The following is a 280792-nucleotide window of genomic DNA, read 5'->3' as shown; positions in this document are numbered from 1 at the left end:
AAATAATCAGGGCAAAGAAGTCCCTGACAATAATTTCCGGTTCTGCTGGTTGCCCCTGGCTTCATTACTTTGCAGAGCAGATCCATCCAAATGACCAGATCTAAGTTCGCTTCCATTCCTTGATCGCAGGGGGTTAGACTAGATAACTTCGGAGGGCCCTTCCAACGCTACAATGCTGTGACTCACTGGAGGTTGGGCCATCTGTCCGGGATTCTTGAGCTGTGATTCCTGAATTGCAGTGGTTGGACAAGAATATTATTATTACTATTATTATTAAAATATTTATACCATGCCCATCTGGCTGGGTTTCCCCAGCCACTCTGGGCAGCTCCCAGCAGAATATTAAAAACAGAATAAAACACCAAATACTTCCCTATACACTTGGAACGTAACCTTGCAGTCCTGCAATTAATTCCAAGAGGCCTACTCTGAGTTGGAACTGTAAACAAGGGTTACAATCCTGTGTGGGCTGATGCTATTTCCACCCACTGTCCTAATAGTTCTACATCTGACTCCGATCACACGCTAAATAATCGTCAAAGTAAGCTACTAGCGGTGTTTCTCTACCCTCTCAGAACATAAAACTATTCTTCCCCACCCGCATACACAAAGTCTCTCCTGTGCTGCTGTTTCTCCTCCCAGAGACCTGTATTAATGTACCCTGGTTGGATGAGCAGAGCTGCCTTCTTACAAACTCCACAGCCCTCCTGGCATCCATGCGATAGCTGGCATTTCGCGGCCTTGTGCTGGCATCATGCCCGGCTCCTGGACTTTTGCCCTGGTACAACAGCAGGACCCCATCTTCCCACAAGGCTGTCCTGCCCCTGCCCTGTTTACCAAAGAGGGAATTGACACATTTAAAAACACTTCTGTGTTCCTACAAACCTATCTGGGACACAATTGGCTCCTAAAGTGGGCAGCAGCATCACGGGGGTGGGGAGGGGTGTTTGGCTTACCCAAGGGGGTGCTAAGAGGCATAGGGGGCAATATATTGGGGGGCACTGGAGGTGTCAATGACCATCAGACTTAGAAAAGCTGGCATCCCTGGAGCAAGCTCATCCATTTTGCTGAAGCAATTGAACTAAACGGTTTTTTTAAAAATGGGATTATGAATTGATGTGCAATTGTTGCCGTTTTGAATTTTTGTCATGTTATTATCTTCCTTAGCTAGTTGTGCAAACTGCTGTTGTGAATCATGCTTTTTATAGGGTGAGGTAGGGGGTTCTGGGGATGAATTTATGGGACTGACCGAGGGAACAGTGGTTTGAAAGTTTGGGAGCCTCTCATCTAGGGCTCATCCACACTTTGGTGTTTTTAAGCACAGTTCTGGGATTTGAAACTCCATCTCTGAGTGGTGGTTGGTTGTTGTTGTTTTTTAAAATCCCAGTATTTTCCCCAGGAAAGCCCGTGTTTTACTGCTGAATAATCACAGCCACAGCAAACAGCAATTGGTCTCTCTACAGATTTATGTTTGCTCTGTTTCACATGCTTTCCCAGAAAAAGTAGACACATACTTTAAAAAGCACAGAGCAAAGGTTAGTGTGGATATTGTATTGCTTAGTTTCATCTGTTTTCAGTGTGGTTTTCTCCCCTTGATTTTATCCTGGCTTATGTTGCTTTTAGGGACCCAGGAGGCGCTGTGGTTAAACCACTGAGCCTCTAGGGCTTGCTGATCAGAAGGTTGGCGGTTCGAATCCCTGTGACGGGGTGAGCTCCCGTTGCTTGGTCCCAGCTCCTGCCAACCTAGCAGTTTGAAAGCACGTCAAAATGCAAGTAGAAGGTAAACGGCGTTTCCATGTGCTGCTCTGGTTTTCCAGAAGCGGCTTTGTTATGCTGGCCACATGACCTGGAAGCTATATGCCTGCTCCCTCAGCCAATAACGTTAGATGAGCGCTGCAACCCCAAAGTCGGTCATGACTGGACCTAATGGTCAGGGGTCCCTTTACCCATGTTGCTTTTATTTTATTTCACAGGATTAAAATACCATTCAATCATAACGAAATCCTTGATAAGTGATTTACAAAAAATAAAAATAAAAGGCAGTTCTAAACAGGTGCTTTAAAAGCTTTAGAAAGCTAATTTAAGACAGCTAGCAAGAGATTAAAACACATGGCAACGTTATCCATGCCCAGATAGGCTTGTCTAACAAAAATGTTTTGTGTGTGTTATAAGAAAGAACTGCTCCTTTTCCCTTATGGGGTATCCAAGAGCCCGTATAGAGTCCTTAAGCTCCTCCTATCGGTAGGAGAAAATAACAGAGGCCAACCAGAGAATATTGAGACGCAAAACAGCTACTAAGCCTGATCTTTATTCAACTGTTGCAACAGGGTCCTCACTCACCACATGCAGGAGGGAGGAGGCACCCAGAACAATGGTGTTCAAGGCCCTATATAGACTTTTGAAATTGCCACCCTGTAGCTCAAGACTACCCCAAAAAAAATCATACTCTGTTGCTCACAGTAGTCTTGACCATCATTCAAGGCACCCCAAGGTGCCACGGCATACCAGATGAAAACCACTGCCCACCCAAAAAGCATCATACATACATCACAGAAAGAGGCAGTCTTGTCTCCTGGCTTGTCTCGTGTCATGATACCTGACAATGCTTGCTGGTTGCCCTTTTGTGGCCACTCTGGGCCATTCCCTTGAAATGGTAAATACCTCAGTGCTTGAAACTATTGTCACAGATCTACCCTGTTTATGTGAGAGGTTTATAGCTTTTGAAGGATCTGTAAGTGAAAAGAGCTATTGGGAAAGGTTTTTCCTTTGACTACAGAGTAAGTATCTGGGGTCATTAAGAGGGTCAGGATGGCTTCGGGATGCTCTTTGAACTCAAAGAAAGTGTCTCTTTTTTCAGGGAATATTTTATAATTTTTGAATGGTGAAGGATTGGTTTCTCTCTAGGGTGTGTGTCTGCTATGTGTGCACCTGTGTAACACTCATCCCACCTTGTGTTGCCCAGCGCCTGCAAGCCCCCTACTGTGACATCATAGAATGCTTGCAGTTGTTTTTCATAAACCCCACCAGCAACTGCTCATCAGGAGCAGAAGTGAGCAGCTTCTGTGAGTGAAGTGAAGGGCTGTTTCTCAGAGGAGGAAGCCCTGGGAGAGATCAGGGTTCAAATACCTCCTTACTCAGTTATGCAGCTCACTGGGTGACCTGGGGCCAGGTTGAACTCTTTCCAACTTTGAAGTCTCTATCCGATAAATTGGAAGCGGAAATTAACATTAACGAACTGCTACCATCAGGTTGAGAAGCATTGACATTGATATGTGTGTTTGATTAACATCACCTGCATTGCAAAGGGGTTGGATGGCCTTTAGGGGTTCCCTCCAGCTTTGCAGATCCATGATTTCATGATGCCAGGTAGATTTGATCAGAGAGCCGGTGACCTGGAGGATAGTTGTGTGAGGGTTTATTTTTGAAAAGGCAGTTGGCATTCTAATGCTCTCTACATGAGAAGCAGTTAAGAAAGGAGAAATCTATTTGTGTGATTATGATTGAGAGAGGCAAGCCAAGTTCAGAAAAGGATTCCACAGGTCCTGAATGCATTTGGATAAGTGATGGGGAATGGGGACTGGAACCTCCCTATTACAGTACGGTATTTACCAGTAATTGGGGGTGGGGGAGGCACCTAGGCCTCTAGGAGTTGGCTGTTATGCCTAGGACAATTCAAGAAAGCAGAATGATGCATATGCTATGGTAATATATCAATAGACTCATAGAATTTTAGTCGGAAGGGACCACAAGGGTCATCTAGTCCAACCCCCTGCAATGCAGGAATTTCCCCCCAAGGTGGGGCTTGAACCCACGACATGGTTGAAATATTATGCTGATACACAGCAATGCCTCGGAGCCGTTGCGACTGCGGCCGTGCCTTGCCTAGCCCGCGCCCGCCCTGCCACCCCCTCTTGCCTGCCCGACCCTCCCATCCTCTCAGCCAAGCAGGGTAGCCGCCGACGCTGCCAGTCCCAGAAGCAGAAGGTGGCCGCTGCCACCGCCGCAGCAATGTCATCGGGCCCGCTCGCCCTGTAGCCCCGCCCACGTTCCCACTTCGTGGCCCCACCCCTCCCGTGCCTTGGCCCCGCCCCTGAACGACCATGGCTCCCCCCCCCTAGTTTTGATCCTGGGTACGCCCCTGCTGTCTTTGCTATGAATCAGAAAGTGATTATCAGGAGGTTCCTTTCTGAGATGCAGATGAGGACATGTTTGTGGATGAACCCAGCTTCCTGGTGGAAGGAAGGAGATATTCAAGATTGGCTGTGGTTACAGCAAAGACAATCCTTACCCAAGAAGGACGGCTCTCTCATTTTTCAGCACAAGAGGTTGAATTGATGGAATTGACTAGGACTCTCCCTATCTACAAAGATTCTACTTATGCATTTGGAACATAGAATAAGGAACCGTGAAGCTAAATCTGGGTGGTGGACTTTTGATGATACATCTTGAAGGAATTGCATCAACAAGGACACATGAATGCAGTGAGAGAATGGGGAGAATTGGTTTCTAGAATAGGCACATGTTACATTTGAACACTGTAGCCGCAACACACGAGAAGATGTGAGTCCAGGAGTGAAATATATATATATTGAGTAAGATGCCATTTTCTATTGTATCCCTTATGATCTTATAAGTTATGTTTGTTTGTTGCTTTGCTAAACAGCTTTCATTAGGCATGTGCCGAGTGCAGTTGTTTTTGTAATGTATACCAAGCAAAATATGCAGGAGGGTGAAGATAGTCTTTTAGAAAGGAAGCGCTTGAAAGTCTTGAGGGGGGTAATCATGATAATAAATGCTGGAGATGTAAGAAAGAAGAGGGTTCCTTTTACCACATGTGGTGGACGTGTCCACTGGTAAGTGACTTCTGGGATAAGATTTATAATGAACTCAAGAAAGTGTTGAAAAACACATTTGTTAAGAAACCAGAAGCATTTCTAGTGGGCATTGTCGGTAAGGAGATCCCTAAGAAAAATGTATCTTTTTTTATGTATGCCACGACAGCAGCAAGAATTCTACTAGCCAAGAACGGGAAATCCCATGTATTACCAACAGTGGACGAGTGTCAGATGAAGATGATGGAGTTTATGGAACTGGCTGAGATAACCGGAAGAATCCGCAACCGGGGGGGGAAGAAGCGACAGAAGAAGAATGGAAAGATTTTAAGCTATATTTGAAAAAAAATGCAAAAGTAATATATTAAGACAGAATTAGGTTAAAAAGAAACTGTGGAATGTATGAATATGTTAAATGGAAAGGAGTAAAATAAGTCTAGAAAAGGTGAAGAAAATGGTTTAGAAATTGCTAAAAATTTAAATTGCCAAAGAACCGCAGTGGACGGGAATCCCGAGGGGGTCCCCATATATAATGTGAAGGAAAAAGGAATAAGTAATTTGAATTTATGTGTTTATTTTCTCTTTATTGTTGTTATTGTAGTGTTTTCTTTTTGTGTTATTTTTTGTTCTGAAAAAATCTAATAAAAATTATTATTAAAAAAATTGAAAGTCTTGAGGGGGGAGAATGTTACAAAAACCAAAAGTATTACAGACCCTTTTTCTGACCTGAGAAGTCAGGGGTCTGTCCCTTATTTATTCAGCAGAATAAACCTGAGTTCTGCCTCTAAGAAGTCTGACCCTCTTTCCTTTTGGGGCCACGATTGAATTTGGAACATGTATCCCAGGGAAGAACAGCATAGATTTAGGCAACAGGTTGTAGGCTCCATTGCTCTTCCCCCAACGTAGCAGCATTCTTCCTTTCCCAAGGGGATTTCCCCCTCTTCTTCACAGGAGACTCCTCCCTGCACACCCTCCAAATCTGCCTTCCCCTAGGCAGCCTTGGATTCAACCCTTTGTTTCCAGCCCTGGCTGTGAAGTGCTGAAGGGACAGCAAGCCCAGATTTCCTATTGCCCCTCCCCACCTCCCCCAAACAAAAAGACTCTTTCAATGCTGGAGACTTTGGCAGGGACCTCTCTCTTATTTCGTCTTCTTGGATCTTGTCTCAGCCATTGGAGGTTGCAGGTGAGAAGTATTTGGAGAGAACTGATGAGGAAGTGGGGCAGGATGGTGAAAAGAGAGGGTTGTGAACACCCCCATCTCTGAGCAGCAGACGACTCCAGGGGTGCCCGTGCTTAGCCTGGGTTCAGTTTCCCTGGAATGAAGACTTTGGGATATTAGGCTTTGCTTGCACATAGATGCTAGGATGAAGCGTTTCACGGCAATAACCCTCCATCTTGCTCCCCCCTTAGCTTCCCAGGGATGCCCCAGGCCAAAGTTCTGGGTCCAGCTCAGAGCAAGACAATCTCCTGCCTCTCCAGATTCCAGCATCCTCCCAACTCACCAGACGCAACCCCAGCCACCAGCCTCTATGTCTCCATCTTGGGATGATGGGCATCCCTCCAGGGAAGTGTGTAGAGGGTAGAGATTTCCCTTACTAGCTTACTTTTCACAAACCAAAACACCTGTTTCTCTTTTTAACAAAAATATTATTTATTCATTTTTTACAAAATGATATTTTTACACATTTTAACAAAAACCATAAGATCCGTATTTGCCCTTTTAAAAATATTTTTAATAAGAGAATTACAATTATAAAGAAATAAAGTGATACAAAGGGGGGAAGTGGGGGGGGGAGAACAAAGAAAGAAGGAACAAAAATAATATACAAAACGCTATCTCGTAACCTTGAATGCTCCCTGTTTTGCCTATCCTATTCTATTTCAACCTATCTTACTAAAGAAAGTCCTGCTTGCTGTTTTAAGTCCCGAAAGAGTCAATAGAAAGTGTCCAGTCCTGAAATCCACTGCCAGGTGGAGGGTCGATGTTGCAGGTGTCGTCTTCAGGGCGGCTTCTTTCGCGGCTGATGACATTCTTCTTTTATCCGGACGTTTCCTCCCAGGCTCCAGCAGATAGGCCGCCGTTTCCCATCGCGGTTTTGTTCCATGCAGGAAAGAGAGAAAAGAGATTCTGTTAGAAAGGGTACGAAATCTCATGAATGTTAGACCCTCTTATTGCCCCCGCCCCTAACAATCCCCGCTCTTGGCGAATGAGCAAAGAAATGGAAGAAATTTGCTGCTGGGGAGGACTTGAGAGGACGGCAGAGAGTCCTGCAAGGAACCGGACCCTGGACTGGGGGAGCTCCATAAAGCCTGCCTGTCCTGGGGGCAGGAACCCCAACTAAGGGAAAACAAGAAAGGAAAGATCGTCCATTTGGGGGCGACACTTATGGGGCAAGACCAGATCGTGGACTAGTTAACATCAACAGTCAAAACCAACATCAACAAAAAAGACAACAACAACAAAAGGTTTCCTACCGCTATGTACGGAGGGTCGTGAGGGCAGCACCACTCCTCTTGGTCGATCCTGATGGCCTTGATGTTCCTGGCGCTGATCCAGGCTGGATCCCACGGAGAGCAGAAGACGGTATCTCTGCAGCACAACTCTGATGTTCACGTTGCCTTGGCCTGGCGCTACTGCGGATGTTCTGTCAGGAGGAGAAAGGGGCTCCTTGAGAAATGCCACCTCCCAAGAGCCCACCAGATGCCCAAATAGCCCACCAGATGCCTCACTCACCTGGCATGCAACTCAGGAAGTCCTGCGGGTAAGGTTCCCTGTGAATACAGCAGAGCAGCCTCCTCACAAGGCGCCGGACCCTGCCTTTCTGCCGATGTTTATAGGCCCGCTGCATGATGTTCAGGCAGCTCCTCCCTGTCCGCCTGAGCCCTTCTTCCTCGTGCTGCTGCATCTCTTCCAGCCCTGAGTGGCAAGGGAGAAAGGTTGAGCAAGGCAGAGATGCACAGGAAAAGAGCCATCCATCAATAATATTAAGGCAGCCGTCAGGTGGCCCCAGCAATCGGGCCAGGGGAGGTGCGCTGGTTGTAGGGGCGGATGCAGGAATCCACAGGGTATCCACCCCAACCAGGACACAAGCAGTGGTGGTTCCCCTTGGGGAGCAGGAATCAGCTTTTCACAAGGCAAAAACTTGCAATGCACCCCCACCAGAGCTCCTCCCAGGACCAGGGTGTGGGGCAGGGAAATATTTGTGTGTGAGAGAGCGAGCAATGAAGTCACATTCCAATCCTCTTTGCATGTTCATCTTGTGGCACCTCTGTCTGCACATACACCTGGGAACCTGCCTTCCCCTAAAGCCCTTTCTCAGCAGAAGCATCCCTCCCAGCCCTCCGTGCGTCTCACTTACATGTGCCGTAGGATGCCATGTCTTGACTGTGGATGAAACCGGCATCCCGGAAAGCCAGATGACCTAGAGAGACAAGGCAAGAAAAGGGACGTCATCTCGGTGCAAAGCAAGCGGAGACAGAGGCAGCTTGGCAGGAGAACAGATATGCTCTGATGCATCTAGAGGCCTCCACCCTCTCGGGAGCACTCAGAGCAAGATCTGGGCGCAGATGGAGCCCTACCTAGCAGGTGGCCTGGGGACATGCCCATCCTCCCTGCCATTGTTACCAAAACGTTTCTGTCCATCCCTACCAGGGAAGGACGTTGCTTAACTTACCCAGAAGCAGAGCTGCTACCCTGGAGACTGCTGGCAGCCTGTTGGCAGATGGCTTCGTACATGCCAAGGCAGCACTCCGAAGGATGTTCTTGCTGAAGGTCTTGTTCTGTTGGCAAAGACAAAGGAGAGGTGGCATCAGAGAGGCTTGAGAGTGCGGCAGAAGAGCCTGTCACCCCCAAAGACATCCCTGGGCAAAGCTGCCAACGAAGCAGAGGGACCTTACCAGATGCTTGGCAGCCTGGTGGAGAGCAAAGTGGAGGCTAAATTTGTTGGGATGTGCCCACCACTTGACTTGTGGGGCTAGATGGGAAAGAGCCCTCCTTGCGGCCTGCAACACAAGAAGAGAAGAGGGTTACAAATTGTCGTAAAAAAAATCCCGGAAGCTCCTGAGAACAATCCCTCCCTCCTACTGCGTGCGTGAGTCCACCTCCTTGGCCCTCACCTTGGCCACCTCGTCCTCGTCTTCGAGGTGAATGAGGACGACGACCAGTTCTTTAATGGCTTCTTCTTTAGTTGTTGTTATGGGAAGCCTTTGGTCTCTCGCCCAGCCCCGAAGCAGCCCCAGATATTGGATGGCTGCTGCCCGGACGGAGGCTTCCTCCTGTAGGCAGAAAAGATCAGAGGTTGTGTTTCTCATCTGATCAGTTTCCTTTCTCCTGTCCACCGAGGTGTTTTGAGGCTGCTCAGCCCCCTATCCTCCTCCTGGGAGAGACTGGGGGCAGGGGTGACTCTCCCCCTGGGTTTTCCAGGCAGGCTTCCAAGAGAAGGTGCTCCAGAGGAAGGAACACCCTCCCGAAGCCAGAAGATCTCCGCTGCATGCCAGGCTAAACACCACCCTTCCTCCTCCACCCTGGGTGATGTCCTGTGTTCCCTAATGCTCACATGGGAAGCCATATCACAGTAGGTTGCCGCCAGCATCTTCATGTAGGCTTGGTCTACTAGCTCTAACATCTGTGGGAAGACATCAGCTTCTGCATCAGGGAAGAAATCCGGCAGCGACAGCCGCAGAAGCGAAGGGTCCTACACAAAAGAGAGAATCTTTTCAAAGGTCTGTTAGGCCCTACACTTTTTTGTTTCACAGGCCCTTCAGGATTCTGCCAGCAAAAGAGTGCTGGGCCATGATTATGTACCCCCTCCCCCTCCCCCCTCTGAGCATCACTTGCCATGTCAGAGTCCAGAATCAGGGATATCCCTCTGGCACCGAGCTTCTGGACTTGCAGGTGGTCATGTGACAGCCAGGTGTGGAGCTGCTCCATTGTATCCTGACAGGGAACCTGCAGACGGCAGCTGAGCAGCTAAAGAGGCCCAAAGAGAAAGAAAGTCTTCAGTGATGAGAGGTTAAGGCAGGTTCTCCTTTTATCCACCACCTGTAGTTCTGCACAGAGCAAAGCCACTGAAGGGAATGGACCAAAGTTCGTCATGTACATCAAATCCAATGGGTCTACTCTGAGGAGCACTAAAACAGGCAACTGTCCTTCGGCTCAAAGAAGCCTTGAGAAAAGCCACAGAATATGGAAGGTAAAGGCAGCTGCAAGGTTCAAATTCTAATGGAGGACACAAAGGGAGCCGAAGAACACAAAGCCCAACACTCGGCAGAAACCAAGCCAGGGCCTCCTTGCTGCACCCATTTCCTCCCGCGTCAGTCCCCCTCACCTCGATGTAAATAGCTGCCGCTACTTCTGGCATTCCGGCAAACTCCTGGTCCCTGAGAGCAACGGTGATATATTCCACCATGGGACGGATCCACCAGCGTCTCTTTCCGACAGCTCTGAAATGGAGAACCAGGTCTGGGTAAGGAAGGGAAAGACACTGCAGGAAGCAAACAGGGGCACAGTCCGATCCCGTGCCTTCAGCTCTGTTTGCCAGACCATTGGGGAAGGTTCTTCCTCTTACCTCACCATGGCAGACAACCCCTGGTTGAAATTGTCCCGGCAGAAAAGTTGGTCAATGATGGCCGCCTCAACTTGCTCTCCAGTGGTGCCGAGAAGGAGGTGCAGAACTTCCTTAGCCCCTCTGTAACAAAAGCAAGGCCAGTTTTACCATCAGGGTCATTGCCACCCACTCAAATTCCTTCCCCATCCTTCTTCCCTAGCAGCGCCTGAAGGAGAGCCTCCCTTAGAAAACCAAGTTGGACTGGAAACCTCCCCCCCCCCCCCCGAGGTTGAAGGGAAAAGGACTCCATTGGCCCCTTTGCAACACACTACTCACTCGAGGAATTCCTGGTCGTAGTGGAAGTTGACAACCATCCCCAGGAGAGCGATCAGCAGCTGTGGGAAGTTCTGGCGCACAGCTGCCTTGTATTCCTCCATCCTGAGGATGGCGTGCAACAGGCTGCTGAGATGTTGCTGGAAGAGAGAGAGGTGCAAGTCACTTTCCCTGCTTTTCTGCAGAATACAGAAACCCCTCGATATTCCCCTGGGAAGAAGGAAGCCAGAAAGCAGGTGGTTCGTCCTTACCACTTGGGTGGCAGATTCCGCCAAGGGGCTTTGGTAAAGCTGCTCGGCCATGAGATGGAGCAGTTGTTCTTGGTCGGCCGATGTCAAAACCTCCTTCCATACTCTCTCGCAGTCTCTGTGAATGCAAAAACAAGAGCAATGGTCAGATTCCAGTGTTGTGCTTGGTGCCATGCCCCAGAGAGAGGAAATGGCAGGAAGGGCTTCCTGAGCAAGCCCTGCAGCTTGCCAACCTTTCCCTTAGCCCAGTAGAACCTGGAGGGCTCCATACCTGAAGGGAAACTGGAGGAGGTATTCAACCACTTTGTTCAGATGCTGGTGTGTCAAGATGGAGAACGCAAAGATGGCCATGTTTCTGCCCTCCACTGTAGGCCCCTGGGTGATCTTATAGAAGGCCTCCAGCAGCACCTCCACCTGTCAGATAAAAAGAGAAGGTTGCTGGGAGAGTACAAGGAAGTGGGGCTGCCTGCAGGCGGATCCCTCCATCCCTCATAGAAAGAGGGGCACTTGACCTGTGCCACCACAGCCATCTTCCTTCAAAGGTACCACTCAGGGTCCTTGGGAGTATTGGACCCAGGCAGCTCCAGGGAACCAGTTCCCTTTCCATTGTGGGCCAAGAGAAGAAGCTTGCCAGGCTGCTCCCAGAAGGAGGATTCCCCATTCCTGAACCCATGTTTCTCAGGACCCTGAACCCATGTTTCTCAGGACCCTTGGCTGAGCTTCTTGTCCTGACATTGCCAGGCCCCTCCCAACAAACATGTGTCCTGGCCACTCAATGGCATGAGGTTGCCTCCCCTACATCAAGGTGGAGATTCTTCTTCTCTCCTACCTTTGCAGACACCTTACCTCCACTGCTTTGCCGCTAAACTGCTTGATGAACTCTTGCAGTAGGTGGGAGATGTCCAAGGGGTGGAATCTGCTCTCAAGAACCAGGTTGCTGGCCAGGAAGGACATGGCTTCCAAGAGTTGCTCCGCAGGGAGAAAGGCGCCAAATACCTGAAGCAAGAGAGGAAAGTCAGAGGTGCCCACAGGGCAGGGCTGGGGAGCAGAAAGCCCAGGTGCTTTCTCTGCGGAACCCAGAAGATGTGGCTTGAGAGACCGCCGTGCCTTGTGTGACAGCGACTTACCCTGGCAAGAGAGTTGCAGTCGTTGACGAACAATTCAGGAACCGGTCCTCCGGTGGAATTGAGGAACTTCTGAGCTCTGCTGATGAGTGTTGGGTTCCTTGATGTTCGTGCCAGCGTCTCTGCAAAGGAAAGCCAAAGGGTTAGTTGGGGTCTTGCTCACCCCACCCCATTCTGGGATGCATTCTTTCAGTCTTACCTTCTTTGCGCCGCAGGATGGGCAGAAGATGGCAGAGGGCCTCTGCTGCCCGCTGCCTGCACTCCGGGTCTGGATCCAAGGCACACAGGCAGGAAATAGCCACCAGTTGGCCAAGGGAGGATGCAGGAAGCGCTACCGATGGCTGAGAAGAAACCCAGAGAAGGAACTGATAAGAGAAGGGTGGGGCTAGAAGGGGCAGCCTGAAGGCCTTGACAGCCCTGCATGGTTGCAATGCTTTGCTTCAGAAACTCACATATTCCTGGATCTTCTGCAGGAGGGCGGAAAGATCTTGGAGCGCCTCCCTTCGGACCATCTTCTTCCCACTCTTCATCGTGGTGACAACATCCATAAGTCTGGCCTTCAGCTGGTCCTCGCTGAAGCCTTCAGGAGGAACATCAGCCGCATCCGGAGAACCTGTGGTTGGGATGCTGAGAGGAGAGAGGAGTAGCACTTGTGTAAAAAGTTTTTATTGCCTCCCCTCCTTCAAAGACCCCAAGCACCACCACCATAGAAGGGGGGGGGGCTTTTGAAAGCAATTGATTATGGGGGAGGGGCTTTAGCATAGCATTACCTTGGAGGAAGATCCTCCCCATCTTCTAGGCCGATTTCCGATATTTGATCTTCGTCGAAATCAATTCCCTGTCCATGAGAAAAGAGAAACAGGAACGTCCGAATGTGAGGAGTGGATCAGACCCACTCATGTTTTTGTGTTGATCAGGAAAGCGCAGATGAGGTAGGTTGGGACACAAACTGAAAATCTCTGTCCTCCATTTCCTTAGAGACCTTATTCATCCATTCATTCATTCATTCATTTAGAGTAGGCACATCCAACAGATCGTGATTTAGCAGTAGATCACGTGGTGTTTGTGGTAGATCACTGGTAGATCACTGGTTCCCCCCAAAGAAGCTCAACAACTTTGTTGGCTCCCCTAAAAAAAGTTCAATAATGTTGGCCTGCAACCCCCAAAACGGCTTTCCTTCCTAACAAAAAGCTCAACAACACTTTGACCTGAACCCCAAAAAAGGGGGTAGATCACTGCCAGTTTTTAACTCTATAAGGTAGATCGCAGTGTCTTGGGAGTTGGCCACCCCTGATTTAGAGCATTTGTATCCCTCTCTTAAGCCAAAAAGTCTCCAAGAGAGCCTTCCATGAAATCAAATGCAAGAAACTCCCTAATGGCAGACTTCTATTGTAATAAACAATCTGACCAACAGAAATACAGCACACAAGGAAGGGGGGCAAGGAGGGCAGAGGAAAAGACAACTCACAAGCTCAGGCCCCAATGTCTAGAATGCTGTTCTCATCTTTCCCACTGAGACAGCCTGATGAAATGGCTGCCGCCCGATGACAGTTGGGGGAGAGGAGGCCTGAGGGCGCTGGCCTGTCTCAGCAGAGCTCATGGCGCTGTTTCTCACCCGTCCTTCCTCCAGGAATAGAGCTCCGCCAGGCCTCCTGTCTCTCCCTCACCTGTACCTGAGAGCAGCCCTTTCCTGCGATGGACTCTGTGGACAGGTGGGCAGCAGGGCTCCCTGCCTCAGCTCTGCAGAAAAACCAGATCCATCCGTCACCCCCTTCCCCTCCACTGTTCCAGCCGCTCACGCTCTCTTGTCTCCTTCTGTTTTTCCCTTTCCCTCCAAACTATAGTACAAAGATAACATCCAGCATGTGGAAATAGAAATGAAGCTTCTCCCAGATTCCCATGTACATAAATCAGAAGGAATCCTCTGTTCAAAATAATCTTCAATCAATTGCAATATAGGACACTGAATTTTCCTTTTTGGCAGTCCTTCTCCCCTTCCAAAACCCTGGGCAAATCTCAACCCTTTCTTTGACTTTGGATAGCTCTTTGCCAAACTTGGTGAGACCATTAATCTAGGTTCCAGAGTTAAGTCCCCTGGCCATGGCAACCTCCCCTTACCTCCAGGAGTCTTTGGGACGCCATCTTCTAATGTAGTGACTGAGCGAAGGTCACTACAGGCCACCTCTGCCAACCTCGAGATGCTGAGGATGCAGGAACCTCAGTTCAAACGGTCACAAGTTCCGCTGCTAGGCAACGGCAGTTGAGAACGTGGAATGCCCGGCCTCAGTGCCAGTGTTCTTAGGAGAGTCCGTGTGGCCTAGTGGTTAGAGTAGAATAGAATAATAATTTTTTGGGCCAAGTACTAATATGCAGTACTTGGAATTTTGTTTCGGCTACATTGCAATTTAAAAGTACTTCATACGAAGTGTGCAGAACGCTATTTCAAGATCACCAGCGGAGTGACTTCAGAACAGGTTGAGGTGGTTGTTGGTGCCTCTGATAATGCTTGACTTTCAAACCTGTTATAAAACTGGCCCAAATAGGCATGTGAGGGGTTTTCCCCGTTCTTGGTACTAACTAGACCGTCTGCCCAAGAGAGCAAACCACAGGCCGATCTCTACTCCCTATGAGCTTCCGCAGACATCTCCATGAGGTGGGGTCATGTTTGCAGAACATCGATTGCTGATAAGCCACCCATCCTGGCCAAATTGGATATTCAGGTGGACATATTTGTCTGTTCCATTTTGAAATGTGGTTGGGTCGCTTTCCCCCAGCTGCTCAAATTTCAGGCCAGAAGACACAGTCTATTTTGAACACAAAGCAGAAGTCTCCAGTGGGATTCAGAATCAGGAGGACTAGAATATCTGTTTTTAGGGGAACGGCCTTAGCTCAAGTGGTAGAGCAGGCATCCCCAAACTTCGGCCCTCCAGATGTTTTGGACTACAATTCCCATCTTCCCCAACCACTAGTCCTGTTAGCTAGGGATCATGGGAGTTGTAGGGGCCAAAACATCTGGAGGGCTGCAGTTTGCGGATGCCTGTGGTAGAGCATCCGCTCTGCGTGCCCAAGATCCAGGGTTCAGTCCCTGGTAAGGCCTCTGCCAGTCTGAGAAGAAGGCAAACCCTTGGTTATACAGCGGATTGTACAGCAAATACAGTGGTTAACTGATTGCCTGACGAGCCAACTTCCTATGGTCCTATTTTTGAAATCTGCCTTTTACTCAATGAGGACTAGAAACTTGCTGTGTTGGGAAAGGAAGGGCCATAGCACAGTGGCCGAGCTTTGCAGGAGAAAGCTCCCAAGCTCGGCACCTGTTAGCATTTCCAGGTACGGCCTGAAATCCCAGATAAGCCTCTGCCCGTCGGTTTCGGCAATGCTGAGCTGAGCGGACCATCGGGTTCCCCAAGTCTGCTCCCATGGGTTGTAGCCAGGGCTCGTCCTACTCAAGAGCAGACCCGCTGAAGTAAACTTCCATGGCTAATTTAGGCCCTTCAATCTCATTGGGTCTACTCTGGGTCGCATAAGCAGGAAGTCAGCGGAGGCAAGAGCAGATCTGGCGCTGTGTGTACATTTTATTGCCTCTGTGTGACCCGAAGCCACCCTGACCTGGCAGCCTGCCACGTGGATGAGCCCTCTGCAAACTTTGGTGGCCATGCCACATGACCTCCTGTCATTCGACTCAGCTGACCCGGGAGGGGACCTTCCGGGGGATTTAATGTTTAACCCGTTTTTATTCCACGCAAAGTCTGGGCGCTGTGTGAAATGTCACAGTGACCCACTTGGAGCCTACGTGGGTCAAGGAGGCTGCCGTAAAGAGGCTGCCGTGGGTCAAGGAGGCTGTAGCCCAGAGGACGTTTGTGGCGTGCTGTGGGCAAGGAAGGCAACAATCCATCCTTCCCCTTGCCTGTGTCGTTGCTACAATGGAAACTTCCTCCCCTAAAGCTTCCAGTTGAAACATCAGCGTCTGGCCTACATCCACATTTTAAAGCACACCAACCTCTTCTGCCCTGGGAACTGTAGTTTGTTAGGGGTGCTGGGAATTGTAGTGCTGCAAACTACAAGCTACGGGTCCCAGGATTCTTTGGGAGAAGCCATGTGCTTTGAAGATTTAAATGCCCAGTCCTCTTTTCAAATTTCCCTCCCTCCCACCCATGGGCTTGGGGATTGTGTGAAATGCCAGAGATTGTATGAAAACACCCCGAGAGGGGGTTGACATGCGCTCACACCAGGAGCGATCGCCCAAAGTCCAAGGTAAATAAGGTATTGTGGCAAGAGGTCTCGAGTCCGCTCTGAGCCCATCTCTCCTCCTGCGCTTGACTGTTTATGACTGGGAATAAACCTGATAGCTGTGTGAGTTGCAGGAGGCGCAGGATCCAGACACATAACCCGTTGCCAGAGAGAGAGAGAGAGAGAGAGAGAGAGAGAGAGAGAGAGAGAGAGAAATGGAGAGGCTGGAGCCACAGTGTCAAGGTGAAGGCTATTGCTCGCTTCCCTTTGAGTGCTGAAAACCAACGAGGAAGAGCCTTTTGCGCGGGGAGGGCGTTCGATAACCCACAGAGGCCTACAATACGAGGCTGCCTCTTGCAGAAAAGTCTCCTTAAAGAAGGAGGAGGGTTTTTATCGCTATTAATTTCCATTTCCATTTTATTCCTCGGAGATGCGATAAGGCATTTTAGGCAGCCAGTGTCTGCGCACTCGTGTAATTTGCTTTCTGCGTTTCAAAAGTTGTTTGTCGTATTACTCCAGATCTATCATTCCTGCATGCACAGTGTGGAGGAAGCGAGCAGAGAAAAACCTCTCTCTCTCTCTTGCATTTAATGTTTATTGATTTTTTTTTGTATACATCACAATTTTCCTTCTCCAACGTAAGAAGAAAAGAATACTTAAATGTTGAAAATGAATTAAAATTATATACTAAAGTATTAAGACTTCCCTCCACCCGAACGTGGGTCCTCTACAATTCTGTATTAACTGCATATTTGAATAACATTTAGTTCATATTTCTCCAATATATCCTGCCAAAGATTCCAGATGTTTACAATGATCTTTTAGATATTGTGTCTGTATTTATCCCATTCTGTGTTAAATTATTGGTCATCATGAGTCCTAACTTTCCCCCTTAATCTTGTCATTTCAGTGTACAGTGGTACCTCTACTTACGAATAACTCTACTTACGAATGTTTCTACTTACGAACGGAGCTCCGTCCGCCATCTTGGATGTGGTTTAGATAGGATTTTTTCTACTTACGAATTTTTAGATAGGGTTGCTTCGACTTACGGATTTTTTTCTCCCAATGCATTCCTATGGGATTCGACTTACAATTTTTTTCGACTTACAAATGTGCGTTCGGAACGCATTAAATTCGTAAGTGGAGGTACCACTGTACTCGAATAATTTTGTCTGCAGGCAGGCAGGCAGGCAGAAAAATTTTCTTCTCGCATAACACTTGAACTTATGGACATTACTAAAATCATGACGGTATTTATTCACTCTAGCCTTTCTAAGCACCTATTTTCCCCGGCCACCAACGTGGATGGCTTTAAAATATTAGACAAATCCAAGGAGGATGACGACTCTACTCTGGATCGAGTGACCCTTGAGTGTTGGAAGATTCAGAAAAGTCCTTCATGCTGTGCTTAGTTAAACTACGGAACTCCCTGCCACAGGAAGCAGTGATGGCCACCAACTCAGAGGATTAGACAAGGAGAGGGGTCGGCTCTACTCTGCCTCCACAGCTGGAAGTAGCAATGCTTCTGAATGCCAGTTGCTGGAAACTGTCTTGTGTTCGAATCCTGCTGGCTGACTCCCCTTGGGGGCATCTGCTTGGCCCCTGTGGGAACAGGATTCTGGAGCAGAGGAGCCACTGTCCTGATCCAAAGGGCTCCTCTTCTTATGTTCTTTATGCCCAGGAGTGGGCAGTAAAGAGGAACAGCTTAAGCCAGCCCTCTTTCCTAATCGGATAACAGGCCAGCGTTGCTTGCTTGCAGGAGGACTTTGGACAAGGAGTTCAGAACAGCCTGTCCCCTCCCCGCTCCCTCCCTTCGCCCCCCACATTTCCTGAACCAGCCTCTTCCCCCCCAATGGGATGCTCTGCACATCTTCTCTCTCCACTGTGACTCAACTGCCCTTTCGATCCTCCATTCTGGGACAGACATTTGCACCCTGAAACCTCCGGGCAGCACATCCAATGAACTGAGCCGGGGTTTCCGAAACGTGAGATGTGTGTTTCTGTGTGGCCAAGTGGTTGGTTGCCAAACCCTCCCCGCTCCTGGGTCAGGAAGCATTGGGGGGGGGTTGCCAGCATAGCTGTCAAGTTTTCCCTTTTCTCGCGAGGATGCCTATTCAGCATAAGGGAATTTCCCTTTAGAAAAGGGAGAACTTGACAGCTACGGATGGGTCATGGCCATCTTTCTGCACTCCAGGGCTCCTGCCCCATTGCTGTGTGACTTCATCTGCAAAGATGGGCCACCTGTTCTTCATCTATATCCTGTAGTTCCTTGATTCTTGAGAAACACGGGGGTTCGATGCGTTTCCCCCCAAAACAGCTTCCGTCTGATTTGCATACATAAGCCACATTCAAAGTTGTTATAAGAAAAAACACTGCTCCTTTCCCCTATTGGGGTATCCAAGAGCCCATATAGAGTCCTTAAGTGGGTTCCCTATCGGTAAGAGGAAATAACAGAGGCCAGCCAGAGAATATTGAGAAGCAAAGCAGCTAGTAAGCTTGGTCTTCATTCAACTGTTGCAACAGGGTCCTCACTCACCACATGCAGGAGGCAGGGGAACCCTGAAGAATGGTGGTCAAGGCCATATATAGACTTTTGAAGTTGCCCACCCTGTAGCCAGAGACCCACCCCTCCCCCCCCAAAAAAATCATACATCACAGAAGGAGACGGTCTACAGCAGAAATCCTGTCTGCCAAGAAACCTGTTAATGGTCACATTGCTTTACCTGGGCAGCCTGGCCATTCTTTTGTGATGGTTAAAACCTTCGTTTCAAAGAGGGCCAGATTTGATGAAGTGGTGTGTTGTGAGGGCCGGCCGATGGGCCAACCAAAGTTGTTGAGCTTTTTAAGGGTTGGGGTTGTTTTTAGAATTTTACCCCAGGAAATAAACTGCCACACGGGCTGGATTGGGCCCCCGGAACGGACTTTGGACATGGCTGCCTTAGTTCATGGGTAAAGTAGAAATTGGAGTTCTTGGGAAAGTCCAGAAATAAACGATAAATTGCAAGAACTCAGGCCAAAAGAAGATGGATTTCAAATAAATCTTCACAAGGTTTTATTGATGTGTTACGGAGTTTAAATGGGAATCAATCCCAATGTTGAAGGCAAATAAAGGTAAATTCCAGTAAAAACCAGGACAAGGCCCTGTTTCGACTATTCTTCGTCAGCAAAGATTCACAGGTCAAAGTGTACCAAATATGTTTGCCTTGTGAAGATTTATTTGAAATCCATCTATGTTTGTAGGGAAATGAAGGTCCAGGGCCCGGATCCGGCCCAATCACCTTCTAAATCCAGCCTGCAGACGGTCCGGGAATCAGCATGTTTTCACATGTCCTTTTATTTAAAATGCATCTCTGGGTTATTTGTGGGGCCTGCCTGGTGTTTTTACATGAGTAGAATGTGTGCTTTTATTTAAAATGCATCTGGGTTATTTGTGGGGCATAATAATTTGTTCTTTTATTTCTCCTCAAAATATAGGGTTGCCAGAGTCAATAGAGGACAGGACTTCTGTGCCTTTAATTGCCCTGCTCTCTTTTTTCGAGTCTGGAAACCTTAAAGAGAAACCAGCAGACCCTTTGCTTGGAAATTAAACAAAGGGTCTGCTGGTTTCTCTTTAAGGTTTCCAGACTCAAAAGAGAGCAGGGCAATTAAAGGCACAGAAGTCCTGTCCTCTATTGAGTCTGGCAACCCTATCAAAATATAGTCATCGTCGCCGTCGTCCCGGCACATGGTCTGACAGTGGACCAGCCCCCTGCTGAAAAAGTTTGCTTACCCCTGCTTTAGGTCCTGACTCCAGGTCACAGGCTCACCCTATTCACACACAAATATACCCTTAAGACAGGATTTGCAAGCACAAAGACAATGGGAAGGCTTTCCCCCATTTTCCTCCCTTACTGCAGAGGAATATTTGAGGTCACTGGGAGAGTCGAAATGGCTTCAAGATTGCTCTCCTGTACTATTTCAGACACATGGTTTATATACTTGTGTTTGCCTTGTACTGTACATCTATGAACATCTAATTTATATATTTGAGACCTTAGAATTCTTATAACAAAGTCAAGCTCATGTGTGTTTGAAACAGCCACTGCTCATGCACAAAGGACAGCTTCAGGGGCAAGGAAACCATATTTGACATGTGCAAAGACCTCCTTGCCCCTTCTCGGCTATGTACTATAACGGGCTATTGCTGCTTGAAATTCAGCCAAGGCCACAGGATGACCTCGCTGCGCTTTAAGCCTCTAATGTGTACATAGGCTTAAACCTGATGAACCTGTGATGCTTGGACCCAGTTTATGGCTCTAGCAGAGGTGGTGAGTACCGTATTTGCAGCTATTTAATTAGTCAATCTCTGCCCCGCCATTTAAGAGCAATTTTGATAAATTGTCCCGATAAAGGAGACTTAGCTACTTCCTCTCTCCAGTCCTCTCTCACGTGCCTAGCAAGCTGGGTCGTCTTCCAGCTCTGCCTTGGCTCCTGGTTATTTAATAAATTTATATACTAGCACACACACACACACTGATCTGGAAGCATTTCTGGAGAGGCACGGGAAAAGTCAAACAGAACAACTGCAGCAAGTCAAACCTATAGAGCCTGAGTATTGGAATGCTCTCCCAGGGAAGTTTGCCTGGCACCTTCTTTAGGCCTTCTTGCGGTTCCCTCATTGCGAGAAGCCAAGTTGCAGGGAACCAGGCAGAGGGCCTTCTCGGTGGTGGCGCCTGCCCTGTGGAACGCCCTCCCATCAGATGCCAAAAAGGAAAACAGCTACCAGATTTTTAGAAGACATCTGAAGGCAGCCCTGTTTAGGGAGGCTTTTAATGTTTAAGAAATTAGTGTATTTTAATGTTTCTGTTGTAAGCCGCCAAGAGTGGCTGGGGAAACCCAGCCAGATGGGCGGGGTATAAATAATAAATTATTATTATTATTATTATTATTATTATTAGACACCTTTAGGCGCCAGGCAAAAATGTTCCTTTTTAACCAGGCCTTTGGTTGACCTGACCAACATCCCATCCCCTTTTAAAATGTGGCTCTTTTCTGGGAAGTGCGTGTGTTTGTTGGGTTATTGTTTTTATTCTGATTATGTATGTTGTGATCTTTTCTGTGAACCTCCCTGAGACCTCTGGGTATAAGGCAGTATATGAATAATAATAATAATAATAATAATAATAATAATAATAATAATAATAATACGGTATCTCAGATAGCTTGGGCCTGAACCATGTAGGAACAGTGGAGAACATGAAATTGGGGTGGGTGGGAGGAAGCAGAAAGGAGCCCCAAATGGACAGCCTTGCCTGTTGCTAGCAACCAGGCTCCATCGACCCCACCTTGGCCCGGCCTGTCATGACCTTTCCTGCTTTGGTACAGCCATGCGCTTTTTCACAGGCATGGCCGGGGGCAGACTAGGTGCCTCCAAGGGATTGTGCGACCCTAAGCAAACAGCCTCCGCCCCCCCTCCCCTCCCGCAAGGGCAAAATGGGTGCCCAGCCCCGTCCCATCACGCCTCCCAAGGGTGCTGGCTTGTTCCTTATTCTTCTCTTCCGCAGCAGCTCCAGAGCATGCCAACATGATAAAGGCAGCCGGGACATTTGCGGCAATAAAGTTATACAGCCCTTTCTTTGACTTGCCCAGGCGACGAAAACAAATTCTGCAGCCCTGTCAACAAGAGGCTGGCCCCCCCCCCCCGACTTCCGGTTTTGCCGCGGATCGTTTAGCGGGCAGGAAAAGGAGCGCTGTAGTACCTCCAAACTTTGCTGGGCAATAGGGGTGTTCCGCGTGGCTAGCGGACCCCAGGAAAGGTCGGGGAGGCGATCCTCGACCGAATGGTCGGTCGCGCCTGAACGTACTCTCAGCTTCCCGCAAGCACGGCGGAGGAGAGGAGAGACCAGGGCGCTGCGACGCAGATCATCGAGACCAGCAAAGAAGCCGAACCGCGCCCGAGCGATCGCGCCGGCAAAATTCCTCATATTTTAACCCCACCAATATACCCCCGAGCGTAAACTGATTGTGACAAGAAGGGGCAACAAAAGCGCTGAGAGCGTCCCCCCCCGCGCGCGTCGGAGACGGTGAGATAAAACGATACAACAAAGTGAGGCGGGGGAGAAGGGAAGGAACAAGCGGAAAGTTTATTTTTTAAAGAGACGCTATCGGGGGAAACTTAACGTTTATTCAGAGGGGAGTATATATGGATCAATGTGTAGGAACCTGGTGGACTTTGAATTGATAGAAGCGCACACACACAAGCCTTGAGTCACGAAACAAAGTGGCAAAAAAAGGGAGGAGGGGATACTTTTGAGACAAAATGGCGATAAAGTTACAAATTGTATGACTAAGCAGACAAAGTCTTAGAGAACCGGGAAGTGACGAGGCGTGCATCGCCAGAAGTAACGGATATTTAAAGGGGCGCAATACAATTTAAGAGAGACAACATATATAGCCAGCGGCTTAAACTTATCCAATTTTATCAGCGAGTTCCCCTTGGTAGAAAGCAAACAAGACACTGTGTGGCACCGTGTGGACAAGCAGAGTCATGCCACAGGAAAATAAGAAACTAGAGAAAGTGAAGAAATTGAATGCTGAGACTACATCACAAAGAAGAATATCACTAAATGAGCAAGAAATGGAACTTAAAGAACTGATTTTGAGTTTAAGGAGTGACATAAGTGAAATAAAACATGACCTGGCAGAAATTAAGACTGAGATGAATGAAAGAGTGAGAACCCTGGAGGATAAGGTGGAAAAGATCGAGGAGAAATATGAAACTATTGCAAAGGATACCCAGGAAACTAAAAACCACCTGGGAAAATTGGAAGAGACGGCAAATAAATCGGCAGAGACCATTCAAGAGCTGCAATCTAAAAACCAGGCTATAGAAAATATAGTGGAAAAGATCTCCAAGGAAAAAAGAGGTGGAAAGAGAGAAATGGAAGATATAAGAAAAGATCTTGATAAGCAAAAGGCGGCATTTGAAGCCCAACAAGATGCCCTAGCCCTTATGCAAATGAAATTAAGGGAGAAAACTCTGAGATTTCGAAATATTCCAGAACTACCACAAGAAAACATCGAGAACAGAGTGATTACAGCCTTGGCGAACTGGCTCCAAATAGAAGAATCGGAGATAGAATCAAGAATTGAAGAGGCCTTTAGGATTAACTCCAGGAAAGCAAGAATGAACAACTGGCCAGGAGACTGTTTGGTGACATTCACGACCTTATGGCTCAGAAACAAAATTTTACGGACTAAAGGGAAAAGGAAACTAATGATGGACGGTGCCGAGATAGTGGTCATGAAGGAGATTCCACCACATCTGCTGCAGAAAAGGAAAAAATACCAATTTCTGACCAAACATCTACAAGCAAAAAAGATTTTCTTTAAATGGGAATACCCAGAGGGTCTTTCCCTGTTTTACAAGGGAAGATGGAGAAAATTTGAGTCGCCGGACACTGCTGATAAATTTTACAGGACTTACTCACAACAATTAGGGGGAGACAGGAACAGAGAGATCAAGGAGAAACAGGGACTGAGAGAGGAAGAAATTGATGGCGAAGCGGAATATGAAGAAGGGGAAACGGGGGCAAGTGACATAGATGGTGAAGGAGGAGCGGTTGAAGAATAAGTTTTTAACGTAGTCTTTGGCTGGACTTGAACAGCAAAGACACCTCTACAGACTATAGACATTCTGCTTTTTGTTTCTCCCCTTCTACTTCTTTCGTCCCTCTATCTTCCCTTCCCTTTTTTTTTTTTTTTTTTTTTTTCCTCCATCCTTCCTTTTTCTTAATTTCTAATTTGATACATTGAATAAATATGAGTATTAAAGTAATTTCTTGGAACATTAATGGATTAAATAATAAAAAGAAGAGGAATAGGTCAAGTCATATATTGAACAAAGGAAAGTGGGATGTGATATGTCTCCAGGAGACACACGTAAACAAAAAACATGAAAGGGTCTTAAAAAATGAAAAATTGGGCGTAGATTTCGTAACATCAGATATGAAAAAGAAAAGAGGAGTAGTGATATACATAAAAAACAAATGGAACCCAGAATTGTTATGGAAAGACGACGAGGGCAGGATTGTCATAGTAAAAACACGGATTGAAGGAGAAAATTGGATCTGGGTGGGAGTATACGCCCCGAATGATAGTAAAGTGGCTTTTTTTAAAGAACTAGAAAACCAATTGATGAATTATTACGGAGATAAAATTATATTATTAGGAGATTTGAATGGTATTAATAATCCAATTTTAGATAAATCAGGCCCCTTTCAAAGGAAAAAACAAAATAAATTGCCAAAAAATTTTGATGAGCTGATGGAAAACTTAAGCATGGTGGATGCATGGAGACATAAACATCCCGCCCAAAAAGACTTCACTTATTTCTCGTACAGGCACCAAGTAGCGTCGAGAATAGACGCCATTTGGATCCCCAGGGAAATTGCGCTGAGAACTACACAAGTCGAGATAAGCCCACGTACGTTATCGGACCACAACCCGGTAACATTAACGCTAGCTCCAGAGGTAAAGGACAGAAGATGGAGGCTAAATGTGTTTTTACTAAAGAATTCAAAAGCAATACAAGAAGTGTCAAAACAGTTTAAAGATTATATAGATATAAACAGTGGGGGAGAAGTGGATCCCACCATAGTCTGGGATGCAGGGAAAGCGGTATTGCGTGGGGCTTTCATCCAACAAAATACAAAGTTGAGGAGAATCAGAGAGGAGAAAAAGGAAAATCTGTTGCAAGAAATTAGAAAGAAAGAAAAAAAATTAACTAAAAAGGGAAATGAAGCCACAAAATATGAATTAAAAATTTTAAAATTGGAATATGAGAAATTGATTGATCATGAATTGGAACAAAATTTACAATTTTGGAAGTATAAAAATTTTAATTGGGCAAATAAACCAAGCAAATTATTAACATGGCAAATAAAGAAGAGACAAAAAGAGAAAATTATTAACAAGATTGAATTTAGAGATAGAATCCTCGAGAAATCAAGTGAGATTATGAAAGCCTTTCAAAATCATTACGAATCAGTCTACCAGAAAGAAGACACGAATCTGCAGAGAATAGAAGAGTTTATTAAAAAACATAAAATGCCACCAATACCACCGGGTAAGTTAACAGCATTAAATAAAGAAATAACAGTAGAAGAGATAAAGGAATCCCTGAAAATGATGAAAAATGGTAAGGCCCCAGGCCCAGATGGCCTACCAACGGAATTATATAAGACTCTGGAAGATATAATGTTAATTCCCCTGAAAGATTTATTTAACACAATAATGGAAAAGGGCATTATACCGCAATCATGGGAAGAAGCGCAAATCATATTAATTCCAAAAACCAAGGCAGAAGCTCCAACACCAAATGATTTTAGACCAATCTCGCTTTTGAATAGTGATTACAAGATATTCGCAAAAGTGTTAGCGAGCAGATTATCTTCCATATTAGAAGATATAATCCAAAAAGATCAGGTTGGTTTTGTGAAGGGCAGATTTGCCAAAGATAATATAAGGAATATCATTAACATCATCGAACACTTAGAAAATAGAAGAGATAAACAAGCGGCAATCTTGTCCGTGGATGCGGAAAAGGCCTTTGACAGGGTAGCCTGGGATTTCATGCTAAAATTGATAGAAGATCTAAAACTGGGGGAAAGATTAGAGAAGGCAATAAAGGCTATTTATAAATCTCAAAATGCTAGATTAATTATAAATGGAAAATTTACTAATAAAATCAACATTAAGAGGGGGACAAGACAAGGTTGCCCCCTGTCACCCATTTTATTTATTATTACATTGGAAATACTATTAAACACAATTAGGAAAAAGGAGGATATAAAAGGAATTGTGGTGGGAAATAAAAGATATAAAGTAAAGGCCTTTGCCGACGATATCATAATAACCTCAGAAGAACCAATTATTAGCATCCCTAGCGCCATTCAATTGATAGAAGAATACGGGGAATTGGCGGGCTTGAAAATAAATTACAACAAGACAAAATTGTTAGTTAAAAACCTGGAGGAAAAAGAAGAGAAACTGTTACAAGAGGTTACAAAACTTGAAATTAGCAAAAAAATGAGATATTTAGGAATTGAGATGACAACTAAAGCAATTGATTTGATACAGGATAATTACAAGGAAACTTGGAAACAAATTAGAAGGAAATTCGACGTATGGAGGAAATTAAAACTATCATTTATGGGCAGAATTTCAGTTATTAAGATGTGTGTAGTACCCAAAATGAATTTCCTTTTCCAAAACCTACCTTTGCTGGGAACTGAGAAGTACTTTAGGGATTGGAAAAGAGACATCGCGGAATTCATCTGGAACGGGAAAAAACCCCGAATAAAATATAAAATTTTAATAGATCATAAGGATAGAGGAGGATATGGCCTTCCGGATTTGGAAATTTATCACAACTCAGCGGCATTAGCTTGGATCAAAGAATGGGTAGAGTTAAAGAATTTTGATGTATTAGATTTAGAAGGTGACGGGCTAGGTCACGGCTGGCATTATTATATGATGAAAGATAGAATAGATAAGAGGAACATTTTTATGTTCCATATTATTAGAAAGTCTCTATTGAAAGTTTGGATAAAATATAGGAGATTTTTCGAACCAAAAACGCCCTGGTGGCTTTCCCCGGCTGAGTTATTGGCAGTAAGGAGACGCAACATGGACGGTACCTGGCCTACATACCGTATGCTCTTGGAGGAGAAAGAAGGAACAGTGAAATTAAAAGAATACATAGAAGTAAAGCATTATTTAAATACGTGGCTGGATTATTTTCAAATTAACCAGAGGTTAGAAGTGGATAAGAAAGTGGGATTCGAAAAAAGTAAGTCAAATTTGGAAGAAATTTTAATTGAAAATAAAGGAAATTATATATCAAAACTATACCAGATATTATTAAAATGGGAAACAGAAGAGGAACTAACAAAAAATTATATGATTAAATGGAGCCAGGACCTGGGGAAGACAATCAGCATGCAAAAATGGGAACAGTTATGGAAAAGAGATTCGAGATTTACTCCTAATTACGATCTGATAGAGAACTTATATAAAATGCAAAATCAATGGCACTTAACGCCGGCCAAACTAGCTAAAATGTACCCAAGTGTAAATAATATCTGCTGGAGATGCCGTAAAGAAATAGGGACATATGTGCACGTATGGTGGAGTTGTGATCTTATCAAGGGATTCTGGGAGTTAATTTATAAAGAATTAAAGAAAATTTTGAAATACTCTTTTAAAAAACAACCAGAAATCTTCCTGCTAGGAATGTTAGGAGAGGACATAAAACCTATAGACAGATGTGTAGTGAGTTACGCGGTGACTTCAGCAAGACTCTTAGTGGCAAGAGCATGGAAATCCCAAGAAATCCCAAAAAAGGAGGATTGGCTACAAAAATTAATATCCTACTATAATGTAGCAAGAAAACACGAAATGTTGAAAGAAACAAACTTGGAGGACAATGCAAGGAAATGGGAATCACTTACCGTTTATTTCAGTATATATGTAGACAAACTGTCTCTCCTCTCTGATGCAACAGAGCTCTAGGAATATGAAGAAAGTAAATTAACTATATAAATGTAGTATTACATAGATATATATACATATATAGATATCATTGTTACTGTAACATTATTATTATTATTATTATTATTAATATTATTATTATTATCAATATTATTTTGGTTAAGTGAAAGTTATTTTTTTTTTTTTTTTAAAAAAAAAAAAAAAAAAGAAGCAAGTACCTCCGGTATAAAATTGTATAAAATTGTATAAAACTGTGTGTGCGATTGATAACAACTATAATATGGATAAGTCTAATTTAGGTTGTGAAGGAACAGGGGTAGGGGTAGGATCAGGGGTGGGGGGAGGGGAAGGGGGTTTTGTTTGTAATCGGTATTTTGTTGTTACGCCTTGTTTTTGCCTTGTTGGTTTTCGTTCTTTTTAAAGTGTTGTATATGCACAAATTACTAATAAACTTTATTTTATTAAAAAAAAAAAAAAAAAAGAAAAAAAAAAAAAAAAAAAAAAACAAGAGGCTGGCCGATCTTTCTGGCGGCTCATATTTCCAATTGTCCGTGTTTTCACTTTAGTTTGCAGTGTGTGTGTGTGTGTTTAACATCCTCGTGAAAATTCACCAGCATTTTTGTGAGATAATTTCCCCAGGATGGATGTGCACGCAGTTTCGCCTGATATTCCAGTTTTCGCCTAGCTGTAATTTCCTCTACTATATATGCATCCTTGCATGCTATTTGCACTGTTATAAGGCACTTGAATGCACACTAAACTCCACTTTCGTACTGGAGAGATGTATTGCCAAGTTCAAAGAAGCGCAGATTGCAGATTGAATTTTGCTTTTGTTTCAGGGAGCGCAAATCAGGTGGGTTGAACCATAGCTGCCAAGTTATCCCTTTTTTTTAAGAGAAATTCCATTATGTTGAATAGGCTTCCTCGCGAGAAAAGGGAAAACTTGGCAGCTATGGTTGAACTGATCTGGATTTCTTTCGCAGGTCTGCCCAAGTTTCCCTTCCCTCTCCCGGCCATATTTGGACCTCAGGCTATGCAATAAAATGGTATTTTGTTCCTCCGGCTAGCTGGCAAAGGGCTCAGCCGTTAATGAGGGCCCCAAGAGGAGCAACAGGCATGAGTCCGGCCAACCCCTGGGCAGAGAAAGTAGTAAATTTCCACCACAAGTGGCCCCGACTGCCCTTGAAACAACGGCAGGCTTAAGCCTCTGAGCCTTCCCTTCTTAGCAGGGAGATTATGGGATGCTGCTGACTTGCCTTTGCTGGCGGTCCCCTGGCTAAAGTCAAGGCCGCAGGATCTGGCACCAGTGAGGGGGATCCTGCGATTTCACCCAGGAGGGCTGCGAAATGAGGATACACACCTACCTGGAAATAGGGTTGCCAGACTCAATAGAGGACAGGACTTCTGTGCCTTTAATTGCCCTGCTCTCTTTTGAATCTGGAAGCCTTAAAGAGAAACCAGCAGACCCTTTGCTTGAAAATTAAACAAAGGGTCTGCTGGTTTCTCTTTCAGGTTTCCAGACTCAAAAGAGAGCAGGGCAATTAAAGGCACAGAGGTCCTGTCCTCTATTGAGTCTGGCAACCCTACCTGGAAGCTACAGATCTATTAAAGGTAAAGGGGCCCCTGACCATCAGGTCCAGTCGTGTCCGACTCTGGGGTTGCGGCACTCATCTCGCTCTATAGACCGAGGGAGCCGGCGTTTGTCCGCAGACAGCTTCCGGGTCATGTGGCCAGCATGACAAAGCTGCATCTCGCGAACCAGAGCAGCGCACGGAAACGCTGTTTACCTTCCCGCCGGAGCGGTCCCTATTTATCTACTTGCACTTTGACGTGCTTTCAAACTGCTAGGTTGGCAGGAGCTGGGACCGAGCAACGGGAGCTCACCCCGTTGCAGGGGTTTGAACCGCCGACCTTCTGATCAGCAAGCCCTAGACTCTGTGGTTTAATCCACAGCGCCACCTGGGTGCCTCAATAGATCTATTAGAACCATTGAAATCAGTGGGCCTAAGTTTAGCTGCGTCAGTTATTTTGAGGAGCTCTGCCCTGATCCAACCCAGCAAAACCACTGCTAGCCAAAATACCTTAAAACATAATAGGACATTTAAGAACTTGGCTATTCAGGGCTGCTGAAGGCTTGAGGGTTGTATAGCTCCATACCCTCCAAGATATCTTTGATGACGTCCGAAGGAAAAACAGGGCATTCTGGGATCTGTAAAACCGGGACTGTCCCTGGAAAATAGGGGTGCTAGGAGGGTCCTTGGAGGCTTTTAAGGAGAGGTTGGGTGGCCATTTGTCAGGGATTCCTGCATTGCAGAGGGTTGGACCAGATGTCCCTTGGGGATCTTTCTGACTCTACAATCTTTTGGTTCTATGACTTTAACCCCTGTCCTTTCATCTCTTTATTTATTTATTTCAACATCTTTATTGAAAGTTCGAAAAGCACATAATTATATGTGCACTAAACTTGGTGAGACGTAAATAAAACGGAGAAAGAGAGAAAGAGAAACAGAACCCGTGCAGAAGGGAAAATAAAGGGGAGGGGAGGAACCCAAAACTCTATACTTTACAAGGTTGTTATTGTACTTCACCATATCTTAACCTATTAGAGTATGTGTAAGAATGGATTCCAGATATCACTGAATTGGTTCATGGCAAGTCTGCGTTTATATGCAAGTTGCTTCTATGTTGCGAGTTTATATAAGTCTTCAATTCAACCGTAGAAGGGAGCCGCATTTTTATTTTTCCAATTCATCATCGTCAGTCTTTTTGCTATGGTAAGGGCACAAGCAGTCCACTCGTATTGTCCTTTTGTAAGGTTCCATGTGCTGGGCATATAATTCAAGAGGATATTTTGCTCTGTAAATGTAAGGTTGTTCCGTACAGTTCTGTTGATGGTTTCAGTTACCTTTAGCCAGAAATCTTTCAATACAGTAGGACAATGGAAAAAACATATGTTTTAGAGACGCATTATCCCTATTGCATCTCCCAACAGTCCTTTCATACCTTTCATCATTCTATAGCAGGAGTCCCCAAACTAAGGCCCGGGGCCGGATGCGGCCCAGTCACCTTCTAAATCCGGCTCGTGGGCGGTCCAGGAATCAGCATGTTTTTACATGAGTAGAATGTGTCCTTTTATTTAAAATGCATCTCTGGGTTATTTGTGGGGCCTGCCTGGTGTTTTTACATGAGTAGTAGAATGTGTCCTTTTATTTAAAATGCATCTCTGGGTTACTTGTGGGGCATAGGAATTCATTCATATTTATTTTCAAAAAATAGTCCAGCCCCCCACAAGGTCCGAGGGACAGTGGACCGGCCCCCTGCTGAAAAAGTTTGCTGCCCCCTGTTCTATAGCAAGGGGAAGGAGCCTCGCAGCTGAGATAGGAAGACCGGATTGAGTGTCTGGGGAAGGTATACAGACAGGACTAAGCTGTCATCATCTGCAGCCATCATAGACAGACCCTGCGCCATTCCCCAAAACTGCCCTCCCTACCAAGCAACCAGCAGCCCACGGGATTTGGCTCAGCCCATCAAAGCTCCGAGGAACATGCCAACTTGTCCCCCTTCCTCTGAGAGTGCCTGGCTCCCGGTGGGGCCAAAGAGTGCACCCGCACATCCCACCCACCCCCATTCTCGTGCCAACTCCAGCTTGACTTTACAACCTGATGTGTTGCTGCGCTTTGCCAGCTGACCCAGGGACCGTAATAAAAAGGCTTCTAGCGCAAAGGCATTCTGGTCTGGCATGTTCTTGGCTGAGCTGCTTCATGTTCGCGCCAGCAATAATAAACACTCTATCCTCTGCCAGCTCCGTATCGCCGGCGGCTGAGATAATCACAAACGGGAACAGAGAGGATCAGCGACCCTGCCTGTCGATTCGCACGCTGGTGCAAAGCACACATTCCCACTTCTGGAAGCGGCTCAAAGCTCTTCATCCCCCCCCCTGTTAGGAAACTGACGTGGTCACTTGCAGCCCCATAACCTTTACACGGGCCAAAATATTTGCTGGGGTCAGTCCTAAAAATAGTGTCTTCTCAAGCAGGGATGATTCAGCAACACGCCACCAGCTTATTGGTTACATGGTGCATTGCCTTTCAAGCAGGTTTCCTCTCGCTCTTGATAAACCCTTAAAAACATCAGCTCCGAGGGAAGAATGGCAAACCAAGTTGATGGACTATGCCGAAATGGCAAGATTAACTGGGAAGCCCAGAAACCAGGAGGACAAGCACTTTAAAAAAGAATGGGGAAAATTGATAATATATTTACGAGTCGATTGTAAACAGATGAAAACATTAGCAGGATTTTAACCACACTTGTGAAGTAACAAGAACTATGGATAATTTAGAGGGACAAAAAATTTGGACAACGAACTGATATGCAGGTTTAAATATTAGCATTAGGACCCATGGAGGTGGTGGTGGGAAGTTGCGAGATTCAGAGTAATCTCTCTCTCTCTCTCTCTCTCTCTCTCTCTCTCTCTCTCTCTGTGTGTGTGTGTGTGTGTGTGTGTGTACATATACACCAAAAACAGAAGCTCTGAGGCTCATTCTGCACAAGCAGGCAGGACAAGGTAGCCAAATGGATGTACCACTGCCACACACACACAACCGCCTGCCATATGTCTCTGCAAAGAAAAAAGCTAGCTCCTCAGGGGGATTGCTTCCAGCATTGAGTGCTAGATTTCTACAAGCATGGATTTTTTTAAAACAACAACAACAGTGAAGCGTTTTAGAAATGCGACCATGGATTCCAAAGTGGCACATTTCGTTCAATCGCTTTGAGGTGAGGCCATCTCGATTCTGTTTCAATCTTCTCTGGGCAAAAGTGAGGCCTAAACACAGAGTGGGGCAGAACAGGCAAAGCAGAAGGAAGTGTTCCAAGGGAACAGGAGAGAGTACAGCGGGTTCCCTAGTCAGGTTGTTAGGGGTGGACTGAGTCCTGTTCTGGGCACCACATTTTAAGGAGGAGATTGCTAAACCGGAGTTTGTCCAGAAGCAGGCAGCCAGGATGGTTGGAGGAATGAGGAATGGTGGCGTGCCGGGGATTGAACCTGGGACTTCCCAAATGCCAAGCCCCATTGCGGTACAGCCTCCCACTAAAGTAAGGTTCTAGTCCTCAATGTTTTGATAAAGAAGTGATTGAAATCGAAGCAAAGTAAGCTGCCTTTTGCACACTTGGACCATTGGTTCATCTATCTCAGTACTGTCTACAGCAGGGGTCGGCATACTAAGGCCCGGGGAACGGATCAGGCCCAATTGCCTTCAGGATCCGGCCCGTGGACTGTCCATGGATCGGTGTGGGGATTCTGTTCATTTGGGCTTTGCCATTCCCCCCCCCCGCGCCATTCAATTTCATTCCCCCCCTCTCCCTCACACACACTGCGCCGCCTCCTCCCTCCCTCCTCCTGGCTTCTCCCTGCCCTGCCTAGAGGAGGAAGGGAGCTGGCTGAGCGCCATTTTAAGCAGCCCTTCTCTGGAGCCAACCCTTTCGTGCTGCTCATCTTCCCTCCGCCACCCTGGTGCTCCTGTGGGCCAGAGAGCAGAGTGGATGAGCTCCCTCTGCCTGCCCACGAGAAGCAGCAGCAGCAGTGCTAGTGGCGGCAACAGCCCCTGGGAAGGTAAGTGCAGCGGCTGGGACTGGGGGCGGGGGCGGGGAGGAGGACTACTTGCCCCCCTCTCCTCTTCTTACAGCCCCCCCCCCCGGTGCCGCTTCTCCGACCTGCCACAAGGTCTGAGAGACAGTGAACTTCCCCGCGGCTAAAAAATAATAATTTGCCGACCCCTGGTCTACAGTGGCTGGCTGCAGGGTTTCAGGCAAGGAGTATCCCCCAAGCCAGCATTGCCTACTACACTAACTGGCAGCAGCTCTCCCAAGGTTTCAACCAGGGAGTCTCTCTCAGCCCTACCTGGAGATCATTGGTTTTGAACCTGGGACCTTCTGCATGCCAAGCAGGTGTTCTACCACCGCAGGGGGGGCTCTGGGGTGGAGGGAGGGGTGGAAGGAAACCCAACTACAAAATAGACCTCCCTTGGATGGTGCCTCTTATGGCAGGAGGGGACTTGTGGGGAGGCGGCATGAAGAAGGAGGGAAATAATGTTGATTTTAAAGAATAAGAATCGGAATTAAGAAAAGAAACCCGCCATAATTATATTAAGGAACTATGAAAATCAGGAAGAAGGGATCTGAGGAAGTCACAAATACAATGTTTAACAAAGTAAGAAATTGATATTCTTAATTGTTTGTTTGTTTGTCTATTATGCTGGAGGATTATATATAAATAGTTGGGGGGTTCCTTATCCCAATCTCTCCTTTTGTCTCGGGGCCTCCTGGTGGCAGGGGGGGGGGTCCAGGAGCTAAGGAGAGGGGGGTGAGGACAAACCCAGTTTCAAAATGGACTACCTTTGACTCTCAACACCTGCAGGATCCACTTGTGGCAGAAGGGGACTTCTGGGGGGAGGGAGGGAAGGTGGATAGAAATGTTCTTTTATGTTTTGTCTTTTTGTGTTATTATATAAAATTAATAAAAATTATTTTTTTTAAAAAAAAAAAGCAGGTGTTCTACCACTGAGCTATGCCCCCTTGCCTTTATGGATTTAAATATTTTCAGTTCCATCCTGCAGTATCCTCCAGCTTAGCTGTGAGCAGCAAGGTAGCGCAGGGATCAGGAGCACAGGCAGATGGTCCAAGGGGAATAAGCAGGAAGCCGCAGATCCTGAAGGGTTGGGGGTGAATTAAGCAACACAGTTATTTGATGGGTGGATGGATTGAGTTCCTATACTACCCTATACCCGGAAGTCTCAGGGCGGTTCATAGAAAGATCACAGCACATATAATCAGAATAAAAACAACAATCCAATAACACACACATACACCTCGAAATGAGCCACATTTTAAAAGAGCATAGGATGTAAATTGGATCAACCAAAGACCTGATTAAAAAGGAACGTTTTTGCCTGGCGCCTAAAGGTGTGTAATGAAGGCGCCAGGCAAACTTCCCTGGGGAGAGCATTCCACAGACGGGGGAGCCACTGCAGAGAAGGCCCCGTTCTTGTGTTGCCACCCTCCAGACCTCTCGAGGAGGAGGCACAGGAAGGAGGGCCTCAGAAGATGATCTCAGGGTCTGGGGAGGTTCATATGGGAAGAGGCGATCCTTGAGGTATTGCGGCCCTGAGCCATTTAACGCTTTGTGGGTCAGAACCAGCACTTTGAATTGGGCCCCGGAAACTCATTGGTTGCCAGTGCAGTCGGACCAGGATCGGTGTGATGTGCTCAAAACGTCTTGCTCCGGTGAGCAACCTGGCCGCTGAATCCTGCACCAGCTGAAGTTTCCGAACCGTATTCAGAGGCATCCCTACCTACCTATAACGCATTGCAGTACTCTAACCTTGAGCATAGGCAACAGTAGTTAGGCTATCCCTGTCCAGATAGGTGCGTAGCTGGGCTACCAGCCGAAGCTGATGGAAGGCACTCCAGGCCCCTGAGGTCACCTGAGCCTCGAGCGACAGCAATGGATCCAGGAGGACCCCCAAGCTACGAACCTGCTCCTTCAGAGGAAGCGTAACCCCATCAAGAGCCATCTGGTCTGGGGAACCACCCAGTCTTGCCCGCCTCCTTAGCTTTGAACCTGTCACCTGGTAAGGGTGTTTTCCAATGCCTCCTGAGGACTAGGGTGTTGTCGTTTGGGGCCAAAGAGGCTTCCACACACACCCAGAGATCAAATTTGCAATAAAATCACGCTGCTGCTTCAATAAAGAACAAAAGCAAGGGTCAGGATGAGTCAGGTCAGAGGCATGAGGCCGAGGTCGTCATAAAGACTCATGTGAAAGAGGGAAGGCAGAGATTGTTCCTCTTTCGGCCTGGAACGGATCTAACCATTCGAAAAACAAACAAACTGGAGCAAGGTCTATACTGAATGCCTTGCTGGATGGCCCCTAAAGGTCCCTGTAGGTCAGCCTCTTGGTTCCTCCTTACGTTAGCTGTCCGGATACGGTGGTAACTTGGTTCTCAAATGCCTTGGTACTCAACTTGGAACCCAAGCACTGCAAACCCGGAAGTAAGTGTTCCGGTTTGCGAACTTTTTTCAGAAGTGGAACGTGCTCCGTTTTGTGTGTTACGCTTCCGATTTGAGTGCCACACTTCCGATTTGAGGGTTACACTGAGGTCTGTCTGTTTTTGCTGTTTATTTTGCATTTTTGCAGCTCTTTTTTGTTTTGTTTTTGTGACTGTGTGGAACCCAGTTCAGCTACTGATCGATCAATCGATTGTGTGACTGCAGTACATTGTTTATTGCTTCCGTTTTGTGGACCGACGGTCTCGTTAGAGAGTAAAATTCATCTTAAATGGCTGTTTGAGGGGTTGCTTTTAAAAGTCTGGAACGGATGAATCCCTTTTGCATTACTTTCTATGGGAAAGTGTGCCTTGGTTTTGGAACGCTTTGGTTTTGGAACGGACTTGCGGAACGGATTAAGTTTGAGAACCAAGGTACCACTGTAGTTGTGCTTGTATCTGCTTCTGAGCATCGATGTCATACAATTTCAGATAGAAGATAGATAGATAGATGATAGATAGATAGATAGATAGATAGATAGATAGATAGATAGATAGATAGATAGATACAGTGGAACCTCGGTTTATGAACACCTCGGTTTACGAATTTTGGTTTACGAAAGCCGCGGACCCATCTGGAATGGATTAATTCACTTTCCATTACTTTCAATGGGAAAGTTTGCTTCAGTTTATGAATGCTTCAGTTTATGAACAGACTTCCGGAACCAATTACACCCATGCTTCAGGTTAAGTACGCTTCAGGTTGAGTACTCCACGGACCCGTCTGGAACGAATTAATCCACTTTCCATTACTTTCAATGGGAAAGTTCACATCAGTTTATGAACACTTCAATTTAAGTACTCCGTGGACCGTCTGGAACAAATTAATCTACTTTCCATTACTTTCAATGGGAAAGCTCGCTTCAGTTTATGAACGCTTCAGTTTACGAACAGACTTCCGGAACCAATTGTGTTCAGAAACCGAGGTACCACTGTAGATGATAGACAGACAGCGCTTCTTACGGGACCGCCTCTCCTGGTATGTCCCAAAGAGGACCCTTAAGGTCCACGAAAAATAGCATCTTAAGGGTCCCGGGCCCTAAAGAAGCCAGATTATCCTCCACGAGTGCCAGGGCCTTTTCAGTGATGGCACCCACCTGGTGGAATGCTCTGTCCCGTGAAACTAGGGCCCTGCAGGACTTGATCTCCTTCCGCAGGGCCTGTAAGACAGAGTTATTCTGCCTGGCCTTCAATTTAGCCTGATCCTTCATTCCTTTTGTTGTGTTCTGTTACTATATAAGCCCCAGTTTTCCCCATTCCCTGTGTTCTGGCTCTTACTTGTTCTTTGAAGTAAAGAGATGTTGTACCAGATCCTCGCCTCCTGTTCTTATTTGCACTGAGCTGAAATCACCCACTACACAACACCTTTTCCCCTTCCCTTTTTTATGAAGAAACCCTTCTGGGTCTCCACATTCAAATTCTTCCCTGGTCTCCTTGCTGGCCTTAGCAGGACTAACTTGGCCAGTTAGCCCTGGCGATGCTATACTTATGTTGTGCTTTATGCTGTTTTTAAGCTATTTTTAAAGTCGTTTTTAATCAATGTTTTATATTGTTAGCTGCTCTGAGCCCGGGAAGGGCGGGGTATAAATAAAATTTTATTTATTTATATTTATACATGGCATCGGCCCATCCCGTGATATGCCCCCGATTGCGCCATCTTGCGAAGTGATCAGCCTCAAGTGAAAATAGAAAAGTGAGGAAACTGAGAATCAACACTTCAGTGACGGTGTGGGTTGCAGGGTCTGTAAGGGGAGCCATCTATTTTTATCCTAGTACTGTAACTTGTGCAACACACGGACTCGTGGACACCCAATGAACCCCGAGTGCTGGAAGATTCATGAAGGATTAAAGAAAGTCCTTTTCCACGTGCCTGCCATGTTAAACTATGGAACTCCCCCCCACTGGAGGCAACGAGGGCCACCAACTGGGACGGCTTTAAAAGGGGATTGGATAAATTCATGGGGGATAAGGCTGTGCTTTGCCCTCCACCATCGGAGGCAGCGATGCGTCTGAATCCCAGTTGCTGGAAACCGCAGGAGGGGAGAGAGCTCTCGTGCTTGGATCCTGCTCACGGGCTTCACAATAGAGGCATCTGATTGGCCATTGAGAGAACAGGGTGCTGGACTAGATGGGCCATGGGCCTGATCCAGCTGGCTCTTAACAGAGGCACCCAAAGGCTCCCCTCCTGCCAGGAAGTACCAGCAGAATCCAACAGAAATCTTTCTGCAGGATAAGCGCCGATTAAGTGCCCTGCAATTGCTCTTATCTGTCCAGGTCATTAGCAATCTATCTGGGAAATAAATAGATTGCAGCGGGCAGAAGTTTATGAGAGAGAGAGAGAGAGAGAGAGAGAGAGAACACGAGGAGGTGTATATATTGACTGGGAGGTTTATTGGGGGGTTTATAAAACTGTAGAGTTGAAAGGGACACCCAAGGGTCATCTGGTCCAACCCCCTGCAGTGCAGGAATCACAACTAAAGCATCCCTGGCAGATGACCACTTTGGGTCAGTCTGGATGATCCCGCGGGTCCCTTCCAATTCTTGGCTTCCAGTACCCAATGAGAATCTAAGAGAGAAGCCCCACAGGCGCACAGCCCTCCCCTGTTGTTCCTTTCCCAGAATCCGAGTGCTCAGAGGTAGATTGCCTCTGACCCTGGAGGTTCTACATAGGCACCATCCTTATTTATTAGCCACAGATAGACCTATCTCTTCAGGGATTTGTCTAACCCCCTCTGAGCACCATTGTAATCTATAGTGGTCAGGAGGAGGAGAAGGCACCCCTTTTGGACACCCGGTCCCCAAAAGTCCTCCAGCCCTGCTTCAGGTACACCCCTAGCACGCCAGGGCCTCGCCCGGACACATTTCTGCCACCAAGTTTCAGCTATGGGAAAAAGAGTTCCCCAGAGCATGTGCAAAGTGCTGTTGCTGCAATCAGGGCATGCGTAGGGTCACAGTCCCAGGACCAGAGAGTGTGAGGGATGTTGGGCCGCGGCCACGGCTGTGGGGTTGGACTCTGTGACTCTCTCCTTTCCATAAAGGAATATCCCGGCTTAGCCCAAGGTTCTACGATGAAACCCTTCTAAGTTTTCAAGGGGTAAAGACTTTGGTCGCCCTAGCTCTGCTGCCACCTGCTGGTGAGAAGCCTTGTTGGCACTTTGGACCTGGGGACTTTTCCGCTTATTCTTTTTCCTTTCTTCTTTTTTATTGGGTTTTATAAACAAGAATAATGTGATACAAATGAGTGTGCCAGGTTTTCTCATGTCATTTACATATCACAAAAATAGCATAAGTCGTGTGGGGAAAAAATCTACAACATATGTTTCACTAATAGTGGTCAATGTAAAAGCTAAAACAAGGTAACGGACTCCTGGACGGTTAAGTCCAGTCAAAGGCAACTAAGAAGTTGCACCGCTAATCTTGCTTTCAGCCGAGGGAGCCGGCGTTTGTCCACAAACAGCTTTCCGGCTCATGTGGCCAGCAGGACTAAACCGCTACTGGCACACGGAGGACCGTGATGAGTGCCAGAGCGCACGGAAATGCCATTGACCTTCCTGCCACAGCCGTACCTATTTATCTACTTGCACTGGCGTGCTTTTGAACTGCTAGGTTGGCAGGAGCTGGGACAGAGCGAGGGGAGATCACCCCGTCGCAGGGATTCGAACGCCAACCTTCCGATCAGCAAGCCCAAGAGACTCAGTGGTTTAGACCACAGCGCCACCCACATCCCTAGTGGTCAATGTAGAAGTTCTTGGTTCATGTAGTACCGTAGTTTAAACAATTAGGAAAAAAGTGGGAAAGGGGGGGTAGAGGGGAGGGAGGAATGGCGAGTGGGATGTGTGTGTGTGTGTGTGTATTTTTGAATCAGGTTAGCCAGATGGATTCGTATGCTGTTGGCGGGTGCTTGTTGTCTTGTTCGACTGTGTAGAGTGGTACCTTGGTTCTCAAACTAAATCCGTTCCGGAAGTCTGTTTCAAAACCAAAGCGTTCCCAAACCAAGGTACGCTTTCCCATAGAAAGTAATGCAAAAACGGATTAATCCATTCCAGACTTTTAAAAACAACCCCCCAAAACAGCCATTTAACATGAATTTTACTATCTAACGAGACCATTCATACATAAAATGAAAGCAATAACCAATGTGCTGTACTATAAAATGAATAAGGCAGTATTGTAGATGATAAAAATTGAAGTTATTTTTTCTTTCTATCTGCACTGAGGATAGTCATTGTTTGGATGGGGGGGGGGGGCTTGTATTCATTTCTGCAGTCACACAATCAATCAATCAGTAGCTGAACTGGGTTCCACACTGTCACAGAAACAAATGAACCGAAAAAGCCTCAAAAGCAAAAATGTAAAATAAACAGCAAAAACAAAAGCGCCAAACTTAATCCGTTCCGGAAGTCCATTTGACTTCTGAAATGTTCAAAAACCAAGGCGCAGCTTCTGAATGCTGCAGGCGCCCTAGAAGCAATAGCCAACAACCGCGTTGGATGTTCGGCTTCCGAAAAATATTCGAAAACCAGAACACTTACTTCTGGCTTTTTGGTGTTTGAGAACCAAGGTACCACTGTATGTGATAAAGGGGAACCAAACCAAGGTGAAGGTATCTTCTTCTATTTGTCCCCATGTCAGTTTCAGTTTATCGGTTAGTTTTTCTAACAGGGCTATCAGGTAATGGCACCAAGGTCCGGGTTTTTGCCTACCGTGAAATGCGTTGTTCGCACCACCAAACGTTGCAGTTTGCAGGCGTTTGGGGCCGTTTTCGAGTGAATCGGACGACGTCAGAATTTTGGCGAAAACAGTGACCCCATGGGAAGTTTGAGTTGTGTGTTTTGCATTTGACAGAAGACGCCAAAATAAGCAAACGAAACCACCAGTGAGATATCTCTCAGCTGTTTTTTTATTCTGGGACTAAGAGGGGTCCCACAAAAGGCAGGTCAGGTCATCATGAATGGTTAGTGATGGTCTGGAAGAAAAAAAAGGAAGAGTATTTTAGATATACAGTAACTCCTGATCTAGAATGAGAGGCCAGGTATAAATGATAGCATCAAATTACAGGCTAGGGGGAATTCAATGGCGCAGCTTGTCAAAGGACAAGTGTTCTGTAAAGCCCCTCCGTGGAGTTGGGTAATCGGCCCGGGAGCAAGGGATCTGAAGGGCTGACTTCCTCTGAATTGGCCCGTTCAGCTGCTAAGCATAGCTGCCAAGTCTATGTTCCTAGCTGAAAAAACGGGGTTTTTTTTGTTTTCCCCCGGTTTATTCTGGCGCGGCGGCCATTTTGGAACTGGGCGGAGCATGCTCAGAAGCGACTTTTGATGCTGCTCTGCCCAGTTCCAAAATGGCTGCAGTGCGACTTCTGGCACGGTGGCCATTTTGGAACTGGGCAAAACAGCATCAAAAGTCACTTCTGAGCATGCTCCACCCAGTTCCAAAATGGCGGCAGCGCTACTTCCGGTCTGCTATTTCCGGCCTGGTCCCTTATTTCTCTGACAGCAACTTGGCAGGTATGCTGCTAAGGCCATTGCTAAGTGTAGGGTCTGTTGAACCCTTGCTTGAAACCAAACCAGTTTATTGTCATGGGTTATGTATGCAGCTTGCTGGAAGGGCCCTTAACACAGGCCTGCAGCAAGGTTCCTTCTAGTCCAAGGGCAGAAGGGAAATGGAGGCCATGTGACACACCTCCATCACTAAGAACAAGTGCCTGGGCTTGCTCTCCCCTCCTCATCCCTCCTCATCCCTTTTCCTTTTGTGTGGTTTCATTTGGACTGTGAGCCTGAGAGCAGAGATGATCTCATCCCTGATAACATACCCTCCAACATTTCTCTGATGAAAATAGGGGTGTCCTTTTAAATAATAATAATATTTATACTCTGTCCATCTCAGTTTTCGAGCATCTCGAAAGCCAAACGTTTTGGTTTCCAAACACTGAAAACCCGGAAGTAATTGCTTCCGTTTTCAAGCGCAGCTCAGAAGTTGAATGGCTTCCACTGTGCATTTTTCAATTTTTTGCAACTGAAGTTGCAGCCAGCCCTTTGCGCCTCGGTTTTCGAACGTTTCGGAAGACGAATGGTCTTCCGGAACGGACTACAATCGAGAACCGAGGTACCACTGTATATAAAAACATAACAAAATGTTAAACATTTTTAAACGCCCCTATATCGGACTCTGCCTTCAGACAGCTCAGGGGTCGGATAACGCCATACCCTCCAACATTTCACAGATGAAAATATGGGTTCCCTGAGGGAAAGCGAGACATTCCGGGATCAAATAAAAAACCGGGACGGCTTCTGTAAATCCGGGACTGCCCCTGGAAAATAGGGACACTTGGAGATTTGAATAAAAACTATTTTAGTAAGAATAATGATTCAACCATCACTTGCAATGGTTAGGGGCTTCCTGGGGCAGTAACCTCCCAGCTCTTACTCCCAAATAAACATTTGAATGGAAGAGCCTTAGCTCAGCAGCAGAGCAGCTGCTTGGCATGCAGAAGGCTCCAGGTACAGCTGGGAAGAATTTCCTGCCTGAACCTGCAGGTCAGTGCAGACAATACTGAGCTGAATGGACCATTGGTCTGACTCCGTATAGGGCAGCTTCATACATGTTCCTATTCTTGCAGTCCCTCCCATCCCTACAATTCTATTCTAGGAAGACCTTGGCCCCAAAGAAGGCCCTGCTTGGATAATCCTTGCTCTATAAGACGCACCTGACCATAAGACGCACCTAGTTTTTAGAGGAGGAAAACAAGAAAAAAAATATTCTGGGATTACACGGCTCCCGCTATGCTTGCTTTACACCCGTGTAAGTAGCTCCTGCCCAGCTTTGCCTTACCTTCCAAGTCCCGGACTGCAGAATCCGGGACCGGCAGCCGTGTGACACCGGAAGTTGCGTCGACGTAACTTCCAGTGTTGCTTTGCCCTTCTATGGGCACCAAAGATGGCCGCCGCCGGCTTCGAAAGTCGCTTCTACGCATGCCAGGAAGTGCGTCGACGCAACGTCCGGTGTCGCTCTGCCCATCTATGGGCACCAAAAATGGCCGCCGCCGACACCGGAAGTAGCGTCCATGCACTTCCGGACATGCGTAGATGCGACTTTTGAAGCCGCCGGCGGCCATTTTTGGTGCCCATAGAAGGGCAAATCAGAAAGGAAAATAATGGCCGCCGGCAGGAGAAAATAACGGAGAAAAAAGGGAGATGAAGTGATACGGAGGGACCACTGGGAAAAGGTAAGTAAAAACGGGGGTTTCCCGGGGAAAACGGGGTACTTGGCAGCTATGGCTTTGCTGCTTTAAAGTGAGCCGCGAAGTAGGGAAGTGGAGCCCTCCTTCGCGGCTCACTTTAAAGCCCTCGAGGGATGCCGCTGCTGTCCAGTGCCTTCGCTTTATAAGACGCACAGACATCTCCCTTACTTTTTAAGAGGGAAAGAGTGTGTCTTATGGAGCGAAAAATACGGTACTTCTGTGCAGATGCTGTTCTGATTTCACATCCAGGGGTTTGGGAGGAAAAGAAAGCTTTGGAAAGGGGGTTCTCCCAAATTATTTTCGATTGTCACCCCGCCATGCTGAAATACGCTTCCAAGCGTGGGAGCCACTGGGTGGGTCTCCTTCGCAACCGCTTACTTCCTGGATCCAGGTCTCGAAATCGGAGACGCGGGTGAAGACGGTGGGTTTCTTCAGGGCGTTGCACCCCAAGGCGGAAACAAAGCTGGCGATGCCATGGACCTCCCATCTCCCGTCAGCAGCCTTGCAGTTGAGGGGGCCGCCGGAGTCACCCTGGAAAAGGCAGCAAAAAATCGGGGGTGGGCTAGATGACCGTTGGGGTACCTCTGCAACTCTGTGATTGGAAATAAGCTGTACGATGAAAGCGCTGACCCTGAACTGAAGTCCCATCCCCAGATATACAGTTCCCAGAGTTTCCCAGGAAGAATGACTGATTGTTAAACTTCTCTGGGAATTGTAGCTCTGTGAGGGGAATGGGGTGGGGTCGGAGTCTTCTAACAACGCTTGGCGCTCCTTAACAAACTTTACCATTTGTTTTTTACCTTCTTTTGAATATTTTGACAAGTGTTTTAACCTCAAGAACAGAGTATTGCGCACAAGGTTGGCTTCCTAGCTGCAATTTAGCTCCTCCACTTCCAGTCTTCTCTTCCTCCCTGTCTTGTCCTCTTGACCCGTGAGGCTGAGAGGGAGTGGCTGGCTCCCAAAGTCACCCAGTGAGAGCTTCCTGGCTAGATGGGGTGGGGGAGGATTTGAACCCGGGTCTCTCCCAGGTCTCAGTCCGATGCTCCAACCACTATGCTACACAGGCTCTCGACAGCCACATCTGGAGGGCTGGATGCCACAGCACATCCGCTAGCGCTGAAGGCACCTTCTCAAGAGTCTTGTTTCTCCACTTTCCAAGGGCCAAATTCCCATTTCCTCCCCGGACATACGTTGCAGCCGGCGCGGATGTCCCCTCCGGCGCAGATCATGTTTTGTCGGATGACGCCTCCCCACCAGTCCTTCTGGTTGCAGTGTTCGTTGTCCACCACTGGGAGAATGGCCTGCTGGAGTTTGGATGGAAGAGGGCCATTTGCTGAGAAGGAAGGTACAGTACAGTTGGTCAGGGGTCAGGGTGGATAAAAATCAATGATTTTTAAAAATAAAATAAAAAGTACCGGTACTAAACAATGAAACCAAAAGTAGGAGGAGAGGGAAGTCAAGTAAAATTTACTTATGATGTTATTAAACCTGTTTTTTAATATATAAAAAAATATTGTTATCTTTTATTCTTTTATGTTTTTTTTGGAAAATTAATAAATTGTTATAAAAAAAATAAAAACACAAAGCCCACTATTACCAAAAAAGAAAAAGAAAGAAAGACAGGTTCTCCGCCCTTGAGCGTGTCCCCCTAAACCAAAATCCCGTTGCACTCTGCGCAAAAAGATAGGAGCGCCACCGGCCTCCCCGAGGGACACGGAGCTTGTTTATATACGTGCACCCTAGAATTGTTGGAAGGGACCACCAAGGGTCATCTATTCCAACCCTCTTGCGATGCAGAAATCACAGCTCAAGAATCCCCATCAGATGGCCACCCAGGCCCTCTTCAGATAAGGGCGGAACTACTTACTGTACAGCCGTCCCCAGCCGCTGATGTAACAGGGGTAATCATTAGGCAACACTTCCCCTGCGGGGGGGAGGCACCCCAGCTGCACCGTGTTGCTCAGCTCGGCGGCGCGGGACAGCTTCATCAGGGCGATGTCGTTGCTGGACAGAGTGGACGGAGGCAAGCAGGAGAGAGAAAGTGTGTGTGTGTCAAGAGGGTGCTCTCTGGGTAGTGCAGCCCAGGCCGGTCCATACGGGCAAATGTGGTTCTGCCCCCCCCACCAGTTTCAGTTCCTCCAAACCCACTGCCCTGACTTCTGACATCTGAGTCAAGGAATGCCCCTGCCTCTCCTCCACCTCCTTAGTACAGTGGTTCTCAAAGTTAATCCATTCTGGAAGTCCGTCCCAAACCAAAGCGTTCCAGAACCAAGGCACGCTTTCCCATAGAACAGGCTTCCTCAAACTCGGCCCTCCAGATGTTTTGAGACTACAATTCCCATCATCCCTGACCACTGGTCTTGCTAGCTAGGAATCATGGGAGTTGTAGGCCAAAAACATCTGGAGGGCCGAGTGTGAGGAAGCCTGCCATAGAAAGTAATGCAAAACCGATTAATCCGTTAAAGATTTTTAAAAAAACAACCCCCAAAACAGCCATTTAACATGAATTTTACTATCTAACGAGGCCATTCATACATAAAATGAAAGCAACAATCAATGTGCTGTACTATAAAATGAATAAGACAGTATTGTAGATGATGAAAATTAAAATTCTTATTTTTTTCTTACCTGGACTGATGATAGTCATTGTTTGGATGGGGGGCGTTTATCCATTCAATCACACAATCAATCAATCAATCAATCTGTAGCTGAACTGGGTGCCACACAGTCGCAAAAACAAATGAACCGAAAAAGCCTCAAAAACAAAAACGCAAAAGAAATAGCAAAAACAAAAGCGCCAAACTTAATTCGTTCCAGAAGTCCGTTTGACTTCCGAAATGTTTGAAAACCAAAGTACAGCTTCTGTTTGTTGCAGGCACCCCGGAAACAAGAGTCGACAGCCGCATTGGACGTTCGGCTTCCGAAAAACATTCGAAAACCCGAACACTTATTTCTGGGGTTTTGGTGTTTGGGAACAAAGCATTTGAGAACCAAGACATTTGAGTACCAAGACGTTTGAGAAGCAAGGTACCACTGTATACTCCGAAAGGAGGAGGAGGAGGAGGAGGAGGAGGGAGGAGGATAGGGAGAAAAATATAACTGAGTTGGCTCTGCTTGTCATTGACTCTGGCGCCATCTGCTGGTCGGCTCCCTGGCTTCTAACCCACCAGTCCCAAGGGTCTGCCCCTGAAGCTTCAGCTGGCCCAGAATGCTGGTGCCGGATTGTAGGTGGGTTTATTTATTTATTTTATTAAATTCATGCACCGTTTGATTTTTTTTAAGCAGATTTTTTCCCTAAACAGTTAAAAAAAAACAATCATCACCATCATCATTAATTCAATTTATATAGTGTCATTTATCAGAAGATCCCAGGGCGGTGTATATCAAAAACATATTGTAAAAAAAGCAGTGATAAAAACATAATAAAGCCATAATAAAAAGCATATGGACAGATAGCCTAATAATAAAATAGTCATCATAATAACAGTCCTCTCCCTCCCAGCTTCTCAGGCCGTAGATTATTTAAAGCCATAAGCCTGGCTAAAGAGGAATGGACCAGACTGCCTCCACCCCTAAGATGGAGCCAGTTTTTAATGTTTGAAGTTTTATTCTGTTTTTAGTGTTCTGTCGGGAGCCGCCCAGCCTGGCTGGGGAAGCCCAGCCAGATGGGCAGGGTATAAATAATAAAATTATTATTATTATTATATTATAAAGGGCCACAGCTCGCTTACCCGCAGGCGGCACAGATGGAGAACCATTTGGGGTGCACAAAGATGTCACCAGAGTTCACAGGAATGCGCTGCTCGGTGCCTTCTTCCGCATCCATGTCATATTCACCTACCACAACTTGATACGTCCGGGATTTGCTGTAAGAGTGTAGGAGAAACACAGAGAAGAGGCCAGCCATCATAGACTTGTAAATTTGTAGGGTTGGAAGGGATCCCGAGAACCATCGTCTGGACCAAACACCACCATCTCCGCAATGCAGGGAACATAGCTAGCAGACAGCCATCCAAACTGCTTGCAGTTAGTGAAGGAGAGGCCACCACCTCTTGAGGGAGACTGTTCCGCTGTCGAACAGCTCTCCCCATCAGAAAGGTCTTCCTAAGATTTAGTCGGAAATTCCTTTCTTGCAATCTGAATCCATTGGTTCGGGTCCTATCCTCCGGAGCAGCGAGACACAAGCTTGCTCTGTTTTCCATGTGGCAACCCTTCAGATACAGTGGTAACTCGGGTTACAAACACTTCGGGTTACAGACTCTGCTTACCCAGAAGTAGTACCTCGGGTTAAGAACTTTACCTCAGGATGAGAACTGAAATTGCGCGGCGGCAGCAGCGGGAGGCCCCAAGCCGCCCCATTAGCTAAAGTGGTACCTCAGGTTAAGAACGGTTTCAGGTTAAGACGGACCTCCGAAACGAATTAAGTTCGTAACCAGAGGTACCACTGTATTTGAAAGTGGCTCTCATATCCGTCTCCTCTTACCCAGTCTAAAACATACCCAACTCCAGACCCTTCTTGGTTTCCAGACCCTCCATCATCCTGGTCGCTCTTCCCTGCACACCTTCCAGCTTCTCCATGCCCTCCCTAAACTGTGGGGCACCCAGAACTGGACATAGGACTTCAGGTGGGGACTGAACAAGGCATTGCGAGGCATGGCCATCCCATGTCACCTGCATCCCTGATGGAAACCGATAGAATACAAGATGGACCGGCTCACCTGTCTGAAAGGCAACCAGCTCCTTCTGCCTGTAAACTAACACACACACACACACACACACACACACACACACACACACACACACACCAGTGCCCACCCCTTACCGCCCGCGAGAGAGCTTACGAGATGCAGTGGGCGGCAGTCATGACCCAGTTGGGGGCAATGAGGGTGCCCCCGCAGGTGTGACGGAATTCGCCATCCTTCTCGTACTGGAGAGAGATCTGTGGGGAGGCAAGAGAGGCGGCGGGGAAGAGATTGAGACACCATCATAAACACAGATCTGTGAAGGGGATCAGAATATACAGTGACAGCGATCAGGTTGCAGGGGGGGCAACCTTTCTTACTGTTATAAGAAAAAAATGCTGCTTTTCCCTTATGGGGTATCCAAGAGCCCGTATAGAGTCCTTAAGTGGGTTCCCTATCGGTAGGAGAAAATAACAAAACAAAAGATGCTGTGCAGGAAGCAAACAACTGCCTTGTGATGGATTAAAGTCCCACCATATCCATTTTGCCTCTCTGCCTTTTTGTCCTGCAGATCTGCGCTGTCCCTTGTTCTAAGGTACTTGCACCCACCCCCATTTTCTGTTTAGCTTTTGTTTTATTTTTGTTCTGTTATAAGAAGAAGAAAACCCTGCTCCTTTTCCCTGATGGGGTACCCAAGAGCCCATATAGAGTCCTGGTGTATGTTCACTATTGGTAGGAGAAAATAACAGAGGCCAACCAGAGAATATTGAGAAGCAAAGCAGCTAGTAAGCCTGCTCTTTATTCAACTGTTGCAACAGGGTCCCCACTCACCACACGCAGGAGGCAGAAGGGACCCTGAACAATGGTGCGCAAGCCCCTATATAGACTTTTGAAATTGCCCACCCTGTCACTCAAGACCCACCCCCCTAAAACATCATACATACATCACAGAAGGAGGCGGTCTACAGCAGAAATACTGTTTGCCAGGATACCCGATAATGGTCACTGGTTGCATTACCCGGGCATCCTGGCCATTTTTTTGTGATGGTTAATACTTTTAGTTCCTGAATCCAGGTCACAGGCTCACCCTATTCATATACAAACACACCCTTAAGACAGGATTTGCAAGCAAAAAGACAATGAGAAAGCTTTCCCCATTTCCTCCCTCTAGCAGAGAAATATATTAGGGTCAATTTGGGAGAGTCAAAAAGGCTTCAGGATTGCACTCCTGTACTATTTCAGACATGTGGTTTATATACTTACAGTATGTACCTGTTTGCCTTATGGGTGTTTATTTTATATTTGGGGCCTTAGAATTCTTCTAACATCTCTAAATTTGAGTTCTATCCCAACTGAGCTCTTATTAAAGAGAGCCCCTGTTGCAGTAACGTCCTGCTTGTGTGGGCTTCCCAGAACAGGCAGTCGGCTGCTGTGGGAACAGGGCGCTGGACTAGATGGCACCCCTTTTGCATACCCCCCAACATTTCACCGATGAAAATGGAGACGTCCTAAGGAAAAGTGGGACATTCTGGGATCAAATTAGAAACCGGGACAGCTTCTGTAAATCTGGAGCTGTCCCTGGAAAATAGGGACATTTGGAGAATCGGCCTTGGCCTTGGCCATGACCCCGCAGGCTATTACTTCCAATGGGTATACTCTTGAGTAGGATGAGCATTGGATTGGAGCCAGTGAGTTTTTTTTTATGCTATTGGATGCAAAAGGTTTGACGATATTCCTCTAATTAAGTGGTATATAAGTCGTGTTGTTGTTGGTGTTGTTGTTGCTGCTGGTTTTTTTTATTTTTATTTTAAAAAACGGACCTAAATGTGGCACAAGATAATAGAAGGAGAAGCAGCTTCCTTACCTGCCAAGGCCAGCTGTAAGGGATAGCATCTTCACCATTCACCACCCTGGCATTGGGGGTGTAGACAGGTGTTCCGCAACTGGAGGCTGTGGGGAGAAGTCAGTGGTGGCTGAGAGTTGTGGGGGGAAGGAAGGAAGGAAGGAAGGAAGGAAGGAAGGAAGGAAGGAAGGAAGGAAGGAAGGAAGGAAGGCAATCATAGAACTGTAGGATTGGAAGGGACCCCAACTGTCATCTTGTCCAACCCCCTGCAATGCAGCCGTCACAGCTAATAATATACAAACAAAAATAAAATAAAAAAAATCCTTCCAGTAGCACCTTAGTTGCGTACATGAATACCTTTCTCAGTTCCTTCGGAATATCTGCATCAATGATGCCTAAGAGAAAGGCTTCCGGTCTTTGCCAAGGTTTCAGGTTCGATCCCCGTATGGGACAGCTGCGTATTCCTGCGTTGCAGGGGGTTGGACTAGATGACCCACAGGGTCCCTTCCCACTCTACACATTCTACGACTCTGTGATTCTAGGCTGTCGGTCCAGCCAGCTGGCAGGAAGGTAGCCTAGGGCATCTTGTCCTTTGCATCAAGCTGCAAAGTATCTTGGGCTAAGTCGTGGCCATGTGGAGTCAGGCGTAGGGCAATTATGGGCGTTCGTGTTTTGAAAACAGGATGCTGCAAAGGCTGTCCCTGTTTTGGTTTGGGAAGTGTTGGCGAGAGAATGAGTCCCTCTTGCACGATTAGAGGCAGGGTGGGGCAAATGGTTCGCTCTCACACATTGCATGAGCAGGACGAGAGGAAGAGAGAGAGATTAAGACCGACGGCAAGAAGTTGTTTCCATACATGCTGAATGTTGGACAATTCAGGAGAGATAAAAGAAATTCCTTTGCACACCACATAGTTAACCTATGGAACTCCCTGCCACAGGAGGCAGCAATGGTCACTAACCTAGATGGCTTTGTAAGGCAAATTCGTGGATTTATCTGACAAATTCGTGCTCCGCCGTCACGGAGGCAGCGACGCTTCTGAATCCCGGTTGCGGGAAACTGCAGCAGGAGGGGGAGAGTGGCTCTTGTGCTCCAGCAATCCTACTTGTGGGTTTGCAAAAGAGTGGCATCTGGTTGGCCAATGTGAGAATAGGATGCTGGACTAGATGGGCTGCTGGCCAGACCCAGCCTAGCTCTAAACATTTGTGAATCAAAGTTTGGCCTCATTGAGGGGCAGTATTTCAATATGAGTAGGAAAATGAGAGTGCCCCTAAACATTTATTTTTTTATAGAAAAAAAGCTCCTCTTGCTGGTTTATGTTAGACAGAGAGAGAGAGAGAGAGAGAGAGAGAGAGAGAGAGAGAGAGAGAGAGAGGGAGAGAGGGAGAGAGGCAGAGAGATAGATTCTTACCACCAGCTACCAACAGAACCGGTATCAACAGCACGAGCATCTTGACTGGGGGTTGCTCACAGTTGTGGCAAAAATTTTAATACCCCTCCTTATCAGCAGCGGGAAGTTCGGGTGCCCCACACAGGTGTTGAAGTCTCCTGTTGCCCAGCAGCCAAGGCCATTTGGTCAGACGTCAGTCTGAAGCTGGGCAGGTGCCAGGCAATGAAAGGGAAAAAATCTGCCCGCTCTTGGGGCTGGGAATCGTAGAATTGTAGAGTTGGAAGGGACCCCGAGGGCCATCTAGTCAGCGTCCCTGCAGTGAAGCAGGCCTTTTGTGTGGTGACCCCCTACTCCTTGGAATCTCTTCCTGACAGAAATTGAGAGACAGTGTGGTGTAGTGGTAAGGGTTGGACTAGGAGAGACCAGGGTTCAAATCCTTACTTGGCCATGAAACTCGCTGGGTGACCTGGCAAATTGGGTGGAGGAGAACTATGTCTGCTGTCTTGAGCTCCCTGGGCGATAGAAGCTGGGATATAGACATGATAAATATGCAATGCTTTTTTCTTTAAAAACGTGTTTAGGGGTACTCTCAGTTTGACTCAAGAATAACACCAATTTATAGTTCAAACGGGAAAAATAAATATAGCAAATGGACAAAAGTACAGTGGTACCTCGGTTTAAGAACGGCCCTGTTTACGAACTATTCGGTTTACGAACTCCGCAAAATAGTGTCCTGCTTTGTGAACTTTACCTCGGTCTAAGAACGGAATTCGGACGGTGGAAGGGCACTGGCAGCGGGAGGCTTATTAGGGAAAGCGTGGCTCGGTTTAAGAATGGATTTGGTTTAAGAATGGACTTCTGGAATGGATTAAGTTCATAAAACGAGGTACAAAGATTCACAAAATGTTTAGGGGTATGCACACCCCTGAGTACCCCCAGAAAAAAGCACTGTAAATATGTAATAAAGACATTTAAAGCAGTAATTTGGGAATTAGACAAGCCCGTTTGTACTGAAACCTCCCTCTTCCAGCAAGACTTTTAAGAGTTGCTTCTGGTTGGTTTTAAAAAAGAGAGAGACTATCTTATTTTGGCAATGCAATTTTAGGGGAAAAAGTGAGAAGATTTCTGCTCCGCTACAACCTTGGCATTCTGGGGCTGAAATTAAGCCCCCAATGGCAGGAGCGTGGGAATCCAAGATCCGCTTTCTCCTTCTGTCGTAAGAGCTGGAAAAATTAAAAATTATTTTTCCACAAAGGTGAAAGGCCCTTGAGAAGGAGAACAGGTGTCTGGGGCAGCTGGAATCTGTTAACAATTAACCCTTGTTCAAAAAGAGACATTTTTTGCAAAAGGCGGCACCAACCCCACTGCCATGTTCTCAAGCAGCTGATAAAAGCCAGGTGAAGGCCAAGGCTGAATGTAAGACCTTAATTGATGGCCTGCTGGCTGCAGGCTGTGGAAAATGATGTGCAGATAATTCTCGCCCTCTCTCACTTTGGAAACTCTTCTAACCCGGGTGGGAAATGAGCATACTGGTGCTAAAGGCATTGAGTCATAAAATTTATTCCTGCGTTGCAGGGGGTTGGACTAGATGTCCTTTGGGGGTCCCTCCCAACTCTACAATTCTATTATCCTAAATCATTCATGGGAGTGTGCCCTGTGCTGTGTCTTCGAAAGGCCCAGGGTCAGCTGCATGTATTTTTTTTTAAAAAAATGGTTTTTATTGGTTTTACAAAATAAATCTCACATTTGACACAATAAAACTTCAAATTCAAACAAGATTCTTTTGAATCTTCCCCTCCGTGGGTCCTTGATATATCTAAAGCAACTGAATATCATAATTTCTCCACGTTAAAGTGCTCCGACCAAAGTCTCTGTAACATTGCAGGAGTTGTTGAAAGCCTGCCAAAAGAGCTCAAGTGATTAGTGTTCTTTTAAGAACAGCTTCTATTTGTCCCATTCCCTATTGAAGTTTCGATCCTCCTGATTTCTGATTTTCCCTGTCTGTCTCACCATCTCTGCATATTCTAATATTTTCATCTGCCAGCCCGCTTTTGTCGCCACCTTCTCCTTTTTCCACCGCAGGACAAGCAGCGTCTTCTCAAATCTTTTGGTATATCTGCCCGTAGAATTCCTGAGAGAAAGGCTTCTGGTCTTTTAACAAATGTTATTTTAAGCATTTTATTTAATTCACTATCTATTCCTTTATCGTTTTACAATTACCAGACCTTTAGAAGGCATCTCAAGGCAGCCCTGTTTAGGGAAGCTTTTGATGTTTGATGAATTTCTGTATTTTAATATTTTGTTGGAAGCCACCCAGAGTGGCTGGGGGAACCCGGCCAGAAGGGCGGGGTATAAATAATAAATTATTATTATTATTCCACCACATATGATAAAAGGTGCCCTCTTTTTCCTTACATTTCCAAAACACATTCGAAATGGTCCTATACATTTTCGCTAACCTACTGGGTGGTAATGGGACGCGGGTGGAACTGTGGTCTAAACCACAGAGCCTAGGGCTTGCTGATCAGAAGGTCGGCAGTTCGAATCCCTGCAACAGAGTGAGCTCCTGTTGCTCAGTCCCAGCTCCTGCCCACCTAGCAGTTTGAAAGCACGTCAAAGTGCAAGTAGATAAATAGGGACCGCTCCGGTGGGAAGGTAAACAGCGTTTCCGTGTGCTGCTCTGGTTTGCTAGAAGCGGCTTAGTCATGCTGGCCACATGACCTGGAAGCTGTCTGCGGACAAACGCCAGCTCCCTTGACCTATAGAGTGAGATGAGCGTCGCAACCCCAGAGTCGTCCGTGACTGGACCTAATGGTCAGGGGTCCCTTTACCTTTACCTTTTACGGCACATCATCTTTGTGTAATTATCTTTCAGCGTGTAGCACGCTGGAGATTTCAAATTGTCCTTCTGTAGTTTATCCCATGCTGCCAACTGTATATTACTGTATATCCAAAATTTCTTGCCTGGTGAATCATTACAGACTTAACTTCTTACCAGGTCTTCTGCATGTAAAGTAGGGGTTCCGCCACTAAAAATAAAGTAAGATCCTGCCGCTCTGATAAAGGGCAAATTTGTGTTGTTGTTGTTTAGTTGTTTAGTCGTGTCCGACTCTTCGTGACCCCATGGACTAGAGCACGCCAGGCACTCCTGTATCCCACTGCCTCCCCAGTTTGGTCAAACTCATGTTCGTAGCTTCGACAACACTGTCCAGCCATCTCGTCCTCTGTCGTCCCCTTCTCCTTGTGCCCTCAATCTTTCCCAACATCAGGGTCTTTTCCAAGGATTCTTCTCTTCTCATGAGGTGGCCAAAGTATTGGAGCCTCAGCTTCATGATCTGTCCTTCCAGTGAGCACTCAGGGCTGATTTCCTTAAGAATGGATAGGTTTGATCTTCTTGCAGTCCATGGGACTCTCAAGAGTCTCCTCCAGCACCATAATTCAAAAGCATCCATTCTTCGGCGATCAGCCTTCTTTATGGTCCAGCTCTCACTTCCATACATCACTACTGGGAAAACCATAGCCCATAGGGCAAATTTAAACCGGAGCAAAATAAACTGCCTTATACTGAGTCTGACTCGTGAGCCATCTAGCTCAGTATTGTCCGCACTGACTTGCAGTCTGCAGGGTTTAAGGCAGGGAGTCTCTCCCAGCCCTACCTAGAGTGGCTGTCCGTGATTGAACCTGCAACATTTGTAAGAACTCAAGATTTTAGGGTGCTTTGGAACTCTCTGCCTGTTGATATTGCACAGGAATCTTCACTGTACAGTGGTACCTTGGTTCTCAAACACATTGGTTCCCAAATGCCAAAAACCTGGAAGCAAGTGTTCCGGTTTTCGAATGTTTTTCAGAAGCTGAACGTCCGATGCGGCATTCGGCTATTCTTTCTGGGGCGCCTGCACCAATCAGAAGCTGCGGCTTGGTTTTCGAATATTTCAGAAGTCAAACGGACTTCCGGAACGGATTAAGGTTGGCGCTTTTGTTTTTGCTGTTTATTTTGCGTTTTTTGTTTTTGAGGCTTTTTCGGTTCATTTGTTTTTGTGACTGTGTGGAACCCAGTTCAGCTACTGCTTGATTGATTGTGTGACTGCAGAAATGGCTAAAAGCCCCCCAAAGCCCAAACAATGGCTATCATCAGTCCAGGTAAGGAAATAAAAATAATTTTATTATCATCTACAAAACTGTCTTATTTATTTTATAGTACAGTACATTGATTACTGCTTTCATTTTATGTATGAATGGTCTCATTAAATAGTAAAATTCATGTTAAATGGCTGTTTGGGGGTTGTTTTTAAAAGTCTGGAACAGATTAATCCGTTTTGCATAATTTCTATTCCTTGGTTTTGGAACGCTTTGGTTTTGGAACGGACTTCCAGAACAGATTAAGTTTGAGAACCAAGGTACCACTGTATACATTTTTTTTCATCTGCCAAATATAGAAGTATCTGAGAATGGCCATTTATCATCTGCCATTAACCCCTGCCCCACCCAGGCATCCTCCTCCTTGGGCAACGCTAGGGACAGGTCCAAACCATACATTTAAAGCACATTCTGCACACATTTTAAAGGTAAAGGACCCCTGGGCGGTCAAGTCCAGTCAAAGGCAACTATGGGGTTGTGCGCTCATCTTGCTTTCAGGCCAAGGGAGCTGGCATTTGTCCACAGACAGCTTTCCGGGTCATGTGGCCAGCATGAGTAAACCGTTTCTAGCACAATGGGACACCGTGATGGAAATCAGAGTGCACAGAAATGCCGTTCATCTTCCTGCCGCAGCCATACGTATTTATCTACTTGCAGTGGCATGCTTTCAAACTGCTAGGTTGGCAGGAGCTGGGACAAAGCAACAGGAGCTCACCCCGTTGCGGGGATTCGAAATGCTGACCTTCTGATCGGCAAGCCCAAGAGGCTCAGTGGTTTAGACCACAGCGCCACCTGCATCCCATTTAAAGCACACCTTCAGAGCACACCCACCGCCTCAAATATTGGGAATTATAGTTTGTTAAGGGTGCTGGGAATTGTAGCTCGGTGCAGGGGTAGACGCAGTTCCTGCGACTCTTCGGGGGAAGTTATGTGTTTTGGGGCGGGCAAGTGAGGGCTGGCAGAGGGCACATTGGGGTTGGTGGTGCCCTCCCTTGTCCTGATGGACCCCCCTCTGCCTCAGTGACTGTCAGACATTTTCCCAGCTGAAGGGAAGGACAGTAAGAACAGCAGAGAGGGTAACTGGTGTTAGTTTGCCTCCAATAGAGACACTTTATGCCACTCGAGTCAGGAAGAGAGCAGAGAGAATTGCTGTAGAGTGTAGACCCTTCACATCCTGGTCATCACCTGTTTGATTTACTCCCATCCGGACGTCGGTACAGGACTCTATATACAAAAACGTCGAGGCACAGGAATAGCTTTTTTCCTTGTGCCATCAAATTGTTGAATCTGTAGTTGTGGGTGGAAGAGAGGCCAGTTGGTGGTATGGGGTCTTTTCGCTTCTGCTGTTGTATTGTGAGGGGAATAGTGTTTGTATGAGGTATGTTTTTTCTTTACATTGCAATGTAGTCGAAGCAAAATTCCAAGTATGGTTGATACTTGGCGAATAAATTATTCTATTCTATTCTATTCTATTCTAAGATGCGCCTGACCCCCCACATTCCCCACTCCTTGTGCAGAAGACGTGGGTGGACTTTGGGCTTTCAAAATCCAGCAGCATCTTGTAATACAGTGGAACCTCGGTTTATGAACACCTCGGTTTATGAATTTTCGGTTTATGAACACCGCGGACCCATCTGGAACGGATTAATTCATTTTCCATTACTTTCAATGGGAAAGTTTGCTTCAGTTTATGAACAGACTTCCGGAACCAATTGTGTTCATAAACCGAGGTACCACTGTATACCAAACTTTGCCCCCCTCCCCCCTCCCTGCCTCTCGCGTTCCCTTCTAAGCCATTGTTGCGGCAGCACCCAGTGTCAGCGAAGCAGTCGTGCACCCCTAAATCCTTCTCTGCTGAAGGCGACTGGGCTGGAAGCTGAATCGTCTTTCAGTTCTGGCGACAGCACCCTCCAGAGCACCACAAGGTGGCTTGAGACTAGCTCAGGAGATTGCAGGAAAGCTCTGTGCTCCAGTTCGTCACCCCAACCTCCCCCAGAATTTGCTGCCCGAAGCAGCTTGCCTTGCCTAACAGTAGGGCTGGCCCAGAGAAGCAACAAAGGTGAGAGAAAGAGACGGTAGGCAGGTGACTGTGCATTTTTAAATTTTTATTCCGAAGAGTCCAGCAAGGAAGGGGTTCGGCTGCAGTCGCTGCTGCTTGACGTTAATGGCTGGAAATGGTCTGCAAGAAAAAAAGAGAGAAAGTTGCGTTGTTAGGAAATGTGCCAGGGCAGCAAGGAGCTGCAGAGATCTTTGGGCAGATCCACGCCATATGCTTAAACTATATTTCACAGGATTATTGGGGTGGGGGACCCTGTGCTTTAAGCGTATGGTGGTTGGCCACTGTGAGGACCAGATACAGGACTCTATTGGGCATTGGCTTATTAGGGAAACTGCTCACAACGGGAGATGTGAGAAAAGGTCTCCCATCAGCAAGAGGGAGCAGGAAGCTCTCTGGGACGGGGTCCGTGGGCCTTGTCCTCCCATAGGCAAGAAGCAGGACCTACCTCTTCTTCCTCTTTTCATCATTAATTAATTGTTATTAATTTTCAATTGCAAAAATCCAATATGCGCCAAATTATATTAACACCAAATAACGATACCAATTCAAATGCAAATCCATTACATAGCCAATTATAAATTTTGCATGGCTTCCCACATGCTGTACTTCAGGGTCTGTTTCCCCTTTAATTCTGCCTAAAGATTATTGCTCAAACCAAATACAACCCATTCTTGATAAAAAAAAAACCAAACAAAACCCTTGTACCACAGCTACAATGATTCTCTTCGATTCGCATCAACACATATAGTAATTTGGCTCCGCGACCAGGGAGAAAAATCAGTGGAAGGAGATTGGAAGAATTTTAAAGTTTATTTGAAGAAGAAAAATATTGTAATTAATTAATAAGAAATGGACTTGGAGGTATATATAATGCTGTAGTGCAAGACCGGGTTTAGTGGTAAAGAAAAATAGGTAATTGAAGGTAATAGTTTTGTTAAGAATTAAGAAATAAGCATAACCTATATAAGGTTAAAATGATTATGAAGTAGAAATTGCTAAAAAGGATAAGCAGTGAATCGCAGTAAGGAGGATCCGAGGAAGTCGCAGTACAATGATTTGATAAGAGGTTAAGAATATGAAATTATGTATGTTTCCTTTTGTTGTTGTTGTTTTTCTTTTTTGTTTCTGGTTGTTGTTATTTGTAGTGTTTTGTTTTTACTAGATGTTTTTTTTAAAAAAATAATAAAACTTTTTTTTGAAAAAACAAAACACATATAGTAATTTGTAAATTCGCAAACGAAGTTCTCATTTCTTCTTCCGGTGAGAGGATTTCATTTCCATCGATTGTTCCTTTATCAAATACGATGCCCATATTAATTATTATTCCTGCTCTCCTTTGTTGGCTTGGAGTTCCTCTGGAGAGGTCTCCCTCTTTGTTCTCAACTCTTCTGATGCAGCTGTAAAATTCCACCTTTGATTTCAAACAGGGAGTCACCCAACGCCCTGGCAGGCCTCCACGTTCTCCCCTCCACGTCCAGCCGAAGCAATGAATTATAATTATTCCGTAAAAGAACAATCTGGTGCTCCGCCAGAGCCCCGGCCTGCAGGACCTACCTCTTCAATCCAGCTGTTGAAAGCAGAGACGCGGGTGAAGACGGTGGGCTTCTTCAAGGTGTTGCACCCCCAGGCAGAGACAAAGCTGGTCACCCCATGGACGTACCACCTCCCGTCAGCAGCCCGGCAATTGAGGGGGCCTCCGGAGTCACCCTGAAATAATAGGCGTGGTGTGAAAAGGGTCTCAGAAGCGGCACCCCGTTCAAATGATGACATTGTACCCATGTTGTTAATTTCCCTGATAATTCCTTACAATCTTGTAATTTATACTCTCCTCCCTCTTGTTTTAATAAATTTCTATAAGTTGCCCACCCTTCTATCATATTCTTTTCCTTTACCACTACAGCTTCCAACAGTGAGAGACAAAATGGTGTTTTTGCCTCTAATAAATTATTGTATTTATCCCACGCAATTACAAATTTTTCATATACGATTTGTAAATCCTTTATGACCTGTCGCCTTTTCATACCATAAATAGGCATGCCAACCAAAAATATTGTCATGAGCTTCCAAATCGAGAATACGTGAATTCTCTAATGTCAAGCATGCCTTCAACCAGCAAAGACAGGTTGCCTCATAGTAAAGTCTCATATCCGGCAGGGAGAAACCTCCTCTTCTTTTGCATCTATCAATATTTTATTATATTTTATTCTCTGTTTGGAAATGTTAAAATGATTGTAAAATTAGTGAAATGTATAAATCTGAAAGGCATAAATAATTTTTATTTTTATATTTTTAAAGAAAGCTGTACCGTCGGCAATAAAAGGCGAGGTCTGTAACTCTGCAATAGGGTAGATCAGCGTTTCTCAACCGCTGTTCCGCCGCGAGACGCTGGCTGGTGTGCCGCGACGTGCGGCGACGAGAAGGGCGATTTGCATTGTTACATGCCTGGCGGCCGCCAATACACAACACTGACCCGCCGGAAAGCAATATTTGGCAAGTGTTTCTTACAGTCATAATTATAATATAGGGTGGCACAGAGTTAAATTCTTTAACTTTTTTAATGGTGGTGTGCCTCGTGATTTTTTTCACGGAACAAGTGTGCCGTGGCCCAAAAAAGGTTGAGAAACACTGGGGTAGATCATTAGTACTTGTATACTATCTATTAAATTCATATACCACCCACGAGCTGAAGATTGCAAAATGAATAACGCAAAATGAATCAATCATTCCCTGTAGAAACAAGTCTTGGGTGCAATTGCTGCCATGCTGGGGGTTGGACTAGATGACCCTTGAACTTGAGGGTCCCTTCCAACTCTAAAATGCTAGAGTTCAAAAGTAAATCAGACCTTTGTTGCTCCGCCCACCTTTGCCTCTGGCCACACCCACCAATGGCACATGGCACCCACTGGAGGTTGCCCAGAAGGGAATGTGCCCCCCCCCCCCCCCGGTTGAGATGGGGTTCCCTGCTCTTGGTTCAAAGTGCCGCAAGACCCTTAGCTGCGTTCTTGTGCAAAAAACTGGCTTTGCATCCCTACCGTACATTGCAAAGCACACAGCTCACCCTGCAAAAGGATCTTGGGAACCGTAGTTTCCCCCCTTGCGGAGCTGCAATTCACAGCAGCCTTAACTACAGTTCCCTGCATTCTTTTGGGGAAATGACGTGCCTTTAAATATACAGCGTGCCCGTTTCGTAATGGCAGGGCCTTTCTCCCCTTCCTCCCATTATATTTTATTAAGTTTCAACATTTTTAACACATGCAGTCAAAACACAATTTTGTCTTTTCTCTAATTTTTGTCGACTTCCCACCCCGTTCTCCATGGACTTGTTGTTTTACCCCTTCTGCTGCACCCTATCTTCTATCTATCAAATCTGAACCCTGATATTATAATCTAATTCCTTCTGTTGCTCATAGCTCAAATCTGGCTCACGAGTTCATCATACCATAATATTATAGTAAAAGGTAAAGGTAAAGGGACCCCTGACCATTAGGTCCAGTCGTGACTGACTCTGGGGTTGCGGCGCTCATCTCGCTCTATAGGCCGAGGGAGCAGGCGTACAGCTTCCGGGTCATGTGGCCAGCATGACTAAGCCGCTTCTGGCAAACCAGAGCAGCGCATGGAAACACCAATTACCTTCCCGCTGTAGTGGTACCTATTTATCTACTTACATTTGATGTGCTTTCGATCTGCTAGGTTGGCAGGAGCAGGGACCGAACAACGGGAGCTCACCCCATTGCGGGGATTCGAACCGCCGACCTTCTGATTGGCAAGCCCTAGGCTCTGTGGTTTAACCCACAGCGCCACCCGCATATATTACCGTATATTGTAGTATAATATACTATATCAGGCATGTCCAGCTCACCAGAGACTGCGATCTACTCCCACTATAAAAAAACTGGCAGTGATCTACCCATTGGATTGACCATAGTTGTTGAGCTTTTTGGGGGGAGGAAGGCCCAAAGTTGTTGAGCATTATTATTATTATTATTATTATTATTATTTGGGGGGGCGATCGATCACGTGATCGACTAGGATCGACCAGGGACACCCCACGATTGCAATCAAGCAGTTGGACATGCCTCTGCTATATAATATAGTATAATGTATTATAATGTTTCCTTAATCTGAAAAAGGCATTCTCCTATGGAAATTATTTCCCTCCTTGGGAACACTAGTGGCTCAATGGCTGCTAACCAGAAGGCTGGTGGTTCGAGCGACCCAGAGACGGCCGTGGGCAGGATTCCTGCATGGCAGAGGGTTGGACTAGAGGACCCTTGAGGGTCCCTTCCAACTCTACAATGCTACGGTTCTACGACCGGCCCTTTCTGCCGTCCACTGTCTTGCCCCCAGGATAGCTGGAGATGGGGCCCCATTGCTCAGCATCATCTGGGCCGACAGCACCGCAGGTCCCTTATCCAGTCAGTATCTTTGCAGTTTACTGACATTGCAGCCGGAACGGATGTCTCCCCCGGCGCAGACCATTGTCTCCTTCACGGTGTAGCTCCACCAGTCCGGCTGGCTGCAGTGGGCGTAGTCCACTGACGGGAGAAGGGCTTGCTGAAGGATGGAGGGGAGAGGCCCGCCAGCTGTAAGAGAAGGGAAGGAAGAATGGCAAGCCAAGTTAATGGACTATGCTGAAATGGCAAAATTCTCTGGAAAGCTCACGAACCAAGAGGACAAGAACTTTGAAAAAGAATGGGGGAGGGGGAGTTACAAAGGCCACTGTAAGCAGATGAAAACATTAGCAGGAATTTGATATCACTTGTCAGGTTAAATAAAAAAGGCTATAGATAATTCAGATGAATTAAAAAAATGTGGATAGTGAACTGAAATTGCAGTTGTAAACGTTAACATAAAAACCCATGAAAGTTGTGAGGGGAAGTCTGGAGATTCAGAGAATCTCTGCATATGGATGTGTAATGGTTTTGTTATGAATTTTGTATTTGTAAAATCAAATAAAAAATATTTCAGGGGGAAAAGAAGGGAAGGGGTTTTGTAGTTCAGGTCTTAGAGCACCTGCTTGGCATGCAGAAGTCCCAGGTTCAAACTCCCGCTAGCATCTCCGGGTAGGGCTGGGGGAAAGTCTTCACTGGCTGAACTCCCGAAGAAGCTGCTGCCAGTCAGCGCAGGGAATACTGATGGGCCGATATAAGGCAGCTGATTTTGCTCCTATCCCAAGTGGGCCTCTCAATGCCAGGAGGACTAGAAGCTTCTTTTATTTTTAGCGGGATGCGGTGGTAGAGCTTTGCACGTGAAAGGTCCCAGGTTCTGTCCCCGCTAGCATCTCCCGGAAGAACTCGGAAGCGACTCCTTGGCCTTAAAGCCTGGAGAGCCTTTGCTGCCTGTCAGTGCCATAGCTGCCAAGTTATCCCTTTTTAAGGGATTTTCCCTTATGCTGAATAGGCTTCCTCGCGAGAAAAGGGAAAACTTGGCAGCTATGGTCAGTGCAGACAGTACTAGGGTAGGTGGACCAATGGTCTGGCTCGGTAGAAGGCACCTTGCTTTGCTTCTGTTGAGCCCATCAACAAAACAACGAGGACTAGGATATTGCTTTGAATTTAGAAGGAGGCTAAAGCTCGGACCTGTGCACGCACAAGGTCACAGGTTCAGTTCCCAGACGGAACTGGGAAAGGCCGAAATCCTGAAGAGCCACAGTGGCCGGCCAGTGCATTGATTTATTTCTGCATTTATTTAAAGCATTTGTGCCCCACTCTTCAAACAAAAAGGCTCCCAGAGTGGACTGCATATGATCAATTAAAACAAGGTGCTTGCAATCCAAAATCAGAAGAAGAACAGCATGACACATGAGGAAAAAGGCACAGGGAGGGAAGAGGAAAAATCAAAACCCAGGGGACTGATGCTGACTCTGCCCCTCCCCGCCCGCTGTGCTTGGGACCTTGGTCCCACCTTCCCTGCTCCCCAAGTAAAGAAAGCCAGCGGTGGCATAGTGGTTAGAGTGTCAGACTAGGACCTGGGAGAGACCCAGGTTCAAATCCCCCCAGCTGGCCACATGAAGCTCACTGGGCATCCTTGGAAGCCAGTTTTCTGCCTCTCAGCCTAACCTACCTCGCAGGGTTGCTGTGGGAATAAAACAGGGAGTTGGAGTACCACATGTTCCTCAGAGGACCAAAAAAAGTGGGAGAGAAATGCAACAAATAAATAAATCAGGTCACGTACTGTAGAGGCGCCCCCAGCCGCTGATGTAGCAGGGGGATCCATTGGGGAGAAGGTCTCCCGGGGGCGGGATGCACCCCAACTGCACTTTGTCGTTGAGCTCTGCGCTGCGAGAAAGCTTCAGCAAGGCGATGTCATCTCTGAAAGAGGAGGAGGAGGTTTTGTGTTGGAAATGCAAAGGGAAGGAGGGTACTGTTTGCCATATGGGATGGACATGTCCTCGGCTAAAGGCTTTCTGGGAAATGATATATAATGAATTAAAGGAAATGTAAAGGTAAAGGTAAAGGGACCCCTGACCATTAGGTCCAGTCGTGACCGACTCTGGGGTTGCGCGCTCATCTCGCATTATTGGCCGAGGGAGCCGGCGTACAGCTTCCAGGTCATGTGGCCAGCATGACAAAGCCGCTTCTGGCAAACCAGAGCAGCACATGGAAACGCCGTTTACCTTCCCGCTGTAGCGGTTCCTATTTCTACTTGCATTTTGACGTGCTTTCGAACTGCTAGGTTGGCAGGAGCTGGGACCAAGCAACGGGAGCTCACCCCGTCACAGGGATCCGAACTGCCGACCTTCTGATCAGCAAGCCCTAGGCTCAGTGGTTTAACCCACAGCGCCACCTGGGTCCCTCATTAATTTAATTAATGAGGTAATTAATTAATTAAGGTAATTTAAAAAGTACCTTCCTTCTCTTTGCATTTCCAACACAAATTTGAACTTGTTTTGTACATTTTAGCCATTTTAGGACCCCTGACCATTAGGTCCAGTCGCGGGCGACTCTGGGGTTGCGGCGCTCATTTCGCTTTACTGGCCAGCATGACTAAGCCGCTTCTGGCAAAACAGAACTGCGTGCTCTTGAATTGCTAGGTTGGCAGGAGCTGGGACCAAACAACGGGAGCTCAGTCCGTCGCGGGGATTCGAACCGCCGACCTTCTGAACGGCAAGCCCTACGCTCTGTGGTTTAACCCACAGCACCACCCGTGTCCCTATTTTAGCCATTTTAATTGGTGTCAAATACCAACGGTATATCATTTTCATATACGAAAAAAGATAAATGCCCTTCTCCTTCCGCTTACCCACAAGCCACGCAGTTGCCGTTCCAGCCGGGGTGCACATAGATGTCCCCCGAGTTGATCGGGATGTGCTGTTCCGAGCCTTCCTCTTTGCTCTGGTCGTACTCACCCAGAACCACCTTGTATTTGAGGGATGCTCTGAGAAGAGAGAGGTGCGTTAAAAACCCTCTGGCTTTTGTGTGGCTGGAATGGAGCTCACTGTAGGAACTCCCTGCCTATTGAAGATCAAGCAGGCCCCTTTGCCGTACTCTTTTCAGCGCCTGCCAAAAACCCTCTGGTTTAGACAAGCCCTTTTGGAAATTCAGTGCGAGTCTTAATCTGATTTTAAGTCTATTTTTTAAAAAACCTTTCCGACGCTTTTTAAATTATTGCTATTCATACTTTGTAAGCCATTTTGAGGCATTTTATACAATGGAATTTTATGAAGTACAGTGGTACCTTGGTTCTCAAACTTAATCCATTCTGAAAGCGTTCAAAAGCCAAGGCGCCCTTTCCCGTAGAAAGTAATACAAAACGGCTTAATCTGTTCCAGACTTTTTAAAAAAAAACCCTAAAACAGCCATTTAACATGATTTTTTACCATCTAACGAGACCATTGATCCATAAAATGAAAGCAATAATCAATGTACTGTACTATAAAATAAATAAGACAGTATTGTAGATGATAAAAATGAAAATTAAAAAACAAAAATGTCAAACTTAATCCATTCCGAAAGTCCGTTTGACTTCCAAAATGTTTGAAAAACAAGGCGCAGCTTCTGATTGGTGCAGGTGCCCCGGAAACAATAGCCAACCGCCACATTGGACGTTTGGCTTCCGAAAAACCGTTTGAAAACCAGAACACACACTTCCGGGTTTTCGGCCTTTGGGAACCAAGGCATTCGAGAACCAGGGTACCACTGTAAATCTTCCAGCATAGCTCAGTAGGTTACAGCATGGCGCTGATAACACCACAGGTCTGGAACACCTGCACATTCCTTCCCACTCTACAGCTCTAAAGTTTTAAGAAATATATCTGCTCCTTCACCCACTTTCCCCTCTGACGCTGCCCCCCCGCTGCCGTGCGACTCTCGGGTGATTGCCCGTGTGGCCTCAAGGTGCCAAGGTACGAGTCAAATCCATTACTCTGCCCGCTAGGTCCTCCTAGCAGTCCATGTGGCCCTTCGAATATTGCCCACATGGCCCCCGGGTTCCCACCCCCATTTCATGGGTGTGCTCAGTGCTTAGCACGCCTCGAGGGAGACCGCACTTACGAGATGCAGTGTCCGGCAGTCATGACCCAGTTGGCATCGATGAGGGTCCCCCCGCAGGTGTGGTAGAACTGTCCGCCTCTTTCGTATTGCAGGGAGACCTGTAGAAGACAGCGTAGATCAGGGGTCAGCAAACCTTGTGGGGGGCCGGACTATATTGCGGGGGGTGAGGATGAAAGAATTCCTATGCTCCACAAATAACCCAGAGATGCATCCTATATAATAAAGTGCAAGTGTCTCTGCGTCCAGTCCCTGTGTCCGTGGGATTGCGCTACTGCGCATGTGCCCCACGGACAGCCGTTGGGACTTGGAGCGCAGAGACACTTTGGAGAGGGGAGCTTGGTGCCCACCCGGCCCGGCAGGGAGACAAGCCAGGCTGAGGCGGCGAGGCGGGCACAAGGACCGCCCCCGGCCGGCCGGCCACTCGCCTACAATCCCCTCACAACCAGAGCGGTCGCCTCGAGCTCCGGGCTCCTTCCTCCTCCTCCTCCTCCTCCAGCAGCAGCAGCAGCAGCAGCAGGAGCGCGACCCCTCTGGGAGGGACAATGGCAGGACCCCCTCCTCCCACCTCCCGGCAGCTCCGGCCGCCCCTCGCGGCTCCTCACGGGCGCGCCTCGCCCTCATGCGGCGGAGGCTATGGCGACGCCCCGCTCCTCGCCACTGACCACCCCGGCGGCCCCCTCAGCTCGACGCCCGCCGCCTCGGCCCGGGCCGCCCTCCTCAGCCCACCGCCTCCTCAGCCACCTCAGCCAGTGTGTCCCCACTCGGCCCCACTCGCCATCCCTCCAGCCTTCTCAGGCGGAACCGGGATTGGTGCGCCCCGTCGCCACCCATTATTTTAACGGGCTTCATGATACTAGTTTTAAATAAAAGGACACATTCTACTCATGTAAAAGCACACTGATTCCTGGACAGCCCCCCTGGCCCATGGGCTTTAGGTTGCCTACCACTGGCTTAAATTATGGAGGAGCTGAGATCTGGCCAGGCTGGCAGGTTTTCTGCTTTGCTCCCCACTTGAAAGGACTTTCCTGATGCTTTCCTGTTCCGCTCCTCAAGAACAGGGACAGCTGTCCAGTTGTCGCCGAACTGCATCCCCCAGCAGCCCCAGCCAGTGGCGTAGCATGGGTTACCAGTGCCCGCAACAGGGCTAGTGCTGTGCTTGGGTGGGGGCATGTGCCAGGGGGGCACCGCTGAGTCCACTCGGAGGGTGAACCGAGTCTGCCTGCAACAGGGATGATGTGAGTTGTAGTTCAGCCATATCTGGTTGGCCAAAGGCTCCCCACACCTCCTCAAGAGGTCTGGGACAGCGGGCGATTCCAGACTGTCGATGTGTGTGATAGTAGTTAAGAAGGTTGGACGATGACTTCAGAGCCCCAGATTCAAATCTCCACTTGGCCATGAAGGTCACTGGGGTGACCTTGGGCCAATCGCTTTCTCTCTCAGCCTGGCCTACCTCACCAGATGGTCGTGCGGATAACAATGGGAAGAAACTTTGAACTTTATGCGGATGTGACCACAGCCAAAAAGAAAAGTCTCCCGACCCGTTAGTTGTTACTCGTAGGGGAGTTTTCCCAGTGCGCCCCCCCCCATTGCTCCAGTCAGCCTTCTGCTTTCCCAGCTCTAGAACACTTAGATGAGATGACACCACTAGGCAATGCTCCCCCCCGCCATGGAGGTACTTACTTGCCAGGGCCAGCTGTATGGCACAGCATCCTCGCCGTTCACCACTCTCCCCGTGGGGGCATAAGAAGGTTGTCCGCAGCCATAGACTGATGAGAGAGAGGAAGGCAGTTTGTGTTGGGGGTGATTGATGGAGATGATATTACCCAATTCCTCCTGCAGATTTCACTTTCCCTGTGATTGCCCTCCAACATTTCTCCGATGAAAATAGGGAAATCCTATTCTATAATAATTTTCCTATTTATACCCGCCCATCTGACTGGTTTGCCCCAGCCACATATATAAAAACATGACGAAACATTAAACATTTTTTTTTAAAAAAAACCACCTTCCCTATACAGGGCTACCATCAGATGGCTTGGGGGTCGGATAACTCCATATCCTCCGACATTTCTCCGATGAAAATAGGGACAGGGAAAGCGGGACATTCCGGGATCATGTCAGAAACCGGGACAGCTTCTGTAAATCCGGGACTGTCCCTGGAAAACAGGGACACTTGGAGGGTCTGAAGCAGGGTGGCTCCAGATTGGGCCTCAAATACCCCGGCGCTGACTTTGCCAAGCCCCTGGAATCAAGGCCGAAGCAGACGCGTTTCCCCACATTTCTGCTCTCAAAACAAACGGGGGAAATCTGCATTATACTGCTACATTATACCCTACTGCTCTCAAGACCACAGTCCACCAAGCAAAATAAGGGGGGGGGCAGTATGGAAAATGACTACAGCCATGGTGGTGGTCTCAGGTGAATTGAGGAGGTGGGCTACTAGGTTGCATGCCAGGTGTGGCCTTTACCCTCAGCTGCCAACAGGAATGGGACGAGGAACCTCCACATTGTGGCACGACCGACCGACCGACCGTCTGGGAGAGCTAGAATGAGCGGCAGAGTCCTTAAATACCATTCACCCCGTCTCCAAGTGGGTTGGTTCCTAGCCATTGCATGAGCCCCCAAGGGCACTGTTCAGCCTTGGACCTACATGGCACCTGGCTCCTATCTCTTTTCCCAGCGCAGAGTGGCAGGGTGGGGAGAGCAGGAGCAGGTAAGGGCAGCTGTCTGGAGTGGGGAAGGTCCCAGGCCCGACACCCAGTATCTCCAGGGACAGCTGCCAATGGAAATTGTGCAAAGATGCTGCCAGCCAGTGTGGACAACACTGCAGCAGTTGGTCCAAGGGTCTGGCTTGGGATAAGGCAGGTTCCTACGTTCCTATTCTATTCCATTGCGGGAACAAGGAAATTTATCTTTATTCAGATCTGAGCATGAGACTCTTAATCTCAGGGTTGTGGGTTCAAGTCCCATTTTGGGTGAAAGATTCCCGCATTCCCGGGGGTTGGACTTGATGATCTTCGTGGTGCCTTCCAACTCTACAATTCTATGACCTTATTTTTGGAAGGAAGCAGTATCTCCACAGCGTTTCCAGGACGTTTTGCAAATGTCCCCTGCCTGGGGAGCTGCTGCCAGCCTGTGTAGACAATATTAGGTTAAATAATAATAATAATAATAATAATAATAATAATAATAATAAATTTTTATTTATACCCCGCCCTCCCCAGTCAAAAGCCAGGCTCAGGGCGGCTCACACCAACAGAATTACAATAAAACATAAAAACAATTAATTAAAATACAGATTAAAATACAGTATTAAAATTTAAAGTGCAGCCTCATTTCAAGTAGTCCATAAGTCCAAGCCATGAGGGAGGAAAACACAGGGGTCAGGCTGAGTCTAACCCAAAGGCCAGGCGGAACAGCTCTGTCTTGCAGGCCCTGCGGAAAGATGACAAATCCCGCAGGGCCCTGGTCTCCTGGGAAAGAGCTTTCCACCAAGTTGGGGCCAGTACTGAAAAGGCCCTGGCTCTAGTAGAGGCCAATCTAGCCATCTTATGGCTCGGGATCTCCAGAGTATTGTTGTTTGTGGACCTTAAAGTCCTCCGCGGGGCATACCAGGAGAGGTGGCCCCGTAGGTACGAGGGTCCCAAGCCGCATAGGGCTTTAAAGGTCAAAACCAGCACCTTAAACCTGATCCTGTACTTCACCGGGAGCCAGTGCAGCTGGTAAAGCACTGGATGAATGTGATCCCACGTCCAGGACCCCGTAAGGAGCCTTGCCGCGGCATTCTAGACCCGCTGGAGTTTCTGGGTCAGTTTTAAGGGCAGCCCCGCGTAGAGCGAGTTACAATAATCAAGCCTGGAGGTGACCGTCGCATGGATCACTGTCTCGGTACAGGGCATGCTTTTGTGTTCCTATAGCGAAAGGGAAATCTTTCTTGAAGCACCTCTTAGGGCTCAGTCCTGGACATCAGCTTCTGAAGATGCAAACTGTCAAGGAAAAGATTGCCTCTGAATCTAATAAGAGTGCCTTGCCTTTGCCTCTAGGCACAAGAAGACCCGCAAAGGCAGCGGGTTTAATCAGAGACACCTTGGGTTTTAGAAATGAAACCCCAGCAGTCTGGTTTTCATGGCCATTCATGGTAATGCGCAGTGCTGCAATGATGCTTTTTTTAAACTCGCCAGCTGAAGCATGAAAGGAGGGTGGGGGAGAAACTTCCCGGCTTTTGCAGAGATCACTAGTGCAGGGGTTCCCAACAAAATTTTCTCGAGGACCCCTCATCGAGCCGCTATTGTGACAAGGACTCCCATTAATTCCTAATCCTAAAATTAAAAAGTGAGAGCCAAATTAAGAGTCTTTTTATATTTTATATTTATACGTTTTTTTTACAGTTACAACAGAGTACTCCATCAGTATACAGTTAGTTTTAATTTTCAGTTCTTAATGAGATGAACCACTTTTTAACCAACGGTCCATTTTTAACTACGCGAACTGTAGCATCCGTGAAAAACAACGCTTTGTTTACAAACACTACTGTTTTGCAAAGAGGCAGCGCGCGCCAGGGAGGAGGGAGGGGAATGGAGAAGACAGGGTACCTGCGCAGTAGCGCACAAATGAAGCCGACGCGCGCAAAGCATCTTGGGGAGGTGAGCGTTAGTAGAATGCGCGCGCTGCCTCTTTGCAAAACAGTAGTGTTTGTTAAGCGCCACCTAACGGCATACAGCAGAACTACTGCCTCTATCTAATTCTAGTTTTGCGCTAGACTCTGCTCATGCAGGAAGTGGCCAAAACAAAAAATCTGTTATCATACGAAATATATTTAATATATTTTTTATTCTAATAGCATCTTGCGGACCCCTCTGGCATAGCTTGCGGACCCCTGGGGGTCCGCGGACCACCTGTTGGGAACCACTGCACTAGTGAAATAGGCAACAGCTGTGAATTAAAATGGCATTTGTGAACCACAGGCTCCTCTTTAGTCTGGACTCTGGGTTATATATGAGCCACATCTATCTCCAAGCAGTCTCCAGGAGCTTTCCCAGAGTTCAGTTTCCTTGGGATGAAGGTTGGCAGAGATGATGGTGTCTTTAGGATACAGTGGTACTTTGGTTCTCAAACTAAATCCGTTCCGGAAGTCCGTTCCAAAACCAAAGCATTCCAAAACCAAGGAGCGCTTTCCCATAGAAAGGAATGCAAAACAGATTATTCCGTTCCAGACTTTTTAAAACAGCCATTCAACGTGAATTTTACTATCTAACGAAACCACTGATCCATCAAATGAAAGCAATAATCAATGTACTGTACTATAAAATAAATAAGACAGTTTTGTAAATGATAAAAATTAAAATCAATTTTTTTCCTTACCTACACTGATGATAGTCATTGTTTGGATGGGGGACTTTTATCCATTTCCGCAGTCACACAATCAATCAATCAATCAATCAATCCGCAGCTGAACTGGGTTCCACACAGTCACAGAAACAAATGAATCGAAGAAGCCGCGAAAAACAAAAATGCAAAATAAATAGCAAAAAGGAAAGCGCCAAACTTAATCCGTTCCAGAAGTCCGTTTGACTTCCGAAATGTTTGGAAACCAAGGCATGGCTTCTGATTGGTACAGGCGCCCCGGAAACAATAGCCAGCAGCCGCATCGGATGCTGGGCTTCCGAAAAATGTTCGGAAACCGGAACACACACTTCCGGGTTTTAGGCGTTTGGGAACCAAGGCGTTTGGGAACCAAGGTACCACTGTATCTGGTTTGACTCACACATATGCACAACCTGAGCATGAGATGGAGGGCTCATGGCATTGACACCGCAACACATCTTGCATCTTCATTAATCACTGCTTTGGCTCCAGCACAGAGGAGGCAGGTCTCTGGGTCTTGTTCTCCTACCGTACCTAGCAGCTAGGAGAGTGGAGTCCATGAGCCTGTAGGGAACCATCCCTCGTAGCCTGGCTCATTCTTTGGGGATGCTAATGAGGACAGGACCCAGGTGGCACTGTGGGTTAAACCACTAAGCCTAGGGCTTGCTGATCAGAAGGTCGGCGGTTCGAATCCCTGTGACGGGGTGAGCTCCTGTTCCTTGGTCCCAGCTCCTGCCAACCTAGCAGTTCGAAAGCACGTCAAAATGCAAGTAGATAAATAGGAACCGCTACAGCGGGAAGGTAAACGGCGTTTCCATGTGCTGCTCTGGTTTGCCAGAAGCGGCTTTGCCATGCTGGCCACATGACCTGGAAGCTATACGCCGGCTCCCTCGGCCAATAATGCGAGATGAGCACACAACCCCAGAGTCGGTCACGACTGGACCTAATGGTCAGGGGTCCCTTTACCTTAAGGCCATCATCTTAGAAATAAACTTGTCTCACCACCAGTTCAGTGATAGAATCCTCTCTTAGATTCTAACCCTCGCTTCCCCAAAAGATTGGAAAAGACTCAGGGCATCTTCCATACTGACCCTTCCCGTAGACAACAATATTTTCCCCTAAGCTTTTGGAAAGAGTGGTTTATCTACAGAGTTCTGAACTTAAACTCTGAGCAGCCCCACCAGCCAGCATTGGCCCCACAGTAAAGGATGATGGCTGGAGTCCAGCAACATCTGGAGAGTTGTGGGTTTCCCATCCCTTAATTAAAAGAAGACTGAGCTGCGTGAGATGTACTGTAGCTTGGGGCAGTGAAGGCAAGCGATGGTCTAGTTCAGGAACCGGGAGGATTCTGTGGCACTCCGAATATTGTCGGGCTGCTTCTCTGATAAGTTCTTGGGAGGCAGAGTGGTAATGGAGGAAGTTCGGGGCAGTAAGGACAAGTGAGGGTCTAATTCAGGGTTGGGGGGTATCTGTGGCCCTGCAGATGGTCTTTGGACTGGCAAATAAATCCCTGAAATAAAGAAAGGTGCTCTGACTCCAGCTCCCATCAGCCCTGGCAACTGTGGTCCGATAGTGTCTGCAAGGTCACATGACCCCTGTCCCTGAACTTGACCGTCACTTGCCTTTAGTGCCCCAGTTTTAAGAGTCAATAAAAGATGCTGATGGTGGAGAAGGGACATTTCCCATTGAACAGGACAGAGGTGAGAGATCAGTAGTCATAGCTGTACCTTGGAAACCAATAATAATAATAATAATAATTTTATTATCTATACCCCACCCATCTGGCTGGGTCTCCCCAGCCCCAAAAGAGGACTAAAAACAGAATAAAACTTCAAACATTAAAAACTTCCCTAATGAGGGCTGCCTTCAGATATCTTCTAAAACTCAGATTGTTGTTTATTTCCTTGACATCTGATGGGAGGGCGTTCCACAGGGCGGGCTCCCCTACCGATAAGTCCATCTTCCTGGTTCCCTGTAACCTCAATTCTTGTAAGGAGGGAACTGCCAGAAGGCCCTTGGAGCTGGATCTCAGTGTCCGGGCAGAACGATGGGGGTGGAGACGCTTCAGGTATACTGACCGAGGCCATTTAGGGCTTTAAAGGTCAGCACCAACACTTTGAATTGTGCTCGGAAACGTACCGGGAGCCAGTGTAGGCCTTTCAAGACCAGAGTTATGTGGTCTCAGTGGCCGCTCCCAGCCACCAGTCTAGCCGCCGCATTCTGGATTAATTGCAGTTTCCGGGTCACCTTCAAAGGTAGCCCCACGGAGAGTACATTGCAGTAGTCTAAGCGGGCGATAACCAGAGCATGCACCACTCTGGTGAGACAATCCGCAGGCAGGTAGGGTCTCAGCCTGCGTACCAGATGGAGCTGGTAGGCAGCTGCCCTGGACACAGAATTGACCTGCGCCTCCATGGACAGCTGTGAGTCCAAAATGGCTCCCAGGCTGCGCAGCTGGTCCTTTAGGGGCACACTTGCCCCATTCAGACAGGGCCGGCTCTAGGTAGACCCCCGGTGGCGCGGTGTGCCAGGGCGGCGGGCCGGTAGGCAGGGCACCGCGCGGCAAAGCTGCGCAGAAACCATGCTGCACCCTGCGAGGGCGGGGGCGCCGGAGCGATCTCCGCCCCTCAGCGCCAGGGCGGCCAACCTGCTCGAGACTGCCCTGCATTCAGAACCAGGGAATCCTCCACCCCTGCCCGCCTCCTGTCCCCACAAAACAGTACTTCCTGTCTTTTTTCCAGTACTAAAAACATTCTTCCTGTCTCTCCCCTCCCCCGTTCCAAACCTGCATGGCCTGGGACCCATAGCAGGTGTCAAGGCCACTGGGATGGCAGATCATTAACCAGCAGCCGATCTGGGAAGGTTACCCTGTAGCCAGCTGGGCAAGCAAAGAGGGGAGGTGGACATCTGCAATGGGGTGGAGAGCCAGCTCTGGGAAATAGCAGACTGGTCATTTCTTCGTCAGAGGGCAAATGGGCAAATTTAGCAGGGGATCAAATACTTTCCCCCCCTCACTGTAGATGGAGCAAGGGTCTGACTCAGACTTCAAGCCCCACGTCTGGGGTGATGGGGGCAGCGACTTCGGATTCCACAAGGTGGAATAGGCTGCAATCTGTGAGGTCTTCTGGCATGGGCGTAGGCAGGGGGGCAGGAGGGGGCAATTGCCCCCCCTAGAAGCAGGGCCGCTGGCCAGCCTGCCCCGCTGCCCGCCCGGTGCAGTCTCCCTTCTCCCTGGCTGGCTGTGGAGCGGGCGGAGGGGAAGCCAGCCAACCGCTTTGCGCGGCTCTGGGGCTTTCCCTCCACCTGCCCCGGCGATTGCAGAGGGGGAGGAGGGGATCGGAGCAGCCCGGTTTCGGGCTGATCCTGGCTCCCCCTTGCCCCTGCCGATCGCGGGGGGGAGGAGGGAGTCGGAGCAGCCCGATTTCGGGCTGATCCTGGCTCCCCCTTGCCCCTGCCGATCACGGAGGGGGAGGAGGGAGTCGGAGCAGCCCGATTTCGGGCTGATCCTGGCTCCCCCTCGCCCCTGCCGATCGCGGAGGGGGAGGAGGGAGTCGGAGCAGCCCGATTTCGGACTGATCCTGGCTCCCCCTCGCCCCTGCCGATTGCGGAGGGGGAGGAGGGAGTCGGAGCAGCCCGATTTCGGGCTGATCCTGGCACCCCCTCGCCCCTGCCGATCGCGGAGGGGGAGGAGGGAAAGCTGGCAAAGGAGAAGGGAGCTTTCCTTGCCCCACTGTGGCCCCTCCCCCACCCCTTGGCCCCTCCCCTTGCCCCCCTTGCCCCCCTGATTTTCATCCTGGTTACGCCCCTGTCTTCTGGCCTTAATCCAGGATGGGTGAAATTTCAGTTTCTCCTTTCCCCAATCTTGAATTCAGTTCTCCACATCAGCCTATGTATCATTTATCATCGTTATTTTTTTCCAATGTGCATGTTTCTATGCCATTTTTTCCTGACAGAAACACGTTTTGCAAAACATATTTCCTTAATACAATGCATCTACAGATTCAGTATGCATTTTTATGGACACTTTACCCCAGTGCTTTAAAAAAACTGTTTAGGGGGACTCTCTACTCATATTGAAATACTGCCCCTCAGTGAGGCCAAACTTAGATTCACAAAATGTTTAGGGGTATGCGCACCCCTGCATCTGTCCCCCCCAAAAAGCACTGCTTTACCCTAGTTATATGTATTTTTTAAATAAATAAATAAAAGTTACACAAATACTTGGCCGTAGAATTGCGTTGCAAACTCTGGAGAAGTGCAGATTTTCGAACGATTGCCATGTTTTGACGCTCATACTATTTCAGAAAGTGCAAACAAGGTAAATGAGAAGTGAAGTGAATTTATCCTGAAAGCTTTGGCGCTCTCTCTCTCTCTCTCTCTCTCTCTCTCTCTCTCTCTCTCTCTCTCCTAAACCTTCACTCTATTTTTTCCTCCTTCCGCCAGAGGGAGCAGAGTCGGATCTCGGTCCCTCTCTCTCCTCCAACCTTTTTGTCGCTCCACAAACCCTTGGCCCCCTTCTTTAGGGAGAGGTCTTGAACTCTGCAGACCACCCCTCCAGTTACCTTTGACCCTCCATTTAATCTCCCTGGGAAGGAAGGGGGGGGGGCGTGGAACAGTGGCCCAGCTAAGCAGGAAAAAATTGTTTTGCAACAAGGCAGGACAAAGGACCCGTGGAATCCCTTTTCGACCCAGGCAACCCTGGCCAACGGTGGCGGTCGGCTCTCCCAGCAACTCTTGGCTATTGAGCATCTTTGGACCATGCCTGCGGACAAACCATGCATTTAGAGCGCACATATTTCCCCTAGAGAGAATCCTGGAAAGTGTAGTTTGTTATGGGTGCTGGGAATTGTAGGTCTGTGAGGACTGAACTACAGTAAGTCTCTGCGGTCTGCGGGAGAGTTTCTGCTGCAAGTCCCATAGATCTCAGAAGCCGGCCCCACAGTGTCTCGGAGCAGGGCCTTTGGTGTGGCTGCCCCTGTTCTGCGAATCAAGGGGGACAAGATATGGCAGGGGCCCCCTGGCTTCACTTTACAAAGACATATTTGTTCCAATAGGCCTTCCTAGCTGTATCAGTGGGTCTTTGCCACAAGGGTCTCATAAATGTATTTGTTGTTCTTTAATGGCCTTTTATGTAAATCACCTTGAGACAGGTGATTTTAGGAGGCGATTAAGAGCCTAAAAAGAACCTGCTGGTTCAGGCCAATGGCCCATCTAGTCCAGCCTCCTGTTCTCATAGGGGCCAACCAGATGTCTATGGGGAGCCTGCAAGCAGGATTCGAATGCAAGAGCGTTCTCCCCTCCCCTGAATAGCAACTGCTATTGCTGCCTCCAACCCGTTACGGCTAATAGCCACATGAATTTGTCCAATCATCTTTCAAAGCCATCTAGGCTGGTGACCATTGCTGCCTCCTGCGGAAGTGAGTTCCATAGTTGAACTACCGTATTCTTCGCTCCATAGGACGCACCCGACCATAGGACGCACCTAGTTTTTAGAGGAGGAAAACAAGAAAAAATATATATTTTGCTTTCTTGAATTGTCCTAGGCATAGCAGCCAACTCCTAGAGGCCTAGGTGCCTTTGCCCCCTCCCCCATTAAATATTTGAGGAAGCTTCTTTTGCAAAGGGGGAAAGCTCCATTTTTTAAAGGATCAGCTCAAAGTTGTGCAGCTTTTTTTTGCAAATGGGAAAAGCCTTGGTTTTTTTGGGAGGGATCAGCTCACAGTTGTGCATCTTTTTTTGCAAAGGGGGGAAGCTCCATTTTTTAAGATCAGCTCAAAGTTGCTGAGTTTCCTTGCAAAGGGAAAAAATCCTGTTTTTATGGGGTTTAACTCACAGTTCTGCAGCTTCTTCTATAGGAAAGGAAAGGGACCCATTTCTACAGTTTCCAGACAGATAATCTAATCGCATGTCTCCCTCTGCAGACAACAATTGAGGCCTAGGCAAGGGGCCTGGAGGGGCCAGAGCTAGCTCTCTTATCTCCCTCCCTGATCTCTTGCAATCAGCTGCTGAGTGGGTTCCTTTCAGCTCATTCCCTCTTGTTAGCCTTTAGCTCTTTCTAAAAAAAAAAAAGCACGTAGTAGTTTTATGGATAATTGAATGGATGGAATTGATGGATAAATGAATATTGATACAGTAATAGAATGGGGTGTACCAGCTCTGGTTATTAAAACTGCTTTTCGTTGGGCTGCAACCAAACAGCCTGGATAGCTCGGTTGGTTAGAGCATGGTGCTGAGAACGCCAAGGTTGCAGGTTCGATCCCTGCATGGGACAGTTGCCTATATTGCAGGGGATTGGGCTAGAATGATGCTCAGGGTCCCTTCCAACTGTACAATTCTATGTTACACAAAGGGAGGGCTAATGGGAACTGAGATGGGGTGCATTACACTATGTCACCCCCTCCCTGCAAGAAACGTATCAACATGACACATCAGAAAACCACAACCACCCCTCCAAAGTGAATAGTTTTGTTTTGAATCAGCCAGTTTTCATGACTGATCAGATTTCCTCCGGTTAGGGAAAAGCCACATAAACCAGCAAGGAGTGGGAGCCGGGAGGTGGAATTGAGACGTGTTCAACGTTAGCACGACAGTCAGTGCCTGGAAACGTGTCTTTAAAAATTACCCCCTGTGCTGGAAGGAGGCAGTGCAAGTGAGGGCTGGGTGAAGCTCCATTGCTTCTTTTTTCAGACTGCCTTGGGAAGAGAGTGACTCCAAGAGAAAGAAGGAGCATGTCCCTTGTCTGCCGGGAGAGGGCAGCCGCGAGAGATCTTTCCTGCAAACCTGTACAGTATTACACTTTTTTAAAAAAATCCCAGGAAAACGTCAGAAAGAGCCAGGGTGAGTGGATCAGACCAAAAGGCTATCCTGTTGTGCCCCATCCTGCTTCACACAGCAGCCAAGCAAGGGAAAGGCCTTAGCTCAGCGGTAGATCCCCACCCAGGATGGATCCTTCCTGCCTGAAACCTTGGAGAGCCATTGCTGCTGCAAGTCAGTGTGGACAATACCGGTATATTGTCCAAGGGTCTCGTTCTTTGTAGGGCAGGTTCCTATGAAGAATGGCTGTGGCGTTTGGGACTTTTTTTAATTTACAGGGGGAAATGAGTCAGAGGCGACGGCTTAGAAGTTTATAAAACTAGGCCTGGCCTGGAGGAAGTGGACGGAGGAAAGGTTTTCCCCCCCTCTGTCATAAGACCAGAACTTGTGTGTGGACATCCAATGAAGTTGATCCAGGATGGATAAAGGGAAGTCTTTCTTCACAGAGCATGTAGTTAAATAATGGACCTTCCTCCTGCAGGAGGCAAGTGATGGCCACCAACTTGGATAGCTTTAGAATCATAGAACTGTAGAGTTGTAAGGGGTTCCGAGGGTCACCTAGTCCCTAACAGCCCGGTTTAGGGAAGTTTTTAATGTTTGATGTTTTATCGCATTACTGTACAGTATTATTATTATTTTGTTGGGAGCCGCCCAGAGTGGCTGTGGAAACCCAGCCAGATGGGCGGGATATAAATAAATTATTATTATTATTATTATTATTATTATTATTATTATTATTATTATACCTACAAAGGTCCGTATAGTTAAAGGTATGGTTTTCCCAGTAGTGATGCATGGAAGTGAGAGCTGGACCATAAAGATGGCTGATCGCCGAAGAATGGATGCTTTTGAATTATGGTGCTGGAGGAGACTCTTGAGAGTCCCATGGACTGCAAGAAGATCAAACCTATCCATTCTGAAGGAAATCGGCCCTGAGTGCTCACTGGAAGGACAGATCCTGAAGCTGAGGCTCCAATACTTTGGCCACCTCATGAGAAGAGAAGACTCCCTGGAAAAGACCCTGATGTTGGGAAAGATGGAGGGCACTAGGAGAAGGGGACGACAGAGGACAAGATGGTTGGACAGAGTTCTCGAAGCTACGAACATGAGTTTGACCAGACTGCGGGAGGCAGTGGAAGACAGGAGTGCCTGGCGTGCTCTGGTCCATGGGGTCACGAAGAGTCGGACACGACTAAACGACTAAACAACAACAACAAATTATTATTATTTTGATGAGGATGGCATTGTGTGGATGTTGTGCCCATCTTCCATGCCTGAGCAGCAGTGAGTGCAAAATGAACAGCCTTGCGGAAGGAAGCACACCAGGAAAGAGGGGTGCTTGTTTTTCTCAGCGGAGAGGGGTGACGGGGCCCAGCAACAGCAACCGGGCAGGAACAGGGTCTGCAGAAGCTGCCCCCCCCCACATCAGGGCAGAAGGCAGAAGCAACACGCTGGGGCTACCTGGATAGCCTTGGGGTCAACCTTCCACCTGGCTTACCTGCTCCCACAAACAGACAGCTTCTCCCTCACTCAAACAAGATATGGAGAGTGAATCATTAACGGCACTCCTATTGCTTTGGGGCTGTCACAGAGCAAGGGGTGGGGGCTGATCCGTAGACCCCCTAGGGGTGGGGTGAGGGGAACAGGAAGAAGCAGGAGATACCTAACATTGTAAGAAAAGCCCCCCTGGGTCATGCCAGTGGTCCTGCCCCCTGGAGAACCCCCTCCCCCAGGTGTGGGGCACTGAGGAAACAGCTCTGCTTGCTCCCCCAGTCATGATGGAGAGCCATTGATGGGGCCTGGGTCCTCCCAGGAAGAACAGAAGCGAAGGGGGTACAAACAGGCAGGATATATATGTGGTTCCTTCTTCCTTCCTTCCCAACAGCTTCTGACGGGTGGGAGAAAACGCAGCACAGACTGGATGGGCTCTACTTTCCTGTGCATACACAAACACACAGGGAAGGGCTGCAGCTCAGCAGGAGAGCACCTGCTTTGCATGCAGAAGGCCCCAGGTTCAGTCCCTGCTGGCAGCATCTCCAGGCAAGGCAGGGAGAGAATCCCTGTCTGAAACCACGAAGAGCCATTCTGCCAGTCAGTGTAGTAGGCAACATTGAGCTAGATGGACTAAGTAATAGGCAGACTCCTATGCTTCCATTTAAACGAGCCCTTTTTTTGTAACTATGAGGACTAGGAACTTGCTTTGTTTTTAATTTTTAAAAGACCGCAGTTCAGCCGTGGGGCATCTGCTTTGCATGCAGAAGGTCCAGGGTTCAGTCCCAAAGAAGGCCTAATCCAGTCCAGCCTCCTGTTCTGACAGTGGACACAGTGGTATTCTGAACCATCACCACCTTAGAGGCAGAGCCGAGCTAGTAGACATCGGGAATAGTGGATGGAGGCCTGCCCCTTCCCAATGGGTGGGGGAAAGAGGGCTTTACTCCCCAGGCAAGGTCTTTGGGGGCGAGGGGAAACGCCCCCTCCTCATCTCATCCCCGTCCCGTCCCGGGAAACTCCAGGCCAGCTTTGCCGGGAGGCTGGTGGAGCCGGAGATTTGGGGCGGTGCTGCTTGGCAAGGGAGGGGAGGAGGAGAGGCGGCCGGGAAGGAGGGGTCGACGTGTGTGTGGAGGGGGAGAAAAAGTTTTGCTGGGACTGCCGCGGGCTCGCCCTTTCGCCCGGCGAGCGCTCCGCGAGAGGAGGCCGATGCGCGAACGGGGCATCTTTGGCGACATCACCCCCCAGCTGCAGCGGCGGCCGCACCGTCGAAGAAGCGAGGAAGGAGGAGAAGGAAGGCTCGGTGCGCGCTCCCGGGCGCAGCAGGAGGAGGAGGAGAACGACCCCAAGCTCTTGCTGCTCCGCGCGCTGCAAATGGGAGCCGGGAAGAGGGAGCGGAGGAGGTCGCGGGGCTCCCCCTCGACGGCGCGCCCCTCCGGCGGCTGCTTCTGCTGGGCGCTGCTCCTGGCCGCCGCGCTTCTGGGCGTAAGTGGCGCTGGATGGTGGTGGTGGGGCGCTCCGGGAACGGCTTGGCCAAAGCGGATCGGCGCTGGGCGTCGGGAAGATCGGAGTTTGGAGCGGGAGGCGGGGGGGCGTCCGGAGATGCCTTCTCCTTTCTTCCTGCCCCCTTCCTTGCGCCTGGGTGGCTCCTGCCCCTCCCCGGCCGGCCCTGGGTGGGGTGCCCGCCTGCCTGTTCGCCTCCCGGGCGTCTAATTTTAAACGTGGGACTGGGGAGGCTATTCATGGCGCGGCTGGCGTCGGCGGGCTGACCCAGGCCCGGCTCGGCCGGCCACCGGGCTCCGCCACGTCCCCGGTGGAGTTTGGACCATGCCCGGCTGGAGGGCGCCGGCCAGGTGGAGAAAGTCCCGGCGTACCCGGGGCGCTCTCCATCTTCCTTTTCTCCTGGCCCGGCTCTAAATTTAAATGCTGACGGGCTCCAGAGAGAGACAGAGACAGAGACAGGGAGACCCGTAAAAATAGCAGTCTTAAAATAAAATGGAAAAGTGTTCGGAGCTGCAAAAACTTGGCCGCGCTCTGCGAGGGGCGAAAATTGCGCCCGGATGGAGAGAGAGGGTGAAATTTGGAGAGGTGGGGAGACGTGCCACCTGTGGTGCCCCGTTAGGCGGGATTTGCCCTGAAGTTGTGGGGTTCTGAGTGTTTCCACACCACTGGTACCCCCTCTCCAAACCACATTCCTTTAAGGGAGCTATGTCCAGCAAAATGGCGAGATCCCTGGGGTCCAGTTTCTGCGCACCGTGGGCGACTGGGTTTTGCTTCCTGGCGAGCGGAGAGACGAAAGGTGGCAGCCCGATACGTGGTCTGTGGGCTTTTGAGCTGGGGCAGCGGTTTGAGGGGTCCGGCATTGGCGCCCCCTAGGCAGGTGTCTGATTGGAGGGGGTGGGGGGTCCTTCAGCGGCAACAAACGGCCCCTGAATTCATCGCGTGGTTGTTGGAAGAAGTTGTTTTCTATTACTGAGTCAACGCTTTGACCCGATGCCTGTGTTGTCTACACAGACTGGCAGAAACGGCTCTGTCCGGGTTTCAAATGTGGGGCATTCCCAGCCCTACCTGGAGGATGCTGTGGGGGGGGGTTGAACCCAGGGCCTTATGGTGCTAAAGGGGGCTGCACTGATCCATTTAGACACTGATCATCATCATCAGCAGCAGTGGCTCTCCTGAGGGTTTCAGGCAGGGCAAACAGCCCTGCCAGGAGATGGATGAAATGTGCATGCCAAGGAGATGGTCCGACACTGAGCTTGCTTGCCTGCCTTCCTCATTTGGGGTTTCCACGTCAGGCACCAAAATATTAATTTGGCTTTCCCAGCCAACCACACACCCCTCTCCCCTCGCTGTGCCAGATTCCGCACTGATGCCGCTTTTAGAAGATGCCCCATTCCGATGCCATGAGCTTTTGCCTCCCACGTTTAACCACCCGCCCCTTGGCAGCCAGGCTGCACTGTCCCAGCAGCCTCACTTCCCCCTTACTTCAGCCTGCAGCCTCCCAGTGAGCCCAGTATGTTTCCGAGCACAATTCAAAGTGTCGGTGCTGACCTTTAAATGGCGTTGAAGGAGTGTCTGCACCCCCATCGTTCAACCTGGACACTGAGGTCCAGTTCCGATGGCCTTATGGTGGTTCCCTCCCTGTGAGAAGCGAGGTTGCAGGGGACCAGGCAGAGGGCCTTCTCGGTGGTGGCACCCACCCTGCGGAACACCCTCCCGTCAGATGTCAATGAAATAAACAAATATCTGACTTTTAGGAGACATCTGAAGGCAGCCCTGATTAGGGAAGTTTTTAATGCTTGAAGTTTTATTTTGTTTTAGTGTTATTATTACCCATTCTCTTGACCTGTTGCCTTCCCCCTTCACCATCAGGGGAGGGGGGGTGACTGGCAGGCCAGCCCGCTCTCCCCATGCTAGCCAGCCTGCCTTTCCACCCACACAGACAGCCCTCCGCACTATGCGCCGCTAACAATGGGCTGCTTTGTGCATGGCTCTCTGAGGGTTATGGGAAGAAAGAAGGGGGGGAGGCCCAGCACCAGCCACTCCTTGCCCTGGCTGGGCCCTTTTCCTGGAGGGCACATTCCTCGAGGCCTCCCCGTGGTACGGCCACACCCTTGGCAGAAGGTGCTGCCGCGCCACTATGCGCTATGCCTGCTGGTGTGCAAAGGAGGGGGGCCAGAGGTTGGGGTGGGGGAGAATGTGCCATGGGGTTTGGGTCAATTCAAGGAAAATGGGATCAGGTTGGCGTGCCGGGCAGACATTTGGAAAGCCCCCCTGTTGGTTGCTCTGGAGCGATGGAAGGAGGAGGAAGCTGCCTTGCACTGAGACAAGACAGCCGCTCCACCTGGTTCAGTAGTGCCTGCACTGGTTGGCAGCAGCTCTCCTTGGTTTTGGGGCAGCCCTGCGTGGAGACACCAGGGACCTTGCACATGTGAAGCAGGTCCTCCGCTGCTGTAAAACAAAACCAAGTTGCTAGTTCTCATGGTCAGATTTAGCGAGAGGCTCAGGAAGCTGCTCTGTAGTGAGCCAAAATGTTCCATCGCTGGCTAGCAGCAGCTCTCCAGGGTTTCAGACAAGGGGGCATGGTTGGTCAGCCCTATTCAGTGGAGAGATGCTGCCGGGGATTGAATATGGGACCTTCTGCATGCCAAGCAGGTGCTCTCATGCTCAGCTGCAGCCCTTCTCTCAAACGGACAAAGCTGCCTTATGCTGAGCCAGACTTTTCATCCATCAGTATTGCTCACACCCTCCAGGGTTGCAGCAGGATTCCCATTCCCTGCTAAAAGTAGCGATTCTAGTCCTCGTGGTTCTGCAAAAGGGCTGATTTGAATAAAAGCTGCCTTATTTGGAGTCAGACCATCGGCCCATCCAACTCAGTAATGTCTGCACTGTCTGTTAGTGGGGTTTCTCTTCCCAGCACTACATGGACATGTTGCCAGGGATTGAACCTGGGGCCTTCTGCATGCCAAGCAGTGGTCCTACCACTTAGCTACGGCTGTTCCCCGAAGGCCTGCCTTCTGTCTCCTCTTCCGGCTGCATCTGTGTTCTGACCCATCTCTCTTCCTTCCCACCCCCAGTTTTTAGGAGTGCCAGTCTGGGCTGGGGACTCTGGAGAGAAACAGCTGGTGGGGGACACATGCCCTTTCCTTGGGGGCGGTTTCTTCCCCCTTCCTCCAACCCGACCAGCCTGACCTCTCCCTACACCCCACCCAACACACACACATGCCCTGGCTTGCTTTTGGTGGGGAACCTGGCTGATTTGACTGTGGAATTTGCATGGGGTTGTGGGAAGAGGAATCCCTCATCCCAGGGTGGGATCCTGTTTGTGCGTCTGTGTGAAGTGGGGAAATGAAATCCGAGGCATGGCGGAACTGTAAACAGCGCTCTAAATATCATCCCTTTTTTGCGCCTGGATTGGGAACGCCCTATCTCCCCCCCCGACTTTATTTGGGCCTTGTCTCACCGGTGGGCAATCTCTCCCAATTGCTGGGGGAACCCAGAATTTGCGAAGGCGGCGATGGTGCGTTTGCTGGCTGCAGAGGTGGCTGCTTCGGAGGCATGCGCAGAGTGCCTTCTACTCCATAAACACCAAGAACACCTCTTGTGCTTGAATCTTGCTTGCTGGTTTCCCACATGCATTTGGTTGTCTGCTGTGAGAACAGGAGGCTGGACTAAGTGGGCCATTGGCCTGATCCTGCCGACCTCTTCTTACGTTCCTATCTGTGATTAGAGTCAGCGATTGAAATCAGCCAGGTGCATTTTATACCTGGCTATCTGCCCCTTGCGACCAAGTGAAGATGCCCTGGTGCCAGGATCATGCCTGACATCTCCGCAATCTGGAGCTGCGTGCCTGGGGATCCTTGGACCTTGCCTGCCTTTCACGCACTAGCAGCACACCCTGTAGAATTCTTATCTGTGATAGTTTATCTGCACAATTGGAACAAAATTCAGGGACCAAAATGTATTGGAAAATACGACTGGCCCCCAAATGGCAAACTAGACAATTCGTTTTGGCGACTGTAACCCTGGTTTATATCATAAGTTTCTAACACTGGGTAGAATGTGAGGCTAGCATACAGATTTCAGACTTGGTGTTGCTTTGTGCTAGAGGGGTGACTCCCTAAAGAATGGGGGAAGCTGGATTGTTAGTACACTTATTTTTTGGCCGGGTGGGGGAGTTTGGGGCAGTAGTCATGGAAGAAATGCCCCCAAGGCTGGGAAAAAGCTGTTCTCCAGAGAACAGTGGAAACCTCTTTATACTGAGTCAGACCTTTGGTCCATCAAGCTCAGCATCTCCTACTCTGACTGGCAGCAGTGCCACAACATTTCAGGCAGCTTTACCCAGAGAGATCGCTGGGGATTTGAACCCGGGGCCTTGTGCATGCCCAGCAGGTGCTCTATCACCAAGCTATGGCCATTCTTAATAAAGTAGCTGGTCAGTGTGAACAGACACTCATTTTCTCATTCTATGACTGTGCCTTCCCCGGTTGCTGATTTTATTTATTTTATAAAATGTGTCCACTGCTTTAACAAAAGCATTTTACAGAAAATTGAGTCTCTGTGTGGGCTGGTGAGGTTTCAGCGATGGGGCATGAGTCTCTCTGGAAGCCAGTCCAGTGGCGAATGGAACGCACCCTGCACAGGTTTTGGTGCGTTGGATTATTTCATATACTGTATCCCGGGAGCGAGCCCTGCAGTTCAGAGTGGATTTGGAAACTGCCCCCTCCCTTGCTTTAAAGGAGACTTGTGTGTGTCCCACCTTGGTGCAAGGTAGCCTGAGCTGCTGCGTCCCGCTTTGTTCTGACTTGGCGCGGGTCCCTTGACAGCTGGATGCCCTATTTCCAAACTGCTAGTCCCTGTGTCCTGACCTGACGCCGTTCTGTGTCTCAAGAGAGATCCGAATGAGATGGCTTGTGGTTGTTTTATTCTGGAGGCTGTATGTACATACTGTATTTGAATCCTCGCTCGGGCATTTGAAGTTGTGAAAGTTGTGCCTTGAGGAAAAGCAGCTCGTAAAATCACCCCATATTATTGTTGACTGATGGGTTGAATTCATAGCCCTTCCTTCCCTAGGAGCCCAAGGTGGCACACAAATCACACAGATTATAGCATTCAAGAAACCACCACAACTGAAACATCCAAAAGCATTTTAAATCCCCAAAGCAATTAAGATTTTAAGAAGCATCCTTCCACCCAATGATCTCGAGGTTGCCAGGAGAGGGATTCTTCAACCACTGCATGCCTGGATAAGCAGGAATGTTTTCAGATTCCTCTGGGAAGTGAACAATGATGGAGGCAAGTGGGCCATTGGCCAACTTCTGGTGGACCTCGTAGTTCAAGGCTGGGGGAGATCGGAGCCCTTTGGATTCCCTTATACTGTAAACTCACATTGTCCCCGCCCATTGTCTGTGCTGGCTGCTGGGGGTTAGAGTCTAGCAACACCTGGAGGTCTGCAAACTTCACATCCCTGAACTAGACCACCCCTTCCCTTCCCTGCCCACTAGCTACCACCATCACACCTCTGCCTTCTTTTAATGGTAAAGGTAAAGGGACCCCTGACCATTAGGTCCAGTCGCAGACGACTCTAAATTCTGGTCCTCAGCTGCACCCCATCTTTCCCTTAGCGGTCAAGGTTCCTGCTTCAGGCCCTCCGTCACGGGACCAGCCAGGCCTTGCGTTCTTGAGCAAGAGGGTCAGTTTAGGATCGCTGACCGCTTATGTCTTAATTCTCGAGGGATCCTGGCTTTGCACTCTTGCGTGGCAGATTCAAAGCACATTGTGGGCCGTAAGGATCCTTGATTTTAAAAAGAAACCAGCCCTCTCCTTTGTTAGGAGTGACAGCGCTAGCCAAAGGCATCCTCCTCCTTTGTTTAGAAAGCACTTGTCTCCTTGCTTTCAGACATTCATTTGGTGCCAGCCTTCATGGAATAAAGCCTGATCTGTCACCATGTCAATTGGGGAGGTCTAGTGCCCATCCAGGATATTTAAGCACCTGCCCGATTGTTTAGCTTTCTTACTTTTCTTTTTAAAAGAGATCTCAACCCATTTTCTTTACGCGTGGAGATACAAGGGGGGGAAATGTTGAGGTTGTATTGTACACAATTGAATTTAATAGCTGGCTGTTGTGTGACTATTCCCACCCTCCTTTTGGCCCCCTCCCCTATTTCCAGGTCCAAGCCAACATCTCTCCCCTTCCCTAGGTGAAGCTGATCCACCTGGGTTTCCCTGCAGTGATCCCCAAAGGATCCCCTGGAGAAGGAGGTTCTTGTTTGCTAGATGACTGTTAAAACATGTGTGGCTTTTTAGTCGAGAGAGCAGGATGGAGGCGCAGAAAATGGTGCAGAAAGCGGGCGAGGAAAAAGGTCTTCTCCCTGTCTCATAACACACAATAACTCTGGGCCGCGCCACACAGGTGAATGCTGGGAGATTCAGGACAAAGAAATGCTCTCTTCATGCAGCATATAGATGGACTATGGAACTCCCTCCCACAGGAGGCAGCGACAGGCACCAACTTGGTGGCTTTAAAAAAGGTTTGGGCAAAGACACAGAGGAGGAAGGCTCTCCAGGACTACTAGCCAGGATGCCTATGACCTACCTCCGCTGCCAATAATAATAATAATAATAATAATAATATTTATATCCCACCCATGTGGCTGGGTTTCCCCAGCCACTCTGGGTGGCTCCCAACGGAATATTAAAAATAGAATCAAACATTAAAAACTTCCCTAAACAGGGCTGCCTTCAGATGTCTTCTAAAAGTCAGTTAGTTGCTTATTTCCTTGACATCTGACGGGAGGGCATTCCACAGGGCGGGCGCCACCACCAAGAAGGCCCTCTTCCTGGTTCCCTGTAACCTCACTTCTCGCAGGGAGGGAACTGCCAGAAGGCCCTCGGAGCTGGACCTCAGTGTCCGGGCTGAACGATGGGGGTAGAGAGACGTCCCTGAATTTCAGCTGCTGGCAAAGTGCAGGAGAGGAGAGGGCTCTTGTGCTTAGATCCTCCTTGCAGGTTTTCCACGGGCATCGGGTTGGGATGCCAGGCTAGACGGGCCCACCATTCCCCTGATCCAGCAACCGGGCTCTTCCGAGGGTGCGGCTCGCGAAAGGAATGGGGGTGGGCTCACAGTTTTGAGGCAGGAGCTTTCTATGTCTGGTATCGCCTTCTTAGCGCATTCTTCAGGGAGGCTGTGTGTGTGTGTGTGTGTGTGTGTGTGTCTGTGTCTTCTCTGCCTTTCCTGGGTGTGTGCCACCCCTTGAAGGGGTTAAACTGCACCGCCCTTTCCTCCCCCCCCCCTGCTGTGGAAGAGGGCAAAGGGCACCAGCAGGAATGTCTGATAAGCCAGGTGGGGGCTGCAGGCAGCAGCACCCATCAAAGGCTCCCAGGCCTGGCGGGAGGGAGGTGGCAGAAAGCAGATCAGGCTGGGGAGGGCCAGAGGAACGAGAGGCGGGGTCTTCTTCCGTCTCCTGGCATGCAGGCAGCTGGCCGGGCTGGCTAGCTAGCATCAACGGCCTTGGAGTTAGCAGGGCAATTTGTCCCAATGACATAAGAAAGATTCCTGCCGGGTCACACCAGTGACCCACCTAGTCGGGCATCCTGTTCTCACACTGCCCAACCAGATGCCCATTCAGTGGGAAGCCCTTGAGCGGGACCTGGGCGCAGCAGCCGCTCTCCCCTCCTGCGGTTCCCAAAAACCGGGATTCGGAAGCATCTCTGCTTCCGGCCGTGGAGGCAAAGCATGGCCAGTAGCCACTGAAAGCCCACCTCGTCCAGGGAGTGCCCTCTGAGCCTTCTTTGCCCAGGCAATCTCTTTCTCCCTCCCTCCCACCCTCCTTCCGTTCCCGGGGCCCCACCCTGCCAGGACTTGCTGGAAGAATCCCTCAATTGCCCGCAAGAGTCTCGTCCGAAGGTGGTTGAGGGTATAGGATCTCTTCCCCGAACCCTTGTGGTGCAGGCAACATCTCTTGATGTCAATGCTTGTGGGCCTTTGTGTCTCTCCCCCCCCCCACATCCCCTCCACCCCCCAATCCTCTCCCTGCAGCAGCTGCTATTTTTGAGCCGGCTGTGAAGGATAAATTAGGCACTGTTCCTCGGGAGAGGAATGTGCCCATTGCTGGTCCAAAGCCCAAGCAGAGAATAGCCATTGGTCTTTAAAAGCTATTCAAAGACGGGCTGAGGGGGTGTGGGGGAAAGGAGGTGAAGGCGGCCTGCGGCCTGCGGGAAGTCGGCAAGCCTCTGAGCATGTGCAGAGTGCGCACTGCCTCCTGGGACGAGCTGCCTTTGCGCGCTGACCTGATGTTCCTGTATTTGCGCAGAGTGCAGACCCTGGCAGTTTGCCTTGGACACACCTGCCCCCTGATGCCCAAGAGGAGCCGGCTGCCCCCCTGCATGAGTTCATGTGCTCAAGGCAAATTGCACGTGCGAGGGGAGAATTACTGTCGCGCTCGGGTCCGCTGGCAGTAAATATGAGCTTCGCAAAAAGGTGGAGCTTCCGTGTCCAGAGGCAGTCCACCTCCAAACGCTGGTTGCTCTGAATGTGAGCCAAATGCTTAGGTGCTTGGATGGCTGGCTCAAACCTCCCTGGCCCGTTGCAGTCTACCTCCAAATGCCAGATACTCGGGTCCTGTTTGCAAGCTTTCCACTAGGGCACCTGGTTGGCCACTGTGGGAAGAAGAGGATGCTGGGCTGGACAGGCCTGGTTTGGCCTGATCCAGCTTCTGAGCTCTCTTTCGGTCTTTGTCCTGGCATTGGTAAGGTTTTGCACTCTCCTTCGCTAGCAGAGTCTGGAGGCTACCTGTCATGGGTGCTTTAGTCGAGATTCCTGCATTCTAGGGGGGTTGGACTAGATGGCTCTTGGGGTTCCTTCCAATTCTATGAGCTAGGCTGCTTTTCATCCTGGGACCACCCTGCTTCCCTGCCCAAAGCCTTGTGAACATAAGAAGAGCCTGCTGGATCAGACCGACCAGATGTGGGAAACTTGCAAGCAGAATTGGAGCACAAGAGCCCTTTCCCCCTCCTGTGGCCTCCAGCAAGTGATATTCGGAAGCCTCCATCTGTAGGGGCAAACACAGCTTACAGTAGTTACCAGAGCTAGTAGCCATTGATAGTCCTAACTGAATTTGTCTAAGCATCTTTTAAAGCCACCCCTGTTGGTGACCATCACTGCCTCCTGTGGCAGGGAGTTCCACAGTTTAACTCTGCATTGCCTGAATAAGTCCTTCCTTTTATCTGTCCCGAATCTTCAAACATTCAGCTTCGTTGGATGTCCGCCAGTTCTAGTGTTAAGAGAAAAACTTTTCTCTAGCCACTTTCTCCATGCCGTACATAATTTTTATAAACGTCTGCTGCGTCGCCTTGCCTTTTCTCTGAACTTTCTTTACCTTCCCTGTCTTTTCTCTGAACTTTCTTTTCCTTCCCTGCCTTTTCTCTGAACTTTCTTTGCCTCCCTTGCCTTTTCTCCGAACTTAAAAGTCCCAGACACCGAAACCGTTTCTCATAGGGGAGTCACTGCTTTAGCCGAGATTCCTGCATAGCAGGGGGTTGGACTGGATGTCCCTTAGGGGACCCATTCTACAATTCTATGATTCCCCACCCCTGATCCCTTGGGCTGCCCTTTTTCTGAACTTCCTCCAACACCCTTTGAGAGGGGAGGCGACCAACACAGTCCACAGCATTATTCCAAATGCCGGCTCCCCCATAGACTTGTAGCACAATGAACGTTCTGGTTGCCCTTCCGCGAACCTGTGGCCCAGCCTGGGTGCTGCTTCCCACCTGCCCCTCTGTCCATCTGTCCACCCACCCCCCCGCCGCTGCGCCCATCTCTTCCCTTTTCCCCTTCTGAGCAAACAAGGCAGATTAGGGCTTGTTTTGACTGGGGTCAGTGGGCACGATGCCCGCACGTTGGCTTCTGGGTGCCAAGTTATGCACGCTCTGGGCTGGGCTGGCCCTTTGCCCAAGGGAGAGGAGGAGGAGGAGGACACGGCTGGGTTGGCATGGATGGGCCAGATCACAAACAGAGATACAATCGCCTCTTGGCAGCCGCGGAGCCAAGCGGAGGGTCCCGATTCTGGGCTGAGGGCATCCCGCTGCCTCACCCCTCCTGAACCTGGGTCGGCAGAGGGATTGGGGGGCCATTCAGGACAGGAAAAGGAAAAGCTCGGAAGGCCCCGCTGACGTGGGTCAACCGTGGTGTGCAGGAAGCGGTGGGGGGGGGCACACTCTATAAATAACCTCTCCTCCCTTTCTCTGAAAGCTCGCAGTTGCTTTGCTCAGATCTCCTGGGCTGCCTGGGCCGTTCCCCAGCCTGGTGCCCACAAATATGCTTTGGACTTCAACTCCCAGCAGTCCCAGCTCTTTTGGACTACAACCCCATGCCCTCTTGCCTATGGATCTGACGGTCTGAGGCAGGTGTTGCAGCCCCTGCTCCCTGGACGCAGGGCTCTGGCCCAAGAACATAGGATGCTGGTTCTTGTAGCTTAGCATTGCCTACACTGGCTGGCAGCAGCAGCTCTCCAGGGTTCCAGGAAGGGTTTCTTTACCCAGCCCTCCCTGGAGGTGCTGCTGAGGATTGAACCTGGGACCTTCTGCATGCCAAGCAGGTGATTTACTGCCGATCTGTGTGTTCCTCTAGCAGCAAAGAAACATTCTAGTCCTCATGGTTCTCTAGAAAGGGTTGATCGAATTGGAAGCAACCTTAGGCAGAGGTGGAGCGCTGGATTGAACATGGCACCTTCTGCATGCCAAGCAAGTGCTTTACTGCTGCATACCCTCCAACATTTCTCTGATGAAAATAGAGATGTCCAGTTTAACAACAACCACAACCACCACAACAACAATTTTATTATTTATACGCTGCCCATCTGACTGAGTTGCCCCAGCCACTCTGAGCAGCTTTCAACATATAAAAATAATAATAAAACATTAAAAATGAAAAAAAAACTTACCTATAGAGGACTTCCTTCAAATGCCTATTTAAGCAGGGGCCAGCAAACTTTTCAGCAGGGGCCCGGTTCAGTGTCCCTCAGACCTTGTGGGGGGGGGGCGGACTATTTGGACTATTGGGGGGGTGAATGAATTCCTATGCCCCAAAATAACCCAGAGATGCATTTTAAATAAAAGCACACATTCTACTCATGTAAAAACACGCTGATTCCCGGACCGTCCGTGGGCCAGATTTAGAAGGCGATTGGGCCAGAACCGGCCCCTGGGCCTTGATTGGCCTTTCCATGTTCTAAAGGTTATATAGTTGTTTATCTCCTTTGGCTCAGTTGTCGCATAGCTCCATACCCTCCAACCTTTCTCTGATGAAAATAGAGACATCCCCTCAAACATTTATCTGATGAAAATAAGAGACATCACCCCAACTTTTCTCCGATAAAAATAGGGGCGTCCTAAGGAAAAGTGGGGGCATTCTGGGATCAATTTGGAAACTGGAGTGGCTTCTTTAAATCCAGGACCGTTTCTGGAAAACAGGGACGCTTGGAGAGTCTGTTACTGCTGATCTGTTTGGTTCTAACAGCAGTGAAACATTCTAGTCCTCATGGTTCTCAACAAAAGGCAGATATATTTGGAACCTGCTGTCGGCAGATGCAGAGTGCTGGATTGAACTGGGCACCTTCTGCACTCAGGGCTCTACCCCCAAATTGTGGCTCGTGCCTGTTTTGCTGAAGCCATTGGGGGGGGGGTTCGGCTGGATTTAGGCTCGACCCTCCGGCTTGGAGCGTTGTTTGTTCCTCCCAGGAAGGCCACGGGCCGCCTCCCCCTCCCCATTCACTCTGATCTGTTACTCCAAGGTTGACATGTAACATTAGCCATGCTTGCCCTAGAGGAAGCAGCGAGGCTGGAGTTACACTTCCCCCCCATCCCACCCCCTTCTTCATAGGAAGCTTTTGCCAAAGCCTCAGCTTTCGATAACCTGCAGTTGCGGGTTGGTTTGGGCGCTCATTGAAAACAGCAAATCTTTTGCAAAAAATAAATAGTTTTTGTTTTGTTAATAAGCAAGATAAGTCAAAGCTAAAGAACATAAAGAAATCGTGTTGCAGAAGGTTGAAAGCAACATAAAGTTGGACATAATAATTGACCCCGGTGTTGCAAAACATTCTAGCAAAATGCCCATTTTCTCATAAACCTGCAATTTCCCCCCCTTCCTTCTGGGTGTGTGTGTGGACCGAGGTCATCCTTACATCTGAAATCAAAAATCAAAATGGCAAATTTACTCAGCCCAGTATGAGATAGTGGTGAGTTTATATATCTCTTTCCCACCTTTGTCTCAGACTGGGACCCCCCACGCGGCTCCTGCGAATTAAAATGACCCTGATGAAATATAATGAGCTAAAAATATTATGCTGATTTTGAATTTCCTTCCCCGCCCCCCACAATATTTTGTGTTGTCTCCGTATTCACGGTTATACCCGAAATTCATTAAAGAAAAGAGAGCTAAAAGCATATTAATTCACAAGAATCTTGTTTGATTTTGAAATTCAAATGCGATAAATGTGAGGTTTATTTTGTAAAACCAATAAAAATATTCCAAAAAAGTACCCCCCCACACACAACAAATAGATTGAAATGCAGGTGGTAAAAACAGCACAACACTATTTAAAGGCCATTTCCCTAAAAAGCACAGTCAGCCCCCAAAAGCCTGTTGGAGTCCTCACCTGCTGTTGGAAGGACAGCGAGGAGGGAGTTTCGAAGCCTGGGAGCAGCCACCACCAAGAAGGCCCTGCCTCTACGGTATCTTGAGCGGAGGGCATCGTTGCCAGGGGCTCCAATCTAGGGAGTGGGTGTCGTGGAGAGTCAGGAGCGGGACCTGAAGAGAGTTGCCAGGGCCACAGGGAGAGAGAAATGCCCCCATGGAACATTTGTGACAAAGCGAATGTCCAGGAGAGACGGGGAAAAACCAACCTACCGGTAGCAGCCTATCCATGAGCCAGTCAACAGGGAGCTACTCCTTTGTAAAACTTCACACCCTTGTGAGGTAGGTTAGTCTGCGGCTAAGTGGTGGATTTGAGGACACCTAGTGAGCTTCAAGGCTGAGGGGGGCGGGAATTGAGCCTTGGCCTCTCAGGGTTTCCCAAACTTGAGTCTTCAGCTGTTTCCGGACTGCAACTCTCATCATCCCTAGCTAGCAAGACCAATGGTCAGGAGTGATGGGAATTATGGTCCAAAAGCAGTTTGGGAAACACTGCCCTTGTCTAACCACTAGGCCATGCTGACCCTCTCTTTCTAGCCCCTGGCTGATCGCTCCTGGGGAATCTACAAAACTCCCAAGAGGTCTGCCGTGTTGCCTGCAGACTTCCTTTGTGGCAAGATCCCAGGCAGAGCGAGCGGCCCCTGAGTTTGTGAGCAGCTCCTCAGAGGAAGCCCAGCTGCAACAGCCTCTCCGCTTATGCAGAAATCTCACCCTCTTTCCAGCCACTCTCATCTGGCCTGCGGTTATCCCTGTGTCTTATGCAATGTGGGAAAACTGTATGGGAGGGAGGGAGGGAGAGTCAGAGAGGCTTTTTGGACGAAGCTCAGCAGGGAGCTAGGTGCTGTCTTTGCACGTAAGGGAAGTTGGCTGTGAGCCAGTTCCTTCCAAGGAGAGTCTGGGCTTTGTGACGTGCCTCCCGCCATGCCGCTAGTCCTCATTGCCGAAACCCAGTGTATGTGTGTTTGTGTGCAAGCTCGTGCATTGAACCTTGCATTGTCTGTCCGCTGTCCTGGTTTTGGAGATGCCCATCAGGCTCTCCCCCTTCTCCCCCTACCCCACGGCTGCTCTGCCTTAAGTGGATAATAGCATCCCTTACGTAAATCTACTCTGTGGCCACATCTGGAATAGCAAACGCCTTTCTGGTCAAAAGGAAAAAAAGAAAATGATATCATTGCGATGGAAAAGGGCAACCCAGATGGTTTGGGGCATGAGTGTGGGGGGTGCCTGCCTCCCTCCACATGTTGTGGGCCCTACCAGCCAGCATGCCAGTAGCAAGAGCTAGCCATCACTCCTAATTTCAGGGTCGCTGGTTCGAGCCCCACATTGGGCAAAAGATTCCTGCATTGCTCTTCCTCTTGATCAATGATGGGAAACCAGGGAAGAACGAGTATTTTTAAGAGGCTGGGTTAAATTTTTAATTTATTTAAAAGACCACTGTAAACAGTTAAAATAATTGGCAGGGATGTAATGACACTTGTAATGTGGAATTAACCACGGTAACTGGAAAATACAACAGATTGACAATGGTAAAATATGCAGCAAAGTTAATCTTAAACATGGAACCCATGGAGGGAGGGAAGGAGGCCCGAAGGTTCAAAAGAACCTTTTATTTTAATGTTATAAAATGTATAAAAATGTGAAAAACCAATCAAAATAAAAAGATTCCTGCATTGCAGGGGGTTGGACTAGATGACCCACAGGGTCCCTTCTCCAAACTCGATACGATTCCACCCCGAGTCAAGTTGAAATCTGTGGGCCAGCGCAGCTGCCTTGCTGGGCTAAGATCCATCCCTGGCATTGCCTGGTGTTTTGCAAAACTCTTCCCAGATTATCAGCCCCTGGCCCTCGGAGGGATTTGCTGGGCTTTTGCGGACAGGATGTTCTCCTTTGGCCAATGGCGTAGGATTCCAGGGCAGGAGGTGACAGGCAGCAGGCAAAGAAATGTGCAGCTTCCGGTAATCGGAGCCCGGCGGCAGCAGGGGCTCTCTCAACCCCTTCCTCCATGCACCCCCTCCCAGCCAGCCAGCCGGCCGTGGCGGCCGACAGGTGCTGTGCAACTTTTTATACTCCATCCAAAACTTCAGAGCTGCAGCCCTGGAGATGTGTAGACGTACAACTCTCCTGTTGTTCTACTGAGTGCTGCATCCTTTGGCCTGGGCAGTGTTCATGGAGGAGGGGACCTGTGCTCTGCCCCAGGCAGGATACGGCCCCAACGGAAGCCTGCTGCATTGATTTGTTCTTTGTGTTTATTTCATTCCACCTTTAATTGGTGTACTGCCTTTCTTTATTGCGATACAAAAGGGGGGTTACAACAGCAGAATATACGGCAAAGGACACGTACGCCTTATAATAATCTGATCCGGTACAAAAAGTCATAGTAAAAGATAAAATGAAGTAATAATCTATTAGAATATAATAGTACACAACAAAATTAACTCTCGAAACACCGGCAAATAATAATGAAACAGAATTTCACTCTTAACAATTACAGCAAATACAGTGGTGCCTCGCTTAACGAATGCCCTGCTTAACGAAATTTCCGCTTAACGAAAGGATTTTTCGAGCGGAGGTTGCCTCGCTAGACGAATTCGTTTTATGAAAAATTTGTCTAGCGATTCGCGGTTTCCCATAGGAATGCATTGAAATTCAATTAATGCGTTCCTATGGGCAAATTTTTTTTAAAAAAATTCAATGCATTCCTATGGGATTCGCTAGATGAATTTTTCGTTATAAGAATAGACCCGTGGAACAAATTAAATTCGTCTAGCGAGGCACCACTGTAGTTACTAAACTACAACTAATTTTATTATTTGTACCCCATCCATTTGACAGGGTTGCCCCAGCCACTCTGGGCAGCTTTCAATATATATAGAAACAGAATCAATTATTAGACATTAAGGAGCTCCCCTATACAGGAATAGCTACAAGTCACAAGGCGTAAAATACCACAACACATACCAAACCATGTAAAAAGGATCAAATTGAGAAACAAAGATATATGATGCAGAAATGGCGAAACTTAGCGGAAAAATAAGAAATCAGGTTAAAAAATCTTTTAGATAAAAGAATGGAAATGGTTTATTGAATATTTACAAATTGTAAACAGTTAAGAACATGGGCAGGATTATTGTAATCACCTGCAGTTTTATAAGAGTACTAGCTGGGCCTGCCACGCATTGCTGTGGGTCCCTACCTCCGTTCCCCGCAAACCTGAGCTGAGGTGTTTTGGGGCATAGGTGGCTAGGGGCAGGATCCCGGCGTGGCCCTTTGTGGAGGAATGACCGTTCTGGCAGTTATAGCATATTGGTTGCTGAGACGCAGGTTCGGCCTTCTATTTCCCAGGATGCACTCTGTCCCGCCCTTGGAAACGCAGCTTCTGCGTTTTATTTCCCAGCATGCCCGGCAGTGTCTGAGTTTTGAGGTCCACAAAACGGGGTTTTTACCTTGCACTGGGGTGTCCTCTGTATCCACAAATGGTATGTGGACACTCGGTTATTCGCATGTGATGTTGTGTCCAAATTTCATTGGCATTGGTCAAGCGGTTTTGGTGAGAGGTGGAGACCAACACACAAGCCCCTTTTACATTTATTTATACAGTATATAGATATATTTAAAGCAGATGAATAAATGAGAAAATTAAGTCAATTTGGAATGTGCAGAAAATATAAGAAACCGATTTAAGGAACCGCAGAAGGGGGGGGGGAGGAAGTCGAGTTTTGAAATGTTAAAATGATTGTGGAATTATTGAAATGTATAAAACTTGAAAATCATAGTAAAGAAACAGATACATCTGCAAAAGGTCCCAGATTCAATCCCCATTGGCATTCCCAGATCCGAGAGACAGGATCAGAATTTGAGGGCTCATCCCAGACAAGCAGAAGCACTCTGGGAGGCTGGGAAGGGGGGTGTCGGGTCAGAGTTGAGAGGGCCACATTCAGCCCCGTGGCTGGAGATTTCCCCCAAGAGACTGTTCCTTGCACGCTTCTGGAGGTGGCGGTCCACAAAAGTGCGCTATTGTGCAGGAAGGTGCTGGAGGGCTGGGTCAGGGCTGGGTGGTCCAATTTTGGGTGACTTGGCAACATTTGATGCCCCCCCAGCCCCCATGCCGCCTTCCCAAAGCTGGCTAAGCAAGGCACTGAGCTTTTGGAAGGAGGCCTGAAGGTTCTGACATGGTCCTAGAGCAGCAAACCTTTTCAGCAGGGGGCCGGTCCACTGTCCCTCAGACCTTGTGGGGGGACGGACTATATTTATGGGGGAAAATGAATGAATTCCTATGCCCCACAAACAACCCAGAGATGCATTTTAATTAAAAGCACACATTCTTCTCATGTAAAAATACCAGGCAGGCCCCACAAATAACCCAAAGATGCCTTTTAAATAAAAGGACACATTCTACTCACGTAAACATGCTGATTCCCGGACCGTCCACCCGGATTTAGAAGACGATTGGGCCGGATCTGGCCCCTGGGCCTTAGTTTGTCTACCTATGTCCTAGAGTCTTCCTTCCTCCTTACCACAGCCTGCTTAGCACTTTCCCAGCTTTGGGCTGTGAGGAATGAGATTATCACCCCTCTTTTATTGCCCGTTCTGGGTCGCCTAACCTGCCACAGTGTCCTTTCTCTTGGCAGATCAAGATGAGCAGGTGACAGCAAAGGTTGCAAGGTTTTTAGCTGGGGCAATCAGAATCAGATCCACTATTTTGATTCAAGACCCTAAAATGTATTTTATATTCTTTGTATATCGTATTGTTGTTTTATTGCTCTGGCCGATGGCTGATGCAAATAAAGATTCATTCATCCTTAGGGCAGTGTGTGTCAAATTGTGGCCTCACTCCCTGCCCCTCCCCACGTGACGAGGCAGCGTGCAGCCCATGGGTTCTGCGTCCCCACTTTATCCTACTTTGAATCGTTGTGTCGGTAACACTTGTAGTTGAATGGTGCATTTTGGACGTAACGGAGACGGCAGAAGATTTTGATGATTAAAAAAGATGCAGGAGGAAAGGATGGACAATAGGACCCGCAAAGGCGAGGAGGGAAACCCAGGAGATTCTGTGGAATCTTGTATGCTGATATGTGATTGTAAAATTTTAATTTGAAAATTCCAAATTAATCAATCCCCCCCCAAAGAATTGTAGTGTTGGAAGGGACCCCAGGGGTCATCCAGTCCAACCCCCTGCAATGCAGGAATCATTTGCCGCAGGCGGGGGCTCAAACCCGCAACCCTGAGACTTAACAGAGTCTCATGCTCTCCTGACCGAGCTGTCTAGTGGAACTTCAGGGGGTCCTCCTTGCCCTTTCCCAGAAAGGGGCCGTTCCCGCAGCCTCCCCTGCGTCGCCACCCTGGCTGCCGCCTTGATGGGCTATTTTCGGGAGGCTTCTCTGCTTTCACCCGTGGCCACCGTTGCCTCCTCTCTTCCGCCAGGTCCCGTTTTTGTTTTAAATGTCTGTGGCTCAACTCGACTGAGTTCCGTTTATCGCCAGCTGATGGCTCCTAAAATTAACGCACTTAGGCAATGAACTGGCAAATGTAAGAGATTGATATGGGGGGCGTGGGGTGTGGTGATTTATGGAACAGTGGAAGCCTTTTCTGGCCTATTTGGGGGAAGAAAAATAACCAAATGGAATCGTGGGCAGCGCTTGAAATTTGAGCCACGGGAAGAAAATGATCAGATATGATGCGGTTTGCAGAAAAACAGCACGAAAAGGAAGGCAGGAAGTCAAATTATAAGAGAAATGGATAGCAGATTTGAAACGTTATGAAAATCTTAATAAAAATCTTAAGTAAAAAAAAAAGTTTATCACTGTCAGGACTGCAGATCAGTGGCGGACCCCTTGCTTAGCATGCAAAAGATCCTTGGTTCAGTCCCCAATGGCATCTGCAGGTAGGGCTGGGAGAGACCCCTCCCTGAACCGCCACAGAGCTGCTGCCAGTCAGTGTTGGTGGGTCAAAGCACTGACTGCCCGGCAGGCCTGTTTTTGAATTGGCCTTTCTGTTCAGAATCCACAATACAGTACCTAGAGTTGTAGGCTCACTGGCAGAGGTTAGTGGTTAGATGAATCAGCAGAAAGTTAACTTCCTATTTAGATCAGAACAATGAGGTCTAGAATCTTGGCTTTGTTTTTAAGGGAAGAGCCATGAATCTGAGCAGAGTCCTTGCTTTGCACTCTGAATGTCCTGGGTTCAATCCCCACGGGTGTAATCTTGGGTGGGGCGGGGGTTCGTCTGCCTGACACTCAGGGAGACATTGCTGCCAGTCAGTGTCGACAGCACTGAACTAGATGGGACCCCATGGTCTGACTCTGCATAAGGCAGCTTCCCGGAAGGGCTCAGCAGTAGAGCAGCTTTCCAAGCCCACACTGATTTGCAGATCGCCCTTTAACCATTATTTGCAGTTTTATTTTCAGCCTCTTTCCAAACGCTCCACATTATCCTTAAAAAAAAGAGGACTGTGTCCAGTCTTCCAGATGTCCTTAAATCTGAGGCTGAGAAGACCTGAGAGGGTCCCTGAGGAAGCAGGGAGCTAGTTGCTTCCCGTACAAAGGAAATTTCTTTAAAAGAAAAACCCCAGCAGAACTGGTGATTTTGTCCAGTCCTTAAAAAAGAAAAATACTGTACAGTCGAGAGGAAGAGGCCGAACGGATAACAGTATTTCTGAGAGCAGCTGATTCCTGGCTGGGGATAAGGGGGGGGGGGTGTTGTGATTTTTTGGGGGGGGGGCTCTGTAGTGGGACAGGACGGGGGTTCCCAGAGGATGGGCGGCTGCCAATCTGTGCGTGCACAAAGGGCTGGAGGTGTCAGGATGTTGCAAGTTCCTCAGCGGAAAGTTCCCTTTGTCCTGATTCTGTTTTTGCAAGCAGGAGAGAGAGCCCTGGAAATGGAAAGGGTCGATTTCGGAGGCCAAGGATAATGTTTGCCCTGCAAGGGGGGGGTTGGAAATCTGACTTCCAAGAGGAGGATAATTAGAGAGGAGCCCTCTTCCGAGGCGGCAATTGCGGGGGGGGGGGGCTTTTTCTCGGTTTGATTTTCGTCTCCCTGCCCAAGGTGGTGGCGTCTGGTAGTATGGCCCCATGTAAAAATAAATAAATGCTGGGTGTCTATATAGATTGGGTGGGTGGGAGCAGAGAAGCCCAGTTCGAAAACTCCACCTCTTATCCCATAATTTGCAAGAACAGCTGCAACGTCTTTGCGTAAAACATGTGCAGCAGAGCCTTGATCTGCAGGCCCTTTGGTGACTGAGTGGCGTCATCTGGATTCTCCACTCCTTCTTTATCCAATTTTTTTTTGCTTTCTGTGGAGAGACAAGGCATTTGGGAGATTCCTAGGCAAGACCAGAATATTGGAGGCCATGGTGGGTGGGAGACTTTAAAGCCCTTGGGCCTTTGGACCAAACTCAGGAGTGTCTTGTTTTTTGATTCCACGTTATTCTTTATGGGAGCCTTTTTTGGCTGAAAAGCAGGGTGCAAATGCTTGAAATAAATAAATAGAACGAAGCATGGAGGAGAGAGCGGCTGCTGGCCATGATGTCTTTACTCTGTCTTCTTCTTCTTCTTCTTCTTCTTCTTCTTCTTCTTCTTCTTCTTCTTCTTCTTCTTCTTCTTCTTCTTCTTCTTCTTCTTCTTCTTCTTCTTCTGCGATCCCTCGTAGCCGAGTAAGATTGTCTTCCATAAACACGGTTTTAACAATGAGTCTGTAAGTGACTGTGGAGGCCACTTCTGGATCCACATGTCCTTCCACAGTGGGGACATTGGTTTCCGGGCGGGAGTTGATCACGGTGAGGATTTGCCAAGAGTGTCTTCCTCTTCCTCCCTTGCGTCCTGAGTTCGAGTGTCTTCAAAGCCCATGACACCTTTGGTACAGTTGGTGGCAGCAGTGCTTCAGAAGACCAGTTGCCAGAAGCCACAGGAGAGGAGGGTGACATTGGGGTGAAATCCTCCTCGTGGGTTTGCCGTTGGGGTAGCTGGATAGCCAGAGCGAGAACAGGATGCTGAACTAGATGGACCTGATCCAGCTGTTGTTTCATCTACAGTGGTACCTCTACTTACGAATTTAATGCGTTCCGAACGCACATTTGTAAGTTGAAAAAAATTCTAAGTCGAATCCCATAGGAATGCATTGGGAGAAAAAATTTCGTAAGTAGAAAAAATCCTATCTAAACCACATTCAAGATGGCGGATGGAGCTCCATTCATAAGTAGAAACATTCGTAAGTAGAGTTATTCGTAAGTAGAGGTACCACTGTATGTGTCTTTGGAAACGGTGACGAAGCGCGCCTTAAGGGTTGAAGTCAAACCATTGTTTAGTTACAGCACCTGCTTTGGCTGTCGAGACCGATAAGGGAGAGACATGTTTTGTTGCAGTGGGGGCAGGTGAAGGCGTCTGGTTGCGCTGTTGCAGATGCACCGTGCCATTTCTTCTCCCTGCGCTCCTCCCAGCGGCCATTCCTCCTCTGGTCACTGCTATGGATGCACGACTTGACCACCTGTCTCCCGGCACTGCGGTCATCTGCAAGGGATTCCCACATGGCCGATGTTGCCAGCCTCCATGTCATGTCTGCAGACATTTTTGTGACACGGTCGGTCTGCCAATTTGCCCGCTGGAAACCAGCTCCCCGTAGAGCACATCCTTGGGGATCCTGCCATCTTCCGTTCTGTGGAAGCCAGCATAGACAGGAGGGCAAAACGTGCTGGGAATGTGGGCTTGGGAGAGCACATATTTTTTTCGAATTCTGCCCTGCCGTGTTAAGCCCAAAGTCTCCCTGATGCCGCGCATGTGGAAGCATTGAGGCATCACTTCCGACAGTTGTAAGTTGCCCACGACTCACCTCCGTAAAGCAGCGTAAGCCTGGTAGACCTTCACCTTGGTATAGGACATCAGCATCACATCCTCCCATACCCTTTTGGAGAGGTGAGCCGTTGCCATAGCTGCCTCACCAATACGCTTGTCCAGCTCAGCGTTGATGGAGAAATTGCTGGTTATGGTGGAACCCCGGTAGACAAAATGGTCTACCACAAGTGTGTGGGCACCAGCGTTGATGTGTGGAGTGCTGGCGACATTCCCACCCAGAATGCTGGTCTTCTAGCAAACTCTTCTTATCTTTTTTTGTTTCTGAGACTTAATGTCCAGGAGGCTGTTTTCCAGCGAGCTCTGTCCTGGCTCTAGGAATTGCATTTTGATGTCCTCCTGCGATGCTCGGTTGTATCCAGAGTTCCCCTTCTGGAGACCTCCTTCCTTCTTCTTCTTTTTGTATGAATTTTTTATTTGATTTTTAAAAAACATAGACATACAACCAAAAACAGTTCTGAATCCAAATATCGAGATTGCTCTGAATCTCCTGACTTCCCCCATCCCTTCCTAACGATATTTTTTACAACTGCATATCAATACTTATCCAAATTTTTAATCCTTCTAAATTATCCATACTTTCTGTTACTTTACAAGTGGGGTTAAAATCCTGCTAGTGTTGTAACCTGCTTACAGTGGTCTCGTGAATAAACTATAAACTTTCCCCATTCCTTGTTAAAGTTCTTGTCTTCTTGATTTCTGAGCTTCCCAGTTAATTTTGCCGTTTCGGCATAGTCCATCAACTTGGTTTGCCATTCTTCTCTGGTTGGGGTAGTTTCTTCCTTCAATCTCTGGGCTAATAGCACCCATGAGGCTGTTGTCGCAGGTGGGTCACCCTTCCTTGAGGCTTCAGAATCCCCCTTCCTCCTTTAGCTGTGACTCCTGCATTGCAGGTGGTTGGACTAGATGAGCTCTGGGGGTGTCTTCCAATCTACAATTCCGTGATTTCCCCTTCCTTCTCCTCTGTTTGTCCATGTTTTATTCCCCCGCCCCATACTTCTTTATGCTAGCTAGAACAAAGCTCAGTGTTTACTCTGGGTCAAGAGGAAGATGGATGGAGTCCCCGAGTCAGTCATTTCCTCGCCTTCCTGTGTGGGGCCTGTGTTAAGTGTCAAAGGAGGAAGCACGTGGTTGTCACCCGGCAACCTGGAGTGGAGTCAAGTAGCGGAAGAGCTCCGCCTTCCTGTCTCCATCCCTCGCACTCCGAGGTGATGCTGAAAGCCTGCAAATGAGTTCGCAGGGCTTGGGCATCTTGAGAAGCCAAGACTGGGCAGAAGCCTTCTTGCTGGGGCTGGTTGGTAAAGAAATCCCAAAAGCAGATCAAAGATTTTTTCTGTACGCCACTGTGGCTGCCAGAACGTTAATTGCCCAGAAATGGAAAACGCAAGAGATTCCTTTGATAGCAGAGTAGCAAACGAAGGTATTGGAATACATGGAAATGGCCAGATTAACCCATAGAATCCGGGATCGGGGAGACGAGAAATTTCAATTAGAATGGAGTAAATTCATAAACTATGCTAAAGACAATTACAAAAGTATGAAATCGCTAACGGTTTTGACATGACTCCTACATCGTAGAGATTGTAACAAAATTAGATAATATGAGAATAGCTTGAATTAGTTTACCATTTTGGTGGGAGGAAGGAAGTCAAAAGGTATTGATTCTGTGTCATATATTTGCATAAATGTGTTGTTGTTTTGTTGTATAAATGAATAAAAACTTATTGGTCAAAAAGAAAAGAAAAGAGAGAAGCCAAGACTGGGCTTCTGTCTTGCAAGGGCAACAGAGAGGTTCTTGGACTCAGTAGCGGAGCCCCTGCTAGGCATGCAGAAGGCCCCAGGCTCAATCCCCGCTGGCAGCCATCTCCAGATCAGCGTTTGAAATTAGCCAGCCACCAGGCGCATTTTGCACCTGGCTGTCGGACACTTGTGACCCCAAGCGAAGGTGCCAGGGTGCCTGAGGTCTCCACCCTCGGGAGGTGCATGCCTGGGGGCGCTTGGGTCGGGGCTCTTTTCACAGGTTAGCAACGCATCCTGTCGAATTCTGTTAGATTTTATCTGCACAATCACAATGAATTTCAGGAACCGAAAATTAATATTGAAAAACAGGACTTCCAAGCTGTCTTTCCCCCAAAATGGCAACCGGACATTCCGTTTTGGCAACTGTAACCCTGCTTTAAGGAGTCATTTGTCACCTAGCTGATATATCTGAGTTTTAAACACCGACTGGTTCTGGTCCTGCCATCTGGAGCAGCCGAAAGCAAAGCTTGCTCCATTTACCATGGGACAGCCCTTCAGATATTTTAGGATGGCTGTCATACCATATCATCTCTCTGTCTCCTCTTCTCCAGTCTTAACATGTAATCATCATCATCTTCATCATCATCATCATTTATTATTATTTATACCCCCCCATTCAGCTGGGTTTCTGCAGCCACTCTGGGCCATAGCTGCCAAGTCTCCCGTATTCCCCGGGAAATCCCCGTTTTTCCAGCTGTTCCTAGCTGAAAAAACGTATTTTTTTGTTTTCCCCCGGGTTATTCTGGCGCGGCGGCCATTTTGGAACTGGATGGAGCATGCTCAGAAGCGACTTTTGATGCTGCTCTGCCCAGTTCCAAAATGGCTGCAGTGCGACTTCTGGCGTCTGCTACTTCCGCCCGGTCCCTTATTTCTCCGACAGCAACTTGGCAGGTATGCTGTGGGCGGCTCCCAACATAATTAAAAGCACAATAAACCACCAAACATTAAAAACCTCCCTAAACAGGGCTGCCTTCAGATGTCTTCTAAAAACCTGGTAGTTGTTTTTCTCTTTGACATAAGACGGGAGGGCGTTCCACAGGGCGGGTGCCACCACCAAGAAGGCCCTCTGCCTGGTTTCCTGTAGCTTTGCTTCTCGCAGGGAGGGAACCCCCAGAAGGCCCTCAGGGCTGGACCTCATTGTCCGGGCAGAACGATGGGGGTGGAGACGCTCCTTCAGGTATACTGGACCGAGGCCATTTAGGGCTTTAAAGGTCAGCACTGACACTTTGAATGTGCTTGGAAATGTACTGGGAGCCAATGAAGGTCTTTCAGGACCAGTGTTCTATGGTCTTGGCGGCCACTCCCAGTCACCAGTCTGGCTGCCGCATTCTGGACTAGTTGGGTTAGCCTGGCTCCCTCAACTCTTCCAAACATGGCTATAACCGTTTCCAGCATTAGTCCTACTCTGAGTAGACCCGTTGAAACTGAACAGGGGGCTGGGCTGGGCTTACCCGGAGCTTGGGGGGGGGGGCGGAAAGGGAGACAGGAAGGGCGTTGGAGAGTGCTAAGGGACGCTCGTCTTTGCGAGGGATTTCCCGTGGCTACTGTTTGCCAGTTCAGCAACTTCCGCAAGACAATTTCCGGAAGAGAGTCAAGGCCAGCGGACGGCTATTCTCCGGCCTTTAAGTAGCCAGGCAGTTTGGTTCTGGAAATAGCTGCCATTGTTCTGATGGGTGACTGGACCAGAGAGCAGGATGGAAAGTCGCTTTTCCTAGGCGGCAGGAAAGGAGACACAGCGGGGAGGAGGGGGGAGGGCAGAAACATCAGGTTTCCAGAGAAGGGCAGAAGCAGAGCAGCCGACTCGTTTCTTGTTAAATTTGTGCCCCCAAAGGAGCCCAGGGTGGCATGTGGTCTGTAGTCCAGGCATTGGTAACCGCAAGGCTAGATTACTGCAATGCACTGTTTGTGGGCCTGGTTGGGAAGCTCCAGCTTGTGAAGAATGCTGAGGCCATATTGCTGAGCGGAGCTTTTAGTTGAGAACATGTGGCCCCCTTGTTAGAACAGCTGCCCTGGCTGCCCATCTACTGCCGAGCCAGGTTCAAGGTCCTTGTGTTTAGTTATGATGTCCTGAACAACTTAGGGTGCCTTGGGGAATGCCTGAACCCTTTTACAGTGGTACCTTCATTCTCAAACGCCTTGGTACTCAAACAACTTGGAACCCAAACACTGCAGACCCGGAAGTGTATGTTCCGGTTTGAGAACTTTTTTTCGGAAGCCAAACGTACTCCCTTTTGAGTGTTGCGTTTCCGATTTGAGTGCCACATTTCCGTTGTGAGTGTTACGCTGAGGTCGGTCTTTTTTTGCTATTTATTTTGCGTTTTTGTTTTGGCAGCTCTTTTCCGTTTTGTTTTTGTGACTTTGTAAGGACACCAGAAATGTAATATGGATGATTGGCTTCCCAAATTGACCAGACGAAATCTCAGGCAGTTGTACATATTATAAAACAGATTTATTAAAACATTTATTGCAATAAATGGTGGCAGTGAGAATGAGTTTCTCATTCTGCCCGACCCATGGGCATACACAGAGTGCTTTTATACCTTTTTTGACAGAGTGAAGTGAAGATCAGCCTTTCTGCAGTACTTCATCAACCAATCAAGAGAGAGCACCCCAAGATGCAAAGTCACCCGCCCAACTCTACTAGGTGGCGTTATGTACCTGGTACCTTCATACACGTGTCTATGTGGAATTTTACAGGCACAATTGTGGTTGTGCTCTACTTAGAATTTGCGGTGGGCTGCATCCTCTTGCTCTTGTGGTTTATGCTAGAATTTCTTAGAAGTGCTGTGTGTGGTTAGATCTTTGCATTAGATGTGCAAACATGCTGTGCCTGTGTGCAAAGTGCTGTCTAATTTACTTTCTATCAGAGGCAGAGAGATTTAGAAAATGGAGTTCCTCTTGCTTTTAGGGCCTGCATGGCCTGACCAGGATTATTCTGGCCCTGGTCATTGCCACCCTATAACTTGTGTGGGACCCAGTTCAGCTACTGATGGATTGATTGTGTGACATTGTTTATTGCTTTCATTTTATGGATCAGGGGTCAGCAAACTTTTTCAGCCGTGGGCTGGTCCACTGTCCCTCAGACCTTCTGGGGGCCCCGACTATATTTTGAAAATAATAATAGTGAATGTGTTCCTGTGCCCCACAAATAACCCAGAGATGCATTTTCAATAAAAGCACACATTTTACTCATGTAAAAACACCAGGCAGGCCCCGTAAATAACCCAGAGGTACATTTTAAATAAAAGGACACATTCTACTCATGTAAAAACACCAGGCAGGCCCCGCAAATAACCCAGAGATGCATTTTCAATAAAAGGACACATTCTACTCATGTAAAAACACCAGGCAGGCCCCGCAAATAACCCAGAGATGCATTTTAAATAAAAGGACAACTTCTACACATGTAAAAACACGCCGATTCCCAGACCATCCACGGGCCAGATTTAGAAGGCGATTAGGCCAGATCCGGCCCCCGGGCCTTAGTTTGCCTACCCATGTTATGGATCAATAGACTCGTTAGATAGTAAAATTCATGTTCAATTGCTGTTTTAGGGGTTGCTTTTAAAAGTCTGGAACGGATTAATCCATTTTGCATTACTTTCTATGGGAAAGTGCGCCTTGGTTTTGGAACGCTTTGGTTTTGGAACGGATTAAGTTTGAGAACCAAGGTACCTCTGTAATATCGCAGCTTGATTACAGAAATCAACTGCAGGAGCATATTTGATCGTTTCCCAAGTTGGTGAGGCCCGTTTGACAATGAGAAACTTTAGTGTCGCTGGCCCAGTCTTGTGGAGCTCTCTGCCACTGGAAGTTGAGCAGGCTCCGTCTGTGCTAACATTTAAACACCTGCTGAAATCTTTTCTATTGCACCAGTTAAGAGAACATCCCTCACAACCGCCTGTTGATGTTTGTTTTCAATTCTTTCACTTGCAACTTATTTTTAACTTTATGGTTTCACTGTATGGTTTTATATTGTAGTAAACCGCTGTGATATATTCCTGTGATACTTTGGTATATGATTTTTTTAACGGATGAATAAAGAGCAAGTGAGGAAGCAGTAAAAACAAATCTTAAAAACGATCCCGGTGCAGATGAAGACTGGGAGGAAGTTCTCCACTTGCACAAGGCTTGTTGGGTAGGGAAGTAGGTGCTCAAAAGATGCCAGAGCCTAATATTTTAAGGGGAGTGCATTCCAAGGGGCAGGTACCCTGACACTAAAGGCCCGATTCCTAACCTGCCTTGCAGGGCTGTGGAGAGGATAAAAGAGGAGAAACATGTGCAACAGCCTGAGCCCCATGGAGAGAAAGGTGTGCTATGAATGTGACAGATAAATAACTATGGGGAAAATAGTGCTGAGGGAAAAAAATACAGAGAGAAACAACTTTGCAAAACTGAGCCAGCAATTAAACAGCAATAATACCAGTAGAATGCCATCAGAAGATCAAAGCTACTACTTCAAATGCCTGAGGATTTATTTTTATTACTGTGATAATAAAGTTTGCCTGGCACAGAAGTCTTCTTGCATTGAAAGGACTGTTTTGCTCAGCTTCTTATCACATTGATAGCCGACTACAAACACAGCAGTGCGGATGTTGGGAGACTGCTGTCATACCTCTCTTTAATCTTCCCTTTCTGTGTATGTGTAAGGAAATCCAGAGTTGATTAACTGGGCGTCAGCCCTGATGAAGGGTTGATTAAGTGCCCAGATACTAGGCTGAGCTGGATAAAAAAAAATCTGTCTTCATGCAACCAATTTGGGCGGGTATGGAGGACTCCCTGGTCCTGAATGGGGTAACTGGGTCCCTGAACGACCAGGTGCGGAGCCTGGGAGTCATTTTGGACTCACAGCTGTCCATGGAGGCACAGGTTAATTCTGTATCCAGGGCAGCTGTCTATCAGCTCCATCTGGAACATAGGCTGGGACCCTACCTACCTGCGGATTGTCTAACCAGAGTGGTACATGCTCTGGTTATCTCCTGCTTGGACTACTGCAATGCGCTCTACGTGGGGCTACCCTTGAAGGTGACCCGGGAACTACAACTAATCCAGAATGCGGCAGCTAGACTGGTGGCTGGGAGTGGCCACCGAGACCACATAACACCGGTCCTGAAAAAGCCACATTGGCTCCTAGTACGTTTCCAGGCATAATTCAAAGTGCTGGTGTTGACCTTGAAAGCCCTAAACGGCCTCGACCCAGTATACCTGAACGAGCGTCTCCACCCTCATTGTTCAGCCCAGACACTGAGGTCCAGTTATGAGGGTTTTCTGGCGGTTCTCTCGCTGCAAGAAGCGAGGTTACCGGGAACCAGGCAGAGGGCCTTCTTGGTGGTGGCACCCTCCCATCAGATGTCAAGGAAATAAACAACTATCTGACATTTAGAAGACATCGGAAGGCAGCCCTGTTTAGGGAGGTTTTTAATGTTTGATGTTTGATTGTACTTGCAATTCTATTGGAAGCCGTCGCCCCCCAGAGTGGCTGGGGAAACCCAGCCAGATGGGTGGGGTAGTGATGATGATGATGATGATGATGATGATGATGATGATGACGACGACTTGGAAAAGAGGAGCAGACAAATTCATGCAGGAGGAGAAGGCTATCTGTGGCTACCAGCCACAGTGGCTGTGCTCTGCCTCCATAGCTTCTAAATATCAGTTGCCGGAAATGGTGTTCAGGTCGTGCTTGCTTGTTTCCCACAGGCATCTGGTTGGTCAGTGTAAGAACAGGATGCTGGACTAAATGGGCCACTGCCCAGCAGCCAGACTACTTACGTTCTTATGGAACCTCCAGTTCCAGAGGCAGTCTATCTGTGTTCCTCAGTTCTTAGAAGGTATTTGGCTAGTGTGGTAACAGATGAGATGGGCTACCGTCCTGAATTGGCAGAGCTTGTTCTGATGTCACCCACCCCCCTTCCCCCATGGTGTAAATTCTGATTTGAGGTTCCCAGCTCTTTCCAAGTGAGTTGCAGGGGGAACCTGTGGCTTCTGTTGACGCAGCAGCTCCTGAATTGGAACGCAGATCCCCGGTTTTTGCTCCAGGCCGCTTCTCTGAGGCGATTTCCTTACAAGATGCACCAAAAGACCAGGAAACAGCAGTGAAGTCAGTGTTTCCAGGCTGCAGAGAGGACTTGAGCAGGGGTGCTTTTGGGGAGAGAGAGAGAGAGAAAGAGAGAGAGAGAGAGAGAGAGAGAGAGAGAGAGAGAGAGAGAGAGAGAGAGAGAGAGAGAGAGAGAAAGAAGGACTCTGAGTGCATGCTCCTGGCTTAGGACTCACGCTGTTGACTACATGAGAATTTGCCCATCAGAGGGGCAGGATCTCCCCATAACCTGTCCCACCATCCTCCACTCCCCGGCATACCACTCTTTCTCTCTCTCTCTGTCGGTGCCAGACGCCGCCTCTCCCCTCCTCCTCCTCCCTTCCTTTGTTGCCAATGCCAAAAAAGTCTTTTCTTCCTGGTTCCCGGCTGGCATCAGTCCCTCCTCACCGCAGGGCAGGAATTTCCAACCGTTAGTCAGCAACTTACCTGCCTCCCTCGTGGCTCCCGACCACAGGCTCGCCCTCGGCAGAGTTGACACACAAATAGTGCTGCCTTTCAGGTTATTTACTTTGTGTGCCCGCTGGAAGCTTTGCCACGTGCCAAGCAGGGCCGGGAGCTGCCCTAGACACAGCTGGAGCATCTTCCCTCATCTCTCTCCCCCCCCCCCGCCCCCGGGCAAAGAAACCGCTTATGAAAGAAAAATGGGATTTTGGGAGGTGCTGAAATAGGAGGGGCATGGCAGAGAGTGGAATCAGGCTTAATGCCCAATTCATGCCTGGGGCGGATCCGCAATAAAATGAATGAAACTTTAGTTTCAGGGCCCCGAATCCCCATTGTGTTAAAAAAAATCGATGCAATAGTCGACCCGATTTGAGTCGCATGGCTTGAACGGATTAATTTATTCTTGTTGTTTAGTCGCTTAGTCATGTCTGACTCTTCGTGACCCCATGGACCAGAGCACACCAGGCACTCCTGTCTTCCATTGCCTCCCACAGTTTGGTCAGACTCATGTTGGTGGCTTCGAGAACACTGTCCAACCATCTTGTCCTCTGTCGTCCCCTTCTCCTTCTGCCCTCCATCTTTCCCAACATCAGGGTCTTTTCCAGGGAGTCTTCTCTTCTCATGAGGTGGCCAAAGTATTGGAGCCTCAGCTTCAGGATCTGTCCTTCCAGTGAGCACTCAGGGCTGATTTCCTTAAGAATGGAGAGGTTTGATCTTCTTGCAGTCCATGGGACTCAAGAGTCTCCTCCAGCACCATAATTCAAAAGCATCAATTCTTCGGCGATCAGCCTTCTTTATGGTCCAACTCTCACTTCCATACATCACTACTGGGAAAACCATAGCTCTAACTATACGGACATTTGTCGGCAAGGTGATGTCTCTGCTTTTTAAGATGCTGTCTAGGTTTGTCATTGCTTTTCTTCCAAGAATCAGGCGTCTTTTAATTTCGTGACTGCTGTCACCATCTGCAGTGATCATGGAACCTAAGAAAGTAAAATCTCTCACTGCCTCCATTTCTTCCCCTTCTCTTTGCCAGGAGGTGATGGGACCAGTGGCCATGATCTTAGTTTTTTTTTTTATGTTGAGCTTCAGACCATATTTTGTGCTCTCCTCTTTCACCCTCATTAAAAGGTTCTTTAATTCCTCCTCACTTTCTGCCATCAAGGTTGTGTCATCAGCATATCTGAGGTTGTTGATATTTCTTCCGGCAATCTTAATTCTGGCTTGGGACTCTAGTTGTATATATTAGGATTTCTAGTTGTATATATTTCCACAATCCCAATGTGGTGCAGGTGCTGCCAAGGCAGCAGTAAGTTGGCCTTTCTGCTCAAGAGCGCTGAAATTCTTTCTGCATCTCGTATCTCAAAAATGAGCTTGCAAGGAAGCTCTCCGGGCTTGAATACATGTTGCTCGAAAAACCAGGAAAAGAGTATTTTGCAAAATGTGCTTCCCGTAGTATGTATTCTTACCGGTGTCTAAGTTGAAAGATTATATTCTGTGGTCTTTTTAAGGCTTTATTTGAGTTTTTTCAACAGAGGTTGAATGGCCAACTGTCAGAGATTATTGAGCTGCAGTTCTTGCACCGCAGCGGGTTGGACTAGATGACCCTTTGGGTCCCCTCCAACTCAGCCATTATATGATTCTATGACCTCAGAAGGTAGTGGGCTCACCTTCCTTGGAGGTTTTAAAGCAGAGGTTGGGGTTTCTTCCTTCTAGTTCTGCGCATATAGGATTCTGGCAGCTATTGTTGCATACACAATTTTTAAAATCGTATTCTTTGGGACACTTACCCCCAATATCCCTAGAAGGTAAGCTTCGGTTTTCTTGGGAATTGCCAGTTTTATCTACCAGCGTTCAGCTTCCTGAATCTTCCAACATTCAGCTTGCGATCTTGGGAGAGGGAGAAAACCTTTTCTCTGTCCCCTCTTTCAACGTTATAAACTTCTATCACATTGCTTCTGACTTGGTGATAGCTTGCAATGTTAAAAACCCGATGTCGCCCAGCCCTACCAGTGACTTGGAGATGCCATTGCAGATTGAGCATGGGGCCTTCTGCATGCCAAGCAGCTGCTCTGCCACCGAGCTGTGGCCTAGCCAGAAGTATCTGTTCACACGCTGCCTGGTGCTCAGAATGCATTCCTGGGTTCTGGGCTGAACGCCGTGAGGATTCCTTTGACCAGCTCCTTTGCACCCTCTTTCCCTCTTGCGGCTCAAGAGAGGCTTTGATCAGATTCTTCTTAAGTGCTTTTCATAGAATCATGGGATGGTTGATTTGGAGGGGACCCCAAATGCCATCTAGTCCAACCCCGCTCAGTGCTAAAGACTCCCAGCTAAAGGAACCCACTCTGCTTAAAAGCCTCTGACAAAGGAGACTTTGCCCCCCTGAGAAAGTTTCTTTCTCCTGGTTAGCCAAACTCTCCTTTTTCGCTCCCCTTGCCTGTGCCACCAGGACGGATGGGTCCTTTGTGCCAAGAGCCCTATGATCGGCACCGAGGCCACTTTCTGGCCAGCCTTAGCCTGGCACAGGCCACACAAATCCCACGGAAGAAGCAGGCCTCCCTGCAGAGAGCCCGCACTGCCTGGCTCATCTCCCGCCGCTGGCATGGTGCCCTGCTGGCATTTGCCGCCGGCACGGCCTGCCAGCTCTTGTTTCCCCTCTTGCCTTTTCACGCCCTTTCAGGCGGCCCGGCCCGGCTAAACCCCCTTTTATGTCTCCGGCCGTAGCCATTGTCCCGGGACCGCCCAGCCTTCAATAATGCGCCCTGCCGTGTTTGTACAGGGGGCAAAATTGCTGCCGCGTTGAATTCCTGGCGCGGTCTGCTGCCCTCGGACGCCTCCGCTGCCAAGGACGGGGCCCAGGCTGGCTTTTTCCCACCTGAGCAGGGAGGGCACTGTTTGCAGGGGGCTGGCGGAAGGGCGAAGGAGAGGCAGGGGGAGCAGCGACGACCCCCCCACCCCAAGATCCCTGTAGAGGGTCTTGGGAAACAGAGTGAGATGTTCCGATATCCCCTGCAGTCATATCTTAGTCATTGGTCCTGAAAGCTTCCTCCGGCATTTCAGTTTAGAGAAAAGATGAGTCAGAGACAATATGATAGACGTTTGTAAAATGATGCAGGGCGTCAGACCCTCCAAGTGTCACGGTTTTCCCAGGACGGCCCCAGATTTACAGAAGCCATCCCAGTTTTTGATTTGATGCCAGAATGTCCCACTTTTCCTTAGGATGTCCCTATATTTATTGGAGAAATGTTGGAGTTACGTGACCCCCCAAAAAAGACAAGGAGATAAGTAGCTACAGTGGTACCTCGGTTTATGAACACAATTGTTTCCGGAAGTCTGTTCATAAACTGAAGCGTTCATAAACTGAAGCGAACTTTCCCATTGAAAGTAATGGAAAGTGGATTAATCCGTTCCTGACGGGTCTGCGGAGTACTTAAAATGAAGTGTTCATAAACTGAAGCGAACTTTCCCAGTGAAAGTAATGGAAAGTGGATTATTCCGTTCCAGACGGGTCCGCGGAGTACTCAACCTGAAGCGTACTTAACCCGAAGCATGGGTGTAATTGGTTCCGGAAGTCTGTTCATAAACTGAAGTGTTCATAAACTGAAGCGAACTTTCCCATTGAAAGTAATGGAAAGTGAATTAATCCGTTCCAGATGGGTCCGCGGTGTTCGTAAACCGAGGTTCCACTGTATGCAACTTTTAAAAGACATCTGAAGGCAGCCCTGTATAGGGAAGTTTTCTAAAAAAAATATATTAATGTTTTATTATGCTTTTATATATGTTGGAAACTGCCCAGAGTGGCTGGGGCAACCCAGTCAGATGGGTGGGGCAGAAATAATAAAACTATTATTATTATTATTATTATTATTATTATTATTATTATTATTTTGGAATAGGGTGTATTTTCACCAGGGAAATGTTGGCGGGTATGAAGGCATGCCTGTTGTTTTTGTCCATGGAGTTTTCTTGGCAGGGATACTGGAGTGGCTTGCCAGTTCCTTCTCCAGGTGGATCACGTTTAGTCGAAACTCTCCACTATGACCTGTCCTTCTTGTGTGGCCCTGCACGGCATAGCTCATAGCTTCTCTGAGTTATTCAAGCCCCTTTGCCACGACAAGGCAGTGATCCATGAAGGAGACAGGAGTGCCTGGCATGCTCTGGTCCATGGGGGTCACGAAGAGTCGGACACGACGAAACAACAACAACACAACAACAACAACAACATGAAGGCATAGAGAGAGTGGGGAGGGAAGAGCTTTTCCCTCCCCTCTTTCATCATCCTAGAACTCAGGGAGATTCAGGGAAGTTAAAAGGAACTCCTCCATCACACAGCGCAGTGTTAAACTGTGGAACTCTCCTCCACAGGAGGCAAGTGACGACTGCCAACTCAGATGATTTTAAAAGCGGATTGGACAAATTCACAAAGAGGGCTATTGAGGGCTACTAGCGATGCTCTACCTCCATGGTTTTGGAGGCAGCGATGCTTCTGAATACCATTTGACGGAGAGGCAGGGATGACCACCAACTTGGGATGGATTTTAAAGCGGAGGAAATCTGTATGCGACAACAGCCGCTCGGATGCTATTAGCCCAGGGATGGGAAAAAAACAATGTCCCTACCTGATAGTTTAAACTGATGGAATATGCCGAAATCGCAAAGCTCAGTGGAAAGCTCGGGAACCAAGAGGACAAGAACTTTCAAAAAGAATGGGAAAAACATTGGGGTTTATTTCGGAGACCACTGTAACCAGATGGAAACATTAGCAGGATTTTAATCTCAGATGTTATGGATAATTTGGATTGATACAAAACATAGATTAGGTAATAATATGCAGATTTTAATGTTGATATCAAGACCCATGGACGGGGTGGGGGTAAGTCTTGAGATGCACAGTAATCTCCATTTACGAATATGTATTTGGATTGTTAATAACTTTGTTGTTGTTGTTGCTTAGTCGTGTCCAACTCTTCGTGACCCGATGGACCAGAGCACGCCAAGCACTCCTGTCTTGCACTGCCTCCCGCAGTTTGGTCAAACTCATGTTCGTAGCTTCGAGAACACTGTCCAACCATCTCGTCCTCTGCCGTCCCCTTCTCCTAGTGCCCTCAATCTTTCCCAACATCAGGGTCTTTTCCAGGGAGTCTTCTCTTCTCATGAGGTGGCCAAAGTATTGGAGCCTCAGCTTCACGATCTGTCCTTCCAGTGAGCACTCAGGGCTGATTTCCTTCAGAATGGATAGGTTTGATCTTCTTGCAGTCCATGGGACTCTCAAGAGTCTCCTCCAGCACCATAATTCAAAAGCATCAATTCTTCGGCGATCAGCCTTCTTTATGGTGCAGCTCTCACTTCCATACATCACTACTGGGAAAACCATAGCTTTAACTATACGGACCTTTGTAGGTAAGGTGATGTCTCTGCTTTTTAAGATGTTGTCTAGGTTTGTCGTTGCTTTTCTCCCAAGAAGCAGGCGTCTTTTAATTTCGTGACTGCTGTCACCATCTGCAGTGATCAAGGAGCCCAAGAAAGTAAAATCTCTCACTGCCTCCATTTCTTCCCCTTCTATTTGCCAGGAGGTGATGGGACCAGTGGCCATGATCTTGGTTTTTTTGATGTTGAGCTTCAGACCATATTTTGCGCTCTCCTCTTTCACCCTCTTTATATTTGTAAAATCAATAAAAAATAAAAGTGGAGGAAATTGGTGCTCGAGAGAGCTGACACCCCTGAGTCCCTAGTCTGCCACATTGAGCAAGATGCTCTGTGTCCCTGCAGGGGTCAGAGGTAGCAGCAGTGGTCAGCTTTCAGCCTCTGGCCCCAGAGGAGGGGTGTGGGTGTGGGAAGAGCAAGCCCCTTCCTTCCTTCCTGGCCTGGAGGTTAGCAAGGCCTTGGACTGCCGTGGGAGGCAAGTGATGGGGAGATGAGCTCACCGTCTCCCCCTTCCTCCGAGATGACTCCGCTGCTCAGCAATGTCGGGGAAGTTCTTGCCAGGAGGTTGTTGCAGCTGCAAGGCAGGAGCAATGGGGTTGGGGGCTGGCCGGAGGTGGAGGGGGCTCTCCTGTGTGCGCAGTGGACAGGGGCCAGTTGGCCCTCCAGCCCTGTGGCTGCTGCTGCGACGCCGCTTTTGGCCTGCGGTGGACGTGAACTCTCGCCACCTCCCTGAGCTGCTTTGCAGATGCACGGCCTTGCATAACAGACCCAACATGCGTGCGCGCACATAACGGGCCTGCATGACCTGCCACAGGGCTGACTCGCTGGGTTTCTGAGACCCAGCAGGATCGGCACTGGGACGCGAGCGAGCGATGGATGTGGCCCCCGCAGTGCTTTTTCGGGGGGACGGACGACGCATAACAACTCCCACTTTGTGCCAGACGTGTTCTCAACCATAGTGCCTTTATTCCCCGAAGGTATCTTTTGTTTTCCGTGCAAAACAAAATACCTCCAGTCCTCGAGTGAAACACAGTGGCGGCTTTCTTGAAGGGTGCAAATTTGCACCTCCCTATTTTGCATGCCTTTGCTGTGCTTCTGGTCCTCATGAGGGAGGCACGGCAGAGCTAGGCAGAACATCTGCCAGAAAGAGCTGGACTCCTTCAGAAGGCAGAAGACTCTCCTTCGCTGTAGGTTGTTTTAAAAGCCGATTGACTGTGATTCTTTAGCTGTTACTCCTGCGTTGCAGGGGGTTGGACTAAATGACCCTCAGGCATCCCTTCCAATTCTGTGATCTTATGGTTCTATGACCTGACTGCTCTGGGCTCCATCCAGCCCTTCGGTGGCTCCTGATCAGGCAACGCTGTGATGCCTTCATGGTTTATCCCGGTCATAAGGACTAGAAACTTGAGTAGTTAATGAAAACAGAGTCAGAGGGAATCCCCACTGGCACAGTTGGGCTGGTGATATTTCCATCTATTCTGTCCACTTCAGCAGAATGGGTGATGGGAAAACCTGCTTTCAGGAATGTGCCATTTGTAATCTAATAAACAGATTTGTGCTTTTGCTCCGGAGAGGCTTCCCCTCTTATCTTTGTTTGCTCAACCTGAACAGGCCTCCTTGGACCAATCTGCTTCCTGGCCTCCCGGGTGACTCAGAAAACTGCCAGGAGAGGCAGCCATGCTGAGCCTGTCGCAGCAAAAACCTGAACCGGGCGCCTCGCAGCGACCTTCGATACAGAGCAGATTTGTAACGGGGAAGAGCTTTTGTGCAACGAGAGCCACTTCAAGCGATGCATGGAAGCGTATCCTCAGTTGGCCGATACATAAATATATTTAGAGAGAGGGAGAAATTGTAAACAGTGGAGTCAGAAGTCCAGGAAAAGGAGAGCGACGCAGCCTCTCACATTCCCGGGCGAAGATCCGATGTGTACAGAATAAGCCCAGAGGCTGCACGGAACAGCAGGAAACTGGGAATGCTGTCGTTTCCCTAGCAAAATCTTACACTCGTACTTGTGGGAGAGGAAACCCTGGTCTCTGCTGAGCCCTGAACAGGTAGCGTCAAACTTGGGGGCAAATTCTAGTTTCTCCTTGGAGACTTTTTAGTCAGATCTTTTTTATTAGGTTTTACGTTATGAATTGACATTCAAACATTAAACACCAACATCATCATTTAGGATTCCCTGAATCTTTCGACTGCCCTCCTCCCTTCCATGCTTACCACTATCGACCTTTTTCCAACTTGCTTCTCTTATTTTCTCTGTTTTTCTTAACTAACCAATTTTTACCATAATTCTTGTACATTACAAGCGTTACTCAAATCTTGCCAAAGTTTTTAGTTGTTTACAGTGTTCTCTTGAAATTATTCTCTTCCTGGTTTCTGATTTTCCCGGTCAGTTTTGCCATTTCGGCATAGTCCATCCTCTTCTTCAACCATTCGTCTCCAGGACTTTGTCTTCTTTCCATCTCTGGGCCAGTAGTATCCGTGCTAGAGATGGGAAGGCCTGGAAAAAACCCAGAAAAATTGGGGGGACGGACCCCAGATTTCCACAGGTTTTTTCCTAAAGCTGTTTTTTTCCAGAAAAAATGGGGGGAAAGTATATGGAATATTCAAACTATATTAAACTGTTGTTTTCCGATTTTTCCAGAAAAAAACAGCATTGGAAAAAAACCTGGTTTCCCCCCCACCCCCCCACCCCGGTTTTAATCCGCACTGGAGACTTTTGCTGGGAAATGGTGATAAGAATTTAAGAATAGGCTGCTGAATAAGCCCAAAGGGATCCAGTCCCTGCATCCTGTTCTCACAGTGGCCAACCTGTAGAAAACCCACAAGCGGGATTAATAACAATTAATAACAATGCTTTATCCATGGCCACGGCTATGTTTACAGGTGCAGCCGTTGCCTCTTGCTGCTCTGATTCCAGCAATGGGTTAAGACTTCCTTTATCTGTCCTGGCACGTTGCAAAACACCCTGTGGTCATGGGATGAAGGGCGTTACATAAATTTATTCATAATACTAATTTGAAGGGCTTTTTGCCAGCTCGATCGTTGCATTTTAAGCTACTCCCCCTTCCGCAGTCAAAGCTGCCCTTTCTTTGCCTCATGCCATGTTCCACTGGGCGCCAAGAGTTTATATTAACGGTTCAGCCGGCTGCTTTTATTCTTGTGCCCCATAACCGACCTGCTGGGATCTTGTACTGGCAAATAGTGAGGGCGAGCAATATTTTTAATCAATGAATCCACAAGGAGGACGATTTGGAGAGACACAGAGTTGTTCTCCGGTGCCCTGGGGCGACAGCAAACTTCCTGCTCCGACAGTGGTACCTCGGTTTTCGAACATCTCAGAAGTTGAACATTTCAGTTTTTGAACACTGTAAACCCAGAAGGAAATGCTTCGGTTTTCAAACACGCCCCGGAAGTCGAACATACCACACGGCTTCCGCTGAGTGCAAGATCCAGAGGCCTAGCTGTCAGCTATTGAGTTTTCTGTTTTCAAATGTTTCAGAACTCGGAACAGTCTTCCGGGGTGGATTACAGTCATACCTCGGTTTAAGTACGCTTCGGTTTAAGTACTTTCAGTTTAAGTACTCCACGGACCCGTGGAGGTTAAGTACAGACTTCCAGAACCAATAACACTCATACCTCGGGTTAAGTACGCTTCAGGTTGAGTACTCCGTGGACCCGTCTAAAATGGATTAATCCACTGTCCATTACTTTCAGTGGGAAAGTTCGCTTCAGGTTAAGTACGCTTCAGGTTAAGTACAGACTTCCGGAACCAATTGTGTCCTTAAACCGAGGTACCACTGTATGTTCCAAAACTGAGGTACCGCTGTATTTATATCTTTTTATTTTCTTTGCATTCACGTTCCACCTTCTTTCCTCCGAGGAGCTTGAGACGGCGTACGTGCTTCTTCCCGCTCCTCATTCTGTCCCCACAACAGCCCTGTGAGGTAGGTTAGGCTGAGAGGCACCGACTTGCCCAAGGCCACGCCCAGAGAGTGTCGTGACCCAAGTGGCTGGGCGATTCGAACCCGGGACTCTCCTGGTCTGAAACTCTAACCGCTACATCACTCTGCTGTCGTTCAGCTTGAGCTCGCTGTGCATAAGATGTAGCGCGCACACACACACACAGAGTTGGACCCTACAACATTCCACCTTCCTGCTTGTAGGAGCTCCTTGATTCTCTGCTCCTTATCAAAGCCTCTCCCAAGTGACTTTGCTGTTCCCCAGTTTGTTTTTCCTGGTGACTCGAGCACCCTCAGCTCGGCTCCTTGACTTCAAGCATCGCCCAAGGAGGATCTTGGCATCCTGGTGTCGCCCATTCTGTCTCAGTCCCCTTGGTGCTGCGGCCCGGAGACCCTTTTCTCCCCAGGCGGGCACCAAGGGGGGTGGGTCTCTGCTGTAGTAGCTTCATCCCCTGCAGCCTGGATCAGAATGGGCCTTTGGCCTGATTTGTCCAAGGGGCTCTTCTCATGTCGTACCTCCGCTATCCGTGGCAGTATACCCTTGAATGTCAATTTTGGGGAATCCCAAGTTGCTGCTCTCCTCAGGGGGTTCCTTTTGGGGTTCCTGGTTGGCTGCTGTGAGACGAGGCGTCTGGACTAGACGGTGCCCCTTGGCCTGATCCAGCAAGCTCTTACTATGTCGAGCCTCCACTTTCAAAAGCAGTATACCTCTAAACACCAGTTGCTGTGATGCCTGAGAAGAATTATGCCAGGCAGAATGATAAGAAGTTATGTAATTTGATATACCTAAACTTTATCCTGTTGTGTCTGTTCTGGTTAATTTGAAGTATTATTACTGTATATATATATAGAATTGGCAGATATTGGATGGGAAGCCCACTTGTTTTTTGTTTTTGTTTTGGATTTTCCTTTTATGCCCTTAACGTAGTTTGTTTAACATAGCTCTTTTTGTTTTTAACTTTTTTGGAAGTCCTCTATGAAAGACATGATGAAAGACATACACAGAGAGGTGGCAGGGGGGTGACGAGGGGCTCTGCGGGGGAGACAGGGGAAAGAAAGAGGAATTCCCAGGTGAGAGCTGGGAAAGACTGCTTTTCTGTACACTGGTACCTCGGTTTTCAAACGTCTCCATTGACGAACGTTTCGCCAACTTGAATGCCATAAAGCCGGAAGTACATGCTTCCGTTTTCGAACACGCCTCGGAAGTCGAACTGCTTCTGCTGCGTGTATATGTTATGTTTTTATCAATCTTCTCTATTAAATTTGCGGGCCGCCTTTTGCACATCGGTTTTTGGAACTCGAACGGTCTTCCAGAATGGATTACGTTCGAAAACCAAGGTACCACTGTGGTACAGTGGTACCTCGGGTTACGAACACGATCCGTTCCGGGACGCAGTTCGTAACCCGAAATGGTCTTAACCCGAAGCTCCATTTTGCGGATGTGCAAAGCGCAAGCACGCCGCTTCTACACATGCGCAGAATGCGTGCGCGGCGAAAATACTTCCCGGTTTGCAGAGTTCGTAACCCGAGGTGGTTCGTAACCCGAAGTACGACTGTATAAAGGATATGGCACAATTGTGATCAGAGGGTTTTTATATCTGTATTTTTTCTTCCCTCTTTTGGTTTTTTGGTTTTTCTCTCTTATTTTGGCTTTTCTGTATCTTTCTCTCTCTAGATTAGATTGGCTTTTATTGTATCGCATGTTGAAAACGCCAGTTGCTGGGATTCACAAGTTTGGAGATATGCTCAGTCCTTGCTTGAGGGCTCCCCAATTGGGGCATCTTTGAGAACAGTACTGTACATTGGGCTAGAGATCCAACAGGCTCTTCTGATGTTCTTAGCTGTCTCTCCTCTTCCCATTGAGGCATCATATCCAGGGGCAGTGTACCTCCAAATCCTGTCCCTGGAAAGCGCAGGAGGGGAGACTTTGCTCTTGTGTTGGAATCCTGCTTGCGGGTTCCCCATTATGGCCAGGAGCCCTTTGGGCTTAATCCACCCTCAGGGCTGTTCCAACAATTGAGAATGTTCCATCTGGGCCTGGCTGCCACCTTTGGTCGGGCAAAATACAGGACAAGTCGGGCAAAATACAGGACAGGTCGGGGTAGGGTTGGTGGGGCACACACTCTGATGGCACCAAACCCTGCCCCCTTGCGGAGGAGGGCCCTGCATTTGCCCTCCCCCCGCCTCCCTATATACCCAGCTCTTCCCCTCGACTCACATAGTTGGGCAGTGGCCAGGGGTAGACAGCCAGCTCCCCTGGGCTACTTACTTGAGCCGCCCCTCCAGCCTTTCGCCCATGCTGGCGTGGGAAGAGACTTGAGCGAGAAGGACGGCGGAGGTCAGGTTGGGGTGGCAGAGGAGGCCAAGTTGCAGAGGATCTGCGCCAGGCTAGAACGGCAGGTGGTGGCAACCCTGCCTGGGACGAGTGTCCTGGTAGGGGAGAGAGAAGGTGGGTGCGCCACTCTCGAGACGAAAACGGCACCCTTCTTCCACCTAACCGCTCTGCTTTCCCTGCTCTCAGGTGGCTCACGCCTCCAAGCGGCCGGATGAGTCCTCCTTCCCTGAAGACACAGAATCGGAGGCCATGCGCCAGCGCTGGAGGAAATACGCAGAGCTTTCTGACGACGAGGATCTGCTAGCGGACGAGGCATCCGGAGGTGAGGGTTGGGTTGGGCTGGGGAACTTTCCGCCACGTTTCCAAAGCGCCACGTTTGGCTATCCGAATGTCGTTTTCACAAAGCTGCAGGTCTGGAGATTCAGGGCAGACAAAATAAAGTCCCTCACAGAGTGCAGAGTTAACCCGTGGAACTACCTGCCTCAGGAAGCAATGACAGCCACCAGCTTGGGCGGCTTTAAAAGAGGACTGGACAAATTTGTGGAGGGAGAGAAAACTTTCGGTGTAATTACAGTATATTTTATTTTCAGTGGAGAAATAAACTGAAGGAGATAAAAAGCAGAAAAAGTGCATTCCAAATATTATTATATTTGTTGATTCACAACATACATCTAAAAGCAATCTGTTTGTATGTTGCAAGAAATATCTTCTATCATATTTTCTATCTATTGATCAAAGGGAGGGCATAGCATTATCTTCCCAATGGATCAATATCTGGCAAAAGTAAGGGTACAAAGGGTCCATCTCTGTACCCACTGTCAAACCACACATAGGTAGCATATGGTTTAGGATAATATTAAAGGGACCCCTGACCATTAGGTCCAGTCGTGACCGACTCTGGGGTTGCGCGCTCATCTCGCATTATTGGCCGAGGGAGCCGGCGTATAGCTTCCAGGTCATGTGGCCAGCATGACAAAGCCGCTTCTGGCAAACCAGAGCAGCACATGGAAACGCCGTTTACCTTCCCGCTGTAGCGGTTCCTATTTATCTACTTGCATTTTGACGTGCTTTCGAACTGCTAGGTTGGCAGGAGCTGGGACCAAGCAACGGGAGCTCACCCCGCCACAGGGATTCGAACCGCTGACCTTCTGATCAGCAAGCCCTAGGCTCAGTGGTTTAACCACAGCGCCACCTGGGTCCCTAGGATAATATTATCATCTGACAATTTTAACTGCCTCCCCCCATTAGTATTTATACATCCTAATTCTTTTCTCCTTGTTTAATTGCGTTTTTAATAATGATAATATTGGAGTTGAAGAACCCCATAGGCATTTCTTTAATAATGAGTTTATTTTCTGGGAATATTTTCTGGGAATATGGACTGTGATTCCTCTTGGAATATAACATGGGAGTAATATTCATTTACCGTTCCCCAGAAGGTAAGGTTTAATGACTCCCACCTGTCAATGTCTTGAGGCAGGCATCCCCAAACTGCGGCCCTCCAGATGTTTTGGCCTACAACTCCCATGATCCCTAGCTAACAGGACCAGTGGTCGGGGAAGATGGGAATTGTAGTTCAAAACACCTGGAGGGCCGAAGTTTGGGGGTGCCTGGTCTAAGGAAACCTCTTGATTATTTTGTTCCTATTACCTGGTACTAACTGGGTTATATCTCTCAGAATTAAAATACCCAAGTACTGAACAAAGAATAATATAATGATAATGATAATACAACAACAACAACAACAACAACAACATCAACAATTTATACCCCACCCAACAACAACAACAATAATAATAATTTATACCCCACCCATCTGGCTGGGTTTCCCCAGCCACTCTGGGCAGCTCCCAACAGAATAATGCGGAACTGATATTTCCTAAATGAATGTGTAAGCACCTTTTCGCCCATTGGCACCAGTTCTGATTTAACCCAGTTAACAGAGTAGCCAGAAATTTAAGAAGGGGTTACTGGGGCAGGGGGGGAGGGTGGAGGGCACAAATCCAACTATATAATGGACCACCTTCGACTGTCTACTTGCACGGGATTCTCTCGTGGCAGGAGAGGGCCCGTGGGGGGGTGGGTGGGAAGAAGGTGGAGAATATGTTATGTGTGTATTGTTTTGTAATGTGTAAAATCAATAAAAATTATTTTTTAAAAAAGAAAGAAAGAAAGAAAGAAATTTTTACCAAAAGTAGCCTATTTATTGTTTGCATCAGCCTTGGGATACCAGTGTGAGGTTTTGTGATAAACAAAAGTGCATCACCTGCAAATGAAACCCATTGATATTCAACTGAGTTGTGAAGTGCTCTGTAGATCTCGCTATGTTGTCTAATAGCACAGGCCAAGGGTTCTAAGCAGAACTCTGAATATTCCCTCGGAAAGAGGTGGACTCTCCATCTCTGAAGACGGTTCGGAAATTTCAGCTAGTGCAGAATTCAGCGGTCAGGTTGCTCACCAGAGCAAGACGGTTTGAGCATATTACACCGATCCTGGTCCGACTGCACTGGCTATCGATGAGTTTCTGGGCCCAATACAAAGTGCTGGCTTTGACCTATAAAGTCTTAAATGGCTCAGGACCACAATACCTCAAGGACCGCCTCTTTCCATATGAACCTACCCAGACCCTGAGATCATCTTCTGAGGCCCTTCTTTGTGTGCCTCCTCTTCGAGAGGTCCGGAGGGTGGCAACACCAGAAAGGGGCCTTCTCTGCAGTGGCCTCCCGTCTGTGGAATGCTCTCCCCAGGGAGGTTTGCCTGGCACCTTCATTACACACCTATAGGCGCCAGGCAAAATCGTTCCTTTTAAACCAGGCCTCTGGTTCATCTGTTTGACATCCTATACCAGGCATCCCCAAACTGCGGCCCTCCAGATGTTTTTGGCCTACAACTCCCATGATCCCTAGCTAACAGGACCAGTGGTCAGGGATGATGGGAATTGTAGTCCAAAACATCTGGAGGGCCGAAGTTTGGGGATGCATGTCCTATACCCTTTTAAAATGTGGCTCTTTTCTGGGGTGTGTGTTAATGGGTTGTTGTTTTCATTCTGATTATAGATGTTGTGATTTTTTCTGTGAACCGCCCTGAGACCTCCGGGTATAGGGCAGTATATTTATTATTATTATTATTATTATTATTATTATTATTATTATTATTATTATTATTATTCTGGTGCAATTCCTGCATTGCAGGGGGTTGGGCTAGATCAGGCATCCCCAAACTGTGGCCCTCCAGATGTTTTGGCCTACAACCCCCATGATCCCTAGCTAACAGGACCAGTGGTCAGGGATGATGGGAATTGTAGTCCAAAACATCTGGAGGGCCGAAGTTTGGGGGTTCCTGGGCTAGATGAACCTCAGGGGTATCTTCCAAATCTACAATGTTATGACTCTATGCTGGCTCAGGTGACACTCAAGTCGTGATTCTTGCTTTCCCTTGCAGATGGGTATGGAAGTGGAGAGAACGGCAGCGGAACAGTCTCCCCGGACAAGCCCCTCCCCACCACAGGTAAGAGGCCAGTTGGGTCTTGGTCTAGTGGTGGGGTACAAGACGTCTCCAGATTTAATCCCCTGTCCTGAGGAAACTCTGACTGTGGAGCTGGCAGCACTGACTGTGGAGCTGGCAGAACTGGGTGTAACAGGGCTCCCAACAGCTTCATTCATGGGTGGGCAGGATGGGGAAGAAATTTGCAATGGTCCCTCAACCAAATTGTCTGGTCCTGGACATACATGTGGGTCAGAGTGCAGATATCAGTTGGATTGCAAATGTCAGAATACAGGTATCAGCCATACAGTGGTACCTTGGTTCTCAAATTTAATCCGTTCCGGAAGTCCGTTCCAAAACCAAAGCGTTCCAAAGCCAAGGTGCGCTTTCCCATAGAAAGTAATGCAAAACAGATTAATCCATCCCAGACTTTTAAAAACAACCCCTAAAACAGCAATTTAACATGGATTTTACTATTTAACGAGACCATTGATCCATAAAATGAAAGCAATAAACAATGCACTGCAGTCACGCAATCAATCAATCAATCAATCAATTGGTAGCTGAACTGGGTTCCACAAAAACAAAACGGAAAAGAGCCGCCGAAACAAAAACGCAAAATAAATAGCAAAAGCAGACAGACCTCAGCGTAACACTCAGAATGGAAGTGTGACACTGAAATTGGAAGTGTAACACTCAAAACGGAGCATGTTTGGCTTCCGAAAAAAGTTCGCAAACCAGAACACACAATTCCGCCTTTGCAGTGTTTGGGTTCCAAGTTGTTTGAGTACCAAGGCGTTTGAGAACCAAGGTACCACTGTATTGCAAATGACCCTTGGGGGGTCTCTTCCAAGTCTACCGTTCTGTGGTCATCTGATGGAGATTTTAGCTCAAAAAAGAATGCAAGCAAAAGTTCCCATTTTACGGGGGAAATTCAGAATAAAAGGGTTGCGTCTAATGAAGCTCTAAGTTACCATTGCCTAGTGGGGTTTTTGCGGCATGAGAGAATGAATATTGCAGGTTGCGGGTGACTTTGTTGAGCTTTGTTGGGATTGCACAATCTGTCATGCGCTGAGGTGCAACTGTGCAACTGTTGCATTTGGATTTGGTGCAGTGTTCAGATCCTTCCATCTGTGCTAGAGAAGGGGGCCGGCGGACAGATGGTGTTGGATACAGCCCCCCCCCAGGCGAATTTTGGGGAAGCAGGTGCATTGCAGAATGTGTGTTTTGGGCGGAAACTGCACACGAAAGGTCTTTTGGGTGAAAGGGTGTACAGTGGGCAATAAAGGCGTCGAGGGGACAGCGAAATTGTGCTCGGATTGTGCTCGCTGGTTCCCCATAAGGGGAAACTGGGAGCTACTGGGAGAAGGGGATGCTGAAGTGGACGGGCCACTGGCCTGATCCACCAGGACCCTTCTTCCTCTGTTCTCCATCTTCCGATGCCTCTCACACACCAGACCTTGCTCCCGAGCTTCCCTTCGGGGCATCTGGTCTGTGCTGGCAACCGGCAAGCGCCTGCAGCATGCCCGGTTGTGCCACGAAGGGCGTCTGGTTCCGGATTCCTGCCTGAGCCGTGGGCAGGAGAGGCCTGGGGCGGTTTCCAGAGCCGCTGGCGAGATAAATCCCATCCCATTCCCGACCCAAGAGGCCCATCTATCTGTGGGGGAGGCTTTTCGGGAAGGCGGAGGCCTGTCTGGTCTGGAGCTCACTCTCTCTCGCCTGTGGCCTCGTGGGAGGAGAAGTCGACTCCGGCCCCTTTGACTATCCAAAGCATCTGTGCTCATTTCCAGCTTCCCGATTCCTTTATTTATTGCCGTTCTATCCCACCTTTTCCTCTGCGGAGCTTGTACATGGCCTCCCCTACCCCCCCCATTTAATCCCCACAAGAAGCCTGTGAGGTAGGTTAGACTGAGAGGCAGGGATTGGTCGTCAAGGTCCACCAGTGAGCTTCATGGCTGAGTTGGGGGGGGGTCTCCCCAGGTCCTGGGCCAACAACAACAACAACAACAATTTATTATTTATACCCCACCCATCTGGCTGAGTTTCCCCAGCCACTCTGGGCGGCTTCCAACAGAACATTAAAATGCAATAATCTATTAAACCAGGCATCCCCAAACTGTGACCATCCAGATGTTTTGGCCTACAACTCCCATGATCCCTAGCTAAGAGGACCAGTGGTCAAGGATGATGGGAATTGTAGTCCAAAACATCTGGAGGGCCGAAGTTAGGGGATGCCTGTGTTAAACATTAAAAGCTTCCCTAAACAGGGCTGCCTTCAGATGTCTTCTGAACTCTAACCACTATGCCATACTGCCTCTCAGTGTGGGAGTTGGAACCTTGGGAGAGAAGGAACAGAATCCACCTTTATATGTCCCTGAACCTTTTTTTAAGGACAACCAACAGGGAATAGGCCAAATTCTGCCTTCTAGGTTATTTTTAGTGGCGGCCCCTATGCTTAGGAATAAGGCTGAGTGTGCTGAGATTATTCCCTTTGCCAAAAGACTGTAAGGCCCTGGGTTCAATTTCTGGCAGCATCTCCCCGTAGGGATGCAAATACCTGAAACACCCAGAGTGTTGCTGCCAGCCAGTGTTGACGTTATTGAGCTCGATGCAGTGTATGCTTGACTTGGCGTAAGGCAGCGAAGGTGTGGGGGGCATGGCCTTCCCCTCTTTATTCCCCCTGCAGAGATGTTGGGGTGCAGGGTCCCCCAACACAAATGGCCATGTTCTAATTGATATAAAGGTGTGCATTTGGAATGACTTTCAGAGGGGAAAACAAACACAGGCTACATACGCATCGTGGATTTAAAGCACACCCACCCAAAGAAGAAATCTGGGAATTGTAGTTTCTTGTGGGTGCTGGGAATTTTAGTTTCTTGTGGGTGCTGGGAGCTGTAGTTCTCTTGGTGGGGGCCAAACTACATTTCCCGGGGGGGGGGGAATGTGCTTTAAATTTGTTGGGGCTCATCCAGTCACGTTCTCCTCGAAGCAGACCCACTGAAACGAACGAACCCAAGTCATGCATGCTCATTAGCTTCAGTGGGTCTACTCTGAGTAGGGCTAGCATTGGTGGCAACCCTCCCTGGTACACCAGCTACGCCACTTGCTGCAAGAGCTTCCTTGGAGCTAGGATGTTTTGCGTGCAAGACAAGGGGCCCCCTTGCAAACAAGACAGCGGCTGTTGCGTGCGTACAGTATTTGTGCTTTTCATCCCGTAAGCAAAGCTTTTAGAAGAGAAAACAAATTACTTTTAAAAAGCCGAGGGGGGAGAGAGAGGTCTAGATCCCTGCTTGCAAAAGCGGGGTGGGTGTGTAAAGTTTATGTTGGGTGCAGTCTCTTCTCTGCTGCCTGGGCCTGCTGCAAAATTTGGGTCTGTGCACATGCATGCCTTTTTTAAACATATTTTAAGCCGCTCCGCTCCTTTTGACATCTTGGTTGGGGGAAATCCCCAGACCATCTCTGCTCCCCGCAAGGCATTCCAAGGAGAGGCAGGACCTGGTGGGGCGAGTCCCTTGGAAGTTTTGGGCTACGGCCCCCTTTCTGGGAGCCAAGAGGGTTGCTAAGATTTGGGTGGGGTTGAAGGCAGGGGGATACATCCGGTGGGTGGGGTGGGGGTGGGGCGTTGGAAGCACAAACCTCTGCACACACGCCCATGCTCAGTTTCACGCACCCTTCCCCACACAGCCCTCAGACACACCCACAGATTTGCAAACCTGCATCAGAATTCAGAGGAAATTCAAAATGATGTGCATGCTTATGCTTCTCCTGCAATTATAAACTCCTCTGGTCTGGTTGGCTTTGGGAAGGTGGGGGTGCAACTGTTTCTGATGTCATCACCCATTTTGGGAGTGGGGGACGCGGAGAGCATCTTCTTTTTCTTCTTCGCCGATCACTCGTAGCCGATTAAGATTGCCTTCCATAAACACGGTTTTAACAATGAGTCCATAAGTGACTGTGGAAGCCAATTCTGGATCCACACGTCCTTCCACAGTGGGGACATTGGTTTCCGGGTGGGAGTTGATCACGGGGAGGATTTGCCAAGAGTGTCTTCCTCTTCCTCCCTTGCGTCCTGAGTTCGAGTGTCTTCAAAGCCCATGACACCTTTGGTACAGTTGATGGCAGCAGTGCCGGAAGCCACAGGAGAGGAGGGTGCCATTGGGGTGAAATCCTCATGGGTTTGCCGTTGGGGTAGCTGGATAGCCAGAGCAGTATTACGCTTTCCATTTTTAAGTTCGGAATAGAGTAGTTGCTTTGGAAGACGATAATCAGGCATCCGCACAACATGACCAGTCCTACGAAGTTGATGTTGAAGAATCATTGCTTCAACACTGGTGATCTTTGCTTCTTCCAGTACACTGATATTAGTTCGCCAGTCTTACCAAGTGATGTGTAAAAAATTTCGAAGACACCGTTGATGGAATCTTTTGAGGAGTTGGAGATGACGTTTATTAGTAGTCCATGTTTCACAAGCATATAGTAAGGTTGGTAGTACAATAGCTTTGTAAACAAGCATTTTGGTTTCCCTGCGAATATCCCGGTCCTCAAACACTCTGCACTTCAGTCGGAAGAAAGACACACTCGCAGAGCTCAGGCGATGTTGGATTTCGGCATCAACGTTGGCCCTTGTGGAAAGATAACTGCTTAGGTAGGAGAAGTGATCAACATTTTCCAGCGCTACACCATTGAGTTGGATTTGTGGCACTGCAGAGGGGTTATTTTGTACTTGTTGGTGCAGCACTTTGGTTTTTTGGATGTTGAGTGATAGGCCAAGCTTTTCGTAAGCTTCTGCCAAGATATTTAGGATGGTTTGGAGGTCATCCTCTGTGGTGTGGAGGACCACAGCTCTCCTGGCAGAACAGATGGGGCAATGGAGGCGCTTCAGATGGGTGGGGGGAGGCAGGCGAGTTGCAAGGAGGGGGTTATGAGGGGTGTGCCTGGGAGGACATTGAGGTGAGGGCTGTTGTTGGGGAGCATAGCTGTCAGTGTGCCCATGCTTGGTCCTTTCTTCTTGGCCCCACTTCTTGCCTGGTATGTCGGCTTCCTTCCCTCCTATTGATGTTTGGCCATTCAGCAATCTCAATAGCCAAACTTTCCTGCCCTTCCTACTTCCCTCAGTTGTTTAGAGCAGGGTTTCCCAAGCCTGGATCTCCAGCTGTTTTGGACTACAGTTCCCATCATGCCTAGCTAGCAGGACCAGTGGTCAGGGATGATGGGAATTGTAGTCCAAAACTTGGGAGACCCAAACTTGGGAAACCCTGGTTTAGAGCGTGGTGCTGATAATGCCAAGCTTGCAGGATCAGTCCACATCTGGAACAGCTGCATATTTCAGAATTTCAAGGGGTTGGACTAGATGAGCCTGTTATAAGGGAAAAAACCTGCTCCTTTTCCCTTTTGGGGTAGCCAAGAGCCCTTAAGTGGGTTCCCTTTTGGTAGGGGAAAATAACAGAGGCCAACCAGAGAATATTGAGAAGCAAAGCAGCTAGTAAGCCTGCTCTTTATTCAACTGTTGCAACAGGGTCCTCACTCACCACATGCAGGAGGGAGGAGGCACCCAGAACAATGGTGCGCAAGCCCTTATATAGACTTTTGAAATTGCCCACCCTGTAGCTCAAGACCTCCCCCCAAAAACATCATACATACACCACAGAAGGGGGTGGTCTGCAGCAGAAATACATCACAAGAGGCTGTCTCTAGCAGAAATCCTGCTTGCCAGGATATCTGTTAATGGTCACTGATTGCTTTACCTGAGCAGCCTGGCCTTTCGTTTGTGATGGTAAATACTTTTAATTCCTGAATCCTGGTCACAGGCTCACCCTATTCACATAGAAATATGCCTTTAAGACAGGTAAGTACCGTAAAAGGCAAGGGAGAGGCTTTCGCACTTCCTTCCTCCTTGCAGAGAAATATGAGGACAATTTGGGAGCATCAAAATGACTTCAGGTTGGTTCTCCTGTACTATTTCAGACATGTGGTTTATATACTTAGGTATGTGTTTGCCTTGTAAATTTATGAACATATAATTTATATATTTGAGATTTATACATTCTTATAAGAATCCTCAGGGTCCCGTCCAACTCTACAGTTCTATGATTCTATTATTCCTTCCTCAACTGTCTCAATAACCAAACCTCTCCATCCTTCCTTCCAAATTTCTGTGTCCTTTTCTGTTACTCTTAGTTGGGTACTAGAATTTTCAATACCAAAACTGGTCTCTCCTCTCCTCTCCTCTCCTCTTCTTTTCTCTTCTCTGCAGACCTTCCATCTCCTCCTCCTGTCGGGCTCCCTCCCCCTGCAAGCATGACCGGTGCAGAGACCCCCGAGGACGACTCTCTGCTCAGTAAGTGGCTGGTCCCTGACCCACTGTTATAGAAAACACCTGCTCCTTTTCCCTAATGGGGTATCCAAGAGCCCATATAGAGTCCTTAAGTGGGTTCCCTATCGGTAGGAGAAAAGAACAGAGGCCAACCAGAGAATATTGAGAAGCAAAGCAGCTCGTAAGCCTGATCTTTATTCAACTGTTGCAACAGGGAGGAGGAACCCAGAACATTGGTGTGCAAGCCCTTCTAGAGGATTTTGAAATTGCCCACCCTGTAGCTCAAGACCATCCCCCCAAAACCATCACACATACATCACAGGAGGAGGCTGTCTACAGCAGAAATCCTGTCTGCTAGGATACCTGATAATGGTCACTGGTTGCTTTACCTGGGCAGTCTGGCCATTCGTTTGTGATGGTAAATACCTTAATTCCTGAATTTAGGTCACAGGCTCACCCTATTCAGACACAAATACGCCCTTAAGACAGCATTTGCAACCAAAAAGACAATGGGAAGGCTTTTTCCATTTCCTCCTTGAAGAGAAATATTTGAGGTCAATTTGGAAGAGTCAAAATGGTTTGGGAGAGTCATAATGGCTTTAGGATTGTTCTCCTGTACTATTTCAGACACGTGGTTTATATACTTATGTATGTGTTTGCCTTGTACATTTATGAGCATTTATTTTATATTTGGGACCTTAGAATTCTTATAACACCACCAAACATGGGGCATAGCAGCCTGCATGTGAAGAAAGCCAGAGGCTACGCTGTCAAGGGGGGGGGGCTGAGTTGGGGGTCCTCCACTCTGCCCCCCCAAGCCATTGTTATGGTCAGAAGAAAGCTGTTTTTTTGGTGGTGGGGGCATGGAATAATTAGCGGCATGCTGGAAAATGTCTGGCGCGGAGGAAGGGAGAGGGCTTTCGTGGAGCGAGGGCAATGGTTGCTCAGTGGTTAGAGCGCCTGCTTTGCAGGATCAGCTCAGGGCGGCATCGCCAGGCGGTGCTGGAAATCTCCCTGCAGAGCTGCTGCCCGTCAGAGGCAACATTATTGAGCTAGGTGGACTCTGTAGAAGAAGACAGCTTCCCGTGATTCCACCCGAGAACAAGATGGGTGCCCGGGAATTTTCGGGTGGGCGTTTAAGGAGTGCCCTGTGATGATCCCATGGGCAAGCTCTACCCCTGGACTCTTGCAATGAGGGGAGGGGAGGTTTGGCCAGCCAAACTGACTCAGCCAACAGGAAGAAGCCCACAGACCTCTCTCTCTCTCTCTTTTATTGTTCTCCTTTTGCGACTCAAAGTGATTTTCCAGCTCACCGCCCCAGGGAGCGAGAGGCGAGCCACGGAGCGCAGGGCTCCTTAAAAGGAATCAAAGACTTGGGGCTGATTTTTACGCGACTGGAACAACTGCAGGGCCAGGGTGGGGGTGGGGTGGGGGTGACAGTTGCCAAGCCTGGCCAGGCCTCTACAGGGTGCAGGCGGATAATTCTGCCTGGATATTTGCCTGGGTTTTTCTCTGTTCCTCTGCTCTGCCACCCCCCACCCTGCTGCTTTTGCCAGGCCTCTTCCCTCTCTTTAAGAGTCTGGTGGCCGGATCAGGCCAAAAAAGCTCATCTGGCCCAAGTGTCCTGTTCTCACCGTGGCCAAACAGACGCTCCAACGGGGAGCAGCCCCCAGGGTGCAGTAGCAGCACCCTCCTCGCTTGTCGATTCACAGGGATTTTGGAGGTAGACTTTGCCTGCACCTGGAGGCTCCATCGGTTGAGTGTAGCTGGTTGCTACTGCAAGTAAAGCTTAGAAGCGTAGCTAAGAGCCATCTGGATCGGGCCACAGAGTTCTGCTCTCACAGTGGCCAACCAGATGCCCATTGCGGGAAGCCCGCAAGCAGGACCTGGGTGCGAAAGAAGCTGGAATCCTTGTGATTCCCAGAAACAGGCATTCCGAAGTATTGCTGCTTCTGATTGTGGAGGCAGTCAATGGCTGCTGTGGCTAGTAACCCTTGATAGCCTTTCCCTTTAAAATCCTTCTTCCTTTGTTTGGAATGGGCCTGCTTCCCCACCCCACCTCCTATAGGTCTGCTTGTACCTCCTTTTGTACCTCCTTTCCAGGAGTTGGGGCCAAGATGGCTTCTCCTCCCTAGCCCACATCTCCCAGGCCTCGTCCCCAAATGAATGGGGCTGTGGCAGATTCAGCCTTGACATTGCTCCTGGGCCCCATCCCTTGCCCTGTTCAGAGGGGGCTGCAACCCCCCAAAATGCTTCTTTGTCTCTGAGAGCCAGTGTTGCATAGTGGTTACAGCATCGGACTTGGGTTCAAATCCCTCCACTCGGCCAGGAAGTTAACTGAGTGTGACCTTGGGGGCTAGTGTCCCTGCCTCTCAACCTGACCTACCTCACAGGGCTGTTGTGGGGATTAATTGCAGAAGGGGGAGAACAGTGGGATATGAATGCCCGGAAACAAAAAGCGATAAAAGCTGCCTGCCTATTCCCCGACAACGGTTGTGCCCCAGCAGAGAGGGAACAACACTCTGTGCACGCTCAGAGGACGCACTTTTCTCTGCTGTTTTGCTCCCACCTTCCAGAGCCGAGTTTCCAGCACTAAAAAATAAATAAAGAGCTTCAAGGGGCTGGATTAATCCTCGGGGTGATACTAACCCCTGAGGCACAATCTGGGTCACCCCCCACACACAATGTTGCAGAGCCTGGCATGAAGGATTTGCATGTGGCTGTGGCAAGGAAGAGAGTAAGACAAGCCTTGGGGGGGGGGGTTGAGAGAAAACCGCCCCTTACCGGTAAAGGTAAAGGGACCCCTGACCATTAGGTCCAGTCGTGACCGACTCTGGGGTTGCACGCTCATCTCGCGTTATTGGCCGAGGGAGCCAGCGTACAGCTTCCAGGTCATGTGGCCAGCATGACAAAGCCACTTCTGGCAAACCAGAGCAGCACATGGAAACGCCGTTTACCTTCCCGCTGTAGCGGTTCCTATTTATCTACTTGCATTTTGAGGTGCTTTCAAACTGCTAGGTTGGCAGGAGCTGGGACTGAGCAACGGGAGCTCACCCCGTCACAGGGATTCAAACCGCCGACCTTCTGATCGGCAAGCCCTAGGCTCAGTGGTTTTAACCACAGCGCCACCTGGGTCCCCACCCCTTACCATTACCTCCACCCAAACATTCATCCCCCTTGAGAAAAAAAATACTGTTAGGGCATTAGAAAGGGCTGTTTGAATCCAGGGGCATGGCACATTCTTTGGGGGTGACTGCAGGCAGGGAATAGCGGGCAGCTCTTGCCAGGTCATGGGGGCACAGTGGCACATGGGGCATCTGAATGGGGCCTTTGTGTGGGTCGGACAACGGGTACCCCTGTTTGCCCAGGCTGCATTGGAGGAGGGTAGAGGCACCCTGGCATCCCTGCCTTGGGTTCCTGCCCTGGGAGTTGGGAGACGGAGGGCTAATGCAATTCTGGGCTGCATCCACAGAAGTCTAGTGTCCAGGCCAAGGGAAGTAATACCGTATTGGCCCGGATATAAGCCACACCCACAAATAAGCCACACCTTCAAAATTCCCCAGGCATTCACACCTGTAAATGGCAAATGTAGAAGAAAATCCTATAGCAATATCGTAAAAGCCCATTATTGTAAGGTCGCGAATTTAAGCCACGCGGCTCTCGCTGCAGAGGCACCTGGAGCACCAAAAATGTTGCTGTCACACACCCTTCCATCACTTGTCCCGCCTCGCAGCTGCGTCTGGGAGCTGCCGCTAGCCAATGCTCCTGGCAGACAGCCTGTGTGAAATCTGGGGGTGGGGAGGCTGATATCCAGGGCCTTTTTGTCTCTCTTCCCCTCCCCGTCAGGCGGGGAGGGGGGACTTCCCACTCATGGAAGGAGGGGTCTGCTGAGGCCTTGCATGCCAGTGTGGGAGCAGGGAGGCATGTCTCATGAAAGCTATCGCCTGGGTGGGGTGGCATATTTGGGTCCTTTCATTTGACACACACACATTCTCTGGCAAGAGTTCCCTTGAGCTACAGTCAGGGCTTTGAAATCCTTCGCACTCGAGTCTCCAGTAGCTTCCATTTTGCAGGAAGTCGGCGACATGTTCTTTCCGCGGTTCCGGCAACTAGGCCCTCACTTGCCTCCATTACCCCACTGCCTTCCTCTGGTGCAGAGCAGGGAACATGTGTGGCCCTCCAGATGTTCCTGGACTCAAATTGTCTCTTACTGTTGGCCATGTTGGCTAATGGGAGCTGGTGTCCCGACAATGCCTGAAAGCCAGAGGTTCCCCCTCTGTGAACTTCTTCTTCTTCTTCTTCTTCTTCTTCTTCTTCTTCTTCTTCTTCTTCTTCTTCTTCTTCTTCTTCTTCTTCTTCTTCTTCTTCTTCTTCTTCTTCCTCCTCCTCCTCTTCGATCCCTCGAAGCCGAGTAAGATTGTCTTCCATAAACACGGTTTTAACAGTGAGTCCATGAGTGACTGTGGAGGCCAATTCTGGATCCACACGTCCTTCCACAGTGGGAACATAGGTTTCCAGGCGGGAGTTGGATCACGGTGAAGGTTTGCCAAGCGTGCCTTCCTCTTCGCACGTTTATCCCTTTCGTCCTGAGTCCGAGTGTCTTCAAAGCCCATGACACCTTTGGTAAAGGCTGTTCTCCAATTGGAGCGCTTGCAGGCCAGTGTTTCCCATTTATACTACATTTTTAAAGATTTGCCTTGAGAGAGTCTCTGTGAACTAGGCCATCACTTGCCTTCTCTGCCCCTCTCTACCTCCATCATTGGGCCTCACTGTCTCCGATGCTACCTGAGAGCATCCTTGCAGATAGGCAAATTTCGACCTACACGAGAATTCTCATTAGTATCTGTGGTCATGAGTGTTTAGGCAGGGGTGAACAAGAGAAGGAATTCTTCTGTATTAAGTCACGAATGGGACCAACAATCTCCTAACTATCTCCTCTCCATCATATCTCCTCTCTAGTTTATTTCCGGGCCCTGGTGAATTTCACAAAGTCCATCGACTACAGCTCCCGCCTGGATGATGTCAACTCAGAGGAGTTCCAGGATGTTTCCAAAGCAGTGGTGGACACGGTGAGGCCTGATTCTATCACGTTTCCACAAAGGAGCTGTCCCAAGGGGACAGAGATCACGACCCTTTGGACAGTCTTATCCTCCTCTGATTTTTATATCCCTATGCATTTGGATCAAAATAAGCAACTCCTCCCATAATATTCCTGTGAACTTGGTGTTTTAACATCTGCTAGGGTATCCCTGTTCCACCCTCCCTGGAGTTAAGATTATAATGTGTCAGGAGCGGGGCCTTTTCTGCAGTGGCTCCATGGTGATTAAACGCACTCCGCTAAGAAACATGCCTCTGTTCTCCCCAGATCTCCTGTTGCAGGCTGTGAAAATGTGTGTTTGGGGACAAGCAGACAGCTTTGCATAGCTTTCAATGCATCGTTTAACAAAATTGTAATTTAAATTGGGGTTTTGTGTGTGTGTTTTAAAGGTGGGTAAGAAATTTAGCAGATAAGTAAATGAGTAAATTTTAAAATTAGCCACAACAGCCTTGCGATGAGCTAGCGGGTCTGGGGGACCATCTCAGTACCAGGTGGAGCAGTATTGGCCCTCTTCCTTCTTCCCCCGAAAGGTCAGAGAAACAAGCACCTTGAATTCTGCAGAGGCTGGTAGCCAAGAGGCCAGGTTCTACCCTGGCAGTTATTCCTGCATTTCAGGGGATTGGACTAAGTGACCATTTGGGCCCCTTCCAACTCTGCAATTCTATGAGTGTGAGGGACAGGGGATATCGCGAAGTCCCTCCCCTCCTGAGTTCAAGCCCATCCCCGAGCACAGGGGAAAGCAGAGAGAGTTCCGATTCCAATGGGGAAGCAGGAAGTCGTGTCCGAGGCTCAGGCAAGGTAGAGGAGCCAGGGTCCCAGGTGGGACAGGAAGGGGCGAATAAGGGGGGGAGACCCATCCCCCCAACTCCGGAATTACGCAGAAAGAGGAGGGGAAAGAGGATGGGTCTGCCAAAGCTTTTGTGTTGGAGAAAGACGCGCCAAAAGCCATTCGGAGGTTCTGGAACCGACTGACCACATCACTCCGTGTAAATAGCAATGACTTCAGCACTGTAAATACGCAGCACCAATAAAAGAATAAAATGCAGAGCTGCGTAGCGTCGTTACTCTGAAGTAGCCCACTCCGGCCACTGTGACAGCAACCTCCGAATCCTTTTTTGGGCTACTTTGGAGTTGCCGGGATGAGCGTGTCAGAGGCGGAGAGATGGCGGCAGATTGCGGAGCAAGCCCAGCAAGAACTGCAGCAGCTGTCGCTGCAGGCGCAGGGGGAATTGAAGGCAGCTAAAGAAGAGACTAAGAAGGTCCAGGACGACCGGCTACAACTTGCAGAACAGGTGAGAGCGCTACAGGAAAGAGAGCAGGAATTAAGGGCGGTGGCGGTAGACCTCCAAAACAAGCTGGATGCAGAGAAAAACAAGGCGGGAGGGGCACCCCAAGTCCAAGTGCTGCCAGGAAGGAGAGCCGGGACCCTAGTAAGCAAGTTCAACGGAGACCCGAGGGAATATCAGGGCTTTGAGACTGAGATTGTGTATGCTCTTGAGCTGCACCACGATGAGTTCCCTGATGATGAGCACAGGGTAGCGTTTATTGTGGAGCACCTTACCGGGGCAGCCAGGGAGTGGCTAAGACCGTTAATCGCAACAAAGAATCCTTGCATGAAGAATGTCAAACTATTTCTGGAAGGTTTGAAAACGATGTATTCGTCCGATAGTCATATGGACCAGACTAAGGAGGAACTTCATAATTTACGCCAAGGAAATATGACAGTTCGCGCGTATTGGGCGAAATTCACCATGCTGGTGCACAGATTGGGGTGGGAACTGGAGTCACCCCCAATGCAAGCGGCGTTCTACTTGGGGTTGCATGAGGGGGTGAAGGATGAGCTCTCGAGAGGTCCAAAGCCCAGTAATATGGATCAGCTGAGCAAAGCGGCTCTGGCGGTGGGGGTGAGACAGGAATCCCGGTGGAGCGACAAGCAAGCAACGCGCGCAAAGCGGGCTTGGTTCCCACGGTCGCAGGAGAAGCCACTCCCCCAACAACCCTTTCAAGCCATGCCTGGGGCCAGCCAGGACCAGGAACCCATGCAGATTGATAGCGCGCGCGCGCGGGCTTTTCAAACCCCAGCGGCGCCAAGACGCAAGGAGGGAAGGGGTGGGAATTGCTTTCTCTGCAACTCCCCCCAGCATCTCGTCAGAGACTGCCCACATCGCAGGGAGTGGCAAGGAAAGGCGGGAACGGTTGTGCCCTCCCCCACTGACGCAGCACCACAGCAGGGAAACGGGAAAGCCTGGCTGCAGGAGACAAGGGGCAGCAGCCAGGCACAGTCAGCAGACAACAGCCCCAGCCCACCCACCCGCACAGAGAGGAGCAGAGCCAGCCCACCCCTCCCAGAGCAGGAGTGGTTCTAGAAGTGACGCTCACGCTCCCAAATGGCTATCCCCTGACGGTCCTCGCCCTAATTGACAGTGGGGCGTCAGCGAACTTCTTCTCGAGAAACTTTGCAGAAGAGCACCAGATCCAGCTTCTGCAGCTGGATTTTCCTCTGCACGTGGCGACCATTGACGGCAGAGAGCTGCTGGGAGGGGCCATCACTCATCAAACCCCCCCCCCATGAAAATGACGGTGGGAAGGCACTCAGAGACACTGGCATTCAACGTCACCACCATCTCAGACCCCCCCATCGTCTTGGGCATGAGCTGGCTGGCGCGCCACGACCCCTCCATCAGTTGGCACCAGAGATGCATCACTTTTGGATCGGACTTTTGCCTGGAACATTGCATGCAGCACCAACCAGGGGAGGGGCCTCCGATAGCCACGGTGGCCACCATGCACGTCAAAGGGGGTGAAGCGATACCCAAGCCGTACTGGGACCTGCAGGAGGTCTTCAGCGAAGCGGAGTCCGACCACCTACCCCCACACAGGCCTTTTGACTGCCAGATCAACCTGGTGCCAGGGGCAACTATACCCCCAGCCAAGCTGTACGCCATGTCAGACCAGGAACTGGAGGATCTGCGCGCTTTCATCGACAAGAACCTCAAGCGGGGGTTCATCAGAGAAAGCAAGGCAGCAGGGGGCAGCCCAGTCTTCTGGGTGGACAAGAAGGACACGCAACAGCGCCGTCTTGTGGTGGATTTTAGACGGCTGAATTCAGTGACAGAGCCAGTGGCTTTCCCCATGCCCAGAGTGGACGATCTGTTGACAGCGGCACGCAGGGGCAAGATTTTCACCAAGCTAGACCTAAGAGGGGCGTACAACTTGATCAGGATCCGGGAGGGCGATGAATGGAAAACCACGATGTTCACGCCTCTGGGCTCTTTTGAATATCTGGTGATGCCCTTCGGGTTGCAAGGGGGCTCAGCATGCTTCCAGGCCTTCATGCACCACGTCCTGGGGTCCCTCCTCTTCAGGAAATGCTTGGTCTTCCTGGATGACATCCTTATCTATTCCGATGACCCAGTGCAGCATGTGAAAGATGTCAGGGAGGTGTTGCAGCGCCTGAAGGAGAACCACCTGTATGTGAAGCTGGAGAAGTGCAAGTTTCACACCAAGGAGGTGGACTTCCTGGGCTACAAGCTGTCAGACAAGGGGCTGGCGATGGACAAGGACAAGGTGCAGGCCATCCTGGACTGGCACAGCCCCAGGACGCGCAAAGATGCCCAACGCCTACTAGGCTTCGCCAACTTCTACAGGAAGTTCATCAAGAACTTCTCTCGCGTTACGGCTCCCATCACTGACTGCCTGAGAGGCAAGCAGAAGTTCAGGTGGACACCAGAGGCGCAAGCAGCGTTCGAAAGCCTCAAGAGGGTGTTCGCCTCAGACCAGAACCTGTTCCACGTGGTTCAGGACGCGCCCCTACGCGTGGAGACAGATGCTTCTGATAAAGCTGTGGGCGCCATTTTGTTGCAACTGGACGCCAACAGGGAGTGGAGACCCTGTGCCTTCTTCTCCAGGAAGTTGACCCAGCCAGAGCGAAACTACACGGTGTTTGATCGGGAACTTCTTGCGATCCACGCTGCGTTCCAGCACTGGAGACACTTCCTGGTGGGTGCCAAGCACCCCATCCAGGTGTGCACAGACCACAAGAACCTGGAGTTCTGGAGAACTGCCAGGGTGCTCAACCAGCGGCAGATACGGTGGGCAGAGTTCTTCTCGAACTTCAACTTCTCCATACACTACATCCCGGGGGAGCAGAATGTCAGGGCGGATGCCCTCTCCCGCAAGCCAGAGTACATGGAGGAGGAGGCGCCACCGGCACCCAGACACATTTCCCCCCCGTCAGCATGGTCCTGCGGAGCAGCAGTGGTGAGCGAGGCGGAACTCACAGCACTGACGGCAGCGGATGAGAGGGGGGGGGAGCAGGCAAAAGACTTTGCAGAACGCAGGGGGCTGCTTTTCTACAAGGGTGCACTGTACCTGCCCACCACCCAGCTTAGACGTACGGTCCTCAAGCAGATGCACGACAACCCAACGGCGGGTCATTTTGGGAGGGACAAAACCGCTCACCTAGTCATGAGACACTTCTGGTGGCCAGGGGTGCGGGAAGATGTTAGAGACTACGTACGGGGCTGTGACACCTGCCAGCGGGCAAAGGTGGTCAGAGCAGCGCCACCGGGATTGCTGGAGCCCTTAGCCACGCCACACAGGCCGTGGGAAGTGGTGTCCATGGACTTCATCACAGATCTGCCTTCTTCCAGGGGCAAGACCGCAGTGTTGGTGGTGGTGGACCTCATGTCCAAAATGTGCCACTTTATACCGTGTGCCAGGGCGGTCTCTGCAGAGGAGACAGCCAAACTGTTTGTGGATCACGTATTCAGACTGCATGGATTACCTTTAAGGGTTATTTCGGATCGTGGCCGCCAATTTGTTTCCAGGTTCTGGCGGCGGCTCATGAACCTCCTGCAGGTGGAGGTCAGCTTGTTGACGGCTAGACACCCGCAGATCAATGGACAGGCGGAGAGGGTCAACGCCATTCTGCAGCAGTACCTGAGATGCTACGTCAGCCAGCGGCAAACGGACTGGGTGGATCGCCTGCCACTGGCAGAATTTGCCTACAACAATGCGGTGCACGTCTCCACAGGGGTGTCGCCCTTTAAGGCCAATTACGGGCGCGACCTCAGATCTTTCCCAGAGAGGGAGGGGGAGGAGGAGGAGGAGGGCCCACAGGCTGAGGATTGGGCAGAGGAACTGGAGACGGTGCACCAGCAGCTTAGAGAACACTTGGAGAGAGCCAAGGAAGCGTACAAGAAGGGGGCAGATCGCCACAGGCGACCGGGGGAGGTCATTAGGGTGGGGGACAAAGTTTGGTTGTCCTCGGAGGGCCTTCCCATCAGAGGGAGGTGCAAAAAGCTGGCGCCCAGAAGGTTGGGCCCCTTCACGGTCACGCAACAGGTCAACCCGGTGGCATACAGGCTGGCACTGCCAGAGGACATGAGGGTGCACCCAGTGTTTCATAGATCGCTGCTGTCGCCGTACAGGGAAAGCAGCAGGCTCCGAGGCAGCGAACAAACCCCTGAGGGAGGGGGGGAGAGAGAAGGCAGGGAGCAACTCAATGAGGCCACGGCCATCCTGGACTCAAGGAGGGGGGTGGGGGGCCTGGAGTACCTCATGGCATGGGAGGATGCTCCACCGTCCCAGAATGAATGGGTCCCAGCCACTCAGATACAGGAGGAATTCCTGGTAGAAGAATTTCACGCCCTCTTTCCCCATAGACCCAAGCCCTGGCACATGGAAAGGGAGGGGGAGGGGGAGGAAGCACGGGAGAGCAGTTCACCATGGCGCTGGGAAGCGGAGTTTGAGGAACCAGAGGATGAGGTATGGGTGTCACCGAGATCCACCCAGTCAGAGGAAGGAGCAGATTGGCAGAACATTTTTACCCCTACCAGCTCTGACGCCACGGACTTTTTGGGATTCCCGTCCTCCCAGGCGGAAGGGGGGGGCTCGCAGGACTGGGGGGAGGTGTTCACACCAACGGGCTCGGAAAGCACTGAGTTCTTAGGCTTCCAGTCGTCACCGACACCTGGGGGGGACCTGGGGAGGGGTGAAGGAGAGCTTGGGAGGGGGGTGGATGTGAGGGACAGGGGATATCGCGACGTCCCTCCCCTCCTGAGTTCAAGCCCATCCCCGAGCACAGGGGAAAGCAGAGAGAGTTCCGATTCCAATGGGGAAGCAGGAAGTCGTGTCCGAGGCTCAGGCAAGGTAGAGGAGCCAGGGTCCCAGGTGGGACAGGAAGGGGCGAATAAGGGGGGGAGACCCATCCCCCCAACTCCGGAATTACGCAGAAAGAGGAGGGGAAAGAGGATGGGTCTGCCAAAGCTTTTGTGTTGGAGAAAGACGCGCCAAAAGCCATTCGGAGGTTCTGGAACCGACTGACCACATCACTCCGTGTAAATAGCAATGACTTCAGCACTGTAAATACGCAGCACCAATAAAAGAATAAAATGCAGAGCTGCGTAGCGTCGTTACTCTGAAGTAGCCCACTCCGGCCACTGTGACAATGAGGCTGATGCAATTTTCTCTCCGCAGCTGGAGTCTGAATACTACAAGATCCCTGGACAGCAAATGGTTAGCGTGGTCTTCATCAAGTGAGTCCAGGGGTTGGTTTCCATGTCCAGGGTGCCACGGAGGCAGGATTTAACCCCCGCCTTTGCTGTTTTCTTTTAAGGAGCTTGCATTGCATTGTTTTAAAGTACTTTCCCCCAAAAAACCAGAGTCCTTTTTTTGGGGGGGGGATACATTCAGACTGAAATTCCCAGATGTCAAAAAGGTTGTTTATGTATGTCACTACTGCGGCCCTTGTTTTGTTAGCCCCAAAATGGAAAACGAGCGAGGTCCCAACTAAAGAAGAATGGCAACCTAAACAGATGGACTACACACAGCTTGCAGACTTAACATATACAGTGGTGCCTCGCTTTACGAATGCCTCGCACAACGAAAAACTCGCTAGACGAAAGAGTTTTGCGTTGTGCGAGGCATTCGTAAGACGACAAGATTTTCTATGATCGCCGCTTCGTCTTACGAAGCGTGGCCATAGAAAGCGGCAAAGGAAGATCAGCTGTCAGTGCGGGAAGCTGACGGCTAATCTTCCTTTGCCAGGGGGGACGGAGCTGAAACGCGGCGGTGCGGCGGCTGCCCCTGCCTGTCTTCCCCTTGGCTCGGGGAAGACAGGCGGGGGCAAGCAGCGGCCGCTGCGATTCAGCTCCGTCCCCCGCCGCCGCCTCTCGCCTGCCTCCCCCGACACGGAACGCAACTTCGGATGTCTCCGAAGTTGCGCTCCGTGCTGGGGGTGTGGGGCTAGAGGTGGCGGCGGGGGAAGACCTCTTGCCTGCCTCCCCCGACACGGAACGCAACTTCGGAGGAACGCAACTTCCGTGTCGGGGGAGGCATATGAGAGGTCTTCCCCTGCCCCCACCCCCGCCTCTCGCCCCGCACCCCCGGCACGGAGCGCAACTTCGGAGACCTCTGAAGTTGCGTTCCGTGTCGGGGGAGGCAGGCAAGGCGGTGGCTGGGAGAAGAGAGCTTCTCCCCCCGCCGCCTTGCACACAGCTGGCATCGGATGGGGCTTCGGAAACCTTCTCCGAAGCCCCGTTACATGGCGCTGCCAGTCCCCCAGAGCCTATAGGAACGCATTGATTAAGTTTCAATGCATTCCTATGGGAAACTGGGACTCGCTAGACGGAACGAATTCATTTCGTCTAGCGAGGCACCACTGTAGAATAAGAGAACAAGAAGAACACACATTTAGATAAGATTGGAAAATGTTTATTGAATATATGAGAAATAATTGTGCACAGCTGAAAACGTGGGCTGCATTAAGATAAATTCAACACTGTAAATAAGTTTTGATGGTTGCAAAAATGGAATACTGACTGGTGTATAGTTTTTGTAAAATACGCAGGGGTTTATGATATGCAAAATGAAGCATGGAAAGAGAAGAAGGAAAGTCACAGATATTTTATGGATGCTTAAATGAGCATTCTAAATTGTAAAACAGAAAATTTAATGAAAAATTACAAAAAATTGGGGAGATATTTTAGGACAGTGGTTCCCAAACTTGGGTCTCCAGCGGATTTTGGACTATAACTCCCATCATCCCTAAATCAGACCCAAAAGCAGCTCGAGAGCCAAGTTTGGGAAACACTGTTTTAGGATCTGAACAGCACAATCCCTGGAAAGGAAGAGTTAGGTGGGAGGTGAGAATTGGACCCTGTCTCCGGACGCAGGTTTTACCCCCTTCCCCACATGATGGGTCTGTGAATTGGCGCCCATGCACCTCCTTTCCCACCAGGGAGATTGACGGCTACATCTTTGTGGAGCTGGATGTGGGCTCTGAGGAGAACGTGGATGAGGACCAGATCCGCCAAGTGCTATTCTCGGTCATCGAGAGCGGCTCCATCGCCTCCTACGTCACCTCCACGTTGGGATTCCAGTTCCGCCGCTTGGGAGAAGGTGAACCAGACTGGAACCTATATGTGGGTTAGAATGGGGTGGAGTTTATTGTGGAAATGGGCGTCACCCCCCGTTCCCATTCACATTAACTCTCCATTTGCTTTCAGCCCAAACCCCACCTCCCCCCATTACAATGGAGCCCCCAGGTGAGTGTGGCATCCGAGGGGTGCAATGGGACCTGGAGGCTTCTGTCCCGAGGGAGGTGGGTCAACCTGGGTGCCCCAGATGTCGTTGAACTACAATTCCCAGCATCCTCAGCCAGCGTTGGCAATTGTCTAGGCTGATGGCTGTCTGTGTGGCTGGGGGTGAAATTCACATTAGAAGGGGAATCGCTTCAAATTCACACTTCATGAAACACAAACCGAAACATAGCCCTTCTTCCAAGCTGGCACTTGTGCAAATTTCAGGACACGGTTTTCCAAACAAGCAAGTGTGTGCAAAAATGTGTGTGAAATAAGAGCGAAATAACATGCCCCGAATGCATTATACTAGAGGAAATCTGTTGCAGAACGGTGTACACTGGTCAGGAACTGGATTCAAAAATAAGTTTGTCGAGAGAAGTTTGCACGAAAGTGCTGATCAGTTTTCATGAGCATTGTTTCTCCCTTGCTGCCACCCAAAATTGCAAATTGCTGTGGAAATGTGGAGAAACTGGGTTTTTTTGGGATTTTTTTTTTTAATTAAAGAGAACCATAAAACAAATATCAGAAACAAAAAGCAGTTGTCGTAGCAGCAGTCAAAATACAAAAAAGCAGTAGATCTAAAATCAGATCAAATCCTGAAACTGAATTGAAGATAGGAAAGAAGAGAAACTGGGTTGAAATGGACGAATTTGTCCATCCCTAATGATAACCCTCCTCCCGGGAACCATCCCCCCCCCCGCTCCTCTCTGCAGCAGCTCCTTGGAATCCCGTATGGAAGAAAACATCCAAGATAGTTCTTGCAGCTGCAGGGCTCACGTTTCACCATCTGTGAGGTCTGGACAGTGTGATCTTTGCAGATTGTAAGAGGGAGGTTTCGGAGCACAGAGAGAGCACCACACTTCTCTTGCTCATAATCTCATTTCATCCCCCTTTTAATTTGCAAACTGCCTTTCTATATTAGCATTTGCAAGGCGGTTTGCAAGCTTGAGGAAACAACAGAGATTGCCCACCTTCTGACAACCTGCTCCAGTATCCAAAACACGTCATAATAAAAACATAGCTTTAAAATAAATGACTTGTATCAAAGAAAATTTTATTCAACAATCCATTAGAATATACCGGGGTACCTCAGTTCTCGAACGTCTCCATTGACCCGTTTCGGAACCCAAATGCTGAAAACCTGCAAGTAAATGCTTCCGTTTTCGAACGCGCCTCGGAAGTCGAACGGCTTCCGCTGCGTGTTTTTCCATTTTCTCAACTGAATTTGCAGATAGCCCTTTTTGTGCCTCGGTTTTCGAACATTTTGGAACTCGGAACGTTTTTCCGGAATGGATTATGTTCGAGAACCGAGCTACCACTGTAATAAAGGTAAAGGGGCCCCTGACCATCAGGTCCAGTCGTGTCCGACTCTGGAGTTGCAGCGCTCATCTCGCTCTATAGGCCGAGGGAGCCGGCGTTTGTCTGCAGACAGCTTCCGGGTCATGTGGCCAGCATGACAAAGCTGCTTCTGGCGAACCAGAGCAGTGCACGGAAATGCCGTTTACCTTCCCGCCGGAGCGGTCCCTATTTATCTACTTGCACTTTGATGTGCTTTTGAACTGCTAGGTGGGCAGGAGCTTGGACCGAGCAACGGGAGCTCACCCCATTGCAGGGATTCGAACCACTGACTGATCAGCAAGCCCTAGACTCTGTGGTTTAACCCACAGCGCTACCCGGGTCCATGTAATAGCACTGTAATAGCACACTGTAAAATTAAATATCAGCAAATAATAATTAAGCAGAAATTCACTCTTAGCAATTGCAATAGATAATTTCTAAACTATAATCAACAGAAAATAATGGCAAGTCACAGGGCATAAAAGAGCGCAATACAAATTGAGAAACAAAGACACACAAAATTATTTTTTAAAAATATATACCCGAACTCCTCTTTTTCCCAGCTGCCAGTCATGGTCTGGGAAATGCTGCTAGAGGAGGCAGGCCGAGGCAGGTGGCAAAAGCCATTGCCTGGTGACCAGCACAAAGTCTCTCTCCTCTTACCTGGCATCTGTTTGGCCACTTGGGGGACAGGATGCAGGACTCGATGGGCAGAACCCCATTCAGCACGCTTGTCTTACACTCTTACGTTCAGCTAAATAACCTCCCTATTGCGTCTCCTGAACACACCTCCAGTAAAGTTGCAACAAGCAATCCTGGGTCCCTAGTGGGGGGAAAACACCTCTGAGCTGTGCATGGACTAGCAGAGCTGTCTTCTTCACCTGCCTGTTGCACAGTCCTTTTCGAGGGGTGGGGTGGCCTCCAGGTCCCTTTGTGCTCACCTGCTTGTGTTGTGCCGTGTGTTTCTCTGCCAGTGTGAGTGATGGACATCCCTGCTCCCCCCCCCTCGGGATATGTGAATCATGCCAGAAGGAACACAAGCCTCTCCCTCCAGCTGGGCTGTGGCATGCAAGGGCAGGGACTGGCATGTTGCTTAATGATGCCCGCCCCGCAGGGCAGAGTGCAGTGCCTGGTTTGGAGCAGCGTGGCGTGGTTGGGAAAAGGCCACAACTCAGCGGGCAGAGCCCCTGCTTGGCATGCAGAAGATCCCAGGTCCAGTCTCCAGAAATGTATCCCTGGGGAAGATTTCTCTGCCTGAAACTCTGCTGAGCCATTGCTACCAGTCATCATCATAATAATAATAATAATAATAATAATAATAATAATAATAATATATTTATACCCCGCCCATCTGGCCACTTTGTGCGGCTTCCAACAAAACAGTAAAATACAATAATCTATTAAACATTAAAAGCTTCCGTAAACAGGGCTGCCTTCAGATGTCCTCTAAAAGTCAGATAGTTGTTTATTTCCTTGACATCTGATGGGAGGGCGTTCCACAGGGCGCCACCACCAAGAATACCCTCTGCCTGGTTTCCTGTAACCTCACTTCTCGCAGGGAGGGAACCGCCAGAAGGCCCTTGGCGCTGGACCTCAGTGTCTGAGCAGAACGATGGGGGTGGAGATGCTCTTCAGGTATACAGGACCGAGGCCGTTTAGGGCTTTAAAGGTCAGCACGAACACTTTGAATTGTACTCGGCAACGTACTGGGAGCCAATGTAGATCTTTCAGGACCGGTGTTATGTGGTCTTGGCGGCCACTCCCAGTCACCAGTCTTGCTGCTACATTCTGAATTAGTTGTAGTTTCCGGGTCCCCTTCAAAGGTAGCCCCACGTAGAGCGCATTGCAGTAGTCTAAGCGGGAGATTAGAGCATGCACCACTCTGGTGAGACAGTCCACGGCAGATGGAGCTGGTAGACAGCCGCTCTGGACACAGAACTGACCTGCGCCTCCATGGACAGCTGTGAGTCCAAAATGACTCCCAAGCTGCGCACCTGGTCCTTCAGGGGCACAGTTACCCCATTCAGGACCAGGGAATCCTCTTCACCCGCCCTCCCCCTGTCCCCCCAAAACAGTACTTCTGTCTTGTCAGGATTCAACCTCAATCTGTTAGCCGCCATCCATCGTCCAACTGCCTCCAGACACTCACACAGGACCTTCACCGCCTTCACTGGTTCTGATTTAAAAGAGAGGTAGTGCTGGGTATCATCCTCATACGCTCCGTCCCTTGTTGATAAAACAAGTTTCTAGGCCTCATGGTTCTGAATCGTAAAGGGCTGATCTGAACAAGGCATGCCCCTCCCTTATATCAATTCAGAGCACTTGCTCTCTGTATTTTTCTATTCTGTGGCTGGCAGCAATGACTCTGTTGGGGTCTGAGCCTGGAGCCTTGTGCATGCCAAGTCCCACTGCAGAGCATTTCCCTAAGAGAAGTCTGGGGGAACTTAAGAGTGCTCCACTGCCTCCTTCCTTGACCCCCTGTGCTGGGACGATGGAGAGTCTTTGTATTGATGCCGATCTGTGAAGTAACTATCAAAAAAAAAAAAAGCAGGAAGGAAGCTTGGATGTCTGGGGCATCTGTGTGGCTGGCTCTTGGTTTGCTTGGCTTGTGCCAGCAGCCTCCTAACTGTGTGCTGTGGGTTTTGGTGTGTGCCAAAGGTGGGGTTCTGCTTTCTGGGTGGGTGGGGGTGGAACACAGCTGGGAAGGAGGCAGGTTTGCTTGTGTGTGTGTGTGTGTGTGTGTGTGTGTGTGTGTGTGTGTGTGTGTTGGGGTTCATTCCCAGCATGATGAATTGCCCCCACCACCAAAGTTGAGTGAAGCCTTTCCCAGGAGGGCCCCAAGAATAGTAGTCTAGCCCCCTGCTAATAGAATCAAAGAATTGGAAGGGAACCCACAGGGTCATCCAGCCAAACCCGCTACAATCCAGGAATTACAGGGGGCAACGCAGTTAATTCCAAAGCCAAGCTAGACTCTGTTAGGTTGTTTAGGGCAGTGGTCCTCAACCTTGGGCCTCCAGATGTTTTGAGACTACAGTTCCCATCATCCCTGACCACTGGTCCTGCTAGCTAGGGATCATGGGAGTTGTAGGCCAAAAACATCTGGAGGCCCAAGGTTGAGGACCACTGGTTTAGGGTATCCTCAGAGACCATGGGAAGATTCGAATTCATTGGCGCTAACCATCACTCAACTGCTGTGGGGATAAAGGAGGCAGCCAAGAGGGATTGGATGGGATGAGGGGGTAGAATTCAGCTATTGCAGAATTCAGCGGCCAGGTTGCTCACCAGAGCAAGATGGTTTGAGCACATTGCACTGATCCTGGTCTGAGTGCACTGGCTACCAATTAGTTTCCTTGCCCAATTCAAAGTGCTGGTTTTGACCTATAAAGCCTTAAATGGCTCAGGACCACAATACCTCAAGGACCGCCTCTTTCCATATGAGCCTGCCCGGACCCTGAGATCATCTTCTGAGGCTCTTATTCATGGTCCGGAGGGTGGCAACACAAGAACGGGGACTTCTCTGGGGTGGCTCCCCGTCTGTGGAATGTTCTCCCCAGGGAGGTTTGCCTGGTGCCTTCATTACACACCTTTAGGCGCCAGGAAAAAACGTTCCTTTTTAACCAGGTCTTTGGTAATAATAATATTATTACCAAGCCACTCTGGGAGGCTTCCAACAGAAAAATAAAATACAATAATCAATTAAACATTAAAAGCCTCCCTAAATAGGGCTGCCTTCAGATGTCTTCTAAAAATCTGGTAGTTGTTTTTCTCTTTGACATCTGATGGGAGGGCGTTCCACAGGGCGGGTGCCACTACCAAAAAGGCCCTCTGCCTGGTTCCCTGTAACTTGGCTTCTCGCAACGAGGGAACCGCCAGAAGGCCCTTGGCGCTGGACCTCAGTGTCTGGGCAGAACGATGGGGGTGGAGACGCTCCTTCGGGTATACTGGACCGAGGCCATTTAGGGCGTTAAAGGTCAGCACCAACACTTTGAATTGTGCTCGGAAACGTACTGGGAGCCAATGTAGGTCTTTCAAGACCAGTGTTATGTGGTCTCGGCGGCCAGTCTAGCTGCCACATTCTGGATTAGTTGTAGTTTCCGGGTCACCTTCAAAGGTACCCCACGTAGAGCGCATTGCAGTAGTCCAAGCAGGAGATAACTAGAGCATGCACCACTCTGGTGAGACAGTCTGCAGGCAGGTAGGGTCTCAGCCTGCGTACCAGATGGAGCTGATAGACAGCTGCTCTGGAGACAGAACTGACCTGCGCCTCCATGGACAACTGTGAGTCCAAAATGACTCCCAGGCTGCGCACCTGGTCCTTCAGGGGCACAGTTAGCCCATTCAGGACTAGGGAGTCCTCCACACCTGCCCGCCTCCTGTCCCCCACAAACAGTACTTCTGTCTTGTCAGGATTCAACCTCAGGATTCAACCTGGTTTGACATCCTATATCCTTTTAAAATGTGGCTCTTTTTTGGGAGGGGGTGTTATTGGGTTGTTGTTTTTATTTTTTGGTGGAGTCTCTTTCCTCGAAGGAGGGCTCCAGAGTGCAGCCGGCTTCCCCCCACTGCACACCCCCTACTTCTCTCCGCAAGAGTGGCTCTGATTCCCCCCATCTGCTTTCAGTGACGCCCGTGGTTCGCGCCTGCACGGCCGATGAGTTCAGGTGCCGGAGTGGCGAGTGCATCTCCAAAGAGTTCCTCTGCGACAGCCGATCGGACTGCCGGGACATGTCGGATGAGCTGGACTGTGGTGAGCATGGCTGTGGGCTGGGGGTGATGGCGGGTGGCGGGGAGGCAGAGAATTCATGGCCAGCATCCCTTTCACCCCCACGAGTCCGTAATGCCTGCATTGCAGGGGGTTGGACTAGTGATAATAATAAAAATAATTACTATTATTATTTGTACCCCGCCCTCCCCAACCGAAGCCAGGCTCAGACAGGGTTGTTGTTGTTTAGTCGTTTAGTCGTGTCCAACTCTTCGTGACCCCATGGACCAGAGCACGCCAGGCACTCCTGTCTTGCACTGCCTCCCGCAGTTTGGTCCAACCATCTTGTCCTCTGTCGTCCCCTTCTCCTTGTGCCCTCAATCTTTCCCAACATCAGGGTCTTTTCCAAGGAGTCTTCTCTTCTCATGAGGTGGCCAAAGTATTGGAGCCTCAGCTTCAGGATCTGTCCTTCCAGTGAGCACTCAGGGCTGATTTCCTTAAGAATGGATAGGTTTGATCTTCTTGCAGTCCATGGGACTCTCAAGAGTCTCCTCCAGCACCATAGTTCAAAAGCATCAATTCTTTGGCAATCTGCCTTCTTTATGGTCCAGCTCTCACTACTGGAAAAACCATAGCCTTACCTATACGGACCTTTGTCGGCAAGTAATAATAATAATAATAATAATAATAGTAATAATAATAATTTTTATTTGTACCCCGCCCACCCCAGCCGAAGCCAGGCTCATCATGCAAATAACACAGTACACATACATAAAAAGAGGCATCAATTAATTAAAAGACATCTTAAAATTAATTGAGACAAATTAAAATCTGGACAAATGGCAGTTATCAGGTTGAGATGGAGAGCGGTTAATACTTGCCAGGACCAGCTGTTTTCACTGATCATATAAGGACCTGTGAACAGGCTGGGATGCCTCCTCCATGCTTGCTCTTATACAAAGGAAAATAGGTCAGACTGCCCCCTGGCCAAAGGCCTGGCGGAACAGCTCTAACTTGCAGGCCCTGCAGAAAGATGTCAAATCCCGCTAGGTGACTCTTGGTATCCCTTCCAACTCTATAGCTCCCGAGTGCGGCAGCGATGAGTTTGGCTGCGACAACGGTGAGTGTGTTCTCCTGGAGGATCGCTGCGATGGCCACGCCGACTGTGATGACGCCTCGGACGAGGACGGCTGCGGTGAGGAATGGGAGGCGGACGGCAGCCTAGGCAGAAACTGTTGCTGCCCCCTGCCCCATCTGGGAGGGAAAAAAGCCTTTAGCACTTCTTCTTTTATTTTTAATGTTTTTTATTCAATTTCACACTATACATTTGTATTCAAACATAAACACCGCTTCACCGATTCCGTTCAAATTTGAACACAACGTCCAAAGCGAATGTCCAAAGGCTCTTATAAGGTTTTCAAAGACAGATGCCACACCTCCGCCAGGTGAAAACCCCCAAAAAAACCCTGTTCCAGAATGCACCACTCAGCCGAAAGTGCATGCGGGAAAAAGAACCAGGTTGCAAACCAGCGCCCTCTAGCGGCGGCTACAGTGGTACTGCACCTGTAGAACCTTCCCTCTCAACAGCACCTCGGCTGCTGTTTACATACTAGGCCGAAGCCTTTACAGACTAGGCCGAATGGAGGGGAGGAGGGGACGGGATAGGTCAGGACATGGTGGGGCCAGTCAAAGGGATGACCTGGGGGATGGGGGGAAGAGGGGGCGGGATACGTCATGGGACGGGACAGGTTGAGAATCACAGGGAAAAGACAGGGGGTGGGGGGAGGAGGGGGCGGGATACGTCATGGATCGACACAGGGTGGTGGCAGTCACAGGGATTAGCCACAGCGACGCGTGGCAGGGCCAGCTAGTATAAAATAAAGATGAGGAGAATTTGAATTCTCCTTATCCTTTTGACTGCCCTGCATCCCCCTCTCTATCAAGCCACAGCGAGGATCAAGCGATTCATCCTAGTCTCCCTTGCGTCGTCCAGGAGAGGCAAGTGCTGAGTTCGAGACCAGACTTTAACTGACTTCCTCCTTTCTCCCCTCTCTGCAGGCATTACCACCCCTCGACCGCCTGTCACCTCCGCACGGCCCGGCACCACTCGGGTGCCCGCTACCACGGCCTCAGTGACCACCCGCCGAGCCCCAGTCACCCCTCTGCCTGGGGTCTTCCCCACCAAACCCTCCCTGGCCCCCATCCTGCGACCTTGCCGGAAGGACGAGGCCATCTGCTCCAACAAGCAGTGCATCCCCCGGGACTACATCTGCGACGGGGAGAGGGATTGCAGCGACGGAAGCGACGAGAGCAGATGCGGTGAGCCCCTATCGGCGAGTCGCTTGAGGAGCCTGACCGTGGATCCACCAAGCTCTGTGTTGGCTGCACTGACTGGCAGAAGCTTTCCAGAGTTTCGGGCAGGGGGACGTTCCCAGCCCTACCTGGAGAATGGAAGCTGGGGCCTTTTCTAGTCTTTGTGGTGCTGAAAAAATGCACTGATTGATATAGGGAGCAGTCTTGTACAGAGTCAGACCATTTAGCTCTGGCTACACAGACTGGCAGCAGCGGCTCATCAGGCAGGCGGTATTCCCACCTGGAGATGCTGCCAGGGATTCAACCTGGGGCCTTCTGCATGCCAAGCAGATGTTCTGCCACTGAACTACAGCTTACCAGGGCCACAAAGGAATCTAGCATCAGCTTCTGTTTTGTGGAGCAAAGTAGGGCCTTAATTTATCATCGAGTCCTAGAATTGTGATTATAAACTATTTGCTACAATTTTAGCTAACAGATTAAAAAAGAGTCAGTCCACAGAAACCAAGCCAGGTTCTTACCAGGCTGACAAATGAAGGACAATATAAGAAATATAATTAACTTAATAGAATATTTGGAAGTGAGAAATGAAAAACAGGCCACATTAATATTTTTAGATGTGGAGAAAGCCTTTGATAATATTTCTTGGTCATTTTTTATTAAGGTATTAGAGAAAATGGAAATAGGGAATTCTTTCCTTGCTGGAATTAAAGTGATCTATACTGATCAATCCACAAATATTTTAATAAATAATATTCTTTCAGACAAATGCCAAATAGAAAAAGGAACCAGGCAAACTTGTCCCCTATCTCCATTGCTGTTTATTATGACATTAGAAATATTGCTTCCGAATAGAAGGACAAATAGGGAAATTAAAGGTATTGAGGTGGGACGTCGAGACTATGAACTAAGGGCATTTGCTGATGATGTGGTGTTGACATTGGAACAACCTTTGGAGAGCATTCTCAAAGCGTTAGAAGAGATCAAAAGGTTTGGAGAAGTGGCAGGGTTTAAAATAAATTCAGATAAAACAAAAATGTTTGTCAAAAACATGGATGATAAGTTGAAAAATATGTTAGAAAAAATGTCTGGTTTGAAAATACAGTGGTACCTCTACTTACGAATTTAATGCGTTCCGAACGCACATTTGTAAGTAGAAAAAAATTGTAAGTCGAATCCCATAGGAATGCATTGGGAGAAAAAATGCGTAAGTCGAAGCAACCCTATCTAAAAATTCGTAAGTAGAAAAAATCCTATCTAAACCGCATCCAAGATGGCGGACGGAGCTCCATTCGTAAGTAGAAACATTCGTAAGTAGAGGTACCACTGTATGTAAAAAAGTTAGATATTTGGGAATCTGGCTGACAGTAAGAAATCTCAGCTTACTTGAACATAGAGTCCTAGATCTTGAGAGCTAGAAGCGACCGCGGGGGGGGGGGTCATATTGCCCATCTCTCAGACAGCTGAAGAACTCCTGACAGATGGGGAGGGCTTTTTGGGTGGCAGGCAGGTACTAGCTTCTGAACTCACTCTCTGTCTCCCGGACAGGCACCCCGAGCCCCTGCGAGCCCAACGAGTTCAAGTGCCGGAACGGGCACTGCGCCCTCAAGCTCTGGCGATGCGACGGGGACAACGACTGCACAGACGGCTCGGACGAGCTGAATTGCCGTAAGCGTTTTGGGAGCCCTGGGGGGATTCGTTGATTTACATCCGGGTTTCCGTGTCCCAGGGCTTAACACAAGCACTCCGGGCGGCTCGCCACAGCTGAGTTCCCCCTGGAGCAGGCCCCTCGGAATGACAGTGGTACCTCGAGTTACAAACGCCTCAGGTTACAAACGCTTCGGGTTACAAACTCCGCTAACCTGGAAGAGTTACCTCGAGTCGAGATGTGTGTCTATATCAGTGGGTAGTGGCGCCCGCCCTGTGGAACGCCCTCCCATCAGATGTCAAAGAGAAAAACAACTACAGTGGAACCTCGGTTTATGAACACCTCGGTTTACAAATTTTCGGTTTACGAATGCCGTGGACCCATCTGAAACGGATTAATTCACTTTCCATTACTTTCAGTTGGAAAGTTCGCTTCAGTTTATGAACGCTTCAGTTTATGGACAGACTTCCGGAACCAATTACATCCATGCTTCGGGTTAAGTACGCTTCAGGTTGAGTACTCTGCGAACCCGTCTGGAACGGATTAATCCACTTTCCATTACTTTCAATGGGAAAGTTCGCTTCAGTTTATGAACGCTTCAGTTTAAGTACTCCGTGGACCGTCTGGAACAGATTAATCCACTTTCCATTACTTTCAATGGGAAAATTTGCTTCAGTTTATGAACGCTTCAGTTTATGAGCAGACTTCCAGAACCAGTTGTGTTCATAAACTGAGGTACCACTGTACCGTATATTCTGGCGTATAAGACGACCCCCGACTTTTGAGAAGTTTTCCCTGGGTTAAAAAGTAGTCTTATATGCAGGAATATACTGTACCAGACTTTTAGAAGACATCTGAGGGCAGCCCTGTTTAGGGAAGCATTTAATAATAATAATACCGGTAATAATAATAATAATAATAATAATAATAATAATAATAATAATAATAATAATAATAATTTATTATTTATACCCCGCCCACCTGGCTGGGTTTCGCCAGGCACTCTGGGCGGCTTCCAACAGAAAAATTAAATAAAATAATCTATTAAACATTAAAAGCCTCCCTAAACAGGGCTGCCTTCAGATGTCTTCTAAAAATCTGGTAGTTGTTTTTCTCTTTGACCAAAGGAGGAGGACTGTGTGTATATGTGAACAAATGTTGGGCCAACAACTCTTAAGACTGTAGGCAGTCACTGTTCACCAGATTTGGAGTATGTGGCTATTAAATGTAGACCAATTTATCTCCCTAGAGCAGGGGTCAGCAAACTTTTTCAGCAGGGGGCCGGTCCACTGTTCCTCAGACCTTGTGGGGGGGCCGGACTGTATTTTGAAAAAAAAAAAATGAACGAATTCCTATGCCCCACAAATAACCCAGAGATGCATTTTAACTAAACGGACACATTCTACTCATGTAAAAACATGCTGATTCCCGGACTGCCCGCGGGCCGGATTTAGAAGGCGATTGGGCCACATCTGGCCCCCGGGCCTTAGTTTGGGGGGCCCTGCCCTAGAGAGTTCACAGCTGTTATGTTAACTGGTGTGTACGTTCCACCAGATGCCAATGCCAACTTAGCTATGAGGTCTCTGCAGAGCTTTATCAGCAGCCAGCAAGACAAGTATCCAGAAGCTGTGCACATCATTGCTGGGGATTTCAACCATGCTAAACTTTAAGACTGTGCTCCCAATGTTCTATCAGCGTGTTAAATGTGACTTTTTGAAGATCTTAGTCAAGACCATCGCCAATTGATCTGCACAGCCCCTCAACACCCTTCCTGTGATACCATCAGGTCCAGCAGCCTTCCTCAGATTCACCATCCTCAATACCAGTGTCACCTCATCATAGCTGCCAAGTCTCCCATATTCTCCAGGAAATCCCCATTTTTCCAGCTGATCTTAGCTGAAAAAACGGATTTTTTTGTTTCCCCCTGGTTTATTCTGACGCGGCGGCCATTTTGGAACTGGGCGGAGCATGCTCAGAAGCGACTTTTGATGCTGCTCTGCCCAGTTCCAAAATGGCTGCAGTGCGACTACTGGCGCGGTGGCCATTTTGGAACTGGGCAAAGCAGCATCAAAAGTCACTTCTGAGCATGCTCCGCCCAGTTCCAAAATGGCGGCAGCGCTATTTTCGGTCTGCTACTTCCGGCCCGGTCCCTTATTTCTCGGACAGCAACTTGGCAGGTATGCACCTCATGTTCCTTTACAGTGAATGTGTGGCTGAAAATGTGTTTATTTTTTTGTTTTTGTTTTGTTTTGTTTCTTGTTTTTGTTTTTATGGGATAGCACCCAATTTCATTGTAATTACACAATGACAATAAAGAAATCTAATCTAATCTAATCTTTATCTTTGCATCTCTGGGCCAATAACACCTGAGCAGCCATGGTCACGTACATAAATAGTCTTTTCTGCTCCATTGGGAAACGGTTTCAGTAGGTGCCGAGAAGTGGTACCTTGGTTCTCAAGCTTAACCCATTCCGGAAGCCCATTCCAAAACCAAAGCGTTTCCAAACCAAGGTAATGCAAAAACAGATGTAATGCAAAAACAGGAAGGTAATGCAAAAACAGGAAGTAATGCAAAAACAGATGAATCCGTTCCAAACTTTTAAAAACAACCCCTGAAACAGCCATTTAACAAGACCATTGATCCATAAAATGAAAGCAATAAACAATGTACTGCAGTCACACAATCAATCAATCAATCAATCGGTAGCTGAACTGGGTTCCACACAGTCACAAAAACAAAACAAAAAGAGCCACATAAACGGAAACGCAAAATAAATAGCAAAAACAGACAGACTTCAGTGTAACACCCAAAACGGAAGTGGGCACTCAAAACGGAGCAGGTTTGGCTTCCGAAACAGGTTTGCAAACCGGAACACTTAATTCCGGGTTTGCAGTGTTTGGGTTCCAAGTTGTTTGAGTACCAAGGCCTTTGAGAACCAAGGTACCACTGTACAGTGAAGGCACCTGCCTGACGGTCAAGAGGCGGGGAGTTCCGCAGTGTAGGTGCTGCCACACTAAAGCAATATCAAGCTGGTGAGCCTGTTTCTTCACCCCAAGCTGCTCCACTAATGCTCTTGTTGTCTCCGCAGCTACCAAGGGCCCCGGGGACACCTGCGCTCCAGACCAGTTCGTCTGTGTCTCCACACGCACCTGCATCCCGGCCAGCTACCAGTGCGACGACGAGACGGATTGCGCAGATCGCTCCGACGAGATTGGCTGCAGTGAGTTCGGGGTGGGGGGATAGCAAGACAGAGTGGGAAGAGTTCAGCCCCCTCCCCAAAAGTAGACTTTGAATATGATTTGCGTCCCAAGGCACCCGAACCACAATAAATCACCCTGACATGGAATATTTGGTTTATGGGTTCAAATAGGCCACAACTTTATTGGTTACAGATGTGAGTGGTTTGGCTTAGGCACTGGGGTGAAGCCAGGCTATATCTTGACTCCTGCCCGCCTGTAGGGAGTCCACAAAGGGTAAACCACTGATGGGGGTGCCCTATAACTTACGTCAGATAGGGGCACCCAGAGGGGTCCCCGTAGGGGCTGTGACATGGCCCTAGCCCACACCCAGGCTTCGGACAGGATCCACACCCCAGTTCCCTTTAACAGGATACCCTTACTGAGGAGGGGCAGGTGAAGGCAACAACCTCCCCTCCATCCAAACAAAGGCTTACCCAATGCCTAACCAGGGACGGCGCGTCCATTTAGGCGAACTAGGCCATCGCCTAGGGCGCCTAAATGGAGGGGGCGCTGCCCAGCCTAACCCCCCAGCCACCGCCCGCCACCGCCACCCTCGCCTGTGGCTTTGTTTCTTATTTTTTTCTTCTCCCGCCGTTGCCAGGCGAGGGGCGGGCTAGCGAGGCGCCACGCTAGTCAACTTCTGGCGCCCCCCCAAGTGTGAATGGCTAGCCCGCCCCTCGCCCGGCAACGTCGGGAGAAGAAAAAATAAAAAAGAAGCTGCTGGCCGAGCGAGGCTGCAGCTTCCTTTTTTTCTTCTTCTCCCGCCGTTGCCAGGCGAGGGGTGGGCTAGCCATGCACACTGCGTTGGGGGGTGCCAGAAGTTGACCTCGCCTAGGGCGCCAAAAACCCTAGCACCGGCCCTGTGCCTAACCTCACAAAAGTTGTGCTGATTGCTACTCGGTAGACGAAAACCAAACGGCCGGTGCCTGTTTCCCAAGTGGGAAAAGATTCCTACCCAGCCCCAGCAACATGGCGACCGACAACTGCCATAGCAAGGTCATATCAGAGCAAAGCATGAAAAGAGGGTGGGTGCGTAGGGTCATCTGACGAAAAGGCAAGGAAGAGGGAGTCAGCTGGCCACGCCGAGTTTAAATGGCCTACGGCCACACTCACCCTGCCAGCAGATTGGCTGGGGTTGCCTCAGAATGCCGCCAACACAGCCGGCAATGACTTAGGGGCAAGATAGGGTGCCTCTCCCCCTCCCCACGCCGGAAGATTTTGAGGCTCGACTGCCCATGAGCAACACTGCCCTCTGATACAGAGGAGAGCGGATTTCTATCATTGCTGCGGATGAATGCTAATGGATGGGGAAACTACCTACTTCCTTCTGTCCTTAAGAACATGTAGAAGAATAACGCTGCCAGATCAGGCTGGTGTCAACTGCTCTGCCCCGACTGAGGGCACTCGGTTTTCCCAGTGAGCAGTAACATAGGAGTCAGTCTCCTCCTCTGAGCTAGGGTCCCTTCCTTAAGATTAAAGCAAGCTTCTAGTCCTCATCTTTCTGAATAAAGGACTGGTTTAATTAGGAAAATAGCCTTGGTCCATCTAGTCTGGTATAGTCAGCAATGGCTGGCAGCAGCAGCTCTACAGGGTTTCAAGGCAGGGAGTCATTTCCCAGCCCTGGTTGGATCTGCCGTTGGGAAAGGAACCGGGGACCTTCTCCAACCGAGCTCTGGTCTTTCTGCTAAGATTCTAGTCCTCATGGTTCTCGCTTGCTAGCTATCTGTTAATTACGTGTAGGGCCTTCTCTTTCCTCAAAAAACCTCCAGAGGATGTTGCTGTTGCTATTTTGCTTTTCCATATAAACACAGTGGTACCTTGGTTCTCAAACTTAATCCGTTCCAAAATCAAAGCGTTCCAAAACCAAGGCACGCTTACCCATAGAAAGTTGTTATACAGAACGGATTAATCCGTTCCAGACTTTTAAAAACAAAAACAGCAATTTAACATGAATTTTACTATCTAACGAGGCCATGCATTCATAAAATGAAAGCACTAATCAATGTACTGTACTATAAAATAAATACAGTATTGTAGATGATAAAAATGAAAATTATTTTTTTTTCTTACCTGCACTGATGATAGTCATTATTTGGATGGGGGGCTTTTATCAATTTCTGCAGTCACATAATCAGTAGCTGAACTGGGTTCCACAGAGTCACAAAAACAAATGAACCGAAAAAGCCTCAAAAACAAAAGCGCAAAAGCAAAAACAAAAGCGCCAAACTTAATCCGTTTGACTTCTGAAATGTTTGAAAACCAAGGCGCAGCTTCTGATTGGTGCTGGTGCCCCGGAAACAATAGCTGGTAGCCATATAAGATGTTTGGCTTCCAAAAAAGTTTGAAAACTGGAACACTTACTTCCACTGTATGTGCAAAGTAGAGCTGGGCGAAATCTGGTTTTCAACATCACAATATATCGCCAGCTAAACATTGTGATATATTGATATATCACAATGTCTGAAATAAGGATGGAACTGCCTAGAGGCAGACTCCAAAGTGGAATCCTTCCAGAGATTCATGCTACAATCCCAGCCAATATTTTATCGCGTTTATATCCTACATCCAAGGAGCTCAAGGTGGTGTTGGTGTGCATGATTCTCATTTAATCCATACTACAACCGTGTTGGGTAAGATAGACTTAAGAGACAGTGACTGTTCCCCTAGGGCACCCAGTGAGCTTCGTGGTCAAGTGGGGATTCGAACCCTGGTCTCCCAGGCCCTAGTCCGCCATGCTGACCATTAGGCCACCACTTCATAGGCATTTCCACTTGCAGATTTCATGGTCGAGGTGGAAGGAGAGCACGAGAGAGATGCTCCCCCCTTTGTTTGGCGATTCCTGCGTTGCAAAAAGCTGGACTTGACTAACTCTATGATTCTTCTCCCTGTCTAGCCCCTCCCCAGGTGATCACACCCCCCGAGGAATCCATCCAGGCCGCCCCCGGAGAGACGGTCCGCTTCACCTGTGTGGCCGTGGGCGTCCCCACCCCCATCATCACCTGGAGGCTAAACTGGGGCCACATCCCCAGCAGCCGCAGGTAAGCCGCGGGTGGCCCAGGTGTGCCTGGTCTCCATCCCCCCCTCCAACTTTTTCCTCCATCACCTGGGCTTTGGGATGCTGACTCTGCCCCTTCCGGCCGCAGGGTGTCCATCACCAGCAAGAACGGCCGAGGGACACTGGTCATCGAAGACGTCAAAGAGGCCGACCAGGGAGCTTACACCTGCGAGGCCATCAACGCCCGCGGGATGGTTTTTGGCATCCCTGATGGAGTGTTGAGTCTCACACCTGGACAAGGTAAGCCAGAGGGGCGGGAAAGGTAAGGTGGGGACGGTTTGGGAAGGCGCTGATCTATCCATCTAATTAGCATATCTGTTGAAGTATTTCTTTAAACAGCGCTTGGTTCATTTTTGTGTGTGTGTGTTTTTAAAAAATATTTATTAGGTTTTTCAGATTAAAATTTTGCAATCACATATCCAACAAACAACATAAAAACAAGATTCCAAGGACTCCCCCAAACTTCCCTCCTCTCCTTTGTGGGTCCTACTGTTAATCATTTCCTCCTGCGTCTTTTATGATGATCCAAACCTTTTACATTCACCATTAAACGGCAAGTGTTATTCCAATCCTACTAACGATTTTAGCTGTTTACAATGGTTTTTAAGATAAACTATAAATTCCCCCCATTCCTCATTAAAATTTTGGTCTCCCTTATCTCTGATTCTTCCGGTCATTTTGGCTATTTCGGCATAATCCTTCAACTTAACCTGCCATTCTTCTCTGGTCGGGACTTTATACACAGTGCGTAGTTAACCTGTGGAACTCCCTCCCATAAGAGGCAGCGATGGCCACCAACAGGGATGGCTTTAAAAGAGGACTGGAGCAATTCATGGAGGAGAGGGCTGCCAGTGGCTACTAGCCACAATGGCTCTGCTCTGCTTACACAGTTGGGCACAGCACTGCTTCTGAATCTCAGGTGCTGAAAAACGCAGGCATTGCTCTCGCACTCGGGTCCCGTGTGAACAGGAGACTGGGTCATTGGCCTGATCCAGCAAGCTCTTACTGTTCTTGTGAAAGGCTTACACTCTCAGAAACCCTTGACATAGATGCTGCTGTCTGCCAGAACCTCAGTCACGAGACTCTTAATCTCAGGGTTGTGGGTTTGAGCCCCGCAAATATTTCCTGCACTGCAGGGTATTGGATTAGATTAGATTACCTTTGTGGCCCCTTCCAAGACTACAGATCTATGAAATAGTATAAAATTATATATCAGTGGAAATGTTAATTTAATGATTGGCTCTCTAAACACTCCTTTTTCTGGTTATTTGGCTATAGCTTTTGATAGAATATAGATAAATGAACAAACTTTGTTGCATTACATTCTTCATTAAATTATCTTTCCATTGATATATAATTTTATGGTATTACTCCAAAAGAAAGTGGCATTATGAGTCATCAAACCTCGGAAATACACTTTTTCCAAAAGGTTTTCACAATTTTGGCCACTAGTGTACAATTTTGGCCACAGACACAGAGGACTCCCTCTTGACAGGACATTTTCCTACTGGCCTTCAGTATCGTCCCAACCAAATTTTATGTCTCTCCTGCATATACTGTGCTGCTGTATTGATTTGTTTGATTCACATCAGTGAAATCTGTTTTTAAAAAAACCTGCTGGCATGTCCATCCATTACCCTGAATCCTGGACACCCTCCTCTTTCGCCCCCCACCCCAGGACCTTGCCCAGAAGGACACTTCCACAACGAGGAAACCTCCCAGTGTTTCCCCTGCTTTTGTTTTGGCATCACCAAATCTTGCCGTGGCACTAGCCGGCACCGCAACCAGATCCGCCTTCGCTTCGACACACCCGACAACTTCAAAGGTAAGTGGGCTGGGGGTGTTATAAGAAAAAATTGCTGCTTTTTCCTTTTGGGGTATGCAAGAGCCCGTACAGAGTCCTTAAGTGGGTTCCCTATTGGTAGGAGAAAATAACAGAGGCCAACCAGAGAATATTGAGAAGCAAAGCAGCTAGTAAGCCTGATCTTTATTCAACTGTTGCAACAGGGTCCTCACTCACCACATGCAGGAGGGAGGAGGACCCCAGAACAATGATGTGCAAGCCCTTATATAGACTTTTGAAATTGCCCACCCTGTAGCTCAAGACTACCCCCAAAAAAACACCATACATACATCACAGAAGGGGGTGGTCTGCAGCAGAAGTACATCACAAGAGGCCGTCTCCAGCAGAAATCCCGTTTGCCAGGATATCTGTTAATGGTCACTGATTGCTTTACCTGAGCAGCCTGGCCTTTCATTTGTGATGGTAAATACATTTAATTCCTGAATCCTGGTCACAGGCTCACCCTATTCACATAGAAATACGCCTGTAAGACAGGTAAGCAAAGGCAAGGGAGAGGCTTTCCCATTTCCTTCCTCCTTGCAGAGAAATATTTGAGGTCAATTTGAGAGTCAAAATGGCTTCAGGATTGCTCTCCTGTACTATTTCAGACATGTGGTTTATATACCTATGTATTTGTCTGCCTTGTACATTTATGAATCTTTTATATTTGGGACCTTAGAATTCTTAGAACAGGGCAAGAGGGGGAGGCTTTGGGTTTTGAAGTGGTCTTCCACTAAGTTTTCCTTGGAGAATACCCGGTGGCATTAACGGGCCTCTGAAGAACCCTGCTGGATTGGGCCCCGGGGGGGCCCACCTTGCCCAGTATCCCAGGCCTCACATAGGCCAACCAACCAGGTGCCCTGTGACAGCCCCCTGCCATTCCCGTGTCACTTTTCCCGGGATCCTTTCTTCCCCAGGGGTGAACGTGACGACCCCCTCTCAGCCCGGAACGCCGCCCCTCTCCTCAACCCAGCTGCAGATTGACCCCGGATTGCAGGAGTTCCAGCTGGTCGATCTCTCCCGTCGTTTCCTGGTACACGACTCTTTCTGGATGCTCCCCGGGCAGTTCCTGGGGAACAAGGTGAGAGGAGCGAGTTCTAGTCCTCGTGGCGCTGAATGATAGGCCAGTTTAAAGAACAGGATTAGCTCCCTCTTATTTCTTTTTTATTTGTTTTGTTGTTGTTGTTTTGTTTTGTTTTGAAAAAGTAATAATCATACATAGAGAAGAATAAGAGCTTATATCTTATTCCCTTTTCCAGGGATTCTGTCCTTTTTTTATATTTATTTATGTATTCATATGGGGTCACAAAGAGTCGGATATGACTAAACGACTAAACAAGAACAATGTATTCATTTATTCATTTGACAAAGTAATAATCATAAATAAATAAGAATAAAACTGTGCATCCCTTATTCCATAAGTTTTTGTATCCATTCTTCCTTTGCTGCGACTTCTATTCTTCCTATTTTGGTGCAAGTAACATGAATAAATTTCTATACGATTTAGGTAGTTCTGTTCCTATAATTATGGCTCTCTCCTTTAACTTTCTCTCCCTCCCCGCCCCACCTCCAAAACATCACTGCACTCATCCAAGGAAGGCTCCCAGCTCACATTTCTGCTGAATGGGCACATGGATTTATGGCGGTGGGTTGGAGGGCCAGGATCTACATTTGGGTTGCCCCCTCCTGACCTCCCCCTCCCTCTCTGCTCTGCCTGCAGGTGGACTCCTATGGAGGTTTCCTGCGCTTCAAGGTGCGCTACGGTCTGGCCAGGGGCCAATCGGAGCCTGTGCAGAAGCCCAACGTCGTGATTGTGGGGAACGGGCAGAAGCTGATCTACCGTGTGCAGGTGCCCACCCAGCCCTCGGTGGTGAACCAGCGGCAGGTCCAGTTCACCGAGGTGAGTGCGGCTGGAATGGGGAGGGCTTGTTCCATTCTGCTGAGGCTGAACACTCCTCTCAACAGCCCTGCGAAGTAGGCTGGGTCAGGAGGGAGGGAGAGAAAAAGAGAGAGCCGGCTCTGCCCAGCACAAGATTCTTGCCTGAGCAAGGATTTGAATCCAGATCTCTCCCAGGCCTTCAGAGGCAAATACTTATAACTGCCACGTCACATTGAACTTTAAGGTGACTCAAACAAGTGAGCCAAGCTGGGTTGGGCGGGTAGAAGCAACATTACCCTTATTTTTTTGTACTTTTTTTCTTTTTTTCTTTTGTATAGACATCTTTTTTAAATTGATTTTCACAGCTTTTACAAGTTTGCTTCTGTTTCAACGTATGTTTTTCTTTGAATTTTGAGTTCCCACCTTTACTTTCATGACGTTTTTATTCCCACCTTATATCTACCGCTTTAGATGACGGTACTTCATTCCGCTGCTCGTAAATCATAATTCAATTTTCATTTTACCATAGCCGTTCTTCAAATACAGGAGACCCTCGGGTTACACTATGCGGTGCCTCTGGATGCGGATTTTTTTGGGGTGCACACAGATCCCCGGAATGAATTACATTGGTGCCTCGACTTACGAATTCAATCCGTTCCAAAGGCACCTTTGTAGGTCGAAAAAATTGTAAGTCAAAAAACGCCATTGGAAACGCGATTTCCCATAGGAATGCATTGGAAACGGAAAAATTCGTAAGTCGAAGCAACCCTATCTAAAAATTCGTAAGTCGAAAAAATCCCTATCTAAAACCGCCGCGGTTTCCTTCCGGATGTCGAGACATTCGTAAGCGCGCGGCCATTAGTCCCATTTGTAAGTCGAAAAATTTGGTTGTTGAGTCGTTCGTAAGTCGAGGTACCACATTCATATCCAGAGGCTCCACTGTAGTCCAAAAAGGGTCTTGCCTCATGTTTTCCATATAGATTTTAATGATGGGTAGTGGTATGTGTTGGTTTTTTTTTAATAGACCATTTCTATAAAACATTAACAGTCACAAGATTTGTCGCCTTCTTTGCAAGCGCTCTTGGGGGAGCCAGCGCAATAAGGGGATTTCTCCTTGTTGGAATATTGGGGTGTAAATCACCAATATTCTTGCTACTGCCACTGGCTTCGGTAAAGAAGACAGCAAACAATCGTAGGTGCTAATCTACGTTTATTCAGAGAGTGTGTGTTCGGTCTTCACTCTCCAGTTCAGAAGAAAGTGAAAGTAGAAAGAGAACAAAGAACATCACATGACAGGAGATCAGGTTACAGCTTGAGCTCCTGTGTGGGAAAGTTACAGCAATCACATAAAGTAAACATTCATCCACATGCAGCATCTGTGCCATGCAGAGGATTTATGCTAACATCTCCCCTGAATCCTGAAATGGAAAAAGATGCAAATGTGAGAGCATCATTAAGAGAAGTGAACAGACAGTTGTCATAAACAAAATAGGACTTTCCTGCTGTGGAACTCTCTGAGACTGGATTGACCAGCTTTGGCTTCCAGGGGACCAGAGCAGTTGCTCTGTTGACAGAAACAGTGTTGCGTTTGACAACCTGTTGTTGTGGCTTAGCCTGTGTGACTGCTGCCTGTTTTGGAGTTCTAAGCACAGCTAAATTTGTAATTGCTGTGTTGGCAAACTCCTGAGAATACCTCTTGGGTCCTCTTCTAATCCTCTCAGACCTGCGTGAGAGGTGCAAATCCTGTTTACTGAGATTCTCCCCCTCAGGACTTTTGGGAGAACTCATACCAATGGTAAACAGTGGGTCAAGTGCTTCTAGCACTTTTTCATCATCCGATGAAGGTCTGTTAAAAACAGCATGAGTTCCTTTGTGTATGACTGTCTCCCCTGTGTCAGAGCTACTCGGGGTAGAGCCTTCAGCAAAGGAATCATTATCACTACCACTTGTGTCAGTGTAGGAATCATCAAAATCATTGGCACCTATGGGAAATTCATCAAGAACATGTGTTTCTTGTGGCGTAGGAGTGTGTTCTACCTCTTGAGTAAGAATCACCTCATTGGAAGAAGACAACATAACTCTGTATTGACCTTCCTCAAAACCCAATAGAATGCCTTGGACTGGCTTGCCCTCAAGCGAAGCCACCCACATTTTGGTTCCAAAAACCTTAGTGTTGCTCACATCAGGCTTTTGTTGGAACAGAATCTCATAAGGAGAACGCTTCTGTCCTTTAGGAACCTGTCTGAGCCACTGGTAAAGGAAAAATGAGATGCTTTCAGCCCACAGTTGTTCAGACAATCCTGAACTCAGCAGTTGCGCCTGCATGCCTGCTTCTAACTCAGTGTTAACCTTAACACATAAGCTTTTGTCCCAAGCTGCCTGGGTTTTGGCAAACTTGTGGTGAATGCCTTTGTCATCAAAAAAAGCTTGAAACTCCTGTGAAGTAAAAAGAGGAATGTCATTGGTTAACAAACATTCAATTTTACAACCATGTTTCAGTTCAACCTTAGCATGAAATTCAGAGAATTTCACAAGAGCCTGCTGAGGCTTTTGCAGAGGATAAAACCATGTATACTTAGAGAAGTGGTCAGTTATCAGAAGATAATATTTGGCCTTGCCAAGGGACTTCGGCATAGGACCAAAAACACCAGCAGAAACGATCTGGAAACAACGTGTTAGACCTTTCTTGCTTGGTTGCTTCTTTGCCTCCTTAGGCTCCTCTGGACCTGTTAAACAATCATCAACAACAGTAAAACATGCATCACTTTTATCATAAGATAATCTGAAAAGGTTATCTTTGTCTCTGTGTCCCGTCAAAAGAACTTCTCCATCTTTAGAAATCACACAGGTGCCCCTGTGAAAACACAGCTCAAACCCCTTCTCATCAATTTGAGAAACACTGAAAAGGTTTTGCTTCAGCTCTGGAACAAGATACACATTACTGATACTCAAATTTAGAGATTTCAGAAAAATAGTTCCTTTTCCAATGGATTTCAAGGAATTGCCATCTGCCTGTGACACGATGGAGTCCAGCTTCTCAAAAGTCTGGAACAGTCTCTTGTCGTTGACCAGATGGTGCGAAGATCCCGAATCTATGATCAGATAAGACCCGTCGTCGTCTTGGTCATCAAGCTGAGTGAGCATTACAAGCATTTTGCGTGCAGTAGGGCCCTTGCTGCTGCCGCCGCCGCTGCTGCTGCCACTACCGCCGCTGCCTCGCCCCTTAGGCCCAGAAGCCTGTTGTTGACTTCCTGAGTCCTTCTGGGGTCGTCTGCATGTCTTGGCTGTGTGCCCAGGAATATTGCATAACTGGCATCTGACCACAGTTTTAAGGGCTTGTGCAGTCTCTGCAGATGCACCAGGTGAGGGTGAGTAGCGCTCCCCGTTGGCCTCCGCCTGTGCGCGGGTCCTGTCCTCCTCATTAAGCAATGAAGCATAAATTCCTGCTGCAGTCATTTGCTGAGGGTCTTGAGCCCCCAGCTGGGCTGCAATAGCATTATAGGACTTGGGAAGGCTATTTAGCACTGTAAAGCAATAAATGTCGTCATCCAAATTGACGTTTCTGTCAGCTAGCTCCTGGCGTAGTTGACACATCTGATGCAAATGGGCTCTCAGGTCTCCTCCCTCCTTCAGACGCAAATTAATTAATCTCTGAAAGAATAATGTTGTTGATCCGGCGCGCAACCTAAGGTGCTCGTCCCGAAGATGAGTCCAAACATCATAAGCATTATCTAAGTTCCGAATATGAACCAGCTGTGATGGGTCCAAATGCAGAACTATTGTTGCCCTTGCCTGTGCGTTGCGATTCAACCACCTTTGGCCTGGCAAAACGGGCGGTGCGTTCTGAATCAACTCAATAAGTCCTTGCCGGATAAGAACACATTCCATTTTAACACTCCACGTTGCATAATTTGAGTCATTTAACAAAGGACACAAACTCTTGGGTGTTTGATCTGAATCCCCGGCTTTAGCCATCTTGCTACTGTAAGCGTGCTGCTAGCTTCTGACTTCAAAGTACAAAGAAGCTGCAAATTAGGCTTTCGGCAGGCATCTGCAATTAAGCTGCTGCTTTAGAGGTTTTATTGCCGCTATAAATCAGTCCCGGTTACTCACTGCTCCGGTGATAAGGAACGCAGACTATCCGTGCACTTCCTCCCCTGGAACACAGGAACCGGTGACTCCCAAGCAGGCGAAATTCCTCTGGATCAGCTGCTGCAGATTGAGGCCTCCTTGCCAGTTTACGCTTTTCAGAGGTCCGAAGATCGGAACCAGAGCTCTGCCAGAACTCTGCTACCACTGTTGGAATATTGGGGTGTAAATCACCAATATTCTTGCTACTGCCACTGGCTTCGGTAAAGAAGACAGCAAACAATCGTAGGTGCTAATCTACGTTTATTCAGAGAGTGTGTGTTCGGTCTTCACTCTCCAGTTCAGAAGAAAGTGAAAGTAGAAAGAGAACAAAGAACATCACATGACAGGAGATCAGGTTACAGCTTGAGCTCCTGTGTGGGAAAGTTACAGCAATCACATAAAGTAAACATTCATCCACATGCAGCATCTGTGCCATGCAGAGGATTTATGCTAACACTCCTGTGGCATTCGCTTAGCCCTTTCTTCACCCGCCGGGTGTCCCCTCTGCAGGAGCACTGGGAGAAGGAGTCGGGAGCCTCCGTCAGCCGTGAGGAACTGCTGCTCACCCTCCAGAACCTGGAGGCGGTTATGATCCAGACCGTCTATGACAACCGGATGGCCAGTGTAGGGCTGAGTGACATCGTCATGGACACGACCACCACGGAGGTCACCGGCTTGGGCCTGGCACATGGCGTGGAGGAATGCAGGTGTGCTAGCGATAGGGGTGCCTGCCAAAATCCAGGGTGGCTCTGGGCAGGGAAGGTGGGGGGGGGCCTCGAGCCAGCCTGCTGCGGCCCCTGTGCCTTTGGGCTGTGTCCAATTCAGTCCTGCTCAGAGGAGGCCAATAGTAGTAGTAGTAGTAGTTTATTATTTATACCTCACCCATCTGGCTGGGTTTCCCCAGCCACTCTGGGCGGCTCCCAACAGAATATTGCAAGCACGATAAAACATCAAACATTTAAAACTTCCCTAAACAGGGCTGCCTTCAGATGTCTTCTAAATGTCAGGTTTATCTGTTTGTCATCTGATGGGGGGGGCGTTCCACAGGGTGGGAGCCACTACCGAGAAGGCCCTCTGCCTGGTTCCCTGTAACCTCGCTTCTCGCAGCGAGGGAACCGTCAGAAGGCCCTCGGCGCTGGACCTCAGCGTCTGGGCTGAACGATGGGGGTGGAGACGCTCCTTCAGATATACTGGGCTGAGGCCGTTTAGGGCTTTAAAGGTCAGCACCAACACTTTGAATTGTGCCCGGAAATGTACTGGGAGCCAGTGTAGGTCTTTTAGAACCGGTGTTATGTGGTCTCAGCGGCCACTCCCAGTCACCAGTCTAGCTGCCACATTCTGGATTAGTTGTAGTTTCTGGGTCACCTTCAAAGGTAGCCCCACTGAAATTAATGGTAACCTGCTGACATTAGGATCTGAGTGCCAAGTCACATCCTCACTCCATCCATAGCTCAGTACAGTGGTACCTCGCAAGACGAATGCCCTGCAAGACTAATTTTTCGCAAGACGAATGCGTATTGCAATCTGATGGCGACTCGCAAGACGAATTCGTTTTGCGAAAAATTCGTCTTGTGAATCGTGGTTTCCCATAGGAATGCATTGAAATTTAATAAATGTGTTCCTATGGGCAAAAAAAAGAAATTCCAATGCATTCCTATGGGAAACCACGACTCGCAAGACAAATTTTTCACAAAACAAATTGACTTGCGGAATGAATTAAATTCGTCTTGTGAGGCACCACTGTATTGTCCACACTGATTGGCAGCAGCTGCTCTGCAGGGTTTCCGGCAAGGGTCTCCTCCTAGCCCCGCCTGGAGATGCTGCCATTGGGAACCTGGGGCCTTCCGCATGCCAAGCAGCTGCTCTAGCACTGAGCCATGCTTCTTCTGCACATGCGACCTGCAGGCTGAGTTTGTCGCCTCTGCGGCCTGCCTTACAGAGAGTTGGCAGTGTCTTTCCTGGCAGCCCATAAACCCGCCTCTCTCCGCCGCTGTTTTCACCTCCCACTCGTCTCTCTGCAGGTGCCCCTCTGGGTACGCCGGCCTCTCCTGTGAGCGCTGCGAGGCCCATTTCAAGCGAGTGCCCGGCGGGCCGTACCTGGGCACATGCTCTGGCTGCAACTGCAATGGGCACTCCAGCACCTGCGACCCGTTCTCCGGCTACTGCCTGGTAAGCTTGCCAACTGGTGGTGGGGGTGGCGACGGCCACTGGAGGAGGGGCGCAAAGTGGGTTGGCTGCCGGGGGCGAGGGATTTGGGGAGAACTGCGCCCTGCCCTTCACCTCCCTCTTCCTTTTGTGTCTTCTCCTTCCGCTTCTGCCCCCGCCCCGCAGAACTGCCAGCACCACACCGAGGGGCCCCAGTGCAACAAGTGTAAGCCGGGTTTCTTTGGAGATGCCACCAAGGGCACCCCCACCGCCTGCCGCCCCTGCCCCTGCCCGTACACCGAAGCCCCCCGCAGGTGAGTGAGCCGAGGGTCTTTGTGTTGCGGGTTATCGTCCTCTGGGTCCATCCTGGAGGATGTTGGCAGCCGCCTGCCCTCTGTGGACTCGGCAGGCTTTGCGGGAAGGAGATTAGAAAAGGACCAAAATGCACAGCTTCTGGGGGTGGGGGTGTGTGTGCCTGCACTTTTCCTGTTGCCCTGAAACACAATTTCTAACTTAAAATATTGCCTGGATGACAAAGCAGCACAGCTGCTGCCTGGATGTATCAGCTGCTGCCATTGGCTGAAGACCATCTGTGACATCACAAACGAACATGGCAACGCTCAGCATAGCCCAGCCAGCACAGCTGAGGCCTCAGCTGCTGCCATTGGCTGAAGACCGTCTGTGACATCACAAACGAACATGGCAACGCTCAGCATAGCCCAGCCAGCACAGCTGAGGCCTCAGCTGCTGCCATTGGCTGAAGACCATCTGTGACATCACAAACGAACATGGCAACCTACTGAATATATATGTAGCCAGCACAGCTGAGGATGCTGTATCCTCAGAGGCTGCTGGGTGTGGCTGTCTGGCAGGTGAGGAGGGCGGGGCCCTCCCCAAGATGTGCATGGGGTGGGAGGGTGGGAGAGAGAGAGGGGTCGGGGGGACGGGTGCCATCACGCAGGAGGAAGATGACCTCACTTAGCGGGAGAGAGGGATGTCGTAACATGCCATGACGGGTGAGGAACGGGGTTGGGGTGAGGAATAGGGGCGCTGAGTGGCCTTGGGGAGGAGGAATGGGTGGGAGGATTTAACGGAACACACGTGGAGAGCGGTCTGGGTGGCGGGTGGCATCATGCGGGAGGAAGATTACGTCACGCATCGGGGCAACCAGAGAGAGGGGTGTCATGATGTCATGCGGCTGGGGTGAGGAACGGGGGCGCTGCATGGAGGAGGGCCGTGCCCTTGGGGAGGATGAATGGGACGTGACAGGTTGGGCGGGTGTGGCTTTCTCCTTTTGAGCCACAGCAACGCGTGGCCGGGATCAGCTAGTGTGAAATATATTATATATTTTAATGACAGTGGCATTAAAATTTGTGCAAATAAATAGATAAGCAAGGCAGCTGTGAATGGGCCACTGATGCGTGCCACTCAGTCCGCAACTGGGAAGCTGCCCTTGCCCATGATCCAGGCCGATATGGGCCTTGCCAGCCAGGCACCCAGCGGCCTGCATTCCCAGTGTTGGCCTGTTCTGGGGCAGAGGGATGGTAGTGCCCATTTGTGACACTGCTCTCTTCTCCTTTCAGGTTTTCAGAGTCCTGTTTCCTGGACACAGATGGGCAGGCCACCTGCGATGCCTGCGCCCCAGGCTACACCGGACGTCGCTGCGAAAAGTGAGTGGGCTCCATCCATGTTGTAGTTTCAAACTGTATGTTGGAACTGCTGAGAGTTGGAATCCAGCAATTTCTGGAGAACCACAAGCTCTCCATCCCTGAACTGGACCGTCACTTTCCTTCACTGCCCACTGCTCCCTCCATTGCCACTCTGCCTTCTTTTAATGCTTGAATGAGAGAGGTGTGGCCCTCCAGGTGTTATGGGACTCAAACACCAAACATCTCCTGGCAGATATAGAATGATCCTTGTAAGATAAGAAATATAATGTTTGCTTTTGTTGATATCTGAGAAAAACAAAGAAAACAATACAACATCATGGAACTGTGTGTGAACAAATAGTAGAAATAATGACGCAATGAGTATAATCGGAAGTCAATTGTGTTTTTTTGTTTTCTTTTTTTCCCCTCCTCCTTTTTTCTTTCCCCCCTTTTTTCTTTTTGAATTTTTCCTCTTTCTCTTTTTCTTTCTCTTTTTGCAATTTTTAAGCAAGAGCCGCTAAGAAAGAGACAGAGAGATAAAAGTTAAATACGACAATTTGAGCAAATCAAAAATGAAGTTTTGTATTACTGTTTAACTCTTGGTAAAGCGGGTCAATTGTAACGAAGTGATACAGTAGTTATTGTCGGTCTTTTTGTGTTATTGTTATTTTTGTTATTTTTGAATTCTAAACAAAAGCTTTTAAAAATTAAAAAAAGGAGAAGAAGATGTTATGGGACTCCAACTCCCATCATCACCCCTCACCTTAGGCTGCTGTGGCTGATGGGAGTTGGGAATCCCATAACATCTGGAGGGACACAGATGTTCTCCACCCCTAAACCTGGCTTATCACTTGCCTTTGCTCCTGGCTACCTCCATCATAACTTTACCTTGTATTTAAAATACAGGGGTGGGTAACCTCATGTCCTCCATATGTTAGTAAGTGACAACTACCGCCATCATCCCTGACCATTGGGCATGCTATCTGTTGTGGCTGATGGGAGTTAGAGTCCAGCAACGTTGGGGAGGGGGGGGGGCGGAGATGTTTCCTACCTTGGCCACAAAGTGATTTCCGGGGGACACTGACCCCCCAGCAGGAGGATAAAGTTCCAACTTAACATATTCTCTCCCCCCCCCCCAGATGTGCTCCTGGCTTCAAAGGAGACCCCATCCAGCCACGAGGAAAATGTGTGAGGATTGGTGAGTAAAACCTTTGAACACAGGCAATTCAGGTTTGACTCCAGAGTCACGCTGTTAGGGCAAAAGCTGTGAAAACTCAGCATTGAATAATTGTCGGCTGTCTCTAGTACAGTGGTACCTCAGGTTGCGGACTCGATCCGTTCCAGGGTGCCGCTTGCACCCCGAAAAGTCTGCAAACCGAGTGGCGCTTTTGCACATGCATGTGGCGAAACCTGGAAGTAAACACTTCTGGGTCCGCCGCATTCGTAACCTGGAAAAACGCAACCCGCAGCGGATGCAACATGAGGTATGACTGTACTAGAGCCATTGAAATGAAGGGACATGTCTAACTTACGTAGGCCCCTTCACTTCATACCTGCCAAGTTGCTGTCCGAGAAATAAGGGACCGGGCCGGAAGTAGCAGACCGGAAGTAGCGCTGCTGCCATTTTGGAACTGGGCGGAGCATGCTCAGAAGTGACTTTTGATGCTGCTTTGCCCAGTTCCAAAATGGCCGCCGCGCCAGAAGTCGCACTGCAGCCATTTTGGAACTGGGCAGAGCAGCATCAAAAGTCGCTTCTGAGCATGCTCCGCCCAGTTCCAAAATGGCCGCCGTGCCAGAATAAACCAGGGAAAAACAAAAAAATCCGTTTTTTCAGCTAGGAACAGCTGGGAAAAAATGGGGATTTCCCAGGGGAAACGGGAGACCTGGCAGCTATGCTTCACCTCAGTGGGTCTACTCTGAGTAGGACTCCATTGGGAACAACCTGCTGAGACTTCCTTCTGAGTAAGCTTGCATAGGATTGTGCCATGGAGCAGAGAGCGGAAAATTGGCCAAAGGAGGTTGCGGACTGCCTCCCCCCCAAAGGAAAGGAGCCTGTTGTTTTCCATTCGCAATCTGTCCTAGAATCATAAAAATTGTAGAGTTGGAAGGGATCCAAGGGTCATCTAGTCCAACCCCCTGCAATGCAGGAATCTCAGCTCAAGCACCCATGTCCTGATGAAGCTTCTTCTGCTATTGAGGGCGCAGGCTGGTCAGGACGACCTTTCAGGCCTTCTCAGGGGAACCTCATGCAGAGTTAGACCCTTGGTCCATCCAGCTCAGTATTGCCAACTCTGACTGGCAGCAGCAGCAGCTCTCCAGGGTTTGAGGCAGGGAGTCTCTCTCAACCCTATCGGGAGATGAAACCTGGGCCCTTATGCATGCAAAGCAGGTGCAATGCTGCTGAGCTGTGATCTTTTTGAAAATTGAAAATAAATCAGGTTTCTAGTCCTCATCTGAATCAAGGGCTGATTTAAGGAGGAACAACGGAAGCAGCTTTATGCCATTGGCTCCTGACTTAAGAGCTAGCTTAACAATAGGCATTATGTGCATTTACCAGTATGTGTATTTTAATGAACTGTTTAATGAATTGAACAGAGTGAAAGGTTATGAGTCATGGGGGTGCAGAGATTGTTTGAATGAACGTAGTGCCTAGATTATATTTTTAGTTGCTATTTTGTTAATGTTTTTAATATCGCTTTATAGATTCTAAATGCCACGTTGATTTGTTAATCACATGACTTGCCGTAATTGTGAGGTTTGGCTTGTTTTTTTAGTTGCTGTTTTGTTTTTTGTTTTTAATAGATTGAAACTGTTTCACTGATAATTTATGATTTATTTTATATGACATTTGTAGTATTCACGATGCGTTGGTATTTTTTGCTGTGTTATGGTTCCCATATTTATTGGTTGTGAGCCGCTTTGAGATTCATTTGAATGAAACGCGGCATAGACGTACAATCGATCAATCTTCAGCTAGGTTTGAGGCCAACCTCTGACTTCCAAGCACGAATGTGGGAACCACATTGTCACGTTCAATCTAAGTTTAATGGCCCTACCATCTTGCCACATCTCACAAGTCTGAAGAGTTGGCCTGCTTCTCTCTCCCTACCTGGTACACATAAGCCAATATCTCACATATTGCTGGCCAAACATTTGAGCCCTTTTGACGGTTGCTTTCTCTCTCTGATTTCCAGGGTTCCCCCCTAGGCCTGAAGTTGATACTCCACCAGAGGGCAAGTTGTCATCGCTATTACGTTTGCGTTTTCTTATCCTCCCCCCCCCTCAAAAGCCTCACTGTCCTTTTCTTTTTTAAAAAAGAGTTTTTATTTGATTTTACAGCTTCATTCACAATTGTAATCACAAATAATAAGAAATAAGCTTCTTCTGAAACTCCTCCCCTCCCTGGGTTCTTTAAGTAACTTTTAAAACTGCATATTATAAGTCCATCATATTTACAATCCTCCGTTGTATCCAAAATCTATGTAACATTGCAAGAGTTATTTAAAACCTGCCAAAGAGTTCAAGTTTTTACAGTGGCCTTTCAAATATAATATAAATTTGTCTTGATCTTCCTGGTTTCTGATTTTCCCAGTTAATCTTGCCACCTCTGCATAGTCCAATAGTTTCATCTGCCAGTCCACCCTGGTAGGAATCTTGTCGTCTTTCCAACCCTGAGCTAGAAGCATCCTTGCAGCTGTTGTAGCATACATAAACAATCTTTTCAGTTCCTTTGGTAGCTCTGCACCTACAATTCCTAACAAAAAGGCTTCTGGTCTCTTAACAAAACTTATTTTAAACATTTTTTGGAATTCATTGTATATCATTTCCTAGAATTCCTTTATTACTTTAGAGTTCCACCACGTACGATAAAGGGTGCCTTCTTTTTCCTGACATTTCCAACAAACATTTGAACTTGTCCTGTACATTTTTACTTGGAATTTACTTGGAGTTAAATACCAGTGATACAGCATTTCCCTATAATTTTCTTTTAATGTATAACATGCTGCAAATGTCAAATCCTCTCTCCATAATTTTTCCCGTGCTGGAAACTGTATCTTGTACCCAAAGTCTCTTGCCCATTGAGTCATAACCAATTTAACTTCTTCATCTTTAGTAAACCATTCCAACACTTTCTCATTTCCTATAACTGTCACCACCTCCTTTCTTTCGCACGGAATTGCAGAGTTGGAAAGGGACCTCCAAGAATCAGCTAGTCTGACCCGCTTCAAGGAGAGCCTCTGTCACCTGCCTGCTTGCTCCCTGTCTCTTTGCCTTCCTCCTTGCACTTCTTCAGCTCTTCCAAATTCTCTTCTCAGACATTTCTACCCCCTTTCTCACCTTGTTTTGCTTCCTTTCCCCTGCTGGTTTTGCCTTTCTACACTGACTGTCTGCAGCTTTCCGAGGTTTTGGACTTCGGAAGGTCTTTGTGCAGCCCTGCCTAGAGACGCTCAGGATTGAACCTACAGCCTTTTGCATGCAAAGCAGCTGCTCTGCCGCACGAGGATTCTAGTCCTCATGATTCTGCGTGTCAGGGCGATTTAAGTAGAAATACAAGGAAGCTCCTCTGGACTGAGTTAGACCTTACGATGGGTTTTTGCTAGGCCATGGTGGAGAAAATACATTTCCCTGCCTGGGTTTGTCCCTCTCAACCTCTCTTTACTCCTTGTGTAGGGCAGAGCATCGTCGAGTGCGACAAGAGAGGGAGCAGTGAAGTGTCAGATGGCGCTTGCCAGTGCAAGGTAAGCCAGGCCATAGCTTGGAGGTGCAGCAGCCAAGACTCCCCTGGGTTAGGTGTGGCAAGATGAGACAAAACGGTGAAACTTGAAAGCCTTGTTATCCCCTCATTTGCCTTTTGTGAATGGGAAGGCCCCAGATCTGTGGGGTCAACGGTTGGGTTTTTGGTATGATAAATTAATACATAAATTACATTTCAAGAAGAGCTCTGAGAACATCTGCCCAGCTGCTGAGCTTCTGTTGTCAGCATGAGATTATTTCAGAAGGACAGTAGAACCTTGGTTCTCAACCTTAATCCGTTCCAGGAGTCCGTTCAACTTCCGAAACTTTTTGAAAACCAAGGTGCAGCTTCTGATTGGCTGCAGGAGCTTCCTGCACTCAATCGGAAGCCGCGGAAGCTGTGTCGGACGTTCGGCTTCTGAAAAACGTTTGCAAACCGGAACACTTACTTCCGGGTTTGTGGTATCCGGGAGCCAATTTGTTTGGGAGTCAAGTCATTTGGGAACCAAAGTACCACTGTACAGCACGAATCAAGCTCCCAGACTCCTTTTTTTCCTGAGCAGAAGCATTGACATCACCTGCCAGAGCGCCTGGGTCATTGACCCTTTGCTTTGGTGGGCAAATGAGGCGATGGCAAGGCTTTTAATTTGTACTCTTTTGTGACATATTAGCATGGCCTAGAATGTGACCCTCAGCTGGGCTGAGCAGATTTATTATGCTATACACTGCTGACTTTTGGTGCTTCTATGAGAGAGAGAGCTAGATCAGCAAAACTCCACCCACCCACCCACTGCACCCACAGCAACGCACAGCAAAGGCTTGAGTCTCCCGGGCTGATGGTCTGGATGTGTAGGCCATGCAATATAGGATCCATCCCCTTTCCTCATTCTGATGCTGCAAAGCCCTCTCCTCCTCCTCCCTCTCTTTCTCCCTAGCCCAACGTCATGGGACAGTCGTGCAACGAATGTGCTACGGGCTCGTTCCACCTGAGCCACGCAAACCCCGAAGGCTGCCTGCGCTGTTTCTGCATGGGGGTCTCGCGCCAGTGCTCCAGCTCATCGTGGAACAGGGACCAGGTATTGCTCCCTGGGGCCGGGAAGGCAGGTCCTGTTATGTGCGAGGCTGGAAGGATCCTTCCCTATGCAAACTTGGTCCACAGATCCTTTGGGAAGGTCCTTCCCCACCCCCCACCCCTCCTACAAACATACCCATTACAAAGTATCTACAGTGGCGCCTCGCTTAACAAATGCCCTGCTTAACTAAATTTCCGCTTAACGAAAGGTTTTTTTCTAGCGGAGGTTGCCTCGTCTAGCGAATCATGGTTTCTCATAGGAATGCATTGAAATTGTTCCTATGGGCAAAAAAAAATTCAAAAAAAATTCAATGCATTCCTATGGGATTCGCTAGACTAATTTTTCATTATAAGAAAAGACCTGTGGAACGAATTAAATTCGTCTAGCGAGGCACCACTGTATATAATAAAAATGTAAAAAGGACATGTGGGTGTGGTACCATTTTTCACCAAAACCGCTTGACCGATTGAGGTGAAATTTCGACACAACATCACATGCGAATGTCCGAAGGATATTGGATAGTTTGCTAAGACAGATGTCACACCTGGGCCACGTAAAAAACCCCAAACCCTGTGTTTCAGAACACAGAGATCAGATATAAAAGTGCATGCTGGGAAAATAGAAATGAGAATCTGCGTCTCCATTGGCTGCAGGCAATCGGTGACATCACAGAATTCCACGGCAACCAACTGAAAACAGGCCTTACGCAGCAGCAAGGCCCAGCATTGCCAAACCGACTGAATAGGCCAACTAGGCCGCAGCATTGCCCAGCAGGGAAAACTGACTAGGCCGCACCATAGTCCAGCCGGGAGAACTGACTAGGCCGCAGCTGGGAGAACCGACTAGGCCAGGCATCCCCAAACTTCGGCCCTCCAAATGTTTTGGACTACAATTCCCATCTTCCCCGACCACTGGTCCTGTTAGCTTGGGATCATGGGAGTTGTAGGCAAAAACATCTGGAGGGCCACAGTTTGGGGATGCCTGGACTAGGCCACAGGCAAGAATCAACTGAATATGGGCCTTTTGCAGGGCCCTGCCTTTGGGTAGGATAAATGTGTCGCGTGGGTAGGGGAGTCAGGGTTGGGACAGGGCAAAATTTTACAGAACACGCCTATTGGAGGGAATGATTGTGTGCAAAATAAAGGGGGACTCTGAAGGTGAGGGGACTCTGAAGGGAGACTCTGAAGGTCCATTTAACAGAAAAAGGTCAATTTAACAGAAAAAGGTCCATTTAACACAAAAAGCCACTGCGGCGCGTGGCAGGAACAGCTACGGTATGTGCATGTTACAGTCTCACCAAAGTAATCATATTGGAGTAATCTTCCACAATCCTTTTCTAATTGTATGTCCATTAATCCTTTTAAAAAAATATTATTGGGTTTTTCGGTTTTACAGCGACATATCCAACATACAACATAAAAACAAGATTCCAAGGAATCTCTTAGGACTTCCCTTACTCCCCTATGTGGGTCCTATTGTTAATCATTTCCTCCTGCATCTTTTATGATAATCCATATATTTTGCCTCTCCATCGTGTCCAAAATTCGCCCTTAAACTACAAGTGATACTCCAATCCTACTAACGATTTTAACCGTTTACAATGGTCTTTAAGATAAGTTATAAAATTTCCCCATTCCTTATTTTGGTCTTCCTGATTTCTGATTCTTCCTGTCATTGTAGCCATTTTGGCATAATCCATCAACTTCATCTGCCATTCTTCTCTGGTAGGGACTTTATCTTCTTTCTGTCTCTGGGCCAATAACATCCGCACAGCCGTGGTTGCATACATAAGTCTTTTCTATGGGATTTCAGCACATAGGTCCATTAATCCTGAAATAAAGAGTTTTGGCTTCGATTGGATATTAGCCTTTAAAATCTGCTGTATCGATAGGTGTATTTTGACAGCCTCTCTCCTTGTGCCCTAGGTGCGAGTGGGGTCTGAGGACACTGAGAGAGCACAGTTCAGCCTCTCCAACTCGGCCAGCTCCCGGACGATCACCGAGGGCATCCGCTTCACCAGTGCCTCAGAGCTCGCTTTCTCCTCCTTCCACACTCTGCCACGGGACGTGTACTACTGGGTGCTGCCGGAGCGCTTCAGGGGAGACAAGGTGCCACCTCTCAGGGGTGCTTCTGCTGTAATTCCTGCATCGCAGGGGGTTGGACTATAGAGGACGCTTGGGGGGAATCTCCCTACCCTGTGATTTCAGGACAAGGAAAGGTTTGATTTGAGGTTGAAGGAGGCATCAGAAGCCACTTGTGGGGCAGGAAATAGGACATCCCAAGTCAGGCATTTAGTCCACCTGGCACAGAACCGTCTACTGTGGTCTCAACCTGTGAGCCTCTTGGGCTTGACGATCGGAAGGTCGGCGGTTCGAATCCCCGCGACGGGGTGAGCTCCCGTTGCTCTGTCCCAGCTCCTGCCAACTTACCAGTTTGAAAGCACGCCAGTGCAACTAGATAAATAGGTACCATTGTGGTGGGAAGGTAAACGGCATTTCTGTGCACTCTGGTTTCCATCACGTTGTCCTGTTGCACCAGAAGCAGTTTAGTGATGCTGGCCACATGACCCGGAAAGCTGTCTGTGGACAAACGCTGGCTCCCTTGGCCTGAAAGTGAGATGAGCGCCACAACCCCATAGTCGCCTTTGACTGGACTTAACCATCCAGGGGTCCTTTACATTTACCTTTACCCTGCCTGGCAGCAATCCATGATCTTTCTCACACAATGCAGATGCTCTACCAATAAGCTGTGGTCCTTCTCCTAAAGTCCTATTCTATTTATTTCATAATTTATGGCATTTGACTGTTAAAATGAAACATAGCCCAAACTTCTAAATGGTTTCTAGTCCTCATGATTCTGACTAAAGATTCTAATCCTCATGGGTATGACTAAATAGTTGATTTGAGTGGAAACGTGGGAAGCTGCCTTATATTGCTGTTATTTACTATGATTATAAAGTAGATTCAGATCCTGGATTTTTTTGACAATTGTCTTCAGAGCGACCTGTTTGTCCATCTAGCTCAGCACTGTCGACTGGCAACAGCTCTCTGGGATTTTGGGGCTAGGGAGACAAGTCTCCTCAGCCTTACCTGCTGCCAGAAATTGAACCCAGGACCTCCTGGAGCCAAAGCAGGTGCTCTACTCACTGAGCTATACCAGCCTCTTCCCAAATGAATGGCCTGTGGTGGCCTGTTCTTCGCTGGAGGTTTTTAAAGCAGAAATTGGTGTGCCATCTGTCGGCGGTGCTTTAGCTGTGAGTCCAGCATTGCTGAGGGTTGGACTAGATGAGCCTTGGGGGGTCCCCTTCCAAACTCTGCGGTTCTGCGGAATGGCTCTGACGCTGCCCCTCTGTGCCTCTTTCTCCAGGTGACCTCCTACGGCGGAGAACTGCGCTACACCATCACCCATGACACGTTCCCCGGCTCCCCTGCACTGCGTGGCCAACCTGACGTTCTGCTGAAGGGGAATGAGATCTTCCTGGAGCATGTTGCTGAAATGAGCCCCCTGCCTGGCTCACCCACTACGTTCACCGTGCCCTTCCGGGAGGTGAGACTTATTGTAGATGATAAAAATTAAAATTCATTTCTTTTCTTACCTGCACTGATGATAGTCATTGTTTGGATGTGGGGCTTTTATTCATTTCCGCTGTCACACAATCAATCAATAGCTGAACTGGGTTCCACACAGTCACAAAAACAAATGAACTGAAAAAGCCTCAAAAACAAAAACACAAATAGCAAGAACAAAAGCGCCAAACTTAATCCGTTCCGGAAGTCAGTTTGACGTCCGAAATGTTCGAAAACCAAGGCGCAGCTTCTGATTGGTGCAGGCGCCCCGGAAACAATAGCCGACAGCCGCATTGGATGTTCGGCTTCCAAAAAACGTTTGGAAACCAGAACACTTCCGGGTTTTCAGAGTTTGGGAACCAAGACATTTGAGAACCAAGGTACCACTGTATGAGAAAGCACAAACCTTACCCTCCTGCTGCCATTCCTTTCAGCAAGCCTGGCGTCGCGCAGATGGTCAGAAAGCCACCCGTGAACACCTCCTGATGGCCCTGGCCGACATTGACGTTTTCATGATCCGGGCCTCCTACTCTGACCGGCAGGCGGAGAGCAGGTAAAAAGGGGTCTTTGTCCCTGGTCAGCAAATGGGACCAATGGGGAATGGTGCTGGTCTGCGCCAGATAGGAGCTGGGAACCCAGGGGATTCTGGGAAGGCCAGCTTCTGGGGACTAGGTAGGGCGGAAGGATCCATGAGTGGTAGAAGGTTGGTGGGTGAGAAAGAAAGATATATTTTGGGGCTACTTACCGTAGCAGGTGGCGGTGTGGGTTTTTTTTACTGTTAAAGTGTCTTGGTATTTTAGTATAAACTTACATTTCTAACCCGAAAGGTTTCCATGGGGATCAAAGAATTAGAAGGGACCCCCAAAAGTCATTTGGTCCATTTTAGTATTAAGTGCTATATAAATGTACCAAATAGAAAGGGTGGCAGGGAATAAATAGGTTTTAAAAGAGAATTCCCTGGATGCCAAGATCCAGGTTTGGGACAAGTGCTCTTTGGTGAGAGAACCCCAGCAGAGATTTAAAATCACAAAACATGCAGCAAAGGTGAAGCGTTGAAATGTACATTGGCAAATGGATTATTGTAACCAGGACGTCCGACACGGCTTCCGCTTGAGTGCAAGAATCTCTTACAACCAATTGGAATCCACGCCTTGGTTGTCGAACGTTTGGGAAGTCGAGAGGTGGTCCGGAATGGATTACGTTCGACAACCGAGGATTGACTGTATTCAGTAAACATTTTCAAATCTTCTTAAAACGTACATTCATCTTGTTCTCTTATTCTATATATTAAGTCTGCAAGCTGCACATATTCTGTCAGCTTAAGTTGCCAATCTTTGCTTGGGGCCTCGCTCGTTTTCCATTTTGGGGCTAACGAAACACGGTTCACAGTACAGTCGTACCTTGGAAGTCGAACGGAATCCGTTCAACTTCCAAAACATTTGGAAGCCAAAGCGTGACTTCCGATTGGCTGCAGGAAGTTCCTGCAGCCAATCGGAAGCCGTGCCAAATGTTTGACTTACGAAAATCATTCGAAAACTGGAACACTCACATTCGGGTTTTGATCATTCGGGAGCTGGTTTGTTCAGAAGCCAAGGCGTTTGAGATCCAAGGTACGACTGTAGTAGCATACATAAATAACCCATTTCGACACCTGGGAATTTCAGTCTGAATTATCCCCAACAGAAAGAACTCTGGTTTTTTTGAGGGGGGGAAGTACTTCTAAACATTTTTTTCAATTCGTAATGGATCATTTCCCAATACTTTTACCTTTTTACAAGTCCACCACATGTGAAGGAATGTTCCCTCCGCCTCTTTGCATCTCCAGCACTTATTTGATTCAGTCTTATACCTCTTGGCAAGCCTACTCGGAGTTAGATACCGTCTGTGAATCATTTTCATGTAGTTCTTTTTCAAAGAATAACTGTGGCCTCTTCCTCCTTGCAGGATCTCTGCCATCCACATGGATGTGGCAGTGCCGCACACCACGGGACTGAGCCCAGCCCTGGAAGTCGAAGACTGCACTTGCCCGCCAGGATATCGCGGCCCCTCCTGCCAGGCGAGTGGAGCGCTGAGTCACATCCAAGTCCGACTCGGGAGTAGACCCTGGGGGTTCTCAAGTCACCTGGCACAGTGGGGTTGGGGGCTGACCATGGGACAGGAAGGACCGATCCCTATGCCACACCCTTTTGCTGAGCCGAGCCCTGCCCCCCCTCTCTCCCAGGATTGTGACGTCGGCTACACACGCACAACCAGTGGCCTCTACCTAGGGACCTGCGAACGCTGCGACTGCAACGAGCACACCGCCGAGTGTGACACCGAGACTGGCGACTGCCAGGTGAGACCTCCTAGGGCAGGTTGGCGTGGAGGGAAGGGGAGGGACTCCCGTAGTAGCAGGGTGGTTTGGGGAGGTCCTGTGTGAGGTGTGAAAGGTGTCATGGGGCGGAGGGAAGTGTCAGTCCCAGGAAGCATGCCCCAGATTAGTGAAGGCCGTGGAATGGGAACTGTTCTGTGATAGCAATGGCATAATGGCATAGCCCACACTACCGTGGCGATGCCAGGCAAAAGAAGACAGGGGTGGTAACTGACAAAAGATAGACATAATATATTACAAGGACAGGAAGAAACACTACGGACAGAATAATTGCCACACACATGAAGGAGAGAGTTTGATTGCTTCATCTGTAGGTGTAGAAATCATTTAATGTGTCAATACGTATGGAAGTTAAAACTGCAGTTGCTATATAAGGGATTGATATTTTGACTGGAGCGTAATTGAAATTTATAAAATTTTGGAATGCAGAAACAAAGTAAACCATTAAATCAACAATTCTAGCACACAGGGGGGTCACCTAAATCGTGTAACTAGCATCTCAATGGTATTATTAATTGTATTATAATTTGGCATTGTTATAATGAAGCTATTATTGGATTGTTGTAATTGAAAACGACTAAAATTTATTATTTTTTAAAAAAAGAGTGGACAGGGGTGTTTCTCATTTTCTTCCCAAGATGATGTGGAATCTAACTCGTTCGAAATAGCACTTTCTGGTGAATTAAACTTTAATTTCTGGTCAGTTTGAACTAGTGAAGAGGTAGAAGAAGCTGTTTGGGTGTGGGCTCCTCCAGCCTGCTCTTTGATTCTTCGCCTGTGATTCCTGCATTGCGGTTGGGCTAGATGATTCTTTGGGTGCCCCCCCCCCAAAAAAAACTACAATTCTGTGATTCCTAACATAACCCACATATAATTTGTTTTGTTTCCCAACCATTTGTTTCGGGGATCCCCTACAAGGTTCCCTTCCCTTGCTGGAATAAGGCTTTAGTGAAAAGCATTCGATTGTGTTGAGAGGGTGGTGAATTATTATGGCCACCATCATCAATAATATTATTATTATTATCCACAGGCCTGCCAGCACAACACGGAAGGACAACGGTGTGAGCGCTGCCAGCCAGGTTTCTTTGGCGATGCCAGGCGTGGGACCCCTGGAGACTGCCAGCCGTGCCCGTGCTACGGACCATATTCTGCTAGCCAGTAGGTACCGCCTGCCAGCCGTTCTGCAGCCCCCCTTCCACCTTTTGAGCGAGGGGTGGTTTCTCTGGGCTGCTAACTTGCCCCCTTTCTCTTCTTCCAGACTTGCCAAGACCTGCTTTGTGGACACAGACGGGCAGCCCACCTGCGACTCCTGCGCCCCGGGCTACATTGGGCGCCAGTGTGAAAGGTAGGACGGCCGTGATGACTCTGCCAGGGAGGGGGTGTAAGAATGAGCCCTCTGGCTGGGGGGGGGAGGGAGAAATTGCCCACTCCTGGTGTGATTGGATGGCGGGGTGCCTTCTTCCTTTGGAAAATTCAGTTGGAGCTCAGTAGGCAGCGAACAGCCTACTGGGCCAGGGTGGGGGAGACCCTCCTACCACCAGGAAGCTCTCAATGCATGACCATGGGCTGCTTCACTCTCGTTCTCTCTCATCCTACCTCGCAGGGTTGTTGTGAGGATCAAATGTGTGTGTGGGGGGGGTGTTGTTGCCCCGAGAGCCAGCAGAGATGTGGCTGGCAGCCTCGCTTCTGACTTTCAGAGAAGTTGTTATGCCAACAGACCATTGCTTATTTTAACCATTCACAATGGTCTTTAAGATAATTTATAAAATTTAAGAAATTTATAAAAAAAAATCCCTTATAATAAGACGAAACCTTAACACTAAGCAAAGTCTATACAGGACACAACACCAGAAGAAGGAGAGACAGGACTACAGCTTATTTTACCACTGTTAGCAGGCTCTTCTCCAGGAACATTGGGAGTGATGTCTGTTATTTGCAGATGGGGTTCTTGCTCTGCATCAATAGTTTCCCCCTCTTCTGGTGCCGAACACGACACATTTTTACATGTGCAAATTAAGAGTTGCCTGTATAGAAATACTTCCATTAAAAATAAAAATGGTGCTAGTTTGGTTGCTTGCTAGGGGTCCTGAACACACTCTCTTGCATAGACTAAACTCCACAGGGATAATATAGAGTTTCTCCGCCAAGCGAAAATGGAAGCAGAAATCTGAAGATGTCAGAAATTAGGAACCGCATAGAGGCAGAAGGAAGTCATTCAATAAACCATGGGAATAAAACCAGAGACTAGGCATAGATAAGAAAGTGAGACTTGCAAGGAGAAAAAGGATAAGGTGAAGATAAAAGAAATCCTTACTGGAAAGATGTGTTTATAACAATGTCATCGACAGTTTGTATTTCTTAAATTACTGTATGTTTTTGACAAGATACGTTGTTTAACATTCTTTCTATTCTCTTTTTCTTTCTATTCTTTTCTTTTTCTTTTTTGTTTTCTCTCTCTCTTTTTCTTTATAACAGAATATTGTGTCTCATTATGTGTAACTTTTAATGTGCAAATAAAAATTATTTAAAAGGGGGGGGGGAGAACATACTCTCTTGCTCCCGGCAGCCAGGGAGGTGAACTTGGGTCCTTCCAAATCTGGAAGGTTGGGGGGGGGTGATGACGATGGGCTGAAGCAGACCCTCAGACTTTGGCCCCTGCTCCTTTCATCCCCTTAACTCAGCCCTCTTCTCTTGGGCCAGGTGTGCACCGGGCTACGTGGGCAACCCCAGCCGAGGGCAACTGTGCACAGGTGAGTCCGGCTTCTGGGGCTAAGGGAGCCATCCGCCAACAGAGAAACCAGGTTTCCGTGGCCAAGTGGCTTCGATTGTTTCTGGCATCCCATGAAAAGCCTCCGTGGAGGATTTGATTGTCGCAGCCTCCAGTGTTTTGGACTTCCGACTCCCAAGCTAGGAGGCTGAGAGGAGTTGTAGCTCAAAATATCTGGGCTGCCGAAGGCAGAATCATAGCCTTGGGGCAGGTGGAAGGGGAAATAGTCTCACTCCTTCACCTGCCAAGTACCTGCTGCCCACAGCATTTCCCTTCCACTTCTCCCCCAGCTACAGACTCTGGCCCCCGATGCCACTGCGATCCACATGGAAGCATCAGCACCCATTGCGATGCCAGCGGGCAGTGCCATTGTAAGGTAAGGCAGGAGGGGGGCACCCCTGGGGGGGGGAAGCACCTATCGGTCTGCATTCCCCCCCCCAGCTCAGAAACCTTTTCCTTTCCTTTCCTTTTAATTTTTTTTACTTTCAGGTTTTCATCATTAACACCATTCAAAACTTAAATTCAACAGTATTTATACAATTGTGTGGTTCCCTGACCCCCCTTCTGGTTTTCCGCAGATACATTTGTTAAAATTTTAACCACATCTAATTCATATATCCAGCTTTGATTAAATCCTTATTTACAGTGGTGCCTCGCTTAACGAATGCCCTGCTTAACGAAAGGATTTTTCGAGCGGAGGTTGCCTCGCTAGACGAATTCGTTTTATGAAAAATTCGTCTAGCGAATCGCGGTTTCCCATAGGAATGCATTGAAATTCAATTAATGCGTTCCTATGGGCAAAAAAAAATCCATGCATTCCTATGGGATTCGCTAGACGAATTTTTCATTATAAGAAAAGACCCGTGGAACGAATTAAATTCGTCTAGCAAGGCACCACTGTATTCTTTTACCTATTAAAAAATTACAAGTGTTACTAATGTCTTTAAATCTTTACATTGTTCCTTAATGTACTCTATAAAATTTACACCATTCTTTTTTAAATTTACTGTCGTCTTGGTGTCTGATCTTCCCAGTCATTTTTGCCATTTCGGTATAGTCCCTCATTTTCATGATCCATTCTTCCTTGATTGGAGCTGCCCTGGGCAAACAGTATTCTTGCAGCTGTCGTTGCATACATAAACAGTCTTTTTAAGTCCCTTGGTATTTCTTCTTCTGTGATGCCTATCAAAAAAGCTTCTGGTTGTTGTTGGGTTTTTTTTACAAAAGTTATCTTAAACATTTTTTTCAGTTCATTATATATCATTTCCCAGAATGCTCTGGCCTTTTTGCACATCCACCACACATTGTAGAACGTGCCTTCATTCTCTTTGCACTTCCAACATAACGTTGATGGTGATTTTGTACATTTTCGCTAATCTCGTGGGAGTCAAATGCCATCGGTACATCCTTTTCATATAATTTTCCTTCAACGAACAGCATGCGGTGAACTTCAAATAAATAGTGAGAAACTATTGCCAAAAATGTTGTTGGGATGGGAAATGAAAGATGAAGGGCTAAAAGCAGTAATGATTCATTGGGCAAGAGATATGGGGTATAATATACAATTTGCCGATTGGGAAAGATTATGGAGGGAGGATTTGAAGTTCAGAAACAGCGCATGCTGTTTCCACTCGCCTTTTCCAGCTGTCCTTTCCTTCCCCGCCAGACCCTCCTCCTTTTTGCGCCCACTGCCTGCCCATCATCCTATTTATTTTGCGCTCCAGCTTTTCTCTGTTCCCTTTGCAGGCACACACGGAGGGGCCCTCCTGCAGCAGCTGCCGCCTGCACCACTTCCACCTGAGCGCGGAGAACAAGGAAGGCTGTTTGCCCTGCTTCTGCATGGGCGTCACCCAGCAATGCACCAGTTCCTCCTACCACCGGGACCTGGTAAGAGCGGCACAGCATCTTGCCTTTCCTGGATTTCCAGCAATTTCCTTCCTGCTGGTCTTGGGAAATGTACCAAACAATGTTTCACACACACTGTTCCCGGTGCCACATAATACTCCTTCCACATTTGTAAGAAAGCAGTCTTTTAGTAAGGCACACTTTGGAACTCCCTGCCTATTGACCTTCACTCTTCCGCTTTCTAAGCTTGCTAAAAGTGTTTTTGTGTAGGTGAAGCCTATCTGGATACGCAGAATGTTGACAGGCGTTTTAATCTTGATTTTGGCTTACTGTTGATTTCTTTTAAAAACTAAACGCTGTAATAATGGTTTTTTTTTGTTTTTTTAATATTTTATGTATGATTTTCAATTTTGCACACTTCACTAATTTTATAATCCTTTTAACATTTCAAAACTTGACTTCCTTCCCCATCTTTCTGCAGTTCCTTAAATTTATTTTTAACTAGCTGGCCCTGCCATGCGTTGCCATGGCTAATCCCTGTGATTGTCCCCCCCTGTCCCCCCCCCGGTTGGCTTATCCCGTTGAATGTCCACTGGAGGGCGCAATTTTTTGGACCACAAATCCAGGTTTTTACCTGTGTTAGTGGTGTCAGCTGGTCAGTGTAAGTGCATGATTACCTGCTCACATGTGACTCTGAGGTTGTGGCCAAATTTCAGGACGATCGGGTAAGTGCTTGTGGGAGAAAAGTGGGGAATAACACACATGCACCTTCACCATTTATATATATATATAGATAGATAGTAACTATATTTCATAAAATTCCTAGACTTGCTTGATTGTTAGCAAACCCTCAAAGCAGTTTACAAAAAGAACAAAAGTATGAAATTATCAGTCAAATCACACCTTTAAAACATTCAAATGATAAAACCAATAAACTAAAAGCAGATTAAAACATACACCCACATTCTACATGTCTGGGAAAGTTTGCTAAAGAAAAATGTTTTATACAGGTGCCAAAAAGCGAAGGCGCCTTGCCTGATGTCAATAGACAGGGAGTTCCAGAGTGTAGATGCTGCCACACCCAAAGATTAGCTTCTTACCGATGCAGAATGAGTCTTATGTGGCATCTGTAAGAGTCCCAGTTCAACAGATCAAAGCTGCAGTTGGTTGTGATCCTCTACCATCCGTCTGTGCCATCTCTGCTCTTTCCCTGCAGATCACCACGCCCTTCCTTCCCAGAAACTTCCAGGGATTCTCACTGGTCAACCGCCAACACACCACCCGGATCGAGTCCGGCTTCTCGGTGGAGATGTCCCCCGAGGGCCCCCAGCTCTCCTATGCCCACTTTGGGCAGCTGGGGGAGGAAACTTACCACTGGCAGTTGCCGGAGACCTACCTGGGTGACAAGGTGAGAGCCCCGCTCTGTGGGATGCAGAGAGTGGTGCCTGCAGTTCTTGAGCCCATCCCTGTGGCGTCTGGTCATCCTCCCTGGACAGTCTTTTCGAATCGTGTTCCTTGTGGTCTGTTGTGAACCAAGGCACTGATTTTGGGGGGCGGGATGGCAATTCATAGTGTGTTTCCAGAGAGAGGTGAGCCAGCAGAACCTTGGCTTTGAAGGTAAGTCCATGGGTACCAACTTAAAGGAGGAGACAAAAGAGAATGGAAGGATGCTAGGAGGCTGATGAGGATTCAGTCAGACTATTGGGTCCATCTAGCTCAGTATTTGGGACGCGGGTTGCGCTGTGGGTTAAACCACTGAGCCTGGGGCTTGCCGATCAGAAGGTCGGCGGTTCGAATCCCTGCGACGGGGTGAGCTCCCGTTGCTCTGTCCCAGCTCCTGCCAACCTAGCAGTTCGAAAGCATGTCAAAGTGCAAGTAGATAAATAGGTACTGCTACAGCAGGAAGGTAAACGGCGTTTCCGTGTGCTGCTCTGGTTCGCCAGAAGCGGCTTTGTCATGCTGGCCACATGACCTGGAAGCTGTACGCCGGCTCCCTCGGCCAATAACGCGAGATGAGCGCCGCAACCCCAGAGTCGGTCACGACTGGACCCAATGGTCAGGGGTCCCTTTACCTTTAGCTCTGTATTGTCTACATTGACTGGCAGCAGTGGCTCTCCAGGACTTCAGGCAGAGGTCTCTCCCAGCCTTACCTGAAGATGCTGCCAGCGGGGGTTGAACCCGGCGCCTTCTACATGCAAGGCAAGTGTTCTGCCATGGCCTATTTTCAAGCAAGGAGGCCGCACAGATCAGAGCCGGCATGGCGCACTTTGGGTGTCAGACTAGGACATGGACGACTCAGGTGCAAATCTTCCTGGGTTTCTCTCTCCTCCTCCCAACCATCTCCCAAGAAAGAAACCTCGCTTTTCTGGCGCCCGTCAGTAGCACGAAGCTCGCGGGAGTGACCTTGGGCCACTCGCTGCCTTGGTCACCCTAGCTTGCCTCGCAGGGTTCTTGTGAGGATTAAATGAGAACAGTGTAGCTCTTTGGAAGGCGGGGTGGGGCACAAATGTGGTGGTGGCGATTTTGGCGGAAAGGAAGGGAGGAATTCCACCCCTTCCCCTATTCCCAGGGTTTTTCTAGCAGAAAACCACACAAATAGACTCAGGGGTTCCCCTGCGGATGTCCTCTTACAGTCAGCATGTGAGGAGGTCCAGGTGATGCAGCCCCTTGCCAGCAGAAGGTGGCACGAGGCTGGGTGGATCCTGGGTGCTCCCAGAGCTCCCCCCCCCCCCGGGCCAACTTTTCCCCAAAGCAAGCCGTTCCACGGGGCTGGAAGTGGGTGGGGACTGTTGTCAGGGCATTCCTGGCGGACAGCAGAAAAGTGAGGCTTCCTTCTTGAAAGGTGGTCGTTGTTTTGTTGTTGTTTATTGAATTTATATACCGCCCTATACCCGGAGGTCTCATGGAATCATAGAGTTGGAAGAGACCACAAGGGCCATCCAGTCCACCCCCCTGCCAAGCAGGAAACACCACCAAAGCATTCTTGACATATGGCTGTCAAGACCTCCAAAGAAGGAGACTCCACCACACTCCTTGGTAGCAAATTCCACTGCCAAACAGCTCTTACTGTCAGGAAGTTCTTCCTAGTGTTTAGGTGGAATCTTCTTTCTTGAAGTTTGAATCCATTGCTCCGTATCCGCTTCTCTGTCTCAGGGCAGTTCACATAAAAACATCATAGTATATAACATAAAAATAAAAGCAGAGAAGGCCTGTTCTCGTGTTACCACCCTCCGGACCTCTCGAGGTGGCTGGGGGGAGGAGAGAAACTTTGAAGCAACACCCAGGAAGGTAGGCGGTTAGGATTCCAGAGGCAGACCTCCTTTGTTGCTTTACCCTACAATCCTGCCTTCGAATATGCGTTGCAGAGGGTGGACTCGATGACATCGGGGGTCCCTTCCAACAATTATACAATTGTGAGGAGTGGAATGGGCATCCCTAGTTTTGACAGCTCACAAGCCGCTGGCAAGGCTTGTCATTTGTTGTGTATTTGTCTATAAGCACGCCGTCTTGAATTAGCAACCACCGCAACTTCCTGTGGCAAGGAGTTCCACAGGCTTACGCTGAGTTGCACAAAGGCGTGCTTTATTTTGTGAGGGAATGACATTTCGAACTTGGAGGGGGCAAGTTTCAATGAGAGAGTCCTGCTGGCTGAGGGAAAATATTTTATCCAGCCCCAAAATCTGCTCAGGGCTCCTGCTTTTCTGCGCCACTTTAGAACTGGCTACAATACTGGGGGGCAAGCTGGACAGGAGGGAGACTCTTGTTCCCAGGAGGGGCACAATTATGGAGCTGGATGTATTTGGGGGTCTGGCATGGGCTATGAACTCTCCACCTTTACCTTCTCTCTCTCGACGTCTGTCTCTTTCTGTTTCTCCCATTCTTTCTTTCCTGCCCAGACTGTCGGGCAGAAGGAGACCTACTTTGCCCGGATGCGCCGTGCCCACAAGGTACGCGGGCAGAGATGCCCGTAACGGAGCATGGACATGTCGGGTTCTGGGGCATGCTATTGTATTGTGTGCTTCTAAACTGGGGTATGGGCAGGCCTGGTTGTCGAAGGCAGGAGGCCCCAAGAGGATGACTCGCTAATAAGAAAGGTGGTTTTCAGAGTTTGGGGCTTTTCAGTTCAGAGAAAAGGCGAGTCGAGAGGTGATGTGATAGAACTGTGTGAAGTTATTATGCATGGCATTGAGGAAGCTGAATGTTGGCAGATTTAGTACAGATAAAAGCAGGCTTTTCTTATGTTCTCTGGCTGGCATCTGTGCCAAAGCGGCTGCCATGTTTTGTTCAGAAGCCACAGAGCTTGTTCAGCCTTATGCAAAGTCAGACCGCCTGGGCTACCTAGCTTTTAAAAATGTTTTTAGGACCCACCCTATTCTTGAGATTGCCATTTCTTTTAAGCCATTTTAATCTTGCATTTTGAATTGTTGTAACCTCCCCTGGGGAACCTTAGGATGGAGGGCGGGTCATGAATCAAAATAATCACAGCAATAACAACAGCTCAGTGCTGTCGACAGTGACTGACAACAGCTCTCCAGTCTTTCTTTTTTCAAATATTTTTATCGGTTTTTACACAAACAAATTTAAAATAGTGTCCTTAAAATGTTTTTCCTAAAACTACATATCATTACATTCTCCACAGTTTTCATTTCTCTAAATTGCCCGTGTCTTTCGTTTCTTTAAAAGTTACAGTGGACGCTCGGGTTGCGAACGTGATCCGTGCAAGAGGCACATTCGCAACTCGCAGCGATTGCAACCCGCAGCACCACGTCTGTGCACGCGCGGGTTGCAATTCAGCAATTCTGCGCATGCGCGATTTAGCTTTTATGCGCATGCGCAGAAACCCGGAACTAACCCATTCAGGTACTTCCGGGTTTGGCGCGGGATGCAACCTGAAGCATCTGTAACCCGAGGTATGACTGTATTCTTAAAGTCCAGCTGACGTTTTTATTTGTTTGCAATGGTCTCCTAAGTAAGTTATAATTTTTCCCCATTTTTCTTAAAAATCTATATCTTCTTGATTCCTGAGTCTCCCGGTCAGTTTTGACATTTCAGCATAGTCCAGCAGTTCGGCTTGCCATTCTTCCCTAGTCGGGACTGTGGCTTCCTTCCATCATTGGGCTAGTAGAATCCTTGCAGCTGTTGTCGCGTACATAAACAGTCTTTTCTGGTCTTTTGGAATGTCGGTACCTGTAATTCCAAAGAGAAAAGCTTCTGGTTTTTTGACAAATGTTATTTAAAACATTCTCCCCCCCCCAGTTCATTATACAGTGGTACCTCGGGTTAGAAACACCTCGGGTTACAAACACTTCGGGTTACAGACTCCGCTAACCCAGAAGTAGTACCTCGGGTTAAGAACTTTACCTCAGGATGAGAACAGAAATTGCATGGCGGCGGCGGGGCGGCAGCAGGAGGCCCCATTAGCTAAAGTGGTACCTCAGGTTAAGAACGGACCTCCAGAACAACTTAAGTTCGTAACCAGAGGTACCACTGTACATCAATTCCCAAAATGACTTTGTTATCTTACATGACCACCGCATATGAGCTACAGCCCTTCTAATTTTGGCATGGCTGGGGTCAGTGCATGCCCCCAACTCTGTGGTGTGCTGCCTCCTAAGATCAACAGGACCCCCCCCCTTTATAGCCTGCCCCCTTCGTGCAAATTGGGGGTGTGTGTGTGCACTTTGCCCTGCTAATGTGTTCCTGTCTGCCTTTCCCTCCCTTCCCTGCATGGGCACCCCATACCGAGCCCCCAAACAGCTGAGCCTCTGCATGGGGGGCAACTGTGAATGTTCAAGGGAGGCGGGTGTGGGGAGGCTGCCAGCATTGCGTGGCCAGGCAAGAGGCCGGCCAGCTTTCAACATGCCCACTGCCCCCCGTGTCCCACCCCAGCAGAACTCCACATCCCTCACAGAGGAGCAGCTGAGGAAGGACGTGGCAGCTGGCAGGATCCCCAGCTCTGGCGGCCGGGTCCGGCGAGCCACCCAGGTAACGAGTGCAAAAGGCGGCTCCACGTGGATCTGCCCAGCTGGGGATTGCAGCATTCGTCCTGGGTTGGGAAGCCATTCCGAGCCCTGTCCTTTCCTAGGACAGCCAACCGTTTTCAGGCCTGCCAGCGCGAGTAGATAAATAGGTTCCTCTGCAGCGGGAAGGTAAATTGCATTTTTGTGCTCTCTGGCACTCGTTGCACCAGAAGCCGTTTAGTCCTGCTGGCCACATGACCCGGAAAGCTTTCCGTGGACAAACACCGTCTCCCTCGGCCTGAAAGCGGAGATGAGTGCCGCACCCCATAGTCGAATTTGACTGGACTTAACCATCCAGGGGTCCTTTACCTCTCTGTACTGGGCTTGCAGATCCTCCTTTGCTCTGTCTGCCTGCCTGCCTCTCTCTCTCTTTCTCTCTCTCTCTCTTCCCCACCCTGCTTCTTCCTTCCTTCCCTGACTCCCTCGCCTCCATCCTTCAGGTGCAGGAAGCCCAGTTGAGACGTGATGCTGAAATCTGGGAGATGCTGTCCCGCTGGCAGGCCTCCTCCCACAGGGCGCCCCCTCCTCCCAAGGAGAAGGAGGAGAGCGGCCCCCAACCCCCTCCAGCAGGACTGCGGACCCCCTCTGCTGCCCAGGCAGCCCACTCTGGCCCTCCTCGCTCCTTTGCCTCCTTGGCCAGGGCTCCTCTGCTCCCTGCTTCTCTTGCCGCTGCTCCTGGCTCCCAGGTACATCCCTGCCCTTCCTTGGCCTCATAGGGGAGCCCTGGTTCTCCATGCTCGGCACTGCCCTGGGGCACATCTGCTTGCTGCCAGTGCACTGGCGGAAATCAAACTCATCTGGGCCATACTGGGTTTGGAAGCCGAACCACGGGGTGGGGGAGAGGGGCTCAGAGCTTATGTCTTATTCCCTTTTCCAGGGATTCTGTCCTTCCTTCCCTCTGCCCTTTCTTCCATCCTTTTGTCTTCCCCAACCTTCCTTTTCTTTATTTTTTTTAAAAAATATGTATCCATTCATTTATTTGACAAATAATCAGAAATAAATAAAAATTCCATTGTAACTATCCAACCTCCCAAAACTTCAACACCTCTTGCGATGGTTTGACCCCTTTCCATTTTGACAGTACAAATTCTGCAAACACCCTCCGTATCTCCTCAAAGTCATTTCTCTTGCATATTCCCCGTCTTACCTTAATGGCACATGTTAACATGGGCGTACCCAGGATCAAAACTAGGCGGGGCAAGGGGAGGGGCCAAGGCACGGAAGGGGAGGGGCCACAAAGTGGGCGGGAACAGCGAACTCGCGCTCCGCCGGGCTGTGCCCCTCCCTAGAAGCAGGGCTGGTGGGCGGAGGCGGAGCCCAGCCCAGCGGAGCGCGAGTTCAGCGTTCCCGCCCGCCGCGCCGCGCTCTCTGGTTCCCCGCCGCGCTTGGCCTTGCCAGAGGGCGCGACGGGGAGCTGGAGGGAGGGCGCAGCGCGGCGGGCGGGAACGGCGAACTCGCGCTCCGCCGGGCTGTGCCCCTCCCTAGCAGCAGGGCTGGTGGGCGGAGGTGGAGCCCAGCCCAGCGGAGCGCGAGTTCGGCGTTCCCGCCCACCGCGCCGCGCTCCCTGGTTCCCCGCCGCGCTTGGCCTTGCCTGAGGGCGCGCCGGGGAGCTGGAGGGAGGGTGCGGCGCGGTGTGGCGGGAATGGCGAACTCGCGCTCCGCCGGGCTGTGCTCCGCCTCTGCCCACCAGCCCTGCTTCTAGAGTAGGGCAGCTGCCCTAACTTGCCGCATGGTGGGTACGCCCTTGCATGTTAATTCATCCTTAATAGCTGTATCCCACACCTCTTTATACCATCCTTCCATTTGATATTCTGCTTGCCCCTTCCACTTCCTGGCTATCATAATTCGTGCAGCTGTCAGTAAATTTGTAAGTCCTTCCTAGCCTGAGAACCTTCCACCCCATCGTAAATTGATAATAATGCTGCCTCTGGACTTTCGGCCAGCTTTAACCCAGTGATTTATGTTATCTCCTTAAACACCCTTTGCCAAAAAATATTTACACCCCCACCACATGTGAATATAATTCCCAGATTCCTAGCATCCCCTCCAACGTAACACTGAATATTCCTTGTTTATTTGATTTAATCTGACTGGTGTTAGATACCATCTCCAAACTAATTTATAATAATTTTCTTATAGACAACATTTTGAACGTATTTTTCCCCCAGCTTTGACTTCTATATGCCCTGTGTGAGAAAAGGAGACAACCTTCCTTTTCTGCCTGCTTCCATCTTTCCTTCTGTTCTTCCCTCCGTCCTTTTCTCCAGGGCCGTCTCGAGCAGATCGGGCGCCCTGGCGCTGAGGCGAGGAGATCGCTCCGGCGCTCCCGCCCTCGCAGCACGCACCACGGCTTCTGCGCGGCTTCGCCGTGCAGCGCCCGGCCCGGCGCCCCGCGCCACCGGAACTGCACCTAGAGCCGGGCCTGCTTTTCTCTCTCCTTCCCTCCACCCTGCCATCTTTCCCTTTCCCTTCCTGCCCTCCTTTCTCCTATCCTTCGATCCTCCCTCCCTCCCTTTGCTCCCCACTACCTTCCTGTCTTCCCTCTACCTCTTCTCACTGAACATCTTCTCTTGGCCTCAAGCCCCAGGGACAAGGACTCCCCGGCGGAAGGTCCTCAGACTCCTCCAGCAACCTGCTCTCCTCCTCCTCCCAGTACCGCCTCAGGGCGTCTGAGGCTAAAAAGGTACCCACAAGCAGGGCGCAAGCAGAGTGGGTAGTGAATGGAACATTGGCATGGAGAGGTTTGTGAGGAGGGGAGAGCTCTGCCACACAGCACACAGCTGTCCAGAGCAGAGGTAGAAAAACGCCCCCCCCCCCAAAAAAAATCTGGAAGGCATTTTTTAAAAAAAGCAAAATGTTTGGGGGCAGGGGTGGGTATGTGCGGAATTTGAGGGGCCGTTGGTGCCAAAGCTGGCTCCTCTTTTCTCCCTCTTGCCTTGGACCTCACCCTGCTTTTGGCATTTGCTCACCTAGAAGATGCAAAGCAAGCATTGGCAGGGGGGTTGGACTTGGGGATCCTTGGGGAATCTTCCAGATCTACAATTCTGGGTTCACGTTTGGTCGTGAAAACTTCCCTTTGCCTCCTTGATGGGGAGGAGGAGCATTTTGCAGATTTGCCTTCCTGTCCATTCTTAACGGTTCCATTTTTTTTTTTACTGAATTGCTTACCAGGCCCAATCTGCTTCCCCTCCTCTGCCCCAAAATTTATTTATTTATTTTATTTTATTTATTTATTTATCCACTCACCCACCCTATCCCTGAAGGTCTTAGGGCAGTTCACATAAAGGATCACATACATAAAATAATAATAATAATGACAACCCAATAGAACCCTTCTAATTAAAAGAGCCAGAAAAAAGGGCATAGGATGTAAATCAGGTCAGGCAAAGGCCTGGTTAAAAAGGAACGTTTTTGCCTGGCGCCTAAAGTTGTCTAATGAAGGCGCCAGGTGAACTTCCCTGGGGAGAGCATTCCACAGACGGGGAGCCATTGCAGAGAAGGCCCTGTTCTTGTGTTGCCACCCTCCAGACCTCTCAAGGAGGAGGCACAGGAAGGAGGGCCTCAGAAGATGATTGCAGGGTATGGGTAGGTTCATATATGGGAAGAGGCGGAACTTGAGGTATTGCGGTCCTGAGCTGTTTAAGGCTTTGTGGGTCAGAACCAGCACTTTGAATTGGGCCCGGAAACTAATTGGTAGCCAGTGCAGTCAAGACCAGGATCGGAGTAATATGCTCAAAACGTCTTGCTCCGGTGAGCAACCTAGCCACTGAATCCTGCACCAACTGAAGTTTCCAAACCGTCTTCAGAGGCTGCCCTAAGTATAACACATTGCAGTAATCTAACCTTGAGGTTAGTTCCCCAGGGTACCTTATGAATTCAACTGGCTTCTGCCTCCAGGGCTACCAAACAGTGACCCTGTCTTGCAATCAGCTGTGTGGAAACCTAGCGGCCTCAATTGGCTCTGTGGTGGCGTACGAATTTGTGGGACAGGGGAGCCCTTTCATCTTGCCCTAAGCTGGCTTGATGGTGCCCCCCCCCCGTCGTCGTCCCCCTCGGATCTTGTCCTTGTGGCCCACCTGCCTCCAGCAACCTGGGTGTCAGGGACCGTGCTGAGGAGGGCTGCACTGAGGAGGAATGGTGGGAGCCTCCCCCTGCTCCTGATTAGGATCCTGAATCTTCCCACGAGATTTGGAACAGTGGTTTGCAGAGGGACATAGTTCAGAAGGCAGAAGCTGAGAAGTACTGGGTGGGGAGCAGCTAGGAGAGGAAGAACTGCAAGAGAGAGTTAACAGACTCAATTTCGCTGGAAAGCGTCCAGCCGCTCAGCCCAAGGTCAAGGAGAGCAGATAAAGTGGCAGCACAGACAGCACAGCGGTTGCAAGATCAGGTTGCAAATTGTGGAAGTGAAGTGGGTGACTAGGGAAGAATTGGGTGGAACCCTTAATTGGGAGCACCGCCGTTCCTAGGAAATGGATTATTTGTTCTCTCGCTGTGGTCATTAAAATTTCTAACTGGTAAGAGACTCCTTTCGTTTTGTTCTGCTTATCTACTGCCAAGGGGTGCGAGGGAGAGGAAGCCGAGTCCCAGAAACCTGACGCTGGGTTTGCAATTCACAACTCGGGGCTGATGGGAGTTGTGGTCCAAAGCAGCCAGAGAGAACCAGGCAGATGGAGAACGTTGTTGCGACAGCTCTTTGGGAGAGCGGGTGGCTGAGTGATAGAGTCATTGTGCCACCCCACCCACCCCACGGGCTTGGAGTTTGGGGCACGTTCTGGGCAGTGGGTTTCTTTCTTTCTCTCTCTCTCTCTCTCTCTCTGAGCTGTGGTGCCTGCCTGCCTGTGGCACATGTTGTGGAGCTGTGAGATTTGTCTCGTCTGTCAGCTGGTCCCTCTCACTTTCCTCTGAATATCTTTCTTCTGCCTCAGTACTGGTTGCTCTACAAGGGCTTCTCACTCCTTCCCGAAATCACTTTCTACTGGAAGCTGCCAGACCCCTTCCTGGGGGACAAGGTAATCTTAACTGCATGGACTGCAAGGGGAGGGGCGGAGGTGAGGCGCAGGGATGAGAGCCATTCCGGGGGCTCCGGGCGTGTGTCTGTTTGCATGGCGGTGGCATCAAAACAAAAGAAAGTCCTTCACACAGCACATGGCCACATGGCCACTGTCTTTGCTGGCTTTGGAAGAGGATGAGACAAAATCAAGGAGGGAAGGGGCTTCTAGCCGCAAGGGCTCTGCCTCCACAGCCAGGGGCAGCAGGGCTTCGGAATACCAATTGCTGGAAACCACAGGAGGGGGAGAGTTGGTCTTGAGCTCCAATCCTGCTTGCTGGTTTTCCATGGGGACATCAGGTTGGCCCCTGTGCCAACGCCAAGGTTGCAGGTTCGATCTCTGTATGGAACAGCTGCATATTCCTGTATTGCAGGAGATCGGACTAGAGTAGACCACTGGTTCCCAACCTTTTTTTGGCCAAGACTCACCTAAGCATCTCTAAAATCCTGATCCGCCCCCACCCCGGTGGGTTTCTGGGGTTTTTCCTGTTGTTATTCTGCCTCTCGCAGCTACAATAAACCTACCATTAAAATTATGGACTGGTCATTTTCTTCGTCAAGAGGGCAGACGGGCCAATTTAGCAGGGGATCAAATACTTCCCCCCCCTCACTGTAATTCTTATTATTCAAAAGTGAACTTCTGTTCACGTGGAGGAAGCCTAAAAAGCCATGAACTGTTAATAACTCATTCTCAAATTGCCCCCCTTAAAAATAAAATTGCCCTCCAGTGGAGTGTGTGCCCCACATTGGGAACCACGGGACTCGACGATCCTCGGCGTCCCTTCCAACTCCACGATTCTATAATTTTACGAAATGGATGGTGACGCTGCAGTTTTGTACCCCTGGTGCCTTGGGAAGGTCGTGCCTTGGGGGACCACAGAGAGAACGCTCTGTGTGTTGTTGTTTTTTGCAGGGGTATGTGTGAAGCTTTTTATCTCTCGCATAGACACACTTGCAGAAGCGGCAATGCCTCTGAATAATCCTAGCTGTGGGGAATCACAAGTGAGGAGAAGGCTGTTGTTTTATCAGGTCCCTCTTGCGGGCTTGCCATAATGGGCCTCTGGTTGACCCCTGGGGAAACAAGGTGCTGGACTCGGGAGGGCCTGATCCAGCTGCTTCAGGGCTCCTCTGGAAGTCCTTGCACATGCACAGAACCCTCTTTGTTTTCTCTGCATCAAGAAGCTGCAAATCTTTGGAGCAGGGTTGCAGGTTACTTCCAGCCTCAGAAGCCTAACCTGGCCCTCTAGGCTTCTCTTTCCTGCCCTTGAGAATCTCTGCTACTCCCCAAGTGCTTTTGCCAGGCCAGGATGTGTCCTTCAATTGTGACGCTTCTCGCTTGTCAAGATGGAGAAGAGGGCACACATAGATACGTGTACTGTATCTACTTTATTTTTGCATCGTTGGAATGTAGCCTGTGGCACCTGTCAGTCGCGTCGATGGCTGCACCTACTTAGGAGTTTAGCACCTCCCACTTTAGCCCCACCAACCACTGAGGGTGACCCTTGGGCAGAAGAAGGTTCCCTACTGCTTGTGGCAGACACCCTCCTGATGACTTCTGTGTTTTGGAAGAGCTTAAAATGTGGGGAGGGAGTGGGTGAGCGAATGGCAGCATAAAGGGGGTGCACGTTACTTTTGGGGGTTCCATGCTAGCCCCAGAAGTAGTTCGCCACCATGCGCAGGGTGCAGTTTCTTTAAAAGACTCCCCAGTCTGTTTTTTTAAACTTATTATTTGACTCTCTGAAATGTGATGATATTGCATCTAGTTTCGTATAAACTGGGTCTGGTTAGAGAAGTCTTACTCGTTTGTGTTTCAGTTCAGTCATCTTCCTATTTACTTGATTTAAATTTCATTAGAAATTTCTCAGTCTGTCCTACCTTGCAAGGATGTTGTGGGAATGAAATCGGCAGCAGAGGGAAGAGAAGAACCATGTGCTCAACCATTTTGGGGGAAATGCAACGGTGGAGGGAAATTCACTTTTTATAAAGTCGAAAATTTCAAAACGTGGGCCTTACGATGGGTGCATGACACTTGTGGGGGGAGGGGTGCGACCCATGACCTGCACCAAGATGGAATGACCTGACCCCTCTCGCCCAACATTTGCAGGTTGGATCCTACGGGGGCCATCTTCGCTACACCCTTTCCTACAATGCCGGAGGACGAGGCACCCCTCTGCCGGACGCTGATGTGCAGATCACTGTAAGGAAGTGTCCCTGCTTGCTCAGGAGAGGGCTGGGTTTGTACAGGTTTAGCTAGAGAGGTGGGGGGGGCACACCCCTGGAACTCACTGGGCATCGGAACCTGTACAGCAGCAGAGGCCCTCATTTCTGTGATTGGAGGAAGCTCTAGGTCCCATGTATACCGCTCCCATAAATGTTTATTTATGCCTTTGATTTGGAAGGTTTTTTGGGGGGTGGGGGTGGGATTTAGCCACTAGCAGAAAAAGCATGTGATTAAGAAAAGGGCTGCTGGTGGCACTGTGGTCTAAACCACTGAGCCACTTGGGCTTGCCAATCGGACGGTCAGCAGTTCGAATCCCCGCGACAGAGGGAGCTCCCGTTGCTCAGTCCCAGCTCCTGCCAACCTAGCAGTTCGAAAGCACACCAGTGCAAGTAGATAAATAGGTACCGCTGCGGCGGGAAGGTAAATGTCATTTCTGTGCACTCTGGCTTCTGACACGGTGTTCCAGGAACAGTTTAGTCATGCTGGCCGCATGACTCGGAATGCTGTCTGTGTACAAACACCAGCTCCCTCAGCCTGAAAGTGAGATGAGCACCACAACCCCATAGTTGCCTTTGACTGGACTTAACCACCCAGGGGTCCTTTACCTTTACCTTCTGAATAAGGTTACTAGCCATTGTGGCTACTACCCATAAGGGCCATGCTCTGATTTCAATGGAGGGGGCAGTGACGCTTCTGAATCCCAGTTGCTGGAAACCACAGGAGGCGAGGGTAGCTCTCATGCTTGAATCCTGCTCGAGGGCTTCCCTTGGGGGCACCCCAGCGAACAGGATACTGGACTGATCCAGCCAGTTCTTCTTATGTTCTTACATTCTCTTTTGGTGTGTGTCCCCCCAGGGTAACGACATCACCTTGGTGGCTTACCTGTCGGAGCTGCGGCCTCGGGAACGCAAGAGCTTTGAGGTCATCTTCCAGGAGGTGAGCCCTCCCTGTGCCGTCTGCACCTGAGCTCAATGTGTCTCTTGGTGGCAATGCTTTGGTGGAGAACGTGGGCCACTCAGGCTTAAATAAAGTGACTGGAGGAGGAGGAGCAATGGATCTAAGTTTACGGACCCTGCAGCTTGTTTCCATTGTCCATTGCCACTTGTCCTGTCCCTCTGCTGTGCCCGCCAGCTGGCAAAATGAGCTTATCTGGCTCTGCAAGAACTTCTACATGGTCAGAGGCTGCAATACCCCAGCAGGGGAGAGTTGCAGTGAAGCCAGTTCCATTACTGCCCCTTCCCCGCTATTTATCATTAATAATTACATCCCACACCTCTTTATACCATCATTCCATTTTATATTCTGCTTGCCCCTTCCACTTCCTGGCTATTATAATTCATGCAGCTGCCAATAAATTTGTGAGCAAGTCCTTCCTAGCCTGCGAACCTTCCACCCGATCGTAAATAGATAATAATGCTACCTCTGGACTTTTGGTCAGCTTTAACCCCTTCCCCGCTTTCTGCTGGTACCTGTGGGAATGTTAAGGATAGTAGGAAAGGATATATTGAATAAGTATTATCCTTCCTTTGCTCACGCTGGTAAGTGATGTAGCAGAACATACTTCGCTCAATATAGCTGGAAGTTATATTGTGCCCTTTTGATCCCTCTTCACAGAATAAAGACAGAGAGTCTTTCTGAAACAAATAACAACAAGTTTACTCACATTTCAGTTCATGATTTGATCCCTGAAAGTCAGGCTTTCCTTGGTAGTTATTTAAAGAAACTGAGTTTGTCTCATATGAACTCATGTGCTGCTGGCTGAGAGCCAGCAAACAGCAAAATTTACATTAAGATAACAAAATGGCTGCAGGAGAGCATCATGGCAGCAAAAGAACAGCAAGACAATAGAAAGAGAAAACTAGTCTGAGAAAATGGCTGCTTGACTCAGCTCTTTTATGGAGTCAGACAGTGCCACGTCCATCTCCACCCCCATCGTTCTGCCTGGACACAAAGGTCCAGCGCCAAGGGCTTTCTGGCAGTTCACTCACTACAAGAAGCGAAGTTACAGGGAACCAGACAGAGGGCCTTCTCGGTAGTGGCGCCCGCCCTGTGGAAGGCCCTCCCATCAGATGTTAAGGAAATAAACAACTCTCTGACTTTCAGAAGGGACCCAGGTGGCGCTGTGGTTAAACACCTGAGCCTAGGGCTTGCTGATCAGAAGGTCGGCAGTTCAAATCCCTGTGATGGGGTCAGCTCCCGTTGCTTGGTCCCAGCTCCTGCCAACCTAGCAGTTCGAAAGCACGTCCAAATGCAAGTAGATAAATAGGAACCGCTACAGCGGGAAGGTAAACGGTGTTTCCATGTGCTGCTCTGGTTTGCCAGAAGCGGCTTTGTCATGCTGGCCACATGACCTGGAAGCTATACACCGGCTCCCTCGGCCAATAATGCGAGATGAGCGCGCAACCCCAGAGTCGGTCACAACTGGACCTAATGGTCAGGGGTCCCTTTACCTTTACCTGACTTTCAGAAGACATCTGAAGGCAGCCCTGGTTAGGGAAGCTTTTAATATTTGATGAATAATTGTATTTTAATATTTTGCTTGAAGCTGCCCAGAGTGGCTGGGGAAACTCAGCCAGTGCCCGGGGTATAAATAATAATAATAATAATAATAATAATAATAATAATAATAATAATAAATCAACAACAACAACATCTCCCAGGTATCATGTAGGGGGAGGAAACTTCAGACCAGTGGAACAGCAACACTGACTGGATATCCCCCTGCTTGTGCCCACTCTAGGGAAATAAGGAATGTTGCATTTGACTGCACCGATGGATTCCATCCCACGGTATCAACCTTCCCCCCCTTTTCTCCCCAGCAATACTGGAAGCGCCCAGATGGCCAGCCAGCCACCCGGGAGCACCTTATGATGGTCCTGGCTGACCTGGACGAGATTCTCATCCGCGCCACTCACTCCACTGAGATGCTGTCGGCTGGCATCACCGGTGTCAGCATGGAGACCGCGGTGCCCACCTACACCAGCCTGCCCCGGGCTCTGGAGGTGGAGGAATGCCGCTGCCCACCAGGCTACCAGGGTCTTTCCTGCCAGGTGAGCACACTTTGCTGGGCCAGGCTGGGCACGTGGGCCCATGGGGACTGTTTGCTGATGCCACCCTGTCCCTCCTTCTCTTGCAGGATTGTACAGCTGGCTACACCCGGACAGGCGGTGGGCTCTACCTGGGGCACTGTGCGCTGTGCGAATGCAACGGGCATTCAGATTCCTGCCACCCTGAGACAGGGGCCTGTTCGGTGAGCAACCTCCATAGGTTACACAAACTTATGTGTAAAAGAGTATTGGGAAATGATACATAATGAACTGGAAAAAAATGGTTTAAAAGTCCTTTCCTAAAAAAAAAAATAGCCAGAGTTCCTTTCTGTTGGGGATAATTCTGACTGAAATTCCCAAGTGTCAAAAAAGGTTATTTATGTATGCCACTGCAGTGGAACCTTGGTTTACAAACACCTCGGTTTACGAATTTTCGGTTTACGAACGCCGTGGACCCATCTGGAACAGATTAATTCACTTTCCGTTACTTTCAATGGGAAAGTTCGCTTCAGTTTATGAGCGCTTCAGTTAATGAACAGACTTCCGGAACCAATTACACCCATGCTTGGGGTTAAGTACGCTTCAGGTTGAGTAATCCACGGACCCATCTGGAATGGATTAATCCACTTTCCATTACTTTCAATGGGAAAGTTCGCTTCAGTTTATGAACGCTTCAGTTTATGAACAGACTTCCAGAACCAATTGTGTTCATAAACCGAGGTACCACTGTATGTAAAATGAACCATGGAGAGAGAAGAAGGGAAGCTATTGATATCTTAAGGATGTAAAATGAACATTTTAAATTGTAAAACGGAAAAATTAATAAAAATTGTTTAAAAAGGAACATAAACTTATGCCATTGGTTCATCCCAGCCCTATTTAGAGGTGCTGTCAGGGATGGAACCCAGAACATTTTGTATCCATATTTGTACTGGAACAATTATATATCCTTTCAAGACATGAATTCTCGGCCCGCCGGTGGGGCTGGGCGATGTATCGATAAATCGTCCAGAACCAGTTTGAACTCCATACTGTGATATCGATTATATAATTTTTGACCTGGCAGTATATCATGAATCATAATGCGTGTGCTGTGCAAAAATCACAATGTGGGAAAAACTGTCAAGCCAGCTAATGGCCTATACGTAGCTCCATCCTTATTTCAGACGTTGTGGTATATCAATATATTGCAATGTTTAGCTGGTGATATATCACAATGTTGATGTCGCCCAGCCCTAGTTTCCGGAGACTTCCCTAAAACTGTTTAAATGTTAAGGTATAAAAATGAAGGGAAGGTAAAATAGTAAGCTGAGAACTCCCTAAATGTGTGTGTGTGTGTGTGTGTGTGTGAGAGAGAGAGAGAGAGAGAGAGAGAGAGAGAGATTTTGTGTATATTTGTACATTTTTGTCTGCACAAACACTTCCTTTGGCGCTTGCGGCAGGGTTACAATTTTGAAAGTGCCCTATTTAACCAGTGCTGAATCCATTTATTTCCTGGCCAGTTTATTTGACATAAATATTGCCTTTGGAAAGAGAGAGAGAATTGCACAGACGAAACGGTTTCTGCTGGGCATATTTCACTCTGCATCAGAATTCCACCATCACCACCCGGCCCTCCCCACACTTACCTTCCTTTCTCTGTTTCTTTTATATATATATATATATATATATATATATATATATATATATATTAGTTTTCAATTACAGTCCAATAATAGCCTCATTATAACAATGCCAAATTATAATACAACTACTAATACCAATCATTCAAGTACCAAATTAAATAATTTAGGTGGCTAGAATTGATTATTTACTTTATTTCTGTGTTCCAAAATCTTATTGATTTCAATTACATTCTTGTCAAAATAATAATCCCTTATACAACTACTGCAATATCAATAACTTCTCTTTTTTTAACTTTTGGTAAGCAAACATTACCTACAAAAAACAAAGAACCACAAACTAATCTTACATTGGATATTTCTAGACTTAAGATAGTTATTGCAGTATACATAATCAAATTGTCAAGCATCTAGAATAAGTGTGTATCATATAAAAAATAAAAAGAGAGAGAGAAAAGAAAAAGAAAAATTCACAACGATAAAACCAAAAAATTAACAAAACTAAAACTACCTATCAAACAAAAAGCAGTATTTAGTTAATTCAAACCAGTATCAGGGTGTTCTGCTCACAAAGTCCCTCGTACTGGGTTGAATCCCCTTTTTTAATTTGTTGGTTTGTTGACTTCTGTCTACTCTTTGCTGTTTCAGTTCAGCCGTTTCTATCTTTGATCTGTATTTAATTATTTGGCTCCATCTTGGGATACCTCTGTCTGCGAAATTAGTCTAAACCAGGCATCCCCAGACTTCGGCCCTCCAGATGTTTTGGACTACAATTCCCATCTTCCCCGACCACAGGTCCTGTTAGCTAGGGATCATGGGAATTCTAGGCCAAAACATCTGGAGGGCCGCAGTTTGGGGATGCCTGGTCTAAACTCAGCCAAGTGTTCTTGTTGGAACCAAGTAATTTTAATAACTTCTATTTGTGTTGACACGTTAAATGATTTGCCTTTACCAGAGCTGCCTTCATCATGCTGCTGGGGAGTTCTGTGACAAGTGTGCCCCCGGATTCTACGGCGATGCCACTGCGGGCACCCCAGAGGACTGCCAGCCCTGCGCCTGTCCGCTGACAGATCCAGAAAACCAGTACGATGTTGTCTCATTTTGAGAGAGAGAGAGAGAGAGAGAGAGAGAGAGAGAGAGAGAGAGAGAGAGAGAGAGAGAGAGACTGAGTAGATGGGGCTTGGACTGGGTTTCAGGATGGGCTGGCAGCAGATGTGGATTTGTGGGCAGGGGGAGCGAATCTGCTTTAGCTAGCCACTCCGGGTGGATAAAGCTATCAAGGGTTACAAAAAGAGTATTGGGAAGGGATCCATAATGAATTGGAAAAAAATATTTAAAAGTACTTCCCCCCCCCCCAAAAAATAAACCCAGAGTCCTTTCTGTTGGAGATAATTCAGACTAATATTCCCAGGTCTTCTTCCTTATTTTATTTTATTTTATTTTATTCAGGTTCTCAAGGACGTGTGAGAGCCTGGGGGGCGGAGGCTACCGCTGCACAGCCTGTGAGCCGGGCTACACCGGCCAGTACTGCGAGCAGTGAGTATCTTAACTGCCTGGCGGACGGGCAGGGATGTAGCCCAGTAGCCCTCTGGATCTGCCCTAAGGTAAAGGTAAAGGGTAAAGGGACCCCTGACCATTAGGTCCAGTCGTGACCGACTCTGGGGTTGCGTGCTCATCTCGCATTATTGGCCGAGGGAGCCGGCGTATAGCTTCCAGGTCATGTGGCCAGCATGACAAAGCCACTTCTGGCGAACCAGAGCAGCACACGGAAACGCCGTTTACCTTCCCGCTGTAGCGGTTCCTATTTATCTACTTGCATTTGGACGTGCTTTCGAACTGCTAGGTTGGCAGGAGCCGGGACCGAGCAACGGGAGCTCACCCCGTCACAGGGATTCGAACCCCCGACCTTCTGATCAGCAAGCCCTAGGCTCAGTGGTTTAACCCACAGCGCCACCTGGGTCCTAACACTCTGCCCTAACTCTCAACAATTCTTCTGTCACCCCTGTTAGGGCCACTGACTGGTCTCTTTCTCAGAGGTATGATTCTCACCTGTCTCTCTCTCTTGCTCCCTTCTCAGGTGTGCTCCAGGTTACACAGGAAACCCCAATCTCCGTGGGCAGAAGTGTGTCCCCCTGGGTGAGTAAGAAGTCCGCCAGCTGGCCTCTGCCTACACACACACACACACACACACACACACACACACACACTGCACACGCCACATTGCCAGCAGCGAAGGGTTGCTGTGTATAGATAGAAGAGCCCGCCAGGTCAGGCCACTAGCACATCTGGACCAGCATTCTGCTCTCTTAATGGCCAACCAGAAGCCTGCAAGAAGCCCACAAGCAGGGATGCTTTAGCCAAGATTCCTGCATTGCAGGGGTTTGGGCCAGATGACCCTCGGGACCCCTTCCAGTTCTCCGATTCTATTATCCTATGGTTCTATACTGCAGTTTCGAGCAGCCAAGAGTCAGAAGCCTTGCTTCCTCCGACCGTGGATAGCCATCGCGGTTCATAGCCATTGGTAGCCTTTTTCTCCATGAATTTGCCCCATGCTCTTTTACAGCCATCTAAGCTGGTGGTCCTCCCTGCTTCCTGTGTAGGCAAGTTCCGCAGTTTCACTCTGCACTGCAAGAGGAAGGACTTTCCTTTATCCTCCTCAAACCTTCCAACACTCAGCTTCATCAGATTTCTGCAAGTTCTTGTGTTCCAAGAGAGGGGGGGGGTGGATAACCTTTTCTTTCTCTTAAAAAAAATATTTATGCTTTTCAGGTTGATACATTTCACTAATTTTACAATCATTTTGACATTTAAAAACTTGACTTCCTTCCCCCTCTTTCTGCGGTTCCTTAAATTTATTTTTAGTACCTTCTGCATATCCAAATTAACTCAATTGGCTCATTTATTCATCTACTTTAAATATATACTCCTACGAAACTGCAGGTTATTACCATAATCCTGCCAATGTTCTTATCTGTTTACAATTTATATGTAAATAGTCCATAAACCATTCCCATTATTTTATAAAAAGTTTGTTACCTTGATTTCTTATTTTTCCGGTAAGTTTCACCATTTCTGCATATGCCATAAGTTTTTGTATCCATTCTTCTTTTGCTGGGACTTCTTCTTTCCATTTCAGGGCAAGTAACATTGCCACTGTAGTAGAATACATGAATAAGTTTCTATGAAGTTTAGGTAGTTATGTCCCTATAATTCCCAATAGAAACGCTTCTGGGTTGTTGTTTTTACAAAGTTTATTTTAAACATCCTTTTCATCTATATAAATAAAAATGTAGCTGTCCGTTTGTTACCAATTCATGTGCTCCAAAAGTACTTGACCGATTGCTTTGAAATTTTGATGCAACGTTGCCACACTCTACATGAGCATTTTCATATACCTAGATTATATAGATGTCTCACCTGTGACCTTCTTTTTTAGAAAAACCTTCTTCCAAAGTTAGTTGTATTACTATCTGCTGGGTGTCAAAGCAGCACAGCTGAGGATGTCTCAGCTGCTGCCATTGGCTACAGACTATCTGTGACATCACAATAACATGGCATTGCCCAGCCAGCACAGCTGAGGATGCTAATCTCAGGCCTCAGCTGCTGCCATTGGCTGAAGACTAACTGTGACATCACAAATGAACATGGCAACCTATTGAATATAAATGTGCAAGCACACAGAGGCTGCTGGGTGTGGCTGTCCGGCCGGCGGGGAGGGCAGGGGCCGAATCCTGTCCCTTCACCTGCTGGGACCTGCACATGGGGTATGCAAGGGGGAGAGAGGGGGCGTTGGGGTGGTGAATGTCGTCACGCGGGAGGATTATAATGTCACGTGGCGGGGGGGGGGCAAGAGAGAGGGGTGCTGTGATGTCATGCGGCAGGGGTGGGGAATGGGGGCGCTGAGTAGTGGAGGCCCATGGGCTTGGGGAGGATGGATGGGTCGGGTCGGGATGGGGTGGGGGGATTTCCCACAACACGCATGCGTGGGGGAGTTGCTTTCCCATTTAACAGATTGAGCCACAGCAAGCTTTAACCTTACTACAAGACCACCACATATGATTGAAAGAACCTTCCTTCCCAACTCTCCAGGTACTCCAGACCACCCAGGCCTCGTCGTGCAAGTCCACCCTCCGCGGACCGCCGTCTCGCAAGGCAGCGAGGTGACCCTGCGTTGCCACGTCAGCGGGGCTCCACCACACTATTTCTACTGGTCCCGGGAAGACGGGCACCCCGTGCCCAGCACCACCCAGCGCAGGCAGCAAGGTGGGTTACTGTCAGGGACTGGGCAGAGGAGGAATGGTAGAGACAGGCTCCCCAGCTTGACCCTTCCAAGGAGGAGGAAGACAGCTTAGATTTACAACAGGGGTTTGAGGGAGGTCGCAGCTCAGAGGCAGATGAGGGGGGAAATTGGGAAATAACGTGAGAGGAGGAAGCACCGGGGGGGGGAGGCGCAACAGCTGATGGACACAGTGTCTTTAGACCTCCCGTCCCAGAACCTGGCAAGCCTTGAAAGTAGGGGAGCAAAGAGCTCAAAGACAGAGGGCATGTAGCAGCACCCATAGAAGTGACGAATGAGGAAGTGGGAGAGATGGGGGTGGAGAGTCACTCGGGACAACACCATTATCCAAGCGGCTGGGTTCTATAGCCTCTCTCTGGAGATATGGAATAAAAAGTGGACGGCAAGAAACATTCCCTTGCCTTTGTATGTTCCTGGGCAACCAGCCGGGGGACCCAGTTACCATCAGGGTTTCTGGGGGAGGGCTGAAGCTGTCTCTCCTTTCCTGGCTTGGTAAATGAATAAATGCAGAGTCGTTTGGTCTGGCTTAAAAGGAAGACTGCTACCTTCATACGCTGACTCGGTGGAGAAGTGTGTGTGTCTCCCCCCCCCCCTAACACTTATGCACACACACCCTCCCAAAGAAGCCTTCTGTACAATATATAAAATTTTTCTGGCAAATTATGGAGATAACAGAAATCACTGGGTTATAGCTGACTGAAAGTCCACAGGTACCTTTATTATCAATTTACGATGGAGTGGAAGGCTCGCAGGCTAGGAAGGACTTGCTCACAAATTTATTGACAGCTACACAAATTATGATAGCTAGGAAGTGGAAGGGGCAAGCAGAATATAAAATAGAAGAGGTGTGGGATATAGCTATTAATGATAAATTTACATGTGCCATTAAGGTTAAGACGGGGAATAGGCAGGAGAAATGATTTTGAGGAGATATGGAGGGTGTTTGTAGAATTTGTACTGTTAAAATGGAAAGGGGTCAAACCATCGCAAGAGGTGTTGAAATTTTGGAAGGTTGGATTAGTTACAATGGAATGGTCTCGGTGGTGGGGTGCATATTTTTTTTCTTATTTATGTATTATTCTTATTCCGCCGTATAAGACGACCCCCAACTTTTCCAGTTAAAATATACAGTTTGGGATATACTCGCCGTATAAGAAATATGACCTGGTGTATAAGACGACCCCCGACTTTTGAGAAGATTTTCCTGGGTTAAAAAGTATTCTTATACACAGCAATATAGTATTTATTTGTACCCTGCCCATCTGGCTGGGTTTCCCTAGCCACTCTGGGCGGTTCACAACAGGGAATTAAAAATATGATAAGACATCAAACATTAAAAACTTTCCTAAACAGGGCGTCTTCACTTATGATTATTACTTTGTCAAATAATAATAATAATAATAATGAAAAATGTGAAAAAGAATGGCCTGCAGGGGGGTTGGACTAGATGACCCCTGGGAAACCTTCCAGCTTGTCTCCATCTCCCTTGATTTCCTCCCCAGGGCTGGAGCTCCATTTCCCCAACATCCAGCCCTCTGAAGCTGGCGTCTACATCTGCACATGCCGGAACCCGCAGTTCAGCAATGCCAGCCGTGCCGAGGTGGTTGTCACAGGTGAGACGCACCTTCTTGCTAGGAGTGAACTTCCTTCACCGGGAGGAGCTTGTAGAGGTGCAGAGTTTGAGATTGGTGCTGGGAGGGTTTGGTGCCAATGGATGGGAGCCACAGGAGTCGAGAGGGCTCTCTGCTCCTTGCTTGCGGCTTTCTCACTGGGGCATCTGGTTGGCCACTGTGAGAACAGGATTCTGGACTATAAGGGCCATTGGCCTCATGGATCCAGCAGGGCTCATATTATGGGATTCTGTTCCCAAGTCACAAAAATGGCTGTCTTCTGTAGAGCCAGCCTGAGGGTGGGCATTTGTTGTTGCTATTTACATTATTTCCATTGGAAGGGGAGCAAGTGGTGCTGTGGTCTAAACCACTGAGCCTCTTGGACTTACCAAATCAGTGGTTTGAATCCCCGCAACGGGGTGAGCTCCTGTTGCTCTGTCTCAGCTCCTGCCAACCTAGCAATTCAAAAGCACACCAGTGCAAGTAGATGAATAGGTACCGCAGCGGCGGGAAGGTAAACGGCGTTTCCGTGCACTCTGGTTTCCGTCACGGTGTCCCGTTGCACCAGAAGCGGTTTAGTCCTGCTGGCCACATGACCCAGAAAACTGTCTGTGGACAAACGCCGGTTCCCTTGGCCTGAAAGCAGGATGAGCGCCGCAACCCCATAGTCGCCTTTGACTGGACTTAACTGTCCAGGGACCCTTTACCTTTTTTATCCATTTAAAGAAGAAAGCCTCTGGGTCTTGGAATCACACAAGAAGACAAAACAAACAAAAGCAATTGAAAACTAGGGACAGTTAATCTCAAGGACATGGGTTTGAGCCCGGTATTGGACAAAATATTACTGCATTGCAAGGGGTGGACTAGATGGCTCTCGTCGTCCCTTCCAACGCTACAATCCTATGATTCTGTACAATTCAAAATGGCTTAGATGCTCATTTAGCATAACTCCTCCCCTCCCACCCCACTAAATGGACCACGCCTGAGGCTCCCTTTGCTGCCAAAGGGTGGGGGAAATAGGCAAGTTGTCAACAATGGCACCTGGTGCATTTCCTTGGGGAGAGGATTCCAGAAATGGGGCTGGGGAGAGGAAGTGGGACAGCATCTAAGGAAAGGCATGGATCTGGGCAAGGGGAAGGCCACGAGGGAGTCTTTCGCACATCTCTCTCTGCTTCCGCAGAAGGCCCCAGCAAGCCCATCACAGTGACCGTGGAAGAGCAGAAGGTGCAGAGCGTGAAGCCGGGGGGAGACGTCACCTTTGTCTGCACAGCCAAGAGCAAGGTGAGCCCCTTCGGCCTTTGTGTGCTCATCTGCTTGCTTGCGTTCGTGTACACCCCACCTCGTGCTTCAAAGAGCTCCAGGTGGCATACATCGTTCTCACCCTTCCTCATTTAATCCCCACAATGAAGCGAGATGAGCGCTGCAACCCCATAGTCGCCTTTGACTGGACTTAATTGTCCAGAGGTCATTTACCTTTTTAAAAAACATCTTGAATATTCTTACATACCTGTTTATGTTTCCAATGGAGAGTTCTAATATTTTCTTCCATATTTTTCTTAAACCACTTGCAGAGGTTTTCTTATAATCAAGCGACATACAAATCTCATTCAATTAAAAAACAACAACACATTGAAAGAAATGTCCATATACATGTTGCATGTTGAAAAACAAATTCTTGCATGAAAGTGCACATTAAAAACAAATGTGCATTGTTATTATTTTTATCATCACCATTACTGTTATTCTCACTATCATCATTTAATTTTAAAAAATTCTTTCCAACAGCACCTTAAAGACCAACTAAGTTTTTTATTTTGGTATGAGCTTTCGTGTGCATGCACACTTCGTCAGATACACTGAAATAGAAGTCCCCAGACGCTTATATGTAGAGAAAGGGTGGGGAGGGGGTATCACTCAGAGGGGTGGTGGAAATGGGTGATTGACTGACTGATAGCTGTTGACGACTGTAAACAATTGCAAATGGTTAATTTATTACTCACATCTCTGGTGTCAAAAGCCGGGGGGGGGGGGAGGAGGCTGGTAGAGAGGTAACTCTACCTGTTGAAAAGCTGCCTGTCTTTGGGGTCCCAACTCTCTCCTCCCCTGGCTGCCCACACCCAGTCTCCTGCCTACACCCTGGTATGGACACGCCAGAACAATGGGAAGCTGCCCAGCCGGGCCATGGACTTCAATGGGATCCTCACTATACGCAACGTCCAACCAGAGGACGCTGGGATCTATGTCTGCACAGGGTCCAACATGTTCGACATGGACGAAGGAGTCGCCACCCTCTACGTGCAAGGTAGGGACGGGGGGAGGGGGCTGCATGCTCAGGGTGCTCCGAGGCTGCAGGCACAGCCGGATCGTGGCTTAACACCGACACCCAACCCTTGCCCACCTGGCCACAGGCTGCTCTCATAGCCCTGGGCACACGACATCTGAGCACGTTCGTCTCTGCCAAAATGTCACAAAAGATGGCTCCCACCTGTTGCTTCTTGGGGGGTAATGGGAGTTGGGGTTTCAGGCGCCGGGATCAGAGAGGTCCATTCACCCCCTTTTTCCTGCTCGAAAGCCAGAAGGGCCTCTGTCAGTCAGTGCAGACAATGCTGAGCTGGAGGGGCTCCATCGAAGACCGCTCCCTGTGATCCCGTGTGTGAAGGAAAAGGATTACGGCTCAGTTCTAGAGCAGCTGCTTGGCATGCAGGAGGTCCCAGGTTCAATCCTGCGCAGTGTCTCCAGGTAGGGCAGGGGGAAAGGATCCCCCTCTGAAAACTTGAAGAGCTGCTGCCAACCAGTGTAGACAATACTGAACTAGGTGGGCCTTAACTTAGCTCCTGTTTCTAACCTTCTCAGTACCATGAGGACTAGAGGCTTTCTTTATTTTTAGTGTGAGGCAGAAGCTCTGTGGCAGAGCTGCTGTTTTGAATGCAGAGGGTCCCTTGTTCAGCACCCAATCACACCGTATTGGCCCGAATATAAGCCACACCTGCAAATTAGCAGCACTTTTAAAATTCGGGGGGGGGGGCAGAGAGAAAAGACAATACCCGAATATAAGCCTTTCCCTTAAAATTCCACAGGCATTCACACCATAAATGGCAAATGTTACCGTAAAAGCCCTTTTTTTTGTAAGGTCACGAATTTAAGCCACACTTTAACTTTTCACGGTCGGAATTTTGGTGGGGAAAGTGTGGCTTATATTCAGGACAGTACAGTATATCTCCAGGGATAATCCATTTCCTTAGCAGTGGGCTGATCCACTGGGCAAGGACATCGGCTCTGGAAAACAGTCCCTTGGGTGCCCAGGGGTCCTTGCCATTGGCCAGGCCCTCACCCCCCCTGGGCCTGGTTTTCACGTCCCTCTCCCTCGCCTGCAGCTCCGTCTAAGACCCAGATGTTCTACGGACCTGTAGAAGTGGTGGAAGGCCACAGGCCCTGTAAGTTGGTTTTGGCCGCCACTTGCATGCCCCATTGTCCATCGCTGCAAGGTTTCGGTTTCATGTCCTCGCGCTGGAGTCCTTTCCACCTCTTTCTCCTCCTCCTCTTTTGCATGGGTTTTGCTGGCATGGTGATGGGTTGCCGGCACTCCTGTTTTTTACACCCACCCACCATCCTGCTCCACAATCATCAGTGGGGCAGGCGCCCTCACGCATGCTTCATGTCTAGGGTGACATCCATTTGCTCACGCATGGCTCGGTTCCTTTCCTGATTCTGCGGGGTCTTGAGGGCACAGCACATGAGCCTTTCTCCATCCCTGCTCCGAAATTGCTACCAGCATGGACCCCCTACCCCGGCTTCCCAGAGCTCCCTTAAACTTTCCTCTCCCCGATGCAGCTGGACCCGCGGTCCACCCCATGGCCACCATTGAGCCCTCACAGCTGAGCGTCCAGCCAGGACAAGCGGCCGAGTTCCGCTGCATCGCTACAGGGAGCCCAGAGCCCACGGTGGAGTGGATTGGTAAGCTTACTGCTAGGTGACACTGTGGCCCCCATCTCCGAAAGATCACCTTCTGCCGGGCATCCCCAGGAATTTTTCAGGGGACTTGGACTTGTAAAAGGGTAAAAGAGTATTGGGAAGTGATCCATAAGAAATTGGGGGGGGGGGGACTCCTCTCTCTCCTCTGAGAGCCAGCATGGTATAGTGGTTAAGAACGGTGGACTAGTAATCTGGTGAACCGGGTTCGCTTCCCCTCTCCTCCACATGCAGCTGCTGGGTGACCTTGGGCTAGTCACACTTCTCTGAAGTCTCTCAGCCTCACTCACCTTGCAGAGTGTTTGTTGTGGGGGAAGAAGGGAAAAGGAGATGGTTAGCCGCTTGCAGGCATGGCCAAACTTGGCCCTCCAGCTGTTTTGGGACTACAATTCCCATCATCCCTGACCACTGGTCCTGTTAGCTAGGGATGATGGGAGTTTTAGTCCCAAAACATCTGGAGGGCAAAGTTTGGCCATGCCTGCCTTAAGGCGGGATATCAAGTCCAAACAACAAGAACAACAACAACAACTCCTCTTCTTCTTCTTCTTCTTCTTCTTCTTCTTCTTCTTCTTCTTCTTCTTCTTCTTCTTCTTCTTCTTCTCTCTATCAGGTGGACAAGGGGGCATCATCTCCTCCAAAGCCGTCATCCAGGGTGGGATCCTGCGCTTCCCGGCAGCGGAGCCTTCCGACGAAGCCCAGTATTTGTGCCGTGTGCGGAATAGTGCTGGGCAACATATGGCCCGTGCCTTCTTACAAGTACACAGTACGTTGTGCCCAGGCGAGAAGTGGGTGGCACGCCATCCATTTATTTGACTTGTCTCTGGGGGTGCCGAATATGACCCTGCAGGAGGAGAGAGCCCGCCTGCTTAGGCCAAAAGGAGCCTACCCGGATCAGCCCCTGACATCACCATCATCATCATCATCATCATAATATCCACCCTGGCAGCCATCTCTGTCGAGTATCTTGGGTGGCCGCTCCTTTCCGTGGGCCAGGTCAAGAGGGGCTGGGGGCAATTGGAGGGGAAGAGGTGGGCTCACCTGCCGCTCTGCTCTTCCTCAGGTGCCAGCATCCCACAAGTGCAGGTGAGCCCGGAACGGACAGAGGTCCATGAAGGGAGCACCGTGAGGCTCTACTGCCGGGCAGGAGGCTCCCCTGCTGCCACCATCACCTGGGAAAAAGAAGGAGGCCACTTGCCCCCACAGGTGAGTCTCAGAAGAATAGGGGGCGATGGACTTCTCTGCTTCAGAGAGGCCTCCCCACCACTGAAAATGTCAGTGTTGAAGAGGATTCAAGGAAGAGAGTAAAAAGGGGCCCAGGATGGGAGAGGCGGATGATGTTAGGTGGAAGCCTCCCCCTCTGCTCCAAAGAAAAAGCCCCAACGATCTTAGGGTTGTCTGCCCTTACTCAGCCATGAAGCAAAGGCACTCTGCACGTGCCTAAGGCTACTCTTGTTCCTTGCTACTCCTTTGCATATAAGCCAGCTCTACACTTTTGCAAGTGATTGTGCTTGCCTAGTTGCATGTTTCGGTGAGCAGGACCCTAGGAGGGGCACACTTTTGAGACGTTAGAGTAGGGGCGTTCACATGTTAAATTGAACAAGTGTACCATCTGAGTACCTGTTGTTAAAAGAAAAAACTTCTCCTTTTGCCTTATGGGGCATGCAAAAGCCCGTATAGAGTCCTTAAGTGGGTTCTCTATCGGTAGGAGAAAATAACAGAGCCCATTGTACATTGTACATTTGTACATTTATGAACACTCCATTTATACTTGAGACCTTAGAATTCTTATAACACTGCTCACAAATACTTGAGCTGCACAGCCTGCTCAGCATCCCATCCTACATTGACTTTGTAACTGTTCGACTTTTGCCTCCTGGAATTTGTGGGGGCTTGTTCCTGGCAGGGACCCAGGCCAGGGCCACGAGATCCTCCCTCCCTCCCTTCACTCTCTTCCTCTTCCTTCTGTCACTTCCGGGCTGCCCCCTCCCGCTCCCTTCCTCTCTTTCTTTCTTTCTTCCCCATCCCCCGGATAGGCTCTCTCCGTCTTTGGCTTCTTCCACTTCCAAGGTGACAGCCTGGAGGTTCTCCAGCGGCGGATCCAGGAGCTCCAACAGGTAGCCCACCCCCCTACCCTCTGCACAAGCCTCTCCATGGCCTCTTTCGCTTTCCCCTCCATTTCCTAGCTGGTGTCTGTCTCCTTGTTGCTTCCAACTAAACATACTCAGTAGACCTCAGTAGAACCAGTAGACCTAAGTTGCTTATGTCCTTTAACTTCAGTGGGTCTATTCTGAGTAGGGCTAGCACTGGGCACAATCCCCGTCTTTCCATTTTACACTTCCTGTCCTTCTGGTTCTCCGGCAAGGATGGGCAGATTTGTCAGTTTCAGTTTGTCATTTTTTTTCAGTTTTTCAGTTCAGTTCTCTACATCAGTTTGTTTTTGTTTTTAAATTCATCAGTATTTTGGTGCAGATTTCTCCCAATACACACTTTTTTTTAAAAAAAAAGCAATTTGGTCTAAATTGCACATTTTTGCAAAAAATAATTTCCCTAATACAGTACATTTTTGTACATTGCTTTCAATCACACATGCAGTCATAGCCCATTTTAGGCTAGTATGCGTGTTTTTATACCTACTGCTTAGCTGGACAGCTGCACTGCAAAATTTGGAGGTGTGCGAAAGTTGATGGGTGGTTGCATGTTGGGCTGTGTCCAACTTAAGTTCTCCTCAGAGAGTTCTCTGAGTTCTCTTAAGTTCTCCCTTTGAAATTGACGAACCTGACTCCACTGTGTCTGCTCAGAGTGGCACCAGCACTGGGTACAACCCTATGTTTAGGAACGTGCCAATTAAGTTCACCTTTTAAATGTGAACGGGATTGAATTCTGCCCCACATTTATTCTCCGGTGGGGAGGAAAGAGGTCCATTCTCATCCTGCCATCTGCCCCAGGCCTCCCTCACCCATCTGCCCCTCCTGAATGTGCCTCAGAAACCACAAACCACGGGGCTTATGTGAAATGCCCACATTCTCCACCAGTTGCAGCTTCAAGAGGGAAACGGGGCTCAACGTCCCTCCCCCTCCACCATGACCTGGGGGGTAGGTAACCTGGCCTTCTCCACAGACCCTCTGTCCCCAACTCTGCCCTCATCACAGTCAATTACGACTCCAAAGTGGATGTTTCCCTTCCCCTGGATGCATCTAACATTAATCCATTTGTTTGTTTGCTTGCTTATTTGGATAGAGAGGTTTGTATCAGCCTGCTTTCTCTCTCCAAAACGGAGCTGTCCGAAGCAGCTAAGATGTTTGCTAAGCTTTGGACTCCAACTCAGCCCCATGCTCCCATCGGCCCCAGTGCCATACCGCTGAGCTGGATGGGGCCGGCTGGGTGTTGTAGGAGTGTAAAGTGTCCGGAGGGCAGCATGCTGGGGCCGAATGAGGAAACACCACAATTGGCCCATAGCGCCACTTCAGGAAAAAGCAAACTGAATCCTTCAAATGCATTTGTGGAGATGGCCCTTTGCTCATCAAATGCTTGCTGTGGTTTACGTGGCTTCATTTTAGACAATCTGGCAGGGGCGCTTTTTTGCACACCAGAGGCCTGCCAAGCACCCAGCCTGGCCTGTGGGGCATTGGAGCTCAGCCGCAGCTCCAGTGACTCTCCTCTTCCTCCTTGCCCACAGTCCCGTGCAGAGAGGACAGACATTGCTACCTTGGTCATCCCCTCTATCACGGTGGCTGACGGCGGGGTGTACCACTGTGTGGGGAGCAGCACAGCGGGAGTCGGCCGGGCAAGAATCGAGGTGATGGTCATCCGAGGTAAGTAGAGGGTTTTCTTCAGACCGGGCCTTGGTGGCCATCAGCCCCAGGCAGAGACTCCACCATCGGGGTCCTGGCAGGGTTTTTTGAAAGGACAATCACTCAGCCACCAGTTCTTGGCCAATATGGTTGGTGGAAGCTCCACATCCAGAGGCAGTCAGTTGTGGCAGGGAGACATGGTGACAAGGGGGGCTTGTTGTGGGGAGAGTGCTGTTTTGTACTCCGGCACTGCTTGTGGTCTTCCCATCCGGTTGTAAATCAGGATGCCAGGCTGCATGGGCTCGCCTGGGCCTGACGCAGCTTGCTTGTCCTTGTAGCTGCAGGCCTTTCCCCGATGGTGAAGATTGAATCGTCGTCCTCGTCGGTCATAGAAGGTCAGACCTTGGATCTGAACTGCATCGTGGCCGGCCAGCCAGCTGCATCCGTCACATGGTACCGGCGAGGAGGCGCCCTGCCTTCCAACCACCAGGTAGGTACAGGTTGGGCTGACAGGAGGTGAATTCCATCAATTTTTGGAGGCCTGCAGGTTTTCCATCCCCAAGGCAGAGTTCTGAACAAGATAACCAGGGGCAGTGAAGGCAAGTGATGGAGGTAGCCAGGAGCAGTGAAAGCAAGTGACTGTCTAGTTTAGGGATAAGGAACCTGTCTCTCTAGATGTTGATGGACGCTGAAATTTCATCATTCCTGGCCAGCATGGCTAGAGGTCATGGGTGGTGATGGGAGTTGTAGCCTAATAACATCTGGAGGGCCACAACTTCCTTGGACCTGCATTAAAAGGAGGTGGTGGTTAGGGAAAATCAAGGCCAGTGATGGTCTAGTTCAGGCATGTGCAGAACCTGTGTGGTTCTCTTTTGATTAATGAATTAATAAACAATGTTTAAAAGTACTTTAAAAAACAACAACAGAATCCTTTTTGTTTGGGGTAATTCAGACTGAAATTCCCAGGTCTCAAAAAAGGTTATTTATGTATGCCACTTCTGTGGCCCGTGTTTCGTTAGCCCCAAAATGGAAAACAAGCGAGGTCCCAACCAAAGAAGAATGGCAACTTAAGTTGACAGACTATGCGCAGCTTGCAGGCTTAACATATCGAATAAGAACAAGAACACACGTTTAGAGAAGATTGGAAAACTTTTATTGAATATATGGGAAATAATTGTGCACAGCTGAAAACGCTGGCAGCATTAAGAGAAATTCAACAGTGTAATTAAGCTTTGATGGGTGCAATAATGGGATACTGAATGGTATAGTTTTTGTAAAATATGCAGGGATTTATGATATTTGTGAGGGACAGGGGATATCGCGAAGTCCCTCCCCTCCTGAGTTCAAGCCCATCCCCGAGCACAGGGGAAAGCAGAGAGAGTTCCGATTCCAGTGGGGAAGCAGGAAGTCGTGTCCGAGGCTCAGGCAAGGTAGAGGAGCCAGGGTCCCAGGTGGGACAGGAAGGGGCAAATAAGGGGGGGAGACCCATCCCCCCAACTCCGGAATTACGCAGAAAGAGGAGGGGAAAGAGGATGGGTCTGCCAAAGCTTTTGTGTTGGAGAAAGACGCGCCAAAAGCCATTCGGAGGTTCTGAACCCGACTGAACACCTAGCTCCGTGTATATAGCAATGACTTCAGCACTGTAAATACGCAGCACCAATAAAAGAATAAAATGCAGAGCTGTGTAGAGTCGTTACTCTGAAGTAGCCCGCTCCGGCCACTGTGACAGCAACCTCCGAATCTTTTTTTGGGCTACTTTGGAGTTGCCGGGATGAGTGCGTCAGAGGCGGAGAAATGGCGGCAGATCGCGGAGAAAGCCCAACAGGACCTGCAGCAACTGGCGCTGCAGGCACAGGGGGAATTAAAGGCAGCTAAAGAAGAAACCAAGAAGGTCCAGGAGGACCGGCTACAACTTGCGGAACAGGTGAGAGCGCTTCAGGAAAAAGAGCAGCAATTAAGGGCGGTGGCGGTAGAGCTCCAAAACAAGCTGGATGCCGAGAAAAACAAGGCGGGAGGGGCCCCCCAACTCCAAGTGCTGCCAGGAAGGAGAGCGGGGACCCTAGTAAGCAAGTTCAATGGAGACCCGAGGGAATATCATGGCTTTGAGACTGAGATCGTGTATGCTCTTGAGCTGCACCATGATGAGTTCCCTGATGATGAGCACAGGGTAGCGTTTATTGTGGAACACCTTACAGGGGCAGCCAGGGAGTGGCTAAGACCGTTAATAGCGACAAAAAATCCTTGCATGAAGAATGTCAAACTATTTCTAGAGGCTTTAAAAACTATGTATGCGTCCGATAGTCATATGGACCAGACCAAGGAGGAACTGCATAATTTAAGGCAAAGAACAATGACAGTTCGCGAATATTGGGCGAGATTCACCATGCTAGTGCACAGACTGGGGTGGGAACTGCACTCGCCTCCGATGGAAGCGGCGTTCTACCTGGGGTTGAATGAGGATGTGAAAGATGAGCTCTCGAGAGGTCCAAAGCCCAGTAATATGGATCAGCTGAGCAAAGCGGCTCTGGCGGTGGGGGTGAGACAGGAATCCCGGTGGAACGACAAGCAAGCAACGCGCGCAAAGCGGGCTTGGTTCCCACGGTCGCAGGAGAAGCCACTCCCCCAACAACCCTTCCAAGCCACGCCTGGGACCAGCCAGGACCAGGAACCCATGCAAATTGATAGCGCGCGAGCGCGGGCTTTTCAAACCCCAGCGGCGACAAGACGCAAGGAGGGAAGGGGCGGGAATTGCTTTCTCTGCAACTCCCCCCAGCATCTCGTCAGAGACTGCCCACATCGCAGAGAGTGGCAAGGAAAGGCGGGAACGGTTGTGCCCTCCCCCACTGACGCAGCACCACAGCAGGGAAACGGGAAAGCCTGGTTGCAGGAGACAAGGGGCAGCAGCCAGGCGCAGTCAGCAGACAACAGCCCCAGCCCGCCCACCCGCACAGCGAGGAGCAGAGCCAGCCCACCCCTCCCAGAGCAGGAGTGGTTCTAGAAGTGATGCTAACGCTCCCAAATGGCTATCCCCTGACAGTCCTCGCCTTAATTGACAGTGGTGCATCTGCCAACTTCTTCTCGAGAAACTTTGCAGAAGAGCACCAAATACAGCTTCTGCAGCTGGACTTTCCCTTGCACGTAGCCACCATTGACGGCAGGGAGCTGCTGGGAGGGGCCATCACTCATCAACCCCCCCCATGAGAATGACGGTGGGAAGGCACTCTGAGACACTGGCATTCAACGTCACCACCATCTCAGACCCCCCCATCGTCTTGGGCATGAGCTGGCTGGCGCGCCACGACCCCTCCATCAGTTGGCACCAGAGATGCATCACGTTTGGCTCAGACTATTGTCTGGAACATTGCATGCAGCACCAACCAGGGGAGGGGCCTCCAATAGCCACGGTGGCCACCATGCACGTCAAGGGGGGTGAGGCGATACCCAAACCATACTGGGACCTGCAGGAGGTCTTCAGCGAAGCGGAGTCCGACCACCTACCCCCACACAGGTCTTTTGACTGCCAGATCAACCTGGTGCCAGGGGCAACGATACCCCCAGCCAAGCTGTACGCCATGTCAGATCAGGAGCTGGAGGATCTGCGTGCGTTTATAGACAAGAACCTCAAACGGGGGTTCATCAGAGAAAGCAAGGCAGCAGGGGGCAGCCCGGTCTTCTGGGTGGACAAGAAAGACACGCAACAGCGCCGTATTGTGGTGGATTTTAGACGGCTCAATTCAGTGACAGAGCCAGTGGCTTTCCCCATGCCCAGAGTGGACGATCTCCTGACAGCGGCACGCAGGGGCAAGATTTTCACCAAGCTAGACCTGAGGGGGGCGTACAACTTGATCAGGATCAGGGAAGGCGATGAGTGGAAAACCACGATGTTCACGCCTCTGGGCTCTTTTGAATATCTGGTGATGCCCTTCGGGTTGCAAGGGGGCTCAGCATGCTTCCAGGCCTTCATGCACCACGTCCTGGGGTCCCTCCTCTTCAAGAACTGCTTGGTCTTCCTAGATGACATCCTTATCTATTCCAATGACCCAGTGCAGCATGTGAAGGATGTCAGGGAGGTGTTGCAGCGCCTGAAGGAGAACCACCTGTATGTGAAGCTGGAGAAGTGCAAGTTTCACACCAAAGAGGTGGACTTCCTAGGCTACAAGCTGTCAGACAAGGGGCTGGCGATGGACAAGGACAAGGTGCAGGCCATCCTGGACTGGCACAGCCCCAGGACGCGCAAAGATGCCCAACGCCTACTAGGCTTCGCTAACTTCTACAGGAAGTTCATCAAGAACTTCTCTCGTGTCACGGCTCCCATCACCGACTGCCTGAGAGGCAAGCAGAAGTTCCGGTGGACACCGGAGGCGCAAGCAGCGTTCGAAAGCCTCAAGAGGGTGTTCGCTTCAGACCAGCACCTGTTCCACGTGGTGCAGGATGCGCCCCTACGCCTGGAGACAGATGCTTCAGACAAGGCTTTGGGAGCGATTCTGTTGCAACTGGACGCCAACAGAGAGTGGAGACCCTGTGCCTTCTTCTCCAGGAAGCTGACCCAGCCAGAACGCAACTACACAGTGTTTGATAGGGAACTTCTCGCGATCCACGCTGCGTTCCAGCACTGGCGACACTTCCTGGTGGGCGCCAAGCACCCCATCCAGGTGTGCACAGACCACAAGAACCTGGAGTTCTGGAGAACTGCCAGGGTGCTCAACCAGCGGCAGATACGGTGGGCAGAGTTCTTCTCGAACTTCAACTTCTCCATCCACTACATCCCGGGGGAGCAGAATGTCAGGGCGGATGCCCTATCCCGCAAGCCAGAGTACATGGAGGAGGAGTTGCCACCAGCACCCAGGCACATTTTCCCCCCATCAGCATGGTCCTGCGGAGCAGCAGTGGTGAGCGAGGCAGAACTCACAGCACTGACAGCAGCTGATGAATTTGCCACCCGCATCTTCAGAGAACTGAGAGGGGGGAGGGAGCAGGCAAAAGACTTCACAGACCGCAGGGGGCTGCTTTTCTACAAGGGTGCACTGTACCTGCCCACCACCCAGCTTAGACGTAAGGTCCTCAAGCAGATGCACGACAACCCAACGGCGGGTCATTTTGGAAGGGACAAAACCGCTCACCTAGTCATAAGACACTTCTGGTGGCCAGGGGTGCGGGAAGATGTTAGAGACTATGTACGGGGCTGTGACACCTGCCAACGAGCAAAGGTGGTCAGAGCAGCACCAGCAGGGTTGCTGGAGCCATTAGCCACCCCGCACAGGCCGTGGGAAGTAGTGTCAATGGACTTCATCACAGACCTGCCGTCGTCCAGGGGCAAGACCGCAGTGTTGGTGGTGGTGGACCTTATGTCCAAAATGTGCCATTTTATACCGTGTGCCAGGGCGGTCTCTGCAGAAGAGACAGCCAAACTGTTTGTTGACCACGTATTCAGACTGCATGGATTACCTTTAAGGGTTATTTCGGATAGAGGCCGCCAATTTGTTTCCAGGTTCTGGAGGCGGCTCATGAACCTCCTGCAGGTGGAGGTTAGCTTGTCGACGGCTCGGCACCCGCAGACCAATGGACAGGCAGAGAGGGTCAACGCCATTCTGCAGCAGTACCTGAGATGCTACGTCAGCCAGAGGCAAACGGACTGGGTGGATCGCCTGCCACTGGCAGAATTTGCCTACAACAATGCGGTGCACGTCTCCACAGGGGTGTCGCCCTTTAAGGCCAACTACGGGCGCGACCTCAGATCTTTCCCGGAGAGGGAGGGGGAGGAGGAGGAGGAGGGCCCGCAGGCAGAGGATTGGGCAGAGGAGCTGGAGACGGTGCACCAGCAGCTCAGAGAACACTTGGAGAGGGCCAAGGAAGCGTACAAAAAGGGGGCAGATCGCCACAGGCGACCGGGGGAGGTCATCAGGGTGGGGGACAAGGTTTGGTTGTCCTCGGAGGGCCTTCCCACCAGAGGGAGGTGCAAGAAGCTGGCACCCAGAAGGTTGGGCCCTTTCACGGTCACGCAGCAGGTAAACCCGGTGGCATACAGGCTGGCACTGCCAGAGGACATGAGGGTGCATCCAGTGTTTCATAGATCGCTGCTGTCGCCGTACAGGGAAAGCAGCAGGCTCCAAGACAGCGAACAAACCCCCGAGGGAGGGGGGCAGAGGGAAGGCAGGGAGCAACTCAATGAGGCCACGGCCATCCTTGATTCACGGAGAGGGGTGGGGGGCCTGGAGTACCTCATGGCATGGGAGGATGCTCCACCGTCACAGAATGAATGGGTCCCAGCCACTCAGATACAGGAGGAATTCCTGGTAGAAGAATTTCACGCCCTCTTTCCCCACAGACCCAAGCCCTGGCACATGGAAAGGGAGGGGGAGGGGGAGGAAGCACGGGAGAGCAGTTCACCATGGCGCTGGGAAGCGGAGTTTGAGGAACCAGAGGACGAGGTATGGGCGTCACCGAGATCCACCCAGTCAGAGGAAGAAGCAGATTGGCAGAACATTTTTACCCCCACCAGCTCTGACGCCACAGACTTTTTAGGATTCCCGTCCTCCCAGGCGGAAGGGGGGGGCTCGCAGGACTGGGGGGAGGTGTTCAACGGGCTCGGAAAGTACTGAGTTCTTAGGCTTCCAGTCGTCACCGACACCTGGGGGGGACCTGGGGAGGGGAGAAGGAGAGCTTGGGAGGGGGGTGGATGTGAGGGACAGGGGATATCGCGAAGTCCCTCCCCTCCTGAGTTCAAGCCCATCCCCGAGCACAGGGGAAAGCAGAGAGAGTTCCGATTCCAGTGGGGAAGCAGGAAGTCGTGTCCGAGGCTCAGGCAAGGTAGAGGAGCCAGGGTCCCAGGTGGGACAGGAAGGGGCAAATAAGGGGGGGAGACCCATCCCCCCAACTCCGGAATTACGCAGAAAGAGGAGGGGAAAGAGGATGGGTCTGCCAAAGCTTTTGTGTTGGAGAAAGACGCGCCAAAAGCCATTCGGAGGTTCTGAACCCGACTGAACACCTAGCTCCGTGTATATAGCAATGACTTCAGCACTGTAAATACGCAGCACCAATAAAAGAATAAAATGCAGAGCTGTGTAGAGTCGTTACTCTGAAGTAGCCCGCTCCGGCCACTGTGATATGTAAAATGAACCATGGAAGGAGAAGAAGGGAAATCATTGATATTTTAAGGGTGTAAAAATGAGTGTTTTAAATTGTAAAACAGAAAATTTAATTGAAATTATATACAGAAAAATAATATGAATGGCTTCCTGTATCCTCAGGTCTATGGGTCCGTCCTGCGCATCCTGCAAGTTTCTGCGGCGGACTCAGGCGAGTACGTCTGCCGCGTCAGCAACGGGGCAGGCCCCAAGGAAGCCTCCATCATGGTGACCGTACAACAGCAAGGACACGGTTCCGCACATGGTAACGTTTCCGGGACCTTTCAGGCGTGATCTTTGAAGATGCTGAGGTGGCGTCTTGTGGGAATCCAGTGAAGCTGAATGTTGGGACAGATAAAAGAGAGCACTGCTTCACGCAGCGCATAGTCGGCCTGTGGAACTCCTCACCACAATAGGCAGTGATGGCTGCCAGCCTAAATGGCTCTAAAAGAGGATTAGGCAAAATTATGGAGGAGAGGGCTACTGCCAATGGGTCTGAGCCATGGTGGTCATGCTCTGCCTCCACAATCGGAGGCAGCAATGCTTCTGAATCCCAGTTGCTAGAGTCCACAGGAGGAGAGAGGGCTCTTGTGCTCAGGTTTCCCATAATGGTCGTCTGGGGCCACTGTGAGAACAGGATGCTGGAGTAGAGGAGCTGATCCAGAAGGCTCTGCTTTTGTTCTTAGGCCGTGTTTCTTGGCACAGGGAGGACAGGTTGGTAGAAGCATCACTAGGTGTCGAGCCAGTGGGCATGAATTCCAGGTGTCAAGTGCCTGCCTCTCCACCCACCTCCAACTACACACACACACACACACACACACACAGAGAGAGAGAGAGAGAGAGAGAGAGAGAGAGAGAGAGTGCTTCTCCCCCTTTAAAAAATGTAAATCACCATTTTATAGTTCAAATCAGGAAAAATACAATAAATGGACAAAAGTACAAAGATTCACAAAATGTTTATGGATATGCGTACCCCCAGAAGAAAATCCACTGTATATGTGTGTGTGTGTGTGTGTGTGTACACACACACACCCCAAAAAATATACATACATCGTTGATTATAGGCATCTAACGATAGAGAGGTGGCAGGGAAGACTTAATGCTTGGACTATAGGACTCTTTGGGTCTCGTCCAACTCTACAATTCTGTGATTCTATGACCTGCCCCCCAGAGCCAAAAATATTTCCCACCTTTGACTCAGAGTATTTGATGACTGTAGAGGAGTGTAGTTTTTTTGGGGTGTGTGGAAGCTGCCCCATAGCAGTCCGCTTTACCCCATTGCGTCTCAGCTTGATGTTGTTTTAGCGTTGTATCTCACCCTTTATCTTAGGGTGAAGAGCGGGCAAGAAAAAAATTAATGCAGTGGGGTGGGGGCCCTGCCTCTCCCCGCCCACGCTATGGGTCTCTCGAGGGACTCTTGTCCCATTTTTCCTGCCTCTCCGGAGGGAGTGCAAGGAAGGGAGGCCCCAATGCTCCCCCCTGCAAGAGGACGGGGTTTCACAAAAGCTCCTGGCTGTCCCTGGTTGGGAGCAGGATGCTGGGCCTCTCGAGTCTGATCTGGGCTCTTCTTGTCTCTGTAGACACCCCACCAGTCAGGATCGAACCTTCATCGCCGTCCATCACCGAGGGACAAGACTTGGAGCTGAGCTGCCTCGTCACGGGCCAGTCGCGGGCCAGAGTCACGTGGTACAAGCGAGGAGGGTCACTCCCGGCTAATCACAAGGTACGGAGTTGGTGTGTGTGCCTGGCCAACGATCAGGGCCAGATTTAGGTTTGATGAGGCCCTAAGCTACTGAAGGTAATGGGGCCCTTTATATGTCCAGCTGTCCTTTGTCAGCAACAAATTGTTGCCATTTTTTTGTGTTGAATATACGCTATATGGCAATTTGCAACCAGTCCATGCAGAACGAAGGCACCCTATATATAGAAATGAGCAAACCAGTGATATTTTAGGGAGCAGGCTAGCATCAGGTGTCAGCAAACTTTTTCAGCAGGGGGCCGGTCCACTGTCCCTCAGACCTTGTGGGGGCCGGACTATATATTTTTTTGGGGGGGGAATGAATGAATTCCTGTGCCCCACAAATAACCCAGAGAGGCATTTTAAATAAAAGGACACATTCTACTCATGTAAAAACACACTGATTCCCGGGCTGGATTTAGAAGGCAATTGGGCCGGATCTGGCCCCCACGCCTTAGTTTGCCTACCCATGACTTACATCATAGGAGCCTACACAACACAAAACACTGTTGCTGTATGTAGGTTTTATTTTGTTTTTTATCTTACATTTTGGAAATGTACATCCAGTTTTTTTCCCTTTCATTTTTTTGGGGCCCCCCAAGAGGGGGGGGCCCTAAGCTATAGCTTGTTTAGCGTATATGTAAATCCAGTACTGCCAACGATGCCCACAAACCAGGCTCCAGGGGGACTCAGACTGTCCCTTCGCCCCCCCTCCACACTGCAGATATCTGGCTACCATTTGAGGATCCTGGCAGCTACGGCAGCAGACTCTGGAGAATACGTGTGCCGGGTGAGCGACGGAAGCAGTGGAGCGGTGCAAGAAGCCTCCATTGTGGTGACTGTCTATGGCACCTCCCAGAGTGAGTCAAACAATGCTCAGGCCATGCGCCGCCTCGCCAGTCGGAGGCAGTAACTACCAGCTGCTGGAAACCACAACGGGGGGAGGGAGTTGCTCTTTCGCTCGGGTCATGTTTGTGGGCTCCCCTTGGAGCATGTGCTGGGCAGTGGTGTAGCAGGGGTTGCCAGCTCCCAGGGCAAGGCAAGTATCCTCAGAACTGCCCACTGATTGGCTGGAACAAAGGGGCAATAGCTGGGTGACCTACCTGAGTGGCAGCCGTGGCACCCCATGAGCGTCGAGCATGGCGGAGAGTGGGGCAGGGGATTGGTTGGGAGTCCACGCAGAAGTAGCCCTAGCAAGTGTCCGTCACCCAAATTTGTTCTTCATTCTGCCCATGCGAACATTGGGAGATTTTCTGTATGCCCTCAGCCTGACCCAGCAGCCAGACACTTCTTAGGTTTGTAGGCTAAGCATTTCATTTCTCCTGTTGTGGTTATCAGCCTCGGCTCCCGTCTCTGAAGCACCCTTGGGAAAGGTACCCTTCAACGGAAGGTGCCCCCTTGCTGCACCAGGTCCAGGGAGGTTGGGGGCAATGGGCCACCTGCCAGTGTGGGGGTCCATGTACCAGACCATGCCATCCATTGATGCCGGTCCTGGTCTTTAGCTTATCAGAGAAGACTGCATCTCCATGGCAGAGCAACTGCTTGGCATGCAGAAGGCTCCAGATTCAGTTCTCTGGCAGGTGGGGCTGGGAAGAGACTCCCTGCCTGAATCCCCGGAGGAGCATTGCTGCCAGCCAGTGCATGCAGCACTGAGGTAAAGGGAACAAGGGTGATCCTTTTAAAAGCAAGCTTTCATTCACAATCCTGAGGACTAGAATCTTGCTGGGAAGGGCCTTTGTTCCATGGAGCTTTGCATGGAGAAGGCCCCAAGTCCGGTCGCTGGCAGCATCTCCAGGTAGGGTTTGAGAAAACTCCCTGAGACTGTGGAAAGGCTCCACCGGTCAATGCAGACAATCCCCGGCCAGGTGGGCCATTGAGCCGACTCTGTATAAGGCAGCTTCCTCTCTTCCTCCCACTAAACTCCCAGCCTCAGGAATCACCCCTCCGCTGAGGATCGAGTCTCCATCGCCCTCCATTGTCGAAGGACAAACCTTGGACTTGAACTGTGTCGTGGCAGGCCAGGCAGGTGGCACAATCACATGGTACAAGCGTGGCGGGACCCTGCCAGCTAATCACCAGGTACGTAGGCAGAGTGGCCTGGGGGCTCGAGTTGGCGATTCTTCCTTGCCCCTCTCTTTCCTGGCCTTGGTGGCTGCCCAGCAGTAAAATTTGGCACTCAGAAGGCCCCAGGTTGAATCCCCAGGTAAGGATGGTAGGAAGCAAATTCCGATGCTCCTTGGACAGGCACTTTCAGCTGATATAGGAAAGACCTCCATCTCTATTGGCATTCTGCCGGTTTTGAAGGCACATCTGTTTAGACAGCCATCCGTATTGACCCAAGCCTGCCATTTTAATGGGATTGCTTTATTGCACATTGTAACCACGGCTGTTAATTGTTCAATGGTTAACGCAACTGATTGCGCATTTTAACTGCGGTGTATTTTTAAAAGATGGTTTAGCATTTTAACAATGTTGCACGATTGGTTTTTATGTTCTGCAAACCACTTAGAAGCCACCCGAGCATTATGCAGTCTTGAGCCAGTGTTGCATAGTGTTTAGAGTGTTAGACTAGGACCTGGGAGAGACCAGGGTTCGAATCCCCACTCAGCCATGAAGCTCCCTGGGTGTGACCTTGGGCCACAGTCGCTCACTCTGAGCCCAGCCCACCTCACAGGGTTGTTGTGGCGATTAAATGAGAAAGGGGAGATCCATGTGCACCACCTTGAGCTCCTTGGAGAAAAAGGTGATATATAAATTCTGCACATGCAACCAGCAAATGAACTTGTGTTTGGAGAATCCAGGGAGGGCCTTTGCCCCTGGGCACGTAAGCCCAGAAACCCCTTGCCCCAGCAGACTCAGGTGGCCACTTCCCAGAGAGCATTTAGACTCCTGGCCACTTTATTCTAGTAGAGCTTGTGGCCTGCTCATTTCTCGAGCCTTCGCTGAAGGCAGTGTGGTGCAGTGGTTAGAGTGCAGGTGTGGGTGGAGCCTCAAGCCCAGGGCCTAAATCTGAACACAGTTTAGGAAGAAGCCGGGGAAATGACTGCAGAAATGAAGAGGGTGCAAGAGTCAGGCTGAGACCCTACCTGCCCACAGACTGTCTAGCCAGAGTGATGAATGCTCTGGTTATCTCCCGCTTGGACAACTGCAATGCGCTCTACCTGGGGCTACCTTTGAAGGTGTCCTGGAAACTACAACTAATCCAGAATGCGGCAGCCAGACTGGTGACTGGGAGTGGCTACCGAGACCATATAACACCGGTCCTGAAAGACCTACATTGGCTCCCAGTACGTTTCCGAGCACAATTCAAAGTGTTAGTGGTGACTTTTAAAGCCCTAAACTGCCTCGGCCCAGTATACCTGAAGGAGTGTCTCCACCCCCATCGTTCAGCCTGGACACTGAGGTCCCGCGCAGAGGGCCTTCTGGCAGTTCCCTCCCTGCGAGAAGTTTGGTTAAAGGGAACTAGGTAGAGTGCCTTCTGGGAGGTGGCACCCGCCCTGTGGAACGCTCTCCTGTCAGGTGTCAAGGAAATAAACTGCTACGTGACTTTTAGAAGACATCTGAAGGTGGCCCTGTTTAGGGAAGTTTTTAATGTTTGATGTTTTATCGGGTTTTAATATTCTGCTGGGAGCCGCCCAGAGTGGCTGGGGTATAAATAATATGTTGTTGTTGTTAAATTATCATGTAAATGAATAAATAAATGCTATTGAGAGAGATGATGATGATGAGCCTGCTTCTCCCACCATCCCAGGTCTCGGGCTCTCACCTGCGCATCCCACAAGCCTCCACAGCTGACTCTGGCGAATACATCTGCCACGTCAGCCTGGATTCCATCGTCAGGGAAGCCTCTGTCATCGTCTCTGGCACTGGATCTGCCTCCAGTAAGCATCGCCCCCTGCAGGAAGAGAGGGGAAACATAAACAGGGTGGGCTGGGGTGATGGGAGCAAACCTGCCGTGGCTAGATGCCAGCCAACCAGCTTGGCCCTTCCTTCACCCCTCTCTCTCTCCACCTGGCTCCGCCAGCTTTAGACATCACCCCCTCCATGAGGATCGAGGCCTCGTCCCCCCACGTTGCTGAGGGGCAAACCTTGGAGCTGGACTGCGTCATCGCCCACCAGGATCAGGCCACGGTCACGTGGTACAGGCGTGGAGGAGCCCTCCCGGCCAGCCACCAGGTATGGGGCGCCTGCCCAGTTTCCCCCTGGCATTTGCCCCGTGTGCCAAGCCTTGAGCATTCCCAGTTCAAGATCTCCAAGCAGGGCTGGGAATGTCCCCTGGAGAGTTGCTTCCTCCCAGTGTAGTCAGTACTGAGCTAGGTGCAACAAGGGGCCCGACTTGGCGCAAGGCAGCTTTTGATTCTGCTATTTAAGTCAGTCCTACTTTCACGACACTTTGGAACTCCCTGCCTATTGAGATCAGGCAGTTCCCTCTGCTGCATTCTTTTTGGTGCCTGCCAAAAACATTCTCATTTGCTTCATTTTTTCATTTCACTATTATTATTATTATTATTATTATTATTATTATTATTATTACAGGTAGGTAGCCGTGTTGGTCTGAGTCGAAGCAAAATAAAAAAATTCCTTCAGTAGCACCTTAAAGACCAACTAAGTTTTTATTTTGGTATGAGCTTTCGTGTGCATGCACATTTCTTCAGATACACTGAAGTGTGCATGCACACTTCTTCTGTTTCAAGTGTATCTGAAGAAGTGTGCATGCACACGAAAGCTCATACCAAAATAAAAACTTAGTTGGTCTTTAAGGTGCTACTGAAGGAATATTATTATTACTTTATTATTTATTAAAATTCATTTATTTGGTTTTTCAGATTAAATTTTTACAATCACCTATCCAACCTACAAAATAAAAACCTGATTCCAAGGCATCTCCCAGACTTCCCTCCTCCCCTTTGTGGGTCCTATTATTAATCATTTCCTCCTGTATCTTTTATAATAATCCAAATCTTTTACCTCTCCATTATCTCCAAAATTCACCATTAAACTACGTGTCACTCTAATCCTACTAACGATTTTAACTGTTTACAATGGTTTTTAAGAAAAATGATAAATTTCCCCCATTCCTTATTAAAATTTTGGTCTCCCTGGTTTCTCATTCTTCCGGTCATTTTTGCCATTTCGGCATATTCCACCCACTTAATGCAGAACTTTTCATTTCACATAACTTGTATACTGCCTTTTTATATTATTATACACAAGGCAGTTTACAAGCCGAAGAAACAACGAAATAGACCACAAAGATCAGACACATAATAATAATCTGATCCAATGCGTTCTAGTTTCGATAGGCCTGCCTGAATTTTAACCTTTCAGTATTTTAATATTTTGTCCGTTTCAAACTGTTGCCGTAAATGTTCTTGACATTAATTGTTTTACCTTTTGGTGACCCGCTTCCGGGTTTATTCCTTAGAATCAAATAAACCATGAGGAAGAGATGCTTGCTTCTTCTTTTTTAAGGGCAAGCACCATTGCATAGAATCATAGAATCGTAGAGTTGGAAGAGACCACAAGGGCCATCCAGTCCAACCCCCTGCCGAGCAGGAAACACCATCAAAGCATTCTTGACATATGCCTGTCAAGCCTCTGCTTAAAGACCTCCAAAGGAGGAGACTCCACCACACTCCTTGGCAGCAAATTCCACTGCCGAACAGCTCTTACTGTCAGGAAGTTCTACCTAATGTTTAGGTGGAATCTTCTTTCTTGTAGTTTGAATCCATTGCTCCGTGTCCGCTTCTCTGGAGCAGCAGAAAACAACCTTTCTCCCTCCTCTATATGACATCCTTTTATATATTTGAACATGGCTATCATATCACCCCTTAACCTTCTCTTCTCCAGGCTAAACATAACAGTTAGGGGCATGTGCTTTGCATGCAGAGGGTCCTAGTTCAGAACCTGCTGGTGGTCAGTACAGTCAGTACAGAGCTAGATGGACCCAGGGGTTGGGGTCTGATGGCAGTTGTAGTCCAAAACACCTGGAAGGCACTGGGTTGGGGGATGCCAGTTTAGGTTAGCCAGACTAAAAACTCACACGGTTAACAAATATGCCTTAAAATTCGAAACAACTTCCAGGCCTTTGGATCCCGCTTGCGGCTGGTGAAAGTTTCTCCGGCAGATTCTGGCGAGTACGTCTGCCGCGTCAGCCGTGGTCCAGCCACCCAGGAGGCCTCGGTCTTCGTCACGATCCAGCAGGGTGGCACAGGCTCCTTCCGTAAGTCTGACAAAGGCTCAGTGGCAGAGCACCTGCTTGGCATGCAGAAGGTCCCAGGTTGCCCATTGGCAACATCTTCAGGTGGGGTTGGGAAAAGGCTCCCTGCTGGAGGGCCACTGCCAGTCAATGTAGACATTATTCAGCTAGTTTGATCACTAAAAGGGAAAGGGTGTGGGGGGGTGGCGCTGTGGCCTAAACCACTGAGCCTCTTGGGCTTGCCGTTCAGAAGGTTGGTGGTTCGAATCCCCACAATGGGGCAAGCTCCCATTGTTCTGTTCCAGCTCCTGCCAACCTAACAGTTTGAAAGCACACCAGTCCAAGTAGATAAATAGGTACCGCTGCGGCGGGAAGGTAAACGGCGTTTCCATGCGCTCTGGCTTCCATCACAGTGTTCCATTGTGCTAGAAGCAGTTTAGTCCTGCTGGCCACATGACCCAGAAAGCTGTCTGTGGACAAACACCGGCACCCTCGGCCTGAAAGCAAGATGAGTGCCACAGCCCCATAGTTGCCTTTGACCGGACTTAACCATCCAGGGGTCATTAATCTTTTTACCTTTTAGTTTGATCAGTGGGCCTTTGACCTGATTCGGCAGGCTCATCTTACGCATTGAGCCTCCTCAGAGTAGACCCACTGACGTTAACAGACCTCAGGGTCATCAATTTCAGCTGCTTGACTCTGAAATTGCACAATTGCTCTCGCCCTTCCCCTCTATTCTTTGGCAACGCAGCCGCCGGTGTGACTCCCCCAGTACGGATTGAGTCTTCTTCTACCTCCCCCACTGAAGGCCACACGCTGGACCTGAAGTGCATTGTGGCAGGACCTGCTTCGCAAGCCAGAGTCACGTGGCACAGACGAGGAGGTGCCCTCCCTGCCGGTCACCAGGTATGGGTGCAAGAGGCCTTGGAACCAAGATCTGGTACTGCAATGTTGTCAGGGGCTGAACTGAGGAGGAATGGTGGGGGCCACAACCCCCTTGTCCTGAACCTTCCTGAGAACAGGAAGACAGTATAGATTAAGATAGGTGGTTTGCAGAAGGGCATAGTTCAGAGGCTACAGAAGGCAGAAGCTGGGAATTCCTGGAATAGGAACAGCAGGAAGAAGCAGCAGCACCAGGGGAGAGAGAGCTGACAGACTCGGTGTCCTTGGAAAGCATTCCCGACCCCCCCACCCAGGACCAGGCGTGCATTGAGAGTAGGAGAACAGAAAACTCAGGGGCAGAAAGCTCTGATTAGCCCACACAGGGGTGATGTAGAATAGGAGAGGCGTAGAGGTGTGGGACTTTACTTGGAGCAACACCATTTCTAGAGAGAGACCGCATTCCTTTGTCCCTCGCTGTGATTATTGAATAAACTAATTGGTAAGAACTCTTATTATTTTATCTGCTTCTTTGCTGCCACTGGGGGAGGTATCTGATTCCCCGAAGCCTGACAAATGTGCAAGACCCCCCCCCCAAACACACACCCCCTCTCATCCTAACTTGCCCTTCTCTCTTTCTCTCCTCCAAGGTCTCTGGCTCCATCCTGCGTATCCCACAGGCTTCAGCTGCAGACTCCGGGGAATATGTTTGCCGTGTCAGCAACGGGACGGCTGTCCACGAAGCCTCCCTCATCATCACCATCCAGGGCGGCTCGGGCTCCTCCTACTGTAAGTCTCCATTCTTTTTACAAAAAGTCTATTTATGCTTTTCAGGTTTATACATTTTACAATCATTTTAACATTTCAAAACTTGACTTCCTTCCCCCTCTTTCTGCAGTTCCTTAAATTTATTTTTAATATCTTCTGCATATCCAAAATAACTTAATATGCTCATTTATTCATCTACTTTAAATACATGCTCTTATAAAACTGCAGGTTATTACAATCATCCTGCCAATGTTCTTATCTGTTTACAGTTTATCTGTAAATATTCAATAAACCATTTCTATTCTTTTATAAAAAAAAGTTTGTTATCTTGATTTCTTATTCTTCCAGCAAGTTTAGCCATTTCTGCATATTCAAAAAGTTTTGTAACCATTCTTCCTTTGCTGGGACTTCTGCTTCTTTCCATTTTGGGGCGAGTAACATTCTTGCCGCTGTAGTCACATACATGAATTCTGTACAGTTTAGGTAGTTCCATCCCTATAATTCCCAGCCTCTGTTCAAAAACCTCCCAACGAAAGAAAGCTGAACGGCACTTACTAACTAACAAATTCTTTCCCTCTCTCCGCCTCTCTCCGACTCCTCTGGCTTCTCCAGCTGTGGGCGTCACCCCTCCAATACGGATCGAGACCTCCTCCGCGTCCGTTGTGGAGGGGCAGTCAGTGGACCTGAACTGCCTGGTGGCGGGTCAGTCGCAGCCAAGGGTCATGTGGTACAAGCGAGGTGGTGCCCTGCCCCTCAACAGCCAGGTAAGGGGGCGGGAGTTGGAGCTCTCTTGGGTCAGGGATGAATGGGGCAGAGAAGGGAGGGTGATCCACATTGGACTGGAGGTCTCCTCCCATCCTCCGCCGAGAAGCCAGGAGGGCAGCTTAACCCGGAGAGAGCATTTGGAGTAAGGAACCCTAGACCAAGGGATGGGAATGTTGTGGCTCTCCAGTTATTGCTGGACTCGAACTCACATCATCACTGACCATGCTGGCTGGGGCTAATGGGACTAGGAGTCCAGCAACACCCAGAGGGCCACAGTTTCTCCACCTTCCGCCTCCTGATCATTTTCTCTCTCCCTTTGAGCAGATCCTTGGATCTCGCCTCAGGATCCTGCAGGCCTCGGCGGCCGACTCGGGTGAATACATCTGCTACGTGAACGATGGCGACAGTCCACTGGAGGCCTCCGTTATTGTCTCCATCCCTGGGAGCTCCGGTTCCGCTTTTTGTACGTAGCCTGAGAAGCAGAACCCTGCCACGGGACATAAGTCCTGCAGGGAGAGGCGCCTGGGCCCCCAAACTGCAAATCACTCCTTCAGATTTGGGGGAAACCACCTCACCGCTCTGCAGACTTTGAGGGTGGGTGACAGGTTGTGTGTTTCTGCAAAACGCCCTCTGCGCATGTCCAAGCCACTCTTGCTCTTCGCTTGAGAACTGATGGTGGAAATAGGGACATTATTATTATTATTATTATTATTATTATTATTATTAAAATTATTACAAATCAAACCAAATTACTTCAATTTAATACAATTTCTTAAAATCAGGTTTCCCGCTCCTGCTGCAAACATATGTCAATCATTTCCACCCATAGCCTAATCATCTCTTATTTCATATCCAATCGATCCTTCACTTGTCCTTAGTCTATTCTTGCAGCTGTCCACATTCTTTCCCTCCTTACAAACAGTGCCTCTGTTACATATTATAAATATAAAATCCATTTCATGTGTGTAGTCCTTCATTTACATTGCTGTTTCAGGCCTGATGTGCTGGGAGAATTCATTACTGTCTTCCATTCTTCAGTTCTTTGCAGTGTTTTCAGTGGTGCCTCGCTTAACGAATGCCCTGCTTAACGAAATTTCCGCTTAACGAAAGGTTTTTTCTAGTGGAGGTTGCCTCGCTAGACGAATTTGTTTCGCGAAAAATTCGTCTAGCGAATCGCGGTTTCCCATAGGAATGCATTGAAATTCAATTAATGTGTTCCTATGGGCAATTTTTTAAAAAAAATATTCAATGCATTCCTATGGGATTCGCTAGACGAATTTTTTGTTGTAAGAAAAGACCCGTGGAATGAATTAAATTCGTCTAGCGAGGCACCACTGTACTTTGATGAGACAATGTCACATTCCATTCCCTCCGCTGTTGACCAACTAGCTTACGAGATAAGGCCATAAATAACATGTACAATCTCTGCCATTAAAATTCCTCCCTGGAGTTCTTCCTCGGCACACAGTTAAAACAAAGTCTTTTCTCAAATTCAGCCTCTTGCCAGATCTGTTCCGCAGCTGTTCCTTCTTCTTGCTCTGCCTTGCTCCCTCGCACTCCTGGTCCAAGTGGAAATAGGGACCCCACACAAACGTTTAAGCCAACCTTAGCTTGAAGGGGATGGGGATCTTTGGGGTGGAGCAGCACAGCTCGCCCAGAACACCTGTTGAGCAGAGATACACGTACACACCTTTCTTTCTTTCCCTCCCACAGCCTCTGGCATTGTTCCACCCGTGAGGATCGAGTCTTCATCCTCATCCCTGGCAGAGGGACAGACCTTGGAGCTCAACTGCCTTGTCGCTGGCCAGGTGCAGCCCAAAGTCACCTGGTTCAAGAGAGGAGGGTCCCTCCCAGCCAACCACCAGGTACATGTGCTCCCCCTGGTTGTTTCTGTTGGGATAATTCAGACTGAAAATTCCCAGGTGTCAAAAAAGGTTGTTTATATAGGCAAGAACTGCGGCCCGTGTTTTGTTAGCCCCAAAATGGAAAACAACCAAAGAATAATGGCAACTTTAGCTGACAGAATATGCACAGCTTGCAGTCTTAACATGTTGAGAACAAGAAGAACATACGTTTAGAGAAGAATGGAAAATGTTTATTGAATACATGGGAAATAATTGCGTACAGCTGAAAACACTGGCAGCGTTAAGATAAATTCAACGGTGTAAAAGAGTTTTAATGGATGCAATAATAGAATACTGAATGGTTTAGTTTTTGTAAAGTATGCAGGGATTTGTGTTATGCAAAATGAACCATGGAAAGAGAAGAAGGAAGTCATTGATATTTCAAGGATGCAAAATGACTATTTTAAATCGTAAAACAGAAAATTTAATAAAAATATATACAAAAAGAAAAAGAAAGAAGCTAGCCTTTCCTTGCATTGCAGAGGTTTGGACTTGTTAACCCTTTGGGTCCCTTCCAATGCCACGATTCTGTGGTCTTACAATTCCTCTTTCTCTCCCCCCACCCCCACCCAGGTCTCTGGCACCCGCCTCCGCATCCCTCAGGTCTCCTCCGCCAATTCCGGAGAGTACGTCTGCCGCGTCAGCAGCGCTGCTGTCACTCAGGAGGCTGCGCTGGTGGTGACAATCCAAGATGGCGAGAGCCCCTCCCATTGTGAGTCCCCTCTAGCGGAGGCTGAGACCCCTCCCTCCCTCTCCTAGCCTCTAAATTTGTGCTGATCTAGGCAGCCTTGAGAATATTTGCTGGGGACCCTCATTGCTTTAAGGGAATGGCTCCCAAAGTGGGTGGTATCTCCCCTGGGCGGGGGGGAATGGGATTACTTAGGGGGCAGGTGCTAAGAGGCAATTTGGGGGTGGGGGCGTCCAAGTGTGCCGATCACTTATTTATGATTGACCAATCCAGAACCTCGAGTGAAACACCTTTCTTCATATTTAACACTTCAAAAGAGGTGTAGGGAAAGGAGACAACAGGGCAGATAGATCATCAAAGCTGGGGGGAAATATGGGAGAAACGTACGTTGAAAATGTTGTCTGTAAGAATAAAAGAAAATTATTATGAATGAGTTTAGAGATGGTGTTTAACACCAGGCAGATTAAATCAAATAAACAAGAAATGTAAGGTGTTATGTTGGAGGGGATGCCAGGAATCCAGGAATTATGTTCACATGTGGCGGGGGTGTAAATATGTTTTAAAAAGAACACAAAATGGCAAAGGGTTTTTCAGGAGATAACAGAAATCATGGGGTTAAAGCTAACCGAAAGACCAGAGGTAGCATTATTATCAATTTACGATGGGGTGGAAGATTTGCAGGCTATAAAGGATTTGCTCACAGATTTATTGATAGCTGCATGAAGGGGCAAGCAGAATTTAAAATGGAAGAATGGTATAAAGAAGTGTGGGAAATAGCTATTGAAGATAAATTAACATGTTCCATTAAGTTAAGATGGGGAATAGGCAGGAGAAATGATTTCGAGGAGATATGGAGGGTGTTTGTAGAATTTGTACTGTTAAAACAGAAAGGGGTCAAACCATCGCAAGAGGTGTTGAAATTTTGGGAGGTTGGATAGTTACAATGGAATGGTCTTGGTGGTGGGATGCACATTTTTATTCTTATTTCTGATTATTACTTTGTCAAAATAAAATTATTATTTTTTAAAAAAATAAAACTTTATGACTGTCATCACATTCTAAGTTGTTTCCTTTGGGCGCTTTTGCTTCTATTCGGAGTGGTCAGAAGATAGCCAGGTACTGGTAACAGCTGTTGATTTTATAGCAAGGTAGTTGCCGCTCATCTGTGGTAGGGGGAGAAGGCTTGTCCATGTCTGTTAAGGAGCCGCATAAAAATAATTACCGCAAATCCTATGAATTTCTTTCACTATTTTGTTTTGCTTAGCAAGAACGTGCAAAAATATTTTTCATGCAATATCTAGTATTGCGGTTAATTACATTAAATAGTCGGATTTTGAATGCATGTGCAATTAATCGCTACTGCGTTGAATTTTATTGTGCTGTTATTTTCCTTAGAGGGTCATGCAAACCACTCTTCTGAATGATGCTTTTTAGCGGGTAGGGTAGAGGGTACAAAGGAGTGCGTTTATGGAAGCAAGGGAACAAAACAAAACGAAAAAGTTTGGGAACTGCTGATCTAAGACTCCTGCTTTCTCCTCCCCACCCCCTTGCAGCTTCAGACACAGTTCCCCCTCTGAAGATCGAGTCTTCGTCACCCTCCGCTGTTGAAGGGGAGACCTTGGATCTCACCTGCAGTGTCCCAGGCCAGCCCCAGGCCATATTCACGTGGTACCGGCGAGAGGGACCCCTGCCTGCTGGCCACCGGGTAGGAAGACAGACTGGCCCAGAAGGCCTCTTTGGGCAGTGGGGGGAGGGCAGTGTCCAAGTTCACGTGGGGCACAATCACTGTGGGTAACAGGGAGCGTTGGCACCTTTCTTGGGCACGAGACGCCAGGAAGATGCTGGCAAAGAGAGAACTTGCCTTTAGCTGTGACTGCAGGAGGGTTGGACTCAATGACCTCCTCCAAACCTACGATTCTATGCAAAACAGTGAAGCACGGGACGGAGCAATGGAGAAATTTCTAGAACAACCATGGGATATCAGCTCCGCCCAAGGCATGATGGAGAACAGCAACAACCGGGAAAGGATTTTATAAGGACAGGAAGGAACCCATGCACAGAATAATTGGCACACAGGAAGAACAAGGATATAGTTTTGAGTGCCTCACTTGTAGTAGTTTAGAGTGCCTCACTTGTAAATTTGAATTGAAGTTACCGGTATTAATATTGCAGTTGTCGTATAAGGAATTGTTATTATGACTGGAATGTAATTGAAATTAGTAAGATTTTGGAAGGCTGAAATAAAGAAAATCAATTCTAGCATGCAGGGGGCCACCTAAATGATATAATTCGGCATTTGAATGATTGGTATTAGTAAATTGGTATTGTTATAATACCCAGGTGGCACTGTGGGTTAAACCACTGAGCCTAGGGCTTGCTGATCAGAAGGTCAGCGGTTCGAATCCCTGTGACGGGGTGAGCTCCTGTTGCTTGGTCCCAGCTCCTGCCAACCTAGCAGTTTGAAAGCACATCAAAATGCAAGTAGATAAATAGGAACCGCTACAGCGGGAAGGTAAACAGCGTTTCCGTGTGCTGCTCTGGTTTGCCAGAAGCGGCTTTGTCATGCTGGCCACATGACCTGGAAGCTATACGCCGGCTCCCTCGGCCAATAATGCGAGATGAGCGCGCAACCCCAGAGTCGGTCACGACTGGACCTAATGGTCAGGGGTCCCTTTAGCTTTACCTATTGTTATAATGAAGGTATTATTGGAATGTAATTGAAAATTAATAATAATTATTATGCAAAACAGAATAGCGGGAGAGGAGACAGGACATCAGGAGCCCCCTGCCCCCCCCGCAAAGTTCGTGTTTCATTCAGCCCTCTCTCTCCTGGTACACACAGATTGTTGGTGGTCACCTTCGCCTGGTCCAGCTCACCCCAGCCGACTCCGGCGAGTACGTCTGCCGTGTGAGTGGTGGAGCTGCCCCGCAAGAGGCTTCCTTGGTGGTCTCTGTCCTTGCCAGCGCCAGCGCCGCCTCACGTACGTCCAAGGTTCTGGGCCGTTTGGGAGGGGGATAGGACAGGTGGGTGGTGTCTCCAGTGGGTCAGCCTCACCCTCGCTCCATCCCTGCAGGCCTCCAGAGTCCGGTCATCTCCATCGACCCCCACAGCACCGCCGTGCGCAAGGGAGCGGACATCTCCTTCAAGTGCCGGCTCCACGATGGCGCTCAGCCTGTCGAGATCTCTTGGAAGCTGCCCAACAACCAGCTGCCAGGTAGGTGGGCTTGTGACGGCCACCTGGCCCTAGCGTCAGGCTGTAAGAAAGGAAGGAAGTGAAGGGGTGCAGGAGGCTCCCATTAGCTCAGCTGCCAGGCCAGCAAACCTTTGGAACTGGTCAGTAGAGCAAATTGCAGCCGCTTGAACCTAAGCTTGCTTATTTCCTCCTCCCTCCTGGTGCATTTTCCTTTTGTGCAACACACACACACCGATCTCCCGACTTGAACCTTTTTTTTCCAATCGTTGCACTGTTTTAATGGGCTTGCCCTGTTGCACATTTTAATCGCCGGTTTTTGTTTTGATGGAGCTGTCTTATTGTGTGTTTTTGTTGTTGTTCTACAATTGTCTGAAGGCAACGTGCAATAAAACGGCGAAAGCATTTTCAAACTTGGGCATTGCACAGTGGTTAGAGTGTCAGGTTGAGCCTCGGAAACAAGGATTCGAATCCCCACTCAGCCATGAAGCTCACTGCGTGACCTCAGGCCAGTGGTCTTTTTGGGTGGTCTTTGACTAAGGGATTGGGCAATTTCTAAAGCCTTGAAAAGCTGTCTCACACCTTTGCTCTGGGTCCTCCTTGAAAAGGTTGGAGGAACCCTGTTGAAACAGAAAAACAAAGATCTGCCATGCCTTTCTTCTACTGGTTTGTGCCTCCACTCATACTTCTCTGACCGATAAAGGACTTAGGGGATTCTAAGCCCCTTGGGGAGTTGTATGGAAATTTGAGGTTAGCCTTTACAGCCCAGCAGTTTTGATTTTGATCTTCTTCCCCCTCTTTTAAGACAGCAAGCTAGCAAGGTAGGGATTGTCTTGTTGTTGTTGTTTGTTTGTGTATGTAAGCCGTTTGGGAACCCTTTCATGCGCAAAGGGTGGGGTGCAAATGCTTTACCCCCCCCCCAAAAAAAATCCACTTTCTCAATTGATACATAAATGAATAACTACCAGGCCCGGACAGAGCTCTCTCTCCCACTTCCCCACTACAGAAAACGTGAAGATCAGCCCCAACGGGTCTGTGGTCACCATCTCCAACGCCCAACCCCAGAACCAGGGCACTTACCGCTGCCTCGCCTCCAACCGATTTGGGATAGCCAACAGCGTGGTCAACCTGATGGTGCATGGTAAGTGGGCATTGTGGGGCGGAGAAACCCCCTTGGTTCCTGAAAAATACCAGGGTACTATTACGATGACTTTATTTGTAGCGCCGCCTTAAGCCCGAAGGCTTATGCAGCACGCAGAGCTAGAAACCTGCCACAGTAATAGCTAAAAGTGCTCACACTATAAGCATCCTCAAAAAGGACACATTTTCCTCCAGGGGTGGCGGGTGGAACTGCTGGCGTAAGAGGCAGGGGTGCCCCAAAAGCTGGCGGAGCCACAGCCAGTCATTGGCTGAGCCACAGCCAATGAGAGGCAGAGCTGACTCATTCTCGTTTTTTGCCCCCCAACCTCCTCCCAGCAAAGTTTTGCAAGGGCAGCACAGAGGCCAGTTCAAGATGCTGGAAGCTGCAGGAGGGGAGAGTTGCTCTTGAACTCAGGTCCTGCTTGTGGGTTTCCCTGCCCTCACCCCCCCCCCCCCGGGGCCTGGCTGCTTATTTACAACCATTCCAGCGGGAGGCCTTGTAGAGTTGGGAGGGACCCCCATGGTCATCTAGTCCAACCCCCGCATTGCAGGAATCTCAGCTAAAGCAACTGTTATAGGAAAATCCTTGGGCTCACTTGGATTCCCAAGCAAAGACACCAGCCAAAAATATAAGAGCAAAGCAGCAGCCTGTAGGCCTGATCTTTATTCAAAAGACGGTTGCAACAGGACTTCCACATGGAAGAAGTAGGAAGAAGCCCAGAACACAAAGGATGGCTCCTTTTTAAAAAATAAGTTTCCCTTTTTAACCCACAACACCCTTAGTGAAGCATTACACATACATCAAATATACATCACAGCTAAGTCATAATCTGAAGGAAGGAGCCATCCTTTGTTCTGGGCTTCTTCCTGCTTCTTCCATGTGGTGGGTGGAAGTCTTGTTGCAGTAGTCTTTTGAATAAAGTTAAGGCCTACAGGCTGCTGTTTTGCTCCTGTATTCTTGGCTGGTGTCTTTGTTTGGCCATCCAAATGAGCCCAAGGATTGTCCTATAACACATCCATGACAGGTGGCCAGCCAACCTCTACTTAAAAACCTCCCAGTGAAGAAGAGTCCACCCCCTCCCGAGGGAGCCTGGGCCACTGTCAATCTGCTTTTACTGCCAGAAAGTTCTTCCTGGTGTTTAGTCGGAATCTCCTTTCTTGTAACTTGAAGCCTTTGGTTCGGGTCCTACCCTCCAGAGCAGGAGGTAGCAGCCTGGCTTCCCCAAAACAGCCTGCCTTCTCCGCCTGACCTCTGGGAGATATTAGATTGGGAAGGAGGAGAACCTCCTTGGAGAGAACGATGCCATTCCAGGGAGCCAGGCCCTTTCCTGGGTGCCCAGCTGGCATGGATGCCGGTGGGGGCATTGCACACAGCTAGACGGAAGTCTGCTCTGCTCTGCTGTGGGGCAGCTGCTCAAGGCTCTCCTCTCCCCACCTGCAGGGCCGCCTACCGTCTCGGTGGTGCCAAAGGGCCCCGTGCAATTGAAGGTGGGCAAATCCATCAGCCTGGACTGCCTGGGGGCAGGTGAGCCCCGGGCCCTGGTGCGCTGGAGCAAGGTGGGGGTCCGGCAGAAGGTGGAGCACCAGACAGTGATGCCGCTGGACAGCCGGGCTGTGTTGCAGGTGAGTCGCAGGTGACACATTGTCCTCAGGGCAAGGGAGCAGGAGGAGGGGCATAGTGGAGCCTCCAAGATCAGGAGCAACGTATCTTGGAGTGTTGGTTCCTGGGGGCTGGGAGCAAGCAGTGGGGTGGGTTCTGTTGCTGGTGGGCTTCCCAGAGGCATCTTGGTGGACCAGATGAGATGGCGATGGCTGCTAGCCACAATGGCTGTGCTGTTTGTCCGCAGTCAAGAGTCAGCAATGCTTCTGAATCCCAGTAGCTAGAAACTGCAGGAGGAGAGAGTTGTTCTTGTGCTCGAATCCTGCTTGCAGGCATCTGGCCACTGTGAGAACAGGGGGCTGGGCGAAATGGGCCCTTGGCCGGATCCAGCAGGTCTCTTATGTTCTTACGGGCAAAAAAGGGGCTTGTTTTTTGTCTAAAGGCAGCAATGGCCCCATTCCCCGATTTGAAACACCTCCCCCCGCCCCCATATACTGTTTCCGCTCCAGATCTCATCCGCGAAGCTTGAAGATGCTGGCACCTATGTCTGCATGGCCCAGAACCCCCTGGGGACGGCGGAAGCGCAGGTGGAATTACGTGTGGAGGCCGTGCACGGGAGACCGGGCGCACCTGAGATTCGTGCGAACCCAACGCAGACCGTAGTTGCCGGGCAGACGGCTCGGCTCCATTGTTCTGCCACAGGTAGGCGGGGGGCCTTTTTCAGCCCAAGGTCTGCATTCCTCTTGGAGGAATCTCCCCCCACACCTTGGGGAGGGGAAGGAGCCTTCGTATTCCAATAGTGAACGTGGTCAGAGGCAAGCAATGGGCAGTTCAGAAGGTGGGACTCTGAGCCTTTGCACAGTCGGTGGGCTTATTCCATTTTAATTAAACGAGATTTGTATGCCGCTTAACTGTGAATAAAGCAGTTTGCGAGGAACGCAGAGTAGCACACAAAAACAGTTGATAAAAAAATCAGCCTTAGGAACAAGTGTATAAAAAACAAGAGGAATAAAGTTGGAAGCATGCGCATTCTGAACCAAATTTTCAGATTAAAACAAAGAGGTTCCTCTAACGCACAGCATGGTCCCGTCTGCCCTATGCATTGACAGCAGTACAGCCGTACCTCGGAAGTCGAACGGAATACATTCCAAAAGTCCGTTCGACTTCCAAAACGTTCGGAAACCAAGGCACAGCTTTTGATTGGCTGCAGGAAGCTCCTGCAGCCAATCAGAAGCCGTGTTGGGTGTTCCGGTTCCAAAGAACGTTCACAAACTGGAACGCTCACCTCCGGGTTTGTGGCGTTTGGCAGCCAAAATGCTCGAGTCACAAGGCATTCGTCAACCAAGGTATGACTGTATTGTGTCGCTTGAAACTGTCATGGCTTCCCTCAAAGCTTCCTGAGAACTGCAGTTTGTTATTTGTGCTAAGAGTTGCTAGAAGACTCTCTAGACTCTCTAGGCCGCTCCCAGAGCTCCAGTTCCCAAAGTTGTTTAACAGTCAATAGGGAATTCTTGAAATTGCAGCTCTGTGAGGGGAACAGGTGTTTCCCAACAATTCTCAGCTCCCTAATGAATAATGAATAATGCTTGTTAGGCCAGATTTGGTCCACAGGACCTGTGGTTCCTCACTCCTGACATAAGACAGGAGAACACAGTGAGAACACAGTTTTGGACACGTGGTGGGTTGAACCATTCTATTGGGGGGGAGGAGGCACAGCACATGTGATAAAGCATTTATCCAAACCCTGCTCAATAGGGTTAGCATACACATTGTCTGGACGTGGGTGGCGCTGTGGTCTAAACCACTGAGCCTCTTGGGCTTGCCGATCAGAAGATCGGCGGTTTGAATCCCCACGACAGGGTGAGCTCCCATTGCTCTATCCCAGCTCCTGCCAACTTAGCGGTTTGAAAGCCCGCCAGTGCAAATAGATAAATAGGTACCGCTGCAGCGGGAAGGTAAACGGCGTTTCTGTGCGCTCTGGTTTTCGTCACAGTGTCCCATTGTGCCAGAAGCGGTTGAGTCCTGCTGGCCACATGGCCCGGAAAGCTGTCTGTGGACAAAACGCTGGCTCCCTCGGCCTGACAGGCGAGATAAGCCCCGCAACCCCAGGGTCGCCTTTGACTGGACTCAACAATCCAGATGTCATTTACCTTTTTTTTTTTAACCTTTGCACACTGTCTACTGCCAGCTACCTTCTGCGTTCCAGGGCCAAGGCCAGACAGGTTTTCTGGCTCTGGGTTTTCTGTCCTTTTCATGGAAGCATAGAATTGCGTAGAGTTGGAAGGGACCCAAAGGTAATCTCGTTCAGTGTCCTGCAGTGCAGGAATCGCAGCTGACCCTAACCCGCAGCTAACCATTGCTCTCTCCTTCTCAGGCGACCCCTCTCCGACCATCCACTGGTCCAAGCTGAGGGCCCCTTTGCCCTGGCAGCATCAGATCGTGAACGACACCCTCGTCATCCCCCGGGCAGCCCAGCAGGACTCCGGGCAATACATCTGCAACGCCACCAACACCGCCGGCTTCACGGAGGCCTTCATCATGCTGGATGTGGAAGGTGAGGAAGGGAGCGGGTGAAGTTAGGGCATCCTGCTAAGGAACTGGCCCTTTTCCGAGTGCTGCCTGATGCTCATCCCACATGGGTGAGAAGCCATTCTTTTAGAGTGGCAGCAGCACCCCAACTCTGGAACTCCCTGCCTGTTGACATCGGGCGAACACCTTCAGAATACTCCTTTTGGTGCCTGCTTAAAACACTTACATTTAGGAAATGGCCTACAGTGGTGCCTCGCTTAACAAATGTCCTGTAAGACTAATTTTTCGCTAGACGAATGGATTTTGCGATCGGAGGTTGCCTCGCAAGACGATGAGGTTTTCTATGGCCACTGCTTCGTCTTGCGAAGCGTGGCCATAGAAAAACAAACCTCCGACTGCAAAGTCCAGCGTGCAGCGAAAAATTGCCAGGGCTTTTTGCCGCCTGCCTTCCCCTTGGCTTGGGGAAGGAGGCGGCAAAACACCCCCACACCGCCGTACTTCGGCTCCAGGGTTCAGAGCCGAAGTGCGGCGGTGCGGGGGCTGCGAAGGAAAGCAGCTGTGTGCCAGGCGGCTGGGGGAAAGCAGCCCCCGCACTGCTGCACTTCGGCTCCATCCCCCAGAGCCGAAGTGCAGCGGTGCGGGGGCTTTTCGCTTTCACACCGCCGGGCTTCGGCTCCAGGGGACGGAGCCAAAGCGCAGCAGTGCGAAAGCCCCCGCACAGCCGCAGGCTTTTTGCCACCTGCCTTCCCCTTGGCTTGGGGAAGGCAGCTGAGCCGCTGCACCACCGCACTTCGGCTCTGTCGGGCGGGGGGAGAGAGAAGCGGACGACCGGATCGGTCCTCCACTTCTCCCTCCCCCCGCCCGACAGATCCGGCATTTGGCTCCGTCGGGCGGGGGGAGAGAGAAGCGGAGGATCAGATCGGTCCTCCGTTTCTCCCCCCGCCCGACAGATCCGGCAACCCCGGGATCTGTGCTTTCTGTCAGTTGGGGGGGGGAGAGGAACAAACGGGGAGAAAGGGCTGCTTTCTCTCCGTTCGTTCCTCTCCCCTCACTGCAGACAGAAAGGACAGATCCTAGGACCTGTCCTTGCTGTCGGCGATGGGGGGAGAGGAACGACAGCAAGGAGAGCTGCGGGGCTGTTGCCGCCTGTCTGCCTGCCTTCCAGGGAGCCAAGCGAGTAAGCGCCGCCACTGCCGTCAGTCCCCCGGAAGTCTACAGCAGAAATTCTGTCTGCCAGATACCTGATAATGGTCACTGATTGCATTTTCTGGGCAGTCTGGCCATTCTTTCATGATTGAAAATACCCCATTCCTGAATCTCTATTGATAGTGTGCTCAGCTTAACAGATACTTGCCAGACTATATTTGAAAAGGGAGGTGTGAGCCCCTACAGTCCAAAGACAATTAGAAAGATTTTTCCATTTACGTCCATCCTTGCAGAGCAATATTTGAGGGCACTGAAAGAGTCAAAATGGCTTTAGGACTGTTTTTCTGTACTGTTTTAGACATGTGGTTTATACACTTATGTATGCGTTTGCCTGGTACGTTTATGAACATTTATTTTATATCTTAGACCTTATAATTCTCATGAAACTGGTAAGGGACTCTAATTGCTTTGTTCTGCTGATGCACAGCCAAAGGGGGGGAGGAAGCCGTTTCTCCGAAGTCTGACGAAACCTCTTTGATCAAGCAATATATAAATTATATGAAATAAAAATAAAATTAATGGTGGAGCCTGTCTGCGGAGAGGCGCCTGGAAACAATACCCTAAAAAAGAGCAGGGGGCTGTTTAACCTGGAGATCGTCCTTCTCTTCTCTCCCCCTTCCCAGCGCCGCCATACGCCACCACCCTTCCAGACTCGGTGTCGGTGCAGGCGGGCGAGGTGGTGCAGCTGCAGTGCCTGGCTCACGGCACGCCCCCTCTGCGCTATGAGTGGGCCAAGGCCAATGGCAGCCTCCCCGGGCACGCCACAGTGCGCGAACGCGTCCTGCACATCAGCCCCGCCGCCCCCCGCGATTCGGGCACCTACCTCTGCCGTGTGAGCAACCGGGTGGGATCAGCCGAGGCCGTCGCCCACGTCCGAGTGCAAGGTGAGGACATGGGGAAGGGTGGGGGAAGGGTCAATGGTGGTGAAGCAGGGAGGGAAAGGATGGAGGCTGTGGACAAGGCGCTTTTCTGAAGGAAATCCTTTTTCACTCCGATCCACATAGGGCAGATCCACGCCATACATTCAACGTGCACTTAAACGCAAATGGATTGTCCCAGAGAATCCTGGGAGCTGTAGTTTCTTAAGGGTGCCACAAATAACTGTTTTGTGGTGGGTGTGGGCGGGAGAATCCCCATGGCACCCAAGAGGCCTCTGCACTTGTGTAATGGAACTCTTCCCCAAATAAGTGCCGTGCTAGTCCTGTTGTGATGAAAACAGTTGTAAGCTTTCTATCAGGCCCCAAACTCAGGACCGCAATACCTCAAGGACCGCCTCTTTCCATATGAACCTACCTGGACCATGAGATCATCTTCTGAAGCCCTCCTTCGTGTGCCTCCTTCTCGAGAGGTCCGGAGGGTGGCGACACGAGAACGGGGCCTTCTCTGCAGTGGCTCCCCATCTGTGGAATGCTCTCCCCAGGGAAGTTCGCCAGACACCTTCATTATACACCTTTAGGCAGCAGGCAAAAATATTCCTTTTTAACCAGGCCTATCGTTGATCTGATTGACATCCTATACCCTTTTAAAATGTGGCTGAAAATTAGTGAAATGTATAAACAAGCTAATTCCAGACTTCTGGGGCCACCATGGACAAGGCCCCTCTCTAGGCCCCTCTCTGGCAAGAGTCGGGAGCTTTATCCTGTCTTCTTCTTCTCCCCACACAGGTGCAGCTGGAGGACCTCTTTCCATCCAGGTCACCCCACGGAGAGAGACGAAGGCTGTGGGGGGCACAGCAGAATTTGCGTGTTCTGTTGTTTCCGGAGACCCCCGGGCACGGCTGGAGTGGTCCAGGGAGGGTGGGGAGCTGCCTCCTCAACACAGCATCCACAACGGCGTGCTTCGGTAAGGAGAGCAGATGGTTCTGAGCCCAATGGGCCAACGGTCCAATTCTGTACGAGACAGAGTGCATCTGAAGGATGCCATGGCAAGGATGGAAGGCAAACAGGGCCGAGGGTAGTGCCACTGTTGACGGACGGCTGAGCTAGACCAGAGTCCTTTTGGGAATTATAGGGACAGAACTACCCAAACTGTACAAAAACTTATTCATGTATGCAACTACTGTGACAAGAATGCTACTTGCCCCAAAATGGAAAGAAGCAGAAGTCCCAACAAAGGAAGAATGGATGCAAAAACTTATGGAATATGCAGAAATGGCGAAACATTTTTTTTTAAAAAAATAAGAATTTTTATTGGTTTTACAAAATAAACCACATATTTATCACAATAAAATTTTGAAATAGAACAAGATTCTTCCGAATCTTAGGGCTTCCCTCCTCCCCTCCCTGGGTCCTTTAAATATCTTAATCAGCCGCATATTATGTTTCGTCCAAATTATAGACCTGCAATATATCCAAAGTCTTTGTAACACTGCAGGAGTTATTCAAAGCCTGCCAAAGAGTTCAAGTGTTTACAGTGTTCTTTCAAATACATTTAATATTTATCCCCATTCTCTGTTGAAGTTTTGGTCCTCCTGATTCCTGAGTCCCCCAGTCAATCTAAACTTACCAGAAAAATAAGAAATCAGGACAACAAAACTTTTTATAAAAGAATGGAAACGGTTTATTGAATATTTACAGATAAATTGTAAACAGATAAGAACATCGACAGGATTATTGTAATAACCTGCGGTTTTTATAAGATTATATATTTAAAGAAGATGAATAAATGAACAAATTAAGTTAATTTGGATATGCAGGAGATATTAAAAATAAATTGAAGGAACCGCAGAGAGAGGGGGAAGGAAGTCAAGTTTTGAAATGTCAAAATGATTGTAAAATTAGTGAAGTGTATAAATCTGAAATGCATAAATAATTTTTTTGAAAGAGCTAGACTAGAGTCTAGTGACTCTCGCTGCTTCCCTGCAGAATCGAGAAGCTGGACCGGGGGTGCCAAGGTGTCTACGTTTGCCGAGCCACCAGCTACTCGGAGGAGGCGGAGGACAGGACCACGCTGACTGTCCAGGGTAAGTCAGAGTGGGCAGCCACTGACTGAAAAGCCTTTGCTCTCTTGGAGGCAATGGCTCCCTTGAGTGCAGTCAATCTCCCCCTAACTCTACATGCAAAGGTATGTGTGTGGGGGGAGCAGTCAGCCACTAAGCTGCAGAAAACCCCAGCATCCCAGTTACTAGATTGCTGTTGTGCATTTTAAATACAGTCGTACCTTGGATCCCGAAAGCCTTGCAACCCGAACGTTTTGGCTCCCAAAGGCCGCAAACCCAGAAGTGAGTGTTCCGGTTTGCGAACATTCTTTGGAACCTGAACGTCCAGTGCGGCTTCCGATTGGCTGCAGTAGCTTTCTGCAGCCAATCAGAAGCTGCGCCTTGGTTTCTGAACGTTTTGGAAGTCGAAGGGACTTCCGGAAGAGATTCCGTTCGACTTCATGCTGACAGAGCAACAGTGGTTCTGCTGGAAAAGGGGGGGGGCGACTCTTCCCCCCTCCAGCTCTACATCAGAAAGAAGCTGGTCTGCCATAGTATGCATTCTCCAGTTCTCGTCTTCAGACCATTCCCTGGCATCAGGCCATATTCCAGCTTATCTCCAAAGAAGGGGAAGGGAAGAGGTTTGGCAATGGGTCCATCCCCACAGTTGCCATTCTGGTGTGGAATTGAAGCATTAATTCCCTGCGCTGCATAGCGAGGGGGGTATTGTAATCACAGATTCATAGATTTGTGAAGTTGGAAGGGATCCTGAGATTCATCTAGTTCGACTCCTCTGCAATGCAGGAATCTGGACCGCCACCTGCTGGGAGAGAATGCTCTCGCCCCCATAGGCGCCAGTCTGTTGCCCACCAATAATAATTGAGAGTGGCCGCAACAATCCCCTGACAATAATAATAATAAATTTTTATTATTTATACCCCACCCATCTGGCTGTGTTTCTCCAGCCGCTCTGGGCGGCTCCCGATGGAATATGCACAACACAATAAAATAAAATATCAAACATTAAAAACTTCCCTAAACAGGGCTGCCTTCAGGTGTCTTCTAAGGTTGTATAGTTGTTTATTACCTTGACATCTGATGGGAGGGCGTTCCACAGGGCGGGCGCCACTACCAAGAAGGCCCTCGACCTGGTTCCTTGTAGCCTCACTTCTTGCAGGGAGGGAACCGTCAGAAGGCCCTCGAAACTGGACCTCAGTGTCCGGGCTGAATGATGGGGGTGGAAACGTTCCTTCAGGTATACTGGGCCGAGACCCCAAGGATCCACTGACCTCTTCCTTCCTTCCTCCCTCCCTTCCTCTCTCCAGCACTGCCCAAGGTGATGATCAACATCCGGACATCGGTGCAGACCGTGCTGGTGGGCAACGCCGTGGAGTTCGAGTGCCTGGCCTTTGGGGACCCAAAGCCCCAGGTCACCTGGAGCAAGGTGGGCGGGCGGCTGCGCCCAGGGGTGCTGGCCAGCGGCAGCATGGTGAAGATTGAGCGTGTGGAGCAGGCCGACGCCGGGCAGTACCGCTGCACGGCCACCAACGACGTCGGCACGGTCCAATCCCACGTCATCCTACATGTCCAGTGTAAGTACCAGCAGGGCGAATGCGCCCCCCTCATTTCTCTCTCCTCCCTCCAGGTTAGCAAACCTGTTTTTTCTCTCTCCTACAGCTGTGCCCCAGATTGCTGCAGCCCAGCCAGAAGTGAAAGAGGTCTCCACCGGGTCTAAGGTGGTCTTCCCTTGCTCAGCTTCCGGTTTCCCTGTGCCAGATATCACCTGGACCAAGGTAATTCTCTGGAGGGGCAGGGAGCCCTGCTGTGGGCTCTGCCCACCAAGAAGGGCCCTGTGGGCTGACAACCTGTGACGCCGTTGTCTATTTTATTTGTTGTGTTTATTTCCCGCCATTTCTCCTCCAAGGAGCTTGAAGGTGGCATGGATGGTTCCCTCCCCATTTTATTCTCAAAGCAAGGTTGGTTTAGGCTGCGAAGCAGTGACTGGCTCCCAAGGTCTCCCAGTTGAGTTTCGTGGCCGAGGGGAGGATTTGAACCCTGATCTTTTCCCGTCCTAGTTCCCCGACAAGGTTAGGCTAAAAGAAGGCTTGAAACCAAGTGAGAGTCATGGCCGAGTGGGGGGTATGGACCCTAGTCTCCAGGTCCTAGTCCAGAAATAACCACTACACCACACTACCTTAATGTGCTTTCTGTAGTAGCTGGTGATCTAAAACACTAATCCTGGCACAACTACACTGGCTGCCAATTAATTTCCGGGCCCCAAAGTGCTGATTTTGCCTATATACCCTTCACGGCTCAGGACCTCAATACCTCAAGGGCCGCCTCTTCCCACAGGAACCAATCTACACCCTGCAATCATCATAATCTGAGCCTCTTCTTTGTGTGCCTCCTCCCTGAGAGGTTTGGACGGTGGCAACAAAAGAACGGGCCTTTTCTGTGGTGGCTCCCTGACTGTGGAATGCTCTCCCCAGGGAGGCTTGCCTGATACATTCATTACATGTATTTAGGTGCCAGGCAGAAATATTCCTCTTTACCCAATCCTAGGCCTATTAAAGCTTGCTAATATGATTATTTTATTATTATGCTGTCTGTCTTTATGTTTTTCATTACGTTTTTATTATTGGTGCTCTGTAATGTGTTTTTATGTTGTACACCGCCCTGGGATCTTTTGATAAAGGGTCGTATAGTATTACCTGAGTTGTATAACATAATCCGTTCCAGAAGGCCATTCGACTTCCGAAACGTTCAACAACCGAGGCACAATTGCCGGTTGGCAAAACCCATTGAAAAATGAGTTTATAAACCAAATGAGATAAATAATGGTAAGACAGACAAGGGAAAAAAGGCAGAGGGTTTGTGGGGAAGAGCGAGATCAGCCTCTGGGGAGAGCGGCAAGTTGGCGCACATGGCAAAGGAAGGATGAACTGAGAAGGCTCGGTTGCTGGGCTGCCTTGCAAGGCAGGCTGTGCCCTGCAGGAAGAGCCTGCTGAGGGTTTCAGGGGCCGCTTCTGTGTTCCAGCTGGAAGGAGACCTCCCCAAGGACGTCCACGTGGACAGCAACGTTCTGACCATCCCATCCGCTCGCCCCGAGGACACTGGCATTTACGTCTGCACAGCATCTAACCGGCAAGGGAAGGTGACGGCTTTCTCCATGCTCAAAGTGCGCGGTGAGTTCAGCAGGCCCGGCCTCTTCTCCGAAATCAGTTTCTCTGCTGCCGCCCCCCAAACCATGAGGGGAATATTCAGAAAGGGGACAGGCAGGTGCTGGTCTCCAGAGTTTGACCTGGAGAAATCCCCCTCTGGGGCTCTCCAGATTTGAGAGGGGAATCTCCTCTCTTTCCACTTCCCCTTCTGGTTGTGTGGACTGTGCCTTTGAATAGCCACAGCTGGGGTGGAACCGGGCAGTGGTATTTTTCTTGAAAAAGAGGTGCCAGAGCTCACCAGGCTCTCTTATCATGACACCGGTGCCCATCTGAGAGGTGCCTGAACTTAGTTCCAGTGAGTTCCAACTCAGGCTGTTGCTTCCTGTCTCCCAGCCTGGTGGTGGCTGCTGGTTCAAATCCTGATGGGACTTCTGCTGCGCAGGGGTAATGTGTGGGGTGTGGGGAAAGGGCCCCTGCTGAGCTGCATGCAGAAAGCCCCGGGTTCAACCCCTGAACATCTCCAGTTTAAAGGAGCATGGATAGCTGGGCAGGGGGGAAGCACCCCAGAAGGCTGCTGCCAGTCAGAGAAGGCAGCATTGGGCAATATTGGGCAATGATGCAACCTGGCGTAGTGGCAGTAGTGGGATTTCCTGAGGCTAAAGTGGACCAAACAGGTAGCTGGCCATTCCTCAACTAGAAAGGATAAGAGAGCTGGGAAATTGTGGCAGCTGCCCAGTCCGTCCCCTGACTCCCTGCCCTTCCTCTGCTTGTAGAACGCGTGGTGCCATATTTCACCCAGAATCCTCGGTCATACCTTGTCCTGCCGACCATGAAAGACGCCTACAAGACGTTCGCAATCGAGATCACCTTCCGACCGGACACAGCTGACGGTAAGCAGAGGTGCTGGGGCAGGCCCCTGGGGGCACGACGGCTGTGTCCCGTCCCCCACAAATGTAGGCACTCCAGAGCTTCCCCACAAGTACAGTATGATATGATAGGGCTGCCATATTGGGATTTCAAAGGCGGAATTGACATCCGGGACAGATTTCCAAAATAGAGCGTTTTCTCCTGGATCAATCGAAAAGTTGCATTTTTTAAAACAACTTTGGGATGCCCTGGTTTTTACTTTTTGAAATATGGCAACCCTAGTATATGAGCTCCTTGGTCCTTTTTGGGGGACAATCAGCCACCTTTCTCATTGCTGGCCATAGCTGCCAAGTTTTCCCTTTTTTCGTGAGGAAGCCTATTCAGCATAAGGGAAAATCCCTTAAAAAAAGGGATAACTTGGCAGCTATGTTGCTGGCAGAGGCCTCGGTGCTCTCTTTCCTGGGAATCTCTCTCTCAACACTCTCGTTTTCCCTCTTGCCTTCCCTCCCAACTCGTCTTACCTTTCTCTCCGTCTCTCTTCCTTTCTCTCTCTCCTCTGCACCTCTTCCTTCTCCCTTGTCTCTGCTCCCTCCTTTCCCCTACCTATCCAGCTCTCATGCTTTACTCAGGTAAGTCTCGTCTATGCTGGGCTGCTGCTTCCTTTCTAGCCAGTCCTAGGCGCCTTCCTTAACCCTTGCAGCAATGGAGCCTCGTGCCCGCGTGTGTGTTGTGAAAAAGTGTGCCCCTTGGCAAACTAACCAGTCCAACTGGGGGAGCCACTGTGTCTTCAGGAGCCCTCCCGGCCCCTATACACCTGCTCACCGATCCACCTAATGCCTTGCAGGCCAGGCTGCTTCTTTTGGGGCCCTGCCTAACCCCGGTTCCTTGCCCAGGCAGGTGGGACCTTCTCCCGTCCTTACCTCGAAGCGGCACCGTGTTGCATCCCAGGGACAGGAAGCCCAAGTGGATCTTGGCATCCTCTTGTTGCGCCGTGGGGCTGCCTGCCATGCTGCGGGTTTGGGTGGCACAGGGTAGCGCAGCACAGCGCTGTGTTCTGGTAGGCCAGTGGGCACCAGTTTTTGTGGCTCGTCCACAAATAGGCTACTCGCGTGGGTGGCAATGGAGGGCTCTGAGCACTGCATGGAGCTGGGGACCTCGGCCAGGCTGCCTTTCGCAGGCATCGGAGGATGGCTCGGCTGCAAATAGCTCTCTGGCGCTGAAGCTGTGAGCTGAGCAAACTCATGCCCCGCAGAGGCCGCTCACCTTCCTCTGCGCTTTTCGCAGGGATGCTGGTGTACAACGGGCAGAAGAAGAACACAGGCACGGACTTCGTGTCCTTTGGACTGGTTGGGGGCCGGCCGGAGCTCAGGTGAGAGGCTGTGGGTCCTGGTCCTTTACCTTATCTCAGCACCCTCTTTCCGGCTGGGTGTCAGTTCTAGCCTCAACCCATCCTTTCCTGCTTCTGAACCCAGAGCTGTGAGATGTGGGCCTGCAAAGTGGCCTGCGTCAAAATGGTCTAGCTTGCAGGGTCTAATGGAGTGGGTGGGAGCCGAGGCAGTTTTGACCCTCCTGAGCTGTCTTGGCATTGCAGGTTCGATGCCGGCTCTGGCATGGCCACCATCCGGCACCCGTCCATCATCAAGCTGGGCGAATTCCACACCGTCCGGCTGTACCGCAACCTCACCCAGGGCTCTCTTGTTTTGGACAACCACCCTCCCGTCAACGGCACGTCCCAGGTGAGTAGGGGCCAGGTGAGAGGGTAGGGGCGGTTTCTTCCATCTGTGGGAAATCTCTGTGGCGCGTGGCTGCTGAAAAGGGCAGTATTGTAAGCCAGTGCTGGTGCTGTAGCTGGGGTGTCAACCTGCTGCTGGGCGTATGCACCCCATCTGTGGCTCTGAGTGCTGCATTCTGTACTTGCCAGTGGATACCGGACCAGGCCCAAAAGCGTTGGGTACCGGGAGCAGGATGGCGAGTCGGGCCAAGATGGAGCAGCCCTCTGCAAACTGGTGTTTCCTGTTGGAGACCCACTTTTGCTGGGTTTACATTTCTGTGTAATGGACTGGATGAGAGCCAACAAACTGAAGCTCAATCCAGATAAGACAGAGGCAATCTTAGTGGGTGGTTCTCTTGACCAGATGGCTGGGAGCTCACCTGCTCTTGGTGGGGTTACGCTTCCTCGGAAGGAGCAGGTTCACAGCTTGGGGGTCCTCCTGGATCCTTTGCTGTCGCTTGAGGCTCAGGTGGCCTCAGTGGCCTGGAATGCCTTCCATCAGCTTCAGCTGATGGCCCAGCTACGCCCCATCTGGACTGTTGTCTGTGCTCTGGTAGCCTCAAGGTTAGATTACTGCAATGTGTTGTACGTAGGGCTGCCTCTGAAGACGGTTTGGAAACTTCAGCTGGTGCAGAATTCAGCGGCCAGGTTGCTCACCAGAACAAGACGGTTTGAGCACATTGCACCGATCCTGGTCCGACTGCCCTGGCTACCAATTAGTTTCCTGGCCCAATTCAAAGTGCTGGTTTTTACCTATAAAGCCTTAAATGGCTCAGGACCGCAATACCTCAAGGACCGCCTCTTTCCATATGAGCCTGCCCGGACCCTGAGATCATCTTCTGAGACTCTTATTCATGGTCCGGAGGGTGGCAACACAAGAACGGGGTCTTCTCTGCAGTGGCTCCCCGCCTGTGGAATGTTCTCCCCAGGGAAGTTTGCCTGGCATCTTCATTATACACCTTTAGGCGCCAGGCAAAAATATTCCTTTTTCACCAAGCCTTTGGTTGATCTAATCTACATCCTATGCCCTTTTAAAATGTGGCTCTTTTTGGGGGGCGGGGCTATTGGATTGTGGTTTTTTTGTTATGTATTTTGTGGTTTTATATCTTGATTTTATTCTGTGAACCGCCCTGATATAGGGTGGAATAATAATAATAATAATAATAATAATAATAATAATAATAATAATAATAATGTGTCTTCCCCAGGGCAAATTCCAAGGTCTGGATCTCAACGAGGGGCTGTACCTTGGCGGGTATCCCAACTATGCTGCTACTGCAAAGACAGGCCTGACCAGCGGTTTCATTGGTGAGAGCTACACATAGAATTGTAAGGTTGGAAGGGAGTCCCCCCCCCAAAGGGTCATCTAGTGCAGCCCCCCTGAAGGGCTTGAATCGCAGCTGAAGAATCCCTGACAAAGTTTCATCCAGCCTCTGGCTGAATACCTCCAATGAAGGAGAGACCACCACCTTCTAAGGACAAAGTGGCATGGGAGCGTCTGTGATCTGTGGCGGGGGACTGGGCTGAGTCCCAAGAGCGACAGCATCAGGGACCACACTGAGGAGGAATGGTGGGAACTACCCCCTCTCCCTGCCCCTGTTCCTGAATCTTCCCAGGAGCAGGAGGACACCATAGATTTGGAAAAGTGGTTTGCCGAGGGACATAGTTCAGAAGGCAGAAGCTGGGGAATACTGGATGGGGAACAGCTAGGAGAAGCAGCCTTGGGAGAGAGTGAGTTAACAGATTAACAGTCTCTGGACAACATTCCTCTGCTCAGCCCAAGGTCAAGAAGAGCTCAGAAAGTCTCAGAACAGAAAGCACAGAGGGTACAAACTCAGAGATTAATAGGGATTGGGGGTGTAAGCCTTAATTGGGAGCACCACCTTTTCTAGGAGATGTGTTTCTTTGTTCTTTCACTGTGATTATTAACGTTTCTAACTGGTAAGGCATTCCTTTCTTTGATCTTCTTATCTACTGCCACTGGGGGGGGTGAGCCAATTTCCCGAAGCCTGACAGACAGTTGCGTTTATCCTAAATAAATCTGCCCCACCAGCCCCCAGGTAGCCAGCCCCTTTGGGGAGTGGCTGCTTCCCTTTCCCCCCTGGAGGTTGTCACCCTAAATAACAGGTGCGGGCAGTAGTAGAAAAGGGTGCTCTCTAAACCATTGCATTAGAAACTTTTGGAGGGATAAAACGAATGCCTGCACTGTTTTCCATCCCTCCCGTTTCTTCCAAGCAAGCAACCCTATGAGGCGGGTGGGTTAGGCACAGGGCCATAGCCAGTGAGATGCAGGAATCTGGGTTGCCCCATTCTGAGCCCCCCCCCCAACACCAACCACAGCATCACCACTGACTCTCCCCATTTATATGAGCGGTGGGTATTTACGGGGTGGGGGTGCCCCAAGATGTACAGCTACCTCACACAGAGGCCTGGCCAGCTCGCCCCTACCGCCAATCTCTCCCGCAACCTCCCATCGGCTCTCTCTCTTTCCCCTCTTAGGATGCGTTCGGCAGCTGGTCATCCAAGGGAAGGAAGTTATCTTCAAAGACTTTGACCTGCAAGCTCACGGCGTCTCCAACTGCCCCACCTGCCAGGACCGTCCGTGTCAGGTGAGTTCGCTGCATGTGTGCAGACTTGGCATTTTATAGAGGAGAGCAGAATTCGGCCTCGTTGCTCACTGCATTCCCTGTGGCCAGCCCTGGTTGGTCATGGCAGGTGATTCGAATAATTTTCTTTCTTTCTTTCTTTCTACCCCACCCATCTGGCTGGGTTTCCCCAGCCGCGCTGGGCAGCTCCCAACAGAACATTAAAAACACGATAAAACATCAAACATTAAAAACTTCCCTAAACAGGGCTGCCTTCAGATGTCTTTAAAAGTCAGATAGTTGTTTATTTCCTTGACATCTGGTGGGAGGGCGTTCCACAGGGCAGGCGCCACTACCGAGAAGGCCCTGTACCTGGTTCCCTGCAACCTCGGTTCTCGCAGGGAGGGAACCGCCAGAAGGGCCTCGGCGCTGGACCTCAGTGTCCGGGCTGAACAATGGAGGTGGAGACGCTCCTTCAGGTTTACTGGGCTGACGCTGTTTAGGGCTTTAAAGGTCAGCACCGACACTTTGAATTGTGCTCGGAAACGGACTGGGAGACAATGTAGGTCTTTCAGGACTGGTGTTATATGGTCTTGGCAGCCACTCCACCAGATTTTCCCTTCTCTCCCCATGGCAGAACGGAGGCGCCTGCAGGGACTTGGAGAGCAGCAGCTATGTGTGTGAGTGCCCACAGGGATTCGCTGGAAGCAACTGTGAACACCCCCAGGCCCTACGCTGCCATCCAGGTAAGGCGCAGCCGCCCCCATTTCCATACCTGCCAAGTTCCTGTGGGTGAAATAAGGGACGGACCGGAAGTAGCACTGCTGCCATTTTGGAACTGGGCGGAGCATGCTCAAAAGCGACTTTTGATGCTGCTTTGCCCAGTTCGAAAATGGCCGCAACGCCAGAAGTCGCACTGCAGCCATTTTGGAACTGGGCAGAGCTGCATCAAAAGTCGCTTCTGAGCATGCTCCGCCCAGTTCCAAAATGGCCGTCGCGCCAGAATAACCCGGGGGAAAACAAAAAAATCCGGTTTTTCAGCTGGGAACAGCTAGAAAAACGGGGGTTTCCCGGGGAATTACGGGAGACTTGGCAGCTATGCCCATTTCCAGGTGGTGCATCACATAGGCAGGGACAAGTCTGGACGTCCTTTAGGAGGAAGGGCCGTGGCTCAGGGGCACACCATTTGCCTGGCATGCAGAAGGCTGAAACCTTGAAGAGCCACTGCTGACCAATGTTGATTACTTTTATTTATTCGGAAATTGGTTTCAAACTGATTTAAGGATGTGCTTTTTATAATTTTATTTTATTTTATTTTGACAAAGTAATAATAATAAATAAATAATAAGAATGTGCACCCCCACCACCAACACCATTCCATCGTAACTCCCCAACCTCCCAAAAGTTCAACACCTCTTGCGATGGTTTGACCCCTTTCCGTTTTAACTGTACAAATTTGACAAACACCTTCCACATATCATCGAAATCATTTTTTCCTGCCTATTCCCCGTCTTACCTTAATAGCACGTGTTAATTTATCATTAATGATGTGCATTAGGGTTAGGTTAACCCCTAACCCTAACCACTTTATAGCTGTAAGGGCAGATAATAACAATAATTGATGGACAATACTGGACCAGCGAACGGTTTGACTCTGGGGGTGGGTCCTGCAGATTTGCACCTCCCACCCCTTTCTGACATGGACCCACTTTGGATGCTGGCGTAGAAGGACCAGTGGCCTGACTCTGTATATGGCAGCTTCCTAGGTTCAGGGGGCAGACAGGGAACCCTGATTTCCAGCCCTCTGCCTGTCAGGATGCTGTCTATGGGTGTTGCTACGTGCCCTCTGAGCTGTTTGCTCCCCTGCTTTTAAGGCTCGCCAGGTTCTGGGAGATAGAGGGTCTGGAATGCTTTCTAATGACAACGTATCAGCCGGGTGTTGTTCTGGCTATCCCATGATTTCCCAGCTTTCCCCCTCATCTGCCTCTGGGCTGCGACCTTCCATCAACCCCCTGTTGCAAATCTATACTGTCTTCCTCTTCCTCTTCCTCCTCCCTGGAAGGGTCAGGATTTGAGGCGGCCTCCTCTGTTCCTTCTCTGCCCAGCCCCTGACACTGCCGCTAAACGTCTTACCAAATGACCCTCCCTTCCCTCACAGAGGCCTGCGGTCCCGACGCCACCTGTGTTAACCGAGCCACTGGGCAAGGCTACACTTGCCGCTGCCTCCTTGGGAAATACGGAGAGAAGTGCATGGAGGGTAAGTAAGGAAGACACGCTGCACCCCCACCCCGCAATGGCCAAGACAAAGCCTGAGCAAAGTCCCAGGCTGACCTCACTGCCCTCCTCTTTGCTGCAGGCGCCACGGTGACCGTGCCCTATTTCCATGGGGGCGACGCCTTCATCTCCTACCCACCCCTCACCAACATCCACTACGAGCTGCGCGTGGACCTAGAGATCAAGCCGCTGTCCCCCGATGGCCTCATCCTCTTCAGCGGCGGGGATGGCTCCCCCGTGGCAGATTTTGTCTCGCTCAGCATGGTCAACGGGCACTTGGAGTTCCGCTACGAGCTGGGCTCAGGTAATGAATCCGCTTCCCGTTGCTAACAACTGATACCCGAAAGGCCGCCTCCTTCCCAGCAGTGCTGAGATCTGCCCTCTTGGTGGTCGTCCTCAGAGGCTCAAGGGGGATACAGCACAGGGCCTTCTCTGCGGCAGCCCCTGAACAGTGGGAACTACTTTTCCACAGAGGAGATCCTGGCACCTTCATTGTGCAGCTTCCAATATTTTTTATTAGTTTTCCATTACAACCCAATGATAGCCTCATTAAAACAATGCCAAATTATAATACAATTACTAATACCAATCATTCAAATACCAAATTAAATAATTTAAGTGCTCCCCCCCCCACATGCCAGAATGGATGGTTTGATGGTGTTCACCCTGTTTTTTGACCCTTGAGGTGTATGTTTTTAGCACCCAGCTTATTTTTATGGCCGTTAAGTTGTTTTAAACTGTTTTTTTTAAATATTGTTTTAACTTGCCCTGAGAGCTTAGGGCATGGGGCGGATGATAAAATAATGATAATTGGTAACAGTAATAAAATAAAATAAAATAAACCACCCCACCCCACATGCTCCAAATTGCAGCCTTCGCACAGCCCATAGTGAAACGGTGGGATTCGCTGCCACAGAATGCAGCAGGGGATGAAAATTTGGGCAGTTGTAAAAGGCGGTTCAGCAAACTCACAGAGGATATGGTTATCCATGGCTGTTGGCCATGGCGGCTGTGCTCTCCACATCTGAGGCAGTCTGCCTCTGAATGCCACTCACTGGAGAGAGCGAGAGAGCGCTGTTCCTGATCCAGCTGCACTCAGGCTCTTACTGTCAGGCTTGAGGGATTCTCTCCTCCCCAGGCAGCCTCCAGGGTCAAAGAAGAAACAAAGGAGTTCGTTTTTTTGGTTTTATTCAGCAATCGTGTAGCGAGGCAAGGGATTTAGTCCTGGGCGCCCTCATGACGTTGCTCACTCTGAGCCCCTCCTTTTCCTTCTCCAACAACATCCTGTGTCGCTATAGAAGTCACACGTCTCTGCATTTTTGCTCTTGAATCCTAATTGACCAGTGTGTCTTGGGAGAAAGGGGGGGAGTTACCAGGCTCTCTAAGGATGTGTCTGCTATCTGTTCTCCAACTCCTCCTCCTTCTCTCATTACTGTACCTCAAAACTTGCTAGTTGTCATAAATTATTCCCGTCTCAGTCTCTTCTTGCAGCTATTGGAGAAGGGGGGCCGGCAATTCTTCTCACTCCCCCTCCTCTTCCAAAAGAGGCAGAGGGGAAGCAGGGGTCACTTTCCAGCCCTCTTCCACAAACCAGTCCCAGACACTTACCGTATTTTTCCGTGTATAAGACGCCCCCTATTTTGGGGGAGTCTAAATTAAGTAAATGGGGAGAGATTGCCCAGAGTTGTTGAGCTTTTGGGGGGGGGGTGTTCCCAAAAAATCACTCACCTGCCAGATCAACCATGACAATCGTGCGCATCATAAAACACACCAGTCACCTGCCCAATTGCCGCAGCACCGGCAAATCAACAGCAGCCCTTGCCGCAGCCATCAACAAATTCACCGCTGACAATCTCCTGCTTGCGGCAGAAACCAAACACTGCAAGCCCCAATTATCGACATTATTTTCTCAGGAAAAACCCTCATCTTATACACGGAAAAGTACGGTATGTTCTTAACTCTGGGGGTACCAATTGTTGCAGGGAGAATCTTCCCCCGGTCCAGAATCCAAACTCACGTTCCCGGTCCTCTTTTAGGAACGGCCGTCCTTCGAAGTGCAAAGCCCCTAGAGCTGGAACAGTGGCACAGGATCACGGCCGAGCGCCTGAACAAAGATGGCACCCTGCAGGTGAACGATGAGCGGCCCGTCAAGAGGTCCTCGCCGGGGAAAAGCCAGGGTCTGAACCTCCGCACTTCCATGTACCTGGGGGGCGTGGACGACGCCATCAGGCTGCCGCCGGCTGCCAACGTCTCCAGCCACTTCTACGGGTGCATCGGGGAGGTGAGCAACCGGGGGGGAGGGGCGTGACGGCAGTAGGGGAAGGGGCTGGCCAGCAAGATCCATGCGCTCTGACTGGGAGCTGAAGCTGTTTGCATCTTCCCACCCCAGGTCTCAATCAACGGGAAGAAGGTGGACATTTCGTACAGCTTCCTGGAGAGCCGCAGCATCTCGCAGTGCTTTGACAGCTCCCCTTGCGACCGCAGGCCCTGCCAGCATGGTGGCAAGTGCTTGCTGACCGGCGAGTACGAGTTCCAGTGCCTGTGTCTGGATGGCTACAAAGGTGAGAGCGCCACAGAGGGATGCAGGAGGGCATGAAGGCCAGTAAAGTCTCTTGCAGTTTTTCCAGAGCTTCTTGGGGTTTCCCCACACATACCTTTTCCTCCGTTCTTCCCATCAAGAGGTCCACACTTTAAAGCTCTGTTTTAGCTCTCTCTTTATTGCTCTGGAGCGTTCCCTGCGAAAACCCACTCTTTAAAGCTGATTCGGAGCCAAGTGCAATCCATGGGAAAACCAAATACCTTGGTTCTCAAACGCCTTGGTACTCAAACAACTTGGAACCCAAACACTGCAAACCCGGAAGTACTTCCATTTTGAGTGTTGTGCGGCGGTCTGTCTGGTTTTGCTATTTATTTTGCGTTTTTGTTTTTGCGGCTCTTCTTTGTTTTGTTTCTGTGATTGTGTAGATCCCAGTTCAGCTACTGATTGATTGATTGTGTGACTGCAGTACATTGTTTATTGCTTTCATTTTATGGATCAATGGTCTCGTTAGATAGTAAAATTCATCTTCAATGGCTGTTTTAGGGGGTTGTTTTTAAAAGTCTGGAACGGATTAATCCGTTTTGCATTACTTTCTGTGTAAAGCGTGCCTTGGTTTTGGAACGCTTTGGTTTTGGAACGGACTTCCGAAACGGATTAAGTTTGAGAAGCAAGGTACCACGGTAGCTGTTTGCTCCAGTTCAGCTTTAAAGAGCGAGTTTTCACAGGAGAAAGAGAAAAAGTGCTCAGACATGGAGATTTAAAGTGCAAACCTGTTGCTTGGAAAGAGTGGGGCTAAAGGTAAGTGGGAATGAGCCCTTAGTCTTGTGCATCATGCAAGTCCGCCCTCTCCATGCCTCTTCTCCACACTCTCTACGACACTGTGTTTCTCTCTCGCTCTCTTCAGGGGAGCGCTGCGAGGTGTCTGAGGTTCAGTGCCAGCTCCAGCAGCCCTGCCTCAATGGGGGCATCTGCAAAGACACAGCGTGTGCCTGCCCTCCTGGCTTCCTGGGATTATACTGTGAACACGGTAAGTCTGAGCATGATGGCTGGCCAGAGCGTGGAGCTGCAGAGGCAAACAGTCTCCTCCACCGTGTCACTCCAGAAGTAGTTGTCTTCTGCTGTATAAAGTGAGTGCCTGTTTTTCTACCACGCAGATGCATCACAGCACCAGTCAAATACCGAGTGGACTCCCGAGGGCAGCGGAGGAAATGGTACGTCTCAGGCCCCCTCTTAGCGCCACCTGCTTCTGCTTCTTCTGGGGTGAAGATGCTGCTTTGGCAGACAAAGTCCTGACCCGGCACTTCTCTCACTGGGAGCTAAGGAGGATGTTTCTAGTAGTGAAGCCACTTCAGATAACCATGTCGTCCGGCACCTGTCTCTCAGGGCAGAGATGCTTTGGTGATCCAAAGCCATTTGACACTTCCAGAAAACCAGTTCAGCTTCTCTTTTTTTCCTTTTTAATTTGTTTATTTGGTTTCCAAATCAAAGTTTTACAATCACATATCCAGTATATAACATAAAAACAAGAAGCCAAGGAATCCCCTGGACCTCCCTCCTCCCCTTTGTGGTTTCTATTCTTAGTCCTTTTCAGTGCTTTTTTTTCTGGGGGGACGCAGGGGAGATGCATTCCCCAAAACATTCTGTGAATCTAAGTTTGGCCTCATTGAGGGGCAGTATTTCAATATGAGTAGGAAAATGAGAGTACCCCTATTTATTTGTTTATTTATTTATTTATTTATTTGTTTGTTTTTTTGGGGGTAAGCACTGGTCCTTTCCTCCTGCATCTTTTATAATAATCCAAATCTTTTATGTCTCCATTATGTCCAAAATGGGCTTGCCGATCAGAAGGTCGGCGGTTCGAATCCCTGCAACGGGGTGAGCTCCCGTTGCTCGGTCCCAGCTCCTGCCAACCTGGCAGTTCGAAAGCACATCAAAGTGCAAGTAGATAAATAGGTATCGCTACAGCGGGAAGGTAAACGGCATTTCTGTGTGCTGCTCTGGTTCGCCAGAAGCGACTTTGTCATGCTGGCCACATGACCTGAAAGCTGTACGTCAGCTCCCTCGGCCAATAATGCAAGATGAGCGCCACAACCCCAGAGTCGGTCACGACTGGACTTAATGGTCAGGGGTCCCTTTACCTTTATGTCCAAAATCCGCCATTAAACTACAAGTGTTCTTCCAGTCCTGCTAACAGTTTTAACTGTTTACAATGGTTTTTAAGATAAATTATACATTTCCCCCATTCCTTATTGAAATTTTGGTCCTCTTGGTTTCTGATTCTTCCAGTCATTTTTTGCCATTTCGGCATAATCCATCAACTTCTTCTCTGCCCTTCTTCTCTGGTCGGGACTTTTATCTTCTTTCCATCTCTGAGCCAATAACACCCAGCAGTTCAGCTTCTTCCTCCCCTCCCTCCCATTGCCTCAGACTGTTCTGGAGTCCCTGCAGTAGGTGCTGAGACTCATTCTCCTTTCCCCCCATTTACCAGATGCCCCTGGACAGTACGGTGCCTATTTCCACGACAACGGCTATGTGGCCCTTGGGCGCCACACTTTCCCAAGGAGGTGAGTTATCTGTGATGCCCTTACATCGCTTCCCCAGGAACCAACCAGCCTCGAGTGGCACTGGGAGAACTCTGCCAAGCTCCATTTATGGTGGTGGGAACAGGCCAAGGCCAATGCAGAAGGGAGTTTACGGGGAGGGACATTTACTGTATGGGTTTATGTTTTTATATTGCAAACAAAAACATATATAATTTTTTTGTTAATGTTTCCATACATGTATGAGATCTTTACATAATCTTTACATACTAATAGATATACATATACATTATGTTTGTAGATTCAAATTTTCACTTTTCATTATATACCAACATTTTTCCGTTTCTTTTTTACTTCTTACCGTGTCTTCTCTCCACCCGTGCATGACTTCCTTATTATTATTTTGTAGCCTTATTATTGAGATTATATTTCTGTATCATAGTATTGGATCATTCATTCTTACATTTCTGCTTGGTTTGTGAAATCAGCCTATACATGCCAGTAAATTTTTGTTGGAGCATCTTTTGTTCATGTATTCTTCTACACATTTCCATTCTTGTTTGAGACTTTGATTAGATTGCATTCTAATTGTTGCCGTCATTTTTGCTAAATCAATCATTTCAAAGAATTTATATTGCCAATCTTCCAATGTGGGTACATCTTCTGATTTCCAATTTTTTTGCCATCAGTAACCTTTCAGCGGCTGTTGCATATAAAAAGACTCTCTTCATTTCTTTGGGGATGTCATTTGTTATAATTCCTAGAAGGAACATATCCGGCTTCTTATCAATTGTTTTTTAAACATTTTTTTTTCAGTTCCTCATGTATAATTCCCCAGATTTTTTTAATTTTATCACATCCCCACCAGACATGATATAAATATCCCATTACATCCCTTACATCTCCAACACAAATTTCATGTTAGTTTGTAAATTTTTGTCAGTTTTACCGGGGTTAAATATAAATATTTTTAAATAAATGCATAAGAACATACCGTATTGGCCCGAATATAAGCTGCACCTTAAAAATTTGGGGAGGGGGGAGAAAAAAGAAAAAATACCCGAATAAGCCACTCCATTTCTCGCTGCTCCTGGCTGCATACCGGGGGGGGGGGCTCTGCATTGCCAGCAGCCTTCCCTCTTCCTCACACTCTCCTTTCCCAACCTTGGGGGAGAGGACGGGGGACTACGTATGGGACAGGCACCGCTTTGTCGCGCTCCTGGCGCTGTTTGCCCCATGCTCCTGGCTGCCAATACGGTAATAAGTGCCTTCAGCTGGATCAGACCAGTGGCCCATCGAATCCTGTGCTTGCGGGAGAGTTGCAGGCAGGGTGCGAGTGCAACTCTCCAGTTGCTGTTCCCCATCACCATTCAGGGGTAAACTACTCCTGGGCAAGGAGGTTCTGCTATTACAACAGGTGTCCCTAAAGAGAGCCCTGCTGGATTGGACCGAAGGGCCATCTCATCCAGCGTTCTTTTCTCCCAGTGACCAACCAGATGCCTATGGGGAAACTGGCTAACGCTGTGGAGATATCCACAGTCCCTCATCGCTTGGTCTCTTTGTTTCTCTTGGTTGCAGCCTCCCTGACTCACCGGAGACGATCGAGCTGGAAGTGCGCACCAACTCGGCGAATGGGCTTCTCCTCTGGCAGGGCGTGGTGAGTGAATGCGACAGAGCAGGGGTCCGTCAGCTCAGTGTTGCCTACACTGTCTGGCTGTGGCCCCTCCAGGGTTTCAGACTGGTTTTTTTTTTTTTTTGTGGGGCGGGGATCCTTACTTGGGGGATGCTACGGGGGAATTGAACCTGGGGCCTTCTCTCTGCCTCTCCCAGAGGCTGGAGGTGGAAACAGGGGATGTAAAGCTTTGGGTGAGAGGTGGAGGGTGAGGGGGCAGTTGGATCCTGGCAAAACTGAGCAGGGGGGTGAAAATGCCAGCAGCCTGTGACTCCAAAGTGTTGGTGAAGCCTCTTCACTGATCGTGAGTAAATAAAGTGCAGCCTTTGCGCCAGGTCTCATAAGGCATTGCCATCTTGATCATTGGCGCTGCAAAGATCAGCAGGAGTGCGGGGACAGCCTCTGCTTCATCTGGGACACGGGAGGTGCTGTGGTTTAAACCACTGGGCCTCTTGGGCTTGCCGATCAGAAGGTTGGTGGTTCGAATCCCTGCGACGGGGTGAGCTCCCATTGCTCTGTCCCAGCTCCTGCCAACCTAGCAGTTTGAATGCAAGGCAGCGCAAGTAGATAAATAGGTACCACTACAGCAGGAAGGACACCGTCACGGTGTCATGTTACACCAGAAGCGGTCTAGTTCTGCTGGCCACATGACCCAGAAATCTGTCTGCGGACAAACGCCGGCTCCCTCGGCCTGAAAAGCGAGATGAGTGCCACAACCCCATAGTCGCCTTGGGCTGGACTTGACAACCCAGGGGTCCTTTACCTTTTATTATTATTATTATTATCTGCTTGATCTGCAGTGTGGCAGAGAGAGAGGTTTGCAGCACTGGGGAGGGAAGGGAGCCATCTGTAACACCCAGACTAAAAAGATTTGACGGGAGTAGCCCACTTGCTGCTTGGACGGCATGCAAGTTGTTGCGAGACCCCGCAGGCTCCTCTGCCATTGCCTGTGCATGATGTGCTTGTTTTAAGGAAGGCTGCTTTCTCCGAGCACCAGCATGTCTCATGCACACACCCTGCCCCGTTGCATGAATGCTGTTGCTGTTCACCTCTGCCGCTTCCCCCCTTCCAGGCATTCTGTAATCAGCTGTCTGCTTTGCACCCCACCCACCCCCAGTGTGGCTTGTGCTCCTCTTTCTCTCTCTCTCTCTCTCTTCCCAGGCAACCAGGGAGGCGGGCCTTGAGCAGCATGCTGCTAGCGAGGTATTTACTGGCTTGGTTTCTTTGTGGCATGGCGAAGGGAAGGCCAGAATGCACGACTATAGGGGGGTCAGAGAGAATGGAGCACGGGGAGGGGGCTGACTAACCCAAGTGCAGATGTGCTGGTTGAATGGAAGAATTTGTTGCTGCGATGCCGGACAGGCCTGCAGAAGCGCCGGGTAAAGCTACACCATGGATAAGAATTAGCTTGGCAAAGGTTGCAGGGATGTTTGCAGGAAAGTGAGGCAGGAGCTAGTCAGAAGAGGAGCCGCCTGCTCCAAAGCCCGCAGGCCATGCTCTCTGCTAACCTTTCTGTCTGACAAGCAATCATAGAATCACTGGGAGTGGCTGCCGAGACCACATAACATCGGTCCTGAAAGACCTACATTGGCTCCCAGTACATTTCTGAGCACAATTCAAAGTGTTGGTGCTGACCTTGAAAGCCCTAAATGACCTCGGCCCAGTATACCTGAAAGAGCGTCTCCACCCCCATCGTTCTGCCCGGACACTGAGGTCCAGTGCCAAGGGCCTTCTGGTGGTTCCCTCACTGCGAGAAGTGAAGCTACAGGGAACCAGGCAGAGGGCCTTATTGGTAGTGCCACTTGCCCTGTGGAAAGCCCTCCCATCAGATGTCAATGAAATAAACAACTGACTTTTAGAAGACATCTGAAGGCAGCCCTGATGGGGTTGATGGGGTTGACTCGCGGGGTCCCTTCCTACTTCACAATTCTATGAATCTGTGATTATAAGACCCCCTCGCTATGCAGCACAGAGACTCATCATCATCATCATTGTAGAGTTGTAAAGGTTCCCAAAGGGCCATCCAAACTGACCCCCTACAAGACAGGAATCACAGCTCAAGAAACCCCCAAAGATGGCCATCCAACATCTGTTTGATGAAGGAGAGTCTGCCACCTACAAAGGGACTCTTTCACTGTTGAATTGCACTTCTTTAAAACTACAGTGGTACCTCGGTTTATGAACACAATTGGTTCCGGAAGTCTGTTCATAAACTGAAGCGTTCATAAACTGAAGCGAAGCGATCTTTCCCATTGAAAGTAATGGAAAGTGAATTAATCCATTCCAGATGGGTCCGCGGCGTTCGTAAACTGAAAATTCGTAAACCGAGGTGTTCGTAAACCGAGGTTCCACTGTAACTAAAATCAATCATAAGGTAAAAACGCCTGTCAACATTTTACACATCTGGGTAAGCAATTGCCTTTAAAAAAATGTTTTTAGCAGGCGTCAAACAGAGTACAGAGAAGGCACCCAACCAATGTCAGTAGGCAAGGGGGTTCCAAAGTGTTGGTGCTGCCACACTCAAAGACGGATTGCTTACAAAGCAAAATGTGGCACCTGAGAAGCAGTACCAGTTCCTTAGCAGCTCATGGGCTTCTAGGATGCTTCTCTCCCTCTATGAGATGATCTACGGGTGCCATTTCCTAAGGAAAGGAGAAGGTGAGAAACAACGCTTTGGTTTCTGTCACAGGAGGAAGGAGAGAGCGCCAAAGCAAAGGACTTCATCAGCCTCGGGCTGAAGGACGGGCACCTGCTGTTCAGGTGAGGGAAGGCCGCCAAAGAGCTCACGATGTGGGCCGCTCTGCGTTGGGGCTCCAGGGTGGCCTTTTCTCTGACTCTGGCCATGTGTTTCCTGCAGTTACCAGCTAGGAAGCGGAGAAGTGAACATCCAGTCCGAAGACCCAGTTGATGATGGGGAATGGCATAGAGTGACAGCCATCCGGTGAGACAAGTGTGGAGAGATGTGGCTTGGGACACCCCTAGTTTGACAAGCCCAAGCGTTGGGGGGTGGGGGTGGAGAAAGGCATAGGCCCTGTTCCCCAAACAAGGCGGGTTGAGGAGCAATTGGTGTGCTTCTGGGGCTGGGGGTGCTGTCCCAGCCCCTTTTGAGGATTCCCCTGTGGAGCACATTCCCAGTTCTGTTCCCACGGGCAGACCACAAGCACTTCCTTATCCATGCTCACCCTCTCCAATCCAACCAACCTCACTCAAAAACACCTTAGTCCTTCTGACACACTCTCCCGTTCCTCCTCCAGGGAAGGGAAAAGAGGCTTCCTTCAAGTCGATGGCGAGGAGATGGTCGCTGGGGAATCTCCTGGCAAGAACGTCATGGTGAATACCAAAGGTCGAATTTATATAGGTAAGCGCCTTCGTCTCAACAAAGCAGGACCACTTTCAGGGCCCTTTGGGTGTATGGGCTACTGAGGGATTCACACTTCCCCTTTTCATTTAGTTTTCAGCAGCCCTCATCAACTGAGTAGGTTTTTTCTTCTTCTTCTGTTACTGTTTCACTCGGGGGTACAGCCATGAGGTGGGAAAAAGGCCAGAGAATCATAGAATTGTAGAGTTGGAAGGGACCACAAGGAACATCTAGTCCAACCCCATGCAATGCAGGACCCTTTTGCCTCAATGTAGGACTCGAACCCGTGGCTCTCATGCTCTTACTGAGAGGTGATGGCTGCGGCAGCAGCTTCTGGCAAGATCTTGCCAAGATCTCACAAGATCTTGCTGGAACCCACTGTTGTCACCACAACCCAGGTCAGGGCGTCAGCAGTGCGGGGGCACCTTTCCATTTTGGTGTGCCATCCATCCAGGAGGGCATCGTTTTTCCTGTTTCCTTTCAATGTTGATCACCACACTGGTTACTGCCTGACTTCTAGATCCTTTCCATGCAAATGGTGTAAAATTCACAGGTGCCGCACGACATCTTTGTGGCATCAGCCCTCCTGAATTTTGGGAGGGCGGTCAAAGGACCCTCACCCTCAAAGCTTTACACTTCAGTCTGGACTGTGTCAATGTCTTGTCACTTTCAGAGCATTCTCAGGGCCGCCCCTCCCTACAGGATGTTCCCGGGTGGACATAACCAATTTGCTAAGCAATGCTTCTTCAAGAACGCCTCCTACAAATGGTTTATTGAATAATTACAGACAAATTGTAAACAGTTAAGAACATTGGCAGGATTATTGTAATAACCTGCAGTTTCATAAGAGTATGCATTTAAAGTAGATGAATAAATGTGCAAATTAAGTTACCGTATTGGCCCCAATATAAGCCACACCTTTAAAATTCAAGGAGGGGAAAGAAAAAAAGACAATACCCAAATATAGGCCCGCTCCCTTAAAATTCTGTAGGCACTCACACCCATTCTGTTTTGCCATATGTCTTTTTCAGCAGTGTTATCGTAAAAGCCAATTTTTGGAAGGTCGCGAATTAACTTTTCACGGTCGGAAAAGTGGGGGGGGGGAGGCTTGTATTCAGGCCAATACAGTAATTTGGATATGCAGAAGATATTAAAAATAAATTTAAGGAACTGCAGAAAGAGGGGGAAGGAAGTCAAGTTTTGAAATGTTAAAATGATTGCAAAATCAGTGACATATATAAATCCAAAAAGTATATTTTAAAAAAGTAAAAAGAAAAGAAAGAACACCTACAAAAAAAAAACTCAGGAGAAACACAACGAATGGGTTTTAATGTATTTCCCTATTCGTGTTTCTACATTTTCCCTTAAGAAAACATAGAAACCAGCTTGCATCAATTTCATTTTAAAAATGTGGTCCACACGGCAGCGACAGTAGCAAGTGACTTGTGGGCCCGAGATGTGAACGAATGGAAAGCAATATGAGAACCTTGAAAAGTCTACACGCCTCTGAAGGATGCTGTGCAGTTAAATCCCAACGAGGATTTAAATCCCAATGCCAAAATGAGGCAGCATCAGGGATGATGCTGACAAGCAAAATCTTGGGATGGAAGCTGTGGTCCCTGCCAACCTTCCAAAATCCTCCCAGTGACTTGAGGAGGCGGAGGAGAAAGAGGACCATAGCCTCTCCCCTAAAGGGAACACACTTGCTGACATACGGCTCTTCCCTTTTCCTCTGCGCAGGTGGAGCACCTGACATCCAAGCCCTGACCGCGGGAAAGTACATCTCGGGGATCACGGGCTGCGTCAAGAACGTGGTGCTGATCAACGACCGGCCCGGCCAGCAGCCTCAGCAGCCCATTGACCTGCACCATCACTCGGAGGCCGGCCTCAACATCCAAGAGTGCTCCTCATAGGCCGGGCTTGCCTCTTAACCACACTCTTCGCTGTTTTGTTTTTTTGTCATCAGGCCAATTGAGAGACATCTATTGTTATTATTATTATTATTATTTTATTATTATTATTATGAATTTTTTTAAAAAAGAGAAACACACACACACACTCACAAATGGTGCTTTGCTGCTACCAAAAGAAAATGGGGGTGGGGAGATGTGGGAGGGAGTTGGTTTGTGAGGGTTTTTTTTGTGGAAGTGACAGACCGATGGGGGCCACGCAGGGCCTGTCGTCGTCCCCCCACCTTCCCCAGCCCTCACATGGAAGGACACACACAGAGAGAGAGACACTTAAAAGGACTGGAGAGCGGCATTCGTGAGAGGCGATTGGACAGTGCCGTGCCCGAGGTTTTCCAGGGATGAGCATCTCGGACAGGGCAGAGAGAGCCCTGAAGAGGCTGCTCTGAGGCCGAGGGGTGGGCAACAGGGTGACCACGTGGCTTCTCTTGCTTCCGCTGCTGGGCTGGGCTGGGCCAGGCAGGTTGTGACCAAAGATACTGTCCTGCCTTGCCCTCCCTTCCTGTCTTGCTTGTGGGTGGGCGTGGGGTAAGGAAGGGAAGAGTGGGTGGGTCTCTGTATCGTCGTGCCCCACGCGCAACTCCTTCGCAGCATCCAGCACTCCAGGCAGGGCAGGATTCACAGGAGCACCGAGGAGGGAGGGAGGGAGGGAGGTCTCTTGCCCTCGCCCTCCAGCATGAGCCAAGCTTTTCAACTAGGAAAAGTTTGAGCTTCCTGCGTTTTGTCGCGGTGCCCCACGTGGCACTGCCCGCCTGGCACAGTCGAGTTTGCTCCCGCCCCTCACTCATCCAAGCTAGGCTGTGGTCAGTGTTATTTTTCTAGAAAAAGAGGTGCTGGAACTCACCATGAATGCCTCGCTGGTTCTCTTTTAGTGGCAATGGCGCCTGCCCAAGAGGTGCTGGAATCAAGCTCTGGCGAGTTCCAGTCAGGAATGGCTGCAGTGCCTCGGAGTGTCCTCTCCACCTGGTCCTCAGTGACCGCAGTGACACATGCAAAGCCATACAGAGTTCCCCTGTGCTCTGGCTGGCGCGGAAAGCAGCAGAGAGCCCAACACCAAAAAGCAGGCAGGGCTTCCCATGCCTTAAGCGCCACAGGGCAGAAATGGGACTTGCCCCTCCCAAGCCATCAGTGCCTTATTAGTCTGCGTAGGGGTCTCCCGTAGATCCACACCTTCTTTTGCCGTGTACAGTCCCCCCAGAGCTGCAGACACCCCAGGGCCTGGCAGGGCCAGGTAAGGAGCTGTTGCAGCCTCATCTGCTGCCTGGGAAGCAGGCAGGTAGGTCTTTCACCAGCATTTTATAGGACCAGGCCGCCCCCTTTCCGTGGGCAGGAGTGGGGGCAAGAGTGTTGCACCGTGTGCCCGAGAGCTGCGATGGGCTCCCCACGCACTCCACACAGCAGCTCCTGCCAGCCTCCCTGTGCCACAGGCACTGGAGGGCAGGAGTTTCCCGTCCAGCGTTCCCAGGAGGGCAGCAAGATGCTTTGCTGGGGGATGAGAGGCAGAAGGAACCCATTGCAGCTGGGGAAAGGGGGCTTTGACTGCTGCCTTCTCCTCTCAGCTGGCCCCGAGACACTGAAAAGGGCGGATTTTGGAGCTGATCTTTGGCTAACTACACAGCCTTTCCTTCCCTCTTCAAACAGCCCTGGGTGTTGCCCCTGCAGACAGTGCTAGTGCCAAGCAGGCACTAGGGGGCTTATCTTTTGAGCTTGGGCCTTGCAGGATTGTGCTCCAGCCAGCCTCCCACATTCCCTTAATGGTGTGGCTGGCTCTGGCTTGCCCCGTGTGAGCCTTTGCCGCCAGCGTTCACTCTGCCTTGCCCGCTTCCTTCCAGAACCAGAATTATACTGCCTGGCAGGCACCATGATGCTTGTGTTGCTCCAGAACCTGCTCCTGCCTTTTGCTTCCCCTGCCACCCCATTTGTTCTTTTTCTTTCTTTCTTAAATAAATGGTGCTGAACCCCAAAGTCCGTGTGTCGAATCTGTGGCTCCCTGTCTTAGCTGAGGTTGTGTGCATGCCGTACATTTAAAGCACACACAAATCTTGGGAACTAGCTTGTTAAGGGTGCTGGGGACTAGCTCTAGGAGGGGCAAACAACAGTTCTTGGGATTCTTCATGGGATAATTGTGTGCTTTAACGGGTGGCACTGTGGTCTAAACCAATCAGCCTCTTGTCTTGGGCTTACCAGAGGTTGGCGGTTCGAATCCCCGCGACAGAGTGAGCTCCCGTTGCTCTGTCCCAGCTCCTGTCAACCTAGCAGTTCAAAAGCACATCAGCACAAGTAGATAAATAGGTACTGCTGCGGCGGGAAGGTAAACAGCATTGCCTTGGGCAGCATTGCAACAGCTTGGCCAATGGTGAAGTGGAAACAACACAGGAGGGCAGAGGAATTTCATATTGGTCTCTGGGTTGATTTTGTACATGCCAAGCCTGGTAAATCCGCTGCATGTCCCAAAATAAGTTTTTAAAAATCCCCCGCGTGTAAGTAATTTCCTTTTCCCAGTGTGTTCTGCCTTCCCTTATGACTATGCTGGGAACAGATGAAGAGCAGTCCTATGATTTAAAACTCTGGTTTTTCAACCAGTGTCCCGTGGCACCCTGGGGTGCCTTGAATGATGGTCAGGGGTGCCGGGGCAACACTGGCCTCTGTCCCTCTTTCCTTCCCTTCCCTCCTCTGATGCCCTATTGCGTCTCTGTCTCCCAAAGGCTTCTGCGGCTGTTTATTGCAGCTTGTTGTTGTTGTTTAGTCGTTTAGTCGTGTCCGACTCTTCGTGACCCCATGGACCATAGCACGCCAGGCACTCCTGTCTCGCACTGCCTCCCGCAGTTTGGTCAAACTCATGTTCGTAGCTTCGAGAACACTGTCCAGTTTATTGCAGCAGCCCTGGCTATAAGCTCCGCAGGCGAATGGTGCCTCTGGGAGCCACCTCTCTTTGGGGCAGAGGGGCAGCTCAGAGACCGGGGGGTGGGGGTGGCAGCTGCAGCCCAGAGGACTCCCAAGGAAAGAGGAGAGGAGAGGAGGCTGAGGGAACACTCCACAATGGAGGGTGTTTGAAAAAGAGTGAGATGCTGGCAGCTCTGCAAGCAAGGGGTGACATAACTGGACTCCTGAACCCCACCGGGGTGCCACAGAAATACTGTAACTGGTCAAGGGAGACATGGACTCGAAAAGGTTGAAAACCTTTGATCTGAAATACCCACATTTCAAAGCTTGTCATTCCCTGTCTCCGATACCATCCCTGGAACAGGTGCCTAACTTGGTGCCTCAATATAAAAGAGGGAACACATCTGTGGGTCTCCTTTGACTTGATCCCACAACCCAGGTCTCTCTCTTTTCTTACAGTGGGAAGTCAGCTAGATGGAAACAGGCTTTCCTTTCACTGTCATAAGCTGACTGCTTGCTTAAGAGGAAAGATCTCTGGCCCAGAGCAAAAGAGAAACCCCATCCACACACCTAACCTTTAAAGTGTTTTTGGG

The 280792-nt window shown here is 49.2% G+C and overlaps 5 protein-coding genes and 2 non-coding genes across 21 annotated transcripts; 3 read left to right on the top strand and 4 right to left on the bottom strand.

Annotated features, from left to right (window-relative positions):
- Window positions 1-6458: 6458 nt before the first annotated feature.
- On the bottom strand, window positions 6459-12916 carry LOC132592382 (uncharacterized). Its single transcript, XM_088671509.1, has 18 exons — window positions 12854-12916; window positions 12536-12710; window positions 12283-12424; window positions 12087-12205; window positions 11806-11955; window positions 11231-11373; window positions 10963-11077; window positions 10715-10851; window positions 10400-10519; window positions 10160-10274; window positions 9670-9801; window positions 9389-9526; window positions 8949-9107; window positions 8730-8834; window positions 8507-8612; window positions 8192-8254; window positions 7567-7749; window positions 6459-7477 (listed from the first exon to the last, which is right to left on the bottom strand). Exons 2-18 carry the CDS (start codon window positions 12629-12631, stop codon window positions 7464-7466), a joined length of 2037 nt encoding a protein of 678 aa, XP_088527635.1. The 5' UTR covers window positions 12632-12710; window positions 12854-12916; the 3' UTR covers window positions 6459-7463.
- A 27911-nt stretch (window positions 12917-40827) lies between these two features.
- LOC118087068 (proproteinase E) lies at window positions 40828-51241 on the bottom strand. The gene is made up of 8 exons (XM_035119367.3): window positions 51117-51241; window positions 49729-49814; window positions 48024-48121; window positions 46914-47048; window positions 45050-45186; window positions 44373-44515; window positions 43561-43713; window positions 40828-40911 (listed from the first exon to the last, which is right to left on the bottom strand). Exons 1-8 carry the CDS (start codon window positions 51154-51156, stop codon window positions 40891-40893), a joined length of 813 nt encoding a protein of 270 aa, XP_034975258.3. The 5' UTR covers window positions 51157-51241; the 3' UTR covers window positions 40828-40890.
- A 6075-nt stretch (window positions 51242-57316) lies between these two features.
- On the bottom strand, window positions 57317-68387 carry CELA3B (chymotrypsin like elastase 3B). Its single transcript, XM_060276273.2, has 8 exons — window positions 68252-68387; window positions 67464-67549; window positions 65784-65881; window positions 64534-64668; window positions 63466-63602; window positions 61732-61874; window positions 58846-58998; window positions 57317-57411 (listed from the first exon to the last, which is right to left on the bottom strand). The coding sequence occupies exons 1-8, from the start codon at window positions 68289-68291 to the stop codon at window positions 57394-57396; spliced, it is 810 nt and encodes a 269-aa protein (XP_060132256.2). The 5' UTR covers window positions 68292-68387; the 3' UTR covers window positions 57317-57393.
- An 8957-nt stretch (window positions 68388-77344) lies between these two features.
- TRNAL-GAG (transfer RNA leucine (anticodon GAG)) lies at window positions 77345-77418 on the top strand. Its single transcript has one exon. It is a non-coding gene; the product is annotated as a tRNA-Leu (tRNA).
- A 3120-nt stretch (window positions 77419-80538) lies between these two features.
- On the top strand, window positions 80539-279281 carry HSPG2 (heparan sulfate proteoglycan 2). Of its 15 annotated transcripts, none has more exons than XM_088671494.1 (104): window positions 80539-80933; window positions 122722-122857; window positions 125977-126042; window positions 132272-132355; window positions 137291-137400; window positions 143910-143968; window positions 145672-145832; window positions 145940-145978; window positions 151974-152099; window positions 153136-153249; window positions 154113-154373; window positions 155913-156032; window positions 159102-159233; window positions 162146-162290; window positions 162396-162547; window positions 163986-164132; window positions 165068-165231; window positions 165871-166050; window positions 170671-170867; window positions 172182-172329; window positions 172492-172619; window positions 173889-173975; window positions 175094-175152; window positions 177149-177187; window positions 178626-178693; window positions 179624-179764; window positions 181687-181869; window positions 183128-183307; window positions 183762-183880; window positions 185272-185383; window positions 185549-185662; window positions 186729-186856; window positions 186957-187043; window positions 188399-188448; window positions 188756-188841; window positions 190212-190352; window positions 191527-191718; window positions 194207-194257; window positions 196203-196295; window positions 196771-197016; window positions 198912-199013; window positions 201256-201339; window positions 203482-203574; window positions 204454-204534; window positions 206418-206648; window positions 206735-206848; window positions 209223-209350; window positions 209717-209803; window positions 210345-210403; window positions 212357-212530; window positions 214067-214177; window positions 215355-215455; window positions 216296-216476; window positions 217549-217608; window positions 218006-218128; window positions 218754-218906; window positions 219204-219346; window positions 221820-221955; window positions 222273-222424; window positions 229182-229323; window positions 230639-230781; window positions 231521-231656; window positions 232724-232875; window positions 234548-234677; window positions 234821-234972; window positions 236881-237019; window positions 237747-237901; window positions 238525-238663; window positions 239255-239406; window positions 239732-239870; window positions 241121-241272; window positions 241885-242023; window positions 243553-243704; window positions 244842-244980; window positions 245074-245214; window positions 246197-246331; window positions 247772-247953; window positions 248440-248632; window positions 250305-250484; window positions 252289-252549; window positions 253330-253507; window positions 254530-254627; window positions 255908-256174; window positions 256260-256375; window positions 257620-257767; window positions 258517-258633; window positions 259895-259979; window positions 260202-260346; window positions 261590-261689; window positions 262881-262990; window positions 263604-263712; window positions 265125-265223; window positions 265323-265544; window positions 267277-267521; window positions 267630-267801; window positions 268684-268806; window positions 268934-268990; window positions 270268-270343; window positions 271898-271976; window positions 273153-273194; window positions 274681-274751; window positions 274849-274932; window positions 275246-275349; window positions 277090-279281. In XM_088671494.1, the coding sequence occupies exons 1-104, from the start codon at window positions 80658-80660 to the stop codon at window positions 277260-277262; spliced, it is 13707 nt and encodes a 4568-aa protein (XP_088527620.1). In that variant the 5' UTR covers window positions 80539-80657; the 3' UTR covers window positions 277263-279281. The 15 variants fall into 15 exon arrangements, with proteins under 15 accessions (XP_088527620.1, XP_088527621.1, XP_088527624.1 ...); XM_088671495.1 differs by having other exon boundaries at window positions 196200-196295; window positions 215358-215455; XM_060276277.2 differs by having other exon boundaries at window positions 80589-80933; window positions 196200-196295.
- TRNAA-GGC (transfer RNA alanine (anticodon GGC)) lies at window positions 154652-154725 on the bottom strand. The gene has a single exon. It is a non-coding gene; the product is annotated as a tRNA-Ala (tRNA).
- LOC148685244 (uncharacterized) lies at window positions 260526-261539 on the top strand. Its single transcript, XM_088671507.1, has one exon. The coding sequence runs from the start codon at window positions 260665-260667 to the stop codon at window positions 261490-261492; it is 828 nt and encodes a 275-aa protein (XP_088527633.1). The 5' UTR covers window positions 260526-260664; the 3' UTR covers window positions 261493-261539.
- Window positions 279282-280792: the final 1511 nt, after the last annotated feature.

The sequence above is a fragment of the Zootoca vivipara genome, chromosome 6 (assembly GCF_965207765.1).
Source record: "Zootoca vivipara chromosome 6, rZooViv2.hap1.1, whole genome shotgun sequence".
Classification (NCBI taxonomy): Eukaryota; Metazoa; Chordata; class Lepidosauria; order Squamata; family Lacertidae; genus Zootoca; species Zootoca vivipara.
This window is presented reverse-complemented; position numbering and strand designations above follow the sequence as displayed.

What these genes read in the sequence shown, in the direction of transcription:
- LOC132592382 (XM_088671509.1), bottom strand. Translation starts at nt 12,631, where the DNA reads ATGGATGTTGTCACCACGATGAAGAGTGGGAAGAAGATGGTCCGAAGG. An exon ending in TGCAGAAGATCCAGGAATAT is followed by an intron (nt 12,425 to 12,535) that starts GTGAGTTTCTGA and finishes GTTTCTTCTCAG; the next exon opens with CCATCGGTAGCGCTTCCTGC. An exon ending in TTAGCGGCAAAGCAGTGGAG is followed by an intron (nt 11,374 to 11,805) that starts GTAAGGTGTCTG and finishes TTTATCTGACAG; the next exon opens with GTGGAGGTGCTGCTGGAGGC.
- LOC118087068 (XM_035119367.3), bottom strand. Translation starts at nt 51,156, where the DNA reads ATGCTCGTGCTGTTGATACCGGTTCTGTTGGTAGCTGGTG. An exon ending in GGTTCTGTTGGTAGCTGGTG is followed by an intron (nt 49,815 to 51,116) that starts GTAAGAATCTAT and finishes TTCTCCCCACAG; the next exon opens with CCTCCAGTTGCGGAACACCT. An exon ending in CGGCTGGGGACGGCTGTACA is followed by an intron (nt 44,516 to 45,049) that starts GTAAGTAGTTCC and finishes CTTCCTTCTCAG; the next exon opens with CAAATGGCCCTCTTCCATCC.
- CELA3B (XM_060276273.2), bottom strand. Translation starts at nt 68,291, where the DNA reads ATGTGGAGGTTCCTCGTCCCATTCCTGTTGGCAGCTGAGG. An exon ending in GGCAACTGCGTGGCTTGTGG is followed by an intron (nt 63,603 to 64,533) that starts GTAAGCGGAAGG and finishes CTCCTCTTTCAG; the next exon opens with AGATGACATCGCCTTGCTGA. An exon ending in ACATCCGTTCCGGCTGCAAT is followed by an intron (nt 58,999 to 61,731) that starts GTCAGTAAACTG and finishes CTATTATTTCAG; the next exon opens with GGTGACTCCGGAGGCCCCCT.
- HSPG2 (XM_060276277.2), top strand. Translation starts at nt 80,658, where the DNA reads ATGCGCGAACGGGGCATCTTTGGCGACATCACCCCCCAGCTGCAGCGG. An exon ending in AGCGCTTCAGGGGAGACAAG is followed by an intron (nt 181,870 to 183,127) that starts GTGCCACCTCTC and finishes CTCTTTCTCCAG; the next exon opens with GTGACCTCCTACGGCGGAGA. An exon ending in CCCTGCCTTCCAACCACCAG is followed by an intron (nt 222,425 to 229,181) that starts GTAGGTACAGGT and finishes CTGTATCCTCAG; the next exon opens with GTCTATGGGTCCGTCCTGCG.
- LOC148685244 (XM_088671507.1), top strand. Translation starts at nt 260,665, where the DNA reads ATGGACTGGATGAGAGCCAACAAACTGAAGCTCAATCCAGATAAGACA.